This window comes from Saccopteryx bilineata, chromosome 9 (assembly GCF_036850765.1).
Source record: "Saccopteryx bilineata isolate mSacBil1 chromosome 9, mSacBil1_pri_phased_curated, whole genome shotgun sequence".
Lineage (NCBI taxonomy): Eukaryota > Metazoa > Chordata > Mammalia > Chiroptera > Emballonuridae > Saccopteryx > Saccopteryx bilineata.
This window is the reverse complement of record NC_089498.1, coordinates 10729773-11012759: the sequence shown is the minus strand read 5'-3', so window position 1 is coordinate 11012759 and position 282987 is coordinate 10729773. Positions and strand designations below refer to the sequence as shown.

General features: G+C 48.1%; 5 protein-coding genes, 1 long non-coding RNA gene, 3 other non-coding genes and 1 pseudogene across 27 annotated transcripts; 6 read left to right on the top strand and 4 right to left on the bottom strand.

Moving 5' to 3' along the window:
• Nucleotides 1–19681: 19681 nt before the first annotated feature.
• Nucleotides 19682–26054, top strand: LOC136313573 (ferritin light chain pseudogene; annotated as a pseudogene).
• A 3903-nt stretch (nucleotides 26055–29957) lies between these two features.
• Nucleotides 29958–48290, top strand: GOT2 (glutamic-oxaloacetic transaminase 2). The gene is made up of 10 exons (XM_066242655.1): nucleotides 29958–30171; nucleotides 36538–36694; nucleotides 40209–40337; nucleotides 42584–42643; nucleotides 43202–43363; nucleotides 43575–43679; nucleotides 44550–44700; nucleotides 45166–45331; nucleotides 46306–46456; nucleotides 47017–48290. The coding sequence occupies exons 1-10, from the start codon at nucleotides 30083–30085 to the stop codon at nucleotides 47137–47139; spliced, it is 1293 nt and encodes a 430-aa protein (XP_066098752.1). The 5' UTR covers nucleotides 29958–30082; the 3' UTR covers nucleotides 47140–48290.
• A 3868-nt stretch (nucleotides 48291–52158) lies between these two features.
• Nucleotides 52159–68806, top strand: SLC38A7 (solute carrier family 38 member 7). Of its 5 annotated transcripts, XR_010727037.1 has the most exons (13): nucleotides 52159–52187; nucleotides 52700–52922; nucleotides 54322–54736; nucleotides 55385–55583; nucleotides 55819–55963; nucleotides 57382–57480; nucleotides 58444–58576; nucleotides 58691–58805; nucleotides 60901–61048; nucleotides 61579–61778; nucleotides 61882–61940; nucleotides 62864–62918; nucleotides 65447–65465. XR_010727037.1 is itself a non-coding variant. In XM_066242388.1 (12 exons), exons 3-12 carry the CDS (start codon nucleotides 54473–54475, stop codon nucleotides 65547–65549), a joined length of 1461 nt encoding a protein of 486 aa, XP_066098485.1. In that variant the 5' UTR covers nucleotides 52159–52187; nucleotides 52700–52922; nucleotides 54322–54472; the 3' UTR covers nucleotides 65550–68806. The 5 variants fall into 5 exon arrangements, 4 of the variants coding, with proteins under 4 accessions (XP_066098485.1, XP_066098488.1, XP_066098486.1 ...); XM_066242388.1 differs by lacking the exon at nucleotides 61882–61940 and having other exon boundaries at nucleotides 65447–68806; XM_066242391.1 differs by lacking the exon at nucleotides 61882–61940 and having other exon boundaries at nucleotides 58444–58501; nucleotides 65447–68805.
• A 12-nt stretch (nucleotides 68807–68818) lies between these two features.
• On the bottom strand, nucleotides 68819–126578 carry LOC136312673 (uncharacterized). The gene is made up of 3 exons (XR_010727038.1): nucleotides 125891–126578; nucleotides 93460–93612; nucleotides 68819–69179 (listed from the first exon to the last, which is right to left on the bottom strand). It is a non-coding gene; the product is annotated as an uncharacterized lncRNA (long non-coding RNA).
• A 129-nt stretch (nucleotides 126579–126707) lies between these two features.
• CNOT1 (CCR4-NOT transcription complex subunit 1) lies at nucleotides 126708–218300 on the top strand. 10 transcript variants are annotated; one of them, XM_066242379.1, is made up of 50 exons: nucleotides 126724–126853; nucleotides 149854–150000; nucleotides 154892–155167; nucleotides 158532–158639; nucleotides 159221–159319; nucleotides 159642–159710; nucleotides 159800–159854; nucleotides 160337–160540; nucleotides 161636–161804; nucleotides 163431–163557; nucleotides 163706–163816; nucleotides 167554–167727; nucleotides 168144–168271; nucleotides 169555–169795; nucleotides 172154–172273; nucleotides 173598–173720; nucleotides 173905–174056; nucleotides 179391–179541; nucleotides 180744–180945; nucleotides 182672–182818; nucleotides 184938–185062; nucleotides 185295–185581; nucleotides 186414–186492; nucleotides 187444–187674; nucleotides 187861–188001; nucleotides 188849–189028; nucleotides 192759–192875; nucleotides 193219–193329; nucleotides 193652–193729; nucleotides 193915–194092; nucleotides 194844–194974; nucleotides 196850–197146; nucleotides 199375–199515; nucleotides 199611–199715; nucleotides 200390–200509; nucleotides 201642–201833; nucleotides 202407–202549; nucleotides 203051–203159; nucleotides 203263–203432; nucleotides 204093–204345; nucleotides 206429–206677; nucleotides 208504–208667; nucleotides 208865–208982; nucleotides 210642–210743; nucleotides 212288–212461; nucleotides 212878–213027; nucleotides 213982–214162; nucleotides 215505–215637; nucleotides 217254–217388; nucleotides 217567–218300. In XM_066242379.1, exons 3-50 carry the CDS (start codon nucleotides 155066–155068, stop codon nucleotides 217643–217645), a joined length of 7155 nt encoding a protein of 2384 aa, XP_066098476.1. In that variant the 5' UTR covers nucleotides 126724–126853; nucleotides 149854–150000; nucleotides 154892–155065; the 3' UTR covers nucleotides 217646–218300. The 10 variants fall into 10 exon arrangements, with proteins under 10 accessions (XP_066098483.1, XP_066098479.1, XP_066098484.1 ...); XM_066242378.1 differs by lacking the exon at nucleotides 149854–150000 and adding an exon at nucleotides 138011–138082; XM_066242386.1 differs by lacking the exon at nucleotides 149854–150000 and having other exon boundaries at nucleotides 126708–126853; nucleotides 182675–182818; nucleotides 204093–204324.
• Nucleotides 179832–179967, top strand: LOC136313803 (small nucleolar RNA SNORA50). Its single transcript, XR_010727233.1, has one exon. It is a non-coding gene; the product is annotated as a small nucleolar RNA SNORA50 (small nucleolar RNA).
• TRNAT-GGU (transfer RNA threonine (anticodon GGU)) lies at nucleotides 183818–183893 on the bottom strand. Its single transcript has one exon. It is a non-coding gene; the product is annotated as a tRNA-Thr (tRNA).
• Nucleotides 191335–191463, top strand: LOC136313799 (small nucleolar RNA SNORA46). The gene has a single exon (XR_010727232.1). It is a non-coding gene; the product is annotated as a small nucleolar RNA SNORA46 (small nucleolar RNA).
• A 732-nt stretch (nucleotides 218301–219032) lies between the features above and the next one.
• Nucleotides 219033–222858, bottom strand: SETD6 (SET domain containing 6, protein lysine methyltransferase). Of its 2 annotated transcripts, none has more exons than XM_066242392.1 (9): nucleotides 222787–222858; nucleotides 222455–222547; nucleotides 222241–222385; nucleotides 222021–222162; nucleotides 221721–221915; nucleotides 221296–221416; nucleotides 220660–220840; nucleotides 220362–220504; nucleotides 219033–219838 (listed from the first exon to the last, which is right to left on the bottom strand). In XM_066242392.1, exons 1-9 carry the CDS (start codon nucleotides 222811–222813, stop codon nucleotides 219467–219469), a joined length of 1419 nt encoding a protein of 472 aa, XP_066098489.1. In that variant the 5' UTR covers nucleotides 222814–222858; the 3' UTR covers nucleotides 219033–219466. The 2 variants fall into 2 exon arrangements, with proteins under 2 accessions (XP_066098489.1, XP_066098490.1); XM_066242393.1 differs by having other exon boundaries at nucleotides 221721–221780.
• A 2245-nt stretch (nucleotides 222859–225103) lies between these two features.
• Nucleotides 225104–259765, bottom strand: NDRG4 (NDRG family member 4). Of its 5 annotated transcripts, none has more exons than XM_066243903.1 (17): nucleotides 259638–259765; nucleotides 244185–244279; nucleotides 241036–241080; nucleotides 234263–234368; nucleotides 233898–234018; nucleotides 233751–233813; nucleotides 233524–233584; nucleotides 231944–232030; nucleotides 231791–231847; nucleotides 231326–231429; nucleotides 230565–230621; nucleotides 230410–230461; nucleotides 229554–229601; nucleotides 229332–229367; nucleotides 229169–229220; nucleotides 227974–228012; nucleotides 225104–227153 (listed from the first exon to the last, which is right to left on the bottom strand). In XM_066243903.1, exons 2-17 carry the CDS (start codon nucleotides 244254–244256, stop codon nucleotides 226999–227001), a joined length of 1155 nt encoding a protein of 384 aa, XP_066100000.1. In that variant the 5' UTR covers nucleotides 244257–244279; nucleotides 259638–259765; the 3' UTR covers nucleotides 225104–226998. The 5 variants fall into 5 exon arrangements, with proteins under 5 accessions (XP_066100000.1, XP_066099998.1, XP_066099999.1 ...); XM_066243901.1 differs by lacking the exon at nucleotides 259638–259765 and adding an exon at nucleotides 259011–259168; XM_066243902.1 differs by lacking the exons at nucleotides 227974–228012; nucleotides 259638–259765 and adding an exon at nucleotides 259011–259166.
• Between the last annotated feature and the right edge of the window lie 23222 nt (nucleotides 259766–282987).

The window sequence follows — 282987 nt, the reverse complement described above, 5'->3', positions numbered from 1 at the left end:
ACAGTTGTCCGTGTCATCTAGGAAGACTCACCCGGACCAGTTTAGGGACAGGGGACCGCAGTGACCATTTGCTACCTCTGTGAGCATTGGCAAGCTCCCTTTCCCTCTGAACCTTCATTTCTTCATCTAGAAAGCAATTATAATGGTAACTATAATTAAGTGCTCTTCTAAATAATAAATGTGTTAATATATGTGAGGTGCCTAGTGCAAGAAGAAAAACACATTAAGTTGTTATATTATTGTTAATAAAATATTAATTATAAGAGTAATAGCTCCTCGGCCTCCCTGGTCTCCAATTCCGGTTCACATTCGTGACTCCATTTTGGTCTCGCTCGTTAGTAGCTTCTGTTTACTGGGGCCCGTGTTGGCGGCCTTGGCTTGTTTCTGTTCTTCCTCCCTCCTTCCGAGCGAACGTTCACCGCAGGGCACAGACTGTGCTTTGGGCATTGTGCTCACACCGCCCTAGAACTCTGCTTTGCTTCTCCGAACATATATAGCCTCTTACCTGAAATACTGGAAATTCACTGTCTGTAGAAGTATCGCCCACAACAAAGCCCTATCCTGCGCCACGCAAATACTTTGGTCTTGCCGTGCCACATGTTGGAAATGCGACAAACAGACCAGAGCTTACACATACAGCATTGTTCCTTCTAAAGTGTCACAAGCCCCCTAGCCGGGTTTCACAGTCCCCCTCCGCTCCCTTCTCCACCCACACAGAGTCGGCATAAAAATTCTAATGTATTGGCTCTGGCTGGTTGGCTCAGCGGTGGAGCGTCAGCCTGGCGTGCGGGGGACCTAGGTTCAATTCCCGGCCGGGGCACATAGGAGAAGCACCCATTTGCTTCTCCACCCCTCCCCCTCTCCTTCCTCTCTGTCTCTCTCTTCCCCTCCCGCAGCCAAGGCTCCATTGGAGCAAGGATGGCCCAGGCGCTGAGGATGGCTCCTTGGCCTCTGCCCCAGGCGCTGGGGTGGCTCTGGTCGCGGCAGAGTGACGCCCCAGAGGGGCAGAGCATCGCCCCCTGGTGGGCATGCCGGGTGGATCCCGGTCGGGCGCATGTGGGAGTCTGTCTGACTGTCTCCCCGTTTCCAACTTCAGAAAAATAAAAAATAAAAAAATAAAAAATAAAAATAAAATTTCTAATGTATTTGAAGACAACAAATGTGTTTTGTTTTATCTGCAGGAATACGCAACAACCCACGCAGAGGAGCACACCGATGCTAAAGACCCCACCTTACTCGGCTTTTTTGCCACCCTCTCCCCATACCTCACCTGGCGCCCTTCACTCAGTAAGTACTAGCTACTGCATTCAGCCATTTATCGAATATTCTTAGCACCTACTGGAAGCTAATTGATGTACTATGAGCTGACGAAGGACACAAAGGTAATTAAAATGTGATTTATGATCTCCGGATCACTGTGGTCTAACGGAGAAGATGGTACTAAATGCCTCTGCGGGAGGCTCTTCGAAGAGTTTTACGAATGAAGATGAGCTGACAGGTGGGCAGGACTGCCACAGACAATAACATGAAAGAAAGGACACTCTACGACAGTGAACGGGGACAGCACAAGCAACGGCAGAGTCCGGAAACGCTTCTGTCCGTCCTAGACCAAGAGTGTGCGGTATAAGGAGAATGACGAGGATTTGTCAGGGAATGGAACAAGCTCCCACTGGCTTGTTTACTTATTGGTTCCAGACACTTATGAACCCCGATTTTGTACTATGTGAGACCCTTCCACCCTTCTCTGCTCCAGTTTCCCCACACTTGAAGAGCATGCACTCCTCGAAACGAAATGGTCATTGAATTTAGCACGTAGGGTTACTCACAGCTGATGAAAACAAAGGAAGAATGGAAGGAAGGAAGGAAGGGCTGAAAGAACTGTCCTTTACAAAGACTGTCACAAATGAACGTGGGTGATTTTATAAAGCACTCAAGCCTCCATAGAGAAGTTCGCTTGGTTCCAAACCTGAAGATCAGCAGCAACATTTGAAAAAGTAAGGAGGCCTGACCAGGTGGTGGCACAATGGATAGAGCATCAGCCAGGTTTGAAACCCCAAGGTCACCGGCTTGAGTGTGGGCTCATCAACTTGAACATGGAGTCACCAGCTTGAGCGTCGGGTCGGTCATCGGCTTGAGCGTAGGATCATAGATATGACTCCATGGTCGCTGGCTTGAGCCCAAGGTTGCTGGCTTGAGCAAGGGATCACTGGCTTGGCTGGAGCCCCCAGGTCAAGGCACATGTGAGAAGCAATCGATGAACAACTAAGGTGCTGCAACTATGAGTTGATGCAACTATGAGTTGATGCTTCTCATCTCTCTCCCTTCCTGTCTGTCCTTCTATCTCTCTCTCTCTCTCTCTCTCACTTCTCTCTCTCTCTCTCACCCACACACACATACACACAGACACGCAAACACCCCCCAAAAAAATAAAGAGGCCCCAAAGTTTGGGTTGTTCCCAAAGGGGGACCCAGCCACGGGGGGATTAAATCTGATACGAGAAACTGTAGAGGACCTGGGCTGGCCAGGGAACTAGAAAAGACAGGAACGAGAAGAAACACTGAATGCCAAAACAGGCAGACGAGGATTTGAAACGAGGCTGAAGAATGAGCAGGCTCTCGGGGACAGTCTACGAAGGCTCTGGGATAATACCAGAGGTATCTAAGCACGGGAGCTAAAACTCACTGCCCATGAACCTTTTTTCTTTTTTTAAGTAAAAATGCAGCCTGAAAATTTGAAAAATGTCCCTCACCAAAGAATCTTCCGGAGAAGATGGAAAAATCACCAGGCTGCAGCTGGTACTTTGCTCTGTGAATGGTTTGCAGGCATGTGGACAAAAGGTTCAGTGCTCCTGTTAATTACCTAAAAAATGATTAATCTCCCTCTCCCACTATTGAATTAGAGAATCAAGAGGTAGATCACCTAAGCCTCGTCTGTGCCACAGACTTCACAAATAAGTGTCCTTCCTGCGCACTCACTACACGCTCCCCATCCTCCACACCCACAGAGCACGCTGAGAGGAGACGAACGCCACATGCACCTTGGCGTTGCTCAAAACCTGGAGGTGGGAATGGTGGCGGCACAAACTTTCCAGCCCAGGGCATGTGTGCAACTAATCATGCCTTTCTGGTGGCCGTCAGCATGTCCCTTCTCTAGGGCAGTGAGCACACAATGTAATATACAGAGGATGTACTATGGAACTGCACGCTTGAAACCTATCTAATTTTCTTAACCAATGTCACCCCAAGAAGTTTAATAAGATGTTTAACAAAAAGAATGTCCCCTTCTTCTGTGTTCTCCCATATTACTCCCTGTGCATGGATTTCACCCACACTCACCATGGAATCCTGAAAGCTTCCACAGTCTTCCTTTAAGGACCACTAGGCATGGCCTCTGCTTGGGGTCTGAACTTGAATATCCTCTAGCCTTGCCATTCATCCTCCCACTTATGACCATGGTTTGGATTTTCCCTCTTCTCATTGCCCTGTGCAAACACATGACTGTAAGTGACATCGGAAGGGGACCTCAGGCCCCGGCTGGGTGGGTCAGTTGGCTGCAACATCATCCCAAGGTGTCAGGGTGGATGGTTCGACCGCCAGTTGGAGCACAATGCACACATGGGTGGAGCAGCAAGTCAACATTTCTCTCTCTCTCTCTCTCTCTCTCTCTCTCTCTCAAACCAATAAACAAAAATGTTTTTTGAGAGAGAGAGAGGGGCAGGGGGAGAGAGAGAGGCAGGATCATCAAGCTGTTCCAGTAAGTGCCCTGACCGGGAAATCGAACTGGCAACCTCTGTGCTTCAGAACAACACTCCCCAGCTGAGCTATTCATCCAGGGCTAAAAGTGATTTTTAAAAGGAAGAGAACTTTAATTCTTCTTATTCTTCAAACAGGAGCCATATACACATTGTAATCCATTTCCAAGAAGAGTGACTCGTGTCTTCTCTCAATAAGCCCGTCTAGCAGAAGCAATTGCGATGTTCCGAACTGCCTTCCTCGGGTGACCGGGAGTTCTTCCCGATGTTTCCCATGCGTGTGCCTGCTCCTTTGAATTCAGCGGGCTAACAGAGACTGAAGCAGTAGTTTGGATAACTGAAGCACAATGCCACTAATCTCCAAAACCTATTAATGTAGAGTGAAGGAAGTGCCATGGGGGTCACAGGCCAGGAATCAGGCCAATCAAGATAGTGTCATGCCCTGATGGGATAGCCTGGCTGGTTGGAGCATCATCCCATCGCTTGGAGCTGGCTGGTTCAATCCCTGGTCAGGGCACATACAAAAACAGATCAAGCCTGACCAGGTGGTGGCGCAGTGGATAGAGCGTTGGACTGGGATGCGGAAGACCCAGGTACAAGACCCCGAGGTCCCCAGCTTGAGCGCGGGCTCATCTGGTTTGAGCAAAAAGCCCACCAGCTTGAACCCAAGGTCACTGGCCCCAGCAAGGGATTACTTGGTCTGCTGAAGGCCCGTGGTCAAGGCACATATGAGAAAGCAATCAATGAACAACTAAGGTGTTGCAACGCACAACGAAAAACTAATAATTGATGCTTCTCATCTCTCCGTTCCTGTCTGTCTGTCCCTGTCTATCCCTCTCTCTGACTCACTGTCTCTGTAAAAAATAAATTTAAAAAAAATTAATTAAAAAAATAAAAAAAGAACAGATCAATGTTCCTATCTCTCTCTCTTTCTCCCTCTCTCTCTCTCTCTCTCTGTCTCCCTTTCTATATCTCTAAAATCAATCAATAAAAAATTTTTTTTAAAAACATAGCATCTGCCTGATCAAGTGGTGGCACAGTGGATAGAGTGTCAGCCAGGGATGCTGAGGGCTCAGGTTCAAAACCCCGAGGTCGCTGGCTTGAGCGTGGGATCATCCAGCTTGCACGGGTCACCAGCTTGAGCATGGGATCATGACCCCATTGTCACTGGCTTGAGTCCAGAGGTCACTGGTTTTAAGCCCAAGGTCGCTGGCTTGAGCAAGGGGTCACTTGCTCTGCTGGAACCCCACCCCGCCACCCCACCCCGGGTCAAGGCACACATGAGAAAGCAATCGATGAACAACTAAGGAGCCGCAAAAAAGAATTGATGCTTCTCATCTCTCTCCTTCCTGTCTATTCCTGTCTGTCCCTCCATATCTCTCTCTCTCTCTCTCTTTCTCTCTCTCTCTCTCTCTAAAAGAAACAACAATACAGCATCCAATGTTGGTAAGAAAGTTCGAATACTTTGAGGACTCTTAGACCAGAGCATGCAGAAGGTGACGGGGAAGTAAGACACTAGGAATCCAGGGGGGACGGGGAGGGAAGAGCCCCACAGGCACTGAGCTACCACAGGCTCTGTTTCCCTGAGCCTCAGAACAAGCACATGAAGCTGGTAATCACATCCCTGTGGTACAGATGGAGCTACTGAGCCATACAGGATCAATTAAGTATCCCAAGTGAATCGTCCCACAGCTGAAAAGATGGTCACATTTTACCAAGGCCTGCCTGATTCTAAAGTCCAGGCCTTCGACTGGTATGCCTAGCTCTCAGCTGATAGTTCTTCTGCCCCCATCCCATGCCCCACTCCACCTAAGGGGACATCTTAGGTTGTTGCAACCGGAGGCTGAGGGGACACTACTGACATCTAGTGTTTGGAGGCCAGGGGTTCTACTAAACATCCCACCAGGGGCAGGTCAGCCTCCCCCAACAGAGAACGAGCCAGCACAAAATGTCAATAGGGCCAAGCTCCCATGAGCCTGCATTATGCCGTGGAAGGTCCGGAAGGAAAGTTTCTTCAGTGGGGCCTCTGTCCACAGTCTCGGCCCTGGTGGCATGCCTCTCCCAATGTCAACGACATCAGCCTGAGGTCCCCCTGTGTCTGAGTTCTGCCCTCTGGAAAAAGGAGTCTGGGGTGATAAAGAGGCAGCTTTTAAAAAACATACTGTAGGCCCTGGCCGGATAGCTCAGTGGTAGAGCATTGGCCTGGCGTGCAAGGGGTCCCAGGTTCGATTCCTGGCCAGGGCACATAGGAGAAGCGCCCATTTGCTTCTCCACCCCTCCCCTTCTCCTTCCTCTCTGTCTCTCTCTTCCCCTCCCGCAGCGAGGCTCCATTGGAGCAAGGATGGCCCAGGCGCTGGGGATGGCTCCTTGGCCTCTGCCCCAGGCGCTAGAGAGGCTCTGGTCGCAACAGAGCGATGCCCCGGAGGGGCAGAGCATTGCCCCCTGGTGGGCGTGCTGGGTGGATCCCGGTCGGGCGCATGCGGGAGTCTGTCTGACTGTCTCTCCCAGTTTCCAGCTTCAGAAAAATACAAAAAAAATAAAAATTAAAATTAAAAACACACTGCAGGGTGACTGTGTTGAACCGAAAGAGAGACTGGAATGTGTGACCCCAGTTCAAGAAGGCGAAACGCAGAGCCCGTAACTGACTGATGTTTCTTTTCGAGCAGGTGAAGAGCGGGGCCCCTGGGGCAGGGCAGGCATGGGGCTGGGAATTACGGCCCCATTATCCACAAAGTGAACACTTTTCCAACAATAACACAGTGATTTCAGAAGCAATTTTTTAAAACAAGAATCTTCTCCCCCCCCTAAACTGCAGAGCGTTTCTGACTTTTGTCAGCAACAAAGGAGTCCAGCCTCCGCAAGCAGGCTGCAGCCCTGAATATTAACTCTCCCACCTTGGGAAATGTTTTAAGCCTTCAGACAACTGCTTTTAAAGTTCTAAATGAAAGTCACTCAACAGATTAGAGTGCTCCTGGGCCCCTTTTATCTGCTGAAGAAAGAAAACAGAGGGAAAACTTGGGAGCCAGAGACCGACTCACTGACCTCAAGTCACCTTCCGCACCACGTCTGGCCCGGACACCATGGGGGGTGAAAACCTTTACCCAGAAGCAAGAGCCAGCGATGTAAATGATGAAATGGGATGATATAAATAAGTCCATCTGCCTGACCTGTGGTGGCGCAGTTGATAAAGCCTTGACCTGGAACGCTAGGGTCGCTGGTTTGAAACCCTGGGCTTGCCTGGTCAAGGCACATATGGGAGTTGATGCTTCCTGCTCCTTCCCTGCCTTCTCTCTCTCTCTCTCTCTCTCCCTCTCTCTCTCTCTCTCTCTTCTCTAAAATGAATAAATAAAATAAAAATAATTTTTAAAATAAAAAAAATAAATAAGTCCATCGAGAGAGAATGAACGGCCTGACCAGGCGGTGGTGCAGTGGATAGAGCGTCAGACTGGGATGTGGAAGACCCAGGTCGCCAGCTTGAGCGTGGGCTCATCTGGTTTGAGCAAGGCTCACCAGCTTGGACCCAAGGTCGCTGGCTCGAGCAAGGGGTCACTCAGACTGCTGAAGGCCCACGGTCAAATCACATATGAGGAAACAATCAATGAACAACTAAGGAGCTGCAATGAAGAATTGATGTTTCTCATCTCTCTTCCTTCCTGTCTGTCCCTATCTGTCCCTCTCTCTCTGACTCTCTCTGTCTCTGCCACAAAAAAAGAGAGAGAGAGAAAGAGAATAAATGGCTAGATTGTAGTAGTATTTTTTTAAGTGAGAGAGAGACAGGCAGGGAGAGAGATGAGAAGCATCAACTCATAGTTATGACACTTTAGTTGTTCATTGATTGCTTCTCATATGTGCCTTGAGGGGGATAGGGGGAGGGAGGGGACTCAAGCTGAGCCAGTGACCCCTTGCTCAAGCCACCGACCTTGAAGAGCTCAAGTCAGCATCCACGAGGTTACATCTATGACCCCATGCTCAATCCAGCAATCAATCAAGCAAGCAATCAATCACCAGCAATCACTCAAGCCAGTGACTGAGAGTTTCAAACCTGGGTCCTCAGCGTCCCAGGTCGATGCACTCTATCCATCATTGCACCATCACCTGGTCAGGCGGACTGTATTACTTATAGAGCTCTTAAGAGTTTTTAAAAAGCCTCAAGTTGCCTTCAGCTAAGCCCTTTTGTGCTAAAGATAATAATAATTCACCATTCCAGTTTCCCTTCCTGTCCAGAAAAAAAGCAATTCCAGGACCAAAGAACTGGCCCGCGGGGACTATCCGAATGCAGTTATTATGTATCTGCCCAGAGCTGCCCAGGTGAACCCGTGTCACTCTCCCCAGCTCCACCGCTCTGATTTCCTTCTGCTGGGACAGTCAATACCATGCCCCCTGATACCTATTCACCCACACCTTCAATATGAGTTCCTGTTTTCCTCCACTCCAGCTGCACTGCCTATGCGATCCAGCTACGAAGATTTCCGAATCACCACCACACCCAAGCGTCGGGGACATAAGGCCCAAAGCTGCCACAGCAAGGACGCACCACACGGGCTTTGGGGCCGTTTCCCCGGGACTCACGGAGCGCGACCTTCATGCTCCACTCTGCTTCTCTCCGCCTTATTTTCTCCCGACTCCTGCCCATACTCATTAACTCTCCATTCTCAGGCTGTCCTTACCTACCCGCCCCGCACTGGGGGCGTTACAAATACAGTTGTCTTTAGTTCTGGCAGCCAGCCAGGAGGGACGTATGTGACAGACGAGAAAACCAAGGCTAGAGAGTTTTAGTAACTTAACAACAATAACACAAAAAATAAGTGGCAGATCTGGTCCCAAATCTGACACCAAAAACCACTGTGACAATTTAATGAAATAATACACGTAAAATCCTTTCGGCAGAACCTGTACTGTAGCAAGGGTTATTTCAATGTTGCTTCAGTCAGCAGTAATAGTACAAGTACCTTCCTCCTCCTGTTCTCTGGCCTCTCCTCAGCCCTTAATTTCTCTTCCTTGGACTATTTCCGTTACCCTCTCAATCCTCCCCCCGCTTGTAGTAGTGCACACTGTAAATTCATCGTCCAGTCACTACCTGAAGGCAACTTTAACCACACCGCATTATTTATAGATACCGTCTTCATCTCAGCATGATAGCGAGTTTGTTACCAGTTCCGATTCGGTCCCTATAGACTCCCTTTCCCTCATCTTCAAAATAGTTTACTTTGTACTCGACGGTGTGATAATTCCAACCCGCTTCCCACAAACTCTGGTGAAACACTAAATTGCCCACATACCTGTTGTTCCACACCTCCTGGCTTTACTTATGCTGTTTTCTTTGCCAGGAATGGGCCACTCCTCTTTTTTCCCCATGGATGGCTTTTATTCATTCATTCATTCAGGTTCATCACAGGAGCCATGGCCAGAAGCTTCCCCTGAGTCCCCAGCTAGCATCGCTCCTCTTCTCCTTTTACTTTTTTTTTTTTTTCTTTTGCTACAGAGACAGAGTCAGAGAAAGGGACAGATAGGCACAGACAGGACAGGAGAAAGATGAGAAGCATCAAGTCTTCGTTGCAGCACCTTAGTACTTCACTGATTGCTTTCTCATATGTGCCTTGACCGGGGGGCTCCAGTTGATCCAGTGACCCCTTGCTCAAGTCAGTGACCTTGGACTCAAGCCAGCGACCATGGGGTCATGTCTATAATCTCACACTCAAGCCAACAATCCTGTGCTCAAACTGCTGAGCCTGTGCCGAAGCCAACAACCTCGGGGTTTCAAACCTGGGTCCTCTGGGTCCTAGTCCGACGCTTTATCCACTGCGCCACCGCCTGGTCAGGGTTCTCTTCTAACATAACATCCAGTGCTCCACTATGAGATGTTCTCACTGTGTGATGATTTTGCACATCAAACTATGGGAATCTCTCAGACAGGGACTATGTTTATTTCTCTGTGGATACCCATATTCTAGCTTTACACGGACACTCAAGTATTTCTTTAACTGAACCTGTTTGTATAACAACCTCATAAGATATTGTGGGGTTCGTCAACACAGTGATTTCCTCCTGTTGATCAAAAGAAACAACAGGGGGAAAAAAACTAAGCACCTCCTCTGAACTAGGTGTTGTGGAATAGATAATGACTTCGGCGTACGAAAGCAGTGATAGGATTCTTAGAAAATAATTCTAATATGAGGTAACATTTGATAAAGCCCAAACCCGAGAGACAAATAAGGCAGCAGGAGATTGGCAAAGGGATAGCAGTCCTTGTTAAATGCAGTGCATGGCAGCTGTGAGGTGGGACCCTGGAGGGCTCAGAGCTTCAGGGAGTTCTCCCAGAGAGAAGGGCAGCTACTGGCAGCTGCGGGAACACTGCTCAGCATTTTGCCTTCTGCTGGGATTCTTTCCTTTTGCTCCACAATTGCACCCGGGAGCATCCCTCTTGCTTCTTAGAATTCCACAATGGCCACCCAACGTGTCTTCCATGTGCTGAGTAGAGCGGGGATAGGCCGGTATGCTCAAAAACAACTTCAATAACCATCAAAATGGGGAGTGGAGGAGATAGAGTAGAGGAAAACATAATAGAAATTGATGGTCCAATATCCAAAGTAAACATCTGTGAGTGTTCAGACATTGATAAAAGCATAAACACAAAGAGAGTACATGAAGTAGTTATCATAGTGCCTGAGGAGGAGGCAGCCCGGGCAACTAGTGGTTATAATTTGGTTGGAACAAGCCGATGAGGCGGGTATATTCCAGACACAAAGAAAGAGAGGCTCAGAATGATCAAGAGAACTGCTCAAAGTCACAAGGTTGGTCGTGGAGACAAAATTCAAATCAGCAGCCCTGGCCTGTTGGCTCAGTGGTAGAGCATCACCCTGGTGTGCAGGAGTCCTGGGTTCCATTCCCAGCCAGGGCACACAGGAGAAGCGCCCATCTGCTTCTCCACCCCTCCCCCTCTCCTTCCTCTCTGTCTCTCTCTTCCCCTCCCGCAGCCAAGGCTCCACTGGAGAAAAGTTTACCCGGGCGCTGAGGATAGCTCTGTGGCCTCTGCCTCAGGCGCTAGAATGGCTCTGATTCCGGTACGCCCTGGATGGGCAGAGCATCGCCCCCTGATGGGCATGCTGGGTAGATCCCGGTCGGGCGCATGCAGGCGTCTGTCTGACTGGCTCCCCTTTTCCAGCTTTGGAAAAATACAAAAAAAAATTCAAATCAGCATCTATTTGACTGTGAGTCTCTGTTCTTTCTCTTACACTAAGCTGCCTGCTTGGCCGGCCATATCCCCTGCACACGCAACAGATTCGTCTTCTGAACAATACTACCTGTTACCTTAAGCTATGCCTGGTAACTACTGACTCCCTTCAAAATGTTCGCCCCCAATGGGCAGAGGCCAGCCTAGCTTCAGAGGGGAAGATGAGCCAAAGTTAATCCACATGCTCTGTGGTTTGGTCTCGTCGGTGTCTGGCCCCATTTCCGGACGCTCATTCCTGAATCGCTCCCATGAGTAACCCAGCCTGGCCACACCACGAGGGTAGGGAAGACATACAGCACTGGGAACTATATAGACCCAGGTACCCACGTTGATGGAAGTAACCAGAAGATGGCATGGAAATAAGGAGAGCTTGTACTCAAAGACCTATTCTCTACCATGTGGGATAGAAAACAGCCATTGCAATGCCCATCACAGAAGACAAAGCATCAACTTTGATGTCGGAACCAGGGGTTAGAGCTTTGGAACTGAGACATCTACTTTCTCATCTGTAAAAGAGGATTATTGTGAGGATTGAAAATAATAAGTATAACTTGCCCAATCCCATTGAAAGATAGGTTGAAAACTGTGGCTGTTGTAAATTTTGTGATATGTAGTAGCGATATTGTTTTAGCACACGGACACAGGTAAGAACAGGTGCATCTGGGAAGTCCTTAGTGAGTTGTACGGGCTCCTGAGAACCAGCTCCTACATGGGTCCTTTCCAGCCAGCACGGGACCATGTAGAGACAGTGTAGACAAATAACCAGGGCTTTGACAAAGCACATGTGAAAAGACTCCATGCAATCTCCCACTCCTCCTTGAGGGGCTACCAACCTTCCGATGAATGATGGGAGTGGGTGTCGGCAATGAGGCGGAGGGGTGGGAAGCGCTCCACATTAAATATTCAAATCCCGCCTGCCATTCCCAGGGCCCCAAAATCTCATACCCTGGGCTGAAGCAAATGAACAATAAGAGAGCTAGTAATAGGCCCTGGCCGGTTGGCTCAGTGGTAGAGCGTCAACCTGGCATGCAGGAGTCCCAGGTTCGATTCCCAGCCAGGGCACACAGGAGAAGTGCCCATCTGCTTCTCCACCCCTCCCCCTCTCCTTCCTCTCTGTCTCTCTCTTCCACTCCCACAGCTAAGGCTCCATTGGAGCAAAGTTGGCCCGGGCACTGAGGATGGCTCTGTGGCCTCTGCCTCAGGCGCTAGAGTGGCTCTGGTTGCAACATGGCGATGCCCCAGATGGGCAGAGCATCGCCCCCTGGTGAGTGTGCTGGGTGGATCCCGGTCAGGCGCATGCGGGAGTCTGTCTGACTGCCTCCCCTTTTCCAACTTCAGAAAAATACAAAAAAATTAAAAAGAGAGAGAGAGAGCTAGTAATAAGTTAACAGCCCACTTCAGAAACGACTGCGTTCGTTCTGTTGAACAGCTACTTGAGTTCTGATGGTTCCCGCTCATTTGCCAGTGTGTAATTCTAATCAGAATGAAAGTCCTTAATCATAGCAACATTACAGAACCTTCTAGTCTGGACCTCTCAGCACTCTTAGCAAAGTCAGCACCGTATGTGTGCTGGCCTCTGCAGAGGAACTGTCATCAGCTCGCGGCTCTTCCCACCTCCTGCCCCGCTGCCTTCTCTCGTGGCATTTGTTCCAAAGTGATGACTCCAGAGCCTGAATCCTTCACCGTCCCATCCGTCTTCCTCTTACAGAGCAACAACAAATCAGTCTCTGAGGAGTCTGAATCCTGACTCGGCCATTTATTAGATCTTTGATCTGGGGCTATTTATTTAAACACCACCAGCCTCCATTTGCTTGGTTGTGAAGTGGGGATAAAAATGATCCCTACTTTTATGAGTTGAGCAATAGTATAAGCAGTTCTGAAATGTGTCAGGCACTTAGCCTGCTGCCTGACCTATAAGGGCTCACTGGATTTTAACTGTGGTCCTTATTTATTTTTATCTGCAGAAGATACTCTCCACAAAGGGTTGCCATCCATTCCTCCTTTCTCTGCAAGTGTGTACTACTTCATCCATTAAATCAATTACTTCTCCTCTTTGCTCAGAGCTGGCACTGTGATTCTCTTGATCAATAAACTGTAGCAGAAATGATGCCATCTCTGGTCCTTTCCTTGCCTGGCAGGCCTGACCAGGCAGAAGTACAGTGGATAGAGCATCAGACTGGGACACGAAGAACTGAGGTTTGAAACCCCGAGGTCACCAGCTTGAGTGCGGGCTCATCCAGCTTGAGCACAGGCTCACCTGAGTACAGGGTCACTGCCTTGAGTAGGGGATCACTCACTCTGCGGAGCCTCCCGGTCAAGGCACATATGAGAAAGCAATCAATGAACGATTAAGGAGCCACAACAGAGAACTGATGCTTTTCATTTCTCTCCCTTCCTGCCTGTCTGTCCCTATCTGTCCCTCTGACTCCCTCTCTGTCTCTGTAAAAAAAAAAAAAAAAAAAAAAAAAAGAAGCCTGACCAGGTGGCAGCGCAGTGGATAGAGCGTCGGAATGGGATGCAGAGGACCCAGGTTTGAAACCCCAAGGTCACGCATCTTAAGCACGGGCTCATCTGGTTTGAGCAAGGCTCACCAGCTTGAGCCCAAGGTCTCTGACTTGAGCAAGGGGTCACTTGGTCTACTGTAGCCCCCCGGTCAAGGCACATATGAGAAAGCAATCAATGAACAACTAAGGTGCCACAACGAAGAATTAATGGTTCTCATCTCTCCCATTCCTGTCTGACCCTATCTGTCCCTCTCTGTGTCTCTCTCTCTGTATCTCTCAAAAGAAGAAAGAAGAAGAAGAAGAAGAAGAAGAAGAAGAAGAAGAAGAAGAAGAAGAAGAAGAAAGAAGAAGAAGAAAGAAGAAGAAGAAGAAGAAGAAGAAGAAGAAGAAGAAGAAGAAGAAGAAGAAGAAGAGGAGGAAGAAGGAGAAGAAGAAGGAGGAGGAGGAGGAAGAAGAAGGAAGAAGAAGAAGAAGAAGAAGAAGAAGAAGAAGAAGAAGAAGAAGAAGAAGAAGAAGAAGAAGAAAGAAGGAAGAAGAAGGAAGACAGAAGGAAGGAGGAGGAGAAGGAGAAGGAAGAGGAGGAGGAGGAGGAGGAGGAGAAAGAAGAAGAAAGAAGGAAGAAGGAAGAAGAAGAAGAAGACTGGAGCATCCACCTTCCAGCAAAGCCAGTCACCTTGCTGTAAAGGAAGTCAGACCAGACAACTGAAGGATGAGACACCACCAGGAAAGAAAAAAGCCACACAGAGGAACACTGAGGCTCCAGACCCATGAGAAAAGCCAGCCGAAACCCCAGCCGATAGCATCTGCATGAGACACCCCACCCCAGAGAGACTAAACCCCAGCCGACAGCATCTGCATGAGACACCCCACCCCAGAGAGACTAAACCCCAGCCGACAGCATCTGCATGAGACACCCCACCCCAGAGAGACTAAACCCCAGCCGACGGCATCTGCATGAGACACCCCACCCCAGAGAGACTAAACCCCAGCCGACGGCATCTGCATGAGACACCCCACCCCAGAGAGACTAAACCCCAGCCGAGGGCATCTGCATGAGATGCCCCACCCCAGAGAGACTAAACCCCAGCCGAGGGCATCTGCATGAGACACCCCACCCCAGAGAGACTAAACCCCAGCCGACAGCATCTGCATGAGACACCCCACCCCAGAGAGACTAAACCCCAGCCGAGGGCATCTGCATGAGACACCCCACCCCAGAGAGACTAAACCCCAGCCGACGGCATCTGCATGAGATGCCCCACCCCAGAGAGACAAGTAATCATCACACTGAGCCCCAGCAACCCCACAGCCAGCCCACGGCTTTATGAAAAATCATAAAGTATTATACAGATAACTAAAAAAAAAATCCATTTATTTTCTCTTCTACTAGAACATGAGCTCCTTAAGGACAAGGACCACACCAAATTTCCATCTGGATTGCCAGCTCCCAGACAGACAGAAATCTGAACAAATTCATATATCAGTCCACCAGCAAAGTGAGGTTGTGGGTGGCTAAGGCGGAATGTTTGCCCACAAAGCTACCGAGTGAATTCTTTCCTATTTCTTTAGGAGGACACTGTACATGCAGAACTGAAGTCCAAAAAAGGAAAACAGGACAACATAAAGGAGGGGGCCCCTTCTTTAAAAACTCTGCTCAACATCTTTGTTCCCCAAACAGCCTGCCTGCCTACCAGCTTCTGAGACAGAGACCACCCTGGCAGCCAGAGGAAGGGGAGTGGGAAGCTTGGAGTGGGGAGTTACCCATCAAGTTGAGACTGCGGAGGGAAACAGTGGAAGACAGAGTGTTCCATGGGGTTGACGTTTTCCTACCCATCCCTCCAGGGACTGCTGCTCACCATCTGTCTTGGCTCTGGGAGGTTGGCTCTGTAGGAACGGAGGGAGTCTCCTTCTGTCACCACTGCAGCTTGATACCAAATGAGACCTGGTCTAGCAGAGCCTAGCTCTGTCCCTTTGAGGCGGACGGCCCAGCTCCACATCATAAGTCATCTCCGGCAGGTTTCTCTCTTTCTCAAGCTTCATCTTGAACCATCGCCCTCTTCGTTTTTGCATCTGTTTTCTGTCTAGAATCTTGCCTGTGTTCTCAACCTCTCCCTGGGCACCAGCGGTTCTGATAACAATCTCTCTGTCCCCACCAGGAGGCCTTACTTTCTCATGACTGTTCCTATTTCTGGTTATGGTGGACAAAGTGAAAATCTTCATTCACTTGACCTGGCCGCAAGGCTCAGTGTAAACCCTCATCATCTCTGTAATCCCTTGGCATACCCATGAGCTCTCAGTTGAGGCACAAATCCCATCTGTTGGTCAACATTTTACACAGATCCTTTGAAATGGGGTAAAAATAGAAACAAACAAAAAAACCAAGTTGCAACGGAGCAATGTCCCAGATGGGCAGAACATCGCCCCCTAGTGGGCACGCGGGGGGGGATACCTGTCGGGCGCCTGCGCAAGTCTGTCTCTCCGCCTCCCCACTTCTCACTTCAGAAAAATACAAAACAAAAACAAACAAACAAAGAAAAAAGACTCTGACTCTCCAAATTTGAGTCGAGGCTTATAAAACCCAGTGCCAGACCTTCTCACCAGCTTTCGCTCTACTTTTCTTCGTGTTAAAAATCATGCCCTCCGCAGTCATTTCTGCTCATTCCCACGGTCCTTATATTCTCACAGCCCCTCCTTGCTGCCATTTCCTGAACTCACTGAGTTTTTGTTCCAGATTTTAATTATGCCAGATGTCCACTTACTGAGCCTCAAATATCTTCCTCATATCATCAAATATTTATCAAGTCTTTCCTATGTGAATGTAACGAAGCCCACTTACTGTTGTCTAGGACATATGATCTAGTGGAGGTGACAGAAAAACTAGCAGGCAATTAAACACTGTGGTTCATGCTCAAGTGCTTCTCCAGGAAAATCAGAATGTGCTCCGGAAGCACCTCATTCTGGGAGTGAGCGGGGAGGTCAGCAAAAGCTTTCCAGGGCCTGACCAGGCAGTGGGGCACTGGATAGAGCATCGGACTTAGATGCGGAGGACCCATGTTTGAGACCCCGAGGTTGCCAGCTTGAGCATGGGCTCATCTGGTTTAAGCAAGGCTCACCAGCTTGGACTTAAGGTTGCTTGCTCGAGCAAGGGGTTACTCGGTCTGCTGAAGTTCCCACGGTCAAGGCACATGTGAGAAAGCAATCAATGAACAACTAAGGTGTCACAACGAAAAACTGATGATTGATGCTTCTCATCTCTCTCTGTTCCTGTCTATCTGTCCCTATCTGATTCTGTCTCTGTCAAAAATAAATAAAAATAAATTTAAAAAAATTTTTAAAAAGCTTCCCAGGGAAGTAAAGAGCAGGAGATACCCACATAGTTGCTACTCAAAGTGTGGTTCATTAAAATATAGAAATCCCCAATTATAATTAAAGACTCCAGCACCTCTCTCCCAATAGTGGGTAGAATAAGTGGACAGGAATTCAGCAGGAAGGAGGAGTCCTGCGCTCCAGCCGTGATGCCCAAGCGGATGCAGGACCTGAGCGAGCCCGGGCCCAGTGACACATCGATACACGCGAATATATGGGCAGGGTTGGCAGAGTCCCATGTCCCGAGCACGCCTCGGAAGTTGTGGAGGACCACTTGAAGCATCAGAAACACAGACTTCTCAGAGATGCCCAGGGAGAATGGAAGACCAAGGACCAAAGGACCCCTCAGCAAACCCCAAAAGTATAACATGCCCTGTGAGTCTTGGGGGTGGTTTTTACCATGACAACGAACCTGTCAAGATATGGGCTTAAAATAGAAAACAAGATTGTGTTGAAAATAAAGGTATATCTGTTTCACATCTTTGTGGACTGAGATTCATACTTCCTACATATATACATGCTGTGTATTAAGGTGAAATCTAAAAGGAACAATTGATATTGGCTTACTTTGGAGAAGGAGACAGAGTATAAGGAGGAAATATCAATATTTTTATTCTTTTCATTTTATCTTATGTCCTTTCCAATTCATATATGCCCGTGTTAGAATTTTTACATTTAAAAATGGAAACAGCCTGACCAGGTGGTGGCGCAGTGGATAGAGTGTTGGACTGGGATGCCGAGGACCCAGGTTCAAGACCCCGAGGTCACCAGCTTGAGCGCGGGCTCATCTGGTTTGAGCGAAAGCTCACCAGCTTGGACCCAAGGTCGCTGGCTCCAGCAAGGGGTTACTCGGTCTGCTGAAGGCCCGCGGTCAAGGCACATATGAGAAAGCAATCAATGAACAACTAAGGTGTCGCAATGTGCAACAAAAAACTAATGATTGATGCTTCTCATCTCTCCGTTCCTGTCTGTCCCTGTCTATCCCTCTCTCTGACTCTCTCTCTGTGAAAGAAAAAAAAAAAAAAAAAGGAAACAGTATTTATACACGATTATTATAAAAATCTGATTTTTTCCCCCCTTAAGTAAACCCAATGCAAAACAGAGTACCAGAGTTTAATAAGGACTGGGCACATGGCCTTAAGCAGCTTAGTATTTTGTCAAGTTTCTATGAAGTTAAAAATAAATATATGAGGCCTGACCTGTGGTGGGACAGTGGATAAAGCGTCGACTTGGGACGTTGAGGTCACCGGTTCAAAACCCTGGGCTTGCCTGGTCAAGCCACATTCAAAAAGCAAGCAATAAACAACTAAAGTGAAGCAACTGTGAGTTGATACTTCTTATTCCCTTCCCTCCTCTCTCTGTAAAATCAAAAAATAAAATCTTTAAAAAATAAAAATTTCTAAAAAAATAAATATGTGAGGGAGAGTGTGGTGAAGAGGATTTTTAGAGTAGAGCACATGCTCTGTGTTTATCATAATGATTGATAAATTTGTCCGAACCCATAGAATGTACAACACCAAGCGTGAACCCTACTGTCAGCTACGGACTTTGCGGGACAGAGATGTTGAAGGAGATTCATCGGTGGATGGGGGATATTGATATGGGGGAGGCTGTGATGTGTGCGGACAGGGAGCATGTATAGGGACAACGTCCGAACCTTCTGCTCGGTTTTGCTATGAACTGAAAACTGCTTTCAAATAGTCTTTGAAAAATAAAAAATTTTTAAGTTCAAATAAATATGACATACATTGTATTCTGGAATACATCATTTTTGTTCCGATTTATAATTTTTTATAGTGACATTCTGGTAAAATCGCCTAATGGTCTTCCAGAAGCAGAATGGAGACCGCTGAGGATCCCGGCAGAAGAGCCTCAGCGCGGGCGGCGTCCTGCACGGAGCACTGTGACATGTGTACCACGAGATGGCAGCCTCTGCCCACGGCGGCGGCTCCAGCCCCGCCCCGCTCTGCCGCACTGCCCTGCGCTGAAGGAACGAGAGAGGGGCCCGAGCCCCTTCCCACCCACCCCCGTCGCAGGGGAGGAGACGGTTCAGAAAACAGCCCCTGATACGAGCATTGCTTTCCGCAGGGATACACACGCTCCGGCCCTCATTCCCTTAGAAGAGCCTGTTAACTTCTGCACAGGTGTGGCTATTTTAAACACACACGCACGCACACACGCTTGCGCAGAGACACGCAATGGCCAAGCTGAAAAAGTCCTCGCACCACCAAATCTCAAAGTTCACAGCGATCCTGCACCTGTTCCAGGAGCACAGAAGTCGCTGGAGACGCAGCACATTAACTGATTCGGGGTCAGGATATATTCGCCCTTACTGTCACCACCAGTGGGGGTTGTGCTCTGCGTAGCCAGCAGGTCAGGGAACCACAAACAGATGAAATACGGTGCTCACCCAGCGCTCCCGAGCCAGGCTCTGTGACTTAACTTTGTCCCCTTAATGCACTTCAGGTAACTGACTTGCAGTGCGGTTTAGTCGCTTCTCCATTGTGAAAAGATCCTTTCTTTCTGCTATCACTGTACTGTACTTATTACCTACCTTATTATATATAGCTTTTCCTATAATATTGGGGAGGGGGACAATATCCAGTTCTCTGAAGAGAATTTAGTGTCAGTTGTCGGTAGCGCCCTCAGTAACCCCACGGATCTGTCTCTTACTTCAACAGTGTTTGGACGGAACAGACCCAGATGCCCCTTCTTCCAGCCTCCACCCTCTTCTCCAGTCACCACCTTTAGAACCCCCTCGGACATCCTCAGCCTCCTAGTTCAGCCAACACCGTTTTATGAGCGTTAACTCCATATTTCTGAGTAACCATGAGCTCCCAAATTCGTCCAAATTATTCCACGCAGGTGGAGGCCCAGTCAACCGCCTGGTCACCTTGCATCTGCAGGCCTTCTGCACCTACCTCTGTCTGGGCTTCTGCTTCTACAGTGACAATGTGGGGCCTAAGGGCTGGGCCACTTCTTCAGTGAGTCTCAAGGGCGCCTTGTGTCTCTTACAGATGCAAAACCAGCATGGGAGCCGCGGCCACTTCCAGGACATGCAGAAGCCTTCCAGGACCAGAAACTCAGGACGCCATGGAAACCACGTGGTCCTGGTGAAGAGCCTGACTCAGGCCCTTTTGGGTCTGCATGCGCTGAGTTCTGCCTGCACATACCCTCATCTCAGTGACTGTCTGGAGAGCCACTTCCTGTGGGAACAGGTGAACTTCATCAAAAAGATGGACGACCACCTGACTCACCTCTGCAGAATGGCCGGCCCCTCAGGCTGCACTGGGAGAGTGTCTCTTTAAAAAACTCACCCTCACGCAGCACCAGGAGCCTGTGGGGCCCTTCTGCATCGCGCTGCTGTCTGGTTTCTGCCTGAGCCTCTCCCCGCAACCACTAAGCATCCTTTTAACCCTGCCAGAGCCCTCTCCCTTGCATTGGACCCAATGGGAACAATAAAGCTTTTGTCAGCAAAAATAAAAAATCAGTGTCATTTGTGTTTTTCCTTTTAAAAATAGTATCCAGTTGAATTTAACAGAGAATTTTTTTAGAAATTTTCCTACTACAGACAAATCATGATTAAATGGAATGAAATGTGAAATTCTGTTCAAAAGGAATTCTGACAGCTATTGCATAAAATGCAGTTTTCTGTCATCACAATAGCACCTAAAATGCCTCATCACCATGTTGAACATCCAAAGCTACAGAAAAGTTTTGGGAACACACCAAGCAGCAAGATCTCAACAGATTGAGAAAATGCTCCAGAGAATGGCAGTTTCTCACAATTCCTTTTATGCATTTAGAATCAGGGGGGAAAACATCGAGAAGGTTCCAGGAAATCCGTTGGTGGTAGATTAAGGAGGCAGAAGAGAGCAAAGCAGAGAAGTCTCTGGGATTCGATAAAAAGCCCAGTGGAGAAACCCATACTTCTTTTACATTGGTGGGTCCGGGATAGTTCATGATTAACATTTACAGCACACAGAGATGGTATCCGGAACAAGACAACAGTGAGGGGCTCTGTGTCTCTCTGCTCTCGTGCCTGCAATTGTGCTGTTAAGGGCTCACTCAAGGTTAACATTGACCTTTGCTTAAGAAACTAGAAACCTGGGCCGTGACTACGTGCTCTGACCGTCCCGGTTGGGAATCTGTGATGACGCCATCCTGTGTGCTTACTTTTGGTCACTGACCTTGTCAGGCCTGCCATGTGGCCCATACATAGCTTGTCAGGTTTATTATGTAGCCCTTTTCTGTTCACAGCCATGAAAAAAAAAATTTTAAGTTATAGAAAAACTGCCCCACTTGATCTCAAAAACGTTAATATGTAAAATAAAATAAACGATGCATTTTTTTTTTTTTTTAGTTTAAAGCAAGAAATTATGTAACTCTGACCTAGGAGTCTTTTTTTTATGCCACTGCTGACCAGAGGGCCATTATAATTGGCAAGTCAATATGGCCTTAGGTTGCATTCATAAAAGAATAAAGTTCTAAACAATGGAAGTGATCATCACAGTCTACACTGCCTTGGTCACCTGAGTCACCTCTCCTAATGATGCTAAATTCTTTACAACATTTTATGATGGGGTTTGTTAACCTGAAGAATGGGTTTTGATGTCAAATTCTTTATTACATTTGAAATGAGTTTTGCTCAGCCTGGCCCATGGTGGTGCAGTGGATAGAGAGTTGACCTGGAACACTTAGATTGCTGGTTCAAAACCCTGGGCTTGCCCAGTCAAGGCACATACATACAACAAGCAAGCAATGAACAGCTAAACCAAAGCAACTATGAGTTGATACATTTGCTCCCACCCCCCTACTCTCTGTAAAAATCAATAAATAAAATCTTAATGGCCTGACCTGTGGTGGCGCAGTGGATAAAGTGTCGACCTGGAATGCTGAGGTCACCAATTCAAAACCCTGGGCTTGCCTGGTCAAGGCACATATAGGAGTTGATGCTTCCTGTTCCTCCCCTCTTTCTCTCTCTCTCTCTCTCTCTCTCTCCTCTAAAATGAATAAATTAAAAAAAAATTTTTTTTTTAAAAAGATGAGTTTTGTTCGTCAGAGAAGAGGGGTTAGGACGGCCGAGGGCTCCTGGCCAGACAGCCCCAGCATCCGCAGCTGTTTCTCCTGCCCTCGGGAACGTAGACCTGTGCTGATCAGCCCATCCTGTGTGGTTACTTATTTATTTTTAACTACATAGAAACTTTACAAAATGCCAAGCCACTCAAGGCCATGTACCCTAACCTTTATTAAACCTTTTCACTCTGTGCATTGTGTTTACTTAAGAAAAAACTCGCCCTGGCCGGAGAGCTCGCTTGGTTAGAACATCGTCCCAAAGAGCAGGTTCACTCCTCAGTCAGGGCACACAGAGGACAGACCAGTGTCCCCGCCTCTCCCCCCATCTCTCTCTCTAAAATCAATAAACATTTTTTAAATCTATATGTTTATAATATAGACTTGTGTAAACAGTAAATATGCACATCTGGTAATCAGATGCATGCCTGTGAACACAGTGGATCTCATTATAAGGAAGACTACTGTCACACGGAGTCAATAGGTATAACTGTGATTTATTCACACTGGTGGCTATTATTGTGTTGGATATTGTCATTTTTTTAAATTTGACAATCTAAGGGAAGAGAGGTGAGTGCCCCTGACTAAATAGTCAGGTATTTCATGTTTTAAAAATTCTGGCAGCGGCCCTGGCCGGTTGGCTCAGCGGTAGAGCATCGGCCTGGCGTGCGGGGGACCCGGGTTCGATTCCCAGCCAGGGCACATAGGAGAAGCGCCCATTTGCTTCTCCACACACCCCCCCTCCTTCCTCTCTGTCTCTCTCTTCCCCTCCCGCAGCCAAGGCTCCATTGGAGCAAAAGATGGCCCGGGCGCTGGGGATGGCTCCTTGGCCTCTGCCCCAGGCGGTGGAGTGGCTCTGGTCGCGGCAGAGCGACGCCCGGGAGGGGCAGAGCATCGCCCCCTGGGGGGCGTGCCAGGTGGATCCCAGTCGGGCGCATGCGGGAGTCTGTCTGACTGTCTCTCCCCGTTTCCAGCTTCAGAGAAATACAAAAAAAAAAAAAAAATTCTGGCAGCACACAAGTTAAAAATCACTGCTCTAGACACAAAAGTCTGGAAAACTTTGCATCTTATAAATCTCCTCTAGAAATGTATGACGCATATAGTGAAAACTCTGAGATGTTCTGTAGAAGGAAACCTATTTTACCTGAATTAGTCAAAGTTCCTAGGATTTGGCTTCTACTGCTGCCTATCCCACGAACTCGCTCTTGATTAGAAGCAAGTCATCTTCCTTATCAAATCCTGCATTGCCCGCCTCTAGAATGAGGAGGTTGAGCGAGGTGTTCTTTGGGTTCTCAGTCGGAGATTGTTGTTTCACTCTGAATCACAGGTATCTGATGGGAGGCAGCGTTTGGTCTTAACCACTCCAAGGGCTATCAGCACAGCGTTCTGCAGCCGCCATTGGTCCCAAGTGATGTGCAATCGCCTCTCCAGCCTCCCACAAGGAACAGCTGGAGATGGAAACAGCTCAAGCACTTCTGGGTGTTTTCAAGGAGGCTGCACCACATCCCTCGTGGTCAACGCCACACTGATGTCACCCTTACACTTGGGGAAATATTCTCTCTCCAGTTTTAGTTGACAGCCTGTGTCCACTAAGCCAACAGCTCCAACTGCTGTGGTCCTGATAATCTCTTTTTTAATAATTCAAAAAATCAACAATAATCCTCTGTTAAGTTATGTGAATGGGGTTACTTTAACCCACAAAAGCAAGGAGAGCTACTCCAGGGCTTGGCAGCAGGGCCAGACACAATGGCTTAGATCAAGGCAGGAGAAGAGCTCCAAGTTTGAGGTTCAAGTTTGTTCTTACGTTTGCGGCTGTGTTGGGCCCTTAGTATGATTCAAGCATAACTTATGAACGTGTACACTGACTTCTATTTCTCTAAACCGTACTTAGGAGGTGCTCAAATCCTCTTAACTAATGAGCACAGGGAATCTCTCCCCCGTATAACTTCCCACCTTGGCTTTGAGGTCACTGACTGCACCCCTCTCCCCGCCCTCCATGTGGCCAGTGAAGTGAGTGAGGCTTAGGGCTTGTCTGAGTCCCCTCAGTCACCCATGCAGGGCTTCACACTTGCAGGGTGAGGAATATTGAGGACCTGGTTGGCTCTGACTCTTCTGATCTGTGACCTTGAGCCAGTTACGTGACCTCTCTGGGCCTCAGACACCCTCTTCCTCCGTAAAACAGGACTGAACACCCTGCCATGAAAACCGCATCAGACCACTGGGCGTACATCTCTCGCCCCTCCCCAGCTTGGGCTGTAACATCTGGGAGCATCTTGACACTGTCTGACTATCTGGACTTTGTTCTATGATGTCTTCCGCCTGGACAAGGGCTCCTCCTTCAGCCTGGTAACAGCCTTTATCGCTCGTTCTTCTAGACGGCCGTGAAGGCTTTTCTCCTCCGGGTGGTTTCTCTTGACACCCCAGGCTGGACATCTCCCTTCTGCACTCCTGCGTCAGTGGCACGTGTATTTACGTTTGTCATTGTACTTAGTGAACCCAAGATCCCTGTCCCCATTTTCAAGATGCTCACAGGCTTGTGGCAGACGCGCCATGCTCTTTTATAATCGCCCTTTATCCGCAACGTCCCGCTAGGGTGGTTAACACTCCTCTCGGTGCTTGATGGTTAACTGTTGAGAGTGAAGGCACAGGGGGGACAGGGGGACCAAGGCAGTCGAGACCTAGGAGGGTGCAGCACTGGCACTGTCTGCGACATGGGAGGAGGTCAGCTCCTGCACCTGTCAGTAGGCAGATCCTACCAAGCCGCCTCAAGGGTTATATGAAGGGGATTGGACTCTATCCTGAGGGAACTAGGGAGCCTCCGGCGGGTTTTAAGCAAGAGGAAGATATGATTGGCCCTATATTATGTTTTCGAAGGATCCTGCTGGCTGCTTTATGGGGAACGTCCTGGCGGGACAAGACTAGAGTGAGGGGCTATTGGTGAGAGCCAAGGAAAGGCTGACGGTGTGGCAGGTGGATGGAGAGAGGCGGATGGCTTCTACTTCCGGCGTGAGAGGTGGCTGGGACTCGCCCCTTCCTGGCTATGGACTCTGGGCACCGGCTTCACAGCATCATTGTCAGATTGAAAGAGGGAATAAATGGTTTGGCAGTAGAATTTCAGACCTGTTCTAGAGGTAAAGTCCCATGGGCTTATGGATGAGTCTTGGATTTCTGGGGTGAAAGGAAATGAGTAGGTAAGTCAGAAATGACTCAACAAGGGGCATGTCAGGACTAGAGATGGCTGGGTAGGAGATATACTTGGGGTCTGTGTGTGTAATATGTCCGGCCCTTACACCTCAGCCCTGGCTGGCTCTGAATCCTGGTCCTCACCCCCACGGGCAGGGCAGGGTGGATCAGGCGCAGGCAACCAGAGGGTTAGAACTGACTGGGAAAAAGTCCAACTATTCGAAAGGTGAGGCCGGATCAGAGGCGCTCTGTGTGATCCCAGGTACTGGGGCCTCAGCTCACATGTGGGAACGGGGGTGGGGACAGCTGTGCCAGGGTCTGGTCTCCAGACTCCTAAACACCGAGAACCGGGAAGTACAGACGATGATGTTGAAACACCTCCTCCTTCGTGGTCCCTCTCACGTGCTCCCGGCTCTGTCTCTCCCCTCCTGGATCCCCAGCCAGAAGCAACCCCTCTGTAGAGCAGGGGTCCCCAAACTACAGCCCGCGGGCCACATGCGGCCCCCTGAGGCCATTTATCTGCCCCTGCTGCACTTCCGGAAGGGGCACCTCTTTCATTGGTGGTCAGTGACAGGAGCATAGTTCCCATTGAAATACTGATCAGCTTGTTGATTTAAATTTACTTGTTCTTTATTTTAAATATTGTATTTGTTCCCATTTTGTTTTCTTACTTTAAAATAAGATATGTGCAGTGTGCATAGGGATTTGTTCAGTTTTTTTATAGTCTGGCCCTCCAATGGTCTGAGGGACAGTGAACTGGCCCCCCCTGTGTAAAAAGTTTGGGACCCCTGTCCTAAAGCCTCCACACGCTGAGCACTGACAGGGCCGTGTCTGGCCTCTGCCCACCCCACAGCCCCTGGCACGGCTGGCACACGCAGGCACCCACTGCTACGTGTGCTGCTCTGGGCCCCCTCCCTGCAAGCGGCCAGCACAAGCCCAGAGCTAGCCCACAACTTGTGGCTCTGCTGTCATGGTCCTAGCTAACAGAGGAATCGTGGTCCTGCTGGCGACAACTCCGAGTGTGAGGCAGAAGGAGAGCAAAGCAAACTCACGGGCTGCACGCGGGGAGCCACAGATGGACACCATCAAGAAAGCGCTGTTTAATCATTTATTAAAATCCTTACAGTTTTCAGGTGGAGGCAGATGGGTGTACTTTTCCAGAGTAGTTTCGCATACACAGAAGTGTTTGGAGACACTCTATGAGCCGGGGGGAGATACTCCCAGGGAGTCCAGTGGCCAGAGCCCTGTATGTTCTGTGGGGGCTTGGGAGCTGCTCCCCACGCTGACTGTGGTGGGGCAGCGTCTGCTCCCAGCCCCCACCACGCCTCTTCTTCTAGGGCTTTGCATTTCCCTGGGGCGGGCTGGATGTGGAGGACAGGGTGGTGGGGATACGAAAGGCCCTGGTCAGTCCAAAGAAAGGATCGCCTCTTCAGATGAGAGTGGTTCTCTCAGCCGGCACCATCTCCTTCCCTGCCCCAGGCCACTGGGGCGGCCCAGCATCCCCCACCCCAGCTCAGCCAGCCTCCTCTGTCCTCTCCAAGAATAGGAGGCCCCGGGGCTTCTCCTTAGATGGGTCTGGAGGCTGGCATACATCCACTCCCCACCACTCCCACATGCAGGGTACCCACAGGCAAACTGACACATAGGGAGACATCTGCACAGACATACGCCACTCCCTGACTTCCACTCCCTGGGGCAGCAGGGGCAAGGGAGGCAGCAAGGAGGGGCACAGGCCATGCCTTTTCCTACCTTCCTCCTCCACTTGTGAAACATCATATGTCCTGCAAAGCTCAGATGAAACACCACCTCCCCCATGAAGGCCTCCGTGATTTCCCACAGGAGCACCAAGCCCTCCCTCCTGTGCTGTCCCCTGGCTCTTTCTCCTCCATCTGATCTTTGCCACAGTCTGCCTCGTCCCATTAAACACCCCCTAAAAAGTAGCCACTGTGCACCCTCTGCACTTTATTTTTTGCCCTTTCCTTTAGACTCTTGCCTGGAATGGAGACGTGGTGGCTCAAGTTGTGGCTTCCATCCTGGACCACTGAATGAGAGCCACCCCTTAGGGAGGGCAGAGTCACAAACTGGAAGGGCCTGGGTCCCTGAGGACATTGTGGGGCAGAAATGCCATGCCAGCCCTGGACTGCCTAGCTCCCGATTTTTATGTCAGAGAAATGTTTTATTTTTTTAAGCCAATTATTTTGGGTCTCTGTTACTTGCAAGCAACCCTAGTTTTAACTGAGACACTGGGAATTATTTCTGGCTCCTTTTCCACATCTCCCTGCATCTAATCACCAAACCCTATGGATTCAGCTCCTTGATATGTCTCAGATCTGTAACCTTTTCTCCATGGCTTCTATTTCCGCCTGAACTCCAACCATCAGTTTCTTCCCTGGATTACTGTGTCAGCCTTCTTTCTACCTTGTCTTCCTAACTCTTAGGCTTGTCCTTTCCACCTTTCAGACCAATAACTCAAACAAGCTTTCTCATGGGAAAGCTAAATATACACATTACAGAGATCAACATAACACCCACACCCAGAATAGTGACAAGTGTTCATACTATCTGCAATTTTTTATGAAGCAAATATGACAAGGTTGTGTCATTCCCTCCACAAGGGCAAAGACCCTCTTGTGCCTTCCTGATCCCACACTGAACTGTATCACTGGCATAGTTTTTCAAATTTTTACATATCTTTATGAATGAATGCATAGTGTGGTTTTGTGTATTTAAATTTTTTTTTTTTTTTTTTTTCATTTTTCTGAAGCTGGAAACAGGGAGAGACAGTCAGACAGACTCCCGCATGCGCCCGACCGGGATCCACCCGGCACGCCCACCAGGGGGCGATGCTCTGCCCATCCTGGGCATCGCCATGTTGCGACCAGAGCCACTTTAGCGCCTGAGGCAGAGGCCACAGAGCCATCCCCAGCGCCCGGGCCATCTTTGCTCCAATGGAGCCTTGGCTGCGGGAGGGGAAGAGAGAGACAGAGAGGAAAGCGCGGCGGAGGGGTGGAGAAGCAAATGGGCGCTTCTCCTGTGTGCCCTGGCCGGGAATCGAACCCGGGTCCTCCGCACGCTAGGCCGACGCTCTACCGCTGAGCCAACCGGCCAGGGCTGTGTATTTAAATTTATCTGAAGCATGCCATATTATACCTATACTTCTGCAATTTGCTTTATTCGTGTTTTTAAGGCCTATCCATGTTGACACCTATAAACTGAGTTCATTCATGTCCATAGTTCCATCATCTGACCATAACAGCACATCTATCTGCTTCCCTGACAGACAATTAGGTTGTTTCTATGTTTTGCTTTTACAAACCATTCATCACTGACACCATTACACATGTGTGAAGTCTCCAAGATCTATATTTGGAAGTGTAATTGCCAGGTCTTGAGGATAGTGATTGCTATGGGCTGAAATGCATCTCCCCAAAAAGGTATGTTTAAGTTCTAGGCCGAGATACCTGTGAATGTGACTTATTTGCAAGAAGGGTCTTTGCAGATGTAATCAAATTAAGGTGAAGCCATTAAGGTGGGCCCTAATCCAATATGACTGGTTCTCTTTTTTTTTTTTTTTTTTTTTTAATTTTATTTATTTATTTATTCATTTTAGAAAGGAGAGAGAGAGGGAGAGAAGAGAGAGACAGAGAGAGAGAAGGGGAAGGAGCAGGAAGCATCAACTCCCATATGTGCCTTGACCAGGCAAGCCCAGGGTTTTGAACCGGCAACCTCAGCATTTCCAGGTCGACGCTTTATCCACTGCGCCACCACAGGTCAGGCTATGACTGGTTCTCTTATTCGAAGCCAAGAAACACACAGGGAGAGGACGCCATTGATGATCACTGACAACGGAGGCAGAGGTTGGAGTGATGGGTCAACAGGCCAAAGAATTGCCAAGGATTGCTGGCAATGGCCAGAAGCGGCAAGAGAGGCCTGGATCAGAGTTTGTCTCGGAGACTCCAGAAGGAACAAACCCTACAGACACATTGGTTTGGGACATTTGGACTCCAGAACTGTGAAGGAAGAAACTGTTGTTGTTCTAAACCATCTCGTTTGTGGTCATTTGTAGGGAATTTGTATGGCAGCTGTACGAAACGTAAAATGCAAAGTCGTGGCCTGTGGGAGCACAGAATGACATGGCGGAGAGAACAGGTGAACATGAGATGGTCAATTGGGAGGGGCGCCAGGCAGGATGATGCCACAGAGCATAAATTAAATCCAGGGGCACGGTTCTATCTGGGACTTAGAGTGCCAGAGAAGTAAGTGGCTGTTGCTTTGAATGGATTTTTTTTTAATTATTCAACTCCTAGAATATCAAATTCATTCACTTTTTCCTTTAAAAGTGAGTCATTCCCTTCCACGCAGAACTGCAATGATTTGACAAAAGCAGGTTTGTCGTTAATAACCACGGGTGATTTTGTGCTTACTAAACCAGTCCCCGCTTTTAGATATAATCGGCTAAACTCACTTAATCCTCACAAGAGCCCACACGAGACAGGAATGTTATCTTCACAACAGGGATAAGGAGCAGTCTGGCAGGGGAGGTGATTTGCACTTAGGGAAACATCCGGCTGAAGATTTAGGGTCGGCCACCGTGTTGCTGGCTTAGCGACGTCTGGCAAGTTACTTCACCTACACCAGCCTCCATTCGCCCAACTCTCAAAGTCCCGTCGAGATTCGGTGAACGAGGCGTGTCCAGCGCTGCAAACCCGTCCTCACCCAGTTCGGGGACCACGTGGCCCGAGCGGCGCTGACTCCGGGGCCGGCGGACCCGAGGCTCCGCGCCCGCCGCGCCGCTCGCTCCGGCCGCCAGGGTCCGCTGTGGCGCGGCTCGGGCCGGCAGCTCTAGCCGCGCCCGGGGAACTCGCTGTCCTTACCTCCCGCTGGAGCCCGCGCCGCCGAGTGTGCGCCCGCTGGCCCTCCGCTCCGTCTGCAGCCACCCCCTGCCCGCCCGCCGCCCGCCGCTCACCGCCCGCCATGGCCCTGCTGCACTCCAGCCGCGTGCTGTCCGGGCTCGCCGCCGCCCTCCACCCAGGCCTCGCGGCCGCGGCCTCTGCCCGAGCCAGGTAAGCCGGGGGGGACGGGCCTGCCCCGAGCTTCGGACTCCGCCAACACACACTCGCACGCACTTTCTCGGCCACCGCCTCAGGGTCTCAGCGGGCTGAGGCTGGAGCGGCCGCGCCTCACAACGGCCCTCGGGGTCCTACATCCCTGCACGCCCGGGCCCCGGGCCGCTGCAGAGCGTGCTAACGCGCTCCCCAGGGTTAGGAAGTGTGGCCCTCCACGGCACCCGGACTCCCATTCATGGTTGGGGGGGGTCACCAGGCGCATGTTCGGCGCGGGGGGAGGTGGGGGAGGTGGGCGACGGCCGAGCCCGCGGGCTGCGGCGGCGAGCAGGCTTCACGCCTATTGGCTGCGGGGCCGGGGCCGCCTCGCGCCCATTGGCTGCGGCGCTGGTGCGGGTGGACCCGCGTGTGCCACGGGTGTGCCCTTGACAGTCTACTGGGGGACCGCGGGGCTCACCTGTCCTGGCTTCCCTCGGGCCGGAGCAGGCTTGTCGGGCCCGCAGGTGCCTGGCTGCCGTTTGTGTGCCCGGGAGAAGGAAGCGCTTGGGAGGAAGGTCCCCGGGACTCGGGCATGCAGACCCGCTACCCTCTCTGCATCCCATGACCTTGGCGCGCGGCATCCTCCCGCCAGTGTTGCCGCCTGAGTCACCTGTGTGCTCCTCCCCCCCCCCCCCACGTGCCCCATCCCCGGCACGCGCGCCGTTTGGCCGCTGTATAGAGAAGTCCGAGTGTAGAGCACCTCTTATTTTTTTTAAGCCCTTAGGAGGTCTGGGTGTGTAGAAGTGGCCGTTCTTCCCTCCATCTCACCCTGATCCTTCATTTAGTAAAATATTTCGTCACCCGAGTTTCACAGAGCCAGACACTGGACCATATGCCGGTGATAGACGCAGGTGTGGATAACTTGAGAGAGGTGTCACTCAGGACAGTTAAAAGTATATCATTTCAAATTGTGTGATTAGTGTTGGCGGAGAAAAGGTACTGCGCACTAAACGAATTAGTAATTCGTTCTTAGTGGAGACCTGAGCCAGGCGATTTAATTCACCCAAGAATCCGATTGGGGACAGTGTCCTTAAGTACTACTTAATCAAGAACCGAGTCTCCAAACCACCACAACCAGCTAGTAACTGCAAGGAGCAAAGCCTTGATCTCTTCCCCACGCCTCGGGCTTTTGTTTGAATGTTGTGTGACCGTGTGCCCGCAGAACAGTTTGTCCTTGCAAAAGCCCCGCACTCTTGGCAGTAGTTTCTGCAGGCTTTCACACGTTCTTAACTCCCTGATTTGGTTCCTTCTTGGGTCACTGTCAAGGCATGCCCTTTAAGTCAGCCTCCCTACTGGACCAGAATTAGGGAGGGGTTATCATTTGTGTAGCAAATTTGGAGAACAGACGGGGGTGCTGAAAATTACGAGCAAGAGAACCTTGGTTTCGCCACTGTAGTAATATTAAAACGATCTCTTGTTTTATGTGGAGTTGGCTGGGTGGTCGACAGCTCTCCTCATAGTTGTTTGTGAAAATCCCTGTGGGTGTGACCTTTTCGTCATGCTTTCAGTTTAGGAGCCTGACACATCTTGTTCTGTCTTGTCCCCATTAGAATATAAGTTCCATGAAGGGAGAGAGAGACCAGACTTACTTTGTTCACTATTAAGATATCAGCACTTAGAACAGTGCCAGCATATTTTCATTTTAAACAGTGATTTTTAAATCAATGCAATAAAAAAACAAGACATTTTAACATTGTATTTTAGATCAAAGTCTAAGCATATAGGGGAACTGCAGTTGTAAAATGTGTACAAAAAATAGTCTTGAAATATTTGAGCACCTGCAGCTGTGTTACTGTTAAGGTTTAAACAATGATACATGATTAGGTGCCAGAACCAGATGCCTTTCTGGCTGTTAGCCGTTCAGAACTTAAGAGAAGTGAGAACCTTTGCTCCCATCGCTGTGAAAGTGATTTTTACCTAAAGCCAGATGTTAAAAGTGGAAAACATTTGAAATAACTCAACTAATTCAAGTTGTGTGTTTTTTTAAGGCTCATTATAGCACACTAAAGCTCTGGCAGTTATTACAACTGAAGGTTTATCCTATAAAATACTTAATGTTCGGCCTGACCTGTGGTGGCGCAATGGATAAAGCATCGACCTGGAACATTTAGGTTGCCAGTTTGAAACCCTGGGCTTGCCTGGTCAGGGCGCATATGGGAGTTGATGCTTCCTGCTCCTCCCCCTTCTCTCTTTCTCTCTCTCTCTCTCTCTCTCTCTCCTCTCTAAAATGAATAAATTTTAAAAAAAGTACTTAATGTTTGTATGTGGCCCATTTAAATGGAAATCACTAAGGCCAGTTGTTTTATTTAGCTGCATTTTTAAAAACAGTGGTAGACATTTAACTTTTTCTAGTTGGCCTGTGCCATATGAAGCATAGTGACATTAAATCAGATGTATTCATAGGTCAGTGAAGAAAGTAAACTATGCTGATGAATTTTGATCTATAATGACCTGTTCTTGATTATTTGGTTTTTAGTGAAATAACTGAAAGTACAGTGTGTCCGTAAAGTCATGGTGCACTTTTGACCGGTCACAGGAAAGCAACAAAAGACGATAGAAATGTGAAATCTGTACCAAATAAAAGGAAAACTCTCCCAGTTTCATACCTATTCAGTGCAGTTCGATGTGGGCTCATGCACAGATTTTTTTAGGGCTTCTTAGGTAGCTATCCCGTATAGCCTCTACAGACTCGTCACTGACTGATGGCCTACCAGGACGGGCTTTCTCCACCAAACTGCCGGTTTCCTTCAACTGCTTATCCCACCGAGTAATGTTATTCTGATGTGGTGGCGCTTTGTTATAAACATGCTGATATTCACGTTGCACTTTGGTCACGGATTCGAATTTAGCGAGCCACAAAACACACTGAACTTTCCTCTGTACCGTCCACATCTCGACTGGCATGGCCGTGGGCTGCTCTACTGTATACACGGTGTTACGTTGTCATCATACGCACATGCTGCCACATCATCCTACAGAAACTGGGAGGGTTTTCCTTTTATTTGGTGCAGATTTCACATTTCTGTCGTCTTTTGTTGCTTTCCTGTGACCGGTCAAAAGTGCACCATGACTTTACAGACACACTGTATTATGAGACCATGGAGAAAGGCAGTATGCAGTAGTGGTACGATAACTGGTAGTTAGAACATCAAAGTTATAGGGGTTATTTACTTCTTAAATTACAGTTGACATTTAATTTGATATTAGTTTCAAGTGGACAGCATAGTGGTTAGACACTTATATAACATATGAAGTGACCTCCCGATAGGTCTAGTACTCACCTAACATCATACACAATTATTACAGTATTTTTTACTCTGTTCCTTATACTGTACTTTACATCTCTGTGACTCAAAGTTGTAGTATTGTGTTTGCTGTTTGTAGCTTTGTGATCATGAGCAAGTGAATTAACTTTTCTTATTATAAAATAAGAATGTGAGGGAAAGCATTTTAAAAACTATAAATCACTAGGTAGGCTTCCAGGGAAACTGCAAGGCATTTGAATTGAAAATGCAAATCTGAATACTTTGTACCTAACATCTTTTGATCGGCTGGTCAGTGTTGCTCGGTGGCTGAGGCTTTGAGCTTATGTCCGAAGTTCACTGAGAGGAGTCACTGTGTGGGCCACTGCTTGTCTCTGTCGGCTTTGTCCCGAAAGCACTCTTGTTTTTATCTAGTACTGTCTCTTTAAAAACATCAGAATTCTTACAGTGTGGCAGTCTTTCCTCTTTTAGGGAATTGGAATAATGACAGGCCTGGAGGACCCGAACATGATTACTGATGCAGGATGAATCAAATTGAGCATTCCTGATCCTATATTGAGAGTTTGAGATTCAGTATTTTCAAATTGCTCTTAGAACTTCTAAAAGGTACTGCTCTCAATTACATTTCTGCCTGAAGACTGAAGGATGTTTCTGAGAATTTCTATTCCAAATAAACTTTTTTTTTTAAAGATTTTATTTATTCATTTTAGAGAGAGGAGAGACAGACAGACAGACACGACAGGGGAAGGGGTGGAGAAGCAAATGGATGCTTCTCCTGTGTGCCCTGACCAGGAGTCAAACCTGGGACTTCCACACACCGGGCTGACGGGCTGACTCTCTACCACTGAGCCAACCAGCTAGGGCCTTTTTTTTTTTTCTTTTAAAGAACATGACAAGTAAGTGCTCTTACCACCATTTAACAAGGGTGCATTCTGTCCTTGTACTTGGGGCAATGGCTCTGTCATCACTGATTGGCAACCTTGGAGACAGCCATTTTTTTAAAATGAAAATCACTTACTAGAAACTCTATCATATGTCCTTGACCTTTGAAACATGTCTTTTACTCATCAGCTATTGACAGTGATATAGATAGGCAGGTGGCTGCATGTTTTCGGGCTGTGAACTGTGGGTAGAAAATAACAAAAGCTTTCTTCAGGCCCAGTTCAGAAGTTGCTTTGAGGTATTGGTGACATACTGGACCAACCAGAAAGCCTAGAACAATTTTAAAAATGAAAGGATTTTTGAGTTCTGGCTATAAAACTGTTGAGGAGGAAGAATGATAATATCTCCCAAGATGCTAGAAGAAAACTAAATAGTATTTTTTTTTCTGAAGTGAGAAGCAGGGAGGCAGGCAGGCAGGCAGACTCCTGCATGTGCCTGACCAGGATCCACCCAGCATGCCCACCAGGAGGCGATGCTCTGCCCTTCTGGGGCATTGCTCTGTTGCAACCTGAGCCATTCTAGCACCTGAGGCGGAGGCCATGGAGCCATCCTCAGTGCCTGGGCCAGCTTTTTGGTCCAATGGAGCCTTGGCTGCGGGAGCGGAAGAGAGTGATAGAGAGAAAGGAGAGGGTGGGGAAGCAGATGGACGCTTCTCCTAGGTACCCTGGCTGGGAATTGTACCTTGGACTTTCACACCCCCAGCCGATGCTCTACCGCTGAGCCAACCTGCCAGGGCCACTAAATAGCAATGATTGAAAGCAGGAAAGACCTGTATATGGACACAAAGCCTTATGACCATGTGCTCCTTGAATTCTCTACATACTTGCCTCACCAGGCTTCATACTAGTGGCACAATGGTTATAAATAAGAGTGTAGTGTGATAACTTAGTAACAATGATGCCAGCTAATATCAAGTACTCTGCTCTGTACCAGGCTCTGTTCTGTTTTCTGTTTGTTTTGCAAGAGAGAGAGACTGACAGACAGGAAGGGAGAGAGATGAGAAGCATCAACTAGTAGTTGAGGCACTTCTAGTTGTTAACTGCTTTTCATCCATTCCTTGACGGGGGGTGGGGGGTCCTGCTGAGCCAGTGACCCCTTGCTCAAGCTAGTGACTATTGGGTCATGTCCCCGCTCAGGCTGGTTACCCGGCACTCAAGCCAGTGACCTCAGGGTTTAGAACCTGGGTCCTCAGTGTCTCAGGTCATCACTCTATCCACTGTGCCAGAGCCTGGTCAGGCAGCTCTGTTCTGTTTTATATTTAACAACTCCTTTCATTCTTAAAAAAAAAAAAAACCCGTGAGATAGGCACTGCATGCCCTCATTTTACAGACGGGTTCTAAAAATGCAAGTGTCTTCATAGCACTCCCCTGACCTGATCACCATATCCCCACCACCAAAAAAAAAAAAAAAGATAATGACTCTATTACATCCAAGGTGGCCCAGGAAACTATGCTTAACAAGCTCTGCAAATGATACCCTTAAAAAGTTTGGGAACAGGCCTGACCTGTGGTGGCGCAGTGGATAAAGTGTCGACCTGGAAATGCTGAGGTCGCCGGTTCGAAACCCTGGGCTTGCCTGGTCAAGGCACATATGGGAGTTGATGCTTCCAGCTCTTCCCCCCTTCTCTCTCTCTCTCTCTCTCTCTCTCTCTCTTTCTCCTTTCTGTCTCTCTCTCTCTCTCCCTCTCTCTCTCTTCTCTAAAAATGAATAAATTTTAAAAAATTAATAAAAAAAAAAGTTTGGGAACAGGCTAAAAGCCGGAGCCTCTTGAGGGTGGGAGAGAGTTGTCACACTCTCCTCTTCCATCAGCCCTTGCTTACTCCTCTGGCTTCATGTTTTACCTCTCTCAGCTTCCCACTGCCAAAACAACTTGAAATATTCTCTGCCTGGGAATGAATTCAAGTCAGGTTTGGGCCGCTGTGGAAGCCTGCACGTGCACCCTGTCCTCCCCACGGTGATATGGGGAGGCGTGCCTTCTGCAAGGTGCTTTGAAGTCTTCCGCAGTATTGATCACGATGCCTATTGCAACCATTTGTTGGAAATGGATTTTTGGCAGATCCAAGGTTTCTCTGGCCATGGAAATCGTCCTCCTGTAACTGATGTCTTGTGTTTCCCATTTCAGCTCCTGGTGGGCCCATGTGGAGATGGGGCCCCCAGATCCCATCCTGGGAGTCACAGAAGCCTTTAAAAGAGACACCAACAGCAAAAAGATGAATCTGGGAGTTGGTGCCTACCGGGACGACAATGGAAAGCCGTACGTGCTGCCGAGCATCCGGAAGGTGAGCTTGCCGTCCCTCTCCTGCCTACTGGGACAAATAAACTGAGGGAGCTCCCGGAGAGCGGCGGAAAGACGGCTGGGCCGGGAGTCAGGAGACCTGCTTCCGGTTCTGATGCTGACTGCTTGAATCACTGAGGCTGACTGGGCTGCAGTCTCCGCAGCTATAAAAGTGAGCTGTTGGAACTGCCTGCTCTTTTCCAAGACTGACTTCTGTGGTTCTATATAAAAGAGGCATAATGTCGTGTTTGATTCTCAGGATGCACAAAAGGACCAAGATGTGTTTTTTTGGTTTTTTTTACAAAGACAGAGAGAGAGTCAAAGAAAGGGATAGATAGGGACAGACAGACAGGAACGGAGAGAGATGAGAAGCATCAATCATCAGTTTTTCGTGGTGACACCTTAGTTGTTCATTGATTGCTTTCTCATATGTGCCTTGACCGCGGGCCTTCAGCAGACCGAGTAACCCCTTGCTCAAGCCATTGACCTTGGGTCCAAGCTGGTGAGCTTTTGCTCAAACCAGATGAGCCTGTGCTCAAGCTGGCGACCTTGGGGTCTTGAACCTGGGTCCTCTGCATCCCAGTCCGATGCTCTATCCACTGCGCCACCGCCTGGTCAGGCAAAAAGACCAGGAATTTTAACATCGTCTCTTGGTAATAGGAATAGGCCTTCATGAGTGAGGGTTACTCTTGTTATTTTCCATTTCTCTCCTTTTCATTGCCTTAATAAAGACCCCCTTCCTACACAGACATACTCTGTCCTTTCTTCCTATCGAACTATAGAATATTTTTGTTGCAAATTTATTATAGTCTTTCTATTGGTTATTATAACTATAATTTAATCCCCCAAAAACAATTTTTTTCAAAAAAGTATGTCTTCCTTTGCCTCTGCACTTCTCTGATGAAATACATGTTCCTGCCGTGCCTCTTCCACAGTGGGGCGGTGATGTGTCTATCGTTCCTCCGTGCTGCATAGCTAGGCCCATGAGCGGCGTTACAGAAGAGTACTTAGGGTAAGAGTAAAGCACTCTGCTCACCTGAGCCACACACTGTGCAGCAGACAGGCTCAGGCCCTCGTGACGTGCTGCAGGGTTAGAGCACGGGCTGGATGAACTACTGAGGAGACGTTTCTGAGTACATAGGGAGTGCATGTTAGACGTTGTCTCTACAAGTCTCTGAGTAGCAAAAAGGACTCAAGAAATACGCTTTGCTAGACCAGTGGTGGCACAGTGAATAGAGTATCAACCTGGGACACTGAGGACCCAGGTTTGAAACCCCAAGGTTGCCAGCTTGAGTGAAACCCCAAGGTCACCAGCTTGAGTGTGGGATCACTGACATGATCCAGTTGTTGCTGGCTTGAGCCCAGGGTCGCTAGCTTGATCAAGAGGTTATGGGGTCAATTAGAGGCCCCTGGTTAAGGCATGTATGAGAAGCAATCAATGAACAACTAAGGTGATACAACTACAAGTTGATGTTTCTCATCTCTCTCCCCTCTTGCCTCTCACTCTCTTTCTCTCTCAAAAAAAAAGAAAAAGGAAGAAAAGGAAACAGTTTGCTTGGTCTCAATAAATCAGTTTAAAGTATTCAGCAAGTAAGCGCTGGCCAGGTAGCTAATTGGTTAGAGCCCTGGTCAGCAAACCGCGGCTCATGAGCCACATGCGGCTCTTTGGCCCCTTGAGTGTGGCTCTTCCACAAAATACCACGTGCGGGCGCTACCTCGATAAGGAATGTACCTACCTATATAGTTTAAGTTTAAAAAATTTGGCTCTCAAAAGAAATTTCAATCGTTGTACTGTTGATATTTGGCTCTGTTGACTAATGAGTGTGCCGACCACTGGTTAGAGCATCATCCTGATACACCAGGGTTGCAGGTTCAATCCCCAGGGCACATACAATAATCAGCCAATGAATGCATAAATAAGTGGAACAACAAATATCTCTCTCTCTTTCAAATCAATCAATCAAATTATTTTTAAAGTAAAATAAAGTATTCCACAAGAGGTAGCTATTGTAAGCTAGAACACCACCACACACTTGTACATTAGCTCATCAGCTCTTCACCTCAGTCATGAGATACAGGGACAGTTGTTTCCCCATTCAGTAGATGAAGAAACTGGGACTCAGAAAGGTTAATAATTAGCCCAGGGTCAACATAGCTAGTAAGAGACAGCCAAGCCTCTGACTCCAAAACATGAAGACATGTCTATTATTCGACCTTTGAGGTTATTAGACTGACATACATTGAAATAGTTCCTTTTTATGTATTTAGTTTGATTTTTATTATCTTGTATGTGTTTTTAAGTGTTGCTCTTATTCTGACCTGTGGTGGCACAGTGGGTAAAGTGTTGACCTGGAATGCTGAGGTCGACATTTCCAAACCCTAGGCTTGCCTGGTCAAGGCACATATGGGATTGATGCTTCCTGCTCCTCCCTCCCTTCTCTCTCTTTCTCTCTCTCTCTCTCACTCTCCTCTCTACAATGAACAACATCTTAAAAAATAAAACAGAAAGCTTGACCAGGCGGTGGTGCAGTGGGTAGAGCGTCAGGCTGGGATACAAAAGACCCAGGTTTGAAATCCCAAGGTCGCTGCCTTGAGCACAGGCTCATCCAGCTTGAGCATGGGGTTGCTGGCTTGAGCTTGGGATCATAAACATGACCCCACGGTTGCTGGCTTGAGCAAGGGGTCACTTGCTCTGCTGTAGCGCCCCACTCAAGGCACATATGAGAAAGCAATCAATGAACAACTAAGGAGACTAAGGAGCCGCAACGAAGAATTGATGCTTCTCATCTCTCCCTTCCTGCCTGTCTGTCCCTATCTGTCCCCCTCTGTCTCTGTCTCAAAATAAATAAAAAAAGAACACAATAAAAAAATACTTTTAAGAAAATTAGCACAGTTTAAAAAAATAAGAACAAAAAAGTGTTGACGTTAGCCCTTGTTCTTGTGCACTCTTAGAAAGCCGTTTTATGTTAAATGATAACCAAGAGACGCTGTATACCACCCACATAAAACTGAACTTTGTTTATTTACTTTTAAAGATTTTATTTATTAACTTGAGAGGGAGGAGGTGGGGGAGAAGTGGGAAGCATCAGCTTGCAGTTGCTTCTCATAAGCGCCTTGACCAGGCAAGGCTGAGGCCTCGAACCGGCGACCTCAGCATTCCAGTCGACACCTCATCCACTGCGCTACCACAGGTCCGGCTAAAACTGAACTTTAAAAAAATAAATATTTCTGTTCTGCAATATAATGTAGTAAATATTCTACTTATCCTTCTTGTAGGACAACATCTGCAAATAAAAAACAAGACTTTACCTCCAAAATTTACCTTATAAAACATTAAATACGACATGGGACAAAAGTAGGGGTACAGTTGTGAGTGCACAAAACAGAGCCTGTGCTCATGTTGTTCTTTGTTAGTTACTGTGTTAACTTTCCATACAAACACTGTATGGAAACACTACTAATCAAGGTGATTCCAGGTAAGGAGATAAAGCTAAACAGATGCATTCTCTCTTGTCCAGGCAGAGGCCCAGATTGCTGCAAAGAGCCTGGACAAGGAGTACCTGCCCATCGGGGGGCTGGCTGAGTTTTGTAAGGCGTCCGCAGAGCTAGCCCTGGGCGAGAACAGCGAGGTCCTGAAGAGTGGCCGGGTAAGCTGAGCGGCGTCTGTCTTTAAATGTAGTCATCAAAACCAATTGGAGACAATTTAAACAGTTTAAAACGAATAGGTAAAGGCACGCACTTCTGCTAATGTTGTATCTCTTCTTTAGACAATAAATTGGTACTCATTAAATAAAAGAGTTCCTGTAACACCAATTCCAAAAGCATCATAGTAATTTGATAGATCTGACACCTGCTTTTCTGTTAGCCTCTCTGTGCTTATGTTCATTTTACATTAAACATGCTTTAGAACCTCCAAACTGTGCCTCACTTCAGGCCTGTAAGCAGCCCCACCTTTGTGTCCTAAGCTTCCAGCTTAGATGGAGGAGGCAGGTGGGCAACGAGCCACAGGTAGACGTGGCAGCTGGGACCTGCCTTCCTCCGCTGTTCCTCCCTTCCTGCTGCCTCCCTCTCTCTGAGGTCTGGAGAGCCATGAGGGAGGAGCACAGGTGTCCCTTAGTGTCTCCTCCTTCCAGCTCCTGGGGGGGGCTCCTCTTATAGAAGAGAGAAGACCCTAAAGTCCCTGGACATAGCAGTCTGCGCAGGTCCCTGTGTGTAGCTGCAGGGTGCACGCAGGCCCACGCTTGGACTAGAAGACTAGCGCCGTGCAGGTGGGATGCAGCCAGGCCACCAAACAGCTCGCCTGACCCAACGGCTCAGTGCATGATAGTTTACTTTCTTCTGATACAAGTATGCTTTTTATTGTAATGAATAATGGTTTGTGTGTGTGTGTAAGACTGGGAAAAAAACACAATGTAGCAAAACTAAACCAACAGTTCTCCCCTCCTCACCCCTCCAAGGCCAGAATAAATGCATTCTATTTACAGGACTGGTCTAAGTCCACGGGTTAGTTCATTGACTCAGAGAAAAGCTTATAACCTTGACCCAGTGGAAATGATCCTAAGTCACCAACAGAAGCTGGTTTGATTAATGTCCTTACAGTCAACCACCTGTTCACCCCTCCTGAAAACTTACATATTTCTCTGTAGTGTTTTTTTGTTTTGTTTTGTTTTACAGAGACAGAGAGAGATTCAGAGAGAAGGATAGACGGGATGGACAGACAGGAACGGAGAGATGAGAAGCATTAATCATTAGTTTTTCATTGTACATTGCAACACCTTAGTTGTTCATTGATTGCTTTCTCATATGTGCCCTGACTGTGGGCCTTCAGCAGACTGAGTAACCCCTTGCTCGAGCTAGCGACCTTGGGTCCAAGCTGGTGAGCTTTGCTCAAACCAGATGAGCCTGTGCTCAAGCTGGCGACCTCGGGGTCTCGAACCTGGGTCCTCGGCATCCCAGTCTGACGCTCTATTCACTGTGCCACTGCCTGGTCAGGCACATATTTTTCTGTAGTTTTTGCTTTGTCTGTGTACATCTAGTCAGTTGTTACCTAAGTATGAGACTGGCCTATCTTAAAATAACACCAGCCTGTCTTTTCTAAATTGCTGTGTCTTTTGTGAATCGTTTGTATTACCAGAGTTACGGTCCGAATTTATTTCTATCATGCCAGAGTTTGCAGAGACAAACTTCATTTAGTAAAGAATTTGTAAGTTGGGTTCCTCCCATTTAATTCAGTGTCCGCCAGTCCAGAAAATAGCTTTAGGTTTTGTAGAGCGTTGTTTCTGTGATGCCTTTAAAATAAAGAAAAAAGGAAAGGAAAGGAAACCTCCCGTGCTTTCTTACTCTTCCCTTAAAGTGGACAGACTGGAAGAAACAGAGCTGCCTCAGGCATCGAGCTCCCTGTTACCAAAAGATAAGTGTTTCCAATTCTGCAAACTCGTAAGAGGAGCCTCTTAGACAGCCTTTAGCATGTAGTCAGGTCATTCTGACGTGCTTGGTGACTTGCTTTTCAGGGAATTCTCGTGTTCGGAGAGTCATTTGATTTTGCATAATTCTACAATAATGTTTTAATGTAGTGACTAAATAAACCACTCCTTTTTCACAGGGGAGGTGGGGATTTTGGGTCCTGAAAGTTTCTCACGTAACACAGGATTATACTAATAACGGGCCATGAGGAATTCGCTTTTGCATCAGCCTGTGTCGGAAACAGACGGCTCTTTTGGGAACCAGTCTGGAGAGATGGGCCAGCCTGTCGCTTAGCACAGGGGGAGCTGGCACAGCACCGTTCTCACATCTCCAGACCCTCACTGGGAGCTTGTCCCAGCCTCTCTGTGCACTTAACCTCGGGCTTGCTAACTGGGAGTGTGCCTCACTGACCTTGGTCTGTCTCCCTCAGTATGTCACCGTGCAGTCCATTTCTGGGACCGGGGCCTTGAGGATCGGAGCCAGTTTCCTGGTGAGTCCGGAACTTCTTTCTGCAGAGAGCTCTCAGACCGCCTGTAAGCTGAGGTGACTGGGTGTCCTGGTGCAGCCGTGTTTGCTGGCCCAGAAGGAGATGCCCTCCTTCCACAGGGTTGGAAGAGTCCTGTTCCCTGATGAATGGACCGGGGGGGGGGGGGGGGTGTGTAAAAATGAAAGTACTTAGAAGAAATTACAAACATGATATTATAATTATGATAGGACAATAAATACATTAATGTGATTTTAATGATAAATGAATAGAATTATACTAGTATAATTTATTGAGCACATGCTGTGACTAGGAGCTTTGATCTTGATGAAGGCAGCTCATTTAACGCCACTTTGCACATGGAGGAAGCGAGGCGAGAGGCCCTTATCTACAAACCCTCTGTCAGAGCCCGACCTCACAGCAGGCAGCCTCGCTGCTGAGTCAGCACTGTCTCTCAACCAGAGACGCCGAGTTTCCAGAAAAACCTCTGTTCCATAAAGTAGATCAACTTCTTTTGTCTTGCCTCCTTTCACCATTTTTTTATTTCCTTTCATCCCATCTCAGCAAAGGTTTTTCAAGTTTAGCCGTGACGTCTTCCTGCCCAAACCGACCTGGGGCAACCACACGCCCATCTTCAGGGACGCAGGCATGCAGCTGCAGGGGTATCGCTACTACGACCCCAAGACGTGCGGCTTTGACTTCACGGGCGCTATGGAGGACATTTCAGTAAGTGAGGGGGCGGGGCGTAAACCTCCCTGGGGAGATCTGACGTCTCCCAGCTGGGGCTCCACACCCGACTGCAAGGACTGCGGATGACTCACTCCCCGGCCGCAGGTTATTTCTGTTACTTATCAAGTAATAGCGACCGTGTGGCATTTCGGGTAAATCATCTCCTTTCACAGCTGCAGAGCAATCTCCTGGTTGGTTGTCTTTTTAGAAAATGCCCCAGCAGAGCGTCCTCCTCCTGCACGCCTGCGCCCACAACCCCACAGGAGTGGACCCCCGCCCCGAGCAGTGGAAGGAGATCGCCGCTGTGGTGAAGGTGAGCTGGGCGCGCTGACCACTGACCACTGTGTGTGCTCTCACAGCCTCAGCTGCTCCACCCGGCCGCGTCCTAACAGTGACTGCTCCACTTCCGCCCAGTATTAACGGCCGGGAAAGAGCCCACAGCCACATGATCCCAGTCCTGTCGTGGATGATACTCGAGCAGGGTGAAAGTAACTGTTGTCCCCCAGCCTGGGCCTCGGGAATGCTGACCAGTGTGTCCTTGGCTGGCCGGTGCAGGAGGCACCCACTACCCTGGCTGTCTGCGGGGGCATCCCTGTCTGTCCCGGTTGCTGGTTACTTGTTCATCCTTTAGCACTTGTCCTCGTCCCCTCGCACCCTTGCCGCTTTCCTCAGCACTGTTGTTGTCACCGGGTCAGCTGCAGAGCAGGCACACATCACAGTGCCCGGGAGGAAGACATTCCCGTTGCCTTTCGTCCCCGTTTCCATTCCTCTGGCTTCCATTTCCTTGCATCCCGTCAGCCCTCGGCTGCAGACAGCGAGACAGAAATAGCGTTCAGAGAGCGCGTTCCAATGAGCTGGCTCCGATGTGGCCGCCCGTGAGCCCTGGTGCGGGAGCAGTCTGCCCAGTGACATTAGCCCGGGAAAGGCTGGTGCTGGTCCCATGGTGTCTGGACCAAAGTCAGCCTTCTCGGAAGACTGAGATGACGATTCTCCTTCCTTAATGTCTTCTTGAGGGACCGTACCCCCTGGAGGAAAAAAAATATGTATTGATATCTTAACTCTTAGAAAACTTAAACATTTCTAAACTGTGTTGACTGTCTGCGTAAGCCAGGCCTGGCCCCAGTACGCACAGGTGACCCTCTGGGCATCTGAGACAAACTGCTGCTTCTCTTTTCCTCTGCAGAAAAACAACCTCTTTGCGTTCTTTGACATGGCCTACCAAGGCTTTGCCAGTGGCGATGGGAACAAGGACGCCTGGGCTGTGCGGCACTTCATCGAGCAGGGCATTAACGTCTGCCTCTGCCAGTCCTACGCCAAGAACATGGGCTTGTACGGTACGGAAAGGACCCGGTGTGGAGCGCGTCCCGATGAGACTGGGAGGTGCTGGGGAGGGTGCCACGCGGGGTGCAGTCAGTGTGTGTGCGCACGTGTGTGTCCGTGTCCCTCCTTACCCGGAGAGGAGACAGGTGGAGTGGGTTGCACTGCTCTTAGCCACGTCTTTAGTGTCCCTGAATTCCTTCAGCAAAGAAAACTGATTTCTGCTTCTCTAAACAGTAAGCGACTGGTCCGTGAGTGGAGAAGGTGGATACAATAAAAAGAGATCTTTGAACGCTCTTGAGCACTTAGACTGTCTACTGTACCTAGATTCACCATCCTGCTTATTACAGATGTTTTATTTTCAACAGAGTTATTTTTGTGATGTTTCTGGTGGAAGCAGCTAATATGTAGCGAATTGAACCATTGATTTGCTCTAGCGTTTTAGATGGAACTAGAAAACAAGATCCACTTTGTCTTTTCAGGGGAGCGTGTGGGAGCCTTCACTGTGGTCTGCAAAGATGCTGACGAAGCCAAAAGGGTGGAGTCGCAGTTGAAGATCCTGATCCGTCCCATGTATTCCAACCCCCCCATCAACGGGGCCCGGATTGCCTCCACGGTCCTGAACAGCCCCGATCTGCGGAAACAATGGTAAAGGCACATGGCCACCCCCAGCCACCCACCTTCCCCACCACTGAGCCTTCAGAGCTTGTTTCTCATTGGCCACTAGTGACATCCCGTATCACAGATTCCATACATGGAAGGAGGGAGAGAAGAGTGCATTCTGTTTCAGAGAGGGAGAGAGCGATGAGAAGCATCAGCTCGTAGTTGCGGCACTTTAGTTGCTCACCGATTGCTTCTCATACATGCCTTGACTGGGGACTCCAGCCAAGCCAGTGACCACGGGATCATATTGATCCCATATTTAAGCCGCTGACCCCACACTGAAGCTAGCGACCTCATGGTTTCAAACCTGGGACCTCAGCGTCCCGGGTCGAAGCTCTATCCACACAAGGCCACTAGTCAGGCGACAGAAGAGTGCATTTTAGTACTTCCAAATAAAAACGTGTTCTTTCCATGTCAGAGACAAACCTAATTCAAAGATAGTGGGATTTTTTTTTTTTTTACTCTGTCTCCACGTTAAGTAAAACCTGCCTTTTAATTGATTTTAAAAGAGGAGGAAGGAGAGGAGACAGAAACATGAATTTGTTGTTTCACGTACTCGTGTACTGATTGGTTGATTCTTGTATGTGCTCTGAACGGGGATCGAACCACAGCCTTGGCGTGCCGGGATGACGCTCTATCCCAGTTTTCAACCTCCAAGTCAGCGGACTGACTCTGGGCCTCCAGAAGTTCCTTGCTGGTCCGCAAAAGGGTTAGCCACCCTGATGTTGTATGAAGATTAGAGACCCAGTGACCTTAGTCAAATTCACTTACGCTCTGGGTGACTTCTGCCCCAGCGGTCCCCAAGATAATTCTATTTTCACCGCTCCCCAAGTGTGGAAAGGTTGAAAACCGCTGCACTGGGGCACACTCAGGGAGTGCTCAAGGGAGGGGAACGCTGTGAGCGGCGGCTTCCCTGTCCGGGCTCTGCCGGCAGTGAGCTGCATCCCGCTTCTTCACAGGTTGCAAGAAGTGAAAGGCATGGCCGACCGCATCATTGGCATGCGGACTCAGCTGGTCTCCAACCTCAAGAAGGAGGGGTCCTCCCACAACTGGCAGCACATCACCGACCAGATCGGCATGTTTTGTTTCACAGGACTAAAGCCGGAACAGGTGAGTGCACCCGCATTTCTCTGCAGTCGGCCAGTCAGTCCTTGCAACTCCCGGCTCCTCGAGGCCACCTGCATATTCGGGAGTACCCTAAAACAGTCTTTCGGGAGGCCTTCCAGGTACATGAAGTGGGTAGCATTCACTCTGTGTTATTTCTTAGTAGTCGTTCACTTGTCTGTATCCTCCATGAGGTTGCAAACTTCCAAAGTGGAGAACTCGCTGTAATCGTTTTGGTGACCACTGCCACCTCTCGGCAGAGACACCAGCAAGGAGCCTGACTCAGTGTCAGTGAGAGACATCGCTGATCTGGGGCTGGATCCTGGATCGGTTCTGCCTACAGATGCTGAAACTAAGATTGGTTTTCGCCTGTTCTCACCTTTTCACCTTACTTCAAAATAGCTTTTCCTCCTCCTTTCACTCTAAGCCAGCACAGCAAATCCCGAGAATGGGTTTAAGGGAGAAAATAGAGCCTCTGTTATTTTTCTGTCTTAACACATGGCTCTTGTGCCAGGGCTGGGGAATCCATAGGAGCAGGCTGTGACCAAGCAGTCTTCTCTCCACAGGTGGAGCGGCTCATGAAGGAATTCTCCATCTACATGACAAAGGACGGCCGCATCTCGGTGGCGGGGGTCACCTCGGGCAATGTGGGCTACCTTGCCCACGCCATTCACCAGGTCACCAAGTAGTTTCCCTGGTGAGAGGAAACAGAGACAACCCTGCTGTCCCCCTCGGCTGCTGTGAGAGGCGCACGGAGGAAGAGGGAGGGTGGATGGTGGTGAGCAGGTCGTTTCTTTCAACCACAGTACTGAAAACGCAGCGTTCGAATGGTTCTGAGAAGAGCATGTAGGGAAGTGGGCAGAGGCGTCTGTGTGGCTGGGCGTGGAACTCTGTGGCTCTGAACCAAACTCTCCCTCATCTTGTCTCCAGCTTTTCCGAAAGAGTTTACATGTACAAGAAAGTCAAAGCCAAAAAGCACCCTACCAATCACACCATTGCAATATGTCCGAAGCTTTAACTGAAGCATCTTATGGTGTTGACTCAGCATGAAATGCCACTGCTTAGAGGCTTTGTGAGAAGACCTAGTTTAACAGTAATAGCCTCGGGTTTGTCCTCCCGGAGCGGAGCACCCTCGTCAGCAGACCGCGTTACCGGAATCATGTTTTATGAAAACCTGCGTGTCGGCTGCCCGTGTAGCAAGGAAGATTAGACAATGCTGTCCCGTCTCAGCAAGAGAAGGGGAAAGAAGGCTCTCTTTCTTGTACTTACGTGTGGGCATTTTAATGTTCCCCTCTCCTCTCCTGTCACTGCTGTCCTTTTCCTTAGGCACAAAGATCTATAACTAGCCTAGATTTTTACCCTTTCTACTGCTTGATTGACCCCCACCCCCACCCTGTAGCCTTGACATAGAAGAATGGAGGATGTAGAAGAAGAAAGAAGAACGTACTGCTTACCCCATATCCTCACCCTTCTCAACCAAGAACAGCAGAGAATGGTTAGCGAATGCTGTCAGCATCCTCTTTGGTGATTGGCTGTCTCCTGCCAGGATGCTGTCAGCATCCTCTTTGGTGATTGGCTGTCTCCTGCTGGGATGTTGCCTCTGCCGGTTGGGCCTCGTGCCTGTGTTCAGTGCTGTGCTGCAATCACTCATCTCACATCACAAGTCAGGCGAGGTAGAGCTGAAACCAGGCAGGAGGGTATTCGGGGCTTTGGTTTCAGCCTCCATGCTTCCAACTGAGCTCAGGCTTCGCCCTTGGGAAGGATAACCACCATCTGCTCTAATCACGTGGACTCACTGCAGCCCGGTTTCTCTGTTACAATAAAGTCACTGTAGACCCAACCACTGTCTCCTGGCTTTTTTCTTTAATGGGAGGGAAGGTAGGAGTGGGTGTAGGCCCGGAAGTCGTGTGCAGCTGACTGTAAGCCAATCGATGTGTTAGCTGTTCCGAATGTAAACTAAAGCCACATCTTTGTCTTTATCATGCAACTTGGCTTGTCCGGTCCAAAGATGTTGAAAATGTAACCCATTGGAACTTGGGGACAGTGGAGTACCTCAAAGGATCCTAGAGATGTAGGCAGGGAACAAGACGAGAGGTGGCAGTTGTGGATGTCTGTAGGAGCCAAGTAGGTAATAGAAACATTGAATTTAAAAGACTGACGTGACCTAGATGTAAGGTGATCGTTGGTGACCAATCCCCATCCTCAGTAACAAGTAACAGGGAAGTGACAGGCACTGTGACAATGAAAGTCCAGGATGACAGCAGCTCTTAACCTTTTCAAATAATATATACAAATCCTGGTTTTTATGGGAGATCTATCGATGTGACTAACTCAATTTTTTTTAATGATTTACAAGCAAGATGCAAACAGGCCGCCAGTCTGCAACGCCGACCACAAAGTCACATACTCTGTCAGCAGATAACTCGCAATGGCGCTTGCTTGGCATTGAGATTTTTCTGTCCCCTTCTGCTTCATGCTAGGAGCCTTTCAAGATGGAACAGGTACTGGCCCAACAGGCAGTGGAGCAGGAGTCAGGCCCGGAGCACATCCGGTGTTTGGATAGTTAGTTGTTGGGAGGGGGCCAAGGGCTCAACTTTCCCTCTCCCCTTCTCACTCCCTGAAGGACAGGGTGCACAGCAGGCCTGCTCCTGACCCTGGCTCCTGCGAGTGGGTACCCCACAGTGGTGAACAGATAGTGAGCGAGCTTATCTGGAATGGACTCAGACTGGATGTCTTTGGGAAAGTATCTCAAAAAGGAAAACAAACATTCAGCTGCTCCACAAAGGGACTGACTACCTGGGTTTAGGAGAAGCTGCTTTCAGGCTGGAACCCCGTGGTTGAAAGTTGGCAAGACCCCAGCTGGCAAAGGAACCTGACCACCCTGTTGACCTCGTTATTTTTAAACATACTGCCAGCTCACCCTGGGCTAAGTCCTTCCTAGCTGAGAACAGTTATGTGAGGTGTGTTCTTCTCAGCCGTTCAGACTGTTTACCTTCAACCCTTTCCTAGTTTTCTAGTCTGGGTCTGAGATGTTAAAGTTCATCCACCTGATGGGGGAGGCAGTTCGCCTGCTCAGAAAAAAATAGTCATGCTTTTGTTGTATATTATAGTTTAAGGTAGACTAGTCCCAAATCTGGACTTAATTTTTTTTAATACTGGTTCCCTGGCCTTCCGTCTGGTCGTTCTGACTCAGTATGTCTGAGATGAGGCTTGGGAGCCTTTTTTTTCTAGGAGGTTCAATTACAGCTGACCCACTGACCAGCTATTGAGTACCGTTTAGACCAGGGGTCTCAAACTCGCGGCCCGCCGAACAATTTTGTGCGGCCCGCAGACTAATCCACGAAGTTCAAAATATTTTGGATAAAATTAAGCCTAGGGGCCTACTTGTATTTTTCATTTCTCTAGCATCCTAGCTAGATATTAGCTTAGTTAACAGCAGTTGTGATGCGAACTACAGTTTCTGGTCGTTTTGTGACACTGAGTAAACTGCATGTACGATTGTGCTTGTACTGATTTTTTTTTGTTTTCAACTGCAGTGAGAAAAGTGTTGCGTAACAGTTGCCTTTTGTAGACCTAGTGCGGCCCACATGCTGAGTTGAGTTTGAGACCCCTGGTTTAGACTAAACTGCCTCAGGCTTGCATCTAAATGGCCAAATTCCAAGCTCACTCAACCAGTTTGTGAATACTTTCTTACTCTTTTCTTATGGTCTGTGGATTTTTTTATAGAAATTGTTTATTTATATCTAATAAATGAAAGACCAACTTTTTAAAAAATGATAACCATAAAAATCTTGAGAGTTGTATTGTAAATCACATATCTGATAAGGGGCTTGTAGCCAGAATATATAAAGAACACACTTCAAGAAAGAGAGAAATAGCCCTGGCTAGATAGCTCGGTTAGCTACATCATACATCATCGTCCCAGAAGCACAATGGTTGCGAGTTCAATCCCCAGTCAGGGCATATACAGGAACAGATCAATGTTTCTGTCTTTCCCTCTTTCTCTCTAAAATTAAGTGTATTTTAAAAAGAGAAAAATGACCCAATTAATAACTGGGAAAAGTGTCTGCACAGACATTTCTCCAGATAAGCCATATTAATGGCCAAAAGCACAAGAAGATGCTGACATCATTAGTCATCTGGGAAATGCAAATCAAAACCACAAGGAGAACCATTTCACAACCACTAGGATGACTATAATCAAAAAGGCAGACAATAACAAAGATTATAAAGGATGTGGAGAAGTTAAAACCCTCAACACAAAATGTTGATAAGAATGTAAAATGGGCCTGACCTGTGGTGGTGCAGTGGATAAAACGTCGACCTGAAAAAAAAACAAAAAACGTCGACCTGGAAATGCTGAGGTTGCCGGTTCAAAACCCTGGGCTTGCCTAGTCAAGGCACATATGGGAGTTGATGCTTTCTGCTCCTCCCCCCCCCTCTGTCTCTCTCTCCTCTCTCTCTCTCTCTCTCTCCCTCTCTCTCCTTTCTAAAAAAAAAAAAAAAATGAATAAAGAATGTAAAATGGTGGAGTTACATTGGGAAACAGTTCAGCAATTCTTAGAAGGCTAAATAAATATAGGGTTACCATTTGACCCAGCAATTCCATTCCTACATAACCAAGATAAATGAAAACATGCATCAGACTTGGTGTGGTAAACACAATACAGTGTACAGATGATGTGCTGCAGAACTGCACCTGCAACCTGTATGATTTGATAACCAGTGTTACCCCAAGAAATTCAATTTTATAAAATAAAATAAGCATGCATCCACACAAAAACTTGTACATAAATGTTTATAGTGACATCCACAAAGCCAAAATGCAAACAACCCAAATATCCAATCAACTGATAAATAAACAAAATGTGATATAGCTATACCATGGAATATTATTTAGCAATAAAACAGAATGAAGTAGCCTGACCAGGCGGTGGCGCAGTGGATAGAGCGTCGGACTGGGATGCCGTGGACCCAGGTTCGAGACCCCGAGATCGCCAGCTTGAGCGCGGGCTCTGGCTTGAGCAAAATAAAAAATGCTCACCAGCTTAGACCCAAAGTCGCTGGCTTGAGCAAAGGGGTTACTCGGTCTGCTGAAGGCCCATGGTCAAGGTACATATGAGAAAGCAATCAATGAACAACTAAGGTGTTGCAATGAAAAACTGATGATTGATGCTTCTCATCTCTCTCCATTCCTGTCTGTCTGTCCCTATCTATCCCTCTCTCAGACTCTCTCTCTCTGTCCCTGTAAAGAAAATAAATAAACTAAAAAAATCGGAATGAAGTATTAATAGGCTCCAACACGGATGAAACTTGACGACAGCTCATCCAAAATACAAAGCAGGTTGATCGTTACCAAGGGCTTGGGGGAGGGAGTAACGGGAGTGACTGCTAAAGGTTACAGGGTTTTGGAGGGGGGATAAGCGATGACTGCTGAACTTAGTCCTTATGGCAGCAAAACTAGGAATATACTAAAAACCACTTTACTGGACACTTTTCAAGGACCAATTTTATGGTAAAATATATAAAGCTATTATGTTTTTAAAACCTGTAAACAGCTCAGATGCCCTTCAACACGTGATCAGTTACACAGCACATATTGTACATGCCGTGAACTACTGCTACTACCGGCAGGAACTACAACTCCCAGTGTGCCCCGCGGCCTGCCCTAGCGCTGGCGGTCATGTGACCTTAATTCACGTGTCTCCGCTGCCGGCTGGGGCAAGAAGCACCGTGAGTAGGTGACAGGAGGTAGAAACGGTGGAGGGTGGAAGTTTTAGGTCCCCGAGTCCCAGGTCCCCGACCGACCGCAGCAGAGCCCTGCCCACTCCCTGCAGGGGCTCCAAAGCCCGGCGTTCTCGGTCCCACGCCCGCCCTCGGTTGGCCCGTCCCTGCCCAGTTCCCACCTAGTCCTAGGCCCAAATGGAATCCCGGAGCCTCTCCCAGTTTACCTAAGCAGCCCACTCGCCTCCCTTCAGCCCCGGGGGTCGGTCCCTGTGCGCCGGGTGCGTCCTGGGCCCCCTCCCAGTGCAGCACACCCCTCATATTTCTGGGACCCAGCCCCCGGCTGGGGTGGGAACCCGCTCGGGTTGTGATCTGAGGGGCCCTACTGCAGTGATCCCGGCTCTGGCCTGAGCACGCGGGAGCAGGCTTCTGGTTGTGACTCTGCCAACTGCCTGCTGTGACATCAGTCTAGCATCTTCCCCTCCGTGGGCCTGTCTACCTCCCTGATCTGCTGCTCCCTCCCAGGACAGAGTCAGATCAGAAACGCCTCACTTCCCATCACTTTGCTGACCAGCACAGCAGCAGCCCAAACTCTTCGCTCTGCTGACAGCAGGGTTTTTGAGAAAAGAAGAAATTGGGGCCAGAGAAGTGAGGAGAATCCGATTGCAGATCTTTGAGGAGGAGGAGCTGCAAGGAGCAGCCCCCCACACACACACACACACCCCAGCCCATCAAGTGGAAAGAGCAGGTAAGCTGGGAACTATGGAGCCGAGTAATTGGGGGTGGGGGTGCTGAGAGAACTTGTGCCTCCCTGTCTGAGAGGTGAGCAGGGCCCAGGAGGTGGTCTCCCAGCTTTGGCAGCACTAGCTTTGCAGGGAGCTGTGCAAACTGACGCCGGAAGCCTGGGAGCCCAAGACTCTCACCCCGCTACTCACGCTTTGATTTTTGGCCGAGGTGCTGGCTGGGTGGCAGGTTGCACGAGAGGAAGCCCTGTGGCACCTGACTGGTCTTTCAGTAGTTGGAGCTTGCAGAGAGAGATTCCTCTGGAGCTGGTCCCTTGGGTGCACACGTGGTGACAGATGTCTGAGAGCATCACAACACTCCTTTTCCCTCTCATGAGTGTGTCAGTCCCAGCGTTGTTGGGCCATCGTGACCAGGGGCCTCCTTTGCCATTCTAAAACCCCGGAGTGTTCAAGGTGTCAGAGGGGATGCCTCTCTGGTGGACAGTAGTTAGGTCATGCCTGTGAGAAAAGAATGAGAATAGGCCTGAATTTTGAAGGGTTTTGAAAGCTATGCAGAATTTTAAAAAAAGAAGCCTGACCTGTTGTGGCGCACTGGATAAAGCGTCGACCTGGAAATGCTGAGGTCGCTGGTTCGAAACCCTGGGCTTGCCCAGTCAAGGCACATATGGGAGTTGATGCTTCCTGCTCCTCCCCCCTTCTCTCTCTCTCTCTCTTTCTCCCCCCTTCTCTAAAATTAATAAATAAATAAAAAATAAAAGGAAAAAATTAAAAAAAAGATTATATTTATTGATTTGAGAGAGAGAGAAAAGGGGAGGAAAGCCTCACCTGGTAGCAGTTGCTTCCTTGTATACACCTTGACCAGGCAGGCCCAGGGGTTTGAACCAGCGACCTCAGCAGTCCAGGTTGACGCCCCATCCACCGCGCCATGACAGGTCAGGCAAAGCTGTGCAGAATTTAGACGCTGGGCTGTAGGGAGGTATGCTGGGCTAGAATGCATTGAAATACCCACGTTTCTGAGTGCCGGCTGCTCTGGGCACTGGTGGTACGGAAACAGGCTGGAAAGGCAGACGGATCTGTTTCGAAATCCTGCTCTGCAACTTGCTAACGTGTGACGCTGGGTCAGTGATTTGATCTCTCTAAACTTTCTGACCACTGTCTTAAGGACAGAATGAGCTCAATCCATGACACTCCTGCCCCACACGGGGCCTCTCTCGTGCTGACGTGTTACTACACCTCTCCTTTACGTTTGTCTTATTTACCCTACAAGTGTGGAAGTCTGAAGCAAGCGGGACTTGCCTCTGACTTTGATTTCTGTCTGCCACCCCGTGCTTTGGCACCCAGCGCAGTATTCTGCACAGAGGTGCCCAACCTGAGATAACAGTGGTACCTGCCTTTCCCGTCTAGGCTGAGAAAAACCAGCGCCCACTCGCCTTCTCGGAGCACGTCTCTGAACAGGCTGGTGCCTCCACCAGCAGAAGGTGTTCCGTCAGCTGCCCGGGGGATGTGGTCGTGAGCCAGAGTCTGCAGCCCCTGCGGGAAGAGGGCTCTCGGGGCCATGGCCCATGTCAGCATCAACAGTGACCCTGGCGAGTGGGGCTCCAGCACGGACCCTGGGGAGCGGGCCCGTCTGTTGCAGAGTCCCTGTGTGGACTCGGTCCCTAAGAGTGAGGGGGAGGCCTCCCCTGGAAGCAGAGGCACCACATCCACATTTGGGGCCATCTTCATTGTAGTCAACGCCTGCCTGGGTGCAGGACTGCTCAACTTCCCAGCAGCCTTCAGCACCGCCGGGGGCGTGGCCGCCGGCGTCACCCTGCAGATGGTGAGTGTGCAGGCCCAGAGGGCAGAGGTGCAGTTTAGCGGGTGAGTCTGGCCCCTTGCAGGGGAAGCTTTGGATCTGGGATGGTCAGCGCTGCCACTCGCCCCACCGTACACATTACTAATGGCAGACATTACTAATCTATTCCAGCATTTTTTCCTCTCAGCCCAGATGAGGCTTCAAAAGCCTTCCCAGCAATGAGGGAAATTTGACATCAACTGCATACTTAATAATCTTGTGGTTATGTTTAAAAAGTAGCCCCTTAGCTTTGCAAACTTCATGCTGAAATATTTACCACTGAGATGATATGAGAACTTATATTTTCTTCAAAATGATCCCGAGTGGGGGGAGGAGTGGAGGAAACAAGGTTGGCCATGAGTTGATCATTCTGAAGCTGAGCGATGAGTACCTGGGGGTCTGTTACACCATTCTGTCTACTTTTATGTGCCTTTGAAATTTCCCGCCAAGTTTCTTTTGTCTCTAAAGAAAATCTCGACTCGGCATCACGAAGTGAACTATTAAAATTGCCTGCAAGATGGGGCTTATTTGCCAAGCTGGCTTGGGGCACTGGGTAGTCGATGCTGAGCAAGACCAGGCTGCCCTTGGCTGCCGGGCCTTTCCCACACCCTCCTGCCCTGCCCCTGCCTGCAGGGCATGCTGGTTTTCATCATCAGCGGCCTCGTCATCCTGGCCTACTGCTCCCAAGCCAGCAACGAGCGGACCTACCAGGAGGTGGTGTGGGCCGTGTGTGGCAAGCTGACGGGCGTGCTGTGTGAGGTGTCCATTGCCATCTATACCTTCGGCACCTGCATCACCTTCCTCATCATCATTGGGGACCAGCAGGACAAAAGTGAGGTTCCGTCAGCAGCTACCTCATCCCTCCCCTTTGGCCCTGGGGACCCAGGAGGTGGAGGATAAGGGCATGAACACCTGCCCAAGGCCTCACCTGGGCCCGGCATTCATCTGGGAACCCTTCCCCCGGCTGCCGGGCCCACTAGACAGAAGGAGGTCCTGAGGGCAGCAGGGCAGGAGGGCCGCACCCTGCAGTCGCCTGGCATGACGCTCCCCCCTTTCTCCCTGTGCAGTTATAGCTGTGCTGGCAAAGGAGCCTGAGGGAGCCGGCGGCAGCCCCTGGTACACAGACCGCAAGTTCACCATCAGCCTCACTGCCATCCTCTTCATCCTGCCTCTTTCCATCCCCCGGGAGATCGGCTTCCAGAAATACACCAGGTTCGGAGGCCCCACCCCACCCTGACCCGGACGCGAGCTCTGAGCACAGGCAGCTGCAGACGCGGGGGCCGCGGGGGAGCCCTTGCTCCCCATGCCTCCTCACCTGGGCAGCCAGAGCGGGCAAGGCCAGCCGGCCGGCCGGGCCCACAGAGTTCCAGCACACGGCTTCCGTCTCCTTCAGCAGCAGGGGGCAGTGGGCCTTTGCAGCAGTGGGGTGTTCAGTCCCACTGTTCTTGTCAAGAGGGACAGATGACAATCAGGAGTGTGGAGGCAGCCTCCTGGCCTCAACCTTGGCTTTCCCGGAGAGCACGGATGTTTGATCAGTTGGGAGTTTGAGCCTGGAAGCATCCTCCAGAGTTTTGTGGGGGGTTTTGGCAGAGAAAGAGAGAGTCAGAGAGAGGGACAGATAGAGACAGACAGACAGGAAGGGAGAGAGATGAGAAACATCAATTCTTCATTGCGGTTCCTTAGTTGTACATTGATTGATTTCTCATATGTGCCTTCACCGGGGGGCTATAGCAGACCAAGTGACCCCTTGCTCAAGCCAGCGACCTTGGGCTCAAGCTGGTGAGCTTTGCTCAAACCTGATGAGCTCGTGCTCAAGCTGGCGACTTCGGGGTCTCGAACCTGGGTCCTCCGCATCCCAGTCCAACATTCTATCCACTGCGCCACCACCTGGTCAGGTGCTCCACAGTTTTTTAGGACGGGAGAGGTGTGGCTTCTGGGATTGCAGTCTGAAAAGCTGTTTCCTGTGACCCATAACTGGCACAGCCACACTCAGCTGTCTCCACAGCCCCCTGTGATGTTGACGTCCCAGTATTTGTACCTTCAACCCTTTTGCCTCCAGTCTCTCTTGGTTCTCAGAGGCCCTGCTTGCAGCCCCTGCCAAGTACGGGCTGCTCTGATTAAAGCAGGAGACATGGCCTGACCTGTGGTGGCGCAGGGGATAAAGCGTCGACCTGGAATTCTGAGGTCCCCGGTTCAAAACCCTGGGCTTACCTGGTCAAGGCACATAGGGGAGTTGATGCTTCCTGCTCCTCCCCTCTTCTCTCTCTCTCTCTCTCTCTCTCCTTCTCTTCTCTCTAAAATGAATAAGTAAAGTCTTTTAAAAAAAGAAAAGAAAAAAAGCAGGAGACATGCTCTGAGGCCTAGTCCTCCGAGCTGTGGGCCTGAGTCAGTGCATTTCTGACTGGTCAGAAATGTCATCTGGTCCCCTGCTGGGATCCAGCTCCCTCCTAGCTGTGGCCAGTTCCTCCAAAATGTATTTTTCACGCATTTCTTGAGTCTTTCCTTGAAACAGTCTCCAAGTTCATCCAGGAGACACTTGTGGTCACCAGAGCTGAGGGCAGATGCCCCAGTGGAACCCGAGGAAGGGTGGCTGGGCTGGGGGGAGGAATTGAAACCCACTCTTCCGGCAGCTTCCTGAGCGTCGTGGGCACCTGGTACGTCACTGCCATCGTCATCATCAAGTACATCTGGCCGGATAAAGAGATGACCCCAGGGGACATCCTGACCAGGTAGGTGAGGGCCCCCAAGAGACATGTGGGATGGGACCCACTGCTTGGGCCCCAGAGGTGCTGGGTCAAACAGCAAAAGGCCACACAGGTGCTCTTCTCCGGGCTCTTTAGCTCATCAGCACCTGACACAGTGGTCATTGTAGGGAGGAAGCAGGGGGTCCTGAGCTCTTTTTACTGAAGGGAAGCGTGAGAACCAGAGACGGGAGAGACTTTGCCACTAATATCCAACAAATGGGCCAGCGTGAGACTACGCCTCGGGTTGTGCAGACGACTGGGTGGAGTCGCACATTTTGCCAACTTATCTGTAGTTTCTGTATCTTCTACATGAAGATGTTTTACCATTTAAAAAGAAAAAGTTTCTGCTGAACCACGTGGTGGCACAGTGGGTAGAGCATTGACCTGGGATGCTCAGGTCCCAGGTTCAAAACCCTGAGGTTGCTGGCTTGAGCACAAGCTCATCCAGCTTGAGTGTGGGCTCACCACATGACCCTGTGTTCACGGTCTTGAGGCCTAAGGTTGCTGGCTTGAGGACTAAGGTCGCTGGCTTGAGCCCAAGGTCACTGACTTGAGCAAGGAATCACTGGCTCAGCTTGAGCCCCCCAGTCAAGGCATGTATGAGAAGTAATCAATGAACAGTTAAAAAGTGGCACAACTACCTATTAATGCATCTCATCCCTCTCCCTGTCTGTGTGTGTCTCTCTCTCTTAAAAAACAAAACAAAAAAAAAAATTTAACTTTATTTTGAAAGAAACCAAAAAAGCAAAAGCCCCAGTTTGGAGCCAGGAATTCTGAATGTTGGTTCCAGGAGGGCCTTGCAGCACCTCAGTTTCCTGATGTGTAACATGGAGAGGTGTCCTCTCCGCACCCCCAGACTTCCAGGGCTGAACGAAGAGTGGGGGCGTGGGGGTGGTTGGCGGCTGAGGGGGCTTCACAGGCAGCAGACTCTTGTGTGTCTGTCCGCAGGCCAGCGTCCTGGGCAGCCGTGTTCAATGCCATGCCCACCATCTGCTTTGGATTTCAGGTGCCGGCTGCGAGGTCCCTGTCTCCCCTTGGCGCACTCCCCACCCTGGGATGGAGCCCACAGTGCTGGCAGGATGTGGGTCCTGGGAGGAAGGACAGCATGTGGGCGTGGGCCCCAGAACTTGCCCCTTGTCCCTGTGGTCTTTGTCCCCAAGACCCTTCCTCACCATAACTGTGACCTTCCCAACAGTGCCACGTGAGCAGTGTACCCATCTTCAACAGCATGCAGCAGCCCGAGGTGAAGACCTGGGGCGGCGTGGTGACGGCAGCCATGGTCATAGCCCTCGCTGTGTACATGGGCACAGGTGGGTGCTCCCTCCCTCCAAGGGCCGTGCTTGGAGTGCTCCCACTCTCCCTCTTTGTCCCGTGTCCTCTGGCCAGCTTTCCTGGGGACAGCCCTGCACTCTTAGCATGTCAAAGCCTTCTGTAGGCATTGGGTTGAACTTGGGCCTCCCCTGCCCACGTGAGAGAAACAGATTCATTCAGCAGCTCTAGGTGGGTGCCTGGGAAGAGCCAGGAACTGTTCTCAGGCGGGGTTGTCATGGAGACGGGGACCTGACCCCGCCCTCATGGCATTGCCAGTCTAGTCGAAGAGACATTCTTTTTTTTTTTTTTGTATTTTTGTATTTTTGTATTTTTCTGAAGCTGGAAATGGGGAGAGACAGTCAGACAGACTCCCGCATCCGCCCGACCAGGATCCACCTGGCACACCCACCAGGGGGTGACGCTCTGCCCACCAGGGGGCGATGCTCTGTCCCTCCGGGGCATCGCTCTGCCGCTACCAGAGCCACTCTAGCGCGTGCAGAGGCCAAGGAGCCATCCCCAGCGCCTGGGCCATCTTTGCTCCAATGGAGCCTCACTGCGGGAGGGGAAGAGAAAGAGAGGAAGGAGGAGGGGAGGGGTGGAGAAGCAGATGGGCGCTTCTCCTGTGTGCCCTGGCCGGGAATCGAACCCGGGACTTCTGCACGCCAGGCCGACACTCTACCACTGAGCCAACCGGCCAGGGTCTCGAAGAGACATTCTTTTTTTTTTCTTTTCTTTTTTTTTTTTTGCATTTTCTGAAGCTGGAAACAGGGAGAGACAGTCAGACAGACTCCCGCATGCGCCCGACCGGGATCCACCCGGCACGCCCACCAGGGGGCAACGCTCTGTCCACCAGGGGGCGATGCTCTGCCCCTCCTGGGCGTCGCCATGTTGCGACCAGAGCCACTCTAGTGCCTGAGGCAGAGGCCACAGAGCCATCCCCAGCGCCCAGGCCATCTTTGCTCCAATGGAGCCTTGGCTGCAGGAGGGGAAGGGAGAGACAGAGAGGAAGGCGCGGCGGAGGGGTGGAGAAGCAAATGGGCGCTTCTCCTGTGTGCCCTGGCCGGGAATCGAACCCGGGTCCTCCGCACGCTAGGCCAACGCTCTACCGCTGAGCCAACCGGCCAGGGCAGGAGAGACATTCTTAAACAAGTTTAAAAACAAAAGAGACACCTGACCTGTGGTAGCGCAGTGGATGTGGCCTTGACCTGGAACACTGAGGTCGCCGGTTTGAAGCCCTGGGCTTGCCTGGTCAAGGCACATATGGGAGTTGATGCTTCCTGCTCCTTCCTCCCCACCTTCTTTCTCTCTCTCTCTCTCTCCTCTGAAATAAATAAATAAATAAAATTAAAATAATTAAAAAAAAAAAAGAGCCTGACCAGGCGGTGGCACAGTGGATAGAGCGTCGGACTGGGATGCAGAGGACCCAGGTTCCAGACCCCGAGGTCGCCAGCTTGAGCGCGGGCTCATCTGGCTTGAGCAAAAAAGAGCTCACCAGCTTAGACCCAAGGTCACTGGCTCGAGCAAGGGGTTACTTGCTCTGCTGAAGGCCCGCGGTCAAGGCACATATGAGAAAGCAATCAATGAACAACTAAGGTGTCACAATGAAAAACTAATGATTGATGCTTCTCTCTCCGTTCCTGTCTGTCTGTCCCTCTCTCTGACTGTCTCTGTAAAAAAAAACAAAAAAAACAAAGAGAGCTGGGACACTGGAACCGTGTCAGCACAATAAATTCAAAGTTAAAGAAAGAAAGACTCCAGAGCGAGGGGGCTGTGCAGGAAAGGAGAGGGTGAAGGTACAGGACCTGGGGGCGGGGTGATTGTGACAGGGTCTCTAATGGGGCCTCTAGCCGGGGCCTGAGTGACACGTGGTGGCAGGAGGAGCTGGGTGGCTGTTAGTGCAGAGGCTGCGACCGGTGAGAACAGAGCGTGGGGGGCCACGTGGGGAATCGGGCAGGAGGCTCAGAGCCCAGCCCAGCACCCTTAAGCCTCCAGAGAGCTCCAGAGCTCGCCCTGGCTGCTGTCACACCCAGCAGTGGACTGTCCGCCCCTCACCCTCCCAGGACAGCCCACCCAGCCCTTGTACCCTGCCCTCAGGCATCTGTGGCTTCCTGACCTTTGGAGCAGCTGTGGACCCCGATGTGCTGCTGTCCTACCCCTCCAATGACGTGGCAGTGGCTGTGGCCCGCGCCTTCATCATCCTGAGCGTGCTCACCTCCTACGCCATCCTGCACTTCTGTGGGCGGTGAGCCCACCCATCTCCCCCCACCACCACCACCGTCTGTTCCCTCAGGGCCCCCAGGCACTGTGAACATGGTCCATGGGGGGAGCTTGTATGGCCTCTGGGGCCACCAGGAGAAACTGAAGCCCTCAGGAAAGAGTTAGTGCCTTGCATGGCCCTGTAAGTACCCCCAGCCGGATCTTGGAGCCGTCTTTGTCCCAGGGTCCCCACAACATTCTGTGCGCCCTCTAAGAACCTCTAGTCCAGATCCTGTTCTGAACTCCCAGCCCTCTGGGTATCCCAGGCCCTTCCTTTCCAGGAGAATAATGGAATCCGTTCCCACTGGGGATCGCGTGCTGGGCCAGGCCGGGGCCCAGCCTTCCCACTCCCCCTGGTCCGTGCCCCAGGCAGCCCCGGGGAGACTGCGGCCAGGCCTGCTGCACCGAGGACGGAACAGCTGGCTGCAGTCCACCCAGCCGGGGCTCTGGCTCCGGGAGCTCGAGGGGACCCTGAGCAGGGTGGCCGGGACCCTGAGCAAGGTGGCTCTTGCGCAGGGCGGTGCTGGAAGGCCTGTGGCTGCGCTACCAGGGTGTTCCGGTGGAGGAGGACGTGGGGCGGGAGCGGCGGCGGCGCGTGCTGCAGACTCTCGCCTGGTTCCTGCTCACCCTGCTGCTGGCGCTCTTCATCCCCGACATCGGCAAGGTCATCTCAGTCATCGGAGGCCTGGCCGCCTGCTTCATCTTTGTCTTCCCAGGTGTGGTCCGGCACCCCCACAGCACTGACTCCCTCCCAGACCCATTCCTCACGTGCTCACGTGCTGGGGAGAGGAGCCACCAACATACTGTCACTCACCACAGGCTCAGGGTTAACTCCTGACCAAGCGTCATCTGAGAACACGTCTCCATTTTACTGAGACGTAAGGCTCAGGAGGGGGTAACAAATCTGCCTGGATGTTAACAAAGTCAGCTCATGAGTAACGGCGTTTCCCACCCCAAGTCTGTCCAGACCCACAGCCTGTATACCCTTAATCCCTCGCGCAAGTCTCTGTTGCTCCCATGTGATCAGTGATCTTGGCTAGTTCAGTCCCCAGAGGCAGTGGGATCTGGTGGCAGCACCCTGATGCAGAAGCCAGGGTCCCTAGGAACCTGTCCCATCTGCCCAGCCATGAGTGCCGCCTGGACCCAGCTCATTTCTCTTTAGGAGACCACCCTGAAAGCCCTTGCCGCTTGGCCGGAGCCAGGGGGCCACATCGCTCAGCAGGGCACTGGGAAGGCCTGAGCATGCTGGCCCTTTGGCTCTGAGTCCTGCAGGCAGCCTAAGGTGCGCCTGTCAGACACCGGCCTCTCCAGGAGAGCCGGGGCCGGGCTCCAGGCCTCTGGGGGGAGCGGGGGCCGGGCTCCAGGCCTCTCCAGGGAGAGCCGGGGCCGGGCTCCAGGCCTCTCTGGGGGGAGCGGGGGCCAGGCTCCAGGCCTCTCTGGGGGGAGCGGGGGCCAGGCTCCAGGCCTCTCCAGGAGAGCGGGGGCCGGACTCCAGGCCTCTCCAGGAGAGCGGGGGCCAGGCTCCAGGCCTCTCTGGGGAGAGCGGGGGCCGGGCTCCAGGCCTCTCCAGGAGAGCGGGGGCTGGGCTCCAGGCCTCTCTGGGGGGAGCAGGGGCCGGGCTCCAGGCCTCTCCGGGGAGACTGAGTGCCAGGCTCCAGCAGGGGCGAGGGGGGGGCAGGGATGGAGCATCTGGCAGAGGAAACAGGTCCTTCACCACCACCACTGCTGCCTCTTGGCAAGGGAGGAGGCTGGGTCCAAGGGAGGGGCACACCCAAGCTATCAGGCGCCCCTTCCCTTCCAGGGCTGTGCCTCATCCAAGCCAAACTGTCTGAGATGGAGGAGGTCAAGCCAGCCAGGTAAGCAGGGCCCAGCCCTTGGTCCCTCAGGGGAGGCCTTGGATTTGGAGGTAGCCTGGGGGGCGGGCCTTAAAATCATAGAACACTGAAAAACGTGAGCTTTTATTTTTATTTTTATTTTTTTTTACAGAGACAGAGTCAGAGAGAGGGATAGATAGGGACAGACAGGAACGGAGAGAGATGAGAAGCATCAATCATCAGTTTTTTGTTGCGACACCTTAGTTGTTCATGAAAAACATGAGCTTTTAAAATACTTTTTTAAATGGGTAACGTGCTAGTTAGGACAGTGCAAACACTCCTGAGGGACTTCAGAGAGAAAAGCGGAAGTCCCTCCCCCACAGGCCAGATGCCACCCTCCTCCATCCCCAGGTCCGCGTCACCGCATGGTCTGTGCTCTGCCAGACTGTTTCTGAGCCTGCGTACCTGCCTGTGTACACAAACATATACAAACATGGGGTTTTTTATTTATTTTGTTTTTGAATAGTTTTATGCCAGACACACTTTTCTGCCTGGTGCTTTTTTTTTCACTTAACCATGTATCTTGAAGATCATTCTACATCAGCATAAGAAAACCCACCTCTTCCCTTTTTTTTTTTTTAATTCAGTGAAGATTGGGAGGCAGAGGCAGACTCCCGCATTCACCCTGACCAGAATCCACTCAGCATGCCCACTAGGGGGCGATGCTCTGCCCATCTGGGGCATTTGCTCCATTGCAACTGGAGCCATTTTTTTAGCACCTGAGGCAGAGGCCTTGGAGCCATCCTCAGTACCCAGGGCTATCTCGCTCTAATTGAGCCATGGCTGCAGGAGGGGAGGAGGAGAGAGAGAAATGAGAAGGGGAAGGGTGGAGAAGCAGATGGGTGCTTCTCCTGTGTGCCCTGACTGGGAATCGAACCCAGGACATCTACATGCCAGGCCGATACTCTACCACTGAGCGACCCATCCAGAGCCCCACCCCTTCCCCTTTTAATGGCTTTAGAATACTCTCTTGTATGAATGTGTCCTGAACAGGAACACTCATACATACACATCTTTGCATACCTGTTGGAAGGTCATGGTAGGATCAATTCTTAGAAGAAAATGCCACACCACAAGGCGTGCTCATTTTCATTTCTGCACATGGGTTCAAATTACCCTCCAAAAAGGCAGTCCCAGCGCAGTTAATGTTCCCCACAGCCCTGCTAGCACTGGGGATAACTGCTTTAAATTTTATTTAAATGGATGGATGTAAAATACTACATTGTTTTAATGTACACATTTCCATGAATGGTTGAGAGGTTAAGAACAGGTTGCATGCTTATAAAAAATTATTGTGCAAGTAATATTCACTAAAGAAAACTTAGAAAACACAAATCTAAGGAAGAAAATAAAAATTACCCAATTAAAACCCTGTTGCCAGCCTGAGCTGGCAGTGGCGCAGTGGATAGAGCGTCGGACTGGGATGCGGAGGACCCAGGCTCGAGACCCCGAGGTCACCAGCTTGAGCACAGGCTCATCTGGTTTAACCAAGGCTCACCAGCTTGGACCCAAGGTTGCTGGCTCGAGCAAGGGGTTACTCGGTCTGCTGTAGCCCCCCGGTCAAGACACATATGAGAAAGCAGTCAATAAACGACCAAGGAGTACAATGAAGAATCGATGCTTCTCATCTCTTTCCCTTCCTGTCTGTCTGTCCCTGTGTGTGTCTCTGTCACTAAATATAAATATATAAATATATATATAAAAAATATATATATACACCCTGTTGCCATTTTTAATACATTTGATACATACAGACACTTTGATACATACTTTATATATAAACTTGTTGCCTTTTTTTTTATACTTTTTTAATTGATTTTATAGAGGAAGGGAGAGGCAGGAACACTGATCTGTTCCTGTATGTGCCCTGACCAGGGATCGAACCAGCAACCTCTGAACTTCGGGTTGACACTCTAAGCAACCGAGCTCTCCCACCCCGGGGGTGACCCTGTTGCTATTTTTTATACATATATACATTTATGTTTTTGATGCATATATTTGCAGATGTCTGCCTTATTTTTTAACTGTATTTTACTCACTATATCTACTTAGCATTTGCTCTTTCTGTTGTTTATTTTATTGATTTGAGAGAGAGAGACAGGAACATCAGTTTGCTCTTGTCTGTGCCCTGACTGGCAGTCGAACTGGCACCCTCTGCGCTTCCAGAGGGTGCTCTAACCAACTGAGCCATCCTGCAAGGACACTTTCTTTTTAAAATGAAATGGCTCTCACTCTGTGTGACCTGCTTTTCCCCAAAACATCTTTCCACCAAGAGACATGCATGCTAGTCCTGGTCCTGCCCTTGGCTTGCTGGGACCAGTCGATTCCATTAGGTCTTGGTCGCCTGATGTGTGGAATAGGGATCATACACCTGGCAGCGCACACCTTTGTATGCTGTACCCACAGAAGTGGTTTAAGTGACAATGGTAATTAAGTGTGTGTGGGGGGGTGTGCCTGCAGAATCATGGGTGGGTTGATTAACCAGACTTCTCTCTCCCTCTGCTCTACAGCTGGTGGGCGCTGGTCAGTTACGGAGTCCTCTTAGTCACTCTGGGAGCCTTCATCTTTGGCCAGACCACAGCCAACGCCATCTTTGTGAATCTGCTGGCATAAGCACTGCCTCCCAGGGAACACGTGGCCTTTGCCCTGGACCCACAAACCATCTCAGAGCTGCAGGGCCACCCTGACTGCAGCATCATGCCCCTCTACTGGCGGGATGGCACCAGGACATCCTTTCCCAGGGACGGACCTCTGAGCAGCTCTCAGCTCCCTTCCTGCGCCCTTGTCCTGGCAGTGCCAGGGATGGTGGCAGGTGTCACAGAGGACCCTTCCCCCTCCCACAGTTCTCAGCTTCTCCTTGCCAGGAAGCCATGGGTGAAGAGGGGCAGTGGGTCTCAGGAAGGAACCCAGCCGGACTTGCACCTGCAGCAGGAGTGCGGGCAGAGGGCTGCCACCCTCTGTGGAGCATCCTGTTCGGAACGGGCTGTGCTCATTACCCCAGCACTCAACACCGGCTCTGATCCGTCAGCAGACAGCCAGCAGTGGCTCCCTCTGGGGTCCGGCAAGTTCCAAAGGTAGTGCTGAAGTCACACAGATGCCCAGAGGTGGATAAAGTCCATGCCTTGTCACTCCTTCCTGGGCCCACAAAGAGCCTCCAGCCCTCTTTCCCATGGGTAACTGGCATTCCTCAAGGCTTTGGGGCCTCTCCCCGTGGCTTTCCCCAAAACTGAGGGTCCAGGCATCCCTCTTCTCCATCCACAGACATCACCAAGTCTTATGTTTACAAATGGTGCCAGCTGGCCGTGCCACAGTGCTGTGAGTCCTCCGTTAGTTCTCCCATGGCGGGGAGTCTGTTTCTCTCTCAGATTCCAGATGGGCCCTTCTTTCCAGAGGCACAAAAGCATGTGATGGAGAAGGCTAGGAACCTTTCAGACCTGTGCAGCTGGGCTGGGCAGGACCAAGGTCACCTATACCCTCTCCTTCAAGGTGTGCCCCTCTCTGCTGTGCCCTGCCCCCCTAGCATGGCACCCAGGGACAAGCAATGCGGCTGAGTCCTTACTGGGCAGCACTGAAGGGCAGCTGTGCCAGCCTGGGAGCTTTCCTTTCAGTCTGGATCTCGTCTGCCCCTGCCCCCCACATCCCCTCTTCACCCCCGCCCCATTTTCCTACGTGGCTCAATCTGCTCACACAATACTGGGGGGGGGGGCGCCAAGCCCTCTCCGTCAGCTTCCTCGGATCCACGCACCCACCGGCCTCGCCTCGGGGGCCTGTTGGTCACATTGAGGTCACATCTGGACTGTGGCCCAGGCAGCATAAGGAAGGACACTATTCTCCCATTCTTTAGTTCCCTTTTGAACACCTTGGCCACTCACTTTGGCCAACGCCAGGCACCAAGTCAGGCTTCCTCTGCCTAGAACACCCAGCATTTCCCTGGCCCTCCTTCCCCAAACCTCTGTACCGCACTGTGCAGGGGATAGGGGGTGCTGCCAGCTACCCACCACTCAGGGCAGTCAGATCCGAGAAGCAGAGGCTGGCTGGAGGCCGGAGGAGCTTCTGCTCAGTCCCAGACGGGGTGACCTGCCTCTCCGCACACCCTGCCCCCGGGGCCATTCCCACCCCTCCAGGCCTGCTGAACCCACCAGGCCCTGCCAGCACCCACCCCGGCAAGATAAGCAGGACAGCCCGGTCAGCATGGCTGCCCAGCCTCCTGAGACTGGGTTTCGGGGGTGGAGGAGGTAAGGGCAGCCGACCTGTCAGGAGAAGGGGCTGGAAACCAGCCTCTCGGCCCAAACTCAGGAGCCCCTACCCTCCCCGCCAGGGCATTTTACTGTTTCTTTTCTACTCGGGCACACTCAGACCAGGGGAGATGGCTCCCTGGCTGGGTAGCTCAGTTGGTTCAAGTGTCACACCAAGGTTGCAGGTTCAATCCCCTGTCAGGGCACATACAAGAATCAACCAATGAATGCATAAATAAGTGGAACAACAAATCGATGTTTCTCTTTTACCCTTCCTCTCTAAAATCAATCAATAAAAAATAATTTTAAAAAGAGGGACCTTGTGCTGCTGAGGTGTGTGACCTGGGGCGGGGGCTGGTGACAGTCCAGGCCACTGCTGACAGGCGGAAGACAGAGTAGGGTAGGGTGTGGGGGACAGTGCGGCAAGACCTTGTAGCTTTACTGTCTGTAACCCTGCCTCCGGAATGGGCACCACAGTGTTCCCTTTACCAAGCTAGAGACCTGCAAGAGGTTCCTGACACCTCCATTTTTCCTCCACATCCCATGGCCCTTCCCCAACCGCTGGGGAGTCTGCATCAAGCCCGTCCTGGTGCCTCTGCCTCTGCCCATGCCCTTCCCTCATCTTCAGTGCTGTGCCCGTGCTCTGCTTACGGGACCCACCTCCAGTAGCAGGGGACGCGGGCAGAGCAAAGGCTCCGCCTCAGAGAGCTGGGGTGGATCTCAGCACAGCCTCTTACACTGTAGAAACTCAGGAAACCGGTTCACTTCTCTGAATCCCACTTCCTCAACTACAAAGTGGGAATGAGGGTTTCCACCTTGTACATATAGATATTATAAACCCAAGAACAGACAGAGTAATGATCTACGTGAAGTGCCTAGAAGAAAACAGGGATCATGTCAGTCAGTTCTCTACTGGGAGGAGTGCGCCACTGCAGTTTCTTCCTTCAGTCACTAGAGGTCGCCGCTGTATACCTTCTGCTTAGGGAAGGGAGGCGCCTGAGCCTCAGAGGTGACCAGTCCTCTGAGTCACTAGGGCTCTCGGTGATTCAGCTCCAGTTTGGTATTTGGGAGTTATACTGGGGCAAGACCACTCCAGATCATGACCTCCAGTCTAGTGGGGGAATATGACCAATCAAATAATCATAGACACTAATAGTGTAGGTACACGTGCTAAATGTAGAGTAGCTAGTGTAAATCCAGATTTGGTAATAATTCAAATAAACTGCTATGATATAATGAAAAATATTAAGAGAGGTAGGAAGGGGGGAGCCCCCTTCCAAGTTGCTAGACTTAGATTCACAACCACTCAATAAAGCCAATCAGATCTTCAACAAAATAAAATAAAAATTTCAGTAGGCCTGACCAGGTGGTGGTGCAGTAGATAGAGCATTGGACTGGGATGTGGAAGGATCCAGGTTCGAGACTCCGAAGTCACCAGCTTGAGCGCGGGTTCATCTGACTAGAGCAAGGGGTTCTTCGGTCTGCTGAAGGCCCGCGGTCAAGACACATATGAGAAAGCAATCAATGAACAACTAAGGTGTCGCAACAAAAAACTGATGGTTGATGCTTCTCATTTCTCTCCATTCCTGTCTGTCTGTCCCTGTCTATACCTCTCTCTGACTCTCTCTGTCCCTGTAAAAAAAAAAAAAAAAAAGCCTGACCGGGTGGTGGTGCAGTGAATAGAGTGTCAGACTGGGATGCAGAAGACACAGGTTCGAGGCCCTGAGGTCGCCAGCTTGAGTGCAGGCTCATCTGGTTTGAGCAAAGCTCACCAGCTTGGACCCAAGGTCACTGGCTCCAGCAAGGGGTTACTCCGTCTGCTGAAGGCCCCATGGTCAAGGCACATAGGAGAAAGCAATCAATGAACAACTAAGGTGTCGCAACAAAAAACTGATGGCTTCCCCACCGCGGATCTCTTGGCAGCCGCACCTTCTGGGTGGTGTAGCTACAGGATGAAGGAGGTCCAGCAGCTCACAACAACCGGCGGAGATGTGTAAAGAAACTGGACCTGCAGGGTGTAAATGGACAGTGTTATCACATCCAACCATTGTATTGCTTGACCTGGATGCGTGAGCAGCTCACAGGTCTCACATCTCCAGCCAGAACACCACCTGCTAGTGTGGGTGAGTCACTCCAGCTGGCGGCCTGATGGCCATCTCCCCAGCAGCTGAGCATATCGCCCCGGCCAGAGCTCCCAGGCACAGACTGAAAGCTGATAAACAGCACAGAGCTCTGCAGTGGCCACGCCCACTTCCTCAGGAGGTTTTGACATCTAATCTGCCAATATTTCTGAATAGGATAATAGCTGGCCATGCCTTGCCAATTTGGCCAGAGTTGGAGCAAAATTCTCAATCATTTATGTGTAATCTTTCACAAATATCACTGCTTGCACCTACAGGCAGAAGTGAGCAGTGTAAAGACTAAGAAGGCAAATACTACAGATTATTCCCCCCCCTTCAATTTTTAGAAGATTTTAAAAATTAGTATCTAATAGTAGCAATCATTAAAGTGTCCCTTTAATTTAGAAAGTTCTTTTACATTCTCTCAATTGACCCTCACAAAAGCCCTATAAGGCATGAAGAAACTATTAATATTAATTTGACACATGAGTAACCTGCAAATCACAGAAGTTAGGTGATCTGCCTAAGGCCACACACATGCTGGACTAGAGACCAGATACATACCATGTTTCCCTATGTATAAGACGCACCTTTTCCCCAAAAACTTGGGGTCTAAGGATTGGGTGTGTCTCATACAGTGGTTGTGGCATTCCAAATGTCACAGATGGAACTGAGGACAAGGCAATATATGTGATTCATCATCAGACACAGATGAGGACAAACTAATGGATGGGAGTTTTAACACTGATGAGGAGTTGTATAAATTAAAAAAAAAAGCCTGACCTGTGGTGGCACAGTGGATAAAGCGTCGACCTGGAAATGCTGAGGTCGCCGGTTTGAAACCCTGGGCTTGCCTGGTCAAGGCACATATGGGAGTTGATGCTTCCAGCTCCTCCCCCTTCTCTCTCTCTGTCTCTCCTTCTCCTCTCTAAAATGAATAAATAAAAATTAAAAAAAAAATATCACGTGGGCAGCACCATTTAAAAAAAAAACAGCCTGACCTGTGGTGGCGCAGTGTATAAAGCGTCGACCTGGAAATGCTGAGGTTGCCGGTTCGAAACCCTGGGCTTGCCTGGTCAAGGCACATATGAGGGCTGATGCTTCCAGCTCCTCCCCCCTGTCTCTCTCTCCTCTCTCTGTCTGTCTCTCTCTCTCCCTCTCTCTCTCCTCTCTAAAATGAATAAATAAAATAAAATTAAAAATTAAAAAAAAAAAACAACAAAAAAAAACACCAAAAACTGATGATTGATGCTTCTCATCTCTCTCTGTTCTTGTCTGTCTGTCCCTATCTCTCTCTGTAAAAAAAATAAAATAAAAATATATAAAAATAAAAAGGAAAAAGATTGTTTAAAAACATTTTTTTTGGCCCTGGCCGGTTGGCTCAGCGGTGGAGCATCGGCCTGGTGTGCGGGGGACCCGGGTTCGATTCCCGGCCAGGGCACATAGGGGAGGCGCCCATTTGCTTCTCCACCCCCCTCTCCTTCCTCTCTGTCTCTCTCTTCCCCTCCCGCAGCCGAGGCTCCATTGGAACAAAGATGGCCCGGGCGCTGGGGATGGCTCCTTGGCCTCTGCCCCAGGCGCTAGAGTGGCTCTGGTTGTGGCAGAGCGACGCCCCGGAGGGGCAGAGCGTCACCCCTGGTGGGCATGCCGGGTGGATCCCGGTCGGGCGCATGTGGGAGTCTGTCTGACTGTCTCTCCCTGTTTCCAGCTATAAAAATAGAAAAAAGAAAGAAAAAGGAAAAAAAACAAAACCATTTTTTTTCAGTAGGTGTGGAGGAAGATCAGACAGTGGAGCCAGGAAGAAGGCAGACACCCTGTCCTCCAAACACTGTTTCCTTGGGGGTGGGGCGGTGCAGAAGAGGGCTGGCAGGCACTGGACCCATTCGTTTGGTCATTTTTCCATTAAAAATGAAATTGAGTCTGGCCTGTGGTGGCACAGTGGATAGAGTGTCAACCATGAGCACTGAGGTTGCCAGTTAGAAACCCCAGGCTTGGCCAGTCAAGGCACCCATGACAAGCCATCAGTCAATGAACAACTAAAGTGAAGCAACTATGAGTTGATACTTCTTGCTTCCTTTCCCTCTCCTCTCTGTAAAATCAATAAATAAAAATCTTTAAAATTGAATATATATATACATATATATATATGAAATTGATGTGTCTCCACTCCATGTAAACACATGAAAATGCTCACTCCAGCCTAACACCAGGCTGGAATGTCATCACCTCTTAGGTCTGTAAGATAAGTCAGATAACAGCCCCCAAAATTAGGAAGAGCGACAAAGAATAAAGCGGAAACTCCCGAGCGGAAACCTCCCTGGGAAGCAGTGGGTACAGGAAACCTGAACTGCAGTTGAATTGCTGCAGGGTCAGCGCCGAAATGTGGCAGAGATAAAAGCTGCAGGCACCCCCTTCATCGGCATTAGTAAGGTGAGCAACCGTCCTCCTTTAGGGAGGACAGTCCTTCTTTTGTAAGTTCCGTCCTCCCTCGGAAAGTGTCCTACATGTCCTCCTTTTTTGATATTGGAAGACTAATCTGTAAACACATCCCTATTCAATTGATGCAGAGTCGAGCCATTATGTGTGATGTGACGTATTTGTATTTTCTTACAATTATTATTAAAAATTAATAGGCATGTAAGCATAATTACAATATAAAATATTACAAATGTTTTTATTATGCATTTATCATATTATAGGGTATTACTGTTGCAATGAATAAAATATTTCTTTTATTTACAATATTGTTTTCTTCAATTTATTTTTGACCTCCTTTTCATTGTAAAAAAGTTGGTCACCTTAGCATTAGCCACTGTCGTGCATCAGCTCCCGGAGCTCCATCAGGTGAACAGAATAATCCCCTACCCAGGGGTCCCCAAACTTTTTACACAGGGGGCCAGTTCACTGTCCCTCAGACCATTGGAGGGCCAGACTATAAAAAAAAACTATGAACAAATCCCTATGCACACTGCACATATCTTATTTTAAAGTAAAAAAACAAAACAGGAACAAATACAATATTTAAAGTAAAGAACAAGTAAATTTAAATCAATAAACTGACCAGTATTTCAATGGGAACTACGGGCCTGCTTTTGGCTAATGAGATGGTCAATGTCCGGTTCCATATTTGTCACTGCTAGATGTAACAAGTGATGTGACGTGCTTCCGGAGCCGTGAGGCGTGCATCCCACGTCACTGGAAGTAGTACTGTATGTGAGCGATGCCATGCTTTGCATCTCTCACTGATCACCAATGAAAGAGGTACCCCTTCCGGAAGTGCGGCGGGGGCCGGATAAATGGCCTCAGGGGGCCGCATGTGGCCCGCAGGCCGTAGTTTGGGGACCCCTGCCCTACACGCTTCCAGTAGGGAGGATAAAAGGAACCACTCTGAAAAGTGCCAGAGCTCTGTTCTTAACAAGATCTGCCCTCAGGAGAATTCAAACTTTAACCAGAGCCTAACAAGCTTGGAGCATTATCAGAGCCTAACTGACCCAGGCAAGGGGAAACGCCAACTCCAGCCAACCCTAGCCACCTGATGGGGTGGAGGGGGGTCTGAAAGCATCTGTGAGGTTCACAGCACAGAAGCACACCGCTCGGAAACACTGGCCTGATCACAGGACTGCAGAACGCTGCGCCACACCCTACACCTTGCCACTACATTGCTGAAGGCACAGCAGTTCCTTTTGCCCAATGCATTATGTCCAGGCATCAACAAAAAATTGCAAGAGGCCCTGGCCAGTTGGCTCAGCAGTAGAGTGTCAGCCTGGCGTGTGCAAGTCCTGAGTTTGATTCCCAGTCAGGGCACACAGAAGCGACCTTCCTCTCTACCACTTACTCCCCTCTCTCCTGCTCTCTCTCGCTCTTTCTTTCTCTCCCCCTCCTGCAACCATGGCTCATTTGAGCAAGCTGGCCCTGGGCACTGAGGATGGCACCATGGCCTCGCCTCAGGCGTTAAAATAGCTCAGTTGTCGGCCCTGGCCGGTTGGCTCAGCGGTAGAGCGTCGGCCTGGCGTGCGGGGGACCCGAGTTCGATTCCCGGCCAGGGCACACAGGAGAGGTGCCCATGTGCTTCTCCACCCCCACCCCCCTCTTTCCTCTCTGTCTCTCTCTTCCCCTCCCGCAGCCAAGGCTCCATTGGAGCAAAGATGGCCCGGGTGCTGGGGATGGCTCCTTGGCCTCTGCCCCAGGCGCTAGAGTGGCTCTGGTCGCGGCGGAGCGATGCCCCGGAGGGGCAGAGCATCGCCCCTGGTGGGCGTGCCGGGTGGATCCCGGTCGGGCGCAAGCGGGAGTCTGTCTGACTGTCTCTCCCCGTTTCCAGCTTCAGAAAAATACAAAATACAAAAAAAAAAAAAAAATAGCTCAGTTGTCAAGCAACACAGCAACAGCCCCAGATGGGCAGAGCTTTGCCCCCTAGTGGGCTTGCCAGGTGGATCCTGGTTGAGTGCATGCGGGTGTCTGTCTCTCTGCCTCCCTGCCTCTCTCTTTTTTTTTCCCCTGCCTCTCACTTAATAATACAAAAAAGAAAAAAATTAAAAGGGGTGAAATGAGAGGGGGAAAAGAAGAAAAAAATTGCAAGATGTACTAAAAGGAAAGCAGGAGTCCCCAAACTTTTTACACAGGGGGCCAGCTCACTGTCCCTCAGACCGTTGGAGGGCCGCCACATACAGTGCTCCTCTCACTGACCACCAATGAAAGAGGTGCCCCTTCCGGAAGTGCGGCGGGGTCGGATACATGGCCTCAGGGGCCGCATGCAGCCCGCAAGCCGTAGTTTGGGGACGCTTGGTTTAGAGACAGAGCTAGACTTTTGGTAGAGATGTTGGAATTATCAGACCAGAAATTTAAAACACCTGCGGTCATGTAAAAACAGATGAGCAATGTAACCAGAGAGGGGGAAATTCTAAAAAAGAATTTTTAAAAAATGCTAGAGATTAAAACAAAGAATAAAAAACCAGCCTGACCTGTGATGGCAGTGGACAGAGCATTGACCTGGAATGCTGAGGTTTCCAATTCAAAACCCTTGGCTTGCATGACCAGGCAGTGGTACAATGGATAGAGCATCAGACTGGGACGCAGAGGACCCAGATTCAAGGCCCCAAGGTCACCAGCTTGAGTGCGGGCTCATCTGGTTTGAGCAAAGCTCACCAGCTTGAGTACAAGATCACTGCCTTGAGCAAGGGGTCCCTGGTCAAGGCACATATGAAAAAGCAATCAATGAACAACTAAGGTGTCGCAACGAAGAATTGATGTTTTTCGTCTCTCTTCCTTCCTGTCTGTCTGGCCCTATTTGTCCCTCTCTCTGTCTCTGTCACAAAAAACAAACAAACAAAAAACCTTGGGCTTGCCTGGTCAAGGTACATGTAGGAGGTGATACTTCCTGCTCCTCCCTCCCTTCTTTCTCTCTCTTTCTTTCTCTCCCTCTCTCTCTCTTCTCTCTAAAATGAATAAATAAAAATATCTTTTAAAAAAAACAATAAACAAACCACTGTTAGATAAAAATGCCTCTTTGATGGGTGTCCTGGGTGCAGCTAAGGCAAGGACCTGAGCTTCAGGGCGTCTCAACAGACACCTCCAAAACCAAAAGGCAAACAGAGAAAAAAGAAGAAAAAGAATTGAAAAAAGTCCAAGAACTGTGGGACAACTGCTAAAAGGGTAACATATGCATAGTGAGACTACCAGAAGAGAAAAAGGAAACAAAGTATATTTGAAACAATAATGAATGAAAATTTTCCCCAAATTAATATCAGGCACCAGACTGCAAATCCAGGAAGCTCAGCGAAAACCAAGCAGTATAGCCTGACCAGGCCGTGGCGCAGTGCATAGAGCATCAGACTGGGATGCAGAGGACCCAGGTTCGAGACTCTGAGATCGCCACCTTGAGCGTGGGCTCATCGGGCTTGAGCAAAGCTCACCAGCTTGGACCCAAGGTTGCTGGCTCGAGCAAGGGGTTACTCGGCCTGGTGAAGGCCCGCGGTCAAGGCACATATGAGAAAGCAATCAATGAACAACTAAGGTGTCACCACGAAAAACTAATGATTGATGCTTCTCATCTCTCTATACCTGTCTGTCTGTCCCTATCTTTCTCTCTGATTCTCTGTAAAATAATTAATTAATTAATTAATTAAATTTAAAAAAAAGTTCTTCAGCCCCGGCAGATGGGCAGATGGCTGTGTTGGTCGGAGCACCGTCCCGAAGCACAGAGGCTGCCGGTCTGATCCCCGGTCAGGGCGCACACAGGAACAGATCGATGTTCCTCTCTCTCTCTCTCTCTCTCTCTCTCTCTCTCTCTCCCTCTCTCTCTCCCCCTCTTTGCTCTCTGAAAAAATTAATAAAATAAAAATCTTAAAAATTGTTTAAGTTCTGCCTGACCAGGCAGTGGCGCAGTGGATAGAGTATCGGACTGGGATGCAGAGGACCCAGGTTCGAGACCCCGAGGCCGCCAGCTTGAGCACAGGCTCACCTGGTTTGAGCAAAAGCTCACCAGCTTGGACCCAAGGTCACTGGCTTGAGCAAGGGGTCACTCGGTCTGCTGAAGGCCATGGTCAAGGCACATATGAGAAAGCAATCAATGAACAACTAAGGTGTTGCAACGCGCAACGAAAAACTAATGATTGATGCTTCTCATCTCTCCGTTCCTGTCTGTCTGTCCCTGTCTATCCCTCTCTCTGACTCTCTCTCTGTCTCTGAAAAAAAAGAAAAGAAAAAAAATTGTTTAAGTTCTTTAGAGAGAATAAAAATGAAACAAATAAGACACCACAATTATAAAACAAGAATGCTTTGAAAATAAAATAAAAACTATAACCTAAAAATTAAAAGTATGATAGCCAAATTAAAAATATATTTAAAGAAGAGTTGAGCCTGACCAGACAGTGGCGCAGTGGATACAGCATCAGAGTGGGAATCAGAGGACCCAGGTTTGAAACCCTGAGGTTGCCAGCTTGAGCATGGGCTCACCCAGCTTGAGCACAGGCTCACCAGTTTGAGAGTGGGATCATAGACATGACTCCATGATCACTGGCTTGAGCCCAAGGTAACTGGCTTCAGCAAGGGGTCACTTGCTCTGCTGTAGCCTCCCCCACTGTCCCCAAGTCAAGGCACATATGAGAAAGCAATCAATGAACGACCAAGGTGCCACAACAAAGAACTGATGCTTCTCAGTTCTCTCCCTTCATGTCTGTCCTTATCTGTCCCTCTCTCTGTCTTGCTCTCTGTCTCTGTCACACACAAAAAAAGAAGACTTAAAAAGTTAAGAAGGCCTGACCAGGTGGTGGCACAGTGGATAGAGCGTCAGACTGGGATGCAGAGGACCCAGGTTCGAGACCCCGAGGTCACCAGCTTGAGCACGGGCTCATCTGGTTTGAGCAAAGCTCACCAGCTTGGACCCAAGGTCGCTGGCTCCAGCAAGGGGTTACTCAGTCTGCTGAAGGCCCGCGGTCAAGGCACATATGAGAAAGCAATCAATGAACAACTAAGGTGTTGCAATGCACAATGAAAAACTAATGACTGATGCTTCTCATCTCTCTCCATTCCTGTCTGTCCCTGTCTATCCCTCTCTCTGACTCACTCTCTGTCTCTGTAAAAAAAAAAAAAAAAAGTTAAGAAGCTTTCCCAGAAAGCAGAACAAAAAGACTAAAGAGATGGACAAGAAGAGATAAGAAAATCAGAGTTTCAACTCAGGGCCAACATCTGTCTAACAGAAATTCTAGAAATAGAGAACAGAGAAAAAGGTGGGGTTGGTGTGCAGCTGAGGAGGAAAGAAAGGGGATCTTATCAAAGAAATAACTCAAGGAAAGTTCCCAGACTGAAAGAGATGAGTCTCTGTGGGAGACTGCAAGTTGGCAAAGCCCCTGCAGTTCGACACTTAGCAAAAGGCTAAGTTCTCCCCCCTACACCTCCATATTGGCTATGAAGCTGAGTATTAGTGCTCATCCCAACCCCCCACCTCACTTGCTTAGTGAAATTGCTAAAGACTAAGTTTTTCTCCACACCTCCATGTTAGTTGTGATGCTGGATTGTCTCTACTCTTCCCATCCACCATGTCCCTCGGAAAGACTGGAGGCAATTTTCTTTTTATCCTTTTTCTTTGTAAAGTTAAGATATTATATATGGTGGGGGTTTTCTGCACTTGGGAGAATTCTTGGGTTGCCTTGGAAATGTGACTTTGTTTTAATGATTTCTTTGATTTGTTAATTACTTCACTTTGCCCTATATATAAAGCAGGTAGGGGGTGGAGACTCGCAAAGAGTCCTCCAGAGCCCATCCTTTTTTCTCTTTAAGCTTATTTTCTTAATTCCGTGCACAGTTCCCACTCAGGACCGGGAATTACTAGCTGAGCTGGTTCACGGCAAGTCTCTATACTTGGGCCAATAAATTGAATTTTAAGAGCTGCACACTGGGAAATAAAATCTTTAAGATTTTCTGAAATGGCCTGGCCGGGCGGTGGCACAGTGGATAGAGCATTAGACTGGGATGCAGAGGACCCGGGTTCAAGACCCCGAGGTCGCCAGCTTGAGCGCGGACTCATCTGGTTTGAGCAAAAGCCCAGCAGCTTGAACCCAAGGTCGCTGGCTCCAGCAAGGGGCTGCTCAGTCTGCTGAAAACCCGCGGTCAAGGCACATATGAGAAAGCAATCAATGAACAACTAAGGTGTTGCAACGCGCAATGAAAAACTAATGATTGAGGCCTGACCTGTGGTGGTGCAGTGGATAAAGCATCGACCTGGAAATGCTGAGGTTGCTGGTTCGAAACCCTGGGCTTGCCTGGTCAAGGCACATATGGGAGTTGATGCTTTAGGCTCCTCCCCCCTTCTCTCTCTCTGTCTCTCTCTCCTCTCTCCCTCTCTGTCTCTCTCTCTCTCCTCTCTAAAAATGAATAAATAAATAAATAAACTAATGATTGATGCTTCTCATCTCTCTCTGTTCCTGTCTGTCTGTCCCTGTCTATCCCTCTCTCTGACTCACTCTCTGTCTCTGTAAAAAAAAAAAAAAAAAAAGATTTTCTGAAATGGTGGGGGTGCAGGAAGGGCATACCTCTGAGCATCACTGCAAACTAGATGATAACAATGCCTTCATAATAGTAAGTGAAAATTTTCAACCTCAATTTCAGTATTCAACTAAACTGTCAATCAAGTGTGAGGCTAAAATAAAAATATTTCCAAGTAAGCAAAGGGTAAATAAATGTGTATCCTATGCAATCTTTCTTAGAAAGTCACTGAAGAATACACTTCAGCCTGACCCGGCAGTGGCACAGTGGATAGAACATTGGACTGGGATGTGGAGGACCCAGGTTTGAGACCCCGAGGTTGCCAGCTTGAGCGCTGGATCATCTGGTTTGAGCAAAGCTCACCAGCTTGGACCCAAGGTCACTGGCTTGAGCAAGGGTTTACTCAGTCTGCTGTAGCCCCACGGTCAAGGCACATATGAGAAATCAATCAATGAACAACTAAAGTGCCACAACAAAAAACTGATGATTGATGCTTCTCATCTCTCTCCATTCCTGTCTGTCTGTCCCTATCTATCCCTCTCTCTGTAAAGAAAAGAAAGAAAAGAATACACCTCAGTAAAACAGAGCTATAAAAGAAGAAAGCAAAAGGCAAAGCATCCAGGAAAAAAAGAATCAACCAATGAATGCATAAATAATCATGACCTGGGCAGACGGATCCAGATGGCGGGCAGCTGGGCAGCTGATCATAAAGTGGCCATTCATTTGGAGCATGAATCAGAGAGAGAGCTAAAGAAGAAAGTTCTCCAGGGAAAAATGAAAGTAGGAGGTTATCTCATTTGTCTCTAAGCCATTGGAATCATTCCCTGTAGGAGCATTTGAATAAGTACAGATATAACAAAGCAAATAGGAAAATGTAGCCATTATTAACGACAGGAGAAACAAAAAAAGTTCTACAGAAAAAGAAATGCCATCATAGCAAACTACTTAGCACAGCAGTGAACAATACTGACATACTTATAATAAAGTACATGATTATTTAACCCGAAAGGTTCTATTGGGACATAACCTCATTTTTATTTTTATTTTTTTAAATATTTTATTTATTGATTTTTAGAGAGAGGGGAGAGAGAGAGAGAGAAGGGGGAAGAGCAGGAAGCATCAACACCCATATGTGCCTTGACCAGGCAAGCCCAAGCTTTCGAACCAGCAACCTCAGTGTTCCAGGTTGACGCTTTATCCCACTGCGCCACCACAGGTCAGGCCCATAACCTCATTTTTAAAGGGAAGAAAGAACTTCAGATGCAAGTGTACAAAAGCTAAATCATTAGTCAATAATTACTGCATTTAAGTCAAGAAGTAGCATTATGAGCAAATTATTTGAAAATACTGACTTTTGAGAAGCAATCAATGGGTTCCCAACTAAGTGAAACAATGAGTTGATGCTTCTGTCTGTCTGTCTGTCTGTCTCAAATTAATGGAAAAAATTAATAAATAAAATAAAATACTGACCCTGACCAGGTAGCTCAGTTGATTAGAGCATCATCCCAAGATACACCAAGATTGCAGGTTCCATCCCCAGTCACATACAAGAATCAACTAATGAGCCTGACCAGATGGTGGTGCAGTGGATAGAGCATTGGACTGGGATGCAGAGGACCCAGGTTTGAAACCCCATCACTGGCTTGAGCACGGGCTCAACTGGCTCAACTGGCTTGAGTGCAGTCTCATCAGCTTGAGTGCAGGGTCACTGGCTTAAGCATGGGATCATAGACATGACCCCATGGTTGCTGGCTTGAGCCCAAGGTCACTGCTTAAGCAAGAGTTCACTCGCTCTGCTGTAGCTCCCTAGTCAAAGCACATATGAGAAAGCAATCAACGAACAACTGAGACTGAGGAGCTGCAACAAAGAACTGATGCTTCGCCTGACCTGTGGTGGCTCAGTGGGATAAAGCGTCGACCTGGAACACTGAGGTTGCTGGTTTGAAACCTTGGGTTTGCCTGGTCAAGGCACATATGGGAGTTGATGCTTCCTGCTCCTCCCCCCTTCTCTCTCTCTCTCATTCCTCTCTCTCTAAAAAAAAAATCCATAAATAAAATTTTTTAAAAATCTTAAAAAAAAAGAACTGATGCTTATCACCACTCTCCCTTTCTGTCTGTCTGTCTGTCCCTATCTGTACCTCTCTGTCTCTCTCTCTGTCACAAAAAAAAGAATCAACCAATGAATGCATAAATAAGTAGAATAACAAATTGATGTTCCTCTCTCTCTCTCTCTAAAATCAGTACATAAAATAAATAAAAATTAAAAGAAAAAGATAAACTACTGAGATAAATACCAACACGTTGTTGTGAGTTGGGGGCGCAGAGAGAGAGATCAGCAGATGAAATCATCAAGGACTAGCAAAGGACCACCGCTCACTCAGGCAAATGGCCCCAAGTTCATGCTGTGTCCTATTTTCATTCACAAAATTTCAAAAAGCCTGGCCCTGGCCGGTTGGCTCAGCGGTAGAGCGTCGGCCTAGCGTGCGGAGGACCCGGGTTCGATTCCCGGCCAGGGCACACAGGAGAAGCGCCCATTTGCTTCTCCACCCCTCCGCCGCGCTTTCCTCTCTGTCTCTCTCGTCCCCTCCCGCAGCCAAGGCTCCATTGGAGCAAAGATGGCCCGGGCGCTGGGGATGGCTCTGTGGCCTCTGCCCCAGGAGCTAGAGTGGCTCTGGTCGCAACATGGCGACGCCCAGGATGGGCAGAGCATCGCCCCCTGGTGGGCAGAGCGTCGCCCCTAGTGGGCGTGCCGGGTGGATCCCGGTCGGGCGCATGCGGGAGTCTGTCTGACTGTCTCTCCCTGTTTCCAGCTTCAGAAAAAATGGAAAAAAAAATAAATAAAAATAAAAAAAAAAAAAAAAAAAAAAAAAAGCCTGTTTACTGAGAAATTGGCATAACTTTTACTTAAAGATACATGGAGTACACCTGCATGATAGCTTAATGACAATATAATATCAAAAGGCATTAATTGCTATTGCTAATATGGTTCCCACAACATTCCTCTCTTTATCTCAAGGGATAACCTTGAAAGGAACAGAATCTTATGAGAATGTTTTACTGAGAAAAGCCCAGCAACTGCCTTCAGTCACACAGACCTGTTTCAGTGACCTGCCTTCAAGTCACAAAACAATTCTTTTGGCAAAACATTCTTTTCTTGTTGGCTTTGTTCCCATCCAAGGCCATGCAGTGGGTTATTCCACTACACCAACAGAAACAGTTTAGCAGACATGGAGGTGGGGACCAGGACCCGACAGAAGTGGGCAGAGTTGAGACAGAGGAAAGCTGACATTTGATATAAGCTTTTTAGTACCGCTGGATTTTTAGAACTACATGCATGACTAGTTTGATTTTTAAAACTTACAATTATATTTATATATGAGAGGTATAAACTGAATATCTACTATACACCATGTTTGAATTCTTGCTTTGCTGCTTATTATGTGGCCTTAGGCAGTTACTTACACTATTTGGGTCTTAATTTCCTGATCTGTATATTATGCTCACAAAAATCAGGGGATCGGGGACCTTGCCGATACCCTAGTACTTTCAATCTTTTGTACAGTGCATTTTCACCAATGAAATAAAAGTTGGTTTTGCATCTCATTTGCATAATCAAACAACTTTCTTTGACTTGTCATTTGTTTTTCTGATGTTCTTGTTTAATTTTAAAAAATCAAATGTTTCTTTTATTTTAATCACTTCATATTCATTTTGAAATATCCCCCAATTTTTGTGAGTAGTATACTATTTGCTGTAGCACAGACTGCGTGGTCCCCATCCCTGTTCTTTGATAACAACAGAACTTGTGAAAATATATACATCGTACTCTGCCACCAGTTCCTGGAACAGAGCTCCTAAAACCCTTGTACTTTCCTAAGTGGTGAGAGAGTCTTTTGTGCTAAGGCAGCAACTCTCGGTGGACTCCCGGATGGCGGCTGGCCACGAGAGGACCAAGCCGTGATTAGAAGCTTGGAGCTTCCAGGCTCACCCTCCATCCTCTCGGGAGCGGAGAGGGCCTAGAGACTGAGTTAATCATTGGTCGTGCCTATGTGACAAAGCCGCCATAAAAATCCTAAAGGTACTTGGTTGGGAGAGTGTCTGAGCTGATGAGCACACCCACGTACCTGGAAGGCAATACGCCCCAACTGCGTGGGGACAGAAGGTCCTGCCCTCGGGGCCCTTCTGTTCCGTACTCTCTGTGCCCTTTCTCTGGCTGCTCATCTGTAGCCTCTATTATATCCTTTGTAATAATCTAGCAAACATAAATGTTTCCCTGAGTTCTGTGAGCCGTTCAGCAAATTAGCAACCCCTGAGGTGGGAGTCCTGGGAACCCCGGTTTATCATGGTCACCAGATTCGAGTGCAGGAGAGCTAGACACCCCGCTCCAAGAGAGGCAGGGGAAATATTCGTGGTCTCCTTTATCTACCACCTCCTCATCTGAAAAGTACACATAAATGTTTAGCCTAAAGGGTTGTTTTGAGAATTATATCGGATTTGTAAAGAGCCTTGTCAGTAGAAAGGAATAAATCCATAAATGTTTTGTTATTATTCTTTTAAATTTTTTTTAAGATTTTTTTATTTTTTCATTATAGAGAGGGGGGAGAGAGAGGAGAGAGAGAAGTGGGAAGGAGCAGGAAGCATCAACTCCCATATGTGCCTTAATCAGGCAAGCCCAGGGTTTTGAACCGGCAACCTCACCGTTTCCAGGTTGACGCTTTATCCACTGCACCACCACAGGTCAGACCTGTTATTATTCTTTTAAAAGGTCACATTTGGTATCAGGATTTACTTTCAATAAATTAGGACCTGGCCTGTGGTGGCGAAGTGGGTAAGGCATCGACCAGGAATACTTAAGTTGCCAGTTCGAGGCCCTAAGCTTCTTGGTCAAGACGCATATGTCGGGCAATCAATGAACAGCTAAAGTGAAGCAACTATGAGTTTATACTTCTCGAGCCACCCCCTCTGTAAAATCAATAAATAAAATCTTTTTTTCTTTTTTTTTGTACAGTGACAGAGAGAGTCAGAGAGAGGGATAGATAGGGACAGACAGACAAGAATGGAGAGAGATGAGAAGCATCAATCATTAGTTTTTTGTTGCGACACCTTAGTTGTTCATTGATTGCTTTCTCATATGTGCCTTGACCGTGGGCCTTCAGCAGACCAGGTAACCCCTTGCTCGAGCCAGCGACCTTGGGTCCAAGCTGGTGAGCTTTGCTCAAACCAGATGAGCCCGCACTCAAGCTGGCGACCTCCGGGTCTCGAACCTGGGTACTCTGCATCCCAGTCCAATGCTCTATCCACTGAGCCACCGCCCGGTCAGGCTCAATCAATAAAATAGGATGAAATTCTTTGCTTTAAAAGGGTTCACCTCAAGTCCCTCTATATAGCAAGTTCTTCCTGGAAAAGAGGGCCTGGGCTCCTGTGTCATGTCACCGACATCCCGACATCCCGCTAGCTAGAGCTATACCCTTCACACCCACTGAGGTCCCGTCCAGAGGCCCAACTTGGAGAAGGCACTGGCTGGGAACACAAGCAGCTCTGTCTCCAGGAGGGCTCGTGGTTGGAAACCAGGGACCTGACTCCCAGGGACTAGCTAAGACTGACATTGTCTCATGGGTTTGGTTCATTTTGTTTATTTGTTTTAATTTGTAATTCCAGTTGACATACAATATTATATTAGTTTCGGATGTACAACACAGTGCTTAGACATTTATATAACTCATGAAGTGATCACCCTGATAGATCTAGTACCCACCTGACCTCAGATGTAGTTATTACAATATTACTGTCCATATCCTCTAAGCTGTTCTGTAACTACCAATCTGTGCTTCTCAATCCCTTCCCCCCTCAGGCATTCTGCCAACCCTCCCCCAGTCTGACAACCTTCAAACTTTACTCTGTATCTATGAGTCTGTTTTGTTTGTTCATTTATTTTGTCCTGTAGATTCCACAGATAAGTGGAGTCACATGGCTCTTGTCTTTCCCGGGCTGACTTATCTCATCAGCACAACACCCTCTGGGTCCATCTGTCGCTGCAGGTTCATGAGCTTGGTTATTTTTTTTTTAAATTTTTTTATATATGATTAAAATTTTTTTTATTTATTAATTTTTAGAGAGAGGAGGAGAGAGAGAGAAGGGAGAAAGAAGCAGAAACAGCCTGACCAGGCGGTGGCGCAGTGGATAGAGCGTTGAACTGGGATGCAGAGGACCCAGGTTCAAGACCCCAAGGTCGTCAGCTTGAGCGCAGGCTCATCTGGTTTGAGCAAGGCTCACCAGCTTGGACCCAAGGTCACTGGCTCGAGCAAGGGGTTACTCGGTCTGCTGAAGGCCTGCGGTCAAGGCACATACAAGAAAGCAATCAATGAACAACTAAGGTATAGCCTGACTGGGCGGTGGCGCAGTGGATAGAGCATCGAACCGGGATGCGGAAGACCCAGGTTTGAGACCCCGAGGTTACTAGCTTGAGCAAGGGCTCATCTGGTTTGCGCAAAAGCTCACCAGCTTGAGCCCAAGGTTGCTGGCTCGAGCAAGGGGTTACTCGGTCTGCTGAAGGCCGGTGGTCAAGGCACGTATGAGAAAGCAATCAATGAAAAATTAAGGTGTTGCAACATGCAACAAAAAACTAATGATTGATGCATCTCATTTCTTCGTTCCTGTCTGTCTGTCCCTGTCTATCCCTCTCTCTGACTCTCTCTCTGTCTCTGTAAAAAAAAAAAAAAAAAAAAAAAGAAGCAGGAAGCATTAACTCAGAGTAATTGCTCTCTGTATGTGCCTTGACCCACCAAGCCCAGGGTTTCGCACCGGTGACCTCAGCATCCCAGGTCGACACTTTACCCTGCGCCACCACAGGTCAGGCTCTTTTTCAATTTTTTAACTGAATTCACTGGGGTGACATTGGTTAATAAAATTGTATAGGTTTTGATTGTCCGATTCTGACACATCATCTGTAAAGTGCACTGTGTGTTTACCACCCCAAGTCCAGCCTCCTTCCCCTACCACTTATCCCCCAGGCCCCTCTGTAATTTTTTAAAATTACTTCAATTGCATTTAATATTATTTTGTATTAGTTTCAAGTGTACAGCACAGTGGTTAGACAATGATAAACTTTACAAAATGTTCCCCCCAATACTTCGAGGACCCACCTGGCCCCTACGTGGTTGTTACAGTTTAACTGACTCTATTCCCCATGCTGTCACCATGGGCTCGGTTCTCACCGTTCAAAACTGAGGGTGGGGAGATGAAGTGGTGGGTCCAGGAAGCATCTGTTAGTTTATTCTTGGGGAGACTGACTCTGGCTCCTCCCAGCTCTGCAAGACCCTATCATCCTCAGGCTCTCCTCCCTCGCTCCTTACCGCAGGGCTGTGATGAGAAGCCCTGGGTACTTACACAGGCGGGGCAAAAGGAGGCTGACAGTTGTTCATATGGAAAATAACACAATAGCTAATAAATAATAATACAAGAATGAATTCTTTTGTGTACACATCTGGACACCTACTTTTGCCCCACCCTGTATTTTATTTATTTTTTTAACTTTACTTATTGATTTTTAGAGAGAGAGGAAGGGAGAAAGAGAGAGAGAGAGAAATAGAAACATCTGTTCCTGCAGGTGTCCCGACAGGTGATCAAACCCACAACCCTTGTGTAGCAAGACGGTGCTCCAACCAACCAAGCTATTGGCCAGGGCTCTATTTTCTTTTTTTTTTTTTTTTTTTACAGAGGCAGAGATAGACAGGGACAGACAGACAGGAACAGAGAGAGATGAGAAGCATCAATCATCAGTTTCTCGTTGCGCGTTGCGACTTCTTAGTTGTTCATTGATTGCTTTCTCACACGTGCCTTGACCGCGGGCCTTCAGCAAACCGAGTAACCCCCTGCTGGAGCCAGCGACCTTGGGTCCAAGCTGGCGAGCTCTTTGCTCAAGCCAGATGAGGGCTCTATTTTCAATAGAAGAGGAGAAGGAAAAAAAGGAAGAAGATAGGAAGGAAGGAAGAAAAAAAGGAAAGAAGGGAGAGAGGAAGGAAAGAAAAGAAGGAAGGGAGAAAAGGAGGAAGAAAAATTTCAAAGTAAGAGCTATTAGACAAAAATTGGGACAGCCAGCTTCTCTGAGAAACTGGACTGTCTGGTAACACAGGCCCTCAATCCTGTTCGGAAAGCACCAGCTGCAGCTGATGGCCCCCTGCATTCAGTTCACTGCAGCAGCAACGTGGCAGTTCCTCTCATGGATGTCCCCTGCTCGGCCCTGGGGACGTCTGGGGTTTGGAGCCCTGCGATGAACCTTAAACCAAATCAGTCACAACCTGCAGCATGCTTCCCTGCAGCCCACTGTCTGCCCCGGGGCTCTGGAATGCCAGTGAGGGGCAGGTACCAGAGGTCCTGCCAGCCTTGGGGACCGGGACTGGCTGGAACAGCAGCCAGGGCTGTGCGGGGAGTGAGGTGGGGCGCTGCAGCCTCCCAGCTGCACCATGAACTTGAGGCATTCACGAACACCAGCACCCTCCCTGCTCGTCTGTCCGCTTGCGGTTAGCAGAGGCGCTGACTCAGTCTTCTCCTGGGCCAGGTCCCTGGACACCAAGCATCTTAGCATCCGGGGGGCTTCTGGGGGCTCTGCTGTTACAGCTGGACCCCAAGTGACAAGAACCAGTGACCAACCACTCTGACTAACTAAAGTTCTGATTAACATGAGTTCATTCCCTAACTTATAGATCCTTTGATGTTTCAAATTAAAAATTCTAGGCCTGGGCCTGGCAGCTCAGTTAGAGCATCACCCTGATACACCAAGGTTGTGGGTTCGATCCTCCGCCAGGGCACATACAACCATACAAGAAACAACCAGTGTACACATAAATAAATAGAACATAAAATTCTAAAGTGTGTTAAGAATCCTCCCTTCTTTAGCAAGGACTGTCTCATAAATATACTGAATCTTTCCTTGCTGACTTGAGGTCTGGTAGAGAACTTCTTTCCTTCCTCCTTTCTTCCTTTCCCCCATGTTGGGCAGATAAAATATATTATGCGCAGTTTGTTAAAGATGGTGCTGCCCACGTGGAAGCCTGTCGCCCAGGTGATAATATTAGTTGCCCTTCTTGCTTGGGATGGGCGTGATTGTATTAATGTGTGTTGGGGAAGGACTTTTGTGCCAAAAGGTTTTATTTATTTATTTATTTATTTATTTATTTATTTATTTACAGGGACAGAGAGAGAGTCAGATAGAGGGATAGATAGGGAGAGACAGACAGGAACGGAGAGAGATGAGAAGCATCAATCATCAGTTTTTCGTTGCGACACCGTAGTTGTTCATTGATTGCTTTCTCATATGTGCCATGACCGTGGGCCTTCAGCAGACTGAGCAACCCCCTGCTCGAGCCAGTGACCTTGGGTCCATGCTAGTGAGCTTTTTGCTCAAGCCAGATGAGCCCACACTCAAGCTGGCAACTCCGGGGTCTTGAACCTGGGTCCTTCCGCATCCCAGTCCAACGCTCTATCCACTGTGCCACTGCCTGGTCAGGCTGTGCCAAAAGGTTTTAAAAGGAGAGATCACGTTGTTCCAGGGAAGAGGGATTATGTTCTAGGAGGAGAGCAGAGAAAGGCCACGTGGAGGAGAGGAGAAGTAGCCAAGATGGTGGAATGCTGAAATAGAAGCCAGTTTGTGCAGTTTGTGCAGAGAGAAGGAGATGGGGAACAGAGGTGAATAAGGCTGATGAGGTAGAAACCTTTAATTCTAGGAAACTCAGATAAGTCAGTGGCTTTGGGAGCCCTGAATGGAAAGGCAAGTGTTTTCCTACTGTGAGAATCTCTTGCCCGCAGGGTGTGAACTAGGATTAAAGCTAATGGCCCACCAGTTCTTGGCTCCGTTATTTCATTACCGTCTGTCCGAATCAAATGCGAATCTGCACAGGACAGGCGGCTGTGATGGTGGCCGAGGCTACTGGCTTTACACCTCTCAAGTTGTTTTTTTTGTTTTTTTTTGTTTTTTTGTATTTTTCTGAAGCTGGAAACGGGGAGAGACAGACAGACTCCCGTATGCGCCGGACCGGGATCCACCGGCACGCCCACCAGGGGCGATGCTCTGCCCACCAGGGGGCGATGCTCTGCCCCTCCGGGGCGTCGCTTTGCCGTGACCAGAGCCACTCTAGCGCCTGGGGCAGAGGCCAAGGAGCCATCCCCAGCGCCTGGGCCATCTTTGCTCCAATGGAGCCTTGGCTGCAGGAGGGGAAGAGAGAGACAGAGAGGAAGGAGGGGGTGGGGCGTGAAGAAGCAAATGGGCGCTTCTCCTATGTGCCCTGGCCTGGAATCGAACCCGGGTCCCTCGCACGCCAGGCCGACGCTCTACCGCTGAGCCAACCGGCCAGGGCTCAAGTTGTTTTTAAGCATCTATGATCACTCCCTTTCTAGGCTTGAGGACAGAGAAGGTGCTGGCAGTAGCAAGAGTGGAGACGAACTATAGAACATTCCTGGGAAACTGCCTTCCAGAACTAAATTCTGAATCCTAGCTTTTTTTTTTTTTTTTTTTTTTTAACTATTCTGTGTCAAAAAGCTGAGGGGAGGAAGTCAACCTTATTGTGAGCCCTAGGTAGCAGAATTTAAATCAACCAGGTTTAACAGAACAGGACTCAGGCCCACGAGGACACCCCAGATAATAGGAATAGAGCACGGGGCTGGGAAAGGACAGGTCCGAGTTTTACCCTGGTTTTACCACATGCAGCAGGTGGGAGCTCACATCCCTGACCCTCACTGAGCATTTACCACGCACTTGGCCCTGTGCTGGGCATGCCCCATGCATTATCTCCTCTGCTCAGTGAGCTCTGAGGGCGTTGCATAAGAAGTCCCAGGAAAGGCACTCCACCTCCCTGAGCCTGAATTTCCACATCTACGAAGCGGGGACTGAAATAGCATCAGACAGGTTTCTGGGCGGATGAAGTAAGTTCATGCTGGGAAGCCCTCTGGGGAGCTGTGTGCACAGCAGGGTGGCGGCCAGGACAGCCACTCTCCCAAAAGTGTCCTGACCAGGTGCTCTGCTGGTTTTGGCTCTCTTTTAAAAAATCATGTCCCCCTTCCTTTCAAAAATAAATCATTTGAAAGAGAGCTTATGCTTCGGTTTGGCTTCCAAGGCCGGCAGCCTGCTCCCAGCCTGCGAGGACCCTGCCTGCCAGGAGCTAAAACCTAACTTCACACAGTTTAATTAAGGTGGTAGAAGTCCTCCAAGGCCGAGTCCAGGGGTCAGTGTGTGCTCCTGCTCTGCAGCGCTGGCCTGTCCCTAGCAGGGTGCAAGCCATAGGAAAGAAGCGCTCTGTTAGTTCAAACAGCTGCTTGCTGTGCAGCTCAGCCCAGGCTCTTCCTTCTGTGGGCCTCTGGCTCCCTTCCTCCACGGTGGAGGATTTGCCGAGGTCCTTCTGACTTGGAAACCCCACGGTTCCTGCTGGAATTCCCCACAGCTCTCCTCAGGGCCCTTTCCAATCCCAGACCTCATACAAATGGCTGATGGGGCTGAAGACACGCCAGGAAGCAGCTGCGAGAAGTGGGCAGCTTGGGTCCTCAGTGAGGACCCCCCAAAACAAAGGGAAGCCAAGCCCCTTTGCCAATTCAGGCCTCCTGGGCATAGGGGAAAGGGAGGCCAAGCTGCTGGGCTGCTTCCTGGCCCCCAGGACCTGCTACATAATTTGTGGGGCCCTTCTTCAAAGGTTATTAAGAATTTCAAGGCAGTAACAGCAGAGTAGTAAGCCAACAGGGAGAACCTTCTAAACACAGGCCCTTGGGTGAGCACACAGGTCACAGGGCCATGAAGCTGGCTCTGCACCCTGGGACATGGTGCCAGAGGGTCACTTTCCCTTGTTCCTGCAGGTTTGTGGAGACTTGGGGAACCCCTCATCAGACCCTCTGCATTCTGGCTGAATGTTGTTCCCGGCTGTAGCTCCATGGAGGGACCTCCAGGTGAGAATGGGCCCCATGGGCTGAGGCAGGGCCTTCCTGGGAACGGTGTTGGGTGGGGCAGGAGGGACAAAAGCCAGCTGGCCTACTTTTTCCTTGATGATCCAAGCCAGAGCTGCAGTGAGGATCCCTAGAGGGATTTGGCTCAAACCAGTGCCAGGTGGTGAGGGTTAGGGAATTAGACTCGGGCCTTCAGGGCCAGGGACTCTGGGAAGGCACAGAAGAGCCAGAATATGGTGGAGCGAGTACTGTGCTTAGGTTCAGGAAGCCGGGATTGTGGATAGTGTCCCCGTGGACCCCAGTATTGTCACTGAGCAGTTACGTTGTAGACCGTATAGGATCGGTGAGTGAAATTCCATGGAAAGCAGCCCCTCCTGAGCAGAACTAAGTGCCACAGAACCGGTTCACACGCTTGGCTAGGACGGTGGTGGTTCGAGCCCCATCCCCTACACCTCCCAGCTGCAGGACCTTGGACAAGGTACTCAAGCACTGCAGGCCTTCGTTCTTCATCTGCGAAATGGGCAACAATACTACTGGCATTGTGAGGCTTCCAGGGGTCCCCAAACTTTTTACACAGGAGGTCAGTTCACTGTCCCTCAGACCATTGGAGGGCTGCCACATACAGTGCTCCTCTCACTGACCACCAATGAAAGAGGTGCCCCTTCTGGAAGTGCTGGGGGAGGGGAATATATGGCCTCAGGGGACCGCATGGGGCCCGCGGGCTGTAGTTTGGGGACACTTGCTTAGACCATTTAGGGGAAGAAGTTTAGCATAAGGTATGCCCTGGAAGCAGATGATTAGTTCAAATGTGGGCTCTGCCATAGACTAGCTATGTGACGTTAGGCAGATAAACCTGTGTGAGCCTCAGTTTTCTCATCTGAGAAATGGGAATAACAGAACCCACTGCAAAGATTTCTGTGAAGAGCAAGGAGGTAATTCCCATATACATAGGGGACTTAGGGGAACTACCATAGGGGACTTAGGACCGCATCTGGCAGACAAGTTCTCTCCCAAAACACAGGACAGAGAACAGAGCCAGTCAGGAGCAGCCTGGGAATAAGGTTCAAGAAACACCCTTGCCAAATCTGGCCTCAGATGGGACTATTCTCTGTTGCTTAGGAGGTACAAGGGTTCTCTCTAGAGAAGGTTTGGAGAGGCTACAGGAAAGAGGGCTTGCTCGCCTCCTTTGTGGAATGCCAGCCTGGGGGGTGCCTTGGAGCCACCTGCTCCCTGTCTAGAGCACCCTTCTGCTCCCCCCTGGCTGCCACCTTCTTACATTCAGCCCAGGGGGTGCCCTTGCCTGCTACAGCCCAGAGGACGGCTCAGCTCCCTCCTCCTTGCCTACAAAGGACAGGTGCCTCTCAGCAACCTGCACAGCTGGAACCTGGCGGCCAACGTACATTTTCTTACCTGGAGTCCCCATTGCTGTGGGTCACTCCTACTCTCTCTGCCAGAACTACCAGACCAATGACCAGCAGGTGGGTGGCTGGGCCACTCAAAGGGTGGCAGGAAGGAGGGGAGGAAAAGAAGAATAGCAAGAAAGCAAGATGGAAGTAGAGGGACGACAGGGGAGCAGGAGCTGGAGGTGAAGGGAAATGCCTATGTCTCCGACCAGAGGCTGCAAACCAGGGACTTGTGCTCTGCGGCCATTTAGCCCAGAGTCGCCACCATTTACGCAACTGGAAGATTTCACTTAACCACCCAGATTTGTGGCTTCTGTGGGAAAAGTCACCTCTGAGCCTGCCTTTCCTCCTAGCAGCCCCTTCTGGAGTGGAGGATCAGCAAGGGCAGGTGGCTGTCCAAGGCCACGTGCTCCCCGGTCAGCCCTGTCCCCACCATGCCCTGCTGTCTGACACCCCGAGGTGCTTCATGTCCCATTCAGATTTCCTGCTTGGTTCCTGCAGGTGTTAGTTCTGTGGCCTCTGCTTTATCCTAGGGACCCTCCCCCGAAATAAAAGATAATGATGCCTCCCTCCTGTACACTGAGCAAGCTGTACAGAGCAGTGGTTAAGAGTCAGCCTGCTGGGTTCAAATCCCTGTTCTCCCATCTCCCAGCTATAGGACCTTGCTCAAGTTCCTTTAAATGCCCAATGCTTCAGTTTCCTCCTCTGTCACACAGGAGGCCGAGAATAGGACCCACCGTATAAGGTTGTGTAAAGGATCCAGGAAGTGAGTACACACCAGTGACTAGGATATGGGAAGCGCTCAGTGTCCCGTATCACGATCACCATTCCAGAGCCTGTGGTAGAGATCAGATTGTACAGGCCTGAGGCAGAATAACCCAGGTGGACAGAGGGCCACCGCAGCCGGGGCACCGTGAGCAGGGGACATGCCAGCGAGCGGGGGAGCGATGAGGGGGATGGGGGGCTTGTTAGCCATGGTAAGGGTTCTGTAAGAAACCACTGGGGGGCTCTGAGCAGGAGAATGGGTTGTGGGGGGGGCAGGGTAGGAGGGAGACCAGTAGGGCCTGTTGTGGTGGTCAAAGCAGAGATGGCAGTGACACAAGGATTGGAATGAGAGAGCACTGGACATGGAGACTGATGGGAAAAACTGGGGTACACTTAGAGGGTAGAGCTGAATTTCTGGCCTCGGTCCTTATCCCCCTACCCGGTTTCCCTGTCTGTAAATAAGGCTTCTCTGAAAGGTGTCAACCTCTCTGAGATTCTGAGTATGGTTCCGTGTTGATCCTGCAGGAGGTGGGACAGCCAGCGGCTTGGAGGGTAGGACAGGATGTGGCACCAACGTGGCTCTGCCACTGACCGGCTGTGTGGCTTTGAGCAAGCTCTTTAAGCTCTCTGTGCCTCAGTGTCCTCATGTGGATAATGGGAATCACACAATGGTCCCTGTTTCGCAGGTTAGGATGATAAAGAGACAATGAGTGTAAAGGGCTCGGAGCAGGGCCTGGCACAGTGAGCACGCCATCACTGCCATTACCGCTGTTCCCACAGGAGGGGGCTTCTCAGCACTAATCTGCCTCCCGGCTTCGGAGCTTTGCAGAGAGAAATGGAACGAGCACTGAATGATGATGCCCTGATGGCGTTTGGTTCTGACCCTGGCCTCCTTGGCAATGAGTAAGTCCTGTCTCCGTCCTGTCCTTGCCACATCTACTTCTGAGGCAGGTGGCTCTCTGTCGCCCTTACATCAGCAGCAGGTGATGCCACCAGGCACGCCAGTTTAGCTTGATCGGGGCTAACTAATACGGGCGGAAACAGGGTGACTGCCACGAGAATGGATGTGAGTTCAGGGGGCCCACACCCTCACTACCTGACTCTCCGGCTCTCTGCCACAGCCGCTGTCATCACCTACGTCTGCTCAGAGGGCGCGGCGACTTCTTCAGCAACGCAGAGGACACTGCTTCAATGCGCGAGTCACCCCTCCTTGGGAAAGGCTGGAAAGCGGACACCTCTCTCCTCCCCGCTGGCAGGAGAGAAAAGGGAAGTCTCGGGCTCAGAGACCAGTGCACATTGCTGTACACACACACGCACATGCACACGCACACACCCGCACTACCAATTCAGTTTACAGCAGCCCTGTGAGGCAGAAAGATTGGTGGGGCCCCCACTGTCACTTTAAAAAAGTCTTACTGCAGGGAGCATTTGAGATCCTGCTCCCCAGGCATGTCATCAATTTGGTTCAAATAAACTTACAAAAATTAAAACAAGCCTGACCAGGCGGTGGCGTAGTGGATAGAACGTCGGACTGGGATGCAGAAGGACCCAGGTTCGAGACCCCGAGGTTGCCAGCTTGAGTGCGGACTCAGCTGGTTTGAGCAAAAGCTCACCAGCGTGGACCCAAGGTCGTGGGCTCAAGCAAGGGGTTACTCGGTCTGCTGAAGGCCCGTGGTCAAGACACATATGAGAAAGCAATCAATGAACAACTAAGGTGTCACAAAACTGATGATTGATGCTTCTCATCTCTCTTCGTTCCTGTCTGTCTGTCCCTATCTATCCCTCTCACTGACTCTCTCTCTGTCCCTGAACTAAAAAAAATAAATAAATTTTTTTTAGAGGGACAGATAGAGAGATAAGAAGCATCAATTCTTTTTTTTTTTTTTTTTTTTCATTTTTCTGAAGCTGGAAACGGGGAGAGACAGTCAGACAGACTCCCGCATGCGCCCGACCGGGATCCACCCGGCATGCCCACCATGGGGCGACGCTCTGCCCACCAGGGGGCGATGCTCTGCCCCTCTGGGGCGTCGCCATGTTGCGACCAGAGCCACTCTAGCGCCTGAGGCAGAGGCCACAGAGCCATCCCCAGCGCCCGGGTGTGCCCTGGCCGGGAATCGAACCCGGGTCCTCCGCACGCTAGGCCGACGCTCTACCGCTGAGCCAACCGGCCAGGGCAGAAGCATCAATTCTTCATTGCAGCACCTTAGTTGTTCATTGATTGCTTTTTTTTTTTTTTTTTTTTAAAGAGACAGTGAGTCAGAGAGAGGGATAGACAGGGACAGAAGACAGGAACGGAGAGAGATGAGAGCATCAATCATTAGTTTTTCATTGCGCGTTGCAACACCTTAGTTGTTCATTGATTGCTTTCTCATATGTGCCTTGACCGCGGGCCTTCAGCAGACTAAGTAGACCCTTATTGGAGCCAGCAACCTTGGGTTCAAGCTGGTGAGCTTTTGCTCAAACCAAATGAGCTAGTGCTCAAGCTGGCGACCTCGGGGACTTGAACCTGGGTCCTCTGCATCCCAGTCCTACGCTCTTTCCACTGCGCCACCACCTGGTCAGGCTGATTGCTTTTTCATACATGCTTTGACCGGGATGGCAGGGGGTGGGGCGGGGTGGGGTGGGGGGGTGGGGCGGTTTCCAGCCAAACCAGAGACCTTGGGCTGAAGCCAGCGACTATGGAGTCCAGTCTCTGATCCCACACTCAAGCCAGCACCCCTCACTCAAGCTGGTGAGCATGTGCTCAAGCCGGCAACCATGGGGTTTCAAACTGGTGACCTCAGGGTCTCAAACCTGGGTCCTCAGCATCCCAGGCCAACGCTCTATCCACTGTACCACCACCTGGTCAGGCAAAACAAAAAATCTCATTGCAGCCCTAGCTGGTTATCTTAGTTGGTTAAGAGTGTCATCCACATATATCACAGTTGTGGGTTTCGTCCCCAGTCAGGACACATCTGAGAAGCACTCAATGAGTACACAATGAGATGAAACTAAGTGGGACAAGTTGATGCCTCTCTCTCTCTCTCTCTCTCTCTCAATGGGAAAAAAATATTATTTATTTATTTATTTATTTATTTATTTATTTTCTGAAGCTGGAAATGGGAAGAGACAGTCAGACAGACTCCCGCATGCGCCCGACCGGGATCCACCCGGCACGCCCACCAGGGGCAAAGCTCTGCCCACCAGGGGGCGATGCTCTGCCCCTCCGGGGCGTCGCTCTGCCGTGACCAGAGCCACTCTAGCACCTGGGGCAGAGGCCAAGGAGCCATCCCCAGCGCCAGGGCCATCTTTGCTACAATGGAGCCTCGCTGCAGGAGGGGAAGAGAGAGACAGAGAGGAAGGAGGGGGGGTGGAGAAGCAAATGGGCACTTCTCCTATGTGCCCTGGCCGGGAATCGAACCCGGGTCCCCCGCACGCCAGGCCGACGCTCTACCGCTGAGCCAACCGGCCAGGGCCGGGAAAAAAATATTTTTAAAGAATCTTATTTCTGGGGGAAATAGGTGAAGGTAGTTGTCGGGCAGAAAAGATATATTTTGCTCACTCTGTTAAAGATGGCTGCTGCCCACCTGGGGCGGCTGATTACCTTCTTGCTTGGGTAGGAACATGGTTATGCTAATGTGTGCTGGAGGAGGGCTTTCACGCCAAAAGGTTTTAAAAGGTGGAGCTAGGGTCCTGGCCGGTTGGCTCAGTGGTAGAGTGTCGGCCTGGTGTGCAGGAGTCCCAAGTTCGATTCCCGGCCAGGGCACACAGGAGAAGCGCCCATCTGCTTCTCCACCCCTCCCCCTCTCCTTCCTCTGTCTCTCTCTTCCCCTCCCGCAGCCAAGGCTCCATTGGAGCAAAGTTGGCCTGGGCGCTGAGGATGGCTCTATGGCCTCTGCCTCAGGCACTTAAATGGCTCCAGTTGCAACAGAGCAACGCCCCAGATGGGTAGAGCATCGCCCCCTGGTGGGCGTGCCAGGTGGATCCTGGTCGGGCGCATGCGGGAGTCTGTCTGACTGTCTCCCCGTTTCCAACTCCAGGGGAAAAAAAAAAAAAAAAAGGTGGAGCTAGGAGGTCATTTTGGAGAGATCATGTTGTTCCAGGGGGAAGAGTGATTACATTCTAGGAAGAGCCCATGGGGGGAGAGCAGAGAAAGGCCACATGGAGGAAAGGAGAAGCAGCCAAGATGGTGGAGTGCTGAAGGAGAAGCCAGTTTGTGCAGAGTTTGTATAGAGAGAAGGAGATGGGGAACAGAGATGAATAAGGCTGGTGAGGTAGAAACTTTTGATTCTAGGAAACTCAGATAAGTCAGTGGCTTTGGGAGTCCTGAATAGAAAGGGAAGTGTTTTCCCACTGTGTGTATTTCTTGCTCACTGGGCGCAAGCTAGGATTAAAGCTAATGGCCCACCAGTTCTTGGCTCTGTTGTTTCACTACTGTCTGTCCGAATCTAATGCGAACCTGGATGGGCCAGGTGGTTGTGATGGTGGCCATGGCTACTGACTTTACAGTAATCAAAAGGCACAAACTTTCAGTTACAAGAGGAGTAAATTCTGGGGATAAATATAGTTAACAATACTGTATGGTATATTTCAAAGGTGCAGGAGAGTTGCCTATCCAGGCTGTGGTGGTGGCCGTGGCTACTGGCTTTACAATAGACATGACCCCATGGTTGCTGGCTTGAGCCCAGAGGTCACTGGCTTGAGCCCAAGGTTGCTGGTTGAACCCAAGGTTGCTGGCTTGAGCAAGACACCCCCACCCCCATCAAGGCAGGTATGAGAAGCAATCAATGAGCAACAAAAGTGCCATAACTATGAGTTGATGCTTCTCGTCTCTCTCCCTTCCTGTCTGTCTGTACCTCTCTCTCTCTCCTTTGCTAAAAAACAAAAATAAAACAGAAAAAATAAATTAAAAGAACACTTTTTTTGCATATTAAATTTCAACTACAATATATTGTCCTTGTTAAAAATTCAAATTGGGCCTGACCTGTGGTGGCGCAGTGGGATAAAGCGTCGACCTGGAACACTGAGGTTGCTGGTTCGAAACCCTGGGCTTGCCTGGTCAAGGCACATATGGGAGTTGATGCTTCCTGCTCCTCCCCCTTCTCTCTCTCTCTCTCCTTCTTTCCCCTTTCTCACTCTCTCTCTCCTCTCTGAAAATTGAATAAAGTCTTAAAAAAAAATTCAAATTGGTGTACTCCAGACTTAATCTTATAAAAATGCCTATTCTGAAATAGGCATTATTATCCCCATCTTGCAGGAAAACAAAATTTATCCGAGGCCTTTCAGCCAGTAAGAAGAGGCAGAGGGTGGACTGGAATTCAGGTTTTTTTGTGACCCAGGACAGGGTTCCTCGCCTGGGCTGTACAGTATCTCATAGAGCCCCGACCCTATCCCTACTCTGCCCTAATCAAGGAGAAACCGACAAAGCCCTTGGTGAAACACTAGGCAGATAGGCCCGATCCACATCAGAGATAACATCCACTCTGCCTCCTGAGATAGAACTGTCCTCAATTCCTCCCATAGCATTTGCTGTCACACCACCTGTCTCTTCCTCCCAAGAGGGTGTGAGTATCTGAATGCAAATGGCTGAGAGTTAGTCTAGGGCTCTGAATTGGCTCTGGTTTCACTGCAGAAGTGATCTGTGCAAACTTAAGCACTGAATGATCTTTTTTCGTTTATTAGCTTTAATAGGTGTGTTTTGTTTTGTTTTTAAACAGTCAGGTATTACATGTTGGTTTTCTTTAAATATTTTTATTTATTCATTTTTAGAGAGGGGATACAGAGAGAGACAGAGAGAGAGAGAAAGGGGAGGAGCAGGAAGCATCAACTCCCATATGTGCCTTGACCTGGCAAGCCCAGGGTTTAAAACCGGCGACCTCAGCGTTCCAGGTCGACGCTTTATCCACTGTGCCACCACAGGCCAGGCTGTTTTGTTTTTTAATTAAATTTATTGAGACCTGTGGTGGCACAGTGGATAAAGCATCAGTGTGGAATGTTGCGGTCACCAGTTCAAATTCCTGGGCTTGCCTGGTCAAGGCACATAGAGGTAGCAACAACTACGAGTGGATGCTTCCCGCTTCTTCCCCTCTCTTTCTCACTCTCCTCTCTCTCCAAAAGTCAATAAATAAAATCTAAAACATAAAAATAAAAAAATAATTGAATTGCCTGACCAGGTGGTGGCGTAGTGGATAGAGCGTCGGACTGGGATGTGGAAGGACCCAGGTTCGAGACCCCGAGGTCACCAGCTTGAGCGCGGGCTCATCTGGCTTGAGCAAAAAGTTCAACAGTTTGGACCCAAGGTCACTGGCTCCAGCAAGGGGTTACTCGGTCTGCTGAAGGCCCGCGGTCAAGGCACATATGAGAAAGCAATCAATGAACAACTAAGAAGTCGCAACGTGCAATAAAAAACTAATGATTGATGCTTCTCATCTCTCTGTTCCTGTCTGTCTGTCCCTGTCTGTCTCTGCCTCTGTAAAAAGAAAAATAAATAAATAAATAAATAAAAAATAATTGAATTTATTGAAGTCTATGGCCACACCAACCTGAACGTGCCCAGTCTGTCTGGGGTGGGAGAAATAATTATTCTTTTTTTTCTTTTTTTTTTTTTTTTTAAAGAATCATTTAAAATTTTTTTTTTATTATTTCTTTCTTTATTTATTTTTAGAGAGGATAGAGAGACAGAGAGAAGGGGGAGGAGCTGGAAACATCAACTTCCATATGTGCCTTGACCAGGCAAGCCCAGGGCTTTGAACCGGCAACCTCAGCGTTTCCAGGTTGACGCTTTACCCACTGCGCCACCACAGGTCAGGCAGAAATAATTATTCTTAAAGAGAAAACCACAAACCCAAAATGGAGTCATTCTCACTAAAGCCTGTGTCACGAAACCGAGATTTAACACCTGACCTAACTGCAGTTTCTTTTTTTTTTTTTTTTTTTTTTAATTTTTTATTCATTTTAGAGAAGAGAGAGAGAGAGAGAGAGAGAGAGAGAAGGGGGGGAGGAGCAGGAAGCATCAACTCCCATATGTGCCTTGACCAGGTAAGCCTAGGGATTTGAATCGGCAACCTCAGCGTTCCAGGTCAACGCTTTATCCACTGCGCCACCACACGTCAGGCCTAACTGCAGTTTCTAACTTCTCTAGGAATGCGCTCTTAATTGGTTAGTCTGGAATGTCCTGGTCAGGACCAGTGAGGTCCTCTCCATCCCCTCCCCTCCAATGGGTCCTCTCCTTCCCTTCCCCCCCTCCTCAGGAAGGGAGCAATCTGCCTGATAAGACTTCTACCTTCCCATAGGGCAGGGGTCCCCAAACTTTTTACACACGGGGCCAGTTCACTGTCCCTCAGACTGTTGGAGGGCCGGACTATAAAAAAAAAACTATGAACAAATCCCTATGCACACTGCACATATCTTATTTTAAAGTAAAAAAACAAAACAGGAACAAATACAATATTTAAAATAAAGAACAAGTAAATTTAAATTAACAAACTGACCAGTATTTCAATGGGAACTATGCTCCTCTCACTGACCACCAATGAAAGAGGTGCCCCTTCCAGAAGTGCAGCGGGGCGGATAAATGGCCTCAGGGGGCCGCATGTGGCCCGCAGGCGGGGCCACAGTTTGGGGACCCCTGCCATAGGGGAAGGTAACCTTGCCTCAAACAATCCTTTCTTTTCTTTTGCAAATAACTTTCCTGCCCTGCCCAGTGTCCCTATACAAGCCTTCCATGCCATCACATGGTACAGCTTCACCGGGCCCTCTCCACTTGCAGGATGGGATGCTGCCTGACTCATGCTCAGTCAAGCCAATTTGCTCTCCAAGTTACTGGATTGCATTCTTGGTCTTTCTTTTTTTTTTTACAGAGACAGAGAGAGGGACTGACAGCAGATAGACAGGAAGGGAGAGAGATGAGAAGCAACAATTCTTTTTTGCGGTACCTTAGTTGTTCATTGATGGCACAGTGAGTGGCCCCTTGCTCAAGTCAGCAACCATGGGGTCATGTTTATGATCCCACGCTCAAGCCAGTCACAGTGACACCACATTCAAGGTAGTGACCCCGCACTCAAGCTGGCAACCTCAGGGTTTTGAACCTGGGTCCTCTATGTCCCACTCTGACGCTCTATCCAGTGCGTCACCACCTGGTCAGGCTGCATTTTTTTTGTTATGTTGGGCAGATAAAACATATTATGCTCACTTTGTTAAAGATGACGCTGCCCACATGGAAGCCTGTCGCCCAGGTGATTGGGATGGGCATGATTTTTTTTTCTTTTTAATTTTTTTAAATTTATTCATTTTTAGAGAGGAGAGAGAGAGGGAGAGAGAGACTTAGAGGGAGAGAGAGGAGAGAGAGACAGAGAGAGAAAAGAGGGGAGGAGCTAGAAGCATCAACTCCCATATGTGCCTTGACCAGGTAAGCCCGGATTTGAACCGGTGACCTCAGCATTTCCAGGTCGACGCTTTATCCACTGCGCCACCACAGGTCAGGCTTAATTTTTTTTTTTTTTTTTGTGTGTGTGTGTGTGTGTGTGTGTGTGTGTGTGTGTGTGTATTTTTCCGAAACTGGAAACTGGGAGGCAGTCAGACAGACTCCCGCATGCGCCCAACCGGGATCCGCCCGGCATGCCCACCAGGGGGCGATGCTCTGCCCATCTGGAGCGTCGCTCTGTTGTATCCAGAGCCATTCTAGCACCTGAGGCAGAGGCCACAGAGCCATCCTCAGCGCCCGGGCAAACTTTGCTCCAATGGAGCCTTGGCTGCGGGAGGGGAAGAGAGAGACAGAGAGGAAGGAGAGGGGGAAGGGTGGAGAAGCAGATGGGTGTTTCTCCTGTGTGCCCCGGCCGGGAATCGAATCCGGGACTCCTGCACACCAGGCCAATGCTCTACCTCTGAGCCAACCGGCCAGGGCCGGGATGGGCATGATTGTATTAATATGTGTTGGGGGCGGGCTGTGGACAGGCAGGATCCTTGTAGCCTGGGGCTTGGTTTTAGGACTAGGCCTTTCCCACCCTTTTTTTTTATTTTTTTTTATTTTTTTTACAGAGACAGAGAGAGAGTCAGAGAGAGGGATAGACAGGGACGGACAGACAGGAACGGAAAGAGATGAGAAGCATCAATCATTAGTTTTTCATTGTGCATTGCAACACCTTAGTTGTTCATTGATTGCTTTCTCATATGTGCCTTGACCACGGGCCTTCAGCAGACTGAGTAACCCCTTGCTGGAGCCAGCGACCTTGGGTTCAAGCTGGTGAGCCTTGCTCAGGCTGGTGACCTCGGGGTCTCGAACCTGGGTCCTCTGCATCCCAGTACGACGCTCTATCCACTGCGCCACTGCCTGGTCAGGCTCCCACCCTTTTTGATGTAGGGTGGTGTACTCTCATGAGGAATCCCATTATGCCTCAGATAAGTGACTTTGTATCAGAGACTTCCTTGTTTGTATATTGGATTAAAGGTTTTGATTTCTATACTATAAAGTGGGGCAGACCATGAGCTTTCTCTCTCTCAGTTTCTGAGATTAACATTAGAGGAGAGAGCAGAGAGGAGAGCAGAGAAAGGCCACATGGAGGAGGCCAGGAGAAGCAGCCAAGATGGCGGAGTGTTGAAGGAGAAGCCAGTTTGTGCAGAGAGAAGATGAGAAACAGAGGTGAATAAGTCTGGTGAGGTAGAAACCTTTGATTCTAGGAAACTCGGATAAGTCAGTGGTTTTGGGAGCACTGAAAGAGTGGGTTTTGGAGCCCAGTGTGTGTTTTTACTTGCCCGCCGGGTGCAAGCTAGGATTAAAGATGATGGCCCACCAGTTCTTGGCTCCATTGTTTCATTACTGTCTGTCCGAATCCAATGCAAACCTGCATGGGCCAGGCGGCTGTGATGGTGGCCCTGGCTATTGGCTTTACATTTGGCGTAGTCTGTGGCAGGATTCGAATACAGATGAGTATGTGTAAAGCCAGTAGCCAGGGCCACCATCACAGCCACCTGGCCCATGCAGGTTCGCATTGGATTTGGATAGTCGGTAAAGAAACAACGGAGCCAAAAACTGGTGGGCCATCATCTTTAATCCTAGCTTGCACCCGGCGGGCAAGTAAAAACACACTGGGCTCCAAAACCCACTCACATTCAGTGCTCACAAAGCTACTGACTTATCCGAGTTTCCTAGAATAAAAGGTTTCTAGCTCACCAGACTTATTCACCTCTGTTCCCCAACTCCTTCCTTCTCCCTGCACAAACTCTGCACAAACTGGCTTCTCACTCAACACTCCGCCATCTTGGCTACTTCTCCTGGCCTCCTCCACGTGGCCTTTCTTTGCTCTCTGCTGTCTCCTATAATGCTAATCTCAGGAACTAAGAGTAAACTCCCATTCTGCCCCTATTTTATAATGTAGAAATCAAAACCTTTAATCCAATATACAAAATAGGGAAGTCTCTAATACAAAGTCACTTATCAGAGACATGATGGGATTGCACCACCCCACATCAAAAGGGTGGGAAAGGCTTAGTCCTAAAACCAAGCCCCAGGCTACAAGGATCCTGCCTGTCCACAGGCCACTCCCAACATTAATATTACCTGGGTGATAGCTTCCCTGTGGGCAGTGCCATCTTTAACAAAGTGAGCATAATATATTTTATCTGCCCAACAATCCACCCCTATGCTCACTTTACTACCCACAATCTACATCACAGACATCCCTGTGCAAGGAAATTAGGCACATTACACAAATTACAACAACACATATGGGAGTTGATGCTTCCAGCTCCTCCCCCCTGTCTCTCCTCTCTCTTTCTGTCTCTCCTCTCTAAAATGAATTAAAAAAAATTTTTTTAAAAATCCCCGGTCAGGACACATAAGGAATCAAGCAATGAATGCATAAATACATGGAAGAACAAATCAGTGTTTCTCTCTCTCTAAAATCAATAATAATGGCCTGACCTGTAGTGGCGCAGTGAATAAAGCATCGACCTGGAAATGCTGAGGTCGCCAGTTCGAAACCCTGGGCTTGCCTGGTCAAGGCACATATGGGAGTTGATGCTTCCAGCTCCTCCCCCTTTCTCTCTCTCCTCTCTGTCTCTCTCCCTCTCTCTCTCCTCTCTAAAAATGAATAAATAAAATCAATAATAACAATAATATATATTTTTTTAAAACAATTATTGCGTTTTATTTTATTTATTTTATTTTTTTACAGAGACAGAAAGTGAGTCAGAGAGAGGGATAGACAGGGACAGACAGACAGGAATGGAGAGAGATGAGAAGCATCAATCACTAGTTTCTCATTGAGCATTGCGACGCCTTAGTTGTTCATTGATTGCTTTCTCATATGTGCCTTGACCACGGGCCTTCACCAGACCGAGTAACCCCTTGCTTGAGCCAGCGACCTTGGGTCCAAGCTGGTGAGCTTTGATCAAACCAGATGAGCCCGCGCTCAAGCTGGCGACCTCGGGGTCTAGAACCTGGGTTCTTCCACATCCCAATCCGACGCTCTATCCACTGCGCCACCGCCTGGTCAGGCAACAATAATATGTTTTAAAAACTAGGTCAGCCCTGGCCGGTTGGCTCAGCGGTAGAGCGTCGGCCTAGTGTGCGGAGGACCCGGGTTCGATTCCTGGCCAGGGCACACAGGAGAAGCGCCCATTTGCTTCTCCACCCCTCTGCCGCGCTTTCCTCTCTGTCTCTCTCTTCCCCTCCCGCAGCCAAGGCTCCATTGGAGCAAAGATGGCCCGGGCGCTGGGGATGGCTCTGTGGCCTCTGCCCCAGGCGCTAGAGTGGCTCTGGTCGCAACATGGCGATGCCCAGGATGGGCAGAGCATCGCCCCCTGGTGGGCAGAGCATCGCCCCCTGGTGGGCGTGCCGGGTGGATCCCGGTCGGGCGCATGCGGGAGTCTGTCTGACTGTCTCTCCCCGTTTCCAGCTTCAGAAAAATGAAAAAAACAAAACAAAAAAAACTAGGTCAGCTTGGCCTGACCTGTGGTGGCACAGTGAATAAAGCATCGACCTGGAATGCTGAGTGTAAGGTATTTTTCCCCCGCTGAGAAGGAAGGAAGGGGCCGGAGCCACAAAGTGTGGAATAACAAAAGGCTTTATTGAGTACAGAGCGTGTATCCTGGCCGGCAAGGTTCCCTGGCCGGCAAGGTTCCCTGGCCCTGAGGAAAGATGCAGGCCAGGGAAGTCGCAAGGAGTGACCCGTGTGAGGGATATTTAAAGGGTTCCTAGGATGGCCTGACCTGTGGTGGTGCAGTGGATAAAGCGTCGACCTGGAAATGCTGAGGTCGCCGGTTCAAAAACCCTAGGTTTGCCTGGTCAAGGCACATATGGGAGTTGATGCTTCCAGCTCCTCCCCCCTTCTCTCTCTCTGTTTCTCTCTCTCTCCTCTCTAAAAATGAATAAATAAATTAATTAATTAAAAAATAAATAAATAAAGGGTTTCTAGGATGGTCGAGCTAATATGACGTGGTGAAATCTCACTGGCTGGCAGACGGTCGCTTTTTATTTATTTATTCATTTTAGAGGAAAGAGAGAGAGAGAGGGAGAGGGAGAGAGAGAGAGAAGTGGAGAGGAGCAGAAAGCATCAACTCCCATATGTGCCTTGACCAGGCAAGCCCAGGGTTTCGAACCGGTGACCTCAGCAGTCCAGGTCGATGCTTTATCCACTGTGCCACCACAGTTGCTTTTTTCCAAAGGGTTCCTGGGAAGTTTCTTTTGGCGCACTTGGTTGTGGGCGGTCTCAGCCAAAATTCACGGGTCTGAGTTCCCCATGTGACCATCCCCCATTATCCACCGACCTTACACTGAGGTTGCCAGTTCAAAACCCTGGGCTTGCCTGGTCAAGGCACATATGGGAGTTGATGCTTCCTGCTCCTCCCCCTGTTCTCTCTATCTCTTTTCTCTCTCTCTCTCTCCAATAAAAATGGATAAATAAAATCTTTAAAAAAAAAAACAACTAGCCTGACCAGGTGGTGGCGCAGTGGATAGAGCGTCGGACTGGGATGCGGAAGGACCCAGGTTCGAGACCCCGAGGTCGCCAGCTTGAGCGCGGGCTCATCTGGCTTGAGCAAAGAGCTCACCAGCTTGGACCCAAGGTCGCTGGCTCCAGCAGGGGGTTATTCGGTCTGCTGAAGGCCCACGGTCAAGGCACATGTGAGAAAGCAATCAATGAACAACTAAGAAGTCGCAACGCGCACAACGAGAAACTGATGATTGATGCTTCTCATCTCTCTCTGTTCCTGTCTGTCTGTCCCTGTCTATCTCTGCCTCTGTAAAAAAAAAAAAAAAAAAACAACTAGGTCAGCTCATATCATCCTCAGCTCAAAATCTGGTATGGCTGCTCTTCTTACTAGAATAAAAACCACAGCCCTCACCATAGCCCACAGGGTCCCACAGTTCTGGCTCCTCCAACCTCATATTCTATCTTGCCTCTTCTTTTACCACTGCTCTGCTTCAGCCTCCCCTGCAGACCCCCCAAACTTCAGCCTCAGGGCCTTTGCATATTCTGGTCCCATGCCTGGGAACCTCCAGATACCTGCCTGGCTTCTTCCCTCCCTTCATTTAGGTCTCTGCTTAGATCCTCTGCCAGACAGGTCTCCCTAACCTAAAATCGCTGCCTGCCTCCCAGGCCTTCACAGCTTTGCCACTGGGGCAGCTTGTTCTGCTTCAGTCCTTTTCATACCACCTTTACTACTAGCATTATTTAGTTATTTATTATTGCTAATCCCCCCCATCTCGTATAAATGCAAGATTGCTGAATGCAGAAACCTTGCTTTTCTTTTTGCCGCTATAATTTCAATACCTGGAGCATGAGAGGCATTTAAAAGCTGTTGAGTGAAAAAACAACTATCAAATAAATGACTGACTATATGAAATTCCTCTATGCCGGGCACCGAGTACTCTACATAGTTCATCTCAACCCTGTAGAGCAGTGGTCCCCAATCCCCGGTCCGCAGACCAGTACCAGTCCGTGGGCCATTTGATACCGGTCCGCAGAGAAAGAATAAATAACTTACATTGTTTCTGTTTCTTTATTATATGCGGCTTAAGTGTCTGTTTGTCGCTGATAGCTTATTGGTTGCTTGCGTAACTGTACTAGCCAATGGGGTGAAGTTGCCATGGCATTCAAATAGTCCCACTTTCTGGCATGCCACCTCACAAATTGAGGTTAAAGATTGGAGCAATTATTATGCTGTTAAGAAATCTTAACACCAGAAGGGGTCTTTGCAATGGTACAAGACTAGAGATTCTCCAATTGAAAAATAATATCATAATAGCTAAGTCTTTGACTGGTTCCTCTAAAGGTGAAATATATGTCATTCCAAGAATTGATTTGGCTCCATCTCAAACAGGGTTGCCGTTTCAATTGAGACATAGACAATTTCCTGTAAAACTTGCCTTTGCTATGACCATCAATAAGTCTCAGGGCCAAACGCTTAAGCGTGTTGGCATTTTTTTACCTGAGCCTGCATTTGGACATGGTCAACTTTATGTTGCCTGCTCAAGAGTTCGTGAAAGAACGGACGTAAAATTAAAAATAATTGATGGTCTTCTGCAAGGCGGGCTTAAAAATGATGGAAAGATCTACACAAGAAATGTTGTGTACAAAGAGATCTTTGACATGTGAATTAACATTTTATTATTTAAATCACCTTTATTTATTGAGCTAGCGGTGGCTCTTAAGAAGTGTACCGCCAGTGGTTTCCTTCATTGCACTCTAAGCAATTAAGCAAGTAGAAGGGGGAAACCCCGTGGGGCAGTAAGCAAAGGGGGGTCCTCGCCGCCTGCCCTGGGTAATTCAGTTTGAATTAGTAGACACCTTTGCACAAATCATTTTAATTACAATTTATAATATCTAGAACAGCAGTCATTTCGTATGACCGCCAGGCTTTCTAGTTATTTATATTTAAGTCTGAACGATATTTTATTTTTAAAAAATGACCAGATTCCCTCTGTTACATCCGTCTAAGACTCACTCTTGACGCTTGTCTCAGTCACGTGATCCATTTATCCGTCCCACCCTAAAGGCCGGTCGGTGAAAATATTTTCTGACATTAAACCGGTCCGTGGCCCAAAAAAGGTTGGGGACCACTGCTGTAGAGAACCTCCACAGTAGGCATTATCGTTACCCCCATTTCACAGATGAAGAAACGCAAGCTTAGAGAGGTGGTATCCCAGTGCAAGCTGAGCTTACCCAGGGCAGCGCTAGAACCGGAACCCGAGGAGTCTGAACTGGAACCTTCAGTGTGGCCAGCCCTGGACTGTGGAGGGCACGGTCCAAGCCTGAAACAGATCAGGACGGTGAGCTGCTCAGGATGGTGGGAGTTTTCCAGCTAAGCACCAGTAAAGCAATCTGTCACATGGGTCCCCTCCAGCCCCCACTGAAAGAAGAGGCACTCTGCATAGGAACCTTGCCTTTCTCTCCCCTAAAGACGTCCCTACAAATACCTTCCGTTTTGTACAACCCCTCAGAGTGCCCTTTTAGTTGCAAGATGGGACGCTGCCCAATTTATGAATCACTTAATAAAGCCAATTAGGTCGTCCCATTTACTGGGTTAAATGTTGTGTTTTAACCTAGGAGTAAGCACTCACATACTTGCTGAAAGAAGAAATGGATGCGGGAGAGGCACATGGAAGCAAAGGAGATGGAGGTGGGGGTCCCAAGGTCCCGGAAGAGGGTGTGGGGAAGTAGTGACCCCGGAGGAGTGGGTGGGCTCCCGTCCAGGAGCAGCTTGCTGCTGGTTGGAAGGCAGCTAGAAGAGGGCTCAGGCCGCAGCCAGGATAGTGGATTGGTTAGTTAGAGCATTGTCCTAACACACAGCTGACCTGACCGATCCTTGGTCAGGGCAAATACAGGAACAGATCGAGATTTCTGTCTCTCTTTCCGAAATCAATAAATAATAAGTTAAAAAGCTTGGGCCCTGGCTGGGTGGCTCAGCTGGTGAGAGTATCATCCTGATACACCAAGGTTGCAGGTTTGACCCCCAGTCAGGACACATCCAAGAATCAACCAATGAATGCATCCATAAGTGGGACAGCAGAGTGATTGCTCTCTCTAAAATCAATCAATAAATTAAAAAACAAAGAAAATCAATTAAAAAATTTAAAACAAAAGGGACCTGGGAAAGTGCTCGGGACACACCAGCCTGCTCGGATGTCCTCAGCCGCTTCTCCTGCAGGTCCTGGCTTAGTTCTGGGCTCCAGGGCCTCCTGCCACCGGGATGTGCCCTTGTCCTCCACGGGACACCGACCTGGCTTGTGACTTCTGTGTGGGAGAGGTTTGCGGAGGCCCCGGGGCAGCCAGTGCGGACCTGGTGCCCCCGGAGGGAGAACTCCGAGGCCCGGGGCGGGGTGGAGGATGACAGCCTTTCATCACCCAGAAGTCTGCAGGCTGGGAGGAGTGGTTCCAGTGTCCCTCCACAGGGGACTGTCACCGAGAGACAGTCCTGAGGAAGAGGAGGAGGAGGGCTGGAGAGATGATCGAAGCCCAAGTATTTATTTTTTGTTAATTTTTCTTTATTGATTTTAGTGAGAGAGGAAGGGGGCAGAAACGTCCAGCCATTTCTCTCTGTGCCCTGACCAGGGATGGCACTGGCACCCTCTGCACTCGGGCCTGATGCTCCCGCTGAGACCTGCAGCAAGGGCTTTAGGAGAACAAAGCAGACTTTGTCCCCTCTGACTCTCTAAAGCCAAGCTCCACCCAGATCACTTCACTTCTTTTCTTTCTTCTTTTCTTCCTTTCCCTTACCCCTGAGATAACTTTTTCAAAAGAACTTTATTAGCATTTAGAGGTGCGCCAATCACTCCATCTTAAAGAGAAGAAAAAGAAAACCTCTCCCATCCCCCCCAGCTACTGCTTCCCTCTCAAAGCTCCGGGCCTAATCCAATCCGGCTTCTGCCCCTCTGTCCCCTGCTACGGCTCTCTCCTAGGTCACGCAGCTCTGTCACACAGCCCCAGGCCTTGTCCGTCCCCTCCTTGCTCAACTGCTCAAACACACTGGTCTCTCAGTGGACCGTATTCAGCCTCCACGTGTCCTCAGGCCTCCAGGGCTGGACTGTCACAGTGAGCTAGGACTCAGCCTTCCTTAAGCAGGAGCTCAAGCGGAGCCCTTCTCAGGACCCCAGGGCTCCGGCTCTCCCAGGGCAACCTGCCTGAGGGTGCGTCCACGCTCCGGCCACTTTGGTTCCCACAGCTTCAGCCTGTGGGAGCCCTGGACTTCATTTGTGTGAATCATAGGTACCTTCAACTCAAAACTGAATGCATCCATGTAAAGCCAGGAGCTGCCATCGTGGCCATTCACATGCAGGTTCGCATTGGATTCGGACAGTCGGTAAAGAAACAACGGAGCCAAAAACTGGTGGGCCATAGTCTTTAATCCTAGCTTGCACTCAGCGGGCAAGTAAAAACACACACTGGGCTCCGAAACTCAATCACATTCAGTGCTCACAAAGCTACTGATTTATCCAAGTTTCCTAGAATCAAAGGTTTCTAGCTCACCAGCCTTATTCTCCTCAGTTCCCCATCTCCTTCCTTATCCCAGATACAAACTCTACACAAACTGGCATCTCACTCAGCACTCCACCATCTTGGCTGCTTCTCCTGGCCTCCTCCACGTGGCCTTTCTCTGCTCTCCTCTAAATCATCCCAGGAACCAAGAGCGCAAGCTCCCGCTTCGTCCCCATTTTATATTGTAGCTTCACAACCTCTAATCCAATATACAAAATAGGGAAGTCTCCAATACAAAGTCACTTCTCCGAGGCATGATTGGATTGTACCACCCCACATCAAAAAGGGTGGGAAAGGCTTAATCCCAAAACCAAGCCCCAGGCTACAAGGATTCTCAACACACATTAATATCACCTGGGCCACGGCCTCACATGGGCAGCGTTAACTTTAACAAAGTGAGCATAATACATTTTATCTGCCCAACAATCCAAGAAACCCAAATAACTGAACTCAGCATCTCTGCCCCCAGAACTGCTCCTCCAGCCTCCCTGCTCCCTGGTGGGAGGCACCCAGTGGCGGACCAGCTACTTTTCCTCCCTCACCTTTCACACTCCATCAGTTGCCAAAGCCCTACATTCTTACCTCCCACGTCTCGGGTTCTACTTCCCTCCATTCCTACTGCCACCGCCTCTCCTGGTCTCCAGTAGTAGCTGCTTGGTTAGTCTCCCGGCACCCCCCCCCCCCACACACACACCCAACCTGTCAAACGCTTCCCAGAGCCCTTAGGATAAAGGGCTGACCCTGGAGGACCAGGCAGGCCTCTGGATACCTCTCTAGGCTCTGGCCTTCCTGGTCTTTCAATTCCTCAAAGATGCCTGTAAAGCCAGTAGCCATGGCCACCATCACAGCTGCCTGGCCCATGCAGGGTTCGAATTTGATTCGGAAAGACGGTGTTGGTCAAATAAGTTTGTAAATATGATATATATGTTTTCTCACTTGAGACTTATATTGGGTGTGGGGGACAGGCTATAAGCAGGCCAGGTCGTTGTAGCCTAAGGTTTGGTTTTGGGACTAAGCTTTTCCCCACACCCTTGACTGATTGTATGATCTGGGTGGTGCACTCTCATGAGGAATCCAATTATGCCTTGGATAAGTGACTTTGTATCAGAGACTTCCTTGTTTGTATATTGGATTAAGGGATTTTGGTTTTCTACACTATAAAGTGGGACAGACCAGGAGCTTGGACACACAGTTCCTGCTATCACAATTGCAGGGGCTTCCCTGATCCCTTGCCCTTCATGGGAAGAGCTGGTTTTCTGCTTTTCCCTTGTCTTCTTTTGTGGTTTGCCTGTCTTGGTGAGACACCAATAAATAGGATGGCCCCCCATCCTCTGACTCCGCCATTTCTTTATCGTCTGCCCGAATCCAATGGGAACCTGCATGTGAACGGCCACGATGGCGGCTCCTGGCCTTACAGACGGTAATGAGACAACGGAGCCAAGAACTGGTGGGCCATTAGCTTTAATCCTAGCTTGCACCCAGTGGGCAAGAAATTCACACAGTGGGAAAACACTTCCCTTTCCATTCAGGGCTCCCAAAGCCACTGACTCATCCGAGTTCCCTAGAATCAAAGGGTTCTACCTCACCAGCCTTATTCACCTCTGTTCCCCATCTCCTTCTCTCTGCACAAACTGGCTTCTCCTTCAGCACTCTGCCATCTTGGCTGCTTCTCCACTCCTCCAGTATGGGCTCCTCTGCACCATTTTATAGTGTAGAAATCAAAACTTTTAATCCAATATACAAACAAGGAAGTCTCTGATACAAAGTCACTTATATGAGGCAAAATGGGATTCCTCATGAGAGTGTACCACCCCACATCATACAACAGTCAAGGGTGTGGGGAAAAGCTTAGTTTTTTTTTTGTTTTTTTGTTTTTTTGTTTTTTTTTTTTTGTTTTTGTGGGGGAAAGATTAGTTTTGAAAAGATCTTAGTATTAAAAGGGTGGGAAAGGCCTGACCAGGCGGTGGCGCAGTGGATAGAGCGTCGGACTGGGATGCAGAGGACCCAGGTTCGAGACCCCGAGGTCGCCAGCTTGAGTGCGGGCTCATCTGGTTTGAGCAAAAGTCTACCAGCTTGAACCCAAGGTTGCTGGGTCCAACAAGGGGTTACTTGGTCTGCTGAAGGCCCACGGTCAAGGCACATATGAGAAAGCAATCAATGAACAATGAAGGTGTTGCAAGCGCAATGAAAAACTAATGATTGATGCTTCTCATTTCTCTCCGTTCCTGTCTGTCTGTCCCTGTCTATCCCTCGCTCTGACTCACTCTCTGTCTCTGTAATAAATAAATAAATAAATAAATAAATAAGAAATAACGACTTAAAAAAAAAAGGGTGGGAAAGGTTTAGTCTTTTTTTTTTTATTCATTTTTAGAGAGGAGAGACAGAGAGAGAGAGAGAGAGAGAGAGAGAGAGGAGAGAGAGAGACAGAGAGAGAGAAGGGGGGAGGAGCTGGAAGCATCAACTCCCATATGTGCCTTGACCAGGCAAGCCCAGGGTTTCAAACCGGCGATCTCAGCATTTCCAGGTCGATGCTTTATCCACTGCGCCACCACAGGTCAGGCTTTTTTTTTTTAATTATTTTTATTTATTTATTTTTTAGCGAGGAGAAAGAGAGAGAGAGAAGGGGGGAGGAGCAGGAAGCATCAACTCCCATATGTGCCTTGACCAGGCAAGCCCAGGGTTTTGAACCGCCAACCTCAGCATTCCAGATCCATGCTTTATCCATTGCGCCACCACAGGTCAGGCAGGTTTAGTCTTTAAACTAAGCCTTAGGCTATAATGACCCTGCCTGCTTACAGCCTGTCTCCCACACCCAATGCAAACTATAAGCGAGCAAACCTATATATCATATTTACAAACTTATTTGACCAACAATGCCCAAAGATGTGGGGTCATCTCTCCAACGCTTAGCCCTTTGCTGGCATGTACCCGTTCTGCCGCCCTGCCACATTCCCAGATGCTGCTGCTGCTGCTGGTGGTCAGGGAACTTGTTGGGCAGATAAAATATATTATGCTGGCCCTGGCTGGTTGGCTCAGTGGTGGAGCGTCAGCCTGGCGTGCAGGAGTCCTGGATTCGATTCCTGGCCAGGGCACACAGGAGAGGTGCCCATCTGCTTCTCAACCCCTCCCCCTCTCCTTCCTCTCTGTCTTTCTCTTCCCCTCCCGCAGCCAAGGCTCCATTGGAGCAAAGTTGGCCCGGGTGCTGAGGATGGCTCTATGGCCTCTGCCTCAGGCGCTAGAATGGCTCTGGATGCAACAGAGCGGCGCCCCGGATGGGCAGAGCATCGCCCCCTGGTGGGCGTGCCAGGTGGATCCCTGTCGGGTGCATGCAGGAGTCTGTCTGACTGCCTCCCCATTTCCAACTTCAGAAAAATACAAAAAAATATATATATATTAATGTGTGTTGGGGGCAGGCTGTGGGCAGGCAAGATCCTTGTAGCCTGGGGCTTGGTTTTAGGACTAAGCCTTTCTCATCTTTGTTGATGTGGGGTGGTACAATCTCATCATGCCCTAGATAAGTGACTTTGTATTAGAGACTTCCCTATTTTGTATATTGGATTAAAGGTTTTGATTTCTACACTATAAAATGGGGGCAGAACGGGAGCTTGCTCTCTTGGTTCCTGAGATTAGCATTGCAGAGAGCAGAGAGAGGCCACGTGGAGACCAGTAGCAGCAGCCAAGATGGCGGAGTGCTGAAGGAAAAGCCAGTTTGTGCAGAGTTTGTGCAGGGAGAAGGAAGGAGATGGGGAACAGAGGTGAATAAGTCTGATGAGCTAGAAACCTTTGATTCTAGGAAACTCGTAGTTTTGTGAGCACTAATGAGTGGGTTTTGGAGCCCAGTATGTGTTTTTACTTGCCCGCCGGGTGCAAGCTAGGATTAAAGATGACGGCCCATCAGTTTTGGCTCCATTGTTTCTTTACCGACTGTCCGAATCCAAAGTGAACCTGCATGGGCCAGGCTGCTGTGATGGTGGCCCTGGCCACTGGCTTTACAGAACTACACTTGAAGAACCACTGCTCCACAGAAGCACATGCTGTCAGGACCACTAGCTCTATTCGGCCTATCTCTTTAACACATGAGGCTCAGGACCCACGGTTCCCCAAATAGGACCTGCTCGGGATCGTTAGGATCTTCCTCAGTTGCTGGTAGGGTTTTCCAGAGGCTGGAGTCACCCATCCTCCCACCAGAACCTGCTTCTCTTGGGTGTATCCCCTTCCATGTACTCCAACTCTCCTTTTCCAGGAGAGAATGTAAGAACTCAAATGTAAACTCAACTGGAAAACATCAAACACATAGCAGCATTTTCAGAACCTGTCTCACTATAGCCTACCGTTGTGGTTTTACTTTTTCACTATAACCTATACTACCCTGTTACACTCTGCATCACATTTCCTGGTTTGGAAACTATCTGGTTACTAACGGGCTATTGAACATTACAGCTGGGAGGCCCCCTAGGCAGGGGGTTTCCAAAGCACAGCTTAGTGTGGCGGCTGAAAATGTGAGGTCTGAAGTCAGGCAGTGGAACGCAGCAGGACCAGACCCAGAAAATCGGTCAGGTGTTGTTGCGGGATCCCGAAGAAATCACAAGGTGGACCAGATGCAGCGGTTATAGCACCGAGGGCAGCAGGTTGGTGAAAGCTCGTGCAGCTCTTTGAGGGGGGCTGCAGTTTTCATAGCTAAGCCTTGGGCAATTACTCAAGTTAAACCCTTTGTCTATGGGCAAGCAGGTGCGCAGGCGGTAAGGGGTAGTGGGGAAGAGCAGGCGCCTGTTCTGCGTTCTGTTTCTCCTTCATAACAGCTGGTGACTCAGTTCCATTGTTCTTAGTAAAACCTTAGTTACAGCCCTGGCCGGTTGGCTCAGTGGTAGAGCATCAGCCTGGTATGCAGGAGTCCCGGGTTCGATTCCCGGCCAGGGCACACAGGAGAGGTGCCCATCTGCTTCTCCACCCCTCCCCCTCTCCTTCCTCTGTCTCTCTCTTCCCCTCCCGCAGCCAAGGCTCCACTGGAGCAATGTTTGCCCGGGCGCTGAGGATGGCTCTGTGGCCTCTGCCTCAGGAGCTAGAATGGCTCTGATTGCAGCAAAGCGATGCCCCAAGATGGGCAGAGCATCGCCCCCTGGTGGGCATGCCGAGTGGATCCTGGTCTGGCGCATGCAGGAGTCTGACTGCCTCCTCATTTCCAGCTTCAGAAAAAAATACAAAAAAAAAATCGATAAAAAAACAAACAGCCTGACCAGGTGGTGGCGCAGTGGATAGAGTGTCGGACTGGGATGCGGAAGGACCCAGGTTCGAGACCCCGAGGTCGCCAGCTTGAGCGCGGGCTCATCTGGCTTGAGCAAAGAGCTCACCAGCTTGGACCCAAGGTCGCTGGCTCAAGCAAGGGGTTACTCGGTCTGCTGAAGGCCCACGGTCAAGGCACATGTGAGAAAGCAATCAATGAACAACTAAGAAGTCGTAACGCGCAACGAGAAACTGATGATTGATGCTTCTCATCTCTCTCCGTTCCTGTCTGTCTGTCCCTGTCTATCTCTGCCTCTGTAAAAAAAACAAACAAACAAACAAAAAAAAAAAACCCTTTGTTACAGTCCTACCACCCTCTATCTCATGGCCACAGCACCAGGGATTAGGGAGGGGAAAGGGCCGTGTCCAGCATCAACCCTACAGACAGCTTGTGTTCTAGCGTTTGCTCTGCCACTGACTTGGAGCAAATGACTCAACCTCTCTCAGCTTCAGCTTTGTTTTTTTTTTAAATTCATTTTAGAGAGGAGAGAGAAAGAGAGAGAGAGAGACAGAGAGGGAGAGAGAGAGGAGAGAGAGACAGAGAGAGGAGGGGGGAGGAGCAGGAAGCATCAACTCCCATATGTGCCTTGACCAGGCAAGCCCAGGGTTTCAAACCGGCGACCTCAGCTTTTCCAGGTCGACACTTTATCCACTGCGCCACCACAGGTCAGGCTCTCAGCTTCAGTTTTATGATCCATAAAACTCAGTATATAACTCAGTCCCTAGATCATAGAGTCCTGAGTTGTGGGGTGAGAAAAAACATGTAAAATTGTCCTTTTTTTCACTATAATGGTTGATTTGGAAACAAAACCAAAAGTGGTAGAGCATCAGCCCGGTGTGTGGATGTCCGGGGTTTGATTCCCGGCCAGGGCACACAAGAGAGAGGCAGTGCATCTGCTCTCCTCTCTGCTCTCTTCTCTCATGCTAATCTCAGGAACTGAGTGCGAGAGCAAGCTCCCAGTCTGCCCCACTTTATAGTGTAGAAAACAAAACCTTTAATCCAATGGGTGCATCTGCTTCTCCACCATTCCCCTCTCCTTCCTTTCTATCTCTCTCTTCCCCTCCCACAGCCAAAGCTCCATTGGACCAAAGTTGGCCCGGGTGCTGAGGACAGCTCCATGGCCTCCGCCTCAGGTGCTAGAATGGCTCCAGTTGCAACAAAGCAATGGCCTAGATGAGTAGAGCATCGCCCCCTAGTGGGCATGCCGAGGGGATCCTGGTTGGGCAGTTGGTCAAATAAGTTTGTAAATATGATATATATGTTTGCTCGCTTATAGTTTGTATTGGGTGTGGGGAACAGGCTGTAAGCAGGCTGGGTCGTTATAGCCTAAGGCTTAGTTTTTTTTTGTTGTTGTTTGTTTGTTTTTTAACTTTATTTATTTTTTACAGAGACAGAGAGTGAGTCAGAGAGAGGGACAGACAGACAGGAACGGAGAGAGATGAGAAGCATCAATCATTAGTTTTTCATTGCACATTGCAACACCTTAGTTGTTCACTGATTGCTTTCTCATACGTGCCTTGACCGTGGGCCTTCAGCAGACCGAGTAACCCCTTGCTGGAGCCAGTGACCTTGGGTTCAAGCTGGTGGGCTTTTCCTCAAACCAGATGAGCCCGCACTCAAGCTGGCGACCTTGGGGTCTCGAACCCAGGTGGGTCCTCTGCATCCCAGTCCGACGCTCTATCCACTGTACCACCGCCTGGTCAGGCAGGTTTAGTTTTAAGACTAAGCTTTTCCCCACACCCTTGACTGATTGCATGATGTGGGGTGGTGCACTCTCATGAGAAATCTCATTATGCCTCAGATAAGTGACTTTGTATCAGGGACTTCCTTGTTTGTATATTGGATTAAAGGTTTTGTTTTCTACACTATAAAGTGGGGCAGACTGGGAGCTTGCTCTTGCTCTCAGTTCCTGAGATTAGCATGAGAGAGGAGAGGAGAGCAGAGAAAGGCCACATGGAGGAGGCCAGGAGAAGCAGCCAAGATGGCAGAATGGTGAAGGAGAAGCCAGTTTGTGCACAGTTTGTGCAGAGAGGAGATGGGGAACAGAGGTGAATAAGGCTAGTGAGCTAGAAACCTTTGATTCTATTGTAGGAAACTCAGATAAGTCAGTAGCTTTGTGATTGCTGAATGAGTGAGTTTTGGAGCCCAGTGTATGCTTTTACTTGCCCCGCCGGATGCAAGCTAGGATTAAAGGTAATGGCCCACCAGTTCTTGGCTCCATTGTTTCATTACCGTCTGTCCGAATCGAATGTGAACCTGCAAGGGCCAGGCGGCTGTGATGGTGGCTGCTGCTACTGGCTTTATAGGTGCATGTGGGAGTCTGTTTCTCTGCCTCCCTGATTCTAACTTCAGAAAAATACAAATAAATAAATAAATAAATAAATAAGTTAATTTTCAAAGGCCAAAAAAATATTAAAAGACCTCCCCGCCAAAACAACATATGCAGAAGAATCCCACAGTAAGCCCTTGGCTTCCTAGAGGTTCACAGCCCACAATCTGGGAGCCCCATAAACCTTTTCCAATATCATCCAAATAGTGAAGAGGAAAAAAGAGGTCCAAGGTGGGGAAGTGACTTTTCCAAGGTCACAGAAAAAGTTAGGGGCACAGCACGCTTTAGGACTTGGGTTTCAGTATTTCTCAGTAGGTATTTTGCTGTGTGCATGCCTAGACATCCTCTCCTCAGCAGAGCCACTGAAGTCATACCAAAGCCTAGGCGCCGAGGGAGTCAGAAGCTAGGCAGTAGTAATGGGCTAGAACAGGGGTCCCCAAACTTTTTACACAGGGAGCCAGTTCACTGTCCCGCAGATCGTTGGAGGGCCGGACTATGAAAAAAACTATGGGCCCTGGCCGGTTGGCTCAGCGGTAGAGCGTCGGCCTGGCGTGCGGAGGACCCGGGTTCGATTTCCGGCCAGGGCACACAGGAGAAGCGCCCATTTGCTTCTCCACCCCTCCGCCGCGCTTTCCTCTCTGTCTCTCTCTTCCCCTCCCGCAGCCAAGGCTCCATTGGAGCAGAGATGGCCCGGGCGCTGGGGATGGCTCTGTGGCCTCTGCCTCAGGCGCTGGAGTGGCTCTGGTCGCAACATGGCGACGCCCAGGATGGGCAGAGCATCGCCCCCTGGTGGGCAGAGCGTCGCCCCTGGTGGGCGTGCCGGGTGGATCCCGGTCGGGCGCATGCGGGAGTCTGTCTGACTGTCTCTCCCCGTTTCCAGCTTCAGAAAAATGAAAAAAAAAAAAAAAAAAAAAAAAAAAAGAAAAAAACTATGAACAAATCCCTATGTACACTGCACGTATTTTAAAGTAAAAAAACAAAATGGGAACAAATACAATATTTAAAATAAAGAACAAGTAAATTTAAATCAACACACTGACCAGTATTTCAATGGGAACTGCTTTTGGCTAATGAGATGGTCAATGTCCGGTTCCATATTTGTCACTGCTAGCCGTAACAAGTGATATGACGCGCTCTCGGAGCCATGATGCGTGCATCCCGCGTCACCGGAAGTAGTACTGTACGTGAGCAATGCAGCGCTTTGTGCGGCGCCGCCACATACAGTACTCCAGGAGCAGAGGGTGACCTCTCACTGACCACCAATGAAAGAGGTGCCCCTTCCGGAAGTGCAGCGGGGGGGCCAGATTAATGGCCTCAGGGGGCCGCAGCCTAGTTTGGGGACCCCCGGGCTAGAAGGAGATCAGAATTTAGAGTTAGGCTGTCAATGAGTGGCTTTGGGTAAGACGGAGAATCTATGGTAGTCAGATGTATGGTAAGTGGGAATTACTAGAACACAGGAACACAGGAACATGGACTGACAAGGCCTTGTATATCTACCTGCTCAACCTTCTCCCCAGCACCTCCAAACATTTTATTTATTGATTTTTTAATTGATTTTTAGAGAGAGGGGAGAGAGAGAGAAGGGGGAGGAGCAGGAAGCATCAACTCCCATATGTGCCTTGACCAGGCAAGCCCAGGGTTTCGAACTGGCAACCTCAGTGTTCCAGGTCGACGCTTTATCCCACTGCGCCACCACAGGTCAGGCCTCCAAACACTTTAGAACATGATTTGCACAGATCTCCAAGTCTCCAAGTCCTTTCTCTTCTAGGTATTTTTTGCCTCCACCCCAACCCAATTTACTAAAGTTTTTGTTTCCTAGTACCTCTCCAGGCTATTCTGGGAAACACTTAAAAGAGTCAAGTTATTCCAGACTCTTGTATGCATAATTAATTGGGGGGGATGGGTGGAGAACTGCTGGAAGATCAGGGAGAGACCAGGTGACTAATTAACAGCTGGCTGAACTATCCTATTTCTAAAATACATTTGAACCTCAGGGCACATAATTGCTGAGTTAAAGGTGATTCAGTGAATCCTTTGTGAAGGTCTTTAGTTAAAGTACTAGTTTGTCTGGGCATGATTTCTAACTGTCTTTCGGTAAAATGAGAAAAGGGCAACAGGTGATCTCCATACCCCTTTCGGTTTGTAAGCAGTCTCTGCTTTCTAGCAAGGGTACAAAGCACCACGAATCCATTTCTTTTCCTTTTTTAAATATATATATATATATATATATATTTTTTTTTTTTTTATTTATTCATTTTAGAGAGGAGAGGGAGAGAGAGAGAGAGAGAGGGAGAGAGAGAGAAGGGGGGAGGAGCTGGAAGCATCAACTCCCATATGTGCCTTGACCAGGCAAGCCCAGGGTTTTGAACCGGCGACCTCAGCATTTCCAGGTCGACGCTTTATCCACTGCGCCACCACAGGTCAGGCTCTTTTCCTTTTTTAAATTGAATATATTAATAAAAGATATAGGTGTCAAGTGTACAATTCTATAATAAATCACCTGAATATTGTATTGTGTGTTTACCACCCCAAGCCACCACGAATTCATAACACACAGTTGAAGGACTTTGATCTCCAGGCTCTTGTGGAATCCTGTAAGTATTTGGTTAGGGCCCCAAGGCAGGTCAAATCCAGGGAGTGCTGATGGTAAAGCCAGGGGAGTGGGGGTGGGGAGAAGGGCTATCAGTTGGCTCTGGGGTCGCTGGGAGCAGCGTCAGTATAAAGCAGCATACCATTTTCTGGGCAAAGCCTGGCTGCAGTGGGAAAAGGCAACTCAGCTTTATTTCAAATTTTAGATTTATGTTTGAAATCTGAACTAATTGTAGAATTACAGACATTCTGTGTCTTTTTTATTGCTTTTAGAGAGAGGAGAGAGAGAGAGAGAGAGAAAAGGGTGGGGGAGCAGGAAGCATGAACTCATTGTCATAGTTACGTCTCCTATGTGCCTTGACTGGGCAAGCCCAGAGCTTTGAACTGGCGACCTCAGCATTCCAGGTAAACACCTTATCTACTGTCCTGTTGGGCGGATAAAATGTATTATGCTCACTTTGTTAAAGATGCCGTCGCCCAGGTGATATTAATGTGTGTTGGGGGCAGGCAGGATCATTGTAGCCTGGGGCTTGGTTTTGGGATTAAGCCTTTCCCACCCTTTTTGATGTGGGGTGGTACAATCCAATCATGCCTCAGAGAAGTGACTTTGTATTAGAGACTTCCCTATTTTGTATATTGGATTAGAGGTTGTGAAGCTACACTATAAAATAGGGGTAGAATGGGAACTTGCGCTCTTGGTTCCTGAGATTATCATTAGAAGAGAGAGCAGAGGAGAGCAGAGAAAGGCCACGTGGAGGAGGCCAGGAGAAGCAGCCAAGATGGTGGAGTGCTGAGTGAGATGCCAGTTTGTGTAGAGTTTGTATTTGGGATAAGGAAGGAGATGGGGAACAGAGGTGAATAAGTCTGGTGAGCTAGAAACCTTTGATTCTAGGAAACTCGGATAAGTCAGTGGCTTTGTGAGCACTGAATGTGACTGGGTTTTGGAGCCCAGTGTGTATTTTTACTTGCCCGCCGGGTGCAAGCTAGAATGAAAGACTATGGCCCATCAGTTTTTGGCTCCGCTGTTTCTTTACGGACTGTCCGAAAACAGTGCGAACCCGCATGGGCCGGGTGGCTGCTGTGATAGTGGCTGTGGCTCTGGCCATGGCCTCTGGCTTTCTGGCCATGGCCTCTGGCTTTACATGTCCCAACACAGGTCAGGCTGTGCCTTTTTTATTTTTAAATTTGTATTCTTCTTCTTTTTTTTAATTGATTTGAGAGAGAGAAGGAGGAGGAGAGAGAGAGAGAGAGGGATATATATCTTTTCCTGTGTGTGCCTTGACCGGGGATTGAACCAGCAACCTCTGTGCTTTGGGATGACGTTCTTAACCAACTGAGCCATCCAGCCACAGTATCCTTTAATATATATATATATATTTTTAATTTTTTTTTTTTTTTTACAGTGACAGAGAGAGAGTCAGAGAGAGGGATGGATAGGGACAGACAGGAACGCAGAAAGATGAGAACCATCAATCATTAGTTTTTTGTTGCAACACCTTAGTTGTTCATTGATTGCTTTCTCATATGTGCCTTAACCACGGGCCTTCAGCAGACCGAGTAACCCCTCGCTCGAGCCAGTGACCTTGGGTCCAAGCTGGTGAGCTTTGCTCAATCCAGATGAGCCCGCACTCAAGCTGGTGACCTTGGGGTCACGAACCTGGGTCCTCCACATCCCAGCCCAACACTCTATCCACTGCGCCACAGCCTAGTCAGGCTAAAAAAATATCCTAAATTACGTACACAAAACATGAATACATCCTCTTTACATTTATAAAAACGTCAAATAGGGTAGTAATATATGGACTAATAAACAACAGCTCCCTTTACCCTTCCACATTCCGGTGCCCTCCCCAGGATAACCACTGGTGTCAGTTGTGGGGTGTATTTTTCCAGACCTTTTCATGTATTTCGTTCCATGTAAATATAGTTCTTTTCTCCTAAACAAATGGTAACATACTGATTATGCCTTCTTTTAATCCTTGCCATCATTTCATATCAGTACATGTAGGTTAACCTCATTCTTTTAAAAAACTTCAGAGCATTCCACCGTAGGACAGTACCATACATTTATTTCATCTGTTCCCTGTTGTTTCTAATCTTTTGGGGCTCTGTGAACAATGCATCAGTGACTACCTTCATTCATTCATCTCTATACAAATTTGCACTATTCACCTGTGGAATAAGTTTCTGCGCAGGGAATTACTGAGTCAGTGGGTCTATGCATTTTTTTCTTTGGTTACATATTTTTCTTCTACAGTGACAGTAAGAGAGAGTCAGAGAGAGGGACAGATAGGGACAGACAGACAGGAACGGAGAGAGATGACAAGTATCAATCATTAGTTTTTCGTTGTGACACCTTAGTTGTTCATTGATTGCTTTTTCATATGTGCCTTGACCTTGGGGCTACAGCAGACTGAGTAACCCCTTGCTCGAGCCAGTGACCTTGGGGTCTCGAACCTGGGTCCTACGCATCCCAGTCCAATGCTCTATCCACTGTGCAACTGCCTGGTCAGGCTGGTTATGTATTTTGTTTTGATAAACTTGGCCAAAATCCTGCTATCTACAGAGGTTTTTTTTTTTTTAATTTTTAATTTTATTCATTTTAGAGAGGAGAGGGAGAGACAGAGAGAGAGAGAGACAGACAGAGAGACAGAGAGAGAGAAGGGAGGAGGAGCTGGAAGCATCAACTCCCACATGTGCCTTGACCAGGCAAGCCCAGGGTTTCGAACCGGCGACCTCAGCATTTCCAGGTCGACGCTTTATCCACTGTGCCACCACAGGTCAGCTCTACAGAGGTTTTAGCAATTTCAAAGAGCAGCAAGGCCTTATTCCTCATCCTTGGTCTGTTTTAAGGGGCCTTTTACTAACATTATGTTGTTTTGTTTTTTTTAATTTATTCATTTTTTTAGAAAGGGGGGGGAGAGAGAGGAGAGACAGAAGGGGGGGAGGAGCAGGAAGCATCAACTCCCATAATGTGCTTTGACCAGGCAAGCTCAGGGTTTCAAACCGGCGACCTCAGCATTTCCAGGTCGACACTTTATCCACTGCACCACCACAGGTCAGGCTAACATTATGGGTTTTTTTTGTTTGTTTGTTTTTTTTTTGTATTTTTCTGAAGCTGGAAACGGGGAGAGACAGTCAGACAGACTCCGCATGCCCACCAGGGGGCGATGCTCTGCCCCTCCGGGGCATCGCTCTGTTGCGACCAGAGCCACTCAAGCGCCTGGGGCAGAGGCCACAGAGCCATCCTCAGCACCCGGGCCAACTTTGCTCCAATGGAGCCTTGGCTGCGGGAGGGGAAGAGAGAGACAGAGAGGAAGGAGAAGGGGAGGGGTGGAGAAGCAGATGGGCGCCTCTCCTGTATGCCCTGGCCGGGAATCGAACCCGGGACTCCTGCATGCCAGGCTGACGCTCTACCACTGAGCCAACCAGCCAGGGCCTAACATTATGTTTTTATGTCCACTTTGCCTAACTTTTCAACATTTAATTGGCTCACATATCTATCATGTGCCAGGCACAGTGTAGGCGCTGGGAATACAGAGAGGAACAAGCCTGAAGCAATCCTTGCGCTCGTTATCTTGGGTCTCATTAAGTTACCTGAGAACACAAGACACTCAGTAAATGTTTGCTCAAAGAGTTGGTCTCCAACCAATAGGTGTCAAAAAGAATATTTAAGTGAAATAAGCCTACCACAAAAGACAACTAGTGCATGATTCTATTCACATGAGGTATCTGAAGTACTCACACTCCATTAGAAATAGAAGGTACAATGGTGGGTGTCAGGGACTGGAAGAGGACACGAGCTGTTTTATGAGTATAAAATTTTAGTTTTACAACATAAAAATGTTCAGTTGCACACTAACATGTTAACTAAACTAACATGTTAACTAAATTAGTTAACACTAATGTGTGGTATACTTAAAAATGGTTAAGATGGGCCTTACCAGGTGGTGACGCAGTGGATAGAGTGGACCTGTGATGCTGAGGTCCCAGGTTCAAAACCCCAAGGTCGCTAGCTTGACCACGGGGTCTCAGGCTCAAGCATGGGATCATAGACATGATCCCATGATCACTGAGCAAAGAGTCACTGGCTCAGCTAGAGTCCCTGGTCAAGGCACACAAGAAGCGATCAATGAACAACTAAAATGTCACAACTACAAGTTGATGCTTCTCATCTCTTTCCCTTCCTGTCCTTCTTTCTCTCTAAAAAAAAAAAAAAGAAAGAAAAGAAAAAGAAAAAGAAAGGAGAAAAAAAAGGTTAAGATGGTAAATTTTATGTTGTGTTTTTACCACAATTTAAAATAAAAAGCAGGTCCTGGATGGTTGGCTCAGTGGTAGAGCGTCGGCCTGGCGTGCAGGAGTCCTGGGTTCAATTCCCGGCCAGGGCACACAGGAGAAGCGCCCATCTGCTTCTCCACCCCTCCCCCTCTCCTTCCTCTCTGTCTCTCTCTTCCCCTCCCGCAGCCAAGGCTCCATGGGAGCAAAGTTGGCCTGGGTGCTGAGGATGGCTTTGTGGCCTCTGCCTCAGGTGCTAGAATGGCTCTGATTGTGGCAGAGCGATGCCACAAACTGGGCAGAGCATCGCCCCCTGGTGGGCATGCCAGGTGGATCCCGGTCAGGCGCATGAGGGAGTCTGTCTGACTGCCTCCCTGTTTCTAGCTTCGGAAAAATACAAAAAAAAAAAAAAAAAAAAAAAAAGCATTTTTTGCCTGACGTGTGGCAGTGCAGTGGATAGAGTGTGGACCCAGAACATTGAGGTGGCAGGTTGGAAACCCAGGGCTTGCCTTGTCGAGGCAGGTACAGAAGCAATCAATGAACAACTAAAGTGAACCTTCTCTCCCTCCCCTCCCTCTAAAAATCAATAAGTAAAAACTTAAGAAAAAAAATTTTAAAGCATATTTAGGCACAAAAGATAGTGCTTCTAAGCAGGGTGATGAAGAGGATAGGTTGTTGTTGTTTTTTACAGAGAGAGAGAGGGATAAACGGACAGGAATGGAGAGAGATGAGAAGCATCAATCATCAGTTTTTCGTTGTGACACCTTAGTTGTTCATTGATTGCTTTCTCATATGTGCCTTGACCGCAGGCCTTCAGCAGACCGAGTAACCCCTTGCTCAAGCCAGCGACCTTGGGTCCAAGCTGGTGAACTTTTGCTCAAACCAGATGAACCTGCGCTCAAGCTGGTGATCTCGGGGTCTTGAACCTGGGTCCTTCCGCATCTCAATCCGACCACTCTATCCACTGGCTACCTGCCTGGTCAGGCAGGATAGGTTTTATTCAAAAGTTAAAAGAGCTGTCAACACTTCATTCCCAGGGTTCCCTCCCTCCATTGTTTTCTTTTGTTTTTTAGTGATGGGGTGGGCAGTGGGAGACAGACAGGAAGGGAGAGCAATTAGACGCTTCATTGCAGTACCATAGTTGTTCCCTGATTGCTTTCTCATATGTTCCTTGACCAGGGGGCTAGAGCAGGACCTGTGATGGACCCCCTGCTCAAGCCAGCAACCATAGGCTTGAAGCCAGCAACCTTTAGGCTCAAGCCTGTGACCATGAAGTCATATCTATGATCTCACACTCAAGGCAGTGACCTCCGCGCTCAAACTGGATGAGCCCATGCTGAAGCGGGGGACCTCAGGGTTTCGAATGTGGGTCCACAGCATCCCAGGGTAGCGCTCTATGCACTGCGCCACCACCTGGTCAGGCGCCTCCCCTCTTTTGTGAACAGATGACCATATAATCTTACTATTGAACAGATATGTTACAGCCAAAAAAAAAAAAAAAAAAAGATTTTGTTGCTTTTGTTCTCCTGAGAGCAAAGGGCTTAGGTATCCTTTCTGATACCGCTTACAAATAGCCAAAAAGAGAACCTTAGCGTCCTACCTCTCTGTAAGGCACCCCTTCTTCAATAGGCACAACTTGAAGAGAAAGTTGTCTTGATGAAAATAGGGCCTAGGAGACTACATTTTCCAGCATGCACTGCTCCTCGTAACGCGCTGCAAATACCGGAAAAAGGTTCATCACTTTTGCGACAGAAGTGGGGCAGGGGACCAGTTGAGCGGGTGGGATGGGGAAAACCAGTATATATCCCGGGATGCAGAGCGTTACCACTTTAGTTACAAGCTGGCTTGCTTCCTGGCTTGTGGTGCTCTATGCCAAGGGGACACGAGGGGAGGGGCATGTTTAAGCTGGAGAAGTCCGGCAGTCTAGAGGCTCTGACACTTCGAAAGGCGTCGCAGAGTGAAGGAAGGCTGTTTCACTCTTAAGTCAAAGTACTTCCCGCGCAGAGTGACGAGGGTTTGTGGGCCTCCTCCCTCACTGATTCTTTCTCAGCGGCAATGCCAAGCCCCCATTGGTGGAAGACCTCCAGGGCAGGTGCGAAGTCTGTGGAAGCCCTCAGTCGAAGTTCTGTGTGTCGCCCCATTGGCGCTCGCTGGGGCGCAGGCGCGAAGGCTCCGGTGTGGTCCCTAGGGGCCGGTGAGCGGCAATTGGCCGAAACCCGCCAAGTAGGAGTCCGGATTGGTAGTTGCTAGCAGAAGCCTGGTTTCTTCCTTGACTTCTGCAAGTGATAGTGTGTGATTGGTTTAAATCCGCGGGCACCTGGCGGTGATTGGGTGGTGGCTGCGGGCGGGGTGCAGTCATTGGCTGGCGCTGGGGCCATGCCTCCTCAGGAGGGCAGCAAATGATGAAATGAGAACGGGGAGGGGAAAGGCCGCGACGTGAGCGCGCGACCTCCGGCGCCATTTTGTAGAGAAACAAGCGGAGTTAACCGAACAGGGGGTCGAGAAGAGCCGGAGTCGGGGACTCAGGAGTTTCCTGTGTCCAGCGCCGCCGGAACCGCCTGAGGTGAGGTGGGCCGGCGTCGGGAGCTGGGGCCGGCTGGCGGACTCGGGCTCGGCCAGGCGGGTGCTGGTGGGGGGCGCACCGGGGGTGGTCCCGGGGCCATTGGGAACGTTTCCCGGAGCTCCGCGGAGTGAGGGGCGGTCGGGCCGGCAAGTGGCGAGAGGGACGAGGGCGGCCTCTCCGCACCGCCCGCGGTGTCTCCGGGCCCCGGGGAGGAGAGGCCCGGGCGGGGGCTGCACGACGCGGAGGGCAGCGCGCGGGGTGGGAGACCGGTGGCCCCCGGGCCGGGCCGGGCCGGGCTGGTTCGGGCCCGGGGGCTCCGAGGGCGGCGGGGGCGGTCATCCGGACGACCGAGCTTCGCCCGCGCGGGCTGCATCCTGCTCCGGTTCCAGGGGCTCCGCAGCCGCGCTCTCCTCTCCTCTCCGGGCTCCGGACGGGGGCCGCGGCGGCAGCGCCCGGGGCCTAGCTGCCGGGGCGCGGGGAGCTGTGCCCGGAGTCGCCCCGGGCCGCCAGCCCCTCCCCCGGCCCCAGCACGTTGTCAAGGCCCGGGTGTTTCGGGTGGCCGCCGGTGGGAGGGGCGGCGGCGCCGGCACTTCCTTCTGACTTCTCGCCGCAGGTTTTGTTCCACTCGCGCGCGCGGGCGCTCACACTTTCTCCGACGTCGTCCCCACCCCCACGCGCGGGCCCCGTGGCCGTGCAGGCGCGGCGGCCCTGCTCCCCGTGGGCAAGGTCCCCCTCTTGCATTGAGCACCGCTTGGCTGCAGGGCTTGTGGGGCTTCCCGAAGGCCAAACACAGCATTGAACTTCATAAACTCTTTCTCATTATCAGCCTCTTCTGCAGAATTCACCCACCCGGTCTCACACCGGGGGGTGGGGGGCAGTTACCCCCCCTCCCCCGACACACTTTGCAGGTTAAAAGGAGAAAAGGATTGATGATACCTGTAGGTTTGACCATGTCTTGAAAATCAACTTGGAGAAGGCAGCATTTTCCTGAAGTCACTCAATTAATTATCACATGTCCTAGGACGCTACTAAAAAACTCAAGTTTCCTTCCTGAAAGCGGAGGAACAAGTACTTAATCTCCACCCCACCTCTTATTTCTCTATAATTCGATTTCTTCGCGGAATTTATTTTAACAGTCAAAAAAATTAAGTGAATGTAATACGAGTATTCTTTGCGGAAAAGAAGTTCTGAACATTTCCCGTATGACAGCACGTTTGATGGGAATAGGGGTAAATGGATAGAAAAAAAGGATAGGGCTAGGAAGTAAGTCAGACAGTAAGAAGGACCTTGGTTTTGTAGAGGTATTTGGGTTTAATGTGTTAGTGATCTGTGGCCCAGACTGACATTCCTATCCTTCCAAAGATTGGAAGCACAGTAATTTAGCTATTAGTAAAATAATATGGTAACACTTTAAATAATACTGGTTTAGGACTCTAAATTGTTACCTTGTCTAAGGAGAAAGTGAACTGATGATACATAAAATTTTAGGCATCTAGTTCTATGACTAAATTGGTAGCTTGTTGATAAAATTATTTTGGAGAGTTTGTCACTTTTCTACAAGTGTGAGTCCCAAGTCCTGTAGTGGAAACTTAAGTTCAGAATCAAGGCACAAAGACTTGACCATTAATAACGGAAGTATTTCCCTATCTTGTCTATGATTGTATATTTAGGGGTTTTGTAGCAGGGTTTTGCGGGATAGTGGAACAGAACTGAAGTACTCTAGGTCTAGCTCATTCAGATGGATCCCTGGTGAGGTTTCTTTACTTCCAGTCTTTAAATTCTACTGGCAGTTTGAGTCTTGTCTCTTTAACATGAATCTCCTCAGGCTAAGTACTGCACCCTTCTAATTTTGAGTTAAGTTATTCAAAACAAAAGCCCTGTGAGGACAGAAGAGGAAATGCTTGCATATCTCTTCAAACATGCTTAAAGACTAATCTCAAATTATTCTCCTATATTCTCACTTTCCAGATACATCTTTGGTGAGATGTTGGTCTAGTTTATGAAAAGTTTTCTTTTTAACCAGCTCAAATTTATGATCTTGAGTCTTTTAAAAAAAAAAAAGTTTTTGATTGATTGATTGATTTTAGAGAGGAAGAGAGAGAGCATCGATTTGTTCTGCTTAGTTGTGCATTCATTGGTTGCTTCTCTGTTTGTGTCCTGACTGGGGATCGAATCCAGAACCATGGTGCATTGAGATGACACTCTGAACTAACTGGCCATGGCATATGAACTTGAATCCTTATTTTATTTTATTCTGCAAGGTAACAAATCTTTGGCACTCAATACCATGGAAGGGAGGTTTGTCCATAATAATTCTAGTTGGACTCTCAAGTATTTTAAGACACTAATTCTTTTTTTTTTTTTTGGTATTTTTCTGAAGTTGGAAACGGGGAGGCAGTCAGACAGACTCCCGCATGTGCCCGACCGGGATCCACCCGGCACACCCACCTTGTGGCAATGCTCCGCCCATCTGGGCCATTGCTCTGTTTCAACCAGAGCCATTCCAGCGCCTGAGGCAGAGGCCATGGAGCCATCCCCAGCACCCGGGCCATCTTTGCTCCAATGGAGCCTTAGCTGCGGGAGGGGAAGAGAGAGACAGAGAGGAAGGAGAGGGGGAGGGGTGGAGAAGCAGATGGGCACTTCTCCTGTGTGCCCTGGCAGGGAATCGAACCCGGGACTTCCACACGCCAGGCTGATGCTCTACCACTGAGCCAACTGGCCAGGGCCTGTGCTTCTTGAATTAACAAAAGTTGTAAATTATTGTGAAATGCTATATTTTACGAACATAGTATATTTTATTAAAAGAAAAACTAACTTTCAAGTCATTAAAAATATTAGCCAAAGCATTTCTTTTTTTGTTTTTTAAATACAGAGAGAGAGAGTCAGAGAGAGGGACAGACAGACAGGAACGGAGAGAGATGAGAAGCATCAATCATTAGTTTTTCGTTGCGACACCTTAGTTGTTCATTGATTGCTTTCTCATATGTGCCTTGACCACGGGCCTTCAGCAGACCAAGTAATCCCTTGCTTGAGCCAGTGACCTTGGGTCCAAGCTGGTGAGTTTTGCTCAAACTAGATGAGCCCGCGCTCAGGCTGGCGACCTCGAGGTCTCAAACCTGGGTCCTTTGCATCCCAGTCCGACACTCTATCCACTGCGCCACCGCCTAGTCAGGCTAGCCAAAGCATTTCTTTTTTTAAATTTTTTTTTATTATTTTTCATTTTTAGAAAGAGAAGAGAGAAAGAGGTGGGGAGGAGCAGGAAGCATCAACTCCCATATGTGCCTTGACCAGGCAAACCCAGGGTTTTCAAAACGGCGACCTCAGCTTTTCCATTTCAATGCTTTGTCCGCTGTGCCACCACAGGTCAGGCCTAGCCAAAGCATTTCTTAAATGTCCCTTTGACCAGACTGAACTTATTGCTATGCAGTTTCAAAATGGCATCCCACTGAGTCTTATTCTAAGACTTTAAACTGTATATAGAGAAATCCTGCAGTTCCTTTTCTGTTTGCACAATTTTTAAGAACCATGTTTCAAAGCTCAAATGGGCTTAAAACCTTTTGTGCCTAGTGTGTACACAGTAGTTTATTTCAGTATAATTTTCACTCATACATTTGTAAGAATGTAGCGAAGTAAATAAAACAACATTGTTCATTGAAAAGCATTATTTGAGAAGTTAGTAATTAGATTTGTAGACTTTTTCTGAAACACTGTTGAGAGGGAAGGAAATGTAGCCAATGAGTGTGGATTTAAGAAACACATTTCTGCCCTGGCCAGTTAGTTCAGTTGGTTCAAGTGTCACCCTGAAACTCCTAGGTTGCGGGTTCAATCCCTGGTCAAGGCACATTATGGGAAGCGCCCACAATTAAGTGAAACAAATGAATGCTGTCTCTCCCCACCACCCTTTCTTCTCTGTGTCTCTGAAATTAATCAATCACATTTAAAAAGGTTTTTTTATTTTATTATTTTTCCAATCTTTTTTTTTTACGTTTTTTTAAAATATTTTTTATTTATTGATTTTTTAGAGAGAGAGAGGAGTGAGAGAGAGAGAGACAGAGAGAGAGAGAAGAGGGAGGAGCAGGAAGCATCAACTCCCATATGTGCCTTGACCAGGCAAGCCCAGGGTTTCGAACCGGCGACCTCAGTGTTCCAGGTCGATGCTTTATCCCACTGCGCCACCACAGGTCAGGCTAAAAAAGTTTTTTTAAAGAAAGGCATTTATGTCTGTGTGTGTGTGTGTGTGTGTGTGTGTGTGTGTGTGTGTGACAGAGACAGGGATAGACAGAGGGAGGGAGAAATTAGAAGCATCAAGTCTTCATTGAGGCACCTTAGTTGTTCATTAACTGCTTTCTCATATGTGTCTTGAAGGGGTGGGGACTACAGCAAAGCGAGTGACCCCTTGCTCAAGCCAGTGACCCCTGTGCTCAAGCTGGTGAGCCTACCCTCACTTGGGCAACCTTGGGGTTTCAAACCTGGGTCCTCTGTGTCCCAGTCCGACACTATCCACTGCGCCACCGCCTGGTCAGGCGGATTTCTGTTTTTAAGGTTGGAAAGGTTAGCATAAACCTTCAGTATAAAATTATTTGGTTAATTTTGTTACAGCTGTTAGAAGGAAATTTCTGAAATTTTGAATGAGGTTTTTTTTTGAGACGGGCTAATTTTAGAAAATACAAAGTGGAATAAAAGCATATTTTGAAAGATACCATTGTATAGTTCTTCCGCTTTGTATTAAGAGCTCAACATTTTCTTTTTTAGATAATTTGTTTGAAAATTGGGCACCTTGATTGGTAGCTCCTACTTTGGAAATAGTATGACTTTTTAATTCTTTTTTTTTTTTTTTTTTTTTTTTACAGCGACAGAGAGAGAGTCAGAGAGAAGGATAGATAGGGACAGACAGACGGGAAAGGAGAGAGATGAGAAGCCCAATCATAAATTTTTCGTTGCGACACCTTAGTTGTTCATTGATTTCTTTCTCATATGTGCCTTGACCACAGGCCTTCAGCAGACTGAGTAACCCCTTGCTCGAGCCAGCGACCTTGAGTCCAAGCTGGTGAGCTTTTGCTCAAACCAGATGAGCCTACGCTCAAGCTGGCGACCTCGGGGTCTTGAACCTGGGTCCTTCCGCATCCCAGTCCGATGCTCTTATCTACTGCGCCACCGCCTGGTCAGGCGACTTTTTAAATTTTTTGTAAACTCATCATAAGAATAGTTACCCCTTTGTTTCAGGCCCTTTGTCTTAAACGTTCTAACTAAACTTTCCTAACTCATTTTTAGTATGTTTTCCCCATTTGTTTATCGTTTATTTCTTTATCATAGAAGTTATATGTGAATGCATCCTAACTATAAGTGATTCTAGGAATACAGTTATTTTTTACCCCAGTGCCAAATTGCCACCTAAATCATTGGTTTGAAAGTAGCCATCTCTGCTCAGAAGTCTTTCATGTACCTTGGCCTAGAGCTGTATAAGTGTTGATTCCTTTCTACCTGTGGCAGCATATTAACTATTTCATGCTGTAGTGAAAGGCTGTGACACAGTGGTTTTCAAGTATATCTTTCCTCTTTTATCTGGTGTGTCAGCATTTGTAGCTACCAAAACATTATCCATCATATGTGTTCAGACTCAAATATGCTGTCTATAAATACTTTCTTTGATGTTTTTAAGCAAAATTGACTTTGTACACTCTTTTTGGCCAGTTTCACATAGCTGTACCACATTTTGCTTGGTAAGTTCTCTGTCTCATTTTATGGTGGGGAAGGAGTTACCCTTTCCCAAACTCATATACAGTTCTCCTGAATAGTAATTGAATAATGTTTCATTTGCTACACTGGATGGCATTCTTGGAAAAGAGTATACCCTGATTTTGTTCTTTGCAGACACAGACTGTGTACTTAATAATTGTATTGATGTCTTTAAATGATTAAATTTTGCTACACAGACTTGGAGCTGTATACTTGATAATTGTGTTGACATCTTTAAATTATTAAATTTTGAAAGCCAGTCTACAGGATGGTATCATCCTTTAGGACACTGAAGTCCAGGAAAGAGATAGCTTTTTTATTTTAAGGTCAGATCAGGTTTTTCTATTCTAGCCCTAATGTTCATTCTATTTATCGTATTGCTTGAATTCTTTTTTTTTAAATTTTTTTTTAAATTCATCTTTAGAGAGGAGAGAGAGAGACAGAGAGGGAGAGAGAGGAAAGAGAGACAGAGAGAGAGAAGGGGGGAGGAGCTGGAAGCATCAACTCCCATATGTGCCTTGACCGGGCAAGCCCAGGGTTTCGAACCGGTGTCCTCAGCATTTCCAGGTTGACGTTTTATCCACTGCGCTACCACAGGTCAGGCGTATTCAATACACAAAATGAAAGATCTATGAATTTGATAATTCATCCAAAAAAAAAGGAATAATCTGTGTGGTCAATCACTTTTTCTTAAAAATTTTTTTTAATGTTTATTTTATTGATTTTAGAGAGGAAAGAAGAGAGAGAGAGAGAGAGAGAGAGACAGATAGACGATAGGAACATTGATCTGTTCCTGTATGTGCCCTGACTGGGGATCGAACTGACAACCTCTCTGCTTCAGCATGATGCTCTCCAGTGGTTGGCAAACTCATTAGTCAACGGAGCCAGATAGCAACAGTACAACAATTGAAATTTCTTTTGAGAACCAAATTTTTTTAAACAAACTATATAGGTAGGTACATTCCTTATTGAGGTAGCGCCCGCAGGTGGTATTTTGTGGAAGAGCCACACTCAAGAAGCCCAAGAGCCTGACCAGGCAGTGGCGTAGCCGATAGAGCGTCGGACTGGGACGCAGAGGACCCAGGTTCGAGACCTCAAGGTCGCTGGCTTGAGCAAGGGGTCACTCGATCTGCGGTAGCCCCCCGGTCAAGCCACATATGAGAAATCAATCAGTGCACAACTAAGGAACTGCAACAAAGAATTTAATTTTTATTTTATTTTTTTTATTTTTTGTATTTTTCTGTTCTGAAGCTAGAAATGGGGAGAGACAGTCAGACTCCTGCAAGCGCCCGACCGGGATCCACCCGGCACGCCCACCAGGGGCGATGCTCTGCCCCTTGGGGTGTCGCTCTGCCGTGAGCAGAGCCACTCCAGCGCCTGGGGCAGAGGCCAAGGAGCCATCCCCAGCGCCCGGGCCATCTCTGCTCCAATGGAGCCTTGGCTGCGGGAGGGGAAGAGAGAGACAGAGAGGAAGGAGGGGGGGGGGGTGGAGAAGCAAATGGGCGCTTCTCCTATGTGCCCTGGCCGGGAATCGAACCCGGGACCCCCACACGCCAAGCCGACGCTCTACCGCTGAGCCAACCGGCCAGGGCCAACAAAGAATTGATGTTTCTCGTCTCTTTCCCTTCCTGTCTGTCTGTCCCTCTCTCTGACTCTCTCTGTCTCTGCCACCAAAAAAAAAAAAAAAAAAGAGGCCAAAGAGCCGCACGTACCTCGCGAGCAGCAGTTTGCTGACCAGGGTTCTAGCCAACCGAGCTATCCAGTGAGGCCTGGTCAGTCACTTTTTAAATTTTTTTTTTAATTTATTGATTTTGTTGTTCCACTTATTTATGCATTTATTGGTTGATTTTTTTTTTTTTTTTTTTTTTTGAGACCGAGTCAGAGAGAGGGATAGATAGGGGACAGATAGGCAGGAACGGAGAGAGATGAGAAGAATCAATCATCAGTTTTTCATTGCGACATCTTAGTTGTTCATTGATTGCTTTTTCATATGTGCCTTGACTGTGGGCCTTCAGCAGACTGAGTAAGCCCTTGTTTGAGCCAGTGACCTTGGGTCCACGCTGGTGAGCTTTGCTCAAACCAGATGAGCCCACGCTCAAGCTGGCGACCTTGGAGTCTCGAACCTCGGTCCTCCGCATTCCAGTCCAACGCTCTATCCACTGTGCCACCGCCTGGTCAGGCTATTGGTTGATTCTTGTATGCTCCCTGACCCGGGACCAAACCCACAACCTTGGCATATCAGGATGATGCTCTATCCAGCTTGGCTACTGGCCAGGACTAACTCTGATACAATAAATTTAAATTGAATTATCTATATTTATTTATATATTTTAGTAAGCGAGAGACAGGACAGGAATGGAGAGAGATGAGAAGCATCACCTCGTAAAATAACCCTTAGTTGTTCATTTATTGACTCTTATACCTGCATTGATGCGGCAGGGTAGGGGGCTCCAGTTGAGCTACCAACCTTGGGCTTCAAGCCAATGACCATGCGGTTATGTCTTATGATCCTACTCTGAAGCCGATGAGCCTGAGCTCAAGTCGGCAACCTTGGGGTTTCAAACCTGGGTCTTCAGTGCCCTAAGGCTATACACTGTGTCATTACCTGGTAAGGCTAATATATAAATTTCTTTACAATGCCAACTATATGCCTGACCTGTGGTGTTGCAGTCAGTAAAGCATTGACCTGGAATGCTGAGGTCGCCGATTTGAAATCCCGGGCTTGTCTGGTCAAGGAACATACAAGAAGCAATTACTACAGGTTGATGCTTCCCAATCCACCATGTTCTTTCTTTCTCTCCTCTTTCTAAAGTTAATAAATAAAACCAAGGGAAAAAGACATTGCCAACTATATCTCTCCCCCATGGTTTCCATAGACAGTGGACGTATTAGTTAGAAATTGCTGTTTAACATATTACTCCCAAATTTAGCCATTTAAAACTTTGTTGGTCTTTAAATATTTTATTTATTGATTTTTTTTTTTTTTTAGAGAGAGAGGAGTGAGAGAGAGAGACAGAGAGAGAGAGAAGGGGGAGGAGCAGGAAGCATCAACTCCCATATGTGCCTTGACCAGGCAAGCCCAAGGTTTTGAACCGGCGACCTCAGTGTTCCAGGTCGACGCTTTATCCCACTGCGCCACCACAGGTCAGGCCCTTTGTTGGTCTTTAATATTTCACAGGCACAGCTTGGCTGGGTGCTTCTGACTCAGTGTCTCTCAGTTGTAATGCAGGTACCCCCAGGCTATAGTCATCTCAAGCCTGAAGGGTGAGAGGATCTTACATGCTCACCCAGGTGGCAGTTGGCTTCAAATCCTTGTTGGCTGTTGGTTGGGAGACATCAGTTTCTTTTCACATGTGCCCTCTCCACAGTTACAACATACCTTGCTTCTCAGTACAGGTTTAGAGAGGTAAACAAGACAGACGTCAATCTTTTGTAACTTAACTTTGGAAATGACTTTCTGTTGTCTTCCTTCAAAGCCACACTTAAGGGGAGGGGATTACATAAGGGTGTAAATATTAGGCTGAGATCTTTGGGGTTATTTTATTTTATTTTTATTTTTTTTAAGAGAGGAGAGAGACAGAGAGACACACACAGGGGGGAGGAGCTGGAAGCATCAACTCCCATATATGCCTTGACCAGGCAAGCCCAGGGTTTCGAACCGGCGACCTCAGCATTTCCAGGTCGACGCTTTATCCACTGTGCCATCACAGGTCAGGCCTCTTTGGGGTTTAGAGGCTGCCAACACATGGTCATTTCCCAAAGATTTGTCTTTGGGTCTGTGTTAGGGATGCTATTCGTTCCTAGGCTTTACTTCTAAGTAGAAGATTCTTCTTGGTTTCTGATGTGTATACTATGCACTCTTAAGTTTCTTTTTCCTATGGCCACTCTTTGTCATTGTTGTTTCTCTTTCTACCCACTTTTGAATACTGAGCTTCCTTAGGACTCTGTGCCAGGCATCCCCAAACTACGGCCCGCGGGCCGCATGTAGCCGCCTGAGGCCGTTTATCCGGCCCTTTGCAGCACTTCCGGAAGGAGCACCTCTTTCATTGGTGGTCATTGAGAGGAGCACTGTATGTGGCGGCCCTCCAATGGTCTGGGGGACAGTGAACTGGACCCCTGTGTAAAAAGTTTGGGGACCCCTGCGTGTAGGCCCTCTTATTCTCATTCTGCAGTTCTCCCATGCTATCTCATCTATATGTTGATGATGTCTGAGTCTGTTATGGCTCACACTTGCTGTGCTCTAGACCAGTGGTCCCCAATCCTCGGGCCGCGGACCGGTACCGGTCCGTAGGCCATTTGGCACCGGTCCGCAGAGAAAGAATAAATAACTTAAATTATTTCCGTTTTATTTATATTTAAGTCTGAACGATGTTTTGTTTTTTTTAATTTTATTTATTTATTTACAGAGACAGAGAGTCAGATAGGGACAGACAGACAGGAATGGAGAGAGATGAGAAGCATCAATCATCAGTTCTTTGTTGCGACACCTTAGTTGTTCATTGATTGCTTTCTCATATGTGTCTTGATCACGGGCCTTCAGCAGACCGAGTAACCCCTTGCTTGAACCAGCGACCTTGAGTCCAAGCTGGTGAGCTTTTGCTCAAACCAGATGAGCCCTTGCTCAAGCTGGCGACCTCGGGGTCTTGAACCTGGGTCCTCCGCATCCCAGTCTGATGCTCTATTCACTGCAGCACTGCCTGGTCAGGCCGATGTTTTATTTTTTAAAAATGACCAGATTCCCTCTGTTACATTCATCTAAGACTCACTCTTGACGCTTGTCTCAGTCACGTGGTACATTTATCTGTCCCACCCTAAAGGCCGGTCTGTGAAAATATTTTCTGACATTAAACCAGTCCGTGGCCCAGAAAAGGTTGGGGACCACTGCTCTAGACTGTACATCTGTATGCCTCACTCCGGATAGGTCCCAAATAGAATTCCTTTTTCTCTTCTTACCCTTCCACTTTTCTCAGTTTCATGTTAGGAACAAGCAGAGCCCAGGTGCTTAGTCTGGAAATGTGAGTACATATTTGACAACTCTTTCACTTCCCTTTTTTATTCTTCACAGACCTTACAGTTCCTCTTGACTGCATTCACTTCTCCTTCCCTGTGATATTCTTTTTTTTTTTTGAAAGAAAAGAGCAGACAGGAAGGAAGGGAGAGATGAGAAGTGTCAATTTCTCTTTGAGGCATCTTAGTTGTTCATTGATTGCTTTCTCACGTGCCTTGACTGGGGAGCTCTAACGGAGCCAGTGACCCTGTGCTCAGGCTGGTAAGCCCGTGTACAAGCTGGCAACCTTGGGGTTTTGAACCTGGGTCTTCAGCGTCCCAATCCTACACTCTATCCACTGTGCCACCACGTGCTCAGGCTCCCTCTGATATTCTTTTTTTTTTTAATAGATTTTTTTAATTTATTCATTTTAGAGGAGAGAAAGACAGAGAGAGAGAAGGAGGGAAAGAGCTGGAAGCATCAACTCCCATATGTGCCTTGACCAGGTAAGCCCAGGGTTTTGAACTGGCAACCTCAGCATTCCAGGTCGACACTTTTATCCCCTGCACCACCACAGGTCAGGCCCCCTCTGATATTTTTAATTTCCCTCTGTCCTGCTCTTTTCTTCAGGCTTTCACATTGTCAACAGTAGCTTCTAAAAATTTCACCTTATCATATCCTCTGTTACTAGGCAAAGCAGGCTAGCACTGTAACAGACAACCCTAAGGTATCAGTGACTTAAAAGAGAGTAGGCAGTTATACTCAGGTAACTTTCCTCAGGTAACTTTCATGGAAATGTTCAGTAGGTTGCCATCTATGCAGTAATTTAGAAACCCAGGCTTCTTCCATGTGGTGGTGCCATCCTACTTTGGAGACCTCATTCAGCTGGCTTGGGGTGAAAGAACCAATCACGAGTTAGGAGGTTTCCTGGATTCGTTCTGGAAGTGGCTGGTTATCATTTTTGGTCTACATTTTACTGGTAAGAACTTAGTCTGTTGGCCAAACCCAGCCAAAAGAGGTTGAGAAATGGAGTCTAGTTGTTTAGCCAGGAAGAAGAAACAGATTTGGTGAGCTTTTATGGCTTGTCTCTGCCACTCCCTCATTCCCTAGAACGCACCCAGACCAAGCCAGATACCTTCCAGGATTGTCTTTATGGTAAAAATCCAGACTTCTGAAATGGATTCTGCACATACTAGAGAAGAAATTCACAAATTGGCCCCCAGTGACCTCCAGAAGACATTTCATCTTAACTCTACTGCTCACAAACATTAGGGGATATTTCAAAATGAATATGAAGCGATAAAATATCCCGTTTGTGAGCCGTGTAATAGCAGGTTTAGTGTGTTGGTAATCCCCCAAGACTCTACTACCCCCAGAGATCAGTAGTTCACTAGACTCACAAGGCACAGCATATGGTTGTACTCAGTGCTGATATTAGAACAAAAATAAAACAGAAACAGCAAGGAGAAAAGGCAGATTGGTGAAGGAGGAAACTAGTGCTTTTTCCAGTGCAGTCATACAGGACACAATTTCTCCAGGAAGGAATTGTGAGAACACGTTTGTGAAGTGTTCGGCAGAGAGGCTCATTAGAGACTCAGTACCTAGGACTATTACTGGGGCATTCTGTCTACCTCATACCAAAATTGTAGGTTCCCAGAAGACAGGCAGGTGTTCATATACACCACATTTTTTTTTACGTTGCTATTGATTTGAGAGAGAGAAATACACATACAGAAACATGGACTCACTCCTGTATGTGCCCTGACTGTGGATCGAATCACCAACCTTCATATTTTGGGGTGACATCCTAACTAATTGAGCTATTCTGCCAGGGCTCAGGCCTTTTATTTTAAATCTCTGCACAGTGAGTGAGCTGACTGGGGGTTTTGAATAGGGAATCTTGGAATGTGCAAAACTTTACTGACCTAATATTTTGTTGTTTTTTCAAAATTTATTTATTGATTTTTTCTTTTTTTTTAAGAGTCAGAGAAAGAGAGGGAGAAAGGTGGCGGAGCAGGAAACATCAACTCATAGTAGGTGCTTCCTGTATGTGCCTTGACCAGGCCAGTCCAGGGTTTTGAACCAGCGACCTTAGCTTTGCAGGTTGATCCTTTATCCACTGCACCATACAAGTCAGGCAATATTTTGTTTTTGAAAGTTAATTTTTCTATTTCAGTGGGGGGTTGGGAGATCACTTCTCAGTTTCTTTAGTTAGATAACTTTTCAGATAGTTATTTGTATCCTAGATACTATGCATATAAGGTCAGATGTACACAGAATGCTTTTCTGTATCTTGCTATTTCCCCCCATAGAGAATGTCTAATTTTTCTAACCCCTTTTCAGTGATTGCATCAAGGTTCAATATGTTTTTCTTAAACATTTCCTAGAACTATTAGGTCATTGATTTTCAGACATTAAAGTGCACTAAGAATCACCTGCAGAGTGTATTCAAAGTATCATGTTCTATTCTCTCTTTTCCCAAGAATTTTGATTCTTTTGATGTAGTGTGGAGCTTAGGAATCATCATTTTAAATAGCTTTCCTCTTCTCCCCCCCCTCCCTCCCTTCCTTCCAAGTGGGACCTATAGGGACAGAGACAGATAGGAAGGGAGAGAGATAAGAAGCATCAGTTCTTCGTTGCGGCACCTTAGTTGTTCACTGATTGCTTTCTTATGTGTGCCCTTGACCAGGGGGCTACTGCAGAGTGAATGGCCCCTTGCTCAAGCTAACTACCTTTGGACTCAAGCTAGCGACTATGGGGTCATGTCTATGATCCCATGTTCAAGCCAGTGACCCCGTGCTCAAGCCGGCTGAGCCTGCGCTCAAGCTGGTGACCTCGGGGTTTTTTTGTTTGTTAGTTTGTTTGTTTTTTGTGGCAGAGACAGAATCAGAGAGAGGGACAGATGGGGACAGACAGACAGGAAGGGAGAGAGACGAGAAACATCAATTCTTTGTTGTGGTTTTTTAGTTGTTCATTGATTGATTTCTCATATATTCCTTGACAGGGGGTTACAACAGACCAAGTGCTTGAACCAGCAACCTTGGTTGGGCTCAAGCTAGTGAGCCTTGCTCAAACCAGATGAGCCTGTGCTCATGCTGGCGACTTCGGGGTCTTGAACCTGGGTCCTCCACATCCCAGTCTGATGCTCTATCCATTGCACCACTGCCCGGTCAGGCGACCTTGGGGTTTTGAACCTGGGTCCTCTGTGTCCCAGTCTGACACACTACTGCCTGATGAAGCTCCTTCCCATTTTTTTTTTTTTTTTGTGACAGAGACAGACAGGAATGACAGAGATGAAAAGCATCAATTCTTTGTTGTGGCTCCTTAATCTCCTTAGTGGTTCAGTGATTGATCTCTCATATGTGCCTTAACTGGTAGGCTACAGCAGGACAAGTGACCCCTTGCTCAAGGCAGCGACCATGGGGTCATATCTATGATCCATGCTCAAGCGGTGACCTTGGGGTTTTGAACCTGGGTTCTCTGTGTCCCAGTCTGACACTCTATCCACTGCGCCACCGCCTGTTCAGGTGCTCCTCCCAATTCTTAAACACAGATATTTTGGTTGTATAGTAGTATAGTGAGATCTATATTTATTCTACTAAGGCTCTTGAGATGAATGTTTTCTTTTGTGTTTTTTGTTTTAATTTTTTTCCATTAATTTGAGAAAGCATCAACTTGTTCCACTTAGTCGTGCACTCACTGGTTACTTCTCATGTGTTCTGACCAGGGATTGAACCTGCAACCTCAGTATGCTAGGATGATGCCCTGTCCACTGAGCCACCTGGCCAAGGGCCTGTGTGTATGTGTGCGCGCGAGTGCGCACGCTTTTTATAGCACCTAATGTATGGAGTTAGGTTCAAATGTTTGAACTAGCTCTGGCCGGTTGGCTCAGTGGTAGAGCGTCAGCCTGGCATGCAGGAGTCCTGGGTTCGATTTCCGGCCAGGGCACACAGGAGAAGCGCCCATCTGCTTCTCCACCCCTCCCCCTCTCCTTCCTCTCTGTCTTTCTCTTCCTCTCCCGCAGCCAAGGCTCCATTGGAGCAAAGTTTGCCCGGGCACTGAGGATGGCTCTATGGCCTCTGCCTCAGGCGCTAGAATGGCTTTGATTGCGGCAGAGTGACGCCCCAAGATGGGCAGAGCATTGCCCCCTGGTGGGCATGCCGGGTGGATCCCAGTCGGGGGCATGTGGGAGTCTGTCTGACTGCCTCCCCATTTCTGGCTTTGGAAAAGTACAAAAAAAAAATAATAATAAAATTAAAAATTAAAAAAATTAAAAAAACATAAATATTTGAACTAATAGGAGGGCTACCTTTAGCAGCTGATGTTTATATGGTATGGTACCTGTAGTTAACTGGAAGGGGATTATTTGGGGCAGTTTATGTAATCCCTTTTTTATTTTTAATTTATTCACTTTAGAGAGGAGAGAGAGAAAGAAGGGAGGAGGAGAAGAGAAGGAAACATCAACTCCCATATGTGTCTTGGCAAGCCCAGGGTTTTGAACTGGCGACCTCAGCTTTTCAGGTCGATGCTTTATCCACTGTGCCACCACAGGTCAGGCTGTAATCCTAATTTTTTTTTTTTTTTTTTTTAAGATTTTATTTATTCATTATAGAGAGGGGAGAGAGAGAGAGAAAGGGGAGGAGCAAGAAGCATCAACTCCCATATGTGCCTTGACCAGGCAAGCCCAGGGTTTTGAACCGGCAACCTCAGCATTTCCAGGTTGACGCTTTATCCACTGCGCCACCACAGGTCAGGCCTGTAATCCTAATTTTTTAAAAGGGATGATATTAGTAAATTTTCCAATTAAAATGTTTTCTATATTTTTTAGCAAGAGAGAGAGGGACAGATAGGCAGGAAGGGAGAGAGATGAGAAGCATCAGTTCTTCGTTGCGTCACCTTGGTTTATTGATTGCTTTCTCATATGTGCCTTGGTGGGGGGTGGGGTTTGGGGTGGGGAGAAGGCTCCAGCCAAGCCAGTGACCGCCAGCGATCTTTGGGCTCTAGCCAGTGATCATGGGATCTTGTCTATAATCCCACGCTCAAGCCAGTGACCCTGCACTTAAGCTGGTGAGCCCGCACTCAAGCTGGCAACCTTGAGGTTTCAAGCCTGTGTCCTCTGCGTCCCATTTCAACATTCTGTCCACTGTGACCAATAAATAGCTTGGTCAGGCTGTTTATTTATATTATTATTTTCTTGAATTCATTTTAAAGAGAGGGAGGTGGGGAGTAAGAGAAGGAAGCATCAATTCCCATATGAACCTTTACTAGGCAAGCCTTGGGGTTTCAAACCAGCGACCTCAGCATTCCAGGTCGCCACTTTATCTACTGCGCCACCATAGGTCAGGTTTCTTAAGGTTAAACATCTTTTTAAATTTAAATTAAAATATTTTCAGACCTTGGCCGGTTGGCTCAGCAATAGAGCGTCGGCCTGGCGTGCAGGAGTCCCGGGTTCGGTTTCCGGCCAGGGCACACAGGAGAGGCGCCCATTTGCTTCTCCACCCCTCCCCCTCTCCTTCCTCTCTGTCTCTCTCTTCCCCTCCCACAGCGAGGCTCTATTGGATCAAAGATGGTCCGGGCGCTGGGGATGGCTCTGTGGCCTCTGCCTCAGGCGCTAGAATGGCTCTGGATGCAACAGAACGACGCCCCAGAGGGGCAGAGCATCACCCCCTGGTGGGCATGCAGGGTGGATCCCGGTTGGGCACATGCGGGAGTCAGTCTGTCTGCCTCCCCGTTTCCAACTTCGGAAAAATGAAAACAAAACAAAACAAAATTTTTCCAAGTTTAGTGATCTTGAGCTTGTTTCTGTTATCAGTTTTATGCTTTAAAAGGCTACGAATACTCTGCCCTGGCCAGATAGCTTGGTTGGTTAGGGCATTGTTCTGAAGCATAGAGGTTGTCATTCAACCCCTGGTCAGGGCACATACAGAAACAAAGCAGTGTTCTTGTTTCTCTCTCTATTCTTTTATCTTTCTCTAAAATCAATGATTTTAAAAAGGTATGAAAATTTAAAATTTTAAGTTATTGACTGAGAAGTTTCATTTGCATAAACATGATACTTTTTTAGAGCCATTAAAAAATTTAAATGTTTAAAGGGAAATGCTTTTTTGTTTGTTGTTGGTTTTTACAGAGACAGAGTCAGAGAGAGGGATAGACAGGGACAGAGAGATGAGAAGCATCAATCATTAGTTTTTCGTTGAGCATTTCACCACCTTAGTTCATTGATTACTTTCTCATATGTGCCTTGACTGTGGGCCTTCAGCAGACTGAGTAACCCCTTGCTCGAGCCAGTGACCTTGGGTCCAGGCTGGTGAGCTTTTGCTCAAACCAGGTGAGCCTGCGCTCAAGCTAGCGACCTTGGGGTCTCGAACCTGGGTCCTGTGCATCCCAATCTCATGCTCGCTCTAGTGCGCCACCACCTGGTCAGGCGGAAATGTTTTTATTAAAAAATATAATACTGACTTTTAAAAATACATGACTATCAGAGACATGAGTCGGGCATCGAGGTGAACGCACAATCCACTGTACAGCGATGTGTTATAGAATTGCGCACTTAAAACCTATATAATTTTGTTGAATGGTGTCACTGTAGTAAATTCAAAGAAAAATAGAGAATACATGAATGTATTTTGAGCCTAACAGTAAAAAATTATATAATTTTACAGTAATAATAAGGCTTTGTTTTGAGATATATTGGATACAGCTAAAACAGATGACTAGAAGTTGCCCCTGTCAACAGTCTCTATTACTTAGTTTTTCCATGTCATTACTCTGAACCAGTTAGTCACATCTTGGTTGACCTGGCTATAGTCCTGGCATGCGGTATGTAAAGTTCTTCATCAGCTCCACTGGAAGATTGGCAACTGCTTGCTTTTCAGCCAGCTTTCTCTTTCCTTTTTCTTTTTTATTTTGTGTGACAGAGAGAGGGACAGATAGGGATCTAGACCGTGAGAGAGATGAGAAGCATCAGTTCTTCATTGCATCTCCTAGGCTGTTGATTGATAGCTTTCTCATATATGCCTTGACCTGGGGGAGGGGGCTACACCAGAGCGAGTGACCACTTGCTCAAGTCAGCGACCTCGGGCATCGAGCCAGAGACCTTCGGGCTAAAGCTGATGAGCCCGCTATCAGCTGATGACCTCGAGGGTTTTGAACCTGGGTCCTCTGCATCCCAGTCTGACTATCTGCTGTGTCACCACCTGATCAGACTCAGCCATCTATTAAAGTAGGTGTTGAGGGGATAGAGCATCTCATCTATTGTGTTTTATTTTATTTTTTCCAGATGAGAGGAAGGGGATAGAGAGATAGACTCACTCTTACACCCTGAACGGAATCCACCTAGCAACCCCAATCTTGGGCTGATGCTTTGCCCATCTAGGGCCATGCTCAAAACTGAGCTATTTTTAGCACCTGAGGCAGAGGCTCCACAAAGCCATTTTTAGCCCTTAGGGTGATACACTTGAACCAGTTGAGCCATGGCTGCAGGGGGGGAGAGTGAAGGGAGGGGCAGGGGTGGAGAGCCAGATGGTTGTTTCTCCTGTGTGCCCTGACCAGAATTGAACCAAAAGCATCCACATTCATTGCTCTACAACTGAGGAGACCAACCAGGGCCACATTGTGCTTATAGTGGATTCCTTCTATTGGTCACCTGATGTTATCAGAGTGTTGACTGGTTTGAGCTGCTCTCCAGAGAATGTAAGAGACTGCCATGATGGCTTAAAAGATTCTTATCTGTTGCCGATTAAAGATAACTTTGATCTAGCTGAGAGAGATATAAGGGGAGGAGGAGGAATGGGAAGAATCAACTCAGAGAGAGAGAAAGAGAAGGGGAGGAGGAGGAGGAACAGGAAGTATCAGCTCAGTAGTTGCCTCCCATATGTGCCCTGACTGGGAAAGCCCAGGGTTTCAAACTGGCAATGTCATCATTCCAGTTCCAGCTCTACACTTTATCCACTGAGTCACTACAGGTCAGGCTGGTCCATTCTTGTATGAGTCCTACTCTGAATCGGACCCGCAACCTTAGTGTATCCGGACGATGCCTTGACCAACTGAACTACCGGGCCAGGGTGTATTTTTCCTTAATACTTTATAAAAGCCAGATGTAAAAGATGCATCTTGTCCTTTCTCTTTAATTGTAATCATGGATTTATGGCTTTTTAGTCACTGTATTATAGTCATATTTGATTTTTTTATATGGTGTGAATAGAAAGGACTTTTACCCATGGCATTTTACGGAAATTGTAGCATAAGTAATACATTGTCATGTCCTCTTTATGTCAGAATGTTAAACTGTGTTTGGAATTTTCCTTTTTATCCATCTACGCATATGTGAAAAAATTTAGCATGTGTGGAAAGAAATTTGTGGCTGTAAATAATAAATTTGATTAGTGATAGGCATTCAGAAATGTTTGTGATAAGAATTTAGAGTATATGGTATTTATGATTGATAATGATAGTAAAATAACCAGAGTATACTTTTACTTTTACTCCCTCCCTAAGCATTCTAAAGGATGATGCATTTGAGGCAAATTATCATATAAAATCATAGGTTGTAAGTTCCTTTTTGATGCCCAGATTTACTCATTAGTGAGAATCTCTTTTAATTGCTTCTTGTCAGTCTGACCTGTCCCTTTTGAGTGTTTTGAGAATTTTCTTTTGGCCTGACCAGGCGGTGGTTCAGTGGATGGAGCGTCGGACTGGGATGCAGAGGACCCAGGTTCAAGACCCCAAGGTTGCCAGCTTGAGCGTGGGCTCATCTGGTTTGAGTGAGGCTCACCAGCTTGGACCCAAGGTCGCTGGCTCAGGTGGGGGATTACTCGGTCTGCTGAAGGCCCACGGTCAGGGCACATGTGGGAAGGCAATCAATGAACAACTAAGGTGCTGCAACGAAAAACTGATGATTGATGCTTCTCATCTCTCTCCGTTCCTGTCTGTTCCTGTCTATCCCTCTCTCTGACTCTTTTTATGAATTTAAATATATATTTTAAAAAAAAGAATTACCTTTCATTTTGTCACAGGATGACCCAAATTCACCTTTGTATTTTCCTTGTTCCTGCCTCTTAGAATGTCATTTCTCCAGAGACTCTTGGTTCTTCTTAGTATTTAGAAACAGATTCAGGAGTTAGATCGGGCTTATTGCTTGACCAGGCAGTGGTGCAGTGGGAAAAGTGTTGGCCAGGGATGCTGAGAACCCAGGATTGAAACCCTGAGGTTGCTGGCTTGAGCAAGGGGTCACTGGCTCGGCTGGAACTCCCCAGTCAAGACACTTATGAGAGAGTCTTGGCTGGTTTGTTCAGTGGTAGAGTGTCGGCTTGGCATGTGGATATCCTGGGTTTGATTCCCAGTCAGGGCACACAGGAGAAGTAACTATCTGTTTCTTCATCCCTTCCCCTCTCACTTCTCTCCCTTCTTCCCTCCCTTCCTCCTGCAGTCATGGCTCTGTTGGAGCAAGTTGGTCTCAGGTGCTGAGCATGTGGCTGTATGGCCTTTGCCTCAGGTGCTTTAAAAAAGTAAAAAAAAAAAAAAGCTCGGTTGCCAAGCAATAGAGCAAAGCCCCAGGTGGGCAGAGCATCACCCATCCACTTGCTGGATGGATCCCAGTTGGGGTGCATGCGGAAGTCTGTCTCTCTGCCTCCCCTCTTGTCACTTAAGGGGAAAAAACCCCACAATCAATGAATAAGGTGCTGCAACTGTAAGTTGATGCTTCTCATCTCCCTTTTTTCTGTCTCTTTATCTATCTCTCTCTCACTCTAAAAAAAATAGATGGAGCCTGATCATGCAGTGGATAGAGCGTTGGACTGGGATGCCGAAGACCCAGGTTTGAGACCCCAAGGTCGCCAGCTTGAGCGCGGGCTCATCTGGTTTGAGCAAAGCTCACCAGCTTGGACCCAAGGTCGCTGGCTCGAGCAAGGGATCACTCGTTCTGCTGTAGCCCCCCCAGTCAAGGCACATATGAGAAGGCAATCAATGAACAACTAAGGTGTCGCAACAAAAAACTGATGATTGATGCTTCTCATTTCTATCGGTTCCTGTCTGTTTGTCCCTATCTATCCCTCTTTCTGACTCTCTGTCTCTGTAAAAAAAATAATAATAATAAAAAGATGGAGCTTATTGTTTTTGGGGGGAGTATCATTGTTCCTAGGGCATTTCTTATTTTTTAATTGAAATATTGTCATGTAATATTGTATAACTTTAAGGCATACAACATTAATTTGATACATTTTTACTACAAAATGATTGCTATTGTAACATTAGCTAACACTTAACATGTAATTATCACTTCTAGTGGTGGAAACAGTTCAGGTTTTTTTTTAAGATTTTATTTATTGATTTTGCAGAGATAGGAGAGAGAGGGACAGGAAGTTAGAAGTATGAACACATAATTGCTTTACTTTAATTGTTCATTGATTGATTGCTTGTCATATGTACAAGCCTAGGGTTTTAAACTGGTGACCTCACCATTACAGGTCAAAGCTTATCCACTGTGCCACCACAGGTCAGGCCTATTTATTGATTTTTAGAGGAAGAGAGAGAGAGAAAAACATTGACTTGTTGTTTCTTATTTATGCATTCACTGATTGGTTCTTTTTTCTTATTTTTTTAAGATTTTACTTATTGCCTGACCAGGCAGTGGCGCAGTGGATCGGACTGGGATGCGGAAGGACCCAGGTTCGAGACCCCGAGGTTGCCAGCTTGAACACAGGCTCATCTGGCTTGAGCAGAAAGCTCACCAGCTTGGACTCACGGTCGCTGGCTCGAGCAAGGGATTACTCGGTCTGCTGAAGGCCTGTGGTCAAGGCACATAGAGAAAGTAATCAATGAACAACTAAGGTGTTGCAACAACAAAAAACTGATGATTGATGCTTCTCATCTCTTTCCGTTCCTGTCTGTCTCTATCTAACTCTCTGTCCCTGTTTAAAAAAAAAAAAGATTTTTATTTTTTTTTAATTTTATTATTATTATTTTTACAGAGACAGAGAGAGTCAGAGAGAAGGATAGATAGGGACAGACAGACAGAAACGGAGAGAGATGAGAAGCATCAATCATCAGTTTTTCGTTGTGGCACTTTAGTTGTTAATTGATTTCTTTCTCATCATTGTGCCTTGACCGTGGGGCTACAGCAGACCGAGTAACCCCTTGCTCAAGCCAGTGACCTTGGGTCCACGCTGGTGAGCTTTTTGCTCAAACCAGATGAGCCTTTGCTCAAGCTGGCAACCTCGAGGTCTTGAACGTGGGTCCTCCACATCCCAGTCTGATGCTTTATCCACTGCGCCACCGCCTGGTCAGGCAAAAAAAAAAAAAAATTTATTTATTTTAGAGAAGGGAGAGAGAGAGAGAGAGAGAGAGAGAGAGAGAGGTGGAGAGGAGCAGAAAGCATCAACTCCTGTATGTGCCTTGACCAGGCAAGCCCAGGGTTTCGAACTGGCAAGTTCAGCATTCCAGGTTAAAGCTTATTCACTGTCCACCATAGGTTCCAGTGTTTTTCACTGGGTCCCGTCAGAAATTTCGTGCAGGTCCCTTAAAGAGTTAACCGCTCTGATATGTCAAGATTATAGACCTGGTCATCTTTTTGTATTTTTCTGAAGTGTGAGAAGCAGGAGACAGAGACAGTTTACCTCATGCTCCCAACCAGGATCCACCCGGCATGCCCACCAGGGGGCGATGCTCTGCCCACCTGGGACGCTGTTCTGCCGCAACTGGAGCCATTCTAGTGCCTGAGGCAGAGGCCATGGAGCCATCCCCAGCGCCCGGGCCAACTTTGCTCCAGTGGAGCCTTGGCTGCCGGAGGGGAAGAGAGAGACAGAGAGGAAGGAGAGGGGGAGGGGTGGAGAAACAAATGGGCGTGTTGTCTGTGTGCCCTGACCAGGAATTGAACCTGGGACTTCCATGCCCCAGGCTGATTGTCTACCGCTGAGCTAGCCGGCCAGGGCTAATAGACCCAATCATCTTAATTCAAATTTGCTTATACTCGGTGATTTCTGACTTAGTGGTCCCTAAAATAATTTTAATTCACCAGTCCCCAAGTGTTGAAGGTTGAAAATCACTGCTCTAACCACTCGAGCTATCCAACTTGGGCAGTGATATTCTTTTATGTTAACACTTAACAGATTGTGAACCACGGTTTGATATTCCTTGTATTGGATGTACAAGAAACAATTTGTCATACTGGATAGTGTTCTCCAGTTAAAATGTGAAGAATTTTTATAGAAGTTGGACTTTTACATACTACTTAATTTTTTTTTTAATTTTTTAAATTTATTTTTTATTTATTCATTTTTAGAGAGGAGAGGGAGAGACAGAGAGAGAGAAGGAGGGGAGGAGCTGGAAGCATCAACTCCCATATGTGCCTTGACCAGGCAAGCCCAGGGTTTTGAACCAGCGACCTCAGCATTTCCAGGTCGACGCTTTATTCACTGCGCCACCACAGGTCAGGCTTAATTTTTTTTTAAGTGATAGGAGGGGAGATAGTGAAATAGACTCCTGCATGCACCCCAGCAACCCCTGTCTTGGGCTGATGCTTGGACCAACCAAGCTGTCTTCAGTGCCTGGGGACAACGCTTGAACCAATTGAGTCACTGGCTGTGGGAAGAAAAGAGGAAGAGAAGGGAGAGAAGCAGATGGTCGCCTCTCATGTGTCTTAAGAATCACACCTGGGACATCTATTTGCCGACTGACACTATCCACTGAGACAACCAGCCAAGGCATTATCTACATGCCATTTTATAAGCTTTTTCCAATTCTGTAGTATATACTTAACGTTTATGGCAAAACTGCATTTTAAATATTTTTGTATGTTGGGTGGGATTCCATTGCATGTATATAAATGATCCTTGCACTGATGGGTGTTTAGATTGTTCCTAAAATTTTAATATTAGGAAAAATACTGAGAACATTCTTGTATAATCTTTGTCCCCTGTGATTGCTATTTTCCTTTTTATTAGAGTCATATTTGGCAACTTTTATTGTCACTGTGCAGGTAACAGTTGTCTTGTATATTGCTGTCAAATGTTACTGTCCTTTCATTTATACCAGTGGTCCCCAACCTTTTTTGGGCCACGGACCGGTTTAATGTCAAAAAATATTCTCACGGACTGGCTTTTAGGGTGGGGCAGATAAATGTATCCTGTGACCAAGAAAAGCGTCAAGAGTGAGTCTTACTTAGATGGATGTAACAGAGGGAATCTGGTCTTTTTTTTTTTTTTTTTAAGCAACAGAGAGAGAGAGAGAGGGATAGACAGGAACGGAGAGATGAGAAGCATCAACCATTAGTTTTTTGTTGGGACACCTTAGTTGTTCATTGGTTACTTTTTTTTTTCTTTTTTCTTTTTTTTACAGAGAGAGAGAGAGTCAGAGAGAGGGATAGACAGGGACAGACAGACAGGAACGGAGAGATGAGAAGCATCAATCATTAGTTTTTCATTGCACATTGCGACACCTTAGTTGTTCATTGATTACATCCTCATATGTGCCTTGACCATGGGCCTTCAGTAGACCGAGTAACTCCTTGCTGGAGCCAGTGACCTTGGGTTCAAGCTGGTGAGCTTTTTGCTCTAACCAGATGAGCCCACGCTCAAGCTGGCGACCTTGGGGTCTCGAACCTGGGTCTTCTGCATCCCAGTCTGACGCTTTATCCACTGTGCCACCGCCTTGTCAGGCTCATTGATTGCTTTCTCATATGTGCCTTGACTGCGGGCCTTCAGGGAACTGAGTAACCCCTTGCTTGAGCCAGTGACCTTGGGCTCAAGCTGGAGAGCTTTTGCTCAAACCAGATGAGCCCGCGCTCAAGCTGGCGACCTCGGGGTCTTGAACTTGGGTCTTCCACATCCCAGTCCAATGCTCTATCCACTGTGCCAGCGCCTGTCAGGTGGAATCTGGTTCTTTTTAAAAAAATAAAACATTGTTCAGACTTAAATATAAATAAAATGGAAATAATGTAAGTTATTTATTTTTTCTCTGCGGACCGGTACCAGTCTGCGGCCCAGTGGTTGGGGACCACTGATTTATACTCTACAACACTGTTAGTTGAGAAATGTTGGAGGGAAACAGATAGTAGAGTAACTGCTTGGAAGGATTTAGTATTTTCGTTGCAAGATTGCTATTACTGTTTCCATTGTTGAAATCCCAGTGGCACATAATGATAAAATCTTCTGGGGTCTTTGGAAGAGAATGCAGGTGTTATGTTTTTAGTAATGAAGATCGGTAGGCCTGTGGAAATGGTAGCCATTTTTGGACTGCTTTTTAAGACTTTGATATAAAGTTAATACGTAGTTTAAAAGGCAGACAGGAAGAGAGAGAGATGAGAAGCATCAACTTGCAGTTGCATCACTTTAGTTCACAGATTGCTTCTCATCTGTGCCTTGATGGGGGGGGGGGGGGTCCAGCCAAGCCAGTGACCAGGTGATTATGTTTACAATCCCACGCTCAAGCCGGCAACCCGCTCTTTAAGCTGGCGACCTCAGGGTTTTGAACCTGGTTCCTTCGCATCCCAAATTGATTATCTACTGTGCCACCACTGGTCAGTCTGGAATTATTACTTTTTGGTGTGGAGTTGTAGCTAGTTCTTTTAATCTTACTGTAAATATCCTCCTATTACTGTGGGGGTTACTTTCTTCTTTTTTTTTTTTTCTTTTTTTTTTTTTTTTACGGAGTCAGAGTGAGGGGTAGATGGGGACAGAGAGACAGGAACGGAGAGAGATGAGAAGCATCAATCATTAGTTTTTTGTTGCAACACCTTAGTTGTTCATTGATTGCTTTCTCATATGTGCCTTGACCACCAGCCTTCAGCAGACCAAGTAACCCCTTGCTAGAGCCAGCGACCTTTGGTCCAAGCTGGTGAGCTTTTCCTCAAACTTGATGAACCCATGCTCAAGCTGGCAACCTCGGGGTCTCGAACCTGGGTCTTCCGCATCCTGGTCCAATGCTCTATCTACTGCACCACTGCCTGGTCAGGCACCCTCTTTCTTGTTTAAAAAATGAAGGTAGGCCCTGGCCGGTTGGCTCAGCGGTAGAGCGTCGGCCTAGCGTGCGGAGGACCCGGGTTCGATTCCCGGCCAGGGCACACAGGAGAAGCGCCCATTTGCTTCTCCACCCCTCCGCCGCGCTTTCCTCTCTGTCTCTCTCTTCCCCTCCCGCAGCCAAGGCTCCATTGGAGCAAAGATGGCCCGGGCGCTGGGGATGGCTCTGTGGCCTCTGCCCCAGGCGCTGGAGTGGCTCTGGTCGCGACATGGCGACGCCCAGGATGGGCAGATTATCGCCCCCTGGTGGGCAGAGCGTCGCCCCTGGTGGGCGTGTGGGTGGATCCCTGTCGGGCGCATGCGGGAGTCTGTCTGACTGTCTCTCCCCATTTCCAGCTTCAGAAAAAATGAAAAGAAAAAAAAAACTAAAAAAAAATAAAAAAATAAAAAATGAAGGTAGATGCCCTCGCCAGTGGCTCAGTGGATAGAATGTTGTTCTGGAGCGCTGAGATCACCTGTTCAACCCCGGATGTCACCAGTTCAAGCATGTAAGGGCACATATGAGAAGGAATCAATGGCACAAGTTGAAAATGAGTTGATGCTTCATTCATGCTCTCTGACTTTTGCTTCTCTCCCCCCTTCCTTTTTCTCTCCCCCCTTGCTTCCCTTCCTTTCCTTCCTTCCTCCCTCTGTCATTGAAAAAGAATATGAAGGTGGAAAAATACATGAATAGTTGTGGAAAAACAACTTGAAAAGCTGAAGAAGGTGAAAAGGGAAAGCTTCCATATACTTTATATTCCTCATAGCTATATTATTTAAGTTCTTTAAAAAGTTCTATGATTTTTTTCTTAATGAGCATTTTTCCTGCGCAGTTTACTTTTTTCTTTTAAGTAACTGCCTTATTTGGTATTTCATAGTTAAGTTAAGCAGTTACTTTTTACTGTTTACCTTTTTTTATTTTTGCTGTGATAAACACTTCAGTGAAAATCTCTATTTGAGTTCTTAAGGCAGTTTATATGGAGGAATGCACAATCTTAATAGTAGAATTTATAGGTTCAAGGATAGTTCAATAAATACTTTTTACAATATTGTCAATTTGAGTTTCAAAAAAGGTACCAGTTAATACTGTTGTTAACAGTCTGATATGTTCTGTTTGCCTGTATATATCCTCATTATGGTATGTTCTCAAACTTGGGTTTTTGCTAATGTGGTACAGAAAATATGCTACCAGTATAACATAAAGGAAAAAGTTTGCTCTTAGAATTTACAGCAGGTGCCTGACTAAACAGTGGCACAGTGGGTTGACTAGGGCACAGAGGACCCAGGTTCGAAACCCCAAGGTCACGGGCTTGAGCATGAACAACTAAGGTGCCGCAAGGAAGAATTGATGTTTCTCCTCTTTCTCCCTTCCTGCCTATCTGTCCCCATCTGTCCCTCTCTCTCTTTGTCACACACAAAAAAAGAAAATGTTGCCTGACCAGGTGGTGGCGCAGTGGATAGAGCGTCGGACTGGGATGCGGAAGGACCCAGGTTCGAGACCCCGAGGTGGCCAGCTTGAGCGCGGGCTCATATGGCTTGAGCAAAGAGCTCACCAGCTTGGACCCAAGGTCGCTGGCTCCAGCAGGGGGTTACTCGGTCTGCTGAAGGCCCGCGGTCAAGGCACATGTGAGAAAGCAATCAATGAACAACTAAGAAGTCGCAACGCGCAACGAGAAACTGATGATTGATGCTTCTCATCTCTCTCCGTTCCTGTCTGTCTGTCCCTGTCTATCTCTGCCTCTGTAAAAATAAATAAATAAATAAATAAAAAAAAAAAGAAAATGTCAATGAGTGTTTCTACAAATCGTAATTTAAAGTAGTTTTCTGCTCCTGATAAGGTATCTTATAAATTATCATTTTTTAAAAATGATGGGCGATTTTGTTTATTTTTAAAAATTATTATTTATTTATTTATTCATTTTAGAGAAGAGAGAGAGAGAAGGGGGGGGGAGCAAGAAGCATCAACTCCCATATGTGCCTTGACTGGGTAAGCCCAGGGTTTTGAACCAGCAACCCAGCATTCCAGGTCGATGCTTGATCCACTGCGCCACCACAGGTCAGGCTAAATTATCATTTTGAAGTAGTTAAATATAATTACCAAATATGGATTGTATTGCTCAAATAGAACTTTTTTTAAATTGTGTCCTCACCTACTTTTAAAACTTGACATTTTAAAATCAGTAGTGGTTGATACATCTTAATTCTTTTTTAGTCCTTTGTGGTATTGCAGGTACTAAGATGTAGAGTTGAAGGTTATAGGTTATTTATTTCCTCCCTAATAAAAATTTAATTTTAAAATTTCTGTTTGTTTTTTTTTTTAAATAGGTGCCATGTTTCAGAACAGAGTAAGATCCCTGGTAAAGAAGCACTGAAGACACTGTACAGACACCAGATATAGGCTTATTATAGAGAAAGCATTAACCTGCCTCTGAGGTGACTAAAGGGGAATAATGGTGATTTTGCGCCGGGCTCGGCCGCCTGCTTCCGCCCCAACCAGCAATGAATCTTGACTCGCTCTCGCTGGCCTTGTCTCAAATCAGCTACCTGGTGGACAATTTAACCAAGAAAAACTACCGAGCCAGCCAGCAGGAAATACAGCATGTAAGTAAACAAGTGATAATACCATTAAATAAATAAGTATGTAGTTGAAAGCGAGATGGGAATCTGTGTGGGTATGTGTCATGAAAGTATCTAACCTTTGTCCCTTATTTCACCTTAATATATAATATAATCCTAGTTGTTTGTTTTTTGTTTGTTTGTTGTTGTTGTTTGTATTTTTCTAAAGTTGGAAATGGGGAGGCAGTCAGACAGACTCCTGCATGCGCCCAACTGGGATCCACCCGGCACACCCACCAGGGGGTGATGCTCTGCCCATCTAGGGCATTGCTCTGTTGCGTCCAGAGCCATTCTAGCGCCTGGGACAGAGGCCACAGAGCCATCCTCAGCCCGGGCCAACCCCGCTCCAATGGAGCCTTGGCTGTGGGTGGGGAAGAGAGAGACAGAGAGGAAGAAGAGGGATGGGGTGGAGAAGCAGATGGGCGCTTCTCCTGTGTGCCCTGGCCGGGAATTGAACCCGGGACTCCTGCACACCAGGCCGACGCTCTACTGCTGAGCCAACCAGCCAGGGCCTGTTTGTTTTTTACAGAATTCATAGGCTGTTATTTTCTGTAAAAATTATTAAATATGTTTTGATCTAGCTTCATTTTTTATTTTATTTTTATTTTTTTACAGGGACAGAGAGAGAGTCAGATAGGGGGATAGATAGGGACAGACAGGAATGGAGAGAGATGAGAAGCATCAATCATCAGTTTTTCGTTGGGACACTGTTGTTCATTGATTGCTTTCTCATATGTGCCATGACCGCGAGCCTTCAGCAGACTGAGTAACCCCCAGCTCGAGCCAGTGACCTTGGGTCCAAGCTGGTGAGCTTTTTTGCTCAAGCCAGATGAGCCCACGCTCAAGCTGGCAACCTTGGGGTCTCGAACCTGGGTCCTTTCGCATCCCAGTCTGACACTCTATCCACTGCGCCACCGCCTGGTCAGGCTAGCTCCATTTTTTTTAAAGATTATATTTGCCCTTTCTGGCTGCCTTAATGGATAAAGTATCAGCCCGGTGTATGGACGGTCCTGGGTTCAGTTTCTGTTCAGGGCACACAAGAGAAGCAACCATCTACTTCTCTTTCCCTTCCCTCTCCCCCTTCTCTTTATCTTCTCCTCCTGCAGCCAGTGGCTCAATTGGTCTGAGCGCCATCTTCAGGGACTAAAAATAGCTTGACTGATTCAAACATCGGCCCCAGACAAGGGTTGCTAGGTGGATCCTGGTTGGGGCACATGCAGAGGTCTGTTTAGTTATCTTCCCTGTTTAATTATCTCCCCTCCTCTCACTTAAAGATTTTATTTATTGATTTTAGAGGGAGGAGAGATAGAAGAAGGGCTGGGAGAAATGGGGAAACATCAACTTGTATCAACTTTTAGTAGTTGTTTCTTGTACGTAACTAACTTGACATGTGCCATGGCCAGTGTTTTGAGAGAGTCAGAGGGATAGACAGGGACAGACAGACAGGAATGGAGAGATGAGAAGCATCAGTCATTAGTTTTTCATTGTGGCACCTTAGTTGTTCATTGATTGCTTTTTCATGTGCCTTGACCGAGGGCCTTCAGCAGACCAAGTAGCCCCTTGCTTGAGCCAGCGACCTTGGGTCCAGGCTGGTGAGCTTTTGCTCAAACGAGATGAGCCCGTGCTCAAGCTGGCAACCTTGGAGTCTTGAACCTGGGTCCTCTGCACCCCAGTCCGACACTCTTATCTACTGCACCACTGCCTGGTCAGGCTATGATTATCTTTTTTTTAAGATTTTTTTCCCCAAATATATACTTAAAGTTTGCTTTTATTTCCTTATAATATCTTAGAACCAGGGTTACCCCTTTTTGAGGACTTGCTCCTAAAAAAAAAACAAAACAGTTCTATCATACTTTGAGAGTATGTAACACTTTATCTTTTTTTTTTTTTTTTTTTTTTTTTTTTTTTTTTTTTTTTTTGTGAGCGAGAGAGGAAGGGAGTGTGATGAGAAGCATCAACTCATAGTTGTAGCACTTCAGTTCATTGATTGCTTCTCGTACTTGGCTTGACTGGGCATTCCAGCAAAAGTCAGTGACCCCTTTCTTAAACTAGTGACCTTGGGCTTCTAGCTAGGGACCATGGGATCATGTTGGTGATCCCACACTCAAGCTGATAGACTAGGGGTCAGGAACCTATGGCTCGTGAGCCAGATGTGGCTTTTTTGATGGCTTCATCTGGCTTGCAGACAAATCTTCAATAAAAAAAATAATGTTAAAATATAAAACATTCTCAAATATAATATATTACAATCCATTCATTAACTACCACTCATGTTCATGGTTGTGGGTTTTTCACTGATTGCTTCTCATACGTGCCTGGGGAGAGGGGCTTCAGCAGAGCCCGTGATCCCTTGCTCAAGCTTTGAGCTCAAGCCAGTTTCCATGGGGTCATGTCTATGATCTATACTCAAGCAAGCAACTCCACGCTCAAGCTGGCAACCTCAGGGTTTTCAACCTGGGTCCACAACGTCCCAGGTAAACACTCTATCCACTGTGCCACCACTAGTCCAGCAGTATTTTTCTTTATCTAAAATTTTTAAGCTTATGTGAAAATGCCCATATACATGCTCTTTTTAAACATTTTTGTATTTATTGATTAGAGAGAGAGAGAAACGTCAGTTTGTTGTTTCACATATTCATGTATTCATTGGTTGATTCCCGCATGTGGTGGTAAGTACTATGAAGAAAGACAAAGCAGGGTTAAGGAGTCATGTTGATATTTTAGGGAGGGTAGTCACTGATGAGATGACTTTAGAGCAGATACCTGAAGGAAGTGAGAGAACTAATCCTGTAGCTACCTGGAGCTTTCCAGTTAGAGGGAGTAGCAGAGTACAACTGGTAATTTGAGGAACAGCATGAAACTAATGGAGGGCAGGAGCAGCATCTGAGATTCTGAGGTCAGATCAGTTCCTCCAGGGTGTTGCTTTGTAGATTATTGGAAAGAGTTACAGTTATGTTAGATACCAGTTTACATTTTGAGGATACAGATAATGTATAGAAATAAGTGATAACTCTTATGAGTCCAGTTTGTTATGAAATTGTAGCCTTACAGCTTTAAAAGTATTCTTACCACGTGTCATTTATGCTACTTGGTGTTTTCAGTGTAGATGTTGACCAAAGCAGTTATATGGATTATTTACTACTACATTTTTTCTGTGCTTCCTGTCAGTGAATTGTAGAAAAAATTTTAGAAATGTTTATAAAAATCGGTATCTCCATCCCAATAATTTCTATAACTTATTTCAAAATGAACAATTAATATAATTTGGGCTTTTGGCCTAGCGCTAGTTTGTTTTTTTTTTTCTTTTTAACTCTTAATGCTGAGTACAAACTAATTTTTATCTTTTTAGATTGTGAATCGGCACGGTCCTGAGGCAGACAGGCATTTATTACGCTGCCTATTTTCGCATGTGGATTTCAGTGGCGATGGTAAAAGCAGTGGCAAAGATTTTCATCAGGTACTTGGGGCTTGCCAAGTTTGTTGACTGAGATGTAATGAATTGCATTTTGGGCATTGTGTACGTAGAAAACAACACATACAAAAAGTATTCAAAAGTAATCTTAGCTGAATGGTTAAAAGGTACTGGGAGCTCCCTCGCCAACACACCTTTTTGGCTTTCCCTTTTCCTGGCTGTCTACAGACCATGACAGCTACCTAGTTCAGGCTTAGAGAGTTGGCCATTAGACTTGTCTAAAAGAATTAGGAGTGTGGGGAAGTCCTGCCTAACAAGTGAGTGAGATGGGAAGTCTCTTGTCCTAGATTGAGTTTCTTTGGCTTGATTCTCGTCTGGTAACAGTTTGTCATATTCCTTTTAGTTGTATTGTCAGTAGACTCTCTTCTGTAGAGGTTTTGGTTTGGTTTAACGCTAGCTATTATTAATACACGGCAAGTTGTTTAAAGGGATTTTTAAAGTGCTGCTTTTGATAATGTAGAGACAGTATAGAATATTGGATCACACCTAAATATTTTCACTACTTCTGCTTTTATTTGTAAGGTGATGATTTAGTGCTAATGAAAATTCATTTTTTATATTTAAAGACTCAGTTTCTGATTCAGGAGTGTGCATCGCTGATTACAAAGCCAAATTTTATCTCCACGTTGTCCTATGCCATTGATAATCCATTGCACTATCAGAAGGTTGGTATTGTTTTTAATCTTTAATAGTCCTAAGAATGTGATCTCATGTTTTAATTTTAAAGTTTTAAGTAGTTGCATTGGGGTTTTTGTAGCTTTTTAACAAAGTCAAACAGTTAATTTGATAAACAGGAAATATTATTAAAACCTAGTCATGTGAAGGCTTAAGCTTGTTAGTCCACAGTTCTAGGACATGGTGTATTGTTTCTAGCTGCACTACAGAATTGTTAATCCTTGTAGTTCCATAATTGGATGAAGAGGTGGTTTCATAAACTTTCTGAATATTATAAGTTCTTATTTTAAAATAAAGTTTGGTTTGTTTCAGAGTTTAAAGCCTGCACCCCACTTATTTGCCCAGCTGAGTAAAGTTCTCAAATTAAGCAAAGTACAAGAGGTAAGTAAGCACTTGAAGAAAAGAGATACAGACAAACTTAAAATTAAAAACGGCTATTTGACTGATCAATCTAACCTTTCTTATTTCAGGTAATTTTTGGCCTTGCCCTCTTGAATTCTTCCAGCTCAGATCTCAGAGGTTTTGGTAAGTTCCCTTTTCTCTTAAAAATCCTATAGATTCTTTAAAGTCCATGGGTTATTTTTTATCTTGAGGCTCCATGATTGTAGATTTAGAGAATAAGGATAATTGAAGATAATTTTGTTTGTTGCTTGTATGTACTATGTGTATGGCAAAATCTCATAATATAAAATTTGCCTTCATAACCATTTTTAAGTGTATATAGTTCAGTAATGTTAACTCTTTCCATTTTGGTATACCACATGTCAGTAATTTCATCTTGCAAAATGGGAATATACCCTGTGGGACAACTCTTCAATTCCCCCACCCCTCAGTCCCTGGCAATTGGTTTCTTATTCCGTACCTACCTACTAAAGCTATGAAAACATTAGAGGATGAAGGGGGAGTTCGTGAATGAGAATAACATCATCTGCATTTTGATGATATGTGGCTTCTTCTATATTGTGGTGCAGAAATAACTTGTGGATTTTGGTTTACTTGACTTCCAGCTGCTCAGTTTATCAAACAGAAGCTCCCAGATCTTCTGCGTTCTTACATTGACGCAGACGTCAGTGGAAATCAAGAAGGTGGCTTCCAAGATATAGCAATAGAGGTCCTACACCTCCTCCTCTCCCATCTCCTCTTTGGGCAGAAGGGAGCCTTTGGAGTTGGACAGGAGCAGATAGACGCTTTTCTTAAGACGCTGCGCAGAGGTAAAGGAGAGTGTCTTAGCCTGCAAAAATTAATTTCTTTGGATGAACATAGAGAAATGTTTAGAATATGAGGACTGTGATTCACCTTTCTGTTCTTAAGTTGGTAATCTTTTAAGGAAGTATTTTATAATTTAAAGTATGAAAGCAAGAAAAGCCTCATAGAAAAGGTATAAAATGAACCTAACTTCATCAATTATTTTGTTAGATAAATACAATCTCAGTTTTAAGAAGTAGTATATTTCCATGTAGTCTCTTTTTCTCACTTGAGACCAAGACTATATTATTGTGGTGTGCCCTTTTTAGTTTAAAAAATTTAGTCACTTTTGAGATATCCACTTTGACTCCTTGGCTACTGGCATTGTTAGGCTAAGATAACTCCTGGTTCTATTGTTGCCGTTCTTTCTCTGATCCTTCTTTTAAAGAGAGCAAGTAGTCTTTTTAAGGCAAATCTTTCATAGTAGAACAGCCTCTATTCATTTCTACTGTCAGTTTTTGTTTATATAGTTTAATTTTGAAGTTTTTATTTAAATATATTCTGATGGCCTGACCTGTGGTGGCACAGTGGATAATGCATCGACCTGGAAATGCTGAGGTCGCCGGTTCGAAACCCTGAGCTTGCCTGGTCAAGGCACATATGGGAGTCGATGCTTCCAGCTCCTCCCCCCTTCTTTCTCTCCGTCTCTCTCTCTCTCCCTCTCTCTCTCCTCTCTAAAAATGAATAAAGAAAAAAAGAGAAAAAAAAATAGATTCTGATGTTTAAATTGTCTGTTTCTGATGCTATTCTCTTACTGGAATTGATAGCCATATTGTAAAAATTTAAAGTTAATATGTAGGGTATGAATTGGTCAATGGATACTGGTATCCTAATAAACAAAATTGAAAAAACACTGATGAGCCATTGCTGTGCTATAAAAACAGGTTTTTGCATTAATGCTGGAGTCATAACTGAGGCTAGCTGTAGTGAAAAAACTGAATCAACTTACTTTGATTATGAACTTGTGGGAGAGTTGAATTTGAAGGGCTTTTAGAGAGTAAAAGACGATAGATTGTTTAATCAGCGTAGCACTTGTAACCTTTTCTTTGCACCTTTTCCAGATTTTCCCCAAGAACGCTGTCCTGTGGTGCTTGCACCACTTTTATACCCTGAAAAACGGGACATTCTAATGGACAGGATCCTGCCTGATTCCGGAGGGGTAGCTAAAACCATGATGGAGAGCTCTTTGGCTGATTTCATGCAAGAAGTAGGCTATGGCTTTTGTGCAAGGTTGGTAGCAAGACATTAAACTAATTCCTCTTGTGTCAAGCGCAGTGTAATTCTTTAAAGCAAGCTCTTAAGATTTCTTAACGTGTTACCATCTTTCCCTCTCAAGAATTTACTTCTAAATTTAATCTTCTGCATATTAGTTCTGGAGGCAGCATAACTATCCTGGTGGCTCCATTTCTATCTCTACCCCCTCCCCCACCTGTTTCTCAAATTCAGCCTAGTTGCCGGGATCAATATTTTGAGCTTTTTTTTTGAGGGAAGAGAGGGCTGAGGCAAGTGTTTCTCCTTCCTGGTCTCACATGCAATTTCATCCCTGCACCTTAATCTTCTGTCCTCTGCCTTTTCTGTTGTTTTTTTGTTTGTTTATTTGTTTTTTTGTCATTTTTTTTTTTATACCCGGCCTCTTGCACGTTTTTCCTATGTTCTGGGGGCACCAAAGTAATTTAGTTGTACTTATGACTGTGATGTAATAGATTGTTAATATTTTTATAAAAGTAAATTAAAGGCATTACTGTGCTTTTCTTTAAGTGTAATTTTAGTTTTTAAAACTCACATAAACCACATTCCCACTTATGTTTGAAAGTTTTTTTTGTTTTGTTTTGTTTCTTACACAGAGACAGAGAGTCAGAAAGAGGGGTAGATAGGGACAGACAGGAACAGAGAGGGATGAGAAGCATCAATCATCAGTTTTTCCTTGCGACACCGTAGTTGTTCATCGATTGCTCTCATATGTGCCCTGACTGCGGGCCTTCAGCAGACCGAGTAACTCCTTGTACGAGCCAGCGACCTTGGGTCCAAGCTGGTGAGCCTTTGCTCAAACCAGATGGGCCCGTGCTCAAGCTGGCGACCTCAGGGTCTCAAACCTGGGTCCTCCGCATCCCAGTCCAACGCTCTATCCACTGCGTCACCGCCTGGTCCGGCTGAAAGTGTTTTTGTTGTGTGTGTGCGAAGTGAAAAGTTAGGATACCTTTTCAAGGCTCTGTACATGTCAGAATAACCAAACTGACCTTGAATATTAGTTTTTTTTGGTTTGTTTTTTTTTTACAAAGAGAGAGAGAGAGAGGAATAGACAAGGACAGACAGACAGGAATGGAGAGATGAGAGTATCAATCATTAGTTTTTCGTTGTGCGTTGCAACACCTTAGTTTATTGATTGCTTTCTCATATGTGCCTTGACCGTGGGCCTTCAGCAGACCAAGTAACCCCTTGCTTGAGCCAGCGACCTTGGGCTTTTGTTCAAACCAGATGAGCCCGCGCCCAAGCTGGCGACCTCAGAATCTCGAACCTGGGTCCTCTGCATCCCAGTCCAACGCTCTATCCACTGTGCCAGGCAATATTAGTATTTTACGGAGTAACTTGAATTATACTGAAGATTGAGATTGTTTTATCTTCATGAAAGATTATTCTTGGCTCACATTTTCTTCATTGATCTCTTAAAGTTTTTCCATTCAGCTAAGTAGGTAGTGTTTTACATTCTTAGGTATATAAAAGTAACAAGAAATAAGGCTTTTTATTTTGCCTATATTAAAACTAGGGATGTCACTCAAGGGCTCATTTTATGTTATCATTTCTTTACCTTGATGTGAGCGGCGGTAGTGTTTTTCTGAAGTAAAATTTCTGTTTCAGTATTGAAGAGTGTCGCAATATAATCATGCAGTTTGGTGTTCGGGAGGTTACAGCTGCCCAGGTTGCAAGAGTCTTAGGAATGATGGCTCGAACTCATTCAGGATTAACAGATGGAATTCCATTACAAGTAAGTGTAGAAATCAGCTATTTTACAACACAAATGAAACGCAGGTGCCCCATTGTTTATTAAATTACAGTATGATTGGTCTTTCTACCAGTCTGCCCTGACTAGATTAAGTAGTTGGGTTTATTTAATTCAAATTTTACTTGTACAGAGTATCTCTGCTCCTGGCAGTGGGATCTGGAGTGATGGAAAAGATAAAAGTGATGGAGCACAGGCGCACACATGGAATGTAGAAGTCTTGATTGATGTTCTCAAAGAACTGGTGAGTGCATGTAATCATGTGTGTACTTTCATAATGTTAGGGTGAGTTAACCCACAGAAAGTTAATTTTTAATTTTATTTTATTTTGTAGTATTCCGAAGTGAGAATGGGGGGAGGCAGGCAGACAGACTCCCGCATGTGCCCAACCAGGATCCACCAGGCATGCCCACCAGGGGGCGATGCTCAGTGGAGGCCATGGAGCCATTCTCAGTGCCCAGGGCTAACTTTGCTCCAGTGGAGCCTTGGCTGTGGGAGAGGAACAGAGAGACAGAGAGAAAGGAGAGAGGAAGGGGTGGAGAAGCAGATAGGCGCTTCTCCTGTGTGCCCTGTCCTGGAATCAAATCTGGGATTTCCACACGCTGGGGCCAACACTCTTCCGCTGAGCCAACAGGCCAGGGCCCAGAAAGTAAATTTTAATGTATAAAATGACCAGCTGAATGAGAGTAGTAATTTTTTCTTGCCTTTATAATTATGTACATAATTCCAATTTTATTCCTTTGGAGGGTTGCTGTGGAATTTTGAGTGGCACCGCTGAGGTGACTTGGTGGTTTGGGTTATAGGTGTGTGGGGTTTTGGAAGGACTAATTTCTTTTAAAGTAATGATTATGTGAGGAATCATTGAGGAGAAAGAAGATCTTTTGAACATTTTTGTAGGCAGGGAGTAGAAGACACTTTGAGATACACAATGGGTTTGTTTTGTTTTGATTGCATACCTATCAAGAATGGGAGGAGGAAACCAGCTGGGCAGCATGCCTGTGGATGTACCAAACTTGTCTTTACCTAGGATAATGCTATTTAACAGTCCATTTATAGTTCTGTTCTTTCACATTCCGTACTTGAGATAAATTTTAGAAAAATTCTTTTTCTAAATGTTGTTACCTTAGAGGGAATGTTATTGTTGACTTAGAGTCAGAATACCTCATTTGTAGTTCGCTTTTTGTACCATATACAAAGCAAGCATTAAGGTTTTCTTGGCTTAATAGGAGTCATTTTATGGCAAAACTAAACTGTGATGCTTTAATTGGAGATTTTAAATATACAATGTGCACATGCCTTTTTTTCTTTCAAGCACAAATTATACTTAGTACTTTGTGCAAAGTGTTTGGTACCATATTTCCCCATGTATAAGACGCACAGTTAAAAAAAGTTGGTCTTGCCCTGGCCGGTTAGCTCAGCGGTAGAGCGTCGGCCTAGCGTGCGGAGGACCCGGGTTCGATTCCCGGCCAGGGCACACGGGAGAAGCGCCCATTTGCTTCTCCACCCCTCCGCCGCGCTTTCCTCTCTGTCTCTCTCTTCCCCTCCCGCAGCCAAGGCTCCATTGGAGCAAAGATGGCCCGGGCGCTGGGGATGGCTGTGTGGCCTCTGCCCCAGGCGCTAGAGTGGCTCTGGTCACGGCAGAGCATCGCCCCCTGGTGGGCAGAGCATCGCCCCTGGTGGGTGTGCTGGGTGGATCCCGGTCGGGCGCATGCGGGAGTCTGTCTGACTGTCTCTCCCTGTTTCCAGCTTCAGAAAAATGAAAAAAAAAAAAAAAATTGGTCTGAAAACTGGGTGCATTTTATTACTTTTTACAGAGACAGAGAGGGAGAAGGATAGACAGGGACAGACAGACAGGAACGAAGAGATGAGAAGCATCAATCATCAGTTTTTCATTGCACATTGCAACACCTTAGTTGTTCATTGATTGCTTTCTCATATGTGCCTTGACCGCGGGCCTTCAGCAGACTGAGTAACCCTTTGCTGGTGCCAGTGACCTTGGGTTCAAGCTGGTGGGCTTTTTTTTTTTCCCCTCAAATCAGATGAGCCGGCGCTCAAGGTGGCGACCTCGCCGTCTCGAACCTGGGTCCTCTGCATCCCAGTCCTACGCTCTATCCACTGCGCCACCGCCTGGTCAGGGCAGAACTGGGTGCATTTTATACAGTGGTTGTAGAAGTATAGCATTTCAAATGCCATAGATCAGTGGTTGGCAAACTGGCTCGTGAGCCACATGTGGCTCTTTGGCCCCTTGAGTGTGGCTCTTCCACAAAATACCATGTGTGGGCACTACCTCAATAAGGAATGTACCTACCTATATAGTTTAAGTTTAAAAAATTTGGCTCTCAAAAGAAATTTCAATCGTACTGTTGATATTTGGCTCTGTTGACTATTGAGTTTGCTGACCACTGCCATAGATGGAACTGTGAGGATGAGGCAATATATGAAGACAGTGATTTGTCATCAGACACAGATGAGGACAAGTTAATGGATGGGAATTTTGACAGTTATGAGGAGTTATATGAATTTTTAAGATGAATAAAACTTGTTCAATAACTTGAGGTAATTATTTTTCTCTTTTCAAATTTTGGGCCCCAAATTTAAGGTATGTCTTATACATGGAGAGGGGAAATATGGTAAATTATTATTTTCTTTATGAGTTTTTATTTATTCATTTTTATGAGAGGAGAGAGTAGAAAGAGAGAGAGAGACAACGGGAGAAGCAGGAAGCATCAACTTCCATAGGTGCCTTGACCAGGCAAGCCCAGGGTTTCAAACTGGTGACCTCAGCATTCCAGTTCGACGCTCTATCCACTGTGCCACCACAGGCCAGGCGGTAAATTATTTTTTATAAACTTGTTTCCTTTGCTTTGTGTTTCTTTAAGGTGTCTCATGTGGTTTTTTGTTTGTTTGTTTGTTTGTTTTTGATATACAGAATCTAGACTTTTCTTGATGCACATACTGCTGTGCTTTGATGAGATCTTATCATTGGTTTACTTCTGCAACTTTGTTCCAAGGTAGTAGAATCTTGGTATAAAGAGGAGACCTGGCATGAAGTGTTACTTACTTGCCATGTTTGGGATGAGAGTGTTCATGGGACTTAGTAGAATATGAGAGAAGTCCCATTTGTGTACTCATGGGGTCAGAAGTATGTTGTGAAGAGTACCCTGCTAGTAGAGACAATTTAGTTTGAATGTTAAGAACTAGCCTGACCAGGTGGTGGTGCAGTCGATAGAGCATCGGACTGGGATGCCGAGGACCCAGGTTTGAGACCCCAAGGTCACTAGGTTGAGCTTAAGCTCATCTGGCTTGAGGAAAAAACTCACCAGCTTGGACCCAAGGTCGCTGGCTCAAACAAGGGGTTATTGGGTCTGCTGAAGGCCCGCGGCCAAGGCACATATGAGAAAGCAATCAAGAACAACTACGGTGTCGCAACGAAAAACTAATGATTGATTCTTCTCATCTCTCTCTCTGTACCTGTAAAAAAATAAATAAATAAACTTACTTATTGCTTGGCCAGGTAGTGGCAAAGTGGATAGAGCGTCATACAGGGATGCAGAGGACACAGATTCGAAACCCTCAGGTTGCCAGCTTGAGCTTGGGATCATAGACATGACCCCATGGTTGCTGACTTGAGCTCGAAGGTCACTGGTTTGAGCAAATGGTCACTTGCTCTGCTGTAGGCTCCTGGTCAAGGCACATATGATTAAGCAATCAATGAACAAACTAAGGTGTTGCAATGAAGAATTGATGTTTCTCATCTCTCTCCCTTCTCTCTCTCTCTTTCACTAAAAATAAAAAAGAAACAAACAAAAAAATGAATTTACTATTCTAAAGTTTTTTGTAAGTGCCAGAAAGATTCAGATGATTTTGAGTTTATAATTAGAATATCTTGGTTGAACTTCAGATTTAATTTTGCTTTTTGGATGAAGCATCAAAATATGTGTACTTTTAGTTCACTCAGCTTTGAAATTTTTTTCGTTTTAGAACCCGAGTTTGAATTTTAAGGAAGTAACTTATGAACTGGACCATCCTGGATTTCAAATTCGTGACAGTAAAGGACTTCGTAATGTGGTTTATGGCATTCAACGGGGTCTGGGTATGGAGGTGTTGTTCCCAGTAGACCTCATATATAGACCATGGAAACATGCAGAAGGCCAGGTAAATGCATGATGTTTAGCAATAGAAGGGGGAAAATAATGATCTATTTCTTACCTAAGGCCATCTATCCATTGATTTAAACAGTCTTTTAAAGTAGAATTTGTTTTGTATGGTTCAGAAAAGCAGAAATTCATAAATTTGTAGGAATGTTATCCTATATAGTTTAGTATTATGCAGATTCATTTGGAGTATAGCAATCAAACTGTTTAATGATGTTTGTCTCCAGGTCCATCACATCCTGCACCTTTCATCTGTCTGAATTGTCTGCGATTTTAAAAGAGAAAATAATTAAGATCTTTAAAGGGAAATTGTCATTCTAATAACCTTATGATTGAGAATAGCCTAATGAAAATGTTCCTGGTTTTTATAGCTTCACTGTTGTATATGGTTGTAAGGACTTTCTCCTCTTGTTCCAGCTCTCCTTTATTCAGCATTCCCTTATAAACCCAGATATCTTCTGTTTTGCTGACTATCCCTGTCATACTGTTGCCACTGATATTCTGAAAGCACCCCCAGAGGATGACAATCGAGAAATTGCCACATGGTAAGCACTCATCTTGCTCTTGAAAGGGTCATTTTTACTTTCTTGATAAAAAAAAAAAAAGAAGACATGAGTAGTTAGCAGTTACATAGTTAAAAAGTTCAAATGAAACTTTGGTTTTTTTGTTTTTGTATTTTTCTGAAGTGAGATGCAGGGAGGCAGAGAGACAGACTCCAGCATGTGCCCGACAGGAATCCACCTGGCATGCCCACCAGGGGGCGATGCTCTTGCAACCAGAGCCATTCTAAGGCCTGAGGCGGAGACCATGGAGCCATCCTCAGCGCCTGGGCCAACTTGCTCCAGTGGAACCTTGGCTGTGGGAGAGGAAGAGAGAGACAGAGAGAAAGGAGAGAGGGGGAAGGGTGGAGAAGCAGATGGGCACTTTTTCTGTGTGGCCTGGCCGGGAATCGAACCCAGGACTTCACGCACTGCTAGACCGACGCTCTACCACTGAGCCAACCGGCTAGGGCCACCTTAACTTTTTATAGCGTGATGATGGATAAAAATCTGTTTTTCATCCCATCACTAGATAGTTATATCTCGCCTCTTGTAAGGTCTGCCATTAGATATTTTTTCAAACTTTAAATGTTGGAAGGAGGTTTATAAATATTCTTAGTATTCAATTCCTTTATTCTCTGTTGATTTGCTTTTTTAAAATAATAGCTCATTATGGCCAACCCATCAAATCTAAAACTTTCAGCAAAATTGCTTGGTTTATCTGAGTTCTAGTTTCAAGTTTCTGAGGGAGAATCTGACTCTGGCTTTGTGGTTTCTCCTACAAGGAGATCACTTCTCTTTGGGGAGGTGAGGTGAGGCTGGTGGAAGTACCTCATTCCTGTTGAGACACACACTTGGCTATAGGAAGGGGGCATGGGTTGGATTGGTCCCCAAGAGCATCTGCTTTACAATGTTGTTTTTTTTCCTCCGCCATACTCTACTGGAGCACTTTTCTGACATGTAGCAGATTATTATTTTTATTTTATTTTTTGGCCATGGGAGGTAGTTTTAGGACAGTTTAAAGCCCTTGAGGTTGCCAGATCTTCTGAAACTAGGGTTGGCAAAAATTTCTTGTGAAGGGTTAGTTAACATCTGGCTTTGCAGATCAAATGGTGTCTATAGCAACTTAACTCTTTTTTTATAGCACAATAAAAGGAGTGTTTGTAATTATGGAAATGGCAAGTGGTGTCCCTTTCCCCTCACTTATTCTCTGTTAATTTGGACTGCCTTTGAAATAAGTTTTGTACACCTAGATTTTCACTGATGTATTTTACTCGCATTTTTGTTAGGAAGAGCTTGGATTTGATTGAATCTCTGCTGAGGCTCGCAGAGGTGGGGCAGTATGAGCAAGTCAAGCAGCTCTTCAGCTTCCCTATCAAACACTGTCCAGATATGCTGGTGTTGGCCTTACTGCAAATCAACACCTCCTGGCACACCTTGCGTCACGAACTCATCTCCACTCTGATGCCAATTTTCCTTGGGAACCATCCTAACTCTGCTATTATTTTGCACTATGCATGGCATGGGCAGGTAAGACATGATCATTTCTTTGTCAGAGGGTGTTCAGTGAGGGAAGTTGTCAGTCTTGGAATTATGACAGTCTGGAAAAGTCACACTTCTATAAAGATTATTATCTTTTTCTATCATGTGGCTATTGAGGTGTAAAAATTAAAGGACTAAAATATTCAGTGCTATATTACGAAAGCTCTATGTTGCTAGGGCCACAGTATCCTTTTGATAACAGTAAGGAGCCTCATCATTGATCCAGGAAACAGAAGGTACTCATTTACTTTCTAACAGTAAATAGGGAGGGGGTGTCACAAATCAATTTCGGTGGCAGTACTTTCTGTTTTACCCCAGTCAAGCATTTATATTTTATTTTAGTTTCTGGTGAAATACTGTCAAGCTCCTGTGCTTTTCACACTCTTATTTTGTAAAACATATTTGACAGAAATTCTTCTGTCCATCAATTTTTTAAAATTTAATTTTATATATTTGAAATCATTTATTGAAAGAAAAAATTTTTTGAGAGAGAGAGAGAGACAGCAAAAGAGAGAGATGAGAAGCATGAACATGTAGTTGCTTCACTTTAGTTGTTCATTGATTGCTTCTCGTATAGGCCCTGATGGGGTGGCTCAAGCTGAGCCAGTGGGACCCCTTGCTCAGTCCAGCGACCTTGGGATCATGTCACTGATCCCGTGTTCAAGCCAAGAGCCTGTGCTCAAGCCTGGCAACCTCAGCGTTCTGGGTCGACACTCTAACCACTTCACCCATCACACAGGTCAGGCTTTTTTTTTTTTCCTTGTTAGTTTGTATTTTTAATGACAAATGCAAAAGGTTAAGAGAAAGCTGTCATCTTTTCCTTTACATCACATGCCCTTTGTGGCTACTGTTTTCTTTTAATTATTTTTATAGTAGTTTATCTTTGTATATCAGTACTTTCCAGTACTCTACTTGTAAATGAAGAATTTTAGCCTTTTGTTTCATGCCGTTCAATCAGGTCTCCTCCATTTGTAAAAACTAAGATTGTGCATGGTACACTTAATAGTTTAAAGAAATTAAAGAATGTTTAACAAACAGTTAAAAGTTTGCAGCCCAGACATACTTTTTTTTTTTTTTTTGTATTTTTCTGAAGTTGGAAATGGGGAGGCAGTCAGACAGACTCCTGCATGTGCCCGACCGGGATCCACCCGGCACGCCCACCAGGGAGCGATGTTCTGCCCATCTGGGGCGTTGCTCTGTTGCAACCAGAGCCATTCTAGTACCTGAGGCAGAGGTCGCAGAGCCATCCTCGGGGCCCACGCCACTTTGCTCCAATGGAGCCTTGGCTGTGGGAGGGGAAGAGAGACAGAGAGGAAGGAGAGGGGGAGGAGTGGAGAAGCAGATGGGCGTTTCTCCTGTGTGCCCTGGCCGGGAATCGAACCCGGGACTCCTGCACGCCAGGCTGACGCTCTACCACTGAGCCAACCGGCCAGGGCCTACCCAGACATTCTTAACATCTTTCTCACTGCTAAAACAGTTATTAAAGTGGTTTAGATAGAGTGATAGCAATTGCTTTGCCATCACTTCTTTGAGAAGTACTAAATTTCAACTATTTGGTTTTTTATCATTTAGCTGCAAGCCTTTATATTTTATATCACTTCTCATCCAGGCTGTTTTCTGGTAAAAAAAAAAAACAACTTTTTTTTAAATAATTACAATGACATTCTCATTTGTGAAAATTGACTTATAACAAACACCACTCTCAGAAATGCTAGTACCACACTACTATGAAATATGAGAAACAATGACCTTAAAATGTTTCCTTTTTACTATATACTATTAACTTGTAATTTAACTTCAAGGAATTAATATATAATATATACTTGATGTATCCATATGTTCATATCATAATCTAATTTTTTGTTTAAAAATGCGTAGGCAGTCCTGGACAGTTTGCTCAGGAGGTTAGAGCGTTGTCCTAATACTCAAAGGTTGTAGGTTTGGTCCCTAGTCAGGGCACATACAGGAACAGATTGGTGTTTTTCTCTCTCTCTCACCACATCCTCTCTCTCTCTCTTTCTCTCTCTCTCTCTCTCTGAAATCAATCAATAATTTTTTTTTTAATCAGAAAAGAAAATGCATAGGCATATTTTATAAGAAATTTGTTGAGTGACAAGATAGCCCCAGGGTTTAGGGGCAGGCTTCATTTTCATGATGTGGAAATAACTGCTCTCCCCACAAAGAATGTCATTATGATCAGTACTTGAGGCTTATACTTAATGTCTGCACTGGTGACAGGCCTCATTTTTACATAAAAACAACAAGTAAAATTAGCTGGACATTTGCAGTAGTGCCTGTAAAAATGTTCTGCAGCTTTACTATTTAACTCTCCTTTTCTTTTCTTAGGGACAGTCTCCCTCAATCCGCCAACTTATCATGCATGCAATGGCAGAATGGTACATGCGAGGGGAGCAGTATGACCAGGCCAAATTGTCTCGAATACTTGATGTGGCCCAGGACTTGAAGGTGAGCTTGGAGGGACAGAATAACACATTTATATTTATTTACTTAGTTATTTATTTAGTTATTTATTTAATTCCCCTTTTTCCAAGCGAGAGGAGGGGAGATAAAGAGATTCCCCACATATGCCCCAACTAAGATCCACCCTCCATTTGGGGCTGATGCTCTGCCCATCTGTGACCATGCTCGCAAACAAGCTATTTTCAGTTCCTGAGGCGGAGGCTCCACTGAGCCATTCTCCATGCCCAGGGCCATGCTTGAACCAATGGAGCCATGGCTGTGGGAAGCATAAAGAAAGGGGGGGTGGGATGAGGTGTAGAAGCAAATGGTCAACTCTCTTGTGTGCCCTGACTGGGAATCAACACATGTTGAGCCAATGCTCTACCACTGAGCCAGGGCCAATTTTTATTTATTAATAATAAAAAACAACTCATTTTATGTAACATAGATGGCTTGGGAATAATTCGCATATAACAACTTTTAGCTAAAATGAGACAGGAATTTTTTAACTAGAAAGGGATTGGAAGCAGAGTGGTTTTAGAGATGTAAAAATACGGCAAAATTCATTTTTATTGGACTGAATTTTGTTAGCTTTTTATCTAATATATATATGTTATTTTAATGTTTATTGATTTTTAGAGAGGATGGGAAAGAGAAAGACAGGAACATTAGTCTATTTCTGTATCTGCTTGACTGGATCAAACCAGCAACCTCTGTACTTGGGACGATGCTCTGACCAACTGAGCTAGCCAGCCAGGGCTGAATTTTGTTAGTTTTTCAGTGATATTTGCAATGGCTGTTTTATTTTAAAGTAAGTCATATTTTATCTCAGATGTAATCTGGGAGATAACAATTTTTGGAGAAGATGCTTTTTTCAGCCCTTTTGCAAAATTCATTAGCATTAACCTGACCTTTTGAGAAATAGTGTGACTCTTGATGCCTTTGATAACTAGGGGCATATAGTACATATAGTACTAGTGTTACAGATTTATTCAGGTTAGAATAAGATGGAGTTTAGATTGTTAAAAATGGATCAGGATTATTTTTTTATGTTTTGTATCTTGTTCTGCTTTAGTAGTAGTTACTTGAAAAAGTACAGGGTAAACTATTTAAAAGTAAAGTCAGTTTGAAATGTTTACCTTATTTTAAGTAGAGACTAATGTTACAGTTGAAGGACTAAGCTGCTTAAAAAATTGTGGCTACAAAAATATTAGCAGTATGTTTTATTTAGGCTTATTTATGAAAATAAAAGCCAGAAACGGAAAGTAGGACAGAGAGATAGAAAATGATTTAATTGCTTGACTTGTAGTTTCTAATGTTCTTTTTCTAGGCCTTGTCAATGCTGCTAAATGGTACTCCATTTGCCTTTGTTATTGACCTTGCTGCACTTGCTTCACGTCGTGAATACCTCAAACTTGACAAGTGGCTCACAGATAAAATTCGAGAGCATGGAGTAAGCAGGATTTGTCCATTTATTACTGATTTTAAATATTAATGTCTAAAATAGTTGAAGAGAAAAATTACCTTTTAATTGTGTCAGTTAAGATGTTATTCTGGATTTTAGTCATGGTGCTTAGTCTTTAATCTGTAATCAGTTAAAATCAATTTCAAATACACAGAGATGTTCTCTTTTTCAGGAGCCTTTTATCCAGGCATGCATGACTTTTTTAAAGAGACGGTGCCCTTCTATCTTGGGTGGACTTGCCCCAGAGAAAGATCAGCCCAAAAGTGCACAACTTCCTCCAGAAACTCTGGCGACGATGTTGGCCTGTTTACAAGCTTGTGCAGGGTAAGAAGAGCATGCTTGAAAATGACCGTCTAATTTTGGAATTGAATTATATTGGTAATTGTTGATTTGGGGAAGAATGGATAAATAATTTTTAAATTTAAAGTACTGTATACTAAAAATACATACCAGCTTCACTTGAGTGTTTTTTTGTTGTTGTTTTTTTTTTTTTCTGAAGCTGGAAACTGGGAGGCAGTCAGACAGACTGCCACATGTGCCCGACCGGGTTCCACCCGGCACGCCCACCAGGGGGCGATGCTCTGCCCATCCGGTGCATCGCTCAGTCGCGACCAGAGCCACTCTAGTGCCTGGGGCAGAGGCCAAGGAGCCATCCCCAGCGCCCGGGCCATCTTTTTGCTCCAATGGAGCCTCGGCTGCGGGAGGGGAAGAGAGAGACAAGAGAGGAAGGAGAGGGGGAGGGGTGGAGAAGCAGATGGGCGCCTCTCCTGTGTGCCCTGGCCAGGAATCGAACCGGGGACTTCTGCACACCAGGCTGACGCTCTACCACTGAGCCAACCGGCCAGGGCCTGTTTGTTTTTTATATAAGGTGTATGATAGGGTTTCAGTTACATGTTTTAGGTGTGGATGTTTGTTTGTCCCAACACCATTTGTTGAAAAGGCTGATCTTTCTCTTTTATATAAAATCAATCACCCAGCCTGACCAGGTGGTGCAGTGGATAGAGTGTCAGACTAGGACATGGAGGACCCAGGTTTGAAACCCTGAGGTTGCCAGCGTGAGCATGGGCTCATCTGGTTTGAGCAAGGGCCACTCACTCAGCTGTAGCAACCCACCTTCAGTCAAGGCACATATGAGAAAGCAATCAGTGAACAACTAAAATGCCGCAAACGAAGAATTGATGCTTCTCATCTCTCTCCCTTCCTGTCTGTCCCTTTCTCTGTCACACACACACACACAAAAAAAAAAAAAAAAAAAAAAATCAGCTGCTCATATGTCTATGTTTTATTTCTGGACTCTTAATTTTATTCCATTGATCTATATGTCTATCCTTATATCAGTTCCACACTGTCTTGATTACTAGAACTTTTTGCTAAGTTTTGAAGTTGGGATGTATGAATCTTTAAATTAGTTGCTCTTTTTCAAGATTGTTTTGGTTGTTCTGGGTCTCTTGTTTTTCCATATAAATTTTAGGACCAGCTTGTCAACTTTTGCAAAGAAATTGGAAAGTAGTCCACTGGTATTTTGATAAGGATTGTGTTGAAACTTGTGATCATTTTAGTGAATATGCCGCTTAACAATGTTGAGTCTTCTAATCGTGAATCTGAGATGTTTATCCATTTATTTCTATAATTTTTTTTTTTCAGAGAGAGAGAGAGGGATAGACAAGGACAGACAGACAAGGAAAGGAGAGAGATGAGAAGCATCAATTATTAGTTTTTCTTTGCGCATTGCAACACCTTAGTTGTTCATTGATTGCTTTCTCATATGTGCCTTGACCGTGGGCCTTCAGCAGACTGAAGCCAGCAACCTTGGGTTCAAGCTGGTGGGCTTTTTGCTCAAACCAGATGAGCCTGCGCTCAATGTGGCGACCTCAGGGTCTCAAACCTGGGTCCTCTGCATCCCAGTCCAATGCTCTATCCATTGCGCCACCGCCTGGTCAGGCCATTTCTGTAATATTTTTTTAGTGATGTTTTGTTGTTTTCATTGCACAAGTCTTGCACTTGTTGAGTATTTTATACAAGTCATATCATTAGTTATTGGAGATAGTTTTATTTTTTCTTTCCCACCTGGGTGCCTTTTTTTTTTCTTGCCAACTTTCTCTAGCATAAACTTTCAGTCTATTGTTGAATAAAAGTAGTGAGAGCAGACATCCCTGTCTTAAGATTTTTAGGAGGAAAGTCCCTATTTTCACTCTTAAGTGTGACTTCTTTTATTTAGTGTGATGTATCATAGATGCCCTTCAGGTTGAGTTTTTCTTACCTTCTAGTTATAGTTAGTTGGGTGCTTTATCATGCAAGCATTTTGACATATGCCTCTACCTGCATCCATTGAGATGATCATGCGTCGCAGCGAAAAACTGATGATTGATGCTTCTCATCTCTCTCTGTTCCTGTCTGTCTGTCCCTGTCTATCCCTCTCTCTGACTTTCTCTGTCTCCCTAAAGAAAAAATAAGGCAGTTATTTGTTGAGGAACCTTAGTTGTTCATTGATTGCTTTCTCGTATGTGCCTTGACCCTGGGGGCTATAGCAGACCGAGTGATCCCTTGCTCAAACCAGATGAGCCCGCACTCAAGCTGGTGACCTTGGGGTTTTGGACCTGGGTCCTCCGCATCCCAGTCTGACGCTCTATCCTCTGCGCCACCAACTGGTCAGGCATCTATTTTTTTTTTTTTTTTTAATTATTTTGACAAGAGAGACAGGAAGAGAGAAGAGATGAGAAGCATAAATTTGTAATTGTGGCACTTTAGCTGTTCAATTATTTCTTCTCATATGTGCCTTAATGGAGGAAGAGGGTGCTTAGGCTGAGCCAGTGATCCCTTGCTCAATTCTACAACTCTGAGCTTAAGCCAGTGACCTCAGGGTTTTGAACCTGGGACCTCAGAATCCCAGGTTGACATTCCATCCACTGCACCAAAACAGGCCAGAATTTTTTTTTTTTAATTTTTTTTTATACAGAGACAGCGAGAGAGTCAGAGAGAGGGATAGATAGGGACAGACAGACAGGAACGGAGAGAGATGAGAAGCATCAATCATTAGTTTTTCATTGCGCGTTGCAACACCTTAGTTGTTCATTGATTGCTTTCTCATATGTGCCTTGACCATGGGCCTTCAGCAGACTGAGTAACCCCTTGCTCGAGCCTGCGACCTTGGGTCCAAGCTGGTGAGCTTTGCTCAAACCAGATGAGTCCGCACTCAAGCTGGGGACCTCGAGGTCTTGAACCTGGGACCTTTGCATCCCAGTCTGATGCTCTATCCACTGCGCCACTGCCTGGTCAGGCCAGAATTTTTTTTTTAATATGCCAATTTTTATTTCTCGATTATGGGAAATTAGAAGTTGGTTACATGATGGTTTTTTGGTTTTTTTAAATCAAATTTATTGGTGTGACATTGGTTAATAAAATTAGAGGTTTGAGGTGTACAGTTGTATATAATACATCATTTATATATTGTGTGATCACCACCCAAAGTAAATTCTACTTCTGTTACCATTTATATACCCTTTCTCCTCTTCTACTTTTGTCCCAGTTTCCAGATATTTTTTCTCTTTATTGGGGTGTTTTTGAGTTTGAATTTCCACCTTTGAAATGCTTTAGGTTTGCTATTGTTTTCATTATTATATGAAAGTGTTCTGTAATTTCCTTTGATATGTTGTTTATAAAAGTATATTGTTTAAAAATATATTAATTTCCACATATTGTGAATTTGCTAGTTTTACTTTTGTTACTGCTTTTCAATTTTTTTTTATATTGATTTGAGAGGGAGAGAGGGAAAGAAAGCAGAGATGGAGAGAAAGACATCAGTTTGTAGTTCCACTTATTTATGCATTCATTGGTTACTCTTGTATGTGCCCTGACCTGGGATTGAACTCACAACCTTGGTGTATCAGGACAGTGTTCTAACCCAGGGGTCAGGAAACTTTTTTTGCTGAGAGAGCCATAAACGCCACATATTTTAAAATGTAATTGTGAGAGCCATACAACGACCCGTGAACATTACGTATTATCCAATAAAAATTTGTTGTCCCGAAGGACAGCTGTGATTGGCTCTAGCCACCCGCAACTATGAACATGAGCAGTAGGAAATGAATGGATTGTAAGACATGAGAATGTTTTATATTTTTAACGTTATTATTATTTTTTTTATTAAAGATTTGTCTATTAGCCAGATGCAGCCATCAGAAGAGCCACATCTGGCTCGCGAGCCATAGGTTCCTGACCCATGTTCTAACCAATGGCCAGGGCCTTGTTTCTGATTCTAATTTTATTATGGTAGAAGAGTATACATACTTTATATGATTTTGGTCTCTTTAAAAAATTCATTGAGACCAGCCCTGGCCGGTTGGCTCAACGGTAGAGCGTCGGCCTGGCGTGTGGGGGACCTGGGTTCGATTCCCGGCCAGGGCACATAGGAGAAGCGCCCATTTGCTTCTCCACCCCCCCCCCTCCTTCCTCTCTGTCTCTCTCTTCCTCTCCCGCAGCCAAGGCTCCATTGGAGCAAAGATGGCCCGGGCGCTGGGGATGGCTCCTTGGCCTTTGCCCCAGGCGCTAGAGTGGCTCTGGTCGTGACAGAGCATCGCCCCCTGGTGGGCAGAGCATCGCTCAGGGGAGTGCCGGGTGGATCCCGGTCAGGCGCATGCGGGAGTCTGTCTGTCTCTCCCTGTTTTCAGCTTCAGAAAAAAAAAAAAAAATTATTGAGACCATTGCCCTGGCCAAGTGGCTTGGTTGGTCAAAATACCATCTCAAAGCATATTAGTGTCCAATTCCATTCTGGTCAGGGACAGGATCAATGTTCCTGTCTTTTTCTTGCATGCACCCCCTCCTTCATTTTCCCTTTTCCCTAAAACAAATAAAAATAAGCATTGAAAAAATAAATTCCTGGAGACTTGTAATATAGTCTATCCTAGAGAATTTTTCACATGTGCTTACAAAGGATGTGTAGTCACTGTTGGGTAGGGCATGTTCTGTGTATGTCTGTTCGGTTAGAATCTTTACAGTGCTGCTGAGACCTTATATTCATGTCTGTTCTGTTTTGTCTGTGGGACTCCTTTTACTTATTAATGTCAATAGTAAGTTTCTGAACTTAGGAGGAAAGATTTAAGAATGTATCAAATTTGTCTAGAGTATGAGTACAAAGGGTTCCACAGTTGTATGGGGCATTAACTCCCTAAGATGGAAGATGGGTTCCTCTGTTAAAATATTTATTCTAGTACTTGACATTTTAGACGTCAGTCAGTTTTCCATATACTTGCCATATGTTGTTACTGATTATGTGTATGGTCTTTTTAGCTATACTTAAAGAAATGTCTTGTCTTTCACTATGAAAAACTAGTATGAAAATTTCTTGTTTATTTTGATATGTCCTGATTTGGGCATAAGTTTTGACAGAGTGGTTGACAATATGGATTGTTTCTTAGAATATTTTAACATATATTGGTTGTACTGTACATACACAAGGTTTAGTTTCAGATGTATAAATTAGACTTGCAAGAGAAAGCCAATACTCAGAAAAATCCTAGTGATTAATGACAGAGGCAAAGACATAGGATATGGTGAAAAGTTAACCATATATTCCAGTAAATTTCCTTTATTAACAAGTCAGATTTGTTGAATTAGGTGGTCTGGGGAATAGCAAGTGATGTTTTCCACTTTTCTCTTTAGGAGTGTTTCTCAGGAGTTATCAGAAACCATCCTTACCATGGTAGCCAACTGCAGTAATGTTATGAATAAGGCCAGACAGCCGCCACCTGGTGTTATGCCGAAAGGACGCCCTCCTAGTGCTAGCAGCTTAGATGCCATTTCTCCTGTTCAGGTAAATGAACTCTACAGTTATTATATCTGCATTTGTTTGTAAACTTGGAACAGTATAAACTTCTACATCATTAACAATCTACTCAGTTTGTCTGAATTTATTACAGTTTAGATAACTGCATGTCTAGCATACATGACTACAGTTTAAAGGAGATTCATAAATAGGCATTGTAGTTGAGAATAGATTTTAATCATTAGAACATGACTCTGAGAGGAAAGATATAAAATAACTTATGAATGTTAATGGTAAAGGTTTCTTTTTAAAATGAGAATAACTTAGACTGGAGAAATAAGCACTGCCTTTGAACCTGATATGTCTTGTTTGTAGCTTCACGGGCCAAGCAACAGTGCTAGAGCATAAGGACTTGTTATAACTGGGGCTCTTCAGCTCTCAACTGAACTGCTCTTTTAAAAACAAGGTACATTTAAGTTACTCCCTGACACCAACCACCCCCTTCTCTCTGGGAGCAACATATTCCACTTCTCCTTTCAGCTGCATTGAATGGCAGATTGGGGTTTAAGAAAAGAAGGAGGATTTAGTGATTCTTCAGTGGCCACTTTGTGAAAGGCATTTGGTGTATCATTTTCTGTAGTCATGAAGATGTGAAGTAATGCCACAAACTTAAGAAGTTTGTAAGCGTAGTTATTAAATATTTCTAAAACTCTTGTGAATAACATACCTTGTTTTTTGTTTTTAATTATTATTAAACTAGAGATAATCTCCAACCCCCAAGATTTTCAAATTTTGACTAGATTTGGTTGTTTGCAATGGATGGTTTCTGATTTCTAATGCTTTTATTATGTTGAAGTTAATTGTTAGATTCTCTTTGATTTAAAGGGGCTTATTGGAAATTGTAATGACCTAACGTAATAGCTGTCTCATGTCAGTTTAAATGCTTAATATTACATCTGCAGGGTACTTCATGTTAAATGTTCTTGAAGTTTTATAGTCATCATCTTATGGCTCTGGTACTTTGGTGCAGGAGCTTACTCTTTAAATCAATTCCAGCTATGACAACAGTAAAAAAAAGACAGGCACACTTGACTTGATTTTGGGATTTAAGTATCAACATGATTGTTTGGGGTTTTGCAGTTTACTTATTAAGCATACAGAGAGCTGTTGCTAAAAATTGCTTTACCTGTGTCATGTGTATATCTTTGCTTGAGGTATGTTTAATACATTTTTATAATGTTTTTCTTTAGATTGATCCTCTTGCTGGAATGGCATCTCTTAGTATAGGTGGTTCAGCTGCCCCTCACACCCAGAGTATGCAGGGTTTTCCTCCAAATTTGGGTTCTGCATTCAGTACCCCTCAATCACCAGCAAAAGCATTTCCACCCCTTTCTACCCCCAATCAAACAACTGCATTCAGTGGTATCGGAGGACTTTCATCACAGCTTCCAGGTAAGTGGGTAGGTGGGGATGCAAGTTTTTTGTAATATTCATTCATTATGCCTTAGTTTGTGGTAAGGATTTGAAGTGACTGTGATAAGGCAAGCTGCTTAAAGCCTGACCAGGCGGTGGCGCAGTGGAAAGAACGTTAGCCTGGGATGCTGAGGACCCAGGTTCAGAACCCCAAGGTCGCTGGTTTGAGAGTGGGACCATAGACATGACCATGTGGTCACTGGTTTGAGCCCAAAGGTCACTGGCTGGAGCAAGGAGTCACTAGCCCAGCTGGAGCCCCACCCCCGTCAAGGCACATATGAGAAGCAGTCAGCCGCAACTACAAGTTGAAGCTTCTAATCTCTCTCCCTATCTATCTGTCTCTCTCATTCTCTTGCTTAAAAATGGAAAATACATATATATATTTTTTTCTTTTTCTTTTTTTTTTAAGAGCTGCTTAAACTAAATTGTAAAACTTGGCTTAACATCTATAGTTGGGAAGAGGAAAACATGTTACTGTAGTATTTACTTAAATTACAATTAGTATATTTTAGTTGTTGAATTCAGTAAGGATTCTGTATTTCCAAGTGACAGTATAAGCAGTAACAAGTGTGTTAATCACAAATTTTAAAGGTTTTTGCTTAGATCAAGAACTTACAGCTTTAGCCTGACCAGGCGGTTGCGCAGTGGCGTCGGACTGGGATGCGGAAGACCCAGGTTTGAGACCCCAAGGTCGCCAGCTTGAGCGCGGGCTCATCTGGTTTGAGCAAAAGCTCACCAGCATGGACCCAAGGTTGCTGGCTCGAGCAAGGGGTTACTTGGTCAGGTGAAGGCCCACGGTCAAGGCACATATGAGAAAGCAATCAATGAACAACTAAGGTGTCCCAACAAAAAAAACTGATGATTGATGCTTCTCACATCTTTGTTCTTGTCTATCCCTCTCTCTGACTCTCTCTGTTTCTTTAAAAAAAAAAAAAAAAGAACTTACAGCTTTATGAATTGCTCAAGGTTGGTTTAATAAAGGTTAAAAATATTTCACATATTAGATTTAGGTGTATATTCTGCTTCTTTGCACTTACCCTACCTTGAAAACTAGAGCAAATCCCTAAGATATTATAGTTTTGTAAATATTTGGCTTTTGGCTTTATTTTGAAGTAAAGGCTACTTTTCCCCCCTTTCTCTTGGACCCAGTTGTTTCTTCTGAGCTTTTTACTCCTTTTATTTTTCAGACTATATGTTTAGAGTATTAAGACGTAAGGACTGAAATGTTAGAATCGCTCTGTAACCTGATTAACACTGTTGCTATGTGGTGCTAGCCCTGGTTGTTTATTCATTTAAAGCAAATTTACTCTATATGTAAGGCTTGAGCGATCTATTAGAAGAGCTCTGTTTGCTACTTGGGGGAATAAGATGTCCTGGCTCACGTTAACTTAGAAGACAGTGGCATGAAATCCTTCCGTTATAATCATTAAGGAAAGCAAGTCAGTTTGTACTTGGACTACCTTGTATCACATATGAGAACCTACTATAGAGAAGCTAATAATGCTTATTTTTGGTTTTCTATTTTTGAGAAACGAATAATTCTGAATGCTAAAGAAATTTTGGCCTTGTCTGTTTTCACCTACCCTTATTTAGAGTCTCTTTAAAATTAAATAGACATTATAAGAGAATTAACAAAGATCCTGAGTTTTTAAATAAGAACTTACGAGGAATGATAAGACATTTTTGGCTGCTTCGTTCTCTCTAGTAGGTGGTCTTGGCACAGGCAACCTGACTGGTTTAGGAACTGGGGCTCTTGGACTCCCTGCAGTGAATAACGATCCTTTTGTACAGAGGAAACTGGGCACCTCTGGACTGAACCAGCCTACATTCCAGCAGAGTAAGATGAAACCTTGTAAGTGGTAGTGTTGTCTGTGATTGTGAAGTGTGACTGATGCACATAGAACTTTATAAAATTTTTATGTCCGGTTATCTCTATAGTTGTATGAACAAAAACATTGACTTAATGTATTGTCTTTAGGGCCATATAAGTTGATGTGCCTCTTAACTTAGATCTGTGGGATCAAATTCATAAATTTGAATTACTAAACTTAAAATTTGCTGTATCACTCTACCTTTGATCCTGATTGCCTAAAGAAAGTTATGGTTACTAAGTTAACACCATTAGGGATGTCAGTTCTCCTTAAAGGAAGACATATAATAAAGAGAAAAGAAAAATCTTTTTTTTTTTTTTGCATTTTTCTGAAGCTACAAACGGGGAGGCAGTCAGACAGAATCCTGCATGCACCTGACCGGGATCCACCTGGCATGCCCACCAGAGGGCGATGCTCTGTTGCAACCAGAGTCAATCTAGTGCCTGAGGCAGAGGCCATAGAGCCATCCCCAGCACCCGGGCCAACTTTGCTCCAATGGAGCCTTGGTTGCGGGAAGGGAAGAGAGACAGAGAGGAAGGAGAGGGGGAGGGTTGGAGAAGCAGATTGGCACTTCTCCTGTGTGCCCTGGTTGGGAATTGAACCCAGGACTCCTGCACACCAGGTCAACGCTCTACTACTGAGCCAACCCGCCAGGGCCAAGAAAAATCTTATACTTAAAAAATTTTTGGTGTTTTTTATATTTTTTTCTGAAGCTGGAAACGGGGACAGTCAGACAGACTCCCGCATGCGCCCGACCAGGATCCACCCGGCACGCCCACCAGGGGCGATGCTCTGCCCCTCCATGGCGGCGCTCTGTTGTGACCAGAGCCACTCTAGCGCCTGAGGCAGAAGCCAAGGAGCCATCCCCAGCGCCCGAGCCATCTCTGCTCCAATGGAGCCTTGGCTGCGAGAGGGGAAGAGAGAGACAGAGAGGAAGGAGAGGGGGAGGGGTGGAGAAGCAGATGGGCGCTTCTCCTGTGTGCCCTGGCCGGGAATTGAACCCAGGACTTCTGCACACCAGGCAGACGCTCTACCACTGAGCCAACCGGCCAGGGCCTTTTTGGTGTTTTTTTAACAAATCAAGAACAGACGAGGATTTCAGATTTCTGTTTTAGCTTAGCACAGGGGTCAGGAACCTTTTTGGCTGAGAGAGCCATGAACGCCACATATTTTAAAATGTAATTCCATGAGAGCCATACAATGACCCATGTACATTACGCATTATCCAATAAAAATTGGTGTTGTCCTGGAGGATAGCTGTGATTGGCTCTAGCCACCCGCAACTATGAACATGAGTGGTAGTAAATGAGTGGATTGTGATACATGAGAATGTTTTATATTTTTAATGTTATTATTTTTTCTATTAAAGATTTGTCTGTGAGCCAGATTCAGCCATCGAAAGAGCCACATCTGGCTTAAAAATATTTTAATTTACTTTAAAGTTAGAACTTTAGGATTGATATATAGCCTTATATATTATAAATATTGCCATATATAGATGTACCTTAAAAACAATTTTTAAATTTCACCTTCATAGTTATCCCACAGTTAGAGCAGTCCTCTTTATAAATACAGAGGTATTGCTGACTTATAAATGTTCTCTCTGTCATTGGGACTAAATTTTCATTATGCAGAATTTGGTAGTATACCAAATGACTTCAAAATGTTAGTGTGAAAGGCTTGTCTGAATGTCATGTTTTGTTAGCATGCTTTGTGTTTATATCAGTATGTCATGCACATGCATTGGTGACTCGTTTGTTAAATGTCATTTGTTATAAAGTAGTAAATACTTGGTAACCTCAAGTGAAGTTGTATTAAGGGTAAATCCGTTGAAAATTTGAACCAAGTGGACTTTCATGGTTTAATGATGGTCCTGGTGAAGAAAATATTAAGGTAGAACTACATTTGTAAGGTAGTTTTGTTCAAATCCTTTATGTGCACTTAGACCAGCTAAATATTAAAACTTGACCACTTAAAACTTTCTTCTGTTCATTTTTCCCCTTAATATTAAAACTATTGGTCTCTTGCTCTGTGTGTATGTTTATGGGGGAGTAAAATAAGAGCCTAAATGCCCACTGGTTGCTTTTCTGTTTCTAACAGCGGACTTGTCTCAGGTGTGGCCAGAGGCAAATCAGCACTTTAGTAAAGAGATAGATGATGAAGCAAACAGCTATTTCCAGAGAATATATAATCACCCACCACACCCAACCATGTCTGTTGATGAGGTGAGTGTCCAGGAGGATGGAAACCTGTACAGTCTATAAATCTTAAACGCCTCCTTCAAAGTTCAAAGTGTGTTGATATGTCTGTGCATCGTTTGAAATCTTTACATTTATCTCAAACTCAATTTACTGTGAAATATTCTGCTTCATAATTCTGTTAAGAGCATTCTAGGAAAGCTCTTAATTAAATAAAGCCTCCTTTATTTGTGTATTGTTTTTGTCTTGCTTTTTCCAGGTATTAGAAATGCTACAGAGGTTTAAAGACTCTACCATAAAGAGGGAACGAGAAGTATTTAATTGTATGCTAAGGAACTTGTTTGAAGAATATCGCTTTTTCCCCCAGTACCCTGATAAAGAGTTACATATAACAGCCTGCCTGTTTGGTGGGATAATTGAAAAAGGACTGGTCACTTACATGGCACTAGGCCTGGCCCTGCGATATGTTCTTGAAGCCTTACGCAAGCCTTTTGGATCCAAAATGTATTATTTCGGGATTGCTGCACTAGATAGATTTAAAAATAGGTGAGTGGATAGGTTTCCTATGAAATTTCACTTTTTTAATATAGGGAGAAATAATAACTATCATTTACCAACTTGTTCTTGCCATGGCTCATCATTATACGAATGTTAACTGATCTAAATGACTGAAGTAGAAGAGGAAGATGTGAAAACAATTCAGTTAATTAGAGTTATCAAATAAGTAGTAAAAACAGTATTAAATGAAATCATAGGGGGAGTTTATTTAGTGTTATATATTTTACACAGTGTAAGTCACCATATTAGATGTACAGTTCTTTGAGTTTTGATAAATTTTTAGTTATGTAACTACCACAGTCACAATCAAGATACCGAATATATTCATCACCCCCAAGAAGTTCTCTTGTTTTCCCTTTGAGGTTCACCTTCTTCCACCCCTAGCCCCTGGCAAACATTGATCTGAGTTGGCTCTATTTCCAGATTGGTTCTTGCATTGAACCAAACCTAATGTGTATGAATCTGACTTTGCACTCAGCATGGTGCTTTTGAGATTCCTCCATGTTACTGCATGTTTTATTGCATGGAATAACTAAAAACTTTTTCCATTTACCTGTTTGGGGAATAGCAGTTTTAGTGGTACACTGTAATCAGTTTAAAATATGACATTTAAAAAAAACAGTTTTCTTATGTAAAAGGAGGTGAAGTTCACATTTACCCCCCGCACTTCTGTATTCTTCCCTTTGGCATTCTCTTCAAGTAAGGTAGTTCATAGGTAGAATGGGAAAAATGACCTAGGCAAGCATCTGGAAGAAAATTTTTGTTGGTTGTGCTACCTGTTTCCTTAAATGAAATAAAGAATGACTGTTTTTGTTGGCAGATTGAAGGACTATCCCCAGTATTGTCAGCACTTGGCTTCTATCAGTCACTTTATGCAATTTCCACATCATTTACAGGAGGTAAGCATCTTGTGTGTGTGTGTGTGTGTGTGTGATGGAGAGAGTTAGTGAGAGGGACAGACAGGAAAGGAGAGAGATGAGAAGCATCCATTATTTGTTGTGGCACCTTAGTTGTTTACTGATTGCTTTCTCATATGTGCTTTGACCCATGGGGGGGACTACAGCAGAGTGAGTGACCCCTTGCTCAAGCCAGCAACCTTTGGGCTCAAGCCAGCAACCATGGGGTCATGTCTGTGATCCCATGCTCAAGCAAATGAGCCCACGCTCAAGCTGGCAACCTTGGGGTTTCAAACCTGGGTCTTCTGTGTCCCAGTCTGACTATCTACTGCACCACCGCCTGATTAGGCTGTGGCTGCTTTTTTGGAAGTTATTTTGCTAGAGTAGTTCTTTCATAAATGCTGCTATTTTATACACAAAGAGTCGGCAATATATCAACTTATGGTTTTTTGTTTATTTTTTAGTGAGTGAGAGCTGGGGAGGCAGACAGGATCCCGGCAAGCCCCCTACCAGGCAATGCTCTGTCCACCTGGGGCTGCTGCTCCATTGCTCAGCAACCTAGCTATTTTAGTGCCTGAGGTGAGGCCATGGGGCCATTCTCAGCACCTGGGGCCAGCTTGCTTGAACCATTCGAGCAGGAGTGGAAGAGAGAGAGAGATGGGTTAGGGAAGCATATGACCGCTTTTCCTGTGTGCCCTCACTAGGAATTGAACTACGGACTTCCACACACTGCTGGTCCGATGCTCTACTGCTGAGCCAACCGGCCAGGGCCACTTATGTTTTATATATTGAAGAATATGAGCCAGGATGGGGCAAGGAGTAAGGGAGATAGATAATCCAAAAGAGTACTTTGTAATGACATCTAGGCCCTGAAGTGAGGGGAGTGTACATATTTCAAATTTTTCAGTTTCTGTTAAGGACTCTTAATGTGTTCTTCTCTCCCTACCCGTACAGTATATCGAGTATGGACAGCAATCTAGAGATCCTCCTGTGAAAATGCAGGGTTCTATCACAACCCCTGGAAGTATTGCACTGGCTCAAGCCCAGGCTCAGGCCCAGGTCCCAGCAAAAGCACCCCTTGCTGGTCAGGTTAGCACTATGGTAACCACCTCAACAACCACCACTGTTGCTAAAACAGTTACTGTCACCAGGCCTACCGGAGTCAGCTTTAAGAAAGATGTGCCAGTAAGTAGGTGTATCTTTTTTCTCTTCTTAATGCAGTAGTGAGCATGTATTTTGATTTTACTATAAACAACATTTCCGGTGCGCACCATGTATATTTTTTATACTAAAGGAATTTGTATACATTTGGGGTGGGGGTTGTCAACTAAGCATTTTAATTTGTTTATTTTATGTACTTTATTTCTTTAGCCTTCTATTAATACTACAAATATAGATACATTGCTTGTGGCCACAGATCAAACTGAAAGAATTGTGGAGCCCCCAGAAAATATCCAAGAGAAAATTGCCTTTATCTTCAACAACCTTTCACAGTCAAATATGACACAAAAGGTAAGCGTGATATAATAGTTTGTATTCTTATTCCTAACAGATTGGGAGATTTATATTTCACATTCTGCATCTATTTTAACAGTTCGTTTGAAAGGTGGAGGTAATAGAATCAAAACAAAGGAAATGTGGATATACACCTAGTGGTTAAATAGCACTAGTTTTAAATATTGGTTTGCAGTGAGTTACAGACATTTTAAAATAAATTTCATGATCTCTTGATGATGAAAGGTTTCATTTGTATTCCTAGTCACAACTCATGTCCTTCTAGAGACCATTCAGAGCATTTAATAGGTGCCCAATAAATGCTCTGAATAAAAAGATAAGGAATGATGCTTCCCTTACAAGCTTATATGTGAAGATCATACTTCGAAATGCCTGTCTTAGCCAGTAAGATTAGCCTAAACAAATGGACTTGAGATAAAAGCAAGTACTATCCTTTCAAATCTCACCATAAATGACTGGTGGATGAAACCTTTTTGGAAAAGAAGTATCAAACTTTACAGAGGATTCCTGGAGATGAATTTAGAAAGTACATAGTTCTGGTATTAGATCTTTTACTGGTAGGTTGTAGATTACTAATTTATCCTCTTTTGGTCAAATGGAGTTCGGTAAGATGGAGGTGAAGGACTACCTGTCTTATAATTTTAAAGTTTCCATGGATATTTCAGTCCTAATCACCCACAATTTATGGAGTTGAACATAGTGTACTTCATAGCATCTGTTTGCTGCGGGAAAGAAATGTAGCTTGGTGATTTTTTGATTTAGCACCTAATTTTGCAAGGAGCCATGTGCTATAGTACTGTTCTCAGAAACAAAACATGTAACAATATTTATCATTGTTATCTAGGTTGAAGAATTAAAGGAAACTGTCAAGGAAGAGTTCATGCCTTGGGTTTCGCAATACCTGGTTATGAAGAGAGTCAGTATTGAGCCAAATTTTCACAGTCTATATTCAAACTTCCTGGACACACTGAAGAATCCTGAATTTAATAAGATGGTTCTAAATGAGACCTACAGAAACATCAAAGTAAGTTAGTTCTTGTAGTGCTATTTTTTTTCTATTCTGAGAGTGGAAATGATTGTACAGACAGATTTGGAGGGGTGAGAGTGTTTCTCTTTTTTGTGTATGTTATATATGAAACTTGCTTGCTTTTTCAAAATTTTTTATTTTTTTTGTATTTTTCTGAAGTGAGAAGTGGGGAGGTAGAGAGAAAGACTCCCTCATACACCCAACTGGGATCCACCCAGCAAACCTACTAGGGGGCCAGGCTCCATTCCAACAGAGCCATTCTAGTGCCTGAGGTGGAGGCCATGGAGCCATCTTCAGCACCCAGCCCATCTTTGCTCCGATGGAGCCTTGACTGTGGGAGGGGAAGAGAGAGAGGAAGGAGAGGAGGAAGGGTGGAGAAGCAGATGGGCACTTCTCCTGTGTGCCCTGGCCAGGAATCGAACCCGGGACTTCCACATTCCAGGCCGACACTCTACCACTGAGCCAACTGGCCATGGCTAAAACTTCTTTTTTTTTTTTAGAAAGGTTCTTTTATTTTATTAATATTTTTTATTTTTTTATTTTTTACAGAGACAGAGAGAGAGAGTGAGGGATAGACAGGGACAGACAGAAAGGAACGGAGAGATGAGAAGCATCAATCATTAGTTTTTTGTTGCGCATTGCGACACCTTAGTTCATTGATTGCTTTCTCATATGTGCCTTGACCATGAGGCTTCAGCAGATCGAATAACCCTTTGCTCCAGCCAGCGACCTTGGGTCCAAGCTGGCAAGCTTTTTTTTTTTTTTCTCAAGCCAGATGAGCCCACGCTCATACTGGCAACCTCGGGGTCTCGAACCTGGGTCTTCCGCTTCTTTTTTTTTTTTTAAGATTTTTATTTTTTAGAGAGGAGAGAGAGAAGGAGGGAGGAGCAGGAAGCATCAACTCCCATATGTGCCTTGACCAGGCAATCCCTGGATATCAAACCAGTGAACTCAATGTTTCAGGTCGATGCTTTATCCACTGTGCTACCAGAGGTCAGGTCTGAAACTTGCTTTTAAGAAAGAGTGAGTGCCTGACCAGGCAGTGCTGCAGTGGATAGAGCGTTGGCTTGTGATGCTGAGGACACAATTTCGAAACCCCAAGGTTGTCAGCTTGAGCACGGGCTCATCTGGCTTCAGTGTGTGATCATAGTCGTGATCCTGTGGTTATTAGTTTTTTAGCCCAGAGGTTGCTGGCTTGAGCAAAGGAGTCACTGGCTTGGCTGGAGCCCCCCCAGTCAAGGCACACATGAGAAAGCAATCAATGAACAACTAAGGTGCTACAACTATTATTTGATGCTTCTCATTTCTCTCCTTCCTGTCTGCCTGTCCTATCTGTCCCTGTCTCTGTTTCACTAAAGAAAAAAGCATTAAAGGAGAGAGAGGGAAGTCGAGAGATAAGCATCAATTTGTAGTTGCTTCAACGCTTTAGTTGTTCATTGATTGCTTCTCAAAGATATAGTTTTATACTCTGTGCTGTTTACTTTGATAGTAACTAGTATTCTAAATTTATCATTCATTGTATAATTTTTACCTTCTGCATATTTTTAACTTGCTTTCCTTCCCTCCGCACATTATTTGTAATGTGCTCTAGCTGTAGTCCCTTTGCTTGTTTTTAAGTCTTAATAGAAATGCAGTGTATGGCCTGACCAGGCGTGGCGCACTGGATAGAGCATCGGACTGGGATGCAGAGGACCCAGGTTTGAGACCCTGAGGTCGCCAGCTTGAGCGTGGGCTCATCTGGTTTGAGCAAAGCTCATCAGCTTGAACCCAAGGTCGCTGGCTCACCAAGGGGTTACTCAGTCTGCTAAAGGCCCACAGTCAAGGCACATATGAGAAAGCAATCAATGAACAACTAAGGTGTTGCAACATGCAATGAAAATCTAATGATTGGTGCTTATCTCTCTCCGTTCCTGTCTGTCTGTCCCTGTCTATCCCTCCGTCTGACTTACTCTCTGTCTCTGTAAAAAATAAAAAAAATAAATAAAAGAAATGCAGTGTATGGATCTATATTGCTAATGGATACCTAGGTAACTTTCACTATTACAGAAACTGTTGAAGCGCATGTTTTTCTTTTTGTCATAAGTGCCAGATAGTTTTCAACTCTGGCCCTGTTTCTGGACTAGCTGTTGTTTAGGATTCTCAGCAGTTTATTTTAGAGTCAGATTCTTTATAATGAGTGAATACTTATTTTACAAAATTAAAGTATTTTATTTCTTAGGAGGAGTAATTTCTAGTAGACAGTATGGGCCTGCACACACCTATGATAATTTTTCTGAATTACCTGGGGCTTTGGCTTAGGAGCCAGCACTATATTTAAACCTGTGGATGGGAGCTCTCCCCATTCTAGGTTACGCTGTAGTGCAAAAGAATTCCTGGCTCTTTCTGTTGCACAGCTGCCATTCTGCTGGTGCTGGATGGAGTGAGGAACATAATCATACTGAGCCTTTATTGTCTGATAATAAGGATGGTTGGAATATATGAACATTCTCACACACTCGGAAGCAAAAATCTCAAGATCCTTTCAAACAATAGTTTAAATCAGTGGTAGACAACCTGGTCCCTACCGCTACTAGTGGGCGTGTCAGCTTTCATGGTGGGCGGTAGCGGAGCAACCAAAAAGATACATTTCTATAGTAAGTTGTTTTATAAAGATTTATTCTGCCAAACTTAGTGAAAATCCAACATAAAGTACTTGGTAAGTAGTTGTTATTATATGCTTTAACTTGCTGTAACTCTGCTTTATAAATTTTAAAAAAAGTAAAGTTACTTCCCTACTTTATAAATCACCATTACTGTGGAACTGGTGGGCGGTTAGAAAATGTTGCTACTAACAGAGATACAAAAGTGGGCAGTAGGTATAAAAAGGTTGACTACCCCTGGTTTAAATTATAAATTTTAATTTATAGCCATGAATTAAGAGGGTACCATGTGGTAAATGGGTGGTGATGTATGTGATGGTTTTGTCCCCTATACAAAAGAACTAGAAAATTAATGAAATGGCTTAGATTTTCTAGAATATTTGCAAAGAAGCGTATATGCAACATTATACTGTATTAGAAAGTTATCTTGTCTCCAGAGATGTACGTTGACATGGACAATGCTAAAGTTTGCAATGGATATTGTGATCTTGGTTAAAATCTCCATCTGCCTGCTCTTTTGAAGATCTGAAAGGCATGGATAGAGTCTTCATTTGAAAATAGATTTTCAGTTGGGTCTCTGCTTCAAACTAGCTAACATTTTCAGAGTTCTAAAATACTCTTCTGTGGGAACATACATGAGACTTTAAACCTTGTATACTTTGTATTTTGTATGATGTAATTATGCTGAGTATTGGAAAAATAAAATGCAAGACATGTAAAGGTAAAAATAAAGGAAAGACTCAAAGGAATAACTTTTCAAGTAGACAGTGTGGGCCTGCACACAGCTATGGTCATTCTTTGCTGACTAACTTGGGACACTGGCTTAGGAGTAGCACTATATTTAAACTTGTGGATGGGAATTTCCCCATTCTAGGTTACGCTGTGATGCAGAGGAACACCTGGCTCTGTCGTACAGCCAGGAATGTCATGGAACGATGATGTGATACTAGGGAGTAGATCTAGTTGGGGGGACATGTTCTCGTAATCGATGGCTTATTTTTAACATAGAACAATGGAATTCTCTTAGTTGAGGTATTTTTTGTTTAATCAGCTCATTTTCATACCTTTCTTAATCCTATTTTTTATAGGTGCTCCTGACCTCTGATAAAGCTGCAGCCAATTTCTCAGATCGTTCTCTGCTGAAGAACCTGGGACACTGGCTAGGAATGATCACGCTAGCTAAAAACAAACCCATCTTACACACTGTGAGTTCCAGTGAAGGTCTATGTAAAACTTGAGAATGTTTATTTGGTATATTATGTCTTAAGTCCTGATATTATTTGGGGCTGGTTTAATGATTATTGGGTGTTTATAAGAGTTTGGCCCATGTTTTGAACCCCTACTTGCATGCTCACGGCCCCACGGCATTTAGCAGGGCAAACAAAGCCCGTAAGGTAGGATGGTCACTCCTTTTTGTAAGTAAAGAATCAAATACTGTATTATGTTGTTTCCTCTTCTGAGAAGTTTGGCAAGATGCCTTTCTTTGTTTACTTTGTGGAAGGTTTTGAAGTATATTTCCAGCTTTTAAAAATACTTTTCCCCCCCTAGGACTTGGATGTAAAATCTTTGCTGCTAGAGGCTTATGTTAAAGGACAGCAAGAATTGCTCTATGTAGTGCCCTTTGTTGCCAAAGTCTTAGAGTCTAGCATTCGTAGTGTGGTGAGTAGATTTTTAATATTTTTTTGATGGCTAAATTTGTAAGTGTTAATTTCAGCACAAGGTCAAGAAAGTATGTCCTTAGTTCTTATAACTAGCACTTTGTTTAACCATTTTTCCTCAGGTACAGTGGGACCTCCAGTATGAGAAGCTATGTACAATTAAAGGACTAGCTTCTAATATGTAGCTTTGGGTTTTGGTGTTTTTCTGAAATAGTATATAGATGGAGGGCTGCAGATTTTGTAACGGACACATAAGTGCTTAACTAAAATAATATAACTCGAAGCGATTTGGAGGCCAACTTAACATAATAGGTTTTTTTTAGGTTTTTAGGCCACCCAACCCCTGGACAATGGCAATTATGAATGTATTAGCTGAGCTACATCAGGAACATGACTTAAAGGTAAATGTATTGCTTCTTTATCCTTTAGAACATGCTCTGTCTTCACATTATTAAAATTTACAGGAAAGGTAAAGACTATTTGGGAGGGAATTGTAACAGTTGGGTGGGAATAGTGTATATTATAAATATAGCTTAAACTGTTATTTTAAAAGTTCTAATTCTAATCAATTATTGGAATTATGCAGTTAAACTTGAAGTTTGAGATTGAGGTCCTCTGTAAGAACCTCGCCTTAGACATCAATGAGCTAAAACCAGGAAGCCTCCTCAAGGACAAAGATCGCCTGAAGAACTTAGACGAGCAGCTCTCTGCTCCAAAGAAAGATGTCAAGCAGCCAGAAGAACTCCCTCCCATCACAACCACAAGTAAGCCCTATACTTAATAGAATGTTCTCTTAACTAGTACGTTTCCAGCATGTAGCAAGTTATAATTGTTTGACATTATGTGGTGCTGAACTTTTGTATACTTTTTGGTGGGCCTCCTAAATTATTAAGGAAGTGTTAGCAGTGTCCAGGCATTGTAATACTGCATTTGAATACATCCGAGTAATTCAATTCATGTGGTGTTCTTAATTAAGGCGGGCTATTGTTTTTATTGCTAGAGGTCTCAGAATTCAGTGGCATGCAGCCTGTGTCATTCCTCAAATCTAGGGGTGGCCAGACCAGCTTGACCTGCCAGAAAGTGATTTCTTTTATCTGGGTCGAGAGGATTGGGAGTGTGGGGGTGATAGAGATGTTGAATAAACAACTTGAAGTTTGTGGTTAGGATAAATCAGTTTTTCATCCTCTCTTAGCCCTTGGTAGCCAAGAATCTCTAGGTGGAACCAGGGAATAGCCTAGGTTGAAAATGGACATGTATAAAAAGGAATAATCCAAGCTTTGCGCCTGCTAATTTTATATCATATGATTCCTCAGTTGATTTCTGTGGTATGGGTACTGCTACTGACAGTTTTACATGCTTTGTTTAAATCTCTTAAAAATAATAATTTCCCCAACCTCCACCCACTAATCCAATTTGTGTAATGAAATAAAAACCACTTGGCATCCTGCTAATTTTGTTGTAAAGTCAAGCAATATGTGTTTCTAATTAGCTCTTATTTTCTCTCTTTGCTTTTAGCAACTTCTACCACACCAGCTACCAGCACCACATGTACCGCCACAGTCCCCCCACAACCGCAGTACAGCTACCACGACATCAATGTCTACTCCCTCGCGGGCCTGGCGCCGCACATCACTCTAAACCCAACAGTGAGTAACCCTCATCCCATTTCCCAGCTTTCACTTTGTGACTGGTTGCCTTCCTTACCCCTTCTCTGAATTCCGTTGTTGTAGATTTTTGTGCAGAGAGCAGGTGTTGTTGTATAGCTGGGATACTTTAAGATAGCTGGCTCCGTATGCAAGCCAGAGAGGCCTAACCGGGTCTATTAGCATGGTAAAAATGTGGAGCCCCCATGGTCCTCAGACCAATGTAGGAGCTTTTATTTTGACTAAAAAAAGACTGATGGAAAAGTGAGCAGCAGTGAGGGTCTGGCCTTTGGTATTTTTCTTCTGATATCTAGACTCTGAATGGAAGTTATGAATGTTTGCAATGACTAAAGCTTGTTTGCTGAGTATGTATGAAATTATAAATGTACTTAGATGCTATTAAAACAGCTGGCAATACAGGGTGAGGCAAAGTAGGTTACATTGTATGTAAAACACAGTTCATTTTTGTTTATTATTTATTAACTATTGAGTTATTTTCCATATGAACAACTATAGGATACTTTTGCCCCAACCTGTAATAATGACAGTTGCCAAGAATTACTTGCTCAGGTCAGAGGGTCCTTAGTACACCTCTCACAAAAATTAGGGGATCAGGGAGCGTGCAGATGTTCTAGTGTTTTCAGCCTTTTGTATAGTGCATTTTCACCAATGAAATAAAAGTTGGTTTTGCATCTCATTTGCATAATCAAACAACTTTCTTTGACTTGTTTGCTTTTTTGATCTTGTTTAATAAAAAAAGTCAGTTGCTTCTTTTTTATTGCTTCATATTCACTTTAAAATATCCCCTAATATTTATGAGCAGTATATATACTGTAGCTTTTTGCTCTTTGTTTTCATCATGATGTCACTTTACCCTGGCATTAAGCCCTTTCTTTAGGTAGATAGCCGAAACTAAGCTGGTTAATATATGTATATAAAATCTCCAGGTAAAGGTCTGGAAGTAACTTCATACTTTCTGGGGCCTGGTTCTGGGAAGCAGTCTAGTTTAGCATTATAAGGTAACTTCCCATCAATGCTTTGTATTTTACTGTCTATATTCAGAGTGATAGTTGATGATTTTGTCTTCTATTATCTATCATTTGTTTAGTTTAAAATCATATACTTGGAGTTTTCATGGTCTTTGTTTTATAAACCGAAAATGTTCACAAAGATAGGAGTAACGTTATTAATCCATTGAACTTTCATATTTAAAGGACTTGAAAACATTCTAAAGAGATCGCTTTAATCTGGCCTCCCCCCCCATAGATGTGGCACTGAGTTTTTAAAAGAAAAACTGAAATCTACAAATTGTGATTCCCTTTTATCTTAACTCCTAGTAATTTGAACACTTTTGTGTTCTTCCTGAATATTTTAAAAATTGCATATAAAGTCAATAAATTAGAGAGTATTAGGGCATAGTTTCTACCAGAGAAAAGATTAAAAACAATCTTTCAAGTCAAGTAAGGTGTCAGTGTATGATAATGTTAAACGCTGCTATTCTGAGGAGTTATTTGTAGCAATAAAAGTTTTTGTAGAAAGCATTTTCTCTATAAACTTGATTATTTTTCTTAAAACCACTTGAGTCATGTATTTTAACTAAGCATGTAGTGTGTCCTTAAGCAGCTAATGCATCTTGTAATGAACAATAGAAGTTTTTAAAAATCAAAGATATATATGTATTTCCTTTCATCACAAGGTATACTGAATACTTCCGTCATTATAGCCGGCTTCTGATTCCTGAGTTTTTTATTAATTTAAAGTGGGAATTGGTAGTTAACAGTCAACCTTGCAGTATTTCCAAAGTCATGGTTGTGATCACCTATAGAAACTGAGTTGTCTTCAACAGGCCATTGAAATGTCTTGTTCTTCCCCATCCAGATTCCCTTGTTTCAGGCCCATCCACAGTTGAAGCAGTGTGTGCGCCAAGCAATTGAACGGGCTGTCCAGGAGCTAGTCCATCCTGTGGTGGATCGATCAATTAAGATTGCCATGACTACTTGTGAGCAAATAGTCAGGAAAGATTTTGCCCTGGACTCTGAGGAATCTCGAATGCGAATAGCGGCTCATCACATGATGCGTAACTTGACAGCTGGAATGGCTATGATCACTTGCAGGGAACCTTTGCTCATGAGCATATCCACCAACCTGAAAAACAGTTTTGCCTCAGCTCTTCGTGTAAGTTGATAATTTTCTTGCTGTAATTCAAAACTGATTGCTTCTTGTCTGAGTTTCTTTGCATTTCTACTTACTCTAATAGTCACCATAGTTGTTTGATATCTTCCTTCCTCTTAGATTGTAAATTCTTTAAGTGAAGCACCATGTTTTTCTGCTCACTATTGTATCCTCAACAGTGTTTGGCAGATAGTCGTTACTCAAATATTTATTGTTTTAAAAGACTATATATAGTCTCTGGCACGTATCTCAGTTGTTTAGAGAGCATTTCCCCAATTCGTTAGGTTGCTGGTTCAATCCCTGGTCAGGGCACATACAAGAATCGACCAGTGGCCTGACCAGGGTGCAGCGCAGTGGATAGAGCATCGGACTGGGACACAGAAGACCCAGGTTTGAAACTCTGAGGTCGCTGGCTTGAGCAAGGGGATCACTAGCTCATCTGGGGGTCCATCTCCGCCCCCCCCCGCCCCCCGCCCCATGTCAAGGCACATATGAGAAAGTAATCAATGAGCAACTAAGGAGCCACAACAAAGAACTGATACTTCTCATCTCTCTCCCTTCCTGTCTCTGTCCCTATCTGCCCCTTTCTCTGTCTTTGTCAAAAAAAAAAAAAAAAAAGAAAAGAAAAAAGACCAGCTTGACCTGTGATGGCGCAGTGGATAAAGCATCAACCTGGAATGCTGAGCTTGCCTGGTCAAGGCACATACGGGAGTTGATGCTTCCTGCTCCTCCCCCTCCTCTCTCCTCTCTCTAAAAATGAATAAATAAAAAGAAGAAAAGAATGAACCAATGAAAACATAAATAAGTGGAACAACAAAACCATGTTTCTCTGCCCCTTTCTTCTCTCCTTAAAAATCAATAAAAATTTTAAAACAAAAAGAAATGAAAGACTTAAAAAAATATGTAAGTTAATAATATTATTTTTAAGTGAGAGGAGAAGAGATAGACTCTCACATGCTCCCTGACCGGGATCCACCTGGGAACCCCCTTCTAGGGCCAATGCTCGAATCAACCAAGTTATCCTCAGGGCCAGGGGCCAACACTTGAACCAATTAAGCCACTGGCTGCGAGAGAGAATGAACGAGAGGGAGAGGAAGAGAAGCATATGGTTGATTCTCATGTGTGCCCAGACCGGGAATCAAACCCAGTATGTCCATAAGCTGGGCTGCCGCTCTATCTACTGAACCAGCTGGGCAAGGCTAGTTAGTAATCTTTTTTTAATTTAATTTTTTTTTTTACAGAGAGAGAGAGGGATAGATAGGGACAGACAGGAAAGGGGAGAGAGATGAGAAGCACCAAACATGAGTTTTTCATTGAGACACCTTAGTTCAGGGGTCTCCAAACTGCGGCCCGCATGCGGCCCCCCTTTCATTGGTGGTCAGTGAGAGGAGCATAGTTCCCATTGAAATACTGGTCAGTTTGTTGATTTAAATTTACTTGTTCTTTATTTTAAATATTGTATTTGTTCTGGTTTTGTTTTTTTTACTTTAAAATAAGATATGTGCAGTGTGCATAGGGATTTATTTGTTCATAGTTTTTTAATAGTCTGGCCCTCCCAATTGTCTGAAGGACAGTGAACTGGCCCCCTATGTAAAAAGTTTGGGGACCCCTGCCTTAGTTCATTGATTGCTTTCTCATGTGTGCCTTGACCACGGGCCTTCAGCAGACTGAGTAACCCTTTGCTCAAGCCAGCGACCTTGGGTCCAAGCTAGTGAGCTTTTGCTCAAACCAGATGAGCCCGCGCTCAAGCTGGCGACCTCGGGGTCTCGAACCTGGGCCTTCTGTATCCCAGTCCGACGCTCTATCCACTGCACCACCACCTGGTCAGGCACTGGTTAGTAATCTTGATTCAGTTTACCATGAAGAATTTAAATGAAAGCACTTGGGAGTCGAACAGCGCAAAATATTTAAAGCAGCTTCATATGTACATACATACACAGCACAATCTTTTCAAGTAACTCTTATTAATTTTGGGTCTCAGGTGTCATGATTAATAATGTCTTTGTTCACTGCTTTTCTGTTTTTATATTTACCATCTTTATAACAATCTGGTAAGATGTTCTTGTGAGTAATATTTTTATCTTATAGATGAAGACCCATTACTATTAATGGGTCATAAGTAAAATCAGGACTTTTAAATTCATATATGTGAGCGGTGCATTTTTCTGTTACCCTGTCTTGTCTAGCCACAGAAAACTTGAGATCTTTTTCTTTCTGTCTCCTCCCACTAGACTGCATCCCCACAACAAAGGGAAATGATGGATCAGGCAGCTGCTCAGCTAGCTCAGGACAATTGTGAATTAGCTTGCTGTTTTATTCAGAAGACTGCAGTAGAAAAAGCAGGCCCTGAAATGGACAAGAGATTAGCAACTGTAAGTGTTCAGCATTTGCCTTTTAAGTATTTTTCTTTTTTGTGTGTAAGAATGTGCCTCATAACAAGAACCTCAGTGACTTTTTTTATTTGCAGGAATTTGAGCTGAGAAAACATGCCAGGCAGGAAGGGCGCAGGTACTGTGATCCTGTTGTGTTAACATACCAAGCTGAGCGGATGCCAGAGCAGATCAGACTGAAAGTGAGAATTGGGGGCCCTGAATCTCCTCACCCCATCTTTGTTATCTTTCTGTTCTTTTGCTTAAACTCCTCACCAGGACTAGGGCAGTGGGAAAGTAGTATTCCACTTTAGGCAACCTGTGAGAAGGTATAGGCATAGCTTAAATGTGCTTCCCCAGCCCCCAATTGTTGAAAAACTACTGTAAAGAGTTCATATGACTGTTCTCAAGTGTCCCAACTTGGATCTTCCCTTCTGGTATTTGTGTTTTTATTGCTAGTTGCTTATTGGTGACAAGAAGATGGTGCTGCTGGAGATGTTTTCTCTGAACATATGTACCCTGATTTATAAATGTCACTGCATTAAAATTAATAAAAATAAGATTAAAAAAAAGAAGATGGTGAAAAATCCGATTATTTTTACAAGTTCCATTGAGAATTGTACTCGTATGGTCCTATTTGAGGCATTTTCTAGTGAAAAAACTTAATGAATTTCTAAGTGAGGGTGACTGGCAGCATTCAGAGCAGTGGGAAACCCCGTGTGTGAGCATGCTCAGCCATGCTGCTGCTCACTGTAGTGACTCCTGGGCCCCTTCTCAGAACGCCTGTGCTTGCTTCCATACAACCTTTCCACTTCCAAAATCAGTTTCTTTTGATTGTCAAGAGGATCCTATCAAAATAGATTTTCTTCTTCCCAAGGTTGGTGGTGTGGACCCAAAGCAGCTTGCTGTTTATGAAGAATTTGCACGCAATGTGCCTGGCTTCTTGCCCACGAACGATTTAAGTCAACCCACGGGATTTTTAGCTCAACCCATGAAGGTAAATACTTGCCTTGGATTAAATTAAGTTTTTTGCAGTTTATTTTGAATATTTTTGTCAATCTGGAATTTGCTTCCTGGGAGCTTAAATTAAAAGGGAAAAAAGTTACAGAGGTTTTAATGAGTATTCTGCATGTCAGATCAGCATGGTATATAGGGTTTTTCTGTTTGCTTGTTTTTTAAGTCCATGAGATTGGTTTAACTTTCATGTTGGCCTAATTAGAGGAGTTTGCACAGCTTTCCTGGGCCTTTTTTTATTTATTTGTTTTGTTAGATTTTTTAAAAAACTTAAAGCAGTTATTTACAGAGAAGTAGAAATTTTAGGTGAAACATTTTCCTCCTGAACTATTTGAACATGGGTGTGGACCTTGATTTCCTAATCACTCTTATAAAGACTCTTATAATCTCCCATGTGACTATAGTAAGATCATTAAACTCAGGCAATGCTAATACATTAATACTTAGACCTTATTCAGGTTTTACATAGTGTCCCAATATTGTTTTTTTTTTATACTTATAGGACCTGTTTCAGAACCTCACATCCATTTAGTTGTCATATTTTAAAATTTCCCCCAGCGCCTTCGTACAGCGCTTCAGTTTTTGCTCATCTTGCTTGACCTTGACATCTTTGCAGATTATAGGCCAGTGATTTTATAGAACGTGCTGATTTGTGTTTGTTTGTTTTCATGAAAAGATTTGGGCAGTGTCTCTGTGACTGGAATATCACAGAAATGATGCTGTGATCTTATTCTGTCCTGTCTGGCTCGGACACTCGGACTGGGCACTGTATTTCCCACGGGTTGGATTACTCGTGTAGCCTGCGGAGAGATTATTAGACTCCACCAGTGATGGCTGCCCTCAGCCTGTTCCATTATTTATTATGCTCTCTTTGATCACTTGATGTGTTGGTGTCTGCCAGGCTTTCCACTGTCAAGTGAAATAGCTCTCCCTAAGGCCTGCCTTGCGCTGTCCTGCCTAATGATGTTAAGGCCAAATAATTCGGAAAGGGGATAGAAGAGACCCTCCATGTTTTGTTGGAAAACATAAAACAAAAAAAAACCTTGAACTTTGCTACATGCGCCAATGAAAAATATATAATTTTTATTTTTTGGTTGTTTCCTTCTCCAAAACAGCAAGCTTGGGCAACAGATGATGTAGCTCAAATTTATGATAAGTGCATCACAGAACTAGAGCAACACCTACATGCCATTCCACCAACTCTGGCCATGAACCCTCAAGCTCAGGCTCTTAGAAGTCTTCTGGAGGTTGTAGTGCTATCTCGAAACTCTCGGGATGCCATCGCTGCTCTTGGATTGCTCCAGAAGGTTAGTTCTCATTATTACTTTCAGAAAAAACTAGGTTTGTAAACTATCCTGTGACCTGCACCATTATCTGCTTAAGCTACATTTAAGATTTTAAAAGGTAATGCAAAGCAAATTCTGTAATAAGCAGGTGATTTTCTCCAGAATAGAACATAACATAGTTGTGGCAATTAAAAATGGTAAAAAGTAGGAAATATTTTTCTTTCTTTTTTTTTTAAGGCAAGAGTTTCTAGAAATACGATTATACAAGAAAATTTAAGAGATGGCTGTTTATATTTTGACAGACCATTGATTCAAGTATTTGGGTACTGGGGTACGGGTTAGGTGGGGAGCATTGGATTTTGACGATGAAAGAACAGTGTAGCCTTTTTTGACGGTGAAAAGAGTGAGCCTAAACCAGATAGAACTTAAGAGTGTGTCTTAGGTAAGTGAAAAGGACTTTGGTGAGTGGAGAGGTTGTTAACGCTGAACCCTAGAAGGTATCTTGTAGTCTGCATTAAGGTTTGGTTTTTGGCTTTGATAGTTCGGCTGAGTACTGTATTTTCCATGGTTCCAAACACTTCTTTCCTTCCATAGGCTGTAGAGGGCTTACTAGATGCCACAAGTGGTGCTGATGCTGACCTACTGCTGCGCTATAGGGAATGCCACCTCCTGGTCTTAAAAGCTCTTCAAGATGGCCGGGCATATGGGTCTCCATGGTGTAACAAACAGATCACAAGGTCAGTAGTTAGCTTAGAAGAGGGAGTAGTATTTATTGGACTGCCTTCTGATATGCATGGCCCTGTTTAGGTCCAGAGGTTTCCCTTTAATATGGAAGGTAAATGGGATGTTTGAATTTCTAATTCTAAGTAGTGAGAATTGTTGATGGTTGTTCTTTTTCCATCTGGTGCCCATAATGGATACAGAAAACCAGTACCTTGCTATGGGGGGTAAATTGTAGATCATTGCTTTTTAAAGGTTTTATTGCTTTTAGAGCAGTGGTGTTCATATATAAATGTTTTAATGTGGAATGCTTTGTTTTTTATGCTTTGAGAGCAAAGCTTGAGTTTTAACCCTGGGCTGGCTGTTCTGCTTCATCACTGTTTTAAATCTTGGATACTGTTTGCAGTTGGTCCTCAAGTCTTTAGTTTGGAAAAAATTACCGTTGAATAAAATGGGTTCTTTCTTTTACCTGCTATGGAATGGTTAAGCCTATCTGAATAAAGAAATACTTTTTCTAGGTGCCTAATTGAATGTCGGGATGAATATAAATACAATGTGGAGGCAGTGGAATTGCTGATTCGCAATCATTTGGTTAATATGCAGCAGTATGATCTCCACCTGGCTCAGGTATGGAAGGAGTGGACTCAAACAGGAGAAGGAACTCTAGTAGTTGGGGAGTGTGTTTGCTATAACTGTTGCCTTTCTTATATTTTGTCTTGTGTATTGCCAGTCAATGGAGAATGGTTTAAACTACATGGCTGTGGCATTTGCTATGCAGCTGGTAAAAATCCTGCTGGTGGATGAAAGAAGCGTTGCCCATATTACTGAGGCAGATCTGTTCCACACCATTGAAACCCTCATGAGAATCAATGCTCACTCCAGAGGCAATGCTCCGGAAGGGTGAGGATGGCATACTCGGGGCTCATGTGTGTTCAGCAGTCTGAGAAAGAGCTTTAGAAATGAATGTGCAGAATCACTAACATGACCTGTTATAACTGCTTTACCTACAACATATGGGAAACTTTAGAGAGGCCTAATATTGTCCCTTGAATTACGGAAGCTTAACTAATTGGCATGCCTTGCTGTAGAGCAGCACATGCAGTATTAATATGAGACTTGGAGTTAGAGTCGGATGGTTAAGCCCCAGCTCTGCCTCTTCAAGTCTGTCCAGTTTTAGGCAAGTTGGTTTACCCTTCCTAAGCCTGTTTGTTGTATGATATGGAAGTAATATTTCAAAGAGCTGTTGAGAATTAAGATAAATAACAGATCATGTCAAATAGTCGGTCCATAGTGAATACTTGTTGATGGAAAACATCAGCTCCATTTCAAGTGGGCACCAGTTTTTGGTCAGGAAATGGCTTAACTAAGGTCAGTCATTTACATACTCTGTCCTCACAAGTAAACAGAGACAAAGAGACCAGGGATAGTTTTTTTTTAATATGGAAATGGTAAAGTGATCATCTCTTGTGGTTTCTACTAAAGAAGCAAGTTGTTCAACTGTGTGTCTATGAAATCACAACCATGAGTAGACTGATTTTTACTCTGGATTTATTGTACTAGATTGCCCCAGCTGATGGAAGTAGTGCGATCCAACTATGAAGCAATGATTGATCGTGCTCATGGAGGCCCTAACTTTATGATGCATTCTGGGATCTCTCAAGCCTCAGAGTACGATGACCCTCCAGGCCTGAGGGAGAAGGCAGAGTATCTTCTGAGGGAATGGGTGAATCTCTACCATTCAGCAGCAGCTGGCCGTGACAGTACCAAAGCTTTCTCTGCGTTTGTTGGACAGGTAGAGCTTTTGGAAAGAAAGGTGCTTTTTATTCAACATAAGTAGGGTGTAATACCTCCAATATTAAAGCTCAGTATTATGTACCTATGGTCAGATAGTTACCTCCATACTCATGTAAACCAAAAATGTCACCATTACCCTGTTAAATTGACACAGCTTATTTATTTCATCATTTCTTATAGAGCAGTCAAGTCAGCATTCCTCGTCCCCTTTAGTTCTATTTATCCCATTTCAGTTGTCACAGCTACAGAGTACAGTGGGTCAGAGAACAAATAATGAAACTGCAGGATGTATATATAGTAATTCTACCAGCTTGATCATCACCAGTGATGGGATTACGGGCTGATAAAAGTTCTTGTGAATAGCCCATGCTTAAATAGTAAAATAAAATAAAACACAAAACTTAAATATTTAAATGTTAGTTTTATTGTTTTCTAAATTAAATAGCTTATCTAAAACTGATGAGCACGTTCTTTTTGGGAAATAGTTTCCAGTATTTTTATTCAATTTGCTCTAAATTGAATTTTGAGTTAAAGTGTTAGGAAACAAGTCCGTAGCTAAAAATGGGTTTGGCGGGAATTTTTGTGGACTGGATTAACAGGAAAGAATGTGTAGGACAAGAGCTGTAGTATCATTCAGCATTCTATTTTTGATCCTCATGGGCTGCTTTCAGCCACTGTGGAGGGATTCAGACCCACCAGTCAGTGTGTCTGAATGATATTACTTGCCTGGCAAGAGGGGGACCTTTCCTGAACTGGCTGTAAATTCCTTATACAACTCTTGTAATGTTTGTTCAGGGAGATGTGTCTGCTTATTTCTGCAGATTTACTATTAAATTTAGTCAAACAGACCAACACTGACATGTGCATCAGAGAAAGATTACAGATTAGATCTATTATCAAATAAATGACAATTGAATGTGGAAAAACGGATTTGAATTTTAGGAGATAGAAATTGGATTTTTCAAGACAGATGTTACTTAGTAAACCATACTAAGTAACTTTTTCCCATTAAAGAATTCAGGGAATTACAAAAAAATAACTATTGAAAAGCTGTTACTGCGTGTTTGTAGTTTGATTTCTGATTTGGTTGGAAGAATTTTGAATCAATTGGGTTTTGTGATCATTGGTATTTCATGGGTATGGATGTGGCATCTGTCTCAGCTCTTTCTGCTGGCCTATTTATTAGCTCTCATTTCTTCTCTCCATTTGATAAAGATAATGTATTATACTTTTCTGTATTCTCTTTTGCATCCTTTTGAGAATTCTTTCCTCCTTGTGTTCATCTTGATTATTAGCAGTCTGTCCTCATTTCCTCTCCTGTTAATCTTTCAGATTTCAATGTACAGAAATCCCTTTGCTGGTCTTCTGTCTTGGCTAGGATACATCATTGTCAGTTCAGCTGTTTTATTGTTTGTCAACAGACAGTTTCTAATAGAACAGTCAAGTGTTTATTTTCGGCGTGGTTTGTTTTATAAGCACTGACCTCCTCCTGCTGCCTTAATGCTTGTTACACTGTCTTTTCTTCTTTCCTACTAGCCAAATAACTTCTGCTTCACTTCTAGATCATGTCATCAAATTTGTTTTTTATCCTTTTAAAAAAAATTTAATTTGCCTTTTTTACTTTATCTTAATTTACATTGAAATGTATTAATTTATATGAAAATAACTATGCTCTGTGGGTATTTTCATTGGGTACCAGGCTTATACAAATTATTATATCATTTTCCTGGTGAAGCTACCTGGAATTTCAAAAAGCTTTGGTTAAGTCAGTCATCTTCAATTCTGTGAGAAAGTAAAATAATTTCTTAATATGTCTTTTAGTGAGTTAGTGAAAGTTGGTTTAATTTGCATAGTTAATTTCTCAAATTATTTGGCTATGGACTGCTATTTAGAACTGTTGTGTTATTACCTCCTTCTCAATTTCCATCTTCTTTGTTCCCCATTTAACTTAACTGGAGCAGTTCTGTCGTGGGTCCTTAATGGGCAAGTCATGACAGGTTTTTTCCAAAGTAAAACTTAAAAATGTGACAATAGGAATAAATGAATGAATAGTTATTTGTGTGTATTATCTAATTCTGTCTATATTTTTGTTCCCTTGGTAGATGCACCAACAAGGAATCCTGAAGACTGATGACCTCATAACAAGGTTCTTTCGTCTGTGTACTGAAATGTGTGTTGAAATTAGTTACCGAGCTCAGGCGGAACAGCAGCACAACCCTGCTGCTAACCCCACCATGATCCGAGCCAAGTGCTATCACAACCTGGACGCCTTTGTCCGACTCATCGCACTGCTAGTGAAGCACTCAGGGGAGGCCACCAACACTGTCACAAAGATTAACCTGCTGAACAAGGTCTGAACTCTTTTCTTGCCTGTCTCAGTCCACTTGAAACCTGCACCCGTAGCTCTAAAACCTAAGAGCCCAACTCTTTTCCAAAACATTTTTTCACATACTCTTTTCTGTGTTGAAGATTCAATTCATAGATGATATGTGAACATAACCATATTTCATTTGATTTTTTTTTTTAAGAGAGGAGTGGGGGAAGTGGAGGGTCAGTGTTGGGGGCAACAGAAAGCATCAATTCATAGTTGTTTCTTCTCATATGTGCTTTGACCAGGCTAGCCCAGTGTTTTAAACTGGCGACCTCAGCATTCCAGGCCGAAGCTTTACCCACTGTGCCACCACAGGTCAGGTATCATGTAACCATATTTTAAAACAAGAGGAGTAGGACGCTTTAACTGAAAGACCCTCAAGAAATTAAAGTGCGTTTTAGTATGTTAATGTTTGGTAATGCTTAACTAAAAGGTATTTAGTTAGTATGAGGTTTGCCCTTATACACAGAGTCACTGAGAATGGGATGGCTAGATAAGTGCACTGATAAACAGAATGGCAACTCAAATACCATGAATAACATTGCAATCATTGTCTTGATTTTTCTGAAAAGGAACACAATATAGTTTTCTTTTGATTTATACAGTGTAGTTCTTAGAAATTTGAATAGTAAAAAAGTGCAAAAAAAGCCCTGGCCCGTTGGCTCAGCGGTAGAGCGTCGGCCTAGCGTGTGGAGGACCCGGGTTCGATTCCCGGCCAGGGCACATAGGAGAAGCGCCCATTTGCTTCTCCACCCCTTCGCCGCGCCTTCCTCTCTGTCTCTCTCTTCCCCTCCCGCAGCCAAGGCTCCATTGGAGCAAAGATGGCCCGGGCGCTGGGGATGGCTCTGTGGTCTCTGCCCCAGGCGCTAGAGTGGCTCTGGTCGCAACATGGCGACACCCAGGAGGGTCGCAACATGGCGACGCCCAGGGTGGGCAGAGCGTCGCCCCCTGGTGGGCGTGCCGGGTGGATCCCGGTTGGGCGCATGCGGGAGTCTGTCTGACTGTCTCTCCCTGTTTCCAGCTTCAGAAAAATGCAAAAAAAAAAGTGCAAAAATGAAAGAGTTTGGTCTTAGGTAATTATAAATACCTACTCCTCACTGTTAAGTGGGAAAGTCAAATGGAGTGCAGGGCAGTTCTTTGTATAAGAAATGCATGAAAGTCTGACCAGGCAGTGGCGCAGTGGATAGAGCATCAGCCTGGATTGCTGAGGATCCAGGTTCGAATTCAATGGCTTGAGCCCAAAGGTTACTGGTTTGAAGCCCGAGGTCGTTGGGTAGGCTGGGGACCCCCCACACACACAAGTCAAGGCACATATGAGAAAGCAATCGAACAACTGAGGTGCTGCAGACCAAAAAAAAAAAAAAAAAAGAAAGAAAAGGAAAAGAAATGCAGGAAATATCTGCAGCCTAAGAGCTTCCCTAGTCCCAATCCACTGACAAGAGAACTATAAACCATTTGCCTGTTGTCAACTTCATGTCAGACCAGAAAAAAATAGGTTGGTAGATTGCAATATGATAAAATTTGATGTATCATGTTAATTTCTAGAGCTTTATAAAAACTACCGGTCATCTGTGGAGAGTAAGTATACATGTCTGGTTGAAGGGTATTGAAATTCAAAGGAAACAAAACTCTTCAGGCCAAATTAATATATGGCCCCCTTGGCTGTCAGCATATCATTCTGTATTCAGATGGTATCTGTCTGTTCCTCTAATGTGGGGGTTAAGAATGCCAGGTGAAATACCATGATGATAGAGTGGTATGCGAATTATCTTCATGATTTAAAATTCTAATCTGTGTGCTTTGTAGGTCCTTGGCATAGTAGTGGGAGTTCTCCTACAGGACCATGATGTTCGGCAAAGTGAATTTCAACAGCTTCCCTACCATCGAATTTTTATCATGCTGCTCTTGGAACTCAATGCACCTGAGCATGTTTTGGAAACCATTAATTTCCAGACACTTACAGCTTTCTGGTAAATCCTGTTCCAATTTAAGAGATTTCCTGGTAAAGATGGCTGTTTTAGAATAGTAAAATTTGAGAAGTAGAACAAGTGTTCTGCTTGGGGTTTTTAGGCATGTTTATTCATAATAAACATAGCTTGTACATTTATATTTGTGTGTTCATCATATTTAAGTTAGACTGCCTCTGACAAGTGTTTTCTTCTTTCAGCAATACATTCCACATCTTGAGGCCTACCAAAGCTCCTGGCTTTGTGTATGCCTGGCTCGAATTGATCTCCCATCGGATATTTATTGCAAGAATGCTGGCACATACGCCACAGCAGAAGGTGTGGCTGCAGTTTATCTCCTACAGACGAAGACTGTAACTACCTGGGGCTTACCAGCACTATTGCTCATTTAAAGTAGTGATTGCACTTCTTCCGGGCTTAGTGGGAATTCTTTTTAATGAGGTGTCAAGTCAGAGAGAGGCTTAGCAAGTACTTGGCAAACTCTGCCTGAGCCATTCCTAAGTCAGTGATTATGGTGTATTGCAGCTCTTAAGTCTGTTGTGAACTACCCATGTCAACTTTCTAAGGGCCTTTTTTTCCCCCTCCTAATTCTTGATTTATATTTATTGATTTTTAGACAGGAGAGAGAGAGGTGTGTGTAGGGGGAGAAGGTGGAAGCCTCAACTCATAGTAGTTGCTTCCTGTATGTGCCTTGACCAGGCAAACCCAGGGTTTTGAACCAGCAATTTTAGTGTTCCAGGTCAATGCTTTATCCACTGCGCCACCACCAGTTAGGCTTTAAAGGCTTTTAAAGAAAAGTTGAAAGTCTGGACCACTTCTGTAGACAGCTATATATAAAACCTAGGTATTAGAGCTATGGAACTTCCAGTTTTACAGGTTTACAGTCAAAATGCAAAAGGCTCTCATTCAAGGTTGAGAACCTTACTATATTTGATAAAATTAGGATCAAGTTTTAATAAAGGAGTTTTAATGTAATTAAATAAATTTAGTTAACAGGAGAAGATTCTCTTCTATCTTACAGTAAATGAAAAATAACTATTATAGAAAATACTCTTTTTTTTTTTTTTTTTTTTTTTTTTTTTTTACAGAGTCAGAGAGAGGGATAGATAGGGACAGACAGACAGGAACGGAGAGGGATGAGAAGCATCAATCATTAGTTTTCCGTTGTGACATCTTAGTTTTCATTGATTGCTTTCTCATATATGCCTTGACCGTGGGGCTACGGTCAAGCAGACCGGTGATCCCTTGCTTGAGCCAGCGACCTTGGGTCCAAGCTGGTGAACCTTGCTCAAACCAGATGAGCCCACACTCAAGACCTCGGGGTCTCGAACCTGTGTCCTCCGCATCCCAGTCCGACACTCTATCTACTGCGCTACCGCCTGGTCAAGCTAGAAAATATTCTTGATTGGCCTTTTAGATCAGAGGAAAATGTGACTACTTATATGTTCTGCAAAAAAGAGAGTGAAATAATCCTTTGATGGAGTTAGTTTTGTGTGCTTGAGAAGTGCCTTCCAGGAGGAGGAACACAATATATTGAATAAAACTACCCAGGAATGAACGTAATTGGGGCGTAGTGAGCAGGTCACGTCTGGCTGAAAATAGAGGATTTGTATAAATTAGATGGTTGTTTTTTTTTTGCCAGGAGTTCAGCTGGCTATGGGAAAAGAAAGGATTGAGACCCAGGACTTGAAGGAATTAAGGAAACAGACCCAGCTGTCAGTTTCTCCATTGGCTCCTCTCCATTCTTTACACTTTGCTACAGGCACAGGGACCTACATGTGTTGGAATTTCTGGAGTCAGTTTGTTCCCACTATCTCCATAATTATGCTTATTCCTTTTTAATGCCAGTCTTTGAGAGGTACTTATGTCAGTATTCCCAAGTTAAATTACTATGATGAAGTCACAGTGTAGCTGATTCAGCACTATATTTTGCTGGCAGAATAGCAGCTAAGACTTACGTACATTTCTTTCTTTCAGGGATGGCCTATGTATGCACAGCTACTGATTGATTTATTCAAATATTTAGCTCCTTTCCTCAGAAATGTGGAACTCACCAAACCTATGCAAATCCTCTACAAGGTAATTAATTTGGAGTAACAGTTTGAAAATAATTAAAATGTAATGCTTAAAACATTTAAAAACCTAAACTTTTAACAGTACGGGGTGAATTATTACTTTTTTTTTTTTTTTTTTTAACAAAGAGAGAGGGTAGATAGGGACAGATAGGAACGGAGAGAGATGAGAAGCATCAATCATTAGTTTTTTGTTGTGGCACTTTAGTTGTTCATTGATTGCTTTCTCATATGTGCCTTGTGTGTGGCGGGGGGGGGGGGGCTACAGCAGACCAAGTAACCCCTTGCTCAAGCCAGCAACCTTGGGCTCAAGGTGGTAAGCTTTGCTCAAACCAGATGAACTTGTGCTCAAGCTGGTGACCTCGGGGTTTCAAACCTGGGTTCTCTGCATCCCATTCCAACGCTCCACCCACTGTGCCTCCACCTGGTCAGGCTGGGGTGAATTCTTATATTGTGGATATAAGCCTTTTGTTGATAAATGTCAAACATTTTTCTTTCATTTTTTTTCTTTTCTCTCTCTCGCTCTCGCTCTCTCTCTCCTTTTCCAAGTGAGAGGAGGGAAGATAGACTCCTGTATGCGCCCCAACTGGGGTCCACCTGGCAGTGCTCATTTTCGGCCGTGTTCACAACCAAATCATTTTTAGTGCCTGAGGCAGAGGCTCTACAGGCCATCCTCAGCTCCTATGGCCAGTGCGCTCAAATCAGTCGAGCCATGGCTTTGGGAGAGGAACAGAGAGAGAGTCTGAGAGAGGGGAGAGGGAGAGAGGTGGAGAAGCAGTTAATCCCTTCTCCTGTGTGCCCTGACTGGGAATGGAACCCAAGGCATCCTCATGCCGGGCCGATGCTCCACCACTGAGCCAACCAGTTAGGGCCCCACTTTACGTTCTTGTAGCTTGTATTTTCTTTCTGTATTTCATTGTTTTTTTATTTTTATATTTTTGTGGTGACAGAGAGAGGATAGGGACAGACAAAGGAAGGGAGAGAGAGAGATGTATCAATTCTTCATTGCGGCTCTTTTGTGTCCTTAGTTATTCATTGATTGCTTTCTCATATGTGCCTTCACTGGGGGGCTACAGCGAGCGAGTGATCCCTTGCTCAAGCAAGCAACCTGTGAGCTCAAGCCATTGACCTTGGGGTTTTGAACCTGGGTCCTGTGCATCCTAATCCAGTGCTCTATCCACTGTGCCACCACCTAGTCAGACTCATTTCAGTACTCGTTAAAAAATGGTTTTCTGCTCTTTTCCCTCTACTTACTTTGGTTTTAATTAGCTGTTCTTTTGCCAACTTCTCAAGATGGAAGTTTACATCATTTTCTCTTTTTTTATGCAACCTCTTCTAGCATATTTAAGGTTATAAAACTCCTGACAGTTAGCTTTTCATTATTTTCAGACATAAATTTTTAAATAATTTGTGATGTTATTACTGTTAGTTAAAAGCTGTTACATTGTCATTAAAGTATACTTCTGGCCTTTTTTTAAAAAAAATCACAGTAGTAAAAATATTACTCCCATTTTCCTAGTGTGGAATCAGCAAAAATGTTTTTTTTAATAGGGCACTTTAAGAGTGCTGCTGGTTCTTCTGCATGATTTTCCCGAGTTCCTCTGTGATTATCATTATGGATTCTGTGATGTGATCCCACCTAATTGTATCCAGCTAAGAAATCTGATCCTGAGTGCCTTCCCAAGAAACATGAGGCTCCCAGACCCATTCACTCCTAACCTAAAGGTAAAGTTTCAAACAGTTCCAGGAATAGAAAACTGTCTTAATATTTTAGTCCTTTGGCTGGTAAGTAGGTGTCAGGCTAATGATTTGCTGGGTGGCCTGATTACACAGAATTGCAGACATCCTTCTGTAATGCCCACATTTCACAAGTGTTATGTTTAAATTGTTGAAGCAAGTTAGAAAAAGGACTGCTTAAAATTATACCACAGGTACTATCATTTCTATGTTTTCTACTTTTTTATTTTACCTTTTACATGAATGATTTTTAAAGTTGTAAGTGTGATGTTTATTCTGCTGAGGTGTCTTTTCCCAAGACTAGAGTGTTTAGAGAAACAAGTCGACCACTTTCTGGCATAGAAACAATTTCTGTTAATTCTTACAAATGTTTTGGTTGTGATTCTTGTATTTATCTGTGGCAGGTGGATATGTTGAGTGAAATTAACATTGCACCCCGGATTCTCACCAATTTTACTGGAGTGATGCCACCTCAGTTCAAAAAGGATTTGGATTCCTATCTTAAAACCCGGTCACCAGTCACTTTTTTATCTGATCTGCGCAGCAACCTACAGGTTGGTTTGGTTTAAGTCTTAGCTGTCTTCCATAGAAAAGCACCTTCTATGCACAGGCTGTTTGTGTGGCTTGTATGGGAGTACTTTCCACTTGATAGAAATATTTTAATACATATGGTAACTTCTTTTTTAAATTATCTTTATTGCATTTATTGGTTAATAAAATTATGTAGGTTTCAGGTGTTCGATTTTATAACACGTACTGTATGTTTACCACTCGTAAGTCATTTCTAATGGTTGCGGGAGAAGAACTAGATTTAACATTTTATTCATCTTATCAGAGGCAACCAGGGAATGGACTTTCTCTAAGAATATAGTCTGCTAGTAATTATTCCCACACTCCTGGCCATGATTTTTTTTTTTTTTTAAGCAAGAGACACAGCAGGACAGACAGACAAGAAGGTAGAGAGCTGAGAAGCATCAGTTCTTTGCTGTGGCACCATAGTTGTTCGTTGACTGCGTTCTCATGTGTGTCTTGACCATGGGTGGGAGGGCTCCAGCCAAACGGTGACTCCTTGCTCAAGCCAGTGACCTTGGGGCTTTGAACCTGGGTCCTCTGCGTCCTACGCCAGCGCGCTCGGTGGCTCCACGATTTTTCTAAAGAAATGGTTTTTAATTTGTTGTTTGAGAAATGGCTTAAAGTTGTATTATCTTTCCAGTGTCCGCATACCAAAGAAACACAGCTTTCCTCCAAATCTTTTTTATAATGGGGATAGTACATATTTTCACTTTACTTTTATGCCTGATACCTGTTAAAGCTTTGGTTTCCCAGTGGGTAATGATGTTTGTAGTTGACACAAGCATCACCTATGTGCAGCTAGCTGTGTATTTGTTAAATAACTAAACGTGAAATTATAGTGTTGAGAGCAGTTCAGCTTAAAAGGGTTTCGAGATACTAATGCCTGAGCCGGCCCTCGATGAGAGTAAGTCTGGAGCTTTGTTTTGCTCCTTTAGGTATCCAGTGAGCCCGGCAATCGCTATAACCTCCAGCTCATCAACGCACTGGTGCTCTACGTAGGGACTCAGGCCATCGCGCACATCCACAACAAGGGCAGCACACCTTCAATGAGCACCATCACCCACTCGGCTCACATGGACATATTCCAGAACCTGGCTGTGGACTTGGACACTGAGGGTGAGTGAAGCCAGCCAGTTCCCTGAGGCACCTTCTTTGCACTTGAGGCCACAGCAAAGAATTTTCTGTCGGTGGGTCTGCCTGGTTTTTAGTTTTAATTAGACAGTATTTGCTCAGTGCAGAAAAGCATAAAAAGGACTCACTCAAAACCCTTTCCACATCAGTTAATATTTCAGTATATATGAACCGTAGTATATTTTTAATGCTAAAAAATAAGTAAAAATAGGCCTGTTACATCGTTTTATTAGCCTGCCTATTTGGCAGGCAGCATGTTAACATTAGGTGTATAAACTTTCATGAATGGGACTTTCCCTGCTTGCTTTGCAAAAGCTCATAGTTCAATTCCTGGTTGAATTTCATCTCTTGGGGTTCTGTATTATGTAATAGAGACCCCAGTAGGTGCTAACTACAGTCCTGCTCGTTTTAGCACAGACTTTAGAAGGGTGTCTGCCTACTTTTCACTTTGGATCTTGAAAGGCTCGTCTTCAGTATAGACTTCTGGCCTATTTCTTTCTTTTTTTTTTTTTTTTGTATTTTTCTGAAGCTGGAAATGGGGAGAGACAGTCAGACTCGGCACGCCCACCAGGGGGCGATGCTCTGCCCCTCCTGGGTCGCTCTGCCACGACCAGAGCCACTCTAGCGCCTGGGGCAGAGGCCAAGGAGCCATCCCCAGTGCCCGGGCCATCTTTGCTCCAATGGAGCCTCTGCTGCGGGAGAGGAAGAGAGAGACAGAGAGGAAGGAGGGGGGGAGGGGTGGAGAAGCAGATGGGCGCTTGTCCTGTGTGCCCTGGCTGGAATCGAACCTGGGTCCCCTGCACGCCAGGCCGACGCTCTACCGCTGAGCCAACCGGCCAGGGCCAACTGCTGGCCTATTTCTTGAAGAAGTTTGAGTCAGCTTAAAAATTAAGATTTAACAAAATTGAATATCATTGTGTCCAGAGCCCAGCAAAAAAAGAAGGGAGACTGATACTATCATGGCTTCTTACACACTCACTTTGTAATGAACCTGCATGCAGTGCAGCACTAGGACAGATTGCACACAGGCAGAAACGAGAGTCCAGCTGTCTTCTATTAAGTGACATTGAGCAGACTGGCAAAATGTAAAACAGTGGCACACTTCACTAAGTTTTTTGGCGAAAATACTTTAAAACTTTTTAATGTAGAAATTCTGAAATAAAACCCTCAAAAATGAAAATGAAAAACTCTTGGGGGTGGGGGGGGGCTAAGAACTGCAGGATTGTTTGAAAGCATATAGCAGAAATCCAAATCCTAGCCAGTCAGAATGACTTTTCTTACACTGGCCTTACAGTCATCCTCCCTAAGCTGTTGTCTTGATTTCTAGGCCGATATCTCTTCTTAAATGCAATTGCAAATCAGCTGCGGTACCCAAATAGCCACACTCACTACTTCAGCTGCACCATGCTGTACCTTTTTGCAGAGGCCAACACTGAAGCTATCCAAGAACAGATCACAAGGTAAGAGAACTTTTTTCCAGATGCTTTTAAGTCTTGCTGTGTCCTCTTTATTGAGGATTTTCTGAGTACTTTTTCTGTGCATTGAACATCCTTTACATGTGTTAAAAGTGGAGCATAGTTGTGAACAAACTGGACATGGTTCCTGCCCTCCTAATAAATTAATCTGAATCACAGACAATTATAGGTTATGGTCATTGCCTAAATAAGATGACACCAGCATTTTGACTGAAGGTCATTGGTGGTGGCAGCACAATTTTTAACTCAAGTCCTGAACTACACAGGCCTATTAAAGCCCACAGACCTCTTTATTACCTCCAGGTTAAAAGGTTATTTAAGCAGCAGAAATAATAGAATCATACTTGTGTTCTCCTGACAGTACGATAGGAAACTCTTGACCAGGGGCCCCCAAACTACAGCCCGTGGGCCGCATGTGGCCCCTGCTGCACTTCCGGAAGGGGCAGCTCTCATTGGTGGTCAGTGAGAGGAGCATAGTTCCCATTGAAATACTGGTCAGTTTGTTGATTTAAATTTACTTGTTCTTTATTTTAAATATTGTATTTGTTCCCGTTTTGTTTTTTTACTTTAAAATAAGATATGTGCAGTGTGCATAGGGATTTGTTCATAGTTTTTTGTTGTTGTTCAGGCCCTCCAACAGTCTGAGGGACAGTGAACTGGCCCTCTGTGTAAAAAGTTTGGGGACCCCTGCTCTTTTTTTAAATTATTTTTTTTTAAGGGACAGAGAGAGAGAGTCAGAGAGAAGGATAGATAGGGACAGACAGGAACGGAGAGAGATGAGAACCGATCAATCATCGGTTTTTCGTTGTGGCACTTTAGTTGTTCATTGATAGCTTTCTCATATGTGCCTTGACTGCGGGCCTTCAGCAGACCAAGTAACCCCTTGCTTGAGCCAGCGACCTTGGGTCCAAGCTGGTGAGCTTTGCTCAAACCAGATGAACCCGTGCTCAAGTTGGCGACCTCGGGGTCTCGAACCTGGGTCCTCCACATCCCAGTCCAACGCTCTATCCACTGTGCCACCACTTGGTCACGTGGGGACCCCTGCTCTTGAAGATTGATTGGGCTGTTCACAGCTTTGGAGGTTGGGTACCAGATAGATTCTACTGAGAAGCATATACACATTTTAAAAACTGGGCCATACTTTTTATCTAGTGATAATGTCCTATCTTGTGATTATGAAGCTGTAGTAAACTTCTTTGTACTTAAATTTTTGTTCTTGCCCTTTATTATTTTCCCAGTAAATTTAGAATTAAGTTGGTTAGCTAAAGCCAATATTAATTGCCATTCAGAAAAATTATGCACGTACTAGACTAGTAGAATTTATTTCCTTTCATTGAGCACATTCTTTGATTACTTTTTTGCACCATTTAATCTAATATTGTTCTTACATGACCTCAAGTCTTCTAGGCTTAGTAATGGCAAAAGGTAGGATTCAAACCCACATTTCTTAACTCCTGAATCCACCTGTTTTTAGTAAAGCTAACAACCTTTGCATGTAGTACAATCAGTAGGGGGAAGAGTTAGGGGTAAAAGTAATGGAGAAGTTCTCCTGAGCTGGTATGTTCTCTGTGCATTAACTAACTTATTCTCCCCTTCTCCAGGGTTCTCTTGGAACGGTTGATTGTAAATAGGCCACATCCTTGGGGTCTTCTTATTACCTTCATTGAGCTGATTAAAAATCCAGCATTTAAGTTCTGGAACCATGAGTTTGTACACTGTGCCCCAGAAATTGAAAAGTAAGTTAAAAGTCATTTTTTAATTGTCTTAAGAATGAAATTAGAGAATGAGAATCATTTGATGGCTCCTGCCTGGGTGGGGAACTCAGAAAGCAACAGTGAGTGCCAGGGCTAATGGGACACAGTATTGTCAGGTCTGAACTTTTCTCACAGCTCGTAACTCTCCTCCCTCCCTCAGGTTATTCCAGTCGGTTGCACAGTGCTGCATGGGACAGAAGCAGGCTCAGCAAGTAATGGAAGGGACAGGTGCCAGTTAGACTGCAGCTCGGTCATACACGTGTCAGCCTGGATGCCCCACAGCGCCCAGTCCATAAGCTGGCGAGGAACCCTCCAGCTCTTCCTGACTTTCCCAGCCCTTTGGTTCTCGGGTGTCTGCCCCAGTTACTGTTTGGGTCAGCTTCCTGTCTATGTGGGCACGTTCCAAAGTTTAAATGCATTTTTTTGACTCTTGGCCAAAATTTAGAAAATGCTGTGAATATCATTTTGAATTTATGTAAATATATGACAGAGAAAACTTTTGTCTGAAAGTTCTTGGTTTTGTGCAAAATGTGTCTGGTACATAAACTGGTACCTGCCCAGCTTGAAGAGGCTGCTGCTGCCATGCATTGTCTGGGGACAGAACTCCACGTCTTCTGACATTTCTAGTGTCCCAAAGAAGTAGCAAAACCAGTTTAAATATTATGTAATTTATTTTTTTTATGTGGACAGGGGACCAGGGGACCTTGAAAATCACAAAGTTGTTTTTAGTGCGCCCGGACAGCCGGGAACAGCTCAGTGGCAATCCCCCAGACCTCAAGCTGTGTGCAGAACAGAATGGGCCCGTTCTGCAGAGGGAAACCAGGCCAGGCCTCACTGAGGACAGGGAACCAGATAGTATGAATTGCCCACCCCTTTGTCCCAGGCTAAGCTACATTACAACAAATAAAAAGGACCAATACAGCCCCTTTTGTAAGGATTTTGAATGTTTTGTAAACGTCTTATTAGTCCAGTGCTGTATCCTAGTTCCTGGGCTTTAGCTCCACTACTCCTTGTATGTGTATGCATACTGTCAGTGCAAACATTAAAGTCATGACACTCACGTGAGTCCCCTGTGCCTTTCCTTGGTAGCAGCAGCCAGTGCTGGTGGTGAGGAGCAAAGTGGACAGCCCAGCCCTGCAGAGCCTCCCGGGGCCTTTGGGAACCACCAGCTTCTTGCTGAATGGTAGTTCTCCCACTTCTGGACATGTCTGACATGTTCAAACAGGCAAAAAGCAACTTTTTACTATTAATATTATAGTGGTTCTTCCCTGTTCCTTTTCAGCAATAGAAAATTGTTAGAGCAAGTTTCTATGGTTAAACAATTACAAAATGCCTTTATTTTTAAAAGAGAGTAGATATAAATTTAAAACTTATCCCACTTACAGTATACCTTCCACCTTTAAAGGCCGTCAGGTCCAAGATTAAGTAGTAGAAAATCTTACAGGAGGCGGGCTTGCAGGCCATTGGTGTCTTAGGGTTTCTGCCCTGAGGGCGAGTTGTGCCATCTAAAGCAAGCTTCAGGCTGCTGGGGAACTAAAACAAATGCTCTGCCTGCCACTGACACAGCGTATTAAACAAGAAACAGTCTTTAAAAAAAGTCAAGCAACTTGCTGAAAATAGACATAATTATTAAACACTATAAGACCTTTTTATTATCATAGTCACATTTCTGCTGATTCAAACTAAGAACAAAACAGCTATAAAGTATTAGTCTAAAAAACCCCACAAACTGGCTAACTGAAAACAAACGTATTGATCCTAGTGACAATTAGCAGATTTTCAAATCTTTAAACATGCCTGGCCTGTGGTGGTGCAGTGGATCAAGCATCAACCTGGAACACTGAGGTCGCTGGTTAGAAACCCTGGGCTTGCCAGGTCAAGGCACAAATAGGAGTTGATGCTTGCTGCTCCTCCCCCTTCTCTCCTCTAAAATGAATAAAGTCTTTAAAAGAAAAATCCTTAAACATGTCTCCTTACCTCAGAGTTCATCCTAGCACACCTTTCCTCCTGTTGGTATTTCATAAGAAAAGCAAAACAAAAGACCCACATTTTCCTCCTTTTCAAGCATCCGTGAATGGGAGCTTAGAATCCAGTTCCTGTCCAGGTCGTGTGTGGGTGACAGGCCCCGCCCCGCCCGTCAGCGCCAGCAGTCGGTGCAGGATCACCTTCTGACCATAGCGAACCTGCAGTGCCTGCTGTTCCCTCCAGCTGAGTCCGGCGTAGGCCTCCTCATTACCGAGCAACTCCTGCTCAGTTTTTAAGTCTGTGGCATAGGCTTGCAGGGTCAACAGAACACTGTCCCGAAGAAGCCTCCTCCAGGATTCTTTGAGCTGGGGGATGTTTGTGATTGTCAGGCTGTCTTCTTCCCTCTCATCATCCCATCCATCTTGGTCCTTCAACTCTCTGAACTCCTCAGCAGGCATGCACAACACCTAGGACAGGGGTCCCCAAACTTTTTACACGGGGCCAGTTCACTGTCCCTCAGACCATTGGAGGGCCGGACTATAAAAAAAACTATGAACAAATCCCTATGCACACTGCACATACCTTATTTTAAAGTAAAAAAACAAAACAGGAACAAATCCAATATTTAAAATAAAAAACAAGTAAATTTAAATCAACAAACTGACCAGTATTTCAATGGGAACTATGCTCCTCTCACTGACCACGAATGAAAGAGGTGCCCCTTCCGGAAGTGCGGCGTTGGCCGGATAAATGGCCTCAGGGGGCCGCATGCGGCCCACAGGCCGTAGTTTGGGGACCCCTGACCTAGGAGCAACCATGGGGCCCTTTAATTCGGACATGCTACCTGTGGGTTTCTGAACCAGATGTAGAGAAGACAGCCTACCTTGGGTGCACTCGAGTCTCCTCTTCCCTCCAACCTTCCCCCACCTAGCTTTAGCTCAAAAAATGTAGGCTGCCTTCAGCAATAAACAGCCATTTCCAGCCCTTTACCTTGAGTGTGGCGGCCAGTTCCTCTCCAGTCAGCACCTCTTCCCGGCCAATCACAAAGGCTCCCTCTTCCCCCACCATCTCCAGTTTGCACAAGTAATCCCAGCGCTCACACAGCTGCTGCCTGTCTGCCTCAGTTTGGGTCCCTGCAGATAAAGGAGCAGCGTGGAGTCTCAGTACACCCTAGAGCCCACTTAGGCTACCACCTCGTCTGCAGAAAGCATCTGCTACTTAGCGGAGCACCTGGAGGGGGGGGTGGCAGAGGCACATCCATGTGTCCGAGGTTGAGTTAATCACTCACCCTGTAGTGCTGCCTCACGAACTGTCACCATCTGAATGTCAGCTGTGTCATCTGTGTTGTCAGGGTATGGTTCAACAAAACCATACATGTGAATCAGTTGCCAATTAGCCATTTGCCCGTAAGTGTTGAAAATCTCATGGCCTTTAAGAATGGGCTGAGTAGCCACCATCCGAAGACAATTCTGGAGTGGGAAGGGAGAAGCTGGGACCAGGCCCTTCCCAGACCAGCCCCATGATTACTGCCCTCTTAGGAAGACTTTCCAGCAGGTATAGTCCAGCCCTGGGACTGAGGCTATGCCCACCAACAGTAACTTGCCACACAGTAAATAACTTATATTATCAGCCCTGGTATCATCTCACATGGCTGACCTGCTGTCCACACTGGTTCCCTGGCACTGTGCAGAGCTTCTAGCACCAAATAAATGATGGTAGTCAAGTTCATGAGACTTAACCACAACTGAGAGCTTTGAGATATTTCACTGGAATATGTAAACGAATACATACAGGAGCTAATTTCATCTCTTTTTCAGGATGAGGAAAGTGGAGACCATTTAGCCCAATGACCAGGCTGTCACAAATGATAGGCACTGGTTTGAATTATGCAAATAGGAACAAGAACTGGGAGGGGTCCACTCACTGGAGAGTATTCTAGATTGGCATTGTGATTGGCTATGTGGTTTAGTATGTCTGCAGCAGGCACCATCAAAGGGGGATTGGGCTCCTTTTCATCCTCTTCTTCCTCCAGTGGTTCCTGAAAGCTACCAGAGAGAACCTGGCTAAAGCTCAGTGTAGGGTGGGAGGCTAGGGGTGGTCCACTGCTCTTTTCCCTCTTGTCCCTCAGCCCTGTTCTGAAGAACATCCTAGCCCTGGATACATGGCTCAGTGGATAAGGCATCATCCCAAGGCACCAAGGTCAGGGGTTCCATCCCCAGTCAGGGCACATAGGAGAAGCAACCAATGAGTGCACAATTAAGTGGAACAAAGAACTGATGCTTTTCTCTCTCCCCATCTCTCTCAAATTGGGGGGGGTGGGGGGAGTCCTTCAAGGCTCTGCTCACTAACCTGTAGGCCATCACAAGAGCCACTAGCTGGTGGTAGAGTTCCAGGGAGCGAACCTTGGGGCTGAAAAGGTCAGGGTGGGCTTCCATGAAGGGCAGCACGATGGAACAGTACTCGCTGCGGATGTTGGCCAAATCCTTCTCCACCGCCTCGGGTACCCCCGTGCCCTGCAGCAGCCGCCGGCGCTCCTCCTGGGGCCTGAGTGAGACCGCACCCAGGTTCCCTCCACAGCCTACCGGGACTCGTGCTAGGAGGCAACCTGTCCCAGGCCAGGGCGGATCCAGCCCCTCCCATGGCTCTCACCAGAACATGGGGTGCTCCAAGCGGCCCAGCTCGGGCCACAGCGCAAAGTAGGGGCTCCAGCGTGAGGACGGGGCCTGCAGCTCGTGCAGCAGCGCCAGCAAAAGTGGCACCCAGCCCGAAGGGCTCTGCAGCGCGCCTCGCTCTAAGGGAGACACAGGTGAGCGGCCGGCGGGCCGGCCCCGGTGTCTCCCTGTCCCCCTGTCCCCCGCCGCGTGCCCACCTCGCTCCAGCAGGCCGCTGATCGAGCAGGTGTACTGCGACAGGAGCGCGGCCCGCGGCACCGCGAACAGCAGCTCCCCAGGCTGCACGCTCTCCCGGGCCACCATGCCGTAGCCAGCCACCGTGCCCCGCCGGCTCACCGCCACCTAAGCGGGGGGAGCAGCGCATCAGAGCTGGCCGCGCCCACCTCTGTCTCCCGCCCCACTCCCACTCACCTTGGGACTCAGCTCCAGCCCCACGCGCCGGCACCAGCTCAGGAAGCCCGCCACCGAATCCGCGTCGTCGCCACCGCCCACAGGCCGAGTCACCTATGGCAACCGAGCACACTGGCGAGGCCCCGCCCCCGAAGCCCGCCGGGGGCGGGGTGACAGCGACGCGCACGCAGGAAGGGCTCGGGGTGGGGGAGGGGACTGAGAGCCGCAGGGGGTCTGCGGGACCGAGGAAATGGAAGGGACCCCCGCGTCGACGGACTACGGGCCGAGCAGAGAGGCGCGGTGGGGGGCAACGGGCCCCACGGGTTGGCCCACACTGGTCGCCCGCGACTTACCCGCCGGCGCTTCGCCCGAGTCGCCATGGTCCGCAGAGCGGCGCGGCGCTTCCGGCGTCCCTGGCCACGCCCCCAGGCGGGACCATGGGGGCGGGGCTTACACCCCCGACCGGCCACGCGGACCACGTGAGGTGAGGATCCGGTCAGAGTACACACCGAAGATGAGTAGGGCTTTGTACCTAGTCCAATCAGAACACCTAAGAACGTCCTTCTGTGAGTCCAGGTGTCCCCAGCTGGGTATAGAAATGTGAGGTCGGGTGCAGGCAAGACCTGTCCGGGTGCTACCTCCAGCTTTGTTTTGAGTCAAGCACAATCTTCCCCTTTGGTCTCCGACAGCAGAGACCTCCCGGTGAAGGACAAAAATCCGTTTTCTGGATGCGAAGCGGAGGGCCTCGCGGCTGCAGCTGTGAACACACCAGGTGGGCGTCGGCCTGCTTTCTTTATCCCGACCACTCGTTACTTACAGCCACCGTTTTCCTTTGCTCAGTGTCTGTGTGTGGGGGGGGGGGCGGCACGCACACAGGGCTCACAGAACTAGAATAGACCCCCTGCCATACTCGCTAGTATATCCCTGTTTTCATTTTCTGCATAGTGGGTGTTTATTTTTACTTGCTTTATTAGCTGACACAGAGCAGGAACTCTATCTATTGGGTAAATGGCTGACTGAATCAGAAGTGGTTCAACATGGGGAAGAAATTGCCATGCTCTTACAATTAATAAAATGATGCTGCAAATGCAGAGGTTACATTAGAGCAGGGGTCCCCAAACTACGGCCCCCTGAGGCCATTTATCCGTCCCTCCCCCCCTCCCCTGCACTTCTGGAAGGGGCACCTCTTTCATTGGTGGTCAGTGAGAGGAGCACTGTATGTGGCTGGGCTGCAAAGTGCAGCGTGGCTGACGTACAGTACTACTTCCAGTGATGCGGGAGGCAGGCATCATGGCTCTGGAAGCGCATCATATCACTTGTTATGGCTAGCAGTGGCAAATATGGAACTGAACATTGACCATCTCATTAGCCAAAAGTAGGCCCATAGTTCCCATTGAAATACTAGTCAGTTTGTTGATTTAAATTTACTTATTCTTTATTTTAAATATTGTATTCCCGTTTTTTTTAACTTTAAAAGAAGATATGTACAGGCCCTGGCCGGTTGCTCAGTGGTAGAGCATCGGCCTGGCGTGCAGAAGTCCGGGGTTGATTCCCGGCCAGGGCACACAGGAGAGGTGCCCATCTGCTTCTCCACCCCTCCCCCTCTCCTTCCTCTCTGTCTCTCTCTTCCCCTCCTGCAGCGAGGCTCCATTGGAGCAAAGATAGCCCGGATGCTGGGGATGGCTCCTTGGCCTCTGCCCCAGGTGCTAGAGTGGCTCTGGTCGCAACACAGCGACGCCCTGGAGGGGCAGAGCATCGCCCCCTGGTGGGCAGAGCGTCGCCCCCTGGTGGGCGTGCTGGGTGGATCCCGGTCGGGCACATGCGGGAGTCTGTCTGACTGTCTCTCCCCGTTTCCAGCTTCAGAAAAATACAAAAATAAATAAATAAATAAGATATGTACACTGTGCATAGGGATTTGTTCATAGTTTTTTTTTATAGTCCGGCCCTCCAACAGTCTGATGGACAGTGAACTGGCCCCCTGTGTAAAAAGTTTGGAGACCCCTGCATTAGAGGCTTGTATTCTTAAGTCAAGTAATGCCAAGGTGTGGGGCAGCTGTATTAGGCTTGCTCGTGGGGTTACCAGCTCCAAGCACTTTGCCTGATTGGTACATGAGTGCGTGGCTGCACCATGTGTGTATGGCCTATATAACGCTATGAGTGCTTGTGCTTGAGAGAGATGGGCGATGATGGGGGATTATGGATGTCGGATTGCCTGCCTGCCACTGAGAGAGGGGCCATTCTTGCCATTTGTTTGCCTGAGAGGCAGTTTCCCCTGCCTGTGTGCTTGTCTGCCTTTATGAGACTTTAGCAAACAGAATGGCCCAACCTTTTCCAGCTCCACAGTTTTTCTCCTGTCTGCCAGAATTCAGTGTGAACCTGCCTGAACTCGGCCACCGGCATTACACAAGGCCAACTCCCCATTTGGCTTTATTGGGGCTAAATCCCTTATCCTGAGGCTGTTTCCTCAGCTGTGAAACTAGCATAATGAATATGATCCTGTAGAATTAATGGAAGGATCGGTAGGATACTGTGCAGCACAAGTGGAAGCGTGGAAATGGATGGAGATGCCTGTCCTCACCCTGCACACTCAACCCCACCAAGACCCAAGAGGCACCAGCCTAAACATCGTCTCTTCAAAGGCTTCCCACAGTGGACATGACACCACCATACTTGAATTCTTCTTAGTTTCTTTATTAGTTTTTCAACACAATTAACTCTATGTTGACAAGGGTTTTTATTTGTTTTACATTTTGTCATTTCCGAGTCTCATGACATTAGCCACTAGAAGACACAAAATTAGGTTCCTCACTCTGTACAGAGAAGGAAATAATAAACTCCATTAAAAGTTCACTTGGACCAAAGAAGATACAACCTCAATGGAAAAAACACACATAGGAGGACCCAATATACATACATATATATATAATGTATAGATATTTATAGATATCTCATCTGAAAGAACACAGCAAAAAAAAAAAAATCCACTTGCAGTGCTATCTACAGTAAGATGAATTCTACCAGCTTTTCAAACAGTCACATTCGATAGTCAAAGGAAGCACGTGAGTGAATAGAACTGGGACAGACTAACACTCCACCAGGCTCTAGAGCAGTCTAGCAATGGCTTAAGATTATAGGAGGTGGGGTGTATGTGCAGAGGAAATGTGGATGCAGGTGTCCTCCCGGCCTCAGAGCACCCCCACACACACATGCACCCCAACCCTTAATTTTTCATAGCTCTCTCCCTTCTCTTTTTGTTTTGGGACTTTGTGGCATTTGATTGAGGCTCCGAGACAAATGGCTTCCGTTTTCCGGGCCTGGAGAGTCTACCTGATAAGGTGGGGGATGGGAACTATATGGCACAGTCCTGGGCATTAGGTAGCAGGAGGGGCTGGGGTCTGTGGGCAGCTTTTCTCTTCTGCCTGGCACTGTGCACTTCAGGAACATTCCCCTACCGCCCCAGGATCCAACAAACCCCAGCCCAAGACGGTGCCTGGGGAAGTCTTGCTACCCTGGACCAGTACTAAATAAACTCTCTTCCTAGTGATGCCCAGGTGAAACACTGGCTTAACTTTACCAGAACCCTCCCTAGATACACCATATTTCTGGCAGCCTTGGCCATACTGTCCTCCCTGGAACCTGGGGGCATAAAAGGGATCTATTGGGACTCTCAGCCACTGCTTCCTGTGGCCACATGCTGGCTCCCAAAGGCAGACAACACGAAGTTCTCAGGGAGACACCCGATCCTCACTGGCTTTCCCAGCCTTTCACCTCAGCCTCCCATCAAGTCCCTATGGAGATGGAAGACCAGGAGACTTTCTGCTTCAGGGCCTTGGCTCAGAAATGGGACAGGGCCAGGAGGTGGCAGAGTGTATGTGCTGGAAGACAAGACACAGTCTGTAGGGCTCCTGCCTTCAAGGTACTCTTCCTTAAACAGAGAAACCCCACTTCGGCCCCTGCCTGCCTGGCCCTACAGCACCAGCAAACCAGCTGCCTAGTCGGAGCGCCCCCTTGTGGCTACCGTTCAGATGATTGTCACATGTGTTACCAGACAAACATGTGCTTGGTGAAGGGGATGGAGAGGAAGGGGGCCTGCAGAGATCCAGAAAGGGTTCAACTGCCACAGCTTCCCGCTGCCATCTCCTGGTTCTCACGCCAGTGCCTGAGCTGGACCCCGCATGCTTGCTGTCTCAGCACGCATCACCTCACAACCCCAGCCCACCTGCAAACCTGCCTGCCCAAGAGGGCCCTCCCATGCTTTCTTTAACCCAGGATGTTATCCTGGATCCTGGATCAGTCTTTTCTTAGCTGATCTCCTTCCTGCCCAGGCAGTGGGGAGTTGGAAGAGAGGGGCCCGAATTAGCCAAGTCAACAAGGTTAGTGGGATGGGGCTGGGGCTGGGGAACCATCCGGAGACTGTCCTGCTGTAGCATCTGAGAGATGTAACCCCATTGTCTCCCCTTCACCCTCACAGAAATAAACAAAACAGAAAAGGAGCTGGCGCAAGGATGGCAGTGGGACGTCGATGCGGGCGGGGACACGTGGGCGTCTTCAGGGAACCTAGGGCTTCAACAGGACACCTCCATGGTGTGGTTGACCTGGCCCAGCCCTTCGCTGCTCTCTGAGTGGGTGCAGGCCTGTGGGCGGCTGCCATCCACTGAGCTGGCACTGGTGAGGGACGCGGTCCGAGAGCGGGCGAGACGGGTCATGCTGGCCGAGGGCACTGTGGATAGAGGCAGGACTGGGCGTGAGGGCCAGGCGCCGGCAAGCTGGAGAGGTATTCACGCAGGCAAAGCGGCCAGCGAGACCTGTTCTTCCAACAGCACAGGGCCCGTCCCAAGCCAGGGCTCTGACGTCCTGCTCTGTCAAGCCCGAGGCATGCAATGCCCGCGACAGTGAGTGAGCCAAAGGGTCGGGGGGGGGGGCAGTCCGCAGGTGCCCGCAGGACCCTCTCACAACAGCTAGCCAGAGAGATACGGCCAACGGGGTGGGAGCGGGTCAGGCACACCAGAGCTGGTGTGAGGATGGGACATGGTTTCAATGCTGCCTGCCATGGGAGGAGGGTGGAGCCAGGGAGCAGAGCGACTTTGGCGCAGGACAAGCTGTGGCCACCTCACACTGCCCTAAATCTTGTTTCTGCCCTCTTACGAGTTTCACAAGCCAGACTCGGCCTTCCCAAACTCAACCGGCCACCTGTTCAGTTAGGACAGACGTGCAGGCCGCCCCTGCCCCCAGCGCAGAGCCTGGGCTCCACCTCTGAGCCAGTCGGTTCCACCCGCCTGAGCTCTGGAAGCCACACAGTCCAAGGCAGCCTAAAAGCGAGACCGCTGTCCAGCCCAGCCGATCTAGAGCCCTAAACAGACAAAGCCCACGCGGCCCGGGGTCCGTGGACAAGCAGGAGTCTTTGGGCTTTGGAGGGTAGCAGGGCACAAGAAGGTTCCAAACCACAGCAAGACGTGGCCAGCTCCGCACAGCGCAGAGGAAGGAGCAGGGGGAGTCTGGGGGGCGGGGTCCATGCATCAGGGGCGGGGCTACAAGGCTACCTGCTCCTCCACTCAGCCTTCGGTCCTTCAAGTACGCAACTAAGAGAGAAGATAGAGCCAGAGAGGGGCGGGGGTGAGGGGAGACAGAACTCGGGTGAGGAACGCTCCAGCAAGGCAGGGCCGTTGAGATGGCCCAGAGGGGAGATAGAAGGACAGGCACGGAGGGCTGGGGGCGGGGCAAGAGCCCAGGAAGCCCACTTCTGCCCACCCACCAAGCAACAGCCACAGAAGGAACACACACACAGCACGGACTGATGGCAGCCTGGCTCTGGGACCCCCGACAGCAGATGGGGGCACTTATCTCACCCCCTGCCCCTCTAGCCTGGGTTGTGGCACTGAGCGGCTCCTGTCGACATGGCCTTCCGGGCCATATCCTGGTCCCAGTGCCCTGGCCATTCTGCTAGGTCTTGGGGCCCCAGGGCCGGAGGGAGAGCTACTCCTGAATAGGCCTCCCTGCCTTCCCCGCAGGCCTGTCCTCCCACCAAGGCCCAAGCTGCAGAGGCCGAAGTCTGAGGGGAACAAAAATTCAGGGGCAGGGAGCTTGCTTCCAGATATGTGTGTGAGTGTGCGAGCGCACGCACGTGAGTGTGATGGGGTGCTCACAAGCACAGTCTGGATCTGAGCGCAAGGGGAAGTGTGGAGATGGGAGGGGTGGGAGGTGGCCAGTTCACCCACAGCCCTCAGGGCCCCAGATCTTCGGAATGCCGCGCCCACGTTCAGTTGCTATCTGCTTCCCTAATGCCCAGTGGTCCCACATGCCTTCCCCGGTCCCTGCACCACCTACCACCTGTGACAAAAGCCCATCTCCTGTGCTGCAGGCCCGGCAGGGGGTGGGTGGGGTACAGGACAACTTCGGGCAGGCTTCCCCATCAGGCTCCAGCCTGGGTCCTGGTCCCCCAGACATCAGAGAAGAACCCCCACCCCCATAGGCCTAGCTATGCCCTGGCGCCCCGAAGCCTCCACAGGGCTCAGGACAGCTGGGCACGGCCTGGGCTGATGGATGCACAAGGTAGGTGGGGTGCCCTGGCAGGTCTTGTGTGTCCCTGACTGCAGGGGGAGCGCGTGGTAAGAGTAACCCAGCATCCAGGGCCCGGAACATGGAGCTGGTCCGCACCACGGCCAGAGGCCAGCCCCGCCCTGCTGCCCACCGCTGGGCTTCGGGGCAGGCAGGTGGGCTGGGGTGGGGTGTACTTACTGTAGCCCATGCCTTGCAGGAAGTACTTGAAGGCTTCAGTCAGCTTCCCAGGCTGCAGAAAGGGGGGACAGGCACATGCTTTCACGGGCTGTACAGGATTGGGGGGAGGAGGGAGGCTTCCCCCACCCCGGGCTAGGGAGGGAGGGAGGGCTAAGAATCTCACCTGTGTGACCTGGGGGAGCCCCCCGGAATCTGCCATCTACAGGGAAGAGAGGGGTGTGAGCAGAGCAGGGCCCACCCCACGCCTTGCTGGCCCTCACACACCAGGACAGGCTCTGCCGACCAGACATACTGACCACGGCAAGGACCCAAGCAGGCCCCTCCCTGAGGCCAGGCCCACCCACGGTTGGGGGCACTAGCCCAAGGCTGGGGAGGAGGGTCTCACCTTCAGGAAGGTCGTGGTGGTTGGGTCCAGCTTGGAGTTGCATTCAACCTGAGGACAAGGAGCCAGTTTCAGCAGAGTGAGGCAGCCCCAGCCCAGGGCTCCAGATGAGGCCCCTGCCCCATCTGTTAATGCAAGTTCCAGCCCAGAGGCCGAGGCTCCACTGGTGAGGGCGGTGAACCGCGGTCGGGGCCCCAGACCCTGGAACTTATCACAACCGCTGTGGGCTTGGTAACATCCCCACAGGGAGCGAGGGCCACTTTGGCAGGAGTGCTGGGAAGGCACCAGGGACCACAGCAGCTGGCAGTGAGGCGTGGGAGGGCCAAGGGTCAGCTGCGGACTCGGAGGCCTCCGCTTGAGTTAAGGTGGCCCAGGGAGACAGCAGCTCCCAGCCAGTCTCTGCACACTGAGGCTGAGCAGGGCCCTCCAGGACCCTGCCCCTCTGTGCAGAGGCGGACCCGAAACCCCCAGATGTACTGGGAGCAGCTACTGGTCACAGGGCTACCACTGTTGTGCTCAAGAATTACTTATTTAATGAGTGACTCCGATGTTAGAGACAGGAGAGGTCTTAGTGTCTGAGCCCGAGTGGGTGGAGACAGAGGTGGGGCTGCACTGCTGGGGGCGTGGCCTGGCCCTGGCCCAGCCCCCTTATGTCTCCGGCCTCCCGCACCGGAAGGATGGGGGTTGTGAACCCGCAGTGAGGCCTGGCAAGGTAGTGGGGAGGTGGATGAGGAGCCCACCATCCTGGCCTGTCCTCTGGGTTTCCCTGAGCTGGGTCAAGGACTGGCTGCTGGCCTGAGGCCTGTGACCCCCCTCACTCCTGTCTCCACACCCGGGCACAGCACAGCCTCTCACTCACCACCCCGTCCTCTGCAGGCGCATTGTCCCCGACCACCAGCATCACCGGGCAGCTGCAGACACAGGAAAAGGGGTGTCTGGCCTGCGCAGGGGGCAGGGGGGTGGGGAGAGGTGGGGGGAAAGCGGGGACAGGCTGGAGATTGAGGGGACACTCACCGGAGTGTCTTGGCATTTGGCACCGTTCCAGGACGGTTAATGTCCAGGTCTCTGCGGCTACAGGGAGAGGCAGGGGTGGTCATCCCAGGACAGGACAGGGGTGTCTGTCCCCAACCCCCCACACGGTTGTATTTCAGCCACCCCCATCCCATTCCCTACAGCGACATCCCTGAGGCCAGGGCTGGTGAAACAGGGAGACTGGGACCTTCTCTGCATAGATAATGACCTTCAGGGCTCCCTATGCCAGGTGGGCCCTCAAATTCGGCTCTCCCTCCTCCACAAAGCGTTGCCCGAGGAGCAGCACCTGCGCGGTGCGGTCCGGCCTCTCTCAGTCCTCACTGTTCCCCCAGCGCCCTGCACACCCGGTGCCCAGTAAGCAGGTGTAGGAGAAAGGCAGGGAAGGTAGGCCGGTAGGGGCCTGGCCCATTCTCTGCAGAGCAACCCCTGAACGGGCTCCAAGGAGCACAGCTTGAAAACCACTGGCTTTAGCCAACCTCCTCGCATGGGCACAGGTCAGGTGCAGGGTTGTGGGGTCCAGGACGTCCCTCACCCCCACCGCTCCCATCGCCAGCGCCACAGGCAGGAGGAGAGGGGAGGAGCCCAGGGATCACAGTCTGAAGCCTGTTCCCTTGCGGGGGCGTGATCCCGGGCTAGCAGTGACTCTTCTCGGAAGCTCACCTATCTGCTCACCTACAAGCGGGGCCAGGGTGGGGACAATGTCCCCGTGTGCCTGACCCCGCGGGGGAGCCCAGCCCGCCCACCTGTTGTACATGTTCCAGAAGAGCTGCAGGTTGGCCTGGTTGACCACGTTGGCGATCTGCTGCCGGTAGCTCTGCACCAGCTCCGAGTTGTTCACCAGCTCCTCCTGTGCCGGGAGGGGGGGAGGGGCCAGGTGGGGACGTGGGCCCAGAGGGGGTCGCGCACATGTCACAGCCACATGTCACAGCCAGAGCAGCCTCCGACTACTCCTGGCAGGCCGGGGCGGGGCCCCCCAAATGTGGGAGACAGGACCCAAGGAGGGAAAGTGGGCTGTAAGACGAAGTACACCCCGTGTCCTTCAGATGTCCTTCAGGCTGAGACAGGTCAGATGCCACACAACCCCTTCCTTCCTTCTCTTGCCCAAGTGGGCGGGGGCAGAAGCCGCAGGCATCCCTCAGAGTGGGCAGAACCCAGCCCTGAGCAGCCCAGCCAGCCCCGCCCCTGTGAGGGAGGTCCCACACCCTTACCTGGCTGAAGAGGTGGGATAGCACCGTGTCAGGTAAAGTGCTGGTCAGGCCAGAGAGCTGCGGGCCAACGTGGGGGTCAGAGTGAGAGCTGCCCTGCCCCCGCCGCTCCTGCCCCCACCCCAGCGCGGCCCCAGCCAGCTGGGCCGTACTTACCTTGGTGGCGGCCCAGTCGATCCAGCCTTTGCCATTGGGGTCGATGTTCATCAGCACCAGCCCCTCCACCAGGTCGGGGAAGATAAGCTGCGGAGGAAAGGAAGACGGGGCTTGGGGGGCGAGGCAGGGCGCAGGGAGCCCCAAACCCCCTACCTACCAAACAGGCTGTGAGGTTCCGGCCCTGCCCAGCTCACAGGTGGTGGGAGGGTCCGAGGAGGAGGACACACTCTGCAAGGGCTTCACGATGCCACTAAGGACCCAACTGAGGACAGCTGGGAACCTGTGTGGCTCCATTTCTAGCTGTCCCTGCCAATCCTGCCCCCAGCTGGAACCTTTCAGAATTCTTCGAATTATTTTGATCCTATGCCTATATCACTGTGTTTTGCCCCTTTTAATGTATCTTTGGAGATGCTGCCGTTGTAAAACTGAGGATTAAACACCTTCAATAAAGCATTTTGTTTCTTGACTTTTTATCGACAAGAAAGCCCTAGGAACGGTCATTATGTAAGAACCAAAGCCTGTTTTGTTAGCCGTGGTGAAGGGACCCACCTTTTCTGTGGTACCCTTGGCCCGCATTTAGGGGGCGATATACACACATACTCATGGGATGTGGGTTCGGGGTGGCGGGGAATGGCCCACAGCAAACAAAACGGCCAAGTGTTAAACTTGAAACTAGAGCTGGAAATTCTTGGTCATTTCTTCTGAGGAAAGAAAGAATTTCCATCCTGAAAATTAACTTTTTAATTTTAGGGAGGAAAAGCTTGCGGCTCCCACCTGACACGATGTGTTCTTTCAAATGTGACTTTCATCACAAGCTCGCCAACTGAACATAGATGTCGTTTTTGGTAAAAACACAACTCGTTTAAATATTACCCTAACTACTGAATGAGTGATCAGGATCATCCTTATTTTGTGGCTAGCTAGAGCAATTAGTTGTATAGTTTGTTGCTAATAGAAATTTTTATTTAGATAATAGTTAAGCAAGTTATCGTCTTTTGAGGAAATGTATGGAAAAAGTAATTTTTTTTTTTAAGATTTTATTTTTTATTTATTCATTATAGAGAGGGCAGAGAGAGAGAGAGAGAAGGGGAGAGGAGCAGAAAGCATCAACTCCCATATGTGCCTTGACCAGGCAAGCTCAGGGTTTTGAACCGGCAACCTCAGTGTTTCCAGGTTGACACTTTATCCACTGCGCCACCACAGGTCAGGCTGGAAAAAGTAATTTTTAAAAATTTTTTTATTTATTTGTTATAGAGAGGGAGAGAGAGAGAGAGAAGGGGGAGGAGCAGGAAGCTTCAACTCCCATATGTGCCTTGACCAGGCAAGCCCAGGGTTTGAACCAGCAACCTCAGCATTTCCAGGTTGACGCTTTATCCACTGCCCCACCACAGGTCAGGCTGGAAAAAGTAATTTTTTAAAAAGTGAATTTCCTTAGAGGCAAAAAAGAAAAACAGGCTTTTTTAAGTGAAGAGGAAGTGTGGGGAGGAAGAGAAGGAAGAAAGAGTAGGAAGGTTCCCGTGACTGAAGGGTGGCCCCAGGAAGACCAGTCGTGGGGCTGGGGGACACAGGGGGACACTCACTGCAAACTTGGCCAACACATAGGCCCCGGCTCCCACTCCGATGCCAATCACGTACTTGAACCTGGAGGAAGCATGGCTGGTCACTCTAGGGCCAGATGTGCCATTCAAACGTCACCCAAGCAGTCCCCACCCGCAGCGCTCAGACCTCAGCCAGAGCCTGGCGGTGCTGCGGTGGTGGGGGCGCCCCCGGCCCCCAGCACAAGGACAGGGTCTGGGCGGGGACTCACCCAAAGTGCTGCACCACGCTGGGAAGCATGGCGGCCAGCTGCTCCATGGAGGGGTACTGGTACCTGCAGACGGAGCAGGAGGTCAGGCCCAGGTGTGGCCTGGGGCGCGCAGCTGGGGAGGGCCAGAGGGGACTCCGGGGTACCTACCCCTGAGGAAACTGTGACGCCCCCACCTGCTGACCGGGGGCGTCCACGTGGCACACCACGAAGTGCTTGGTGATCTCCTGCATGTCCTCGAAGTTGAAGAAGGTGTTGAAGCACAGCTTGTCTGCAAAGACACACCTGTGGCTGAGCAGAGGGGTGGGAGGCCCGTGGCCCTGAGAGGGTGGGCGAGGCAGAGGTGATCGGCCTCCCAATCTCGCGGTCCAGTGTGGAAACCAACGCTCAAGTGGCTAAGGACACAGAGCTGAGAGTGGCCCGGAACCGACAGGGCCCTGTGTGGAGGAAGGGGGGCTCACTGCTCTGGGAGACACGAGGCAGGGACAGGCCAGATGAGGCTGGGATGGACTTACGATTGAGGCCCACGTCATGGTAGGTGAGGATGGCCGGGCGGTTCCCTTTTGGGGAGCCCCGGATCACCACGTGCAGAAGGCCGTAAGGCGTCTCAATGTCGTGTTCCTAGAGGGGAGACACAGCGCTGGGTGCTTTGGGAAGCCCCACTCCTGACTCTTGCAGGGAAAGAGGATGTGGGCCAGTCTGGATCTTCCGGGCCTGTGGCGTGGCCTCCATGCCCCGTGGGGGCGGGGCATCCCACTCGCGGCACTCCAAGTAGCCCGCAGAGAAGATGTGACAGATGGAGCACCCCTTCCCAGAGGTGTTTGGCACAGGGACATGTGCACTGATACATATAGGAAAGTTTTGGTCCCCTTTGCAAACTAGCCAGTGGGGTGAGCTGCCACAGCCCAGGCTCTGCTGCACGCAGCCCGCCAGCGTTCAGCAAGGCCTGTTTCCCCAGCTCTCTAGGACAGCTCTGCCACCCCAGCCTGAGTCCCACCCTCATCTGTCCCTCCCCTATTTGGATCCTTCGAGGGCTGCTACCTTTCCTGAATTTAGCCTCAATCCTCGGTAACCACGCCCATGCCAATAGGCCCCGCCTCCAATGACCACGCTTGTCCTGGTCCCACCTCCAGGCCCCGGCTCTGCCTCTCCTCCCACCGAGGATGCCCCTCCAGGTGAGCGCCAAGGCCGCCTTTCGGTTAGACACCTCCTCGTCCAGGCTCCTGTGTTTACACCCTTGGTTCTGCTGCTTAGGGTCATCAGCCTCTCAGAAAGCAGGGGCTGGGAGCTGCAGGTTCAAGTCCTGTTCTGTCCCCTACTGTGTGACTGGGAGCCAGCCACACCCTTTTTCTGCCTCAATCACCTCTTCCCAAGCCCTCTCAGAGGGACACTGTGAGCAATAAAGAAGCTGATGTCTGCGGGTGTTTACTTGGAGAGAGCCCCAGAAAGGGGCTGTTGTGCTGGGGCGTACTGAGTCTGGAGAGAAGCCCCTGCTGGCTGGTCCCGCTGCAAACCGGTCCCCCAACCCACCCAGCCCTCAGTGGGGAGAATCCACGCAGGCCTGTCTGAGCTGAATCAACAGCCTGCCTCGCACCACAGGAGCCCTGGGCGTTGGCCCATTGAGTTGGAGGTGGGGTGAGGGTCAAGGACAGGAAGAAAACAGCACGTGACTGAACACCTACTTTGTGCCAGGTGTGTGCACGTGACTGAACACCTACTATGTGCCAGGTGTCTGCAAGAAAGCAGGAGCTCTTTCCCCCATCTCGCAGGTGGTGGACACTTCAGGGTCAAAGAGAACCAAAGTCTCTTTCCCCGACAGGAGAGGAAAAGACTCAGGAGGTAGGAGACAGCTTCTTGGGGACTGGTCTTTTGGGTCTGGGCCTAAAGGACCACTGTCCAGGCCTGTGTCTCCAGCGGGTAGTGACAAGGTGGTGCCAACCCCATGGCCAAAGGCCACACACCCTGGGAGCCACACTGCTGCTGCGAGGTCCTGTTAGATACACTCTGTCACCCTCTAGGCAGGCCCAGGGCCACCGCAGCCTCCCCACGTCCCAGGCCTGTCCTCCCTCAGGGCCACCAGGACAAGGAACACTTTCTGCTCACTACCACTGACTAGATACTTTTCATGTGTCTTCGCATTTACTCCCTACAGGGATGCAAGCCACAAAGGAGCAAACTAAGGGTGGGAAAGGAGATATGACTTGCCCAAGGTCAAGCCCAGAGAGGGCAGGGCAGGCCTTGCCAGGTGCAGACCTCGGGGTACACGCTGAAGGCTGCCTGTTCTGAGAGTGAGCTTCACCCCAGAGACCTCCCAGCAGGCAGCCTCTCCAGAGGGTGGGGCCGGGGCAGGAGGGATGCCCATTGAATAAGAGCAGATATGTACTTCCTGCGGCGGGAGGGCAGTCCCCCGGTGGCACGGGGTCACCTTTCGCTCTTCCAGGCACAAGTCGGGGTGCAAGACGGCAGTCTTCTACACCCAGACAGTCCGTGGGTGTAAGTAAACAGGCGTCTGTCCCCTCCCATCCCTGCTGTGACCGCCCAATCAATACCCCTGGGCGGTGGGACCCAGCCACAGTGCCTGCCCTACTAAGGCTCAGCTCCCAGGGACAGAACAGAGTCGGGGGCATTGCCTGGGTGCCCCTCCCGCGCGGCCCAGTAACCTTGGCTGAACCCTTCTGCCTGCAGGAGCTCAGGTCCAGCTCAGCTGATAAGTAGCAGGGCGTCCCCATCTCTTGGGGGGCTGCACACAGGAGCGGCCCCGCCCCAAGGGTGGCAGTGGGATGCGCTGGGAGACCCCAACCCCAGGACTGAGCGTTCCCATTGGCTCCCGGTGACGTCACCAGGCGCTGCCAGGTGGGCGCCGGCGCTAGGCACTGCCGGAGCCCGTCCCCCTCCGCCTGTGGATCTCCCCTCGCCCTTGACCTTGAAGGCTGCGGGCCTTCAGCGCGCGCGCAGGCGCGCGGTGGTGGGATGGGAGGGCTCCTGCAATTCTCCGGGTCACCCGCATCAATAATTCAGCAGACCTGGGCCGCTCCGCCGGGAGGCGCTGACGTCGTTGCCTGGGTTCAGGGGACCCGTGTCCCATGGACCTGCCAAAGCAAGCCCGGGTCGGGGGTGGAGGAGTAGGTGCGCCCCTGTCTCTCTCTCATTGAGGAAGATCAGTGTCCCTGGGCACTGGGGCTGGAGCGTGAGGAGACGCCCTGGAGCCCCCTGGGGGCCCCGTCCGCAGGGTCACGGCTCCAACGTCGCCTTCCCCTGCCCACAAAATAAGGCATTACGACCCTTTGGCGTCCCCTCCACTGCAAGGACCCCAGCCTGAAGGCCCGGTTAACACCCCGCCCCAGACCTCCCCGCAGAGCCCTGGGGACCACGGAGGAGCTGCAAGCACCTCCTAAGAAAGCAAGAGGCTGTCCTGTTTGCACTGCGGGGCGGCCACCCAAACAAACAAGCCCACCCGCACAGTCAGGAGCGCAGACACCTGCACGCACAGACACCCAGACACGCCGGGAACACAGGCTTCCCCGGGGCGAAGGTGGTCACGGGGGCGAGGCAGCCAGCAGCCGGCGCGTGCCGGGCGAAGGGCACCGTCCGTGGGATGTGCACACGCTGGCACAGGTCCACAGAGACTTACAGCCGAGTCACAGCCCCGTCCGTCCCGCAGCCTTCAGCCCTCCCGCGCAGGCCCCGACTGGCAGCTAACCCCGATCCCTCCCGCAGGCCAGGGTCACCGGGAGACTAGAACTAACGGTCTTGCCTCAGTTCTCCGCAAGGTGAGACTCCTGAAGGCAGACCTGACCCCAGACGTAGGCAGAGGGGTGCCCCTGGCTCCCCGACAGCCTCCCTGCCCTCACTCACCCCATCCCAGCACTCGGGCATCTTGCCGAGGGAGGCAACGCGCAAGGGCCTTAATCACTGGACTCCGGAGGCAGGGGCAGCTCCAGCAGCACGGGTAGCTCCAGCGGGAAGGCAGCGGCTTTGTGATAAGGTGCCGCTCCCGGGGCCATTTATATGCGGAGTCTGCCCGCCCTAGGCCGGTCCCTCCCCGCTGCGGGGCTTCTGAGCAGCCACTCGCTGGCCCGGAGTCCCGGCTTCCAGATTGGCTGTCGGGAGACAAACTTGGCTCCAATTGGCTTCTGAGATCCTCGCTCACTCAGCCCCTGCTCCTGTTCCCCTTCCCTCCCCAGCAACACATCATCCTTGATGGTCCTCAGCCCCTGCCTGCATCCTGCACACCCCCCAGAACACAGGCACACCCCAACAGCTGCACCAGGCTGCACACCGGGTCCTGGGAGGTGGGACACTGGACCACATGCACAGGTGCATCCCGTGTCAGGAACACAGGAGCCTCTCACGGAAACCCACACCGATGAGGGCATGGTGGCCACACAGGCGAGCCCTAGACAGCCTGGGGAGCCGGGAGGGCCTGAGAGGGCCCCGAGCCCAGCCTCTGCATCAGCATGGCCTGGATCACAACCTTGAGGGAATGTGGGGAGTCACTCCTGTCGGGGGCGACCTGGGTGGTGACCCTGCTCCAGGAGACTGGCTCTTCTCCACTCCCAGGGTCTCCCGTAGGGCAGTCCCCACTCTGCTCACATGCATGCGCAGTGCCTGTCCACACCCCTGAAAGCAGGGTTCCAGGCCCAGGGGCCTGGGCAGAATGCAAGACCAGGAGTATGTGGGGCACAGCCCAGCTTGCCCGCCCTCATTCCCATCCTGCAGCAAGGACTGGAGTCCACCAAGGACAGAGGAGGGACATGCCCGCCTCCCGCAGACCAACCCAGCGTGGGGCCTGGCTCCCAGATCTCCGGGGAGCAGGACACCTGAGCCACCTCAGGCCCCGTGCCCTGTCCTCCCAAGCAGCAAGGCTGTGGGTGGGGAGCTGCCCGACAAGCAGGCAGAGAAAACAGAGAAGGGGAGCAAAGGAGAGCAGAGGAGATGAAACAGGCCAGGGAGGGGCAAAGGAGGGAGCCCAAGGACGGAGGGAAGGAGAGACAGAGGGGGGGTGCTGGGCGCCCGTGTCCCCATTCTGTCTCTTTGGTGAAGGCCCGTGCCACTCTCCCCAGCCTGCGCCGATAGCCCTCCACACCGGCGGGCTGCTCTGGGGAAGGCAGCCACCTCCCGTCTCTGGGTGCCTAGTGACCTGGTCCACACCTGTCATATATGCTACCCCAGCCAGCCACAGCCTGTGCCTGGGGGCACCGAGACCTTGCCTGGCTCACCTCTGACCTCTCGCTCTGGAGGAGAGTGCAGAGTGCTGGGTCCTGCACATCCCAGGGCAGCAAGGGTGTGGGATGGGGTATCCCCCGGCCCCCACAGGCCATTCTCTTTGTCCCCTGAAGCCACTTGCGCACAGGAAGAGACTTCAGCCACTGGAACGGGCTGCAAAGGCACAGCCCACAAAAGTCTCCCATATGCTTCTCCAAGTGGAGGACAGATGGCCTTCCATCCTTCCTGCCACCAAACCGCTGTTTCTCCATGCTGCCCATGCAATCTTGTGCCCACTCCAACCTCTGACCTCCGAGTGACCTTCCCACCCTTAGACTCAGGTGAGAAGCTGACCTTGGGCACTGCCCACTCCAAGCCACGGCCCCATTTTTGCTCAGCTCACCGCCTCCCCCCCCAAGAGATGGATGACCTTGGGCAAGGTTGAACTTTCCTGTGCCCCAGGCTCCTCAATGGTAAAATAGGAACTGTGCCTTCCACACAGAGTTGCTATGAGAATGAGAAAAAGTTGCATAAATCACTCCAGACCTGACTACACACCTGCCCAAGCCCTGCCTGGGTCTGGAAGAAATGGGACAATCAACGGGCCTTTCCATTCCGCTGGCCCCTTCCCTGGAGGCTGCGCAGTTGTGGCTGAACAAGGCAGGCTCCAGTCCTCCTATCTGAACCCAGTCACAGCTCTGCCATGTCTTTGCTGTGTGACCTTGGGCAGGTCAGTCAACTTCTCTGAGCCTCCACATCTGTAAATGGGAAAACAGCAGTGCCTATGGCACAGGCAGTTGCACAGATAACACACTGTGCTCACAAGCCTATGAGAAAGGACCGGGAAACTGAAGCTTACCAGCACCTTAGCGCTCTGGGCCCGAATGCACCTCATTAAGAGCAGCAAATGCATGTTAGAATACCTCCCACGTGCCAGGATCCAGTCAAATGCTTTACACATGTTACCTCATTTTATCTTCTACCCCTCCCCCCCACAGATGAGGAAAATGAGGCAGGCGATGTCTGCTCTGGGATTTTATGCCACTAGCCCCTCCTGGGGAGGAGGTCCTGTTTTTCCACACACTCCCGTCCTCTTTGGGAGCAGGGAGGACAAAGAGGACTCCCTGGCGTGCCCGCAGTGATCTCTGGCTGGCCCTCCGCTGTCTCATGGCCACAGCCCTCCCTGGCCTCTCCCTGCACTCCTGTTTGCTCCCTCCTTCCCAGGCCCTGCCCTGTCCTGTCCTTCCCCGCTCCGAAGCCCTCTGTATTCGGAGCTGGAGCTCCTGGGGGACCGGAGCACGAGCACACTGTTGCGTCCTTGAAGGGGCTCGTGACTGTGACCCGGGGCCGGGCTCATAGATCCGGATCCTTACCGCAGAGCTGCGTGTCCGGGGAGGAGTGCGCAGGCCGCCCCACCTCCCACGTCACCCTGGCGTGCACCCCGCGCGAGGCCGGAGCTGTCACAGAGACTGACCCGAACTGAAGTCAGGCCCAGGCCAGAGCACTGAGGGGCCAGTTCCATCGAGCCAGGAGGAGGGTCCCAGAAGGATCTGAGTTTGTTCAGGGTGACTTGGTGGCCAGCAGGGCCCTGGAACTGGCAAGGCTCCCACTGTGTCTGCTGCCAGACATTGGCCGAGACCCGGAAATAAATGGCCACTACTCAGAGGGGAGAGGTGGCTGGCCGTGTGAGTGAAATCATCGTGAGGAGGAACAAAAACAAAGAATGAGTTCAGTTTTCACAGGGAATCTGGCATCAAACTAAAGAGGACATGGTTGTCCAGGCAACAGCTGCCATGGAAACAGCTATTTTGGAGCATCAGCTTGGCTTTCATTGGAGGAAAATGCTGATTCAGATGACAGCATCCCTCCCTCCTGTCTCCATCCTCACTCTCCCAGGCCTCCCTTCCCCCTCCTATTCAAGGAGGGAGGGGCCATCTTCCCAGGGGGCAGGGGGCAAGGAGAGCCACTGTAAGCGGTGAGGGTGGTCCTGGAGGTGGTGAGACCCTCCTCTGGGACCAAGCCGGGTGGGTGAGGGGCTGGCCAGCTGTTGGTGCCCCGTCTCAGGAGCTGAGCTGAGACCTACCGTCCAGTCTGTGTCCACAGCCGAGAGGAAGGTGTCGGAGTTCTCCTGAGGGAGCAGAGAGGGTGGGCGTTAGACCCTGACTGGCCCGTGCCCCCCAGGACTTGGCCTTGAGCTTGCTTGCTGTTCCCCATTCATCTTAATGTCAACAAAAGTGACCAGCACTTCCCAAGTGCCAGGCATCGGGTTAGTAAGCGCCTGACAGAGGAGCCTAGGAACAGATACTTGCATCAATTGTCCCTATTCCTGTAAAACGTGAAGATTTCCATTGACCGGAGAGTAGGGTGAGGCTCAGAGAGGCTGAGTCACAGGGCCACAGAGTGACAGAATCTCTGACTCCAAGTCCTTGCTGTTGGTCACTTTGTCCTGCTGCCCCCACAGTTGGTTTTTAAGGTCTGATTATCAGGGCACAAGGACAGAGGCTGAGGAAGGAGGGCAGAGGTGGCCAGGACAGCCACCTCAGGGATGGGGAGGCTGAGGCCCAGGCAGCGAGGGAGAACGCCAGACTCTCTGGGCCGCACGGAGGAGCCGCCTGGGCCACGGTGGCAGCTGCTCCCGTCTTTCCAGACCCGCCTACTTTGCTCTCTCAGAGCACCAGGTCCCGGGCGTTGGGCTCGCTCACACCGACCAGTGTGAGTCTGTGACTGGCGCCTGTCTGTCCCACTGGACTGCAGGCGCCACGTCGGGCTCTGCGGTCAGCACGGAGCGTGGCGTGGAACGGGCTCCCCAAAGAGATCTGGATGAACAAGTCTGAGCTCGAGAGTGTGGGCACTGTGGCGCACAAGAACCCCCTCTCCGCAAGGTGGCAGGGATACAGAGCAGAGGGGCGGGGACTCCATCCCTCGCTTTCAGACGCTGCACCTCAGCCACTTGGCCTCTGAGCCTCAAGGTCCGCGAGGGTTCACGGAGAAGTGCGGTACTGGCTGTTGCTCTGCCCCTGGTCCTGGACTGTCCTGCCCGGGACTCTATGCCACAGATGCTCCACAAGCCTCGACTGAATAAGCATGTGCAACAAGCAAGAAAATGACCAAAAGTCACAGGGGTGGGAAAGAAAAAAAAACAACAACCAGCGATTCCACCTGCAGCAGGTGGCTGGGGTGGAGGGGGTGGTGGAGAGGGTCAGAGGACACTAGAGGGTCTCACACCCAAACAGGAGAGCTGGTGATAGAGTCCCGCTGTCCCATAAACAATGGCTGTCCTCTGGCCACCTCCTGGACCTGAGGGCTCCGCATGGCCACTCTGGGAACTTCCCAGGAAGGGGATGGGCTGGAGGAAGGAGATGGGGGTCTCAAGGCAGGGGACAAGGCTGGTTAGTGACGAATCCTCTCACTGGAAGACCAGGCACAAGAGGGGAGGACAAGAAAAGAGATGTGGGAGATTTTTACCCTCAAGACCCCAGGGGTTCAGTTATCTCAAAGAAGGAGGGAGGAGGCGGGTTTGTTAAGAACAAAATCAACAAAACAGGATGAGGCTGATTATGGCAGGGTGTACTGCGTGCTCTCAGGGCGGGGGGGGGGGGCAGGAGCAGGGGAAGCTGTGGGAGGGACAGGACCATAGGAATATACAAGATGGCCAGAGACTGGCCCCAGGGCAAGGAGGGACTGCGCTAGGGGCTAGGGGGGGGTGCAGGAATGGGGGTGGGGGTGGCAGGCATACCTGCAGAAGTAGTCACTCCCCACTGGACTCAAAGTACTTGCACCTAGCAGGCTGTGGAAGGTATAAAAAGTGAAAGGGATAGACACTCACTAGAAAAGGAAACTCTGGCCTGACCAGACGGTGGCACAGTGGATAGAGCACCGGACTGGGATGCGGAAAACCCAGGTTCAAGACCCCAAGGTCGCCAGCTTGAGCACGGGCTCATCTGGTTTGAGCAAAGCTCACCAGCTTGAACCCAAGGTCGCTGGCTCGAGCAAGAGGTTACTGGGTCTGCTGAAGGCCCACGGTCAAGGCACATATGAGAAAGCAATCAATGAACAACTAAGGTGTTGCAACGAAAAACTGATGATTAATGCTTCTCATCTCTCTCTGTTCCTGTCTCTCTGACCCTATCTATTCCTCTCTCTGACTTTATCTCTGTCTCTGTAAAAATAAATAAATAAATAAAATGATAAAAATGATAGATAAATAAATAAATAAAAAAGAAAAGGAAACTGTCTCTGAGGTGAGTGAGGAAGGGACAGCCCAGACCACTCTGGCAGGCAGAGTGAGGCCAGACAGCACCAGGTGTCACTGACATCTGGAAAGGCCATGCTCAGAACATCTAGGATGTTTGGGGGGGGGGGGGTTGGGGACAGGGCAGATGTGACCAGGGCCCCGGCATGGGACTTGTGCTGAGCAGAGAGAGCAGAGAAGCTGAGAACGGAGTCAAGGCCCCGGGCACTGAAACGCAGACCCTGGGGGCCCCCACGGGTCAGGGACTGGGCTCCTGGCTTCCCCATCTGTAAACCGGGAAGGGGGTGTGGGGACTGGGACAGCATAACCTGCAGAGACACCCACCCAGCCCCGAGGCCCTAGAACCCTCTGAGCACAGCCCCCCGCAGCTTGCCCTCAGAGAGGAAGGGCACCAGGAGGCTGCGCAACAAGGAGGCGCGGGGCAGGAATCACTCTGGAATCGAACCCCAGAGCCCCGATAGGGGCCCTTCGGGACAAAATAGCATCTCCAGTGCCTCTGCCCCACTGCTCCTGGAGGCGCACTGCTGGTGACACGTGCCTCGAACCTCAGAGCTTGCGGGGACAGGACAGATGCTGCAGACTAGGAAAGGCGGGTGGGGAAGCACCGTGCCAGAACCAGGGGTTAAGTTCAGCCTCATTCCCTGATTGCTGTGTGACCTTGGCCAAGCAAAGTTACTTCTCTGTGCCTCGGTTTTCTCATTATTGAAATGGGAGTAACTTTGCTAAAGGAACCTCCCAGCCTCAAAGACAGCCAAAGCCACAGAGAGGATGGCTAGGTGTTAGTTGCATGGGCACTCAACTTGGGCGGGACCGTTTCTAAGGCCGGGACTAGGCTTCTCACGGTGGCCCGAGTATTCTGGCGTGTGCCCCCCCCCCCCCCCCCGAGGTTCAGCTGCGCAAGAATGGAGGGAAGACACGCGGTTTTCCTCTTGGCCACCAGGGGGTGCCCTCCGCCCCAGGACCGCGAAGGAGCGACTCACCAGCTCGGCGACATCCTGGCCCCGGAGCAGCGGCTTCTCCTCGGGGAATCGCAGCTCCTGCAGCCCGGCCATGGTCACGTCGTGGAGCAGGAGCCCTGGGGAGGGAAGGCGAGGACGAGGGTTGGGACCTGCAGTGGCCGGGATGCCCGGTTCTTGCTCTGACTCTCCCAGCCGGGCTGGGGCAGGGGCCAGGACACCACACTGATCGCTCATTCCCGGGGTCCCCGGGCGCAGGGTCATCGCAGCCCTTCAGCGGACAGCAAGGCTCGTGCCGCAGGGATCCCCTGCTTGGCTCAGTGATGTAGTTGTATCATTTGTTCTTAAAAGTTAAAACATGTTTCAAAAAAGAAAGACGAAAGGAAAGCAATACAGGATGACCTCTGAAACAATTTCAAGTAAATCTCTGCATTTACTGAAAAGCATAGGGGCCAATGTGCAGAAGCCAAACACAGGGTCAGAAGCCGATGGAGGCTGGTTACAGAGGGAACAGAGCTGAGGGGTGTCCAGAGGGCCTAGCGGAGCCTGGATGAGGGTGGCTTTGGTGGGGGGGGGTGTCTGGCAGTGTGGCAGGCAGAACAATGTTGAAAGAGGGGGTGCCTGTCATGACATTAGCATCCACTGGGAGGGATGACATACGGTGACCACTCAACTCCCAGCCACCGGCAGGTAGGTCCAGGGCCCTGGTGGGTGTTCCTGGCAGACCCTGGGCCCCTGAACCTCAGGAGAGGAAATGATCATATGTGCACATGCATGTATGCATGCATGCCTGTGTGTGTGCTTGGAGGAGCCAGTGGTGGTCGGAAGGGGGCACAGAGAGGGTCCTAGGGTCCCACAATCCATCCAGCTGCCTGGCACCGCCACCCGTCACTTGGACTTCAGGATGGCTTAGATCAGAATGCACCAAGAGAAAAGCTAGCCAAAGACACAAACTGGAAATTCATAAAAGAATTAACATTGGCCAATCAATATACTAGAATGTATTAAAGCTCACTAGATGTCAAAAAAATTCAGATTAAAACAAGACACCCCCCCCTTTTTTTTTTTGCCCAATGCACTGGCCAGCTTTGCAGCGCTGGCAAAGATGTGAAACTGGCACTTTTCTTATATTGCTTGTGGGTGTATAGAGTGACAGATCTTTCTGGTGAGCGGTTTTGCAGAATGAATTAAAACTGCTTGAAAGATTCATACTCTTGGACTCAGCAATCCTCTCCCTGCAAAAATTTCTTAAGGAATTCAGAGAGGGCTTCTGATGATTTCTCTGTAAGAACGGTCACCACAGTGCCATTTATAATATTCAAGAAAAACTGAAAATGCTAGGTGTCAATGAATAGGGCATTGGACACATCAACTATGGGTCAGTAACTTATAAGAGATATTTAATAACATGAGCAAAGGCAATTATAAAACTTACAGTATTATCCAAATTATGAAAAGTACAGACAGCCCCACAAACAAGCCAGGAATGATGTATACCCTAAAATTCGCAGGCATTATCCCCAGTGGAAGACTGAAAACTACAGCCTGTTGTCTGAAATCAGGAAAAAACAACATTAAAATAATAATAATAATAACAATAACAATAATAATAAAAAGACCATCTGGTGTCAGAGCAGTGACAATACTCTTGCCCGCAGCACTTCATAGTTCCCCAGGGGCTTTCTTGTGCTAGGTGATTGCACGCCGACAGGCAGTGAGGCCAGGAAACCAAGGCTAAGAGAGGTTCACGGGCAGGTCTCCATGGGGCCAGGCCTGGAAATGGGGTCTCAGACCCCTAGTCCAGCCCAGTGTGTGTCCTGTAACATTACAGCCGGCTGGCCTGATGGGTTCCTTCCTTCTTTCCCTCCTCTCTCCCCTCCCTCCCTTCCTCCCTCCCTCCATCCTTTCTTCCTCCCCAACTCTATTTTTAGCCCTTCTTAAGGATGAAGGCCTCAGACTTTCTCTTCTGCCCTGACAGGCTGCCAATACCATCAGCTGGTCGGTCCAAGAATGTACCCCACGCCCCCGCCGGCCGCATCCCACCCCTGCCAGTCCCTGCTGCTTTGGCGTCTCCCTGCGGAAGGCCAGTGGTTGCCTGGGACCCAGGGGCACAGGGCGTTGGTTGGGACCCACTTCTGTGCCAGGGCTGTCAGGAGGCCAGGCTGCAGCTCCAGACTTTCCCTGGCTTCCTTCCCTCTCGTCAGAAGCACGAAGCATCAGCTCTCCAGAGTGCTACAGCGACGGCACCCCAATGCACAGGAGTCCCCACGGGAGTCTAGTTTGGGGTTGAGATGTGCTGAGCCTGGGCTGCCAGCTGCTGGTCACCCAGTCCTCGTGGAAGGCTAATCGAGACCCGTGGAGCTCACAGGGAGAGCCTTGTCCTCAGAGGCCAGGCAGGGAGGCCTGTGCCACCCAGGCCCCTAGGTCCCCGCACCTCGGTGCCAAGCTGGTGCGCTTGGCTCGCAGGGGTTTCCGGGGAAACCAGCTAACACGATACTGATGGGCTGTACTTTGAGCAAGGCATCCTCTCCCCTCACCCCCACCCCTTTCTCTTCCATCCTTTCTGACAGCTGCACACTCACCCATCCATCTGGACGGGGGCTAACAGAAGGGTCCCAGCCTGTAAACTCTTCCCCCATTAGGGCTGTTTTAGCCGCCAGCCTGCCTGAGCACCCAATTCGATGAACCGATTAGCCACCATGGCATCACTGGGGTGCCCCCGCCCTCACCCAGGCCTGTTCTGAGACCTCCCAGGAGACCATCTTCCCCAAGGCTGGTGCTATTAAAAGGGCCGAGAGTGGGCCGTGCAGGGACAGATGGCCCGCGATGGAGGGGGTGGAGGGGAAGAGGGCTGGAGAGAAACCTCGGAATCCAGAGAACCGGGAACGTCTCAGCCCATGGAAAACAGAGACGGCGCGAGGCCCAGCAGGCCGTGATGTGGGGCCCCGAGACGGGGGAGCTCTGGGTATGTGGGGCGCTGGAAAATGGTCCAGGGCGGACATTCCACAGCAGGGAGGGGCAGAGAAGTTTCCTCCTAAGAACGTTATGATTTTAAAAAGAGTCACTACACAGAACAGAAACAGACTCATAGATACCGAGAACACTCTGACAGCCGCCAGACAGGAGGGGTTCGGGGGCTGGATAAAAGGTGAAGGGACAGAGAAGCGCAGATTGGTAGTCACAGAATAGCCATGGGAATGTCAGGAACAGAATAGGAGACAGAGTCAATAATATTGTGATAACTGCGCACGGTGTCAGGTGGATGCTCGATGGGTCAGGGCGGTCACTCTGTAAGCTCTGTAAAGTGTCTAATCACAGGTTTGTACACCTGAAACTAATGGAATATTTCTATCAACTGCAATTAAAAAATAAAAAATGTTACTTTAAAAATAAAAATGAGCCTGACCAGGCGGTGGCGCAGTGGATGGAGCGTCAGACTGGGATGCGGAAGGACCCAGGTTTGAGACCCCGAGGTCGCCAGCTTGAGCGCGGGCTCATCTGGTTTGAGCAAAGCTCACCAGCTTGGACCCAAGGTTGCTGGCTCGAGCAAGGGGTTACTCGGTCTGCTGAAGGCCCACGGTCAAGGCACATACAAGAGAGCAATCAGTGAACAACTAAGGTGTCGCAACGAAGGGCTGATGATTGATGCTTCTCATCTCTCTCCGTTCCTTCTGTCTGTCCCTATCTATCCCTCTCTCTGACTCTCTCTCTGTCCCTGAAATAAATAAATAAATAAATAAATAAGTCACTAGCTAAGTTATAAGGAAAAGATTACTTACCGAATCATCACATATGCACTTTACATGTACACGTTATATGTCAATTCTATCTCAATCAAGATGACAAGAATAAAAAAAAAGAAAGGAAATAAGATTCCTCTCCATGTCCCACAAGGAAGCCGGCCAGCTCTGCAAGGGCTTAGGGAGCACGGGGCAGGGAGGGTCTGAGAGCAGCGGGGAGGGCGCTTTGACTCTGCCCCTTTCTCCCCCAGGAACCCCTGATGAGAACCAAAGGGCCTGACCAGGCGGTGACACAGTGGATAGAGCGTCAGACTGGGACGCAGAGGACCCAGGTTCGAGACCCCGAGGTCGCTAGCTTGAGCAAGGGGTTACTCGGTCTGCTGAAGGCTCATGCCACGGTCAAGGTACATATGAGAAAGCAATCAATGAACAACTAAGGTGTCGCAATGAAAAACTAATGATTGATGCTTCTCATCTCTCTCCCTTCCGGCTGCCTGTCTGTCTCTGTCTCTCTCTCTGACTCTGTCTCTGCCAGAAAGAAAAGAAAAGAACCCAGGGGCCAGCGATGAAGTCCAACCCTCCTTTATCAGCGGTTGGGCCTCGAGTCACTGGAACCCTCGCCAATATTTCTTCTACATTACTCACCATCTAACTTTATTTTGAGCAGATCACTAAAAGGATTGCTTCCCTGCAAAATGGGAGTGTTAGCCTTCCTCTCCTCAGAAAGCTTTGAGGTGCAAGAAACAATGGGTAGAAAATGCCTTTTAAGTGGGAGATTTTTGTATCCATTTCGATGGGACAAAGAAAGAAAGTAATTTAGCATAGGTGGCCAGGGTCCTCCTTACCGTCCTCTGCCTACTTAAGACAACCCTGGAATTCTTTTCCCCCTGTCCTTGGTGGGAGGAAGGGTTCAGACCTGCTGGGAGGGAGGCTACGCTGATGTCCCAGTGAAAGGGACGGCAAAGGGACAGGGGAGAGGAGACGGGGCTTCTTCAGATGACAGAGACAGGGGAGAGGCCCCTGGTGAAGGGGCGTCTCAGCCACCTAAGTGTGGGTGGGTTCTTTGACAGGAATTGCATTTCTTTTGAGTGATTACATGGTCATTCCCGAAACTGTTCCATAAACGTTTCAATTGCATCGATCAAGAGTAGTTGCATATCCTACGAAATACAGCCATTGTCTGAATGGGAAACGCTGCTCAGACAGGGGCAGGGGAGGTTTGGGAAATACATTGTGGAGATTTTCAATTATTTCAACAACTGGGGGGCTCCTACCAGCATTCAGTGGCCAGGGGCCAGGGGTGAGCAGGGGCGGGCAAGGCAGGGCCACACTGTGCAGTGAAGACTCGCTCCCCACCCCCAAACACCTACAGCTTTCTCACTGAGAACGGAAGGAGAAAGCTAAGAATGTGGCAGAGTAAAGCTAGTGTATGTGAGAAACCCGACAGGTGAGCCAGGGAGGCAGGAGAAAGCACCTGGAGGGGAAAAGAGGCCAGACTGTGGAACGGCTGTCTTGTTTTCCACCACAGAGTGAAGGGCCCTCAGGCAGGTCAGGGTCAGGGTGCTCTGTGGATGCTGCACTCCCTGACATCCTGGTTGGAAGGCCCCATTATTGAAAGAAAAGGCACAGAGAAATGAACTCAGCCTCACCATGGACCAGAGCCAATCTGGCCTGGCCCGCTCCTCCCCGGGGGAGGGGTCTGAGCCACAGGCAAGAATGACATCGCAGAGGGTGGGCGCCTGCCGCCTGTGCGCCCCTGTGCGCCCAAACGCCCTCTCCCCGCACCGGGCCGACGCCGTGGTTTGGGAAGAAGCCCCAGAGACCAGTGACCCCAGAAAACAGGAACTCAACTTCTAACCACCACAGCGGCAGTTGGGGACCCTACCTGTAAATGGCGATCATAACACTCTCGGTGTCCCCATCTTGACCACTGGGGAGGGAGCTGGGACAGGGACTAGACTTCCTTTCAGTGTCCCCATTCGCAGAGGAGAAAAGAGAGGCTCCAGGAGGGAGCGGCCGGCCCCCTGCAGCAGATCCGGGAAGGGAACCCGGAGTCCATGCCTGGAAACCCCACTCCATTCTGTCTCCCCGCGTAGATGGCAGGACAGGAGGGTTCGGGGGACACAGTTTTTCTTTCTGTCCCAGCCTCCATCTCCTCTCTCTAGTTACAGCCCCTCAACTTATGCCCAGCACGAATGAGACCTGTTCTCCTGCTTTACCCTTGAGGTGGGCCTGTGAATCCCTCTCTCTTTTCACAACACACACACACACATATACACACACACACACTCACTCACACACTCATACACACACTCTCTCTCTCTCTCTCACACACACACACACACACTCACACACACACACACTTGTTCTTCCAGCACATTCTCACTGTGCTTGAGCCCTCTTTGGATTCTGACACTCACAACTTAAGACCCCAGCTGACCCAGTAGGCACATTCTGCCCACAGGAAGCACGATCATGCTGTTCCCTCTGCCCGGAATGCCTTTCCCCATCCTACCCCTACAATAATACCAAGAACAAAAACAATCCTTCCTCTTTTCTGCTGACGCTTGACATGTGTGGTTGAATGAGAGAAAATGAACGAATGAAGAAGTGATTCCACACGGAGACTCCACGCTGTTAAAAGATTGATACTCTTCAGTGTTGGCGAGACTGTGGGGGACACAGCACCTACTCTCCGAGGCTGTTGGCTGGATTGCAGTGGGTTCAGCTGTCTTTGGAGGGCACCTTGCTAGTTGAGGAAAATGCAGATATCTGTCAATTCTGCAATTCTGTCCTTAGGTATATATTTATGCTAAAGGCAAGAGCCCACGTGTGCGCTCAGAGTCAGTACAGAGGACGCTGGCTGCAGCTCCGTCTGGAGTGGTAGCAAAGTGGAAACAACCCAAATGAACATCAGGAGACTGATTCAGTAAGCGACGGAACACCTACACCCCAGAGCACCACGCAGCTATTTAAAAAACGAGGAAGCTCCGCGCAGACAGGGGAAGCAGTCTAAAATACGCAGTTCAGAGAAAAGGCATGGCATAGACCAGCAAGTATAAATAAGCTCATTTTTGCAAAAAATATAGGTCCACATATTTGCAAATTTAAAAAAGAAAGGTCCTCAAATGACTCAGGGTAATTTGCCAATACTTGTCTCTAGGGAAGGGCATTGGCTTAGAAGGGTATAAAAGGAGATCTTATTCTATGTAGCAGATTCATCAAATCTAAGGTATCGATTATTATAATTCAACTCATATTTTATGTACCAATAGAAAAGAAAAAAAAAGGCTTTGGCTGGTGGCTCAGTGGATAGAGCATTGGCCCAGCATATGGACATCCTGGATTCAATTGGGGCACACAGGAGAAGCGACCATCTGCTTCTCCCTCCCTCCCTCTCCCCCTTATCTTCCTCTTCCCCTCCTGCAGACAGTGGCTCAACTGAGTGTGACCCCGGGTGCTGAGGATAGCTCTGTTGGAGCACATCAGCCTCAGGAACTAAAAATAGCTTGGTACTTGAGCATCGGCTCCAGACTGGGTTGTCGGGTGGATCCCAGTCAGGGCACATGTGGGAGTCTGCCTCACTATTTCTCTTCCTCTCACAAAGAAGAAGAAAAGATGAAGGAGAAGAAAAAGAAGAAGGAGGAGGAGGAAGAGGAGGAGGAGAAGAGAAGAAGAAGGAGAAGAAGGAGAAGGAGGAGGAGGAGGAGGAGGAAGAAGAGAAAACATTGCCAAAATTAAGACATGATACTTCCCCCATATTTTAACCTTTTATTTTGAAATAAGTTTAGACTTATGGAAAAATTGGAGAGAAGACAGAGCACAGAAATCTCCCACATACCCATCACCCAGCTTCCCCTCCTGTTAGCCTGTCCCAGAACCATAATACAACTCGAGAAACTAGGAAATAAAACATGATGCAATATTTTGTATGAATTTCACCGGTTTCCCCAATAATACCCCAATCCAGGATGCCACAAGGCATTTGGTTGTCACATCGTCTCCCCCAACCAGGGACAGTTCCTCAGTCTGTCTTTGTCTTTCATGATATTGACACTTCTGAGGAATGCTCATCTATTCAACCTGTAGAACGTCCCTCAAGTAGGGTTTGTCTGTGGTTTGCTTCTGATTAGACACAGGTTATACATTTGCGGAAAGAACACAGCAGTGATGTGTCCTTCTCACTGCATCCCACCGGGGTAAGTGCTGTGAATCTGTTTTATTACTGGGATGTGGACCTTACCCTTGATTAAGGTGGTGCCTGCAGGTTTCTCCAGCGCCGAGTCACTAGATTTCCTTTCGTAATTACAAGTATCTTGTGGGAAGATACTCTGAGACTATGTACACGTCCTGTTTCTCATCATACTTCCACTAATTTTAGCAACCGTCGACGGTTGCTAAAATTCTTGCCTATAATTATTATTGTGGCATTTGCTTAATGATAGTTTTCCATTTCCGTCATCCCTTCTACGCTTATTAATTAGAATCATCCCGTAAGAAAGAGCTGCCCTTTCTCCTCCAATATATTCATTTAGGTCAGTTGGAACTCACTGGTATTCATTTCATTCTAAGGATATTCTTCTCACAGGATACCCTTACTCCTCTGAAATGCCTAATGTATTACTGTTTGGAGGAACAACATTCACCTGGCAAAGCACATACCCAAGAACTCCTAGGATCTTCCTGCCTCAAATACAATGTCTGCAGAAGGGTGCCCCGGGTCAGGGCCCACTCAACATCCAGGGCCCTTCTTCTCAGAACAGCACCTGGTTTCCCTTTGGAAAAGGCCACCTTAACCCATTCTCAGTCCATGTGGTTCAGGCAGGGATGGCCACACCCCTATTGGCGCCCCAGTGGCCCAGGCCTAAGTCATTCATTCATTCATTCACCAGATTTTGTTTGAGCACCTAGTATATGCCAGGCACTGTTCTAGGCACAGGAGACAACATACTGACCCTTACAGACAACAGGTCCTTTGTGGAACTTTCTAGGTGGGGAGGCAAACCATCAACAAATCTAACTCAATACAGGTGTCTCAAAGGTGCTGCGTGCACAGAGGAAGTGATGTCAGAGAGGGAGACGGGGAGTGTGCCTGGGAGCTGTGATCTGAAACAGGGTGTAAGAAGAGGGGGTCTCACTGCCCTGGCCGGGTGGTTCAGTGGATAAACCATTATCCTGACACACCTAGGTCAAAGTTCAATCCCCAGCAGAGCAGGTAGGAGAAGCAATCAATGAGTATACAACTAGATGGAACAACTAAGTGCAACGGGCGGAGGGGGGGTGATGCTTCTCTCTCTCTCTCTCTCTCTCCTTTCCTCCTCCTTCTCTCCAATCAATGGAATGATTTTAAAAAAACATAGAAGGGTGTCTCACTAGGGAGGCAACATGAGCAAGGCCGAGAGGGAGGGGAGGGAGGGAGGAGAGGGCCTGCGTTCCCCAGGAAGAGTGCTCAGGGCAGAGGGAACGGCCAGTGCAAAGGCTGTGGGGGTTTGAGCAGAGGGGTGATGGGACAGGACCTCCATTTTAAAAGCTCCCTCCTCCTGCTCCGTGTAGAATAGACCTGGGGTGTGGATGCCAGGCTGTGGGGGCTTTGAGCAAAGGGGTGATGGGACAGGACCTCCATTTTAAAAGCTCCCCCCTCCTGCTCCGTGTGGAATAGACCTGGGGTGCGGATGCCAGCCAGGAAGCCAGGGACTGCAACTATTCAGAAGACAGCAGCTGACAGCTTGTGTCACGGCGGCTGGAGGGACAGAGTTGCCATTCATGAGCCGGGCAGGCCTTGTACATGCCAGGCACTGTTCTTGGGGACAGCTCAGGCTGAGCCAGGTGACACTGCAAGTGGCAGGTGGGTTTAAGAGTCTGCACCTCAGGGCAGAGGCTGGGGCCGGAGATATCAGCCTCCTGATGGTGTCTGAACGCATGAGACTAGATGAGATCCGCTAGGGAGGGAGTCGGAACAGAGAAGATGTCCCAGGACTGAGTCCTAGAGAGAGGAGACGAGGAGAGAGCAGCACAGTCAAATGAGAGGGAACAGCCCATTGGGCAGGGGCCTCCGAGATGGTTCAGGAAGGGCCCAGGCTCCAATCAGAACCAGCCCTTTGCTGGAATCCTTGGGGAAGAGAAGCTCTTTGCTGGGTTACCAGGTGAATGGTCTGTGAGCCAGCAGCCAGCTTGCCACCACAAGGAAGGGCCAGATTTAGAACCAAACCAACCCAAAGAACCGGTAGCAATGTCCTTTCCCCTGTTCTTAGGGAAACAGGGAATGGCGGAGGTCAATACCCACCTGAATGACCCCTCCTCCCTGGGGTTTTCTGAGAACACGCCCTCTGCACAACACCTTGGATTGGGTTTATCAGAACCCCAGCACCTCCCACTTCCTCCTACACATTTGTTAACTTTTAGTTTTAAAAAATAAAAGTTGAATTTCACATGATACGCATTCACTGAGAAAAGTCAGAAAAACAGAAGAGCAAAAGGGTGTGAAAATCACATAGAATCCTATTCACCAGAGAAAACCACCATTAACAGTTTTATCTCCTTTCCTTCCTATTTCAGAGCTGCTCTCGACACTGCAAAACACTGCAAAACACTGCAAAACAAAACAGAACACAAAGAACGCTGTTTGGAAGCATCTTTTGGACCCTGGAGCCAGATATCCTGGTTCAAATTCCAGCCGGCCAGTTACCATCTGGTGACTTTTGGCAAATTACCTAACTTCTCTGTGCCTTCTTTTCCTTGCCTGTCAAAAGGGCGAAATGATAGCTCCTACCTCACAGGTTGCTATGACGATGAGTTAATGTATAGAAGGCACTTAGGACTACGCCTGGCACGTGGCAAATGCCACCTAAGTGTGAGCTGTCATCACCGTTATTATTACATTAGTATTACATAAGGGGACATCTGTTCAGGTGGATAGATAACTTTGGCAGCACGATTCACAGCTGCCTGGGTCCCTTGGTATGAACGCCTTCCCATGCATGTAACCCCCTCTACCTGTTAGGCATTTAGGTTATGATTTCCAGCCTCTATTTTTCTTCTACAAACAACTACAGGATAAGCATCCTTGTTCAAGCCCCTCTGCACACATCTTTATTTGTTCCTAAAAACTCAACTGCTGAGTCACAGACCACATATATTATTCAGCTTTTGAGACATCATTGCCAACTTGCCCTTCATAAAAGTCACAATCGCTGACCATCGTATGTTCAGTGGAATGGCTTGCTGGACACCCGCCCTGCCTCACCCGTGGCCCTGGGCACAGCCGGCGGTCCGCACGCCTCTCCCCTCCTCAGGCAGACCGCGCCTCCCTGCTCACCTGTGCAGCCCCCATGCACACATCCCCACGGCCCAGGGAAGCAGGCAGGTTTACGGAGACGGGTGGACCTGACGTGGGGACTCGGGGTCGGATGTTCCGCCTCCTGGGGTAAATCTGTGCTTCACTTTCCCTCACGTGTAAAATGTGGGTCAACACACCTGCCAACGATCAGGTCCTATGTCAATGTCATCGGTGAAATTGTGAGAGAGACAAAGTCCATGCATTAAAATAACACCAAAAGCCCAGACAGAAAAGTTTTGCTTCTAAATCATACATCAGTAAAAAAGTGTATTTTTAAAAATTTCCAACATCCAATACTGAGACTCCCAGGGGAGCATTTCAGAGCCCAGACCTGCCATTTAGAAGCTCTCTCTGAACCACTGTGAGGACATACTGTTTGAGTGCAAATGCACAAAAACTGTCACCTTTCTACTTGCAATGGGACTAATGTCCCACTTTCCCGCATCACGCTGGGAAATAAAAAAGCACCACTCCAGAGGCACTGAGAATGTGCCCTCTGGGGACAGCAACAAGCCTGCGCGGGGCTGCCAGGACACTGGGCTCCTTCTCATGACGCTAATGAATGTAGGGCCATTATTCCCATTTCACTGATGAGCAGAACTCGGTCTAGAGAAGTTAAGAATTTGCTCAAAAACTGAGAAGAAGGGACGAGACCCTGAAATTCACATTCTCTGATTCCCAAATCCCGGCCTTCCCTGAGCCTGCAGACGCTGTGAGGACATCTGGGAAATGCATCAGTCACCCCTGCAGCCTGCGGGGACAACCCCTACCGCCTCCCCGCTTCTCTCTGGAACGGAAAGATGCTCAGGCTAGGCGTGACAACTCACGGGCACCCTGCCAGCCCTGTGCGTGAGGGGCACCTGGCTTTCCCCACCTGGTGTCCGAGCTGCGGAAGGCCAACCAGGGGCCAGGTCCCTAGTGTCATGCCCACCTTGTCCCGTTTGGTGGGAACCTAAGGCCTAAGCAGGGTTCCCTTGGAGGCACATCTCAGGGAGGCCCGGATGGTGTGGAGAACCCAGAGAAGGAACTGGAACATCCAGGGGGAAAGGCATCAGGTGACTGGAGCACAGGGGGGAGGGGGCGGCCCCGGGACACTGAGGTGGCAGCCTGGGGACAAGAGCACAGCTGCCGATTGCGGATCGCCCGCCTGCCTGACACTGCGCTCAACACCTAACACACCCCCTCACTTCTGCTGCTGAAGAGCATGTCCTGGTGGGTACCATGATGAACCCATTTTACAGATGAGGAAAGTGAGGTGCAGAGCAACTGCGAGAATGGCCCACAGCCATGTGACTGGAACACACAGGACAACCCAGAGCTCAGGATGGAGGTGTGAAACCCAGCTCCACCTCTTCTCAGCGCTGTGAGGTGAGGAAGCGGCTGGCCTCTCGTGAGGTGGTAAAATGGCACGATAATAACATTGAGGGATGTGAAAACTATAGAGAGCTAAATAAATATGAGTTTAACCAAAAGGTCCGGTGAAACGATTTTCTAATGCTGACATGGGGATCTCTAAGAAATTGTCCCGGAGACACAGGTTATGGGTGGGCTACGTGAGCCTGGACTCAGTCAACACTTAATGCCCACTTGCTGTGTGCCACCCCAATGAACCGGCCAGCGCCCTGACTGTGACCTGTTCTCATCCAATGGGAACATGGGTGATAAAGTAGGGTAAGTAGGGTAGGGAAAGAGCTCAACTTCCTAGTGGCCACCCACCCAGGGTAGGTGGAGTCCTCCACTACAGGGACAGCCAAGATCAAGGAACCAGAGGGGAGATGGAGCCGAGAGGTGCCCAGCAGGGCTTGCCCCCAACCAGGGGTGTCATCTGTGCTATCTCAGTGAGCCACTCCAACTCTCAGAGGGCAGGCTCAGTAATTCAACCTCTAAGATGAGAAAACTGAGGTCAGAGAGGTTAAGTAACCTGTCTGAAATCACACAGGTGGCCAGCACTGGCCACCTTTCCCTTTCCTTGAATCTGTGGGACAGGGAAGAGGACAAGAGGGAGCTGAAGAGAAGAGGGAGGCTGCAAAGACCACAAGACAGCTACTGAGGAGATGCACTGTCTCCCAGGGTGACAGTGATCAATGACATTCACCAAGGGGGGTCCTGATTCAGCCTGAACAAGGCCTCAGGCAGTCTGTCAGGACCGTGCACGCCTGTCTGATGAGGGAGGAAGGGAACTCACTGTACCTGTCCCTAGAAGATGAGGGTCCCAACACTGAATGGGGACCCCAAAGCCTGGACCCCCACTGGAGCCTTGCACATGCTCCCTGAGAGCATTCCTGCTCCAGGCCCTCCGTGGCTGGAGGCTGGACCTGCATGCAAGACTCTAAGAGCCCGTGGGGTTGGAAAAACTTCCCCTCGGGGGGATTTAACAAGTTCAGCCACCAGTGCGGTTCCCTTTGAAGTCAGGTAGACAGGCTGGCCTCAGGTGAGCTCTACAAGGAAAAGCTGGCAAGAAACTGGAGGAGGGGCCCGCCCTGTGATAACTGGGCTCAGATCTGGCACTTCTGAGGACCTGGCCAGAGTTTCCAGCGCTCTGGGGACAGGCCCCACGCCCCACTGGGTGTGAGCCTGCCACGGAGCCAAGGAGCAGCCAGCCCTGCTGCTCTAACAGGCACTCACAGCCTGAAACCTCACTCAACCTACCCCCACAAACTCTCTCCCTCCCTCCTTTCCGCCCTCTCTCTCCTTCCAGGCTCCACTTCAACCCACTCCCAGTTCAAGCTTCTCACACCCCAGGGCCTCAGCAATATGCTGTTCCCCCATCCGCCAGCCTGTAATGCTACCACCCTCTCCACTAATAGAAATCCTGCCTCTTAGAGTCCAGTTCAAACACTGCCCCCTGCTCAAAGCGCTCTGCTTCATCCCCACTCAGATCCCAACCCGTCCCCTGAGGGAACCCCCACACTGCTGCCCTTTTCCCGTCTCCTAACAGGGTTCCTGTGCTCTGTTCTCCCTCACCAGACAGTAGGGTCCTCAGGTTAGGGACCAAACTGCCCAGGTGCCAGAGGACACTCACTGGAATTCGCATGTCCATCCAGGACGCACTGATTGAGCAGCTCCCGGGCCCAGGGCTCCGGTGGGATCCGGACTGTTTCCCTTTCCTAGCCTCCCTTCCTCCTGTCCAGTTTCCCCACAGCGGAGACCCCAGAGGCCGCCTGTGCCTGGGAGAGTGGATCCCGCCCTTCAGCACCCTGGCCCCTGTCCTTGCTCCTTCCGCCTCCTCCTCTGGGCACACCAAGTCACAGCTCCCTGCATGTGGCTTCCGGCGCCGTGTCTGGCCACTTCTCCACAGGGGCTCCAAGGCTGCGGGTCCCCAGTCATCGGGGTCCAATCTAACTTCCCACTTCCCAGGCCTCTTGGCCTCTGCATCCAGCGGGAAACTTCTCCTGGGAGACTAGCTCAGACTGTCACAGGGAGCAGGAATAAGAGGCTATGGTCTGGAGCTCCTTTCTTTAGGGGACCGAGCGGCACTGATTGGAGGGCAGGGATTCTAAGCTCCCTTTCCCTTTAGGGAACCGGACCGGAGCTCGGCCACTCCGAGACTGCAGGAGGCCGCTCCCCTGGCCCGCGCTCCGGGACGCTGGGGACCTGGGGAGACGAGCCGGGCGGGGCCGGGCTGCTACGGGGACTGGCGCGCACGGGCTGGGAACCAGCTGGCATCTCCTCCAGCCCCAACCGGAGCCGCCCAGACCCGGCCGCCGCGCCCCGCGCCAACTCGGACAGCAGCGGGCGGCGAGGGCGGCCGAGGGGGGCGAGGGGCGGCGGTACCTGTCAGCAGCCCGAGCCTGTGTCCCAGCACCTTCATCGCGGCGCCCGGCGCTGTCCCGCGCTGCCCGGCGTGGGGGAGAGGAGCGGGAGGCGACAAGCGAAGTAGCCCGAGAGCGGAGAGCAGTGCGGGAGCAGCTGCCGGAGCAGGAGCTCTCTCGCCGTCCCCCCGCCCCCCGCGCCGCGCACCCCCTCCAAAACGCTTTTAAAAATCCACCAATTGGACGACCGCGCACCCCTAAAAGGCGTCCGCCGCCACCTGGTCGGGGTGAACTACGGGAGGGGAGGGAGCGCGCGGGGTGGGTGCGGTGACACTCGGGAGGCGACAAGAGGGGGCCCCTGCGCCCCGCGCCGGAACAAAGAGGCCCAGCCACACGGGTGTCGTGCTGGGGGAGGCGCGGGCGGCGGCTGGGTCGTGGTCCCTGGGGTCCCCGCGTCCGGCTGGACGGCGAGGAGGGAGAGCTCGGGTGGGTGGGGGTGGGGAGGGGAGGGTGCCTCCTCGCGTGGGCAAAAGGTGGCCCCGGCGACAGGGCGCCCAGCTCGCTGAGTCTGGGGTCGTGCGCAGTGGCTGCACCGCAGCCACAATGACAGGGGGACAAGGGAGAAGGGCGGAGGGCGGCGCCAACTCACCGAGGGCGATGCGAGCGAGACAGACAGACAGACAGACGCGCAGGCGGGAGCAGGGCCTCGCCGCGGCCGCCGCCGACGCGCGGGTGCGGGTGCGGGTGCGGGTGTCGGCCGCCCCGGGCCCCTTAGCGCGCGCGGCTGCCAGGGGCGGAGGCCGGGCGAGGGCGGTGCGCCTCGGGGGCGTGCCCACGTGGGTGTGGCTGGTCCCAGGAGGCCTTCCCGGGCTCAGCTTCTGCCTCCTACCGCGGTGGGAGTGCCCGTGGGTGGATGGGCAGGCGGGCGAGGGGAACACCGCGACGCCAGGTTCCGGTGGATTCCCGCCGCTCCCCTCCCACTCCTCACTTCCCGCGGGCGCCGGGAGGAAGGGTCCCCGCTGCTTGGACTCCGCCAGGTGCGGAGAGATGCCCTGCCTGCCCCTACGATCCCCTTGCAGCCGAGGGGCGTCCGGTTCCCGAGGGAGGGGGCAGCCTCCGCCTCAGTCTTTGTTTAGATTACTGAGGGGAACCCCAGCCCGGAGGAGGCAGCACCCCTCCCTCCCTCTCCTCCACCTCTGCCGTCTCGTGGAAACCGCTGGGGAAAAGCCCTGGGGGAGGGGGGTGGTCAGGAAGAACCGGGTGTCCAGGGGTCCTTGGGTCGTCTTTCCTCCCACCTTCAGGGTTTCCTTGGGGAACTCCCGTGGGAGCGACAATCTCCAGGCAGAGATGTTCTAAGCCCTCAGCCCCCTGGCAGGTGAAAAGGTCCTTGCTCCCCTCAATTCACCTCCACTAAGGGAAAAGCTCGTTCCGGTCTGGCCCAGGGGGCGTCGCTCCCCTCACCTGTCACCCCAAAGGAAGAAGCGCGAAAGCCCCTGGATAGGGAGAGTGGAAATCTGATGGCCTGAAACGTTGACTTGGGCGAGACAGCTCAAGAGGAGGGGTCCCGGGCCCGGTTCTGTTCAGGCTGTGCCAGTGACCTTGGGCGGGGCCCTGCCTTCCCGGATTCCAGCTTTTTGGTGTAGAGTGAATGTGTTGGACCAGGTCGTCTGGGAAGTTGGGGGAGGCAGTGGAGTGGGAGGTCAGGGGCATTCTGCAGTGCCTCCCTTGAGCCCCTGTATTTGGGCTGGTTTGTGGAGAGGCCATGGAAGCTGCTATGGCCCTGAATGAACAGAATCACTAGCCTGAGGAAGCTGGTCAGACTTGGTAGCCCTGAGCATTCTTGCTCGAGGTGCAGTATATAAACGGTATGGGAGGCAGCGAGCCTGGGTTCTCCTTACAGCCCTGGGGCTCATCCTGGGGATATCCTTGCCTCTCAACCGTCTCTTTTGTAAAAGGGGGTGGGAGGAGGTCAGCGTGGACAGAGTGAACTTCGATGTCCAAAACATCCAGGAGACCGTGGTTCTATTTATACGAGTCTGGAGCCAGTCCTTAAGAACACAAGCAGGTTCTACAACTTGCTGGCTGAGTGATGTCCAGTAAGTTACTTAGTCTCTCTGAGCCTCCATGTCACACTGGGTGAAACTGGGATGATGTGGACCTCAGAGGGTTCTGCTAAAAATTAAATGACGAACATAAAGTGCTCAGTGTAGTGCCAGGCACGTGGTTGCAGTGCTCAGTAAACAGTTGCCTTTATTCTTGATGATGAAATTGTTATTATTGCATTAGAGATTCAGACATTCCTGAGTTCTACCCTTTTCAATAATTTCAGACCTAGTCATTAAATAGAATGAATTGCTGATGTTCCAGTGACATAATTCACGAGACCCAGCCTGTCCTGAACTCAGAGGAATACGGCCCAGGAGGGTGTATAAGGCTGCCCCGGAAGAGCTTTGCAACTATGACCCATCTGTCCATGCGTGGAATGGGGTCTGCATGGCCTTGAACTAATGTAGGCAATCCACTTGGTTCAGATAACTCATGAACCCCAGGGGAGCGTTCAGATGGGTTAGGTTGTGGATTTGAGCCCTAAGAGTAGAGACAATAGATGATGAAGAAATGTGGTTGTAAGAACATCCCCCTTCCTGTATGGGTGTTACTGCAGCAAAGGCAGGTGCTCAGGAAGAGGGCAGGTAGAAGGACCCTGGCCCCTCTGGAGGAGTCAGTCAAGCGAGGTAATGAGGAGTCCTCTAGGAGTCAGTGGAAGGCCAGCTCTCAGTCCCTCCTGCTCTGGGCTCTTCATCCCTGCGAGGCGGGCATGGTGTTCGGGGGCAGGCTGGATGGCAGGGGTTTTGGCAGAGGAAAGTAGAGCGTGGCCGGGGGCCAAGCTGTTGGCTGGGACGGGGGCCTCTGGGACGTGTCCTCCAGCCTTGCTCTCAATGACCTGACAGATGCTGCCTAAGCCGCTGCCTTCTCTATACTCCCCTTTGCCCGTCTGTAAAATGGGCAGGAGACTGGCCTGTCCCTCAGCTGCAGAGGAGACATAGCCCTCCTGAAGATCTCTCTGAACCTCCATTTCCCCGTCGGGAAACGCAGGCTAGTCTATCCGTCTGCAGAGTTGCAGGAAATAGTAGACCTCCTCTGGCTAGTTTAAGGAGAAAGGCCTTTGTTAAAAGGAGGGCGGGCAACTCTCAGGATCTCAGGAGTCACGCCCAACACTGCAGCGTTGCTCTGCTGTCAGAACCACCACTGCTATCCCTGAGCACAGACGCTGCAGCCAGCACCACCCCTGGGCAAGGACACAGGACACTGCCGTGGGGACCAGGGCTGCCTCTGACACCCGAGGGGGTTGCTGCCGCTGCCACATCCTTGTCAGGGCGGATTTTGTGTGGTCTTGGTGTCCTCATGTCACCAGTTCCCAATTCACAGTCAAGAAGGGGTGTGTCTGCATTTGTGACAACTTGGGTGGATCTTGAGAGTATTATGCTACATGAAATAAGTCAGACGGAAAAGGACAAAAGCCACATGATTTCACTCATATGTAGGCTATAAAACAAAAAGACACAAAAAACGAACGACAGACTCAGAGACAGACAACAGAATAGTGGTTACTGGAGAAGGTGGTGAGGGGAGGAAGAAGAGGCTAAAGGGGGTCAAATACACGGGGACAGAAGGAGACGGCTTCGGGTGGTGGGCACACAGCGAGAGTACGGAGATGTCGTATTAGGAAGTTGCACACCTGAAATTCCTATAATGTGATTAACTAATGTTACCCCGATAAATTCAGTTTTTTAAAAAGAGTGGGTGTGTCTGGTTGAAGATGCCTAGATCAGGCACTCTGCCAAAGCTGCAAGGGAGGCTGGGCACAGCTGTCCTCAGTTCCTCGTGGGAGGTGGGCTTGGCCCCGCAGGAAGGGCACGGCCAGTGCTGGTGGCCCAAAGAGTGACCAGTACCTGCTTCAGATACCAACGGACTTGTGAAACTGCTATAAGATGATACAAACGGGCACTCAACTCGGAGCCGGCACCCCCCTAGGGAGCACGCGACGCCTGTTTCTGACGTTCGTTCGCGCCACGCTGCAAACCCCGTGTCAACCGGCTGCGCTCCTTCACGCTTCAGTCTGGGTTTCTTCAGCAGGTGAAAGACAAAAGGACCTTGAAAACAGTACGGCAGGCTGCCCTTCCAGATGCAGAGAGCTCGGTCCCAGTGCCAGGAGGACAGGTGACTGGGTTTTTCCATTGTGATGATGAATTGGGCTGAGTCACCATCCCTCTCCAGTCCCCTCGTGACCATGACTGAGAGCAAATAAAAAATATAAAAAAAAGAACTTGCAGGTGGGGTCGAGATGCAGATGAGCCTGGGGTTGTGGAACTTCCTCTCTTCGCAGGGGGTGGGAGGGCCGGTACTGTTCCCGTCCCCAGTCACCTTCCCCCACTCAGGAACCACGAGTCACACGGCCCCGTGGAGAGAAGGGTGGATCCTTTCTCTTCTTTCATGGGGTTGGTTGAGTGCCTCTTTGGTGCCAAGCCCTGTGCTGTGGGCTGCACTGGAGAACCAGAGCTGACCAGGGCGTTGACCTTGCCTTCAGGATTTATGCTCGGATCAAGGAAAGCAGCTAGAGTCCTATAATATAGGTAGGTAGGCACTGAGCAGACTCGGCTACAATGGGTAACTGAGCTTCCGGTGGGGGCCTGGAGGGGTCAGCAAGGTCTTCCTGGAGGAAGAGCCTGCAGAGAGGTTGAAAGGGGCGGAGACAGAGATGGGAGAGGGGGTGACGGGGGAGAGTACCATTTATCCATCCATCCATCCATCCATCCACCCATCCGGCTCTGCTAAGCTCGGGGAGGCGCAGAGCTGAGCGTGCTGCAAGCCTGCCCCCCCTGCCAACAGCTCCTGGGGCGTGGTGGGGACCGCTGAGCCTGCGTGAGCAGATGGCCAGGCAGCTGGAGTGAGGAAGTGAGCAGGGCAGCGTGCCTGGCCTCAGCCTTGCCCTGGAATTTCACCACTCGCCAGATCACCTGCCCCCTGCCCCTGGGACACCACGTGCTCCACCCCCTTTCTCTGCCCCTGGGACACCCTGGACCACTCGCAGGCCGTGCTCCACCCCCTTTCTCCCATCACGTGTAAGACCCTCCTCCCGCAGGGCCAGCCCTGTGCTCTCCAGGTAACTCAGACACCACCCCCGCCCCCCCCCGCCCCCCCCCCCTCCCCGTCTACTCCTCCTCTCAGAGGACAGCAGAACCGCCTCCGGTCCCCTCTGAAAAAGCCCGGGAGCTCCACCAGACACACGGAGCCCCAGTTGGTGCTGAGTCCATGCAGCAGGTGGATCTGACAATATATTTATATATATACTCAGTGCGGAAAAACTTGTCAGATGCAGAGGGAGAAATAAAAACCTCTCCTAATTCCATTGCCTAAAGGTCACCGGTGTTAACATGTTAACATCTGGAGGGTTATGCCATTTAGTACTATATATACATACTTGTTTCGCCCAAAGGAATCATACCGCACATATTTTTTGGTGCTTTTATCTTTGCCGATACATCATGAACATTTACCCTGATAAAAATTTTCTCCTAGACGTAATTATAATAGCTGAGCTGTCTTTATTGTGTGGGTGTTTCATCATTTTCTTGGCCAATCCCATATTGCTCGGCATTTAGCGCGTGTCTAATTGTTCATTATCGGAAGCAATGTTGCGGGCAATCCTCCCAATAAAAGCTGATTCACCCGCGTCTCTTAGAGGACCCCCTAAGGCCGCTCTGCAGCCCCCAGTTGCTCGGCCACTTGGTCCCTGACCTCTGCTGACGCCAGCCCACCCAGCCTCGGCAGGAGGCCAGCACGTGGGGGGAGACCCTGGGGGCGAAGTGGCGTGGCTACCAGCCCCCCGTTCCCGACAGCGCCCATCGCCTTGTCCAGGCCGGGGTCTCAATCTTGGGCCTGCACTTGTAAGCTGTTACCACCGGGAACACTGAGTGAAGGGCACAAAGGATCTCTCTGTTCTTTTATGCAACGTCCTGCAACTCGATCATTATTTCAAATAAAAGGTTAAAAGAAAAAACAACAACAGAGGCAGGTCTGGAGTTGAACTATTTGGCTCCAGTCTCAGGAACGAATGTTTGTTTGTTTTTTTTAATTTTTATTTATTTATTTATTTATTTATTTTCACAGAGACAGAGAGAGAGTCAGAGTGAGGGATAGACAGGGACAGACAGACAGGAACGGAGAAAGATGAGAAGCATTAATTATTAGTTTTTCGTTGCGCATTGCGATACCTTCGTTGTTCATTGATTGCTTTCTCATCTGTGCTTTGACCATGGGCCTTCAGCAGACCGAGCAACCCCTTGCTTGAGCCAGTGACCTTGGGTCCAAGCTGGTGAATTTTTGCTCAAACCAGATGAGCCCACGCTCAAGCTGGCAACCTCGGGGTCTCGAACCTAGGTCTTCTGCATCCCAGTCCGATGCTCTATCCACTGCGCCACCACCTGGTCAGGCAAAACCATTAAGGTTTTATGCTGTGGTCTCACAACACTGAGTGAAACTGTACACTCCTGGGGACACATTTTTAATTCACTGAAGCTGACATCATCTATGGAAAAGTGAAAATATCTGTGCTCCAATTGTTTCACAGCTGTATCTACACTTCGGAATACCACTTGAGGGTATATAATCTCATCAGGGTTGATAGGTTTATGGGCTAGTCATATAAGAACCATGTACCATACTGTGTAGGAACGAATGTTTTTAAAGTCTGTACTTTGTCACAGGGACCAGAGCTAAGAGTTAGCTGCCTCAGTTTCCCCTGCAGTGTGGGAATTGTTCTATGGAAAGGCAGCCCTCCTGTTGGGTGGTGGGCAGCCCTCCAGGGTTTCCTCTATTCTAACACTCCTACCAGCCCAAGCGCTGGAGGGGGCTGACCGACCCTTCCCTCTGGGGAACAGAGACCCAGCGGGGCTGGGACGGGGCACGGCCTGCCTTGTGTGCCCCAGGGAGCTCCCAGGTAGACGGGAATCTGGCAGAAAGCAGATGAAATGCTAAGATTCGCTCCTTGGAGGAGAGTTAAGCCAGTCTCCTTCCAAAGAGGACACATGTGTCCTGAAGTTCTAGGGAGAACCAGTCCCCTTTCTGCACTGTGATTGTCCCAGCCCCACCCCGGCCTGAGCTAGAGTCACACACAGAGCTGGGCATGGGCCAGTTCCCGGACCCGGGTGGGCTTGGCCCTATGCCGAGATGCCAAGGGACACTCTCCCCTCTTGGGGGCCAAAGTGTCCCTGCAGAACCCTCAGCACCATGACAACAGGGTTGGGTTGAATCACAGGTCCCAACCCGGTTTCCAGATAATAGGTACTGAGCAACTGGCTTAGGATGCCGTGTTGAGAGTCCTCCAGGTCACCCTCATGCTCAGTTTGCTAGAAGGACTCCGAGAACTCAGAAAACCCATTCCCCTCGTGGTTACTGTTTATCGCAACAAAAGGTCACAGGTCAAAATCGGTCAAGAGAAAAGGTGCCTGGCCAGAATCAAGGAGGCACCTGGCACAAGCTCCCTCCCAGGAGCAGCTGCATGGGGCCTCAACTCTCCCAGCACCAACAAGTGGCAACCAGGGACGCTCACCCGAGCCTTGGGGTGCAGGGTTTATACTGGGAGGTGGTCACATCAGCACGCCGTCCCTGGGAGACTGACCTCAGCTTCTCAGGCTCCAGGCTCCCAGAAGTAGGACTGCTACAGCATGGCCAGGGTCTCAGGTATTCAAAACGGGCATCCACCGCAAGTCACGTTGTTAAACTATCTGGTGCAACCGATACTGTGTGGCTCAAGGCCTCAGACACACAAAACCACTCTTTGTAGGCCGGGTATTCCAAGGGCTCAGAAGTTGCCTCCCAGGAGTCACAGGCTAGTCCTTCCTTTGCAATGTGCAAGATTTGAGTGACTGACGCCCACTGAGCTAACCCCTGACGGCCCGGGTGTCAATCATTTATTCTGCTATGTGCACAGACAGACCATCATCAGTTATCAACATGAGTCCAGAAAAGGCAGGAGGTTTACCTCCCAGAAGGTAGGCTAGACCTCAGGATGTGAACTGGGTCAGCGTTCCCCAAGAGAAAACGGTCGGCACAACGTCGCTAGCTTTGAAGATGCGCAAAGGGGCCAGGAGCCATCAGAATCCCCCAGAAACCAGAAATTTGCTTTTTCTTTTCTTTTCTTCTTTTTTTTTATTGTTCACACAGGTTTTCCCCCAGTCAAGGAACAAATGAGCTGAGAAGCTCCTTCTGGCTCTTGCACTAGCTCTGGGCCACATGTCTCCCCTCTTGGAAAGGACCAGGCCCTACTGAGGGTGTGAGGACTCAGTCCGGGAGGCTCATGTCCAAGCCAGCTTGTCCTGTAGTTTCTTGGGCCTGGCTGCTGTTGCGACTTATCTTGAGAGAGAGAAGAGTCTGTTCTTTTTAACAAACACCCTGGTCCACGCCCTGGGCCCAGCCTGGGCCCTGACTCCAGGCTCCAGGCCCCTGCAGCATAGAGTCTGGGGCTAACCAGCTATTCTTCCAAGGCCCCGCCTCTTCCTGTTTTCCCCACTGTTCAGGCTCCAGGAGGAGCTAAGCTATCAAAGGCCGGGCTGCTGGCCCAGTGTGGGCCTCACGACAGGGAGGCAGGCAGCCCAGGGTTCCACCATCTACAACCTGGGTGACCTTGGCCAAGTCTCCCAACCTGCAGAATTTTTTTCATCTCTCAAGAGGGTCTAACGACAAAGGTGGGGGGAGTTAGTGAGTTGATAACTGAAGTACCCCAGCCCAGGGACTGGCACTCAGTTGGGGCCCATGAATTAGTGGTTGTTGGGACTGTGGACCAAAAAATACAGGAGTTCTGTGGAAAGTTACCTCACCAGGTGATCTGATCATAAATTCCTAACTGGGCAGGTCACACTGGGTAGTCATGCCCCAGGCCTACAACTTCTTCAGTAGAAGGTTTTAAGCCCGCCCTGTCCCTTGTTCTTGCGCATGTAGGTTAACCCACCTTTGAAATGCCAGAAGTAATAGCCGTTGGTGGCGGGGTATTATTAAATTTCAAGAGAGCACATAATCTTGTGAATTATCCTGTCATACAATCCTAGGCTTGCTTTCTCTAATCTTATTCAACTAATTTCAAATACATAAAAGGAGCTGTAAACTACTTACTCTCGGGAGCATTTGAGATTTTTCTCTCCGGCATATGTCAGTGTGGCTCAAATAAACTCATAAAAAAATTCTCAACTGCTTTGGGCATTTCTCATGTCGACAGGATGATGAATTTTGTGGTTCCAAGTGTGGGGGCAGAGGAACCCTTGTGATGAGTGCACTGACATATCAAGTCACCTTGGAGTGGGTGCTGAGAAGTCTGGGGGCCCTAGAGCTTCTGGATCTTAGGGGAGGGAGCATAGTTCATGTACAGAGCAGGAGGATACCTAGTGGGGTATCAGTATATCATGAGGTTTCAGGGGCCTGTTCACCACAGTGCCTTTGCACATGCATTCTCTCTGCCTGGGGACCCGTCCTTCCACTTCCCACACATCCCCTGGCTAATCCTGCTTATCCCTGCAGTGTCAATTTAGACCTTACCTGACTCCCTGGCTCCCTGGCTCCCCTCCTCTGTGCTCTCACTGTACACATGCTTACTAATAATAACACCAATGCAAAGAGCCTGCTCTTTAGTAAGCCCTGTCCATGTGCCAGGCCCAGTGCTAAGAGCATTGCCTACATACGCTGTCTCATTTGATTCTCCCAACATTTGGTGGGAGACCTGTCGCTTTGTTTTTTTCTGCTTTTAGGTGAAGAAACAGGTTCAGAGAAGTGAAGTACACGGCTCAGCTCCCCTCTCTTGACCTTGCTCAGTGGGGGTCTGTGCGCCAGCCCATTTCCATCCCACGGGCTCCCTGAGGGCCGGGGTTGTGTCTTGTTGGCTGCAGAACCTCGCACCTGGCACCAGGCCTGGCACTTCAGATGGGCTCCATACATGGGAGCCCTCACCAATTTTTTTGTTGTTGTTGTTTTTCCTTTTTTTTTTCCCGTGACAGAGACAGAAAGAGGGACAGACAGAAAGGGAGAGAGATGAGAAGTATCAGTTCTTCATTGTGGCTCCTTAGTTGTTCATTGATTGCTTTCTCACATGTGCCTTGACCAGAGGGCTACAGCACACCGACTGGCCCCTTGATCAAGCCAGCGACCTTGGGCTCAAGTTAGTAGTGAGCCTTGCTCAAACCAGATGAGCTTGCGCTCAAGCTGGCAAGCTCAGGGTCTTGAACCTGGGTCCTCTGCATCCCAGTCTGATGCTCTATCCACTGCGCCACCGCCTGGTCAGGCCAATGTTTGTTGAATAAATGAATGAATGAATGAGTGCTTGGCTCCCTGCAGATAAGCAACACACACTGGTGCCATGGTGGGCAGAACAATGCCTCCCCTCAGAGACGTCCCTGTCCTAATCCCAGGAACCTGTGAATATGGTACATTAGCAGACAAGAATCCAGGTAGCAAAAAAAAAAAAAGAAAGAATCCAGGTAGCAGAAGATTGCTAATCAGCCTACTTTAAAATAGGGAAGACATCCTGGATGATCTGGGTAGTTCCACGTCATCACAACGATCCTTAAAAGTGAATAGGCGGCCCTGGCTGGTTGGCTCAGCGGTAGAGCATCGGCCTGGCGTGCAGGAGTCCTGGGTTTGATTCCCAGCCAGGGCACACAGGAGAGGCACCCATTTGCTTCTCCACCCCTCCCCCTCTCCTTCCTCTCTGTCTCTCTCTTCCCCTCCCGCAGCCGAGGCTCCATTGGAGCAAAGATGGCCCAGGCACTGGGGATGGCTCTGTGGCCTCTGCCTCAGGCGCTGGAATGGCTCTGGACGCAACAGAGAGACGCCCCAGAGGGGCAAAGCATCGCCCCCTGGTGAGTATGCCGGGTGGATCCCGGTCGGGAGCATGCGGGCGTCTGTCTGACTGCCTCCCCGTTTCCAGCTTCGGAAAAATGAAAAAAAAAAAAAAAAAAAGTGAATAGGGCAGCAGGAGAGAACCAGAGATGGTGGCAGGAGGAGGGCGTGGCTTGACTGCATGGCTGGCTCCGAGGATGAGGACGGACGGAAGAAAGGGCCATGAGCCAAGGACAGCAGACAATCTGTCCAAGCTGGAAAAAGCTTTCCCTGCAGCCTCCAGGGGGAGGGCAGCCCACCAGCGTCTTGCTGTGATCCCAGGGAGAGCCATTCCAGACTGCGGGCCTCCAGACCCATGTGAAAATGAACTCGGGCGGTTTTAAGCCGCTAATGCAGTAACTTTCCACAGCGGCCATTGAAACCGAATACAGTGCCTCGTCTTTGTTGGCAAGGATCATACTTAGTGGTCACTTATTAAATGATTGTTGAATTGGATTATTACTGTAAGCACCGCACATGCTATCAGGAAAGATGCATAAGAAAAAAGCCTTTTTTGGATATTTTGGATGTGTTATATCAAAGGCCTAATTGGGAGGTCTCAAGTCTCAAGCTGATTTGGGGTCCTGACACTAAGCCATGGGCTTGGCAGGCTGGGCTGGGCTGGGTGAGGTCACAGAGAGGGACACGAGGGGCCTTCTCGGGGAAGGGAGCTGGAGTCAGCACCCTGGAGCACTCATGGCCTCAGGCCTGAGGGGGTCACCTCCAGGTGCCACACCTGCCGCCTTCAGAATCATTAAGGACAACATGCATGAGTCTATACCTCTGCAAATTCTAAGCACCCTACACAGTCAGCCCAACAGCTCTGTCTTAGCCACCTAGGGCTGCTATGAACAAATGCCATAAACCAGGCAGCTTGAAGTCTGAGATGGGGGGGGGGGTCCTCATAGGACCCTCTTCGTGATTGCAGACAGCTGTTTAATCACTGAATCCCCAGATGGTGGAGTGCAGAGAGAGCTCTCTGGGGCCTTTGTCATAAGGGCACTAATCCCATTTGAGGGCCCCATCCTTATCACCTCTAAAGGCCTCACTTCCTAAAATAATCACATCAGGGGGTAGGATTTCAACATCCAAATTTTGGGTGGGTGGGGGGACACACATAAACATTTAGGCCCTAACAAGCCCTGCTGTGTCAGCACCAGCAGGACGCCAATCTGCCAGAGGAGGGACTAGCCAGCTCTTGGGTAAGTCTCCACTGTGCTAAGATAAGCACGCTTAACCCATTCCGCCCCCATAACGGCACTATGCGACGGACATTATCATTACGCCCATTTTACAGATTAGGAAACTGAAGCCTAGAAAGTTAAAGTCACCCAGACAGCCAGTTATTGGGACCAAACAAAACCAGGGGAGCTCCAGGACCTCTGCTCATACCCGTTCCCTCTACAGCCTGTCTAGACCGCGTTGTGATTACAACGGCAATAACACCGTCTATTCACACTCACTCTCATCCTGTTTTCTCTTGTCATCCTCACGGTAGCTGGTCATTACGATTAGTGTCCCTGACCTACATGTTGGGAAACAGAGGTCATGACAGGGAGGCGCCCTGTCACTCACGCAAAGGTGGGACTCCTTCCAAGGGCGCAAGTCCAGAGTCTCTCTCTGCCACCAGCTGCCCCCTGCATGGCCTGCTGCTGCATTATTTATGGCCCATTACTCACCTCCCACAGACGCCCAGATGCTGCCTGCCAGAGCTGTGACCTTGCTGTGTCCCCTGGAGAGGACCAAGGGCACCTCCTTCCCCCTCATCTTCTTGCTCTCCTCTCCCCTCCCCTTCACGCTTCTTTTTGATCTCCACAGACTCCTAGTGTGTGGCACAGCCTGTCCCCTCTTCCCACCCACAGGGACCACCTTGCAAGCGCTTTCTTCTTTGCCACGCCAGCGCCAGCAGACACACTCGGCCTGCTCCCAGCTTCCCCTGCAAAGCAGCGGCAGCAGCAGGGTCCAGCAGTCACCGTGGGCTTGAGTAGCCAGGGTGTGTGCACGGGACGGGGAGGGGGATGGTGGGCAGGCGGGTACATGTGTCCTGTGTCCTGAGAGGAGGACACGTGTGTGGATGTTACATTCGGGGAGGGACTTGAGGTGCCTGTTCCAGGTCTGGTAGCACAGAGCACAATGGGGAAGGATCACGTTCTTTCTTCTCGGCGTGGGAGCTGAGGTGAAGCCCTCAGGTCTAGGGTTAAGGTTGGGAGCAGGAACCCCAGGCCCCCTGGAGCCCACAGCTCTGGAGCTGTGTGACACTGAGCACGTGGCTTCATCACAGAGTCCTTCCGAGGATTCAATGAGACAGTGCACCTGAGGCCATCAGCACAGGGCCAGAGGGACACTGGATGCTGATAAACATCTTTTGACAACGCCCCTCATGCTGCCTCCCTCTAGGCAACGACCTATGGACGTGGACTTCGGGGAGGAAGAGCACCCGAGGGGAGAAGCCAAGGGCCCGGCAGGCCGATCTGTTGGCATCGAGGCAGCAGCTGCGGCACCTCATGCCTCATGTCAGTTGCCATGGCTACAAAGTGAGCAATAGCTGAACTTACCAGTTGTTTCACTTCACGGCTAGCACTGTGGGCTTCTGGAAAACAGAAGTGAAAACTCCAGGTAATTACAGAAATTAAACTGGAATTTAAGGCACTTGGCCCACGCTAGCGCCTAAAAGCAGAAGGCCGGCATTTCGGCATTTCGGTTTTAAACTCAGAATGTTCAGGTCCTGAGGGAGTGGTTGAGGTTCTCACAAACCATCTGGAGACCACTTAACCCATGCAGCCCCTGAGTCCTGACCCTGCGACCCTGGTTAAAAGGCGCTGAAGACACCCAAGAATCTGTGTTTTCATAAGCTTCCCCAGTGATTCCAAAGCAGACGGCCCATTGCGAGAAATGAGACCAAGCGCTCTGCTGCTGGGCATTGCTCCAGATTGCCCCTGCACAGTCCTGCACTGCCAGGGTCCTTCTCCTCCACCCCGAGATCCTGAACGTGGAAGGCATGGGCTCCCCCCCCATCATCTCCCATTCCCTCCGTACAGCATTGATGGCTTCTGTACGGAGGGAATGGGAGATGATGAATTCCCATTCCCTCTGTACAGAAGGAGGAATAATTCTTCTACATAACTATCTTGATCAATTTCCAGTCACCATCCCTGTCGGTGGACGCAGGGACGACAGACATTCTCTCTGCAGAGGCTCCTCCCTGGTGGCCCAGGCAGTGAGCGAAGCTGGGTCTACAGCAAAGTCTTCCCAGATCTGGGAACGTGAAGAGCCCTCTCTGCTGGCAATGAGACAGCTGAGGCGTCTGTGTGATCAAAGCCCAGCGAGCCCCGAGAGCCAGCGTCCTCAGTACCTCCAGTACCCGCTCCAGCCAGGGTGCTTGGTAGATGCTGGGTGCCAGGAAGGGGCTGGGTGAATGCGCCTAGAAACTGCTACTGATTCCAGGTGTGAGAGACGGGAGTCTTGCTTGCTGTTTGAGCAAGAGCAGACAGGTTTTCTGGACACCTCTGACAACACTATTCTGTGTGGTCACCACTCCAAGTCTCCTTCCATCACCATGTACCGCCCTCTACCCTCTTCTATCCCCCCTCCCCCCGCTTTCCCTCTGATAATCACCACACTGTTGTCTGTGTGACAAAACTTGATGGTGAGTGAGGGCCTCGCCCCTTGGGGGTCCACAAACTGCCTGGGACACACCCTAAAAAGAGAAGGGACAAGATCAGGTTTCATCTGGAATCCACAAAGCCACTTAGATGAGAAGCTCTTCTGCCTACCTCACTTTCCGACACAGACCACAAACCGGCCCCTCACCCATGAGCCCTCACCAGCCCCCGGCAGCCATGTGCGTCTGGAGATAACTGACTTCTGTTTCGTTCATGCTCCAGCTTTAGAGAACTGTGATTTCTAGCTTAATGTGAGATTCCCAAACACGCTGACCAAATCTGGCTTTAATATTCAGAATATACAGAGAACGTCTAAAACTCAACAACAAAGCCTGACTTAAAAGTGGGTGAAGGACTTGAACAGACATTTCTCCAAAGGTGACATACATACGCCCCCCTCCAAATGCTCAGCATCACTAATCATCAGGAAAATTCAAACACATACGACAATGAGATACCACCTCACACCCATTGGCATGGCTACTGTCAAAAAACCAAAGAACAACCAGTGTTGGCAAGGGTGTGGAGGAATCGGAAGCCTTGTGCACTGTTGATGAGAACTAAAATGGTACAGGCATTACTGAAAACAGTATGAAGTTTCCTCCAAAAATTTAAAATAGGATTATGATATGACTTAGCGATTCCATGTTTGGGTACATACCCAAAAGAATTGAAAGTGGGGTCTTAAAAGAGATATTTGCACACCCATGATCATAGCATTATTCACAATAGCCAAAACACAGAAGCAACCCAAGTATCGGTGGACTGATGAATGGGTAAGGAAAACTTTCAGTTAAAATTATTTTTAGAGCACATCAATGACAAGAATCCATAACTACCAAAGTCTGTGAATGTCTTAGCCCATTTATACATTTTTTTTTAAATAGAAAAAACAAAACTAAAAACACTTCCTTCTGAAATATGTTACACAAACTTTTCTGTTAAATTTAAACATCACAAGTTCGAAAAAGGGTTCCAGCTGAACGGCTGTGCAGACGTTCTGTGGAATACTATGCAGCCGTCAAAAGCATGGGGCCAAGGACCTTCACAGGGGACCACGGCGTATGTCTGAATGACAGACACGAGTTTCAGAAATCCATAATGCACTGGATCAACAAATATCTTCAATGTCTCTCGTGTACCAGGAGCTGGGAACCCGACAGTGAATTAGGCAGGAGTTATAGTCCCTTTCCGTATAAAACCTCCATACAGAAACGCCTGCCTGTGTAAAAAACTGTCTTCTCTGGAAAGTAGACGGATCCAAGCATGAGCATCCTGGGAGAGGATGAGCGGACGGTGAAAGGGATGAAGATCTATCTGCCCTTTCCCTTTGGGTGTTTTCATCTTGTTTTCTCTCTTTCAACAAGTATTTCTTATTTCTACTCAAAAATGAAGTAAGTAAGGCACAGCTCTAAGGACAAGCTGTCTGGTCTGTCTACTCCCATCTCCTAACGACGAATCCACATCATCCACAAGACGCAAAGAAAGAGGAAGGAGAGAACGAGGGGGAAAAAGAAAGGAGGGAGGGAAAGGGGGAGAAAAAGAAAGAACAAACTGCTGCATGTTAAGTTGGAGAAGCGTAGGCGTGGGGGGGCGCGTAGGCGTGGGGGGGCGCGTAGGCGTGGGGGGGCGCGTAGGCGTGGGGGGGCGCGTAGGCGTGGGGGGGCGCGTAGGCGTGGGGGGGCGCGTAGGCGTGGGGGGGCGCGCAGCCAAGCCTCCCATGGAGAAAAGTGTCCCTCCCTCCCCGGTGGGAGCGGAGCGGGCACGTGCTGGTGATACAGATCTTTATATCCTCTCCCTTGGCACCCAGCCCTGTGCCTGCGCACACCAGGTGACGAGGGACGTTTTGTTCACGAGCCAAGTCACAAGTGGGCGCGCCCGGAAAGGTAGACGGGGCCTGATCAAGAGAAGCGAGCCCCGGGCCAGGGTTCTCAGACTCTGCAAGGCAACAGACACACCCACCCGCCTCAATTCTACACCCAGAGCTGTCTCCTTCTTGTATAGCCATGCTGGCACAAAGTCTGGTCCTGCCCAAGCCCCTGGAACTTTCCAGTTTATTTGTCTGCAGTTTGAAGAGGTGGTAGAGTTTACAGGTCACCTATTTCTGCCATGGTGGTCCCCCCGGTGAACTTGTGGATGGATACTTCTTTGCCCTGAATTGCTACGTCCAAGCTGGTCTTTCCGCCCTCTGCGTGTGCCTCTGGGGCTGATGCTTTGTGGCTGTGGGGTCCAGGGGTCCTCGACCTTGGGAACTGTCTTCTCAACCTCATGGACTAAATTCCCCTGGAAAACACTGCCTCAGAATCACAAAGCTGGCAGGCAGGCTGTCCAGGAACACGGCCTAGGAACAAACAGCCCAAGCTGTGACGTCTCATTTTACCCCTGCTTCTTACTGTTCTAGGAAAAACAAACAACTGGACTTGAGTATCCAAAACAGTTGGGTGTTTTACTCAGAAAACAAGGGACCTTTGATTCTCTCACTGGGACACAGTAGGCGCTGTCACTTCCCTGCAGGGTACTTGAGCATATGTTGATACAAGGAAAACCTAATTTCAGTTTGTTTTAATTGTCTCCTTGAAAACTTACTTCATCCTTCCTAGACCTTTAGTTGGACAAAGTTTAAACTGCTCCCAGAGCATAGTTTCAGGTGACATGCCCCAGCCCCCCTCACGGCTCTGTCCTCCTCTCCTCCCAGTTCCCCCTCATGTATTCTCTGGTCTGTTTCTGCCCCAGGCCCTTTGAACTTGCTATTCCCTCTGCCTGGAACACTCTTCCCCCAGGTGTCCTCATGTCTTTTCCCTCTACCAGGTCTCTTCTCCAAGGTCACTTCCTTATTTTGTTCGCTGTCTACCTCCTTCCTAACGTAAACCCCACAAGGGCAGGGATTTATGTAATAATTGTTGAATCTGCATTTTTTATAGAGGAGCTTGGCATTATGTAGCCACAATCTTATAAACATGCTAACGATTCCACCCAGCTCTTCCACGCCTAGGAATTTATCCCTGGGCAGTCATCCCAGATGTGCGCAAAGATATAGCGAAAAATGTTCGAAAAGCGAAACATTGGGAATAGGGGCTGACAATTGGCACCTACCATGTGCCAGGCTCTGTTCTAAACATTTTACTCACACGAACTCTTTTAACCTCACAACAACCCCACAACCCACCTATTGTCCGGATTTTATAAGCAAGGACACCGGCAGAGGGACTACAGGGTGTGTAATCCAGCCAGGCTCTGACGTGGAGCCTGTATTCTGAGCCACCCAATGGGTTAAATAAGCTGTGCTCCAACCATTAAAACTAATGATGTAGGCCAGGGAGTTTTTAGCAGGGAGCAATGGGTCACAGATCCCTAAATTATATGCAAATTGTGTTATCATACACATTGCTGGGAGGAAGCTGGCTTTATCAGATTCTCAAAGAACCAGCGTGGTGGAATAATTCTTCTACATAACTAAAGTCATGCGAACATACACCACCCATGGGCTGCCAATGTTGCTTTTAGCACAGTATTTTTTTTTTTTTAGAGACAAGGACAGACAGACAGGAAGGGAGATGAGAAGCATCAACTTGTAATTGCAGCACTTTTAGCTGTTCATTGATTGCTTTTCATATGTGTCTTGACTGGGGTGCTCCAGCCTAGCCAATGACCCCTTGCTTAAGTCAGAGACCTTGGGCTCAAGCCAGCGACTTTGGGCTTTAAGCTAGTGACCTTTGGGCTCAAGCCAGCGACCATGGGGTCATGTCGAAGATCCTGTGCTCAAATTGGTGAGCCTGCGCTTGAGCCGGCGACCTCGGGGTTTCGAAACTAGGACCTCAGCATCTCAGGTCGACGCTCTATCCACTGCGCACCACCAGTCAAGCTAGCAGTCTTTAAAAAAATTATTTTTAGCTTCCCCCTTTTCTAAATAAGCTTTCTCTTCTTGCCCCTGGACCATATTAACAACCTAGAATGTCAGCATGGAAGAAACTTTAAGGACTTGGAACAATCTTTGTGACAGAGTTAACTACAAAAGGAAAGTTTCTAAAAAAAACATACATTATGAGCACATTTAAAAAAAATTCATATTTACATATATGCAATGATCAAAGGACTAAAATAAATATTTAGATTCTATGAGAACAGCTGTATTTCCAGGTGATGAACTTGTAAGTGGTTTTAAATTTTCTTTTCTGGTCTTGTTTATATTTTTACATTTTTGCCAGAACATGAATAACTTTTGCAATTAAAGAAACATTCCTTTTAAAGGAAAAGGCAGCTTTGGGGAAGATAATTCGGTAGCTATCAGAATGTGAAATGTACGTACCCTCTGACCCTGCAGTTCATTTCCAGGGATGTATTCTCCAGACATCCTCGCATGGAGCCCCAGCCGAAGCCCACTGACATTCTCTGCAGCATCTTGGAAATTTGTCAACAACTCAACCCTTCCGAGAAGGCGAGTGGCCACATAAAAGGTATCTCTGTAGTAGAAGAGCAATGCATCTGTTAAAAACAACAAGCAAACCAAGGTAGGTAGCTCTCTAACAAGATGTCTCATTCTGTAAAAGGAAAGGAAGCTACAGATGAGAATGCATGCTAAGGACCCACCTACATAAAGGTCCTGAGTAGTGTGTACAGGCAAGGAGAGGGGACCGGAAGGAAGCCACCTGTGTGGTGGGGTCACCTTCAGGGAGGCACTGGGGCCCGGGTTGGGGCGTGGGAGGTGAGGGTGAAGGGATGTTCTCTTTTGTTCTGCGCGATGTGAAGCTTTTACAGGTCTGTACATACATGAGCACATATTACTTATACAATCAATTTAAAAGTACGTAGTAAAGATAGGGAAGAGTTTTTACGACGCTTCCAAACTCCGAAATGACCCTCTCCTCCACTGAGCTAACAGGACCGCTTAGGCAGAGCCATGGATCTTGGTGACCGTCAGGATTGGAACCAGGCTCAGTCACCGGCAAGGGGCGCGTGCCTATGTAAACGGTGATGCAGCCTCCAAGCCAGGACGGTGATGGTGAGAACCTTGCAGCAGTGTGGAAGGTGACGCAAGTCACGTGGGCGACTACATAGCCAGGTGGGCTGTGCGCATGCCCAGGAGAAAGGCTGGGGGCGGGGGAAGGGGGCCACAGCCAGGCGGCAGTGAATCATGTTGGCCCAGACCTGGTTCTCCCTGGGGCTTTCTCATCGCGGTTCTGAAACCACAAACCTGCAGTGTCTTCCAAGACACTCCCCCCCCCCCATTGCTCCTGCACAGCAGGCCAGGATAGTCTGTCTGTCACCTTTTAAAAAGGTAACTCAGATCTTGTCACCTCCCTGTTTCCCCACTGCCCGCATGTCCTAGATGTCCTCCTCCTGGTCTGGTCGCCAAGCCCTTGTGTGATCTGGCCCTAGCCCTCCTCTAGAACCACTTCTCACTTCCTTCCCCTTGTCCTTCTGTCTGCTGCCCCAGGGACTTTGCACTTCTTGTCACCCTCCCTGTATCTGGCTGCTCCTTAGGCTCCCTGAGGGGTTTGTCTGAAGCACCCCACCCCTGTCACCCCCATATCACATATGCCCATTTATCTTCTTCACTATTCTTTGCTTACTGAAATCTTCATTTCCACATGTGTTCTCCTAATCTTCCCCACTAGCCAGCATTTTTTTTTTTTTTTTTTTTTTTGTATTTTTCTGAAGCTGGAAACGGGGAGAGACAGTCAGATTCCCGCATGCGCCCGACCAGGATCCACCCGGCACGCCCACCAGGGGCGATGCTCTGCCCACCAGGGGGCGATGCTCTGTCCCTCCCGGGAGTCGCTTTGCCACGACCAGAGCCACTCTAGCGCCTGGGGCAGAGGCCAAGGAGCCATCTCCAGCGCCCGGGCCATCCTTGCTCCAATGGAGCCTTGGCTGCGGGAGGGGAAGAGAGAGACAGAGAGGAAGGAGGGGGTGGGAGGTGGAGAAGCAAATGGGCGCTTCTCCTATGTGCCCTGGCCGGGAATCGAACCCAGGTCCCCTGCACGCCAGGCTGACGCTCTACCGCTGAGCCAACCGGCCAGGACTAGCCAGCATTATTCCGGGGCTTACCCTGTGCTCGGTGCTCCTCGAAGCGCTTTACATACAGCCCGTGAAGTGCTCCTCAACACCCTACGAGACAACCACCATTATGATCCCATTTCAGAGATGAGGAAAGTGAAGCCCAGAGATGAGCCACTTGTCCCAAGTCGGGCCACTCCACAGTGGCAAAGCTGGGACGTGAACCCAGGTGCCCTCAGCGCACAGCCTGGGCCTTTCCTCACCACACCGTCCGCTCTAAAACCACTCGTGAGATAAAAACCGACCCCTCGTTCACTTTTTGAAGATTGGAGGAGCAACCAGTGAACTCTGCTGGTCACCCTGGAGCTGGACAGCAAACTCTACAGGACACCCCCATCTCCAAGCTTCCACGGCCCGGGGTGACTTGGGGGACATGATTTGACCTGTTTTCTCCCGGAGCTGTGATAGAACAGGCCGGAGTTGAGAGTGTTCCCCTGCTCTGTGCTCCCTTTCAAAATACTGCCTCCATGAGCGGGTCCCCCTTCTGTCCCTCTCAGCGGGATCCCGGGGCCCCAGTCCCGCTGCAGCAGGGGACCAGCCTGACACCTGTGGACCTGAAACTCTGGTAGCAGCTCTGGTTACAGAAACACAGGGGACTCAAACGCCTATTTGGGTTCTATTTTTATTAAAGCCCCATTAACTTGTTTCTGTGAGAGCCATTACCCTGTCGAGCCTGGCTGTGTGGAGGAGTAGGATTTTTGTTTTTATTTTTGTTTTGAAGTGAAAGGCTGTCCAGCTGTTTGCAAAAGGAGAATTTTCTTTTCAAAAGGACTCCCCTCCCCCCACCGGGGGTTGCGGTCTCTGGCTTGTTCTCAGCCTCAAGGTGGGTTTTCTCAGCAGATAATTTGCTAACCTCCCCTGCAGAGGGTCTTGATTTAACTGAGGTGGAAGATAACATAACTTCCCGGCTCCTTTTTCTTTCCCTTTTTGTTTGTCTGATTTATTTTTAACTCCAAACGAGTTTAAAGGCTTCCAACCTGTGGTTGCGGTTAATTCCTTTCACACCTTGTAAAAAACCTAAGCACTCCCCCGGGTGGGGGCACCGGGAGGCCACGTGTGAAGTTTCCCGGGGCAGAACTGCAGAGACGCCTCTGGGTCCCTGCCTTTGCACCTTGAAGTCAGCGGAAGCCCCGGGCACGGGGCCCTGTCAGTCCTCATTCCAGGCCGGGGGTGGACACGCTCCGCTGGCTACAGTGTGCCCAGCCACGGGACTCTGCATTTTAACACTGGGTGCATTCTGGAGCCCCGCAGCTTACAATTCAACGTCCAGTAGAACAGCACCTACTTGGTCCCAGCTTGGTGCTCCATGCTCAGTGGGATGCAATAGGTCTGGGGTGCGGCCCGAGAATTTGCATTTCTAACAAATGTACAGGTGCTGCTGATGCTGTCGTCTGGGGATCACACTTTGAGAACCAATGCTGTAGATTTTGTGTAAATGTCACTCCCCTTGCAGGCCCACATGTGCGAGCTCACACACGCACACGCGCGCGCACACACACACACATCACACACCCCTGACTTGGGAAGAAGCCCCAGCCAGCTGCTCGGGCTACCTGCAAGGCCCCTCCCAGGCTCCTGCTTGTGGCGATCTGGCCCCTGCTCCCTTCCCCCACCCTACTGAGTGACTGAAAAGTCACTCTCACCCTTGCCCGTCAGGCTCCTGTCACCAGGGCCAGCCTGCTTTCCTTACGCAGGACAGGCCAAGCCACAGGCCTTGCTCCTTCCTGCCCCGGGGCCCTGGTACTCGCTGCATCGGAACTCAGACAGGCCTGCCATAAACACACGTTTCAAAGAAGGTCCCTCCAGCTGTTCCCCTTCACAGGCCCTTTAATTCACATCACAGGTCTTACTGCAATCAGGTCTAACGCCCCTTGAGAATGTCAACTCCACCAGGGTGGGGAGGAGTGTCCGTTCCACTCCCCACTGTGGACCCCGTGCCCAGCACTGGCACAGACTGGGCCGTCGTTAGAGACGTGAATGAATGGGATTAGTTACTGTTGTCAGTGAAAACCACCTTGAAAGAGGCTGGAGGCCGGCCAACCTCGTCCTGTGGGCTCTCTTTCTGAAACTCCCTTCCAGCAGGCCGCCAGCAGCCACAGAGCCCTTTGTTTGGAGCAAGGGGTGGGGTGGGGACAAAGGCAGGCAGGGGAGTTTTGGGAACAGCCAACGTTGTAGATTAGACACTCTAATCAAATCCAGAGGGCTGCACTGCGTTCTGCCAACTGAGACGCCCAGGATTAAGCAGGCCAAGGGCTCCTGGGGCAAGATGCCATGCGAAATAACTGTTCTAAAATAGCAACTTGCAATCTCAGGAATGAGCATGAATTGTCAATGACATGAGCAGTGTTTTGAAACAGAAGAGAGCCCTATTTTTATTGTGGATAACGGTTACATGACATAGGCACAGGGTGAGCCAACTTTCCCAAAGGGGACATTTAGGGGTGACGGTGTGGCAATGGCTATAGAAACTGCATTGGGAGGACCAACACAACAACACCTAAGAAAGAGATGCTGGTGCTGTGGTGGGAAGTGGGTCGCCCATGGCTCCTGGCCTGGCTCTGCCGCCCACTGATCACTTACCATTATATCCTTATGGTTCATCCACGTTGTAGCAGGTGTCAGAATTTCCTGTTTTCAAAGGCCGAATAATATTCCATTGGATGTGTGCACCACATCTTCTTTATCCATTCGGCCATTGATGGACACTTGGGTTGCTTCAACCTCTTGGCTTTTGTGAATAATGCTGCTATGGACATGGGTAGGCAAATATCTCTTTGAAATCCTGCTTTTGATTCTCTTGGAGACATACCCAGCAGTGGGATTGCTGGATCTATATGGTCATTCTATTTTTCATGTTTTGAGGACCTTTCATGCTGTTTCCCATAATGGCTGCACCATTTTACATTCACACCAATAGTGCATGAGTCTTGCAATTTCTCCACATCCTCGCTGATGCTTGTCTTTTTAAAAAAAATAAAATAAATAATGGTCATCCTAATGGGTGTGAGGTAAAAACTTCCTTGTGTTGTTTTTCTCCTTGTGGTTTTGATTTGCATTCCCCTAATGATGAATGACATTGAGCACCTTTTCCTGTGTGCGTTGGCCACCTGTATGCCCTCCTTAGAGAAGTGTCTATTCAGGTCCTTTGCTCATTTTAAAAATTGGATTATTGTTATTATTTGGTGTTGAGCAGCAGGAGTTCTTTATTCTGAATTTGAATCCCTTATCAGAAACTCGATTTGCAAACACATCCTCCCGTTCCATAGTTTGCTTTCTCACTGTTACTGCCTTGGATTTGCAGTTATTGTATTTGACAAAGTCCCCTTTGTCTGTTATCCTTTTGTTGCTTTCCCATTT

Coding starts and splice junctions, on each gene's coding strand:
- GOT2 (XM_066242655.1), top strand. CDS start 30,083: ATGGCCCTGCTGCACTCCAGCCGCGTGCTGTCCGGGCTCGCCGCCGCC. Junction 43,680..44,549: donor AGATCGCCGCTGTGGTGAAG/GTGAGCTGGGCG, acceptor TTTCCTCTGCAG/AAAAACAACCTCTTTGCGTT. Junction 46,457..47,016: donor CAGGACTAAAGCCGGAACAG/GTGAGTGCACCC, acceptor TTCTCTCCACAG/GTGGAGCGGCTCATGAAGGA.
- SLC38A7 (XM_066242388.1), top strand. CDS start 54,473: ATGGCCCATGTCAGCATCAACAGTGACCCTGGCGAGTGGGGCTCCAGC. Junction 57,481..58,443: donor CCAGGGGACATCCTGACCAG/GTAGGTGAGGGC, acceptor GTCTGTCCGCAG/GCCAGCGTCCTGGGCAGCCG. Junction 62,919..65,446: donor GAGGAGGTCAAGCCAGCCAG/GTAAGCAGGGCC, acceptor TCTGCTCTACAG/CTGGTGGGCGCTGGTCAGTT.
- CNOT1 (XM_066242377.1), top strand. CDS start 155,066: ATGAATCTTGACTCGCTCTCGCTGGCCTTGTCTCAAATCAGCTACCTG. Junction 199,516..199,610: donor TGGACAAGAGATTAGCAACT/GTAAGTGTTCAG, acceptor TTTTATTTGCAG/GAATTTGAGCTGAGAAAACA. Junction 201,834..202,406: donor CTCTTGGATTGCTCCAGAAG/GTTAGTTCTCAT, acceptor TTCCTTCCATAG/GCTGTAGAGGGCTTACTAGA.
- SETD6 (XM_066242392.1), bottom strand. CDS start 222,813: ATGGCGACTCGGGCGAAGCGCCGGCGG. Junction 222,548..222,786: donor CTCGGGCGAAGCGCCGGCGG/GTAAGTCGCGGG, acceptor CGGTTGCCATAG/GTGACTCGGCCTGTGGGCGG. Junction 220,841..221,295: donor CCAATCTAGAATACTCTCCA/GTGAGTGGACCC, acceptor TTCCCACTCCAG/AATTGTCTTCGGATGGTGGC.
- NDRG4 (XM_066243901.1), bottom strand. CDS start 259,047: ATGAAGGTGCTGGGACACAGGCTCGGGCTGCTGACAG. Junction 244,280..259,010: donor CAGGCTCGGGCTGCTGACAG/GTACCGCCGCCC, acceptor TTCCCTCCCCAG/GGCTCCTGCTCCACGACGTG. Junction 230,462..230,564: donor CCAAATGCCAAGACACTCCG/GTGAGTGTCCCC, acceptor CTGTGTCTGCAG/CTGCCCGGTGATGCTGGTGG.